The sequence below is a fragment of the Lepidochelys kempii genome, chromosome 14, assembly GCF_965140285.1.
Source record: "Lepidochelys kempii isolate rLepKem1 chromosome 14, rLepKem1.hap1, whole genome shotgun sequence".
NCBI classification, from domain to species: Eukaryota; Metazoa; Chordata; order Testudines; family Cheloniidae; genus Lepidochelys; species Lepidochelys kempii.
Window position 1 is genome coordinate 50,416,919 of NC_136393.1, and position 272,698 is coordinate 50,689,616.

Sequence of the window (272,698 nt, forward strand, 5' to 3'; positions counted from 1 at the left end):
AAGAAGGACTGGCACACGAGGGGCTTTTCCTGGAAACCGTGGGAAGCTGCCCGGCCTGCGAGTGGCCAGCAGGGAGATGTACGCTAAACGCCTTAAGAGCGACCTGGTGGAGCTGTGCAGGCAGAGGGGGCTGCGCATTGGGAGGTTCACCAAGGAACAGCTGATTGCCCAGCTGGAGGAGAGGGATCGCTTGGATGACCCGATCCCTGTCCCTGAGGGAAGCTGCCCGGCAGACGCAGCGTGGGCCCTGGGGCCTGACCGGGCTGGGAGGGGTCAGACTGCTGCCGAGGACATCCCGAGACCCTTCCTACCTATGTCCGGGGGAGGGGTTGGGGGAAGCCCAGCGAATACCGAGGGCACCCTGACCCCGGCACCCAGCAGGGGATCCTCCCGGCGGAGCTCCCCATCCCTGGAGCGGAGGCGGCTGGAATGGGAGAGGGAGATGAAAATGAGGGAGCTGGAGGATCATGAAAAACAACGTCAACATGAGGAGAAACAACGTCAACATGAGCAAGAGGAGAAGGAGAGGGAGCGTCAGGAGAAGGAGAAACAAAGACAGCATGAGCTGGAGCTGGCCAGGCTGAGGAGCAGTGGGGCCCCGGCTGCGGTGAGTGAGGGGGGACCCAAGACTGCAAGGAACTTTGATAAGTGCTTCCTGGCCCAGCGGAAGGAGGGGGGACATAGATAGCTTCCTGACGGCCTTTGAGAATGCCTGTGAGCTGCACAGGGTTGACCCTGCAGACAGGCTCCAGTTCCTCACCCCCTTACTGGACCCCAAAGCCGTGGAGGTGTACAGCCGGATGACAGGGCCGGAGGCAGGGGACTATGAACTGTTCAAACAGGCCCTGCTCCGTGAGTTTGGGCTGACCCCCGAGATGTACCAGAGAAGGTTCCGGAGTCAGCGTAAAACGCCTGAGGTCACCTACCTACAACTGGTCAACCGGATGCAGGGGTATGCCCGCAAGTGGGCAGCTGGGGCCCGAGCTAAAGAGGACCTGCTTGACCTAATCGTACTGGAGCAACTGTATGATCAGTGCCCTTCCGACCTGAGGCTGTGGCTGGTGGACAAAAAGCTCGAGAACCCCCAGCACGCAGGGCAGCTGGCCGACGAGTTTGTGAACAGTCGGTCAGGGGGTAGCCGGGAGGAGCCCCAAAAGAACAGGCCCCCCCCGATGCAGAAAGAGAGTCACCATGGGACCTCCCAGCGGGGAAATAGGGAGAACCCCCTCCCAAGGGGAACGCCTGGCGTCGGGCCCCTCCGACCCGCTCGAGGGGACCAACGTGACCTGAGCTGCTATCACTGTGGCCAGAGAGGCCACGTACGGTCCCAGTGCCCCGGGCTCAGGGACAAACTGAGCAGACCCAACCTACCCAGGGTTAACTGGGTAGGGACCCAGCTGGACGAGGGGCAGACGACCCAGGAAAGGGGGCCTACCAGTTTACCACCTGCCCCGGAGGGAAGAGTGCCCCAGGCCAGCTCCGCCAGAGGGCTGGAGGCTCTGGACTCAGGGTGCTCGGTTTACAGGGTGGGCGCGGGGCTGTCCCTCCGGAGAGAGTGCCTTGTTCCCCTGGAGGTGGATGGGAGGAAGGTCAATGGATACTGGGATACGGGCGCAGAGGTGACGCTGGCCCGGCCCGAGGTGGTGGCCTCAGATCGGGTGGTGCCCAACACCTATCTGACCCTGACAGGGGTGGGCGGGACCCCATTTAAGGTGCCCGTGGCAAGGGTACACCTGAAATGGGGGGCCAAGGAGGGCCCCAAGGATGTGGGGGTACACCACCATTTGCCCACTGAAGTTTTGATGGGGGGAGACCTAGAGGACTGGCCAAGCAAGCCCCAGGCCGCCCTGGTTGTGACGCGTAGCCAGAGCCGGCGAGGGGCACTGCGCCCTGACCTCGGGGAGGGTATCACACCGGAGGCGCAGGACCCTACCCTGGTGGGGAGGGAGCGCCGAGGGGCATGGCTCAGAGAGGCGGAGGCCTCAGACCTGGCCAGCGAGAGGGAACCGGGCCCCATCCCTTCCCCAGCTGCTGAGTTCCAGGCCGAGTTGAGGAAAGATCCCTCCTTGCGGAAGCTCAGGGACCTGGCCGACCTCAGTGTGGGACGGACCATGAGCAGAGGCTGCCAGGAGAGGTTCCTGTGGGAGAAGGGGTTCCTGTACCGAGAATGGGCTCCCACAAGGGAAGCAGAGTCCTGTGGGATCAGGAGGCAGCTGGTGGTCCCCCAGAAGTATCGCCGCAGGCTCCTGTACCTGGCCCATGACATCCCCCTCGCAGGGCACCAGGGAATCCGGCGCACCCGGCAGAGGCTGCTACAGAACTTTTACTGGCCCGGGGTCTTTACCACGGTCCGGCAGTATTGCCGATCCTGCGACCCCTGTCAGAGGGTGGGGAAGGCCCGGGACAAGGGGAAAGCGGCTTTGAGACCTTTGCCCATCATAGAGGAGCCTTTCCAGAAGGTGGCCATGGACATCGTGGGGCCTCTCAGCAGGACGACCCGGTCGGGGAAGAAATACATTCTGGTGGTGGTAGATTTTGCCACCCGCTACCCCGAGGCAGTGCCCTTAGCTTCCATTGAAGCAGACACCGTGGCCGATGCGCTCCTGACCATTTTCAGCCGAGTGGGGTTCCCCAAGGAAGTCTTGACAGACCAAGGATCCAACTTCATGTCGGCCCTGCTCCGGTGCTTGTGGGAGAAATGTGGGGTCCGGCACGACTGGGCCTCAGCTTATCACCCCCAGTCCAACGGGCTGGTGGAGAGGTTTAACGGGACGCTAAAGATGATGCTGAAAACCTTTATGAACCAGCACCCGCAGGATTGGGACAAGTACTTACCGCACCTGCTGTTCGCGTACAGGGAGGTGCCCCAGGAGTCTACCGGATTTTCGCCTTTCGAACTGTTATATGGCAGGAGGGTGAGGGGCCCCCTGGACCTGATGAGAGACGAATGGGAGGGGAAGGCCACTCCCGATGGAGAGTCAGTGGTGGAGTATGTCCTGATCTTCCGAGAGAGACTGGCTGAACTCATGGGCCTGGCCAGGGAGAATCTGGCCAGAGCCCAGAGGAAGCAGAAGGTCTGGTATGACCGCACAGCGCGGGCCCGTGCCTACGCCACCGGGGATCAGGTGATGGTTCTCATCCCAGTGAGAAAGAACAAACTACAGGCTGCCTGGGAGGGCCCTTTCAAGGTCGTCAAGCAGCTCAATGAGGTAAACTATGTGGTGGAGCTGTCGAACCGGGCGCACCACCGCCGGGTGTACCATGTGAATATGATGAAGCCATATTATGCCAGGGGGAATGTGGTGTTGGCCGTGTGTGGACAGTGGGAAGAGCAGGGAGATGACCCTTTAGTAGATCTATTCCCTGGGACCAGAGCTGGTTCCCCACTGGAAACAATTCCCCTCTTGGATCAGCTAACCTCTGCCCAGCAAGCTGAGGTCAGGGGGGTGCTGCATCCGTACCGACAGCTGTTTTCCAACCAGCCTGGACACACTAATCTGACTGTCCACCGGGTGCAGACAGGGTCGCACCCGCCGATAAGACGCTCCCCCTTCCGAGTCACAGGGAAAACTGCTCAGGACCTGGAAAGAGAGGTCCGGGACATGCTGGCTTTGGGGGTGATCCAGCCATCTGCCAGCCCTTGGGCCTCGCCGGTGGTGCTGGTCCCCAAAAAGGACGGGTCGGTCCGGTTCTGTGTGGACTATCGGAAGCTCAATGCCATCACTGTATCTGATGCCTACCCCATGCCCAGGCCGGACGAGCTCCTAGACAAGCTGGGAGGAGCTCGGTACCTCACCACCATGGACCTTACAAAGGGCTACTGGCAAGTGCCGCTGGATGCAGATGCCCGGCTGAAATCGGCCTTTATCACCCCTCTGGGGCTCTATGAGTTCCTGACCCTGCCTTTCGGCCTCAAGGGAGCGCCGGCCACCTTCCAGCGCCTAGTGGACCAGCTCCTGAGGGGGATGGAGAGTTTTGCCGTGGCGTATATTGATGACATCTGTGTCTTTAGCCAGACCTGGGAGGACCACGTGTCCCAGGTTAGACAAGTGCTGGACCGACTCCAGGGGGCTGGGCTGACTGTAAAAGCGGAGAAGTGCAAGGTGGGGATGGCGGAAGTATCTTACCTGGGCCATCGGGTGGGGAGCGGCCGCCTAAAGCCGGAACCAGCCAAGGTGGAGGTGATCAGAGACTGGCCCGCTCCCCACACCAAAAAGCAGGTCCAAGCCTTTATTGGGATGGCAGGATACTACCGAAGATTTGTGCCCCACTTTAGCGCCATCGCCACCCCCATCACGGAGCTATGCAAGAAGGGGAAGCCAGACAAGGTGGTCTGGACCGAGCAGTGCCAGGTGGCTTTCCGGGCGCTGAAGAAGGCTCTGGTCAGTGGCCCAGTTCTGGCAAACCCAGACTTTGACAAGCCCTTTGTGGTGTTCACCGACGCCTCAGACACGGGACTGGGGGCGGTGTTAATGCAGGAGGATGAAAAGGGGGAGAGACACCCCATCGTGTACCTGAGCAAGAAGTTGCTACCCCGGGAGCAACACTACGCGGCCATCGAGAAGGAGTGCCTGGCCATGGTGTGGGCCCTCAAGAAACTAGAGCCCTATCTCTTCGGGCGACACTTCACCGTCTACACCGACCACTCTCCCCTGACCTGGCTGCACCAGATGAAAGGAGCCAACGCCAAACTCCTGAGATGGAGCCTGCTCCTGCAGGATTACGACATGGACGTGGTCCACGTGAAGGGAAGTGCCAACCTGATAGCGGATGCGCTGTCCGGGAGAGGGGGCCCCGAACTTCCCCAGGTCACTGGTCAGCGTGACCCCGCTCAGTTCAGTCTCGAAGGGGGGAGAGATGTGACGATGTGACTCAGCAGGGAGGGGGGAGTGTTGACCTGGGAATGTGCCCTGGGGATGGGAGACCTGAGAGCCTGTCACCTGAGCCAGGAGGGGGAGGGGGAGGTGACACCTCTGCCCAGGAATGTGAACAGGGGCTGCAGCAGGGAACCTGCTGGGTGGGTTTAGTTTCAGTTTGGGGCTGGGTGGAGGAACGCAGGGAACCCCAGGGCTGGGGTCTAAGCTCCCTGCTCCCCCAGAAGGACGTGATTGAGGGGTCCTGGGTGCACCCACAACCTCTGTTTTTGGACTGTGTTCCTGTTGTCCAATAACCTTCTGTTTTACTGGCTGGCTGAGAGTCTCAGTGGATCCCAGGAAGAGGGGTGCAGGGCCTGGACTCCCCCACACTCCGTGACACTCCTCTTAATACAGCACAGAACCAGCTCGAGCCCCCACCCAGTCATCTGAGAAAATTAACCACCCCCATCACTCCCACCGCGCCTCTAAGAGGCAACGCTTCCCCTCCCGCAAGCCCTGACCTGTGTCTAGCAAAGAGCACTTATGATACACAGGGGAAAGGAACCCGGCGTTGATTTGGTAAAACACCACAACCACTAGTCATAGGCATGTGCCCATGAGCAAAACGCCCACCTCCGAGTAAGTTGGGCAGTGCCCTTTGCCTGAGTTCCTCATTTGCGCTGGGAAAGTCCAACAACAAATATTCCTTTCACACGCCACTCCCCCTCCCTCCGCTGCACCCCCCTCACAGCTGCTGTCCCTGGCCAGAGAGACTCAGAGTCCGGAGGTGCATTCACGTGCGTTCATCTCCCACCCCCGTTGAGTGATGCCCCAGCTGCTGCTGCCGCGGCAGGGCAATAGAGCCGCGAAGGCCACCGTTCACTCTGCACCCCGCCGTGCCCTTGTTTGCCCTGTCCCAGTTGGCCGCGTTTTCTGCTGCCACCGCCCTGCCTCTCTATTGCAGCCTCTGTGATGCCACATCTCGAGGTCACCCCACTGAACCCAGCGCTCAGTGGCCTCAGCAGTTAGCGGGGGAACCTCACTGCTGGTGCGGGCTGAGCAGTCGCTGTCTCACAGCAGGTCTGGGCCTCAGCGCTTACACCCGGGTGTCAGTGATTTGAGCTCCAGTGGCCACTGAACAAAACAGCGGACTCTGGACTGACTAATCGGCTCTGCCTTTCCATCAGAGAGAGCAGAGGGGTCTAATGGTGCGTAGATTCCTTAGGCTATGTCCACACTAGATCACTTACAGCAGGCGACGGTGCTCCAAGCCGATGGGAGAGAGCTTTCCCCTTGGCTTAATAAATCCTGCCACAGCGAGAGGCGGTAAGTCTGTCGGCCCCGCCTCCACATCAGCACTTAGATGGGTTATAACTACGTCGCTCGGGAGCGTGCAGGGGCGAGAGGAAGGGGGTACGGGCACTTTAATATCGCTGCCCCTTCCCCCCCAGCCGCTGATGGTGGGGGGGCAAAAGAAATAGCTGCCCCGGGGCCACGATTTAAAAGGGCCCCGGGCTCCGGCTGCCTCTGCCGCTACCGCGGCTGCGCCGGCCGAACCCCCAGGCCCTTTAAATCGCTGCGGGAGCCACGGGCGGCGCGGGCCAGGGAGCAGAGACTGACCGGCTGCGGGATGCTGACCCCCAGCCCCACTCCTTCCGCCCGAGGCCTCACCCCTTTCGAGGGGGGGCAGAGCGGCCCCGTACCGGTAAAATCTGCATTTTACTTCCACCCCTAGGAGTGTGGATTATTCCCAAGTCATTTCTAGTGTAGAGATGGTCTTAGGCAGAATCCCCCCCACTGGATAGAAACGCCTCTCCCACCCTCTTTCCCTTCCCACAGGGATTTGGCCCCCCCAGCGCCTGCTTAGCGAGTGCAGTGCCAGGAGCGTAACCCCTCAAGAAAGGTCTGCGAAGCACAGGTCTGCTGCCCTTTACTTATACCATACAGATAACAACTTTGCAGGACCCCTGCGTTCAAATGTAATTGTTTTTATTAAAGCTAATGCTAAAATGATCTCATACACAGGTTAAGGAAAGAGTGTGTGTACATCTGGGTGTCATGCTCAAATTATTCAAATGTACAAAGTTTAGTTTAAAAGTCATAAGACACATACAGACATAAACTGCAATATCCCAAATTAAGGTTAATACATTTAAACATTAGCATCCAACTATTTGGGTACATCACTCCTAAAAAGAGTGGCTTGTGGAAAGCAAATATAACAGTGAGTGTAGATTGTCCCTCAGTAATTGAGAATTTAGGATAGGTTGTCTCTCTGGGAAGTATTTTCGTTACATTTTGACACCAGCCAGAACAGAGTAGGTGTCTTTATGCAAATACGGTCTGGTCCTGAAGTCCAGATGTCAGGGGAGAGCTCATTCAGCCGCGGCTTACACAACCTGTGTGGAAGCAAAATGTGACTATAGGCAGGACTCGGTCTGGATTGTTTTATTCCACAGACAGGAATCAGTACGTGGGTGATTGATGTTGGCGGTGACTTTCGCGACCAGCCGCTCACCTGAGAGAGGGAGCAAGAGAAGCTGACGGGGGTGAGCTAGAAACAAGGACCCCCTAAACTGGAGTAAAGAAGTGGCTTCCTCATGTCTGTGCTCCTGTTTTGTCTAAGGTATGTGTGTTGTACCCAGCACTGCTCCTCTGAACCTGCTGGTAACTAGGGCCTGTTCTGGGGAGTGTGACGAAGTGGGACTGTTCTTAATGTTTCCTCTGAATAGTGTGGGGGTGCCTCAGTTTCCCCTAGGCCGTTCTTAAGTATCTAGGGGATAGGGTAAGGGTGTATGATCGTTGCAGAGCCCTAGAGGGCAGGTGTGTGCAGGGGTCTGGACACAGAGAATGGCCGACACCCTGTTTTCTGGCAACTGATGGCCTGGGCCCTTCCCCCTGCAAGGTGAGAGCTGAAGGGTTGGAGAACAAAGGAATCAGGTGACCTCCTGGCCCGGGAAGGGGACAAAGCCCAGAGGAGGAGGGGCTGGAGGGGGTTTTCAGTTTGGGGCTGGCTGGGACATGGAGTGAAGGGCAGACGTGGTTATCTGGCTCACTGCCCCCCAAATGGACCCAGCTGAGGGGTCCTGTTCTCTGCACCTGCAAGCTCTGTGTTAGACCATGTTCCTGTCGTCTAATAAACCTTCTGTTTTACTGGCTGGCTGAGAGTCCCGTCTGACTGCGGAGTTGGGGTGCAGGACCCTCTGGCTTCCCCAGGAGCCCCGCATGAGCGGACTCGCTGGGGGGAAGCGCACGGAGGGGCAGAGGATGCTGAATGCTCTGAGGTCAGACCCAGGAAGGTGGAAGCCGGGTGAGCTGTGTGTCCTGAAGACAGGCTGCTCACAGAAAGGCGACTGCCCCAGAGTCCTGACTGGCTTCATGGGGAGCAGTTCCAGAGCATCGCCCAGGGACTCCGTGACAGGGAGTCCCCAGCCCCCAAGGCTGCTGATCTGCATTTTGACTTGCAAGTTATTACATGTTTTTTCACGTATTTAGCAAAAAGGGAAACAGCTTGGAGGGTAGCACAAGAAAGTCAAAATTCAGGGTCAGGAGTTCATTCCTTTCTGGTGTGTTTCTCAAGTGACATGCATCCCACGAAAGCTTATGCTCCTATATGTCTGTTAGTCTATAAGGTGCCACAGGACTCTTTGCCGCTTTTACAGCTCCAGACTAACACGGCGACCCCTCTGATACTTTCTCAAGTGAGTTTGGTCTCCATATTTTTAAAAGGGGAAGTGGATTTGTTTCACCACTGGAGAGGAACTGACTGATTTGCAGGCACTTCAAACTGTGTCTGCAACTCCCTGATGTTCCGGGAGTGTGTGGGACTAGAGGCCAATGGCACGAGGAGGCCCACCACTTTAAAACAGGGGTTGCCAACCTGTGGCTTCAGGACTAGAGAGGAGACCTGGAGGGGAGGCCAGGAGGGCATGACTGTAGCTCAGAATCTGAAGGGGCTGACTCAGGTTTATGGGAAGCCAGGGGCTGGGATTAGCCCTGCACTTCCTGGACGTGGGCAGAGAGATGGGCAGGAAGTTCCTTGGTCACCAGAACACTTTATTTATGCCAGAAGGGGAAGCTAAAGTAAATTGTGGTGAATCAAACTTCTAGTAAAAAGAACAGGGGGACTTGTGGCACCATAGAGACTAACCAATTTATTAGAGCATAAGTTTTCGTGAGCTGGACGCAGTGAGCTGTAGCTCACGAAAGCTCATGCTCTAATAAATGTGTTAGTCTCTAAGGTGCCACAAGTCCCCCTGTTCTTTTTACGGATACAGACTAACACGGCTGCTGCTCTGAAACCTGTCAAAATTCTAGTGAAACCCTCCAGTGCCATTGCATCATGGCCCCACTGGGGACTCATTTCCTGGGCCGCTGGCCCCATCCCGGAGCCATTCACCTTTCTTAGTCTTCAGGAAGGTGAGGAGTCCCGGCGCAGGAAGATCAGCCCCAGCACGAAGGCCCCGACGCCCGTCAGCCTCTCGCTCCTGGGGGAGTCAGACTGCGCCGCTGTGAAAACAAGAGCGCAGGTGATTTGGGCTGAGCCCAGCCTCTCTTTGCCTTTGTAATAATGTCCCTGCTCTCTGCCCCAGGGGTGGGGCAGGGCTCTGACCCGGGCCCATCCCCTGAGGGCTTCACAGAGCAAGGGCTGCAGGCTCAGGGGCTGCCCCACACCCAGAGGCTCTTACCCCAGTGCACCCTGAGGGGGCCCCGCAGGCTGATGTGCTCCACCTGGCAGGTGTAGACGTCCCCGCGCCGGGGGCTCATCTCCAGCGTCACCAGGATCTGGAAGGTCCAGTCTCCGTTCTGGAGCAGCTCCGTGGACACCACCCCGGCCGTCTGCTCCTGCCCGTTCTTCAGCCACTTGATCTCAATCCCCCCGGGGTAAAACCCCGTCACCGAGCAAACCAGCAGGTGCGGGAGAGGCTGGAAGCCCAATTTCGTGGGGGAACTTTCACCTTGGGCTGAACTGGAAGGGACAGGAGAGAGAAAGAGCTGGGAAAGGGGTGAGAGATGGCAGTAGGACTCAGAGAACAGGTTCCAGCTCCAATTTTTACAGCCTTCCTTGGAAGAGGATGTCCCAGTGTGGGGATCTCTGCCCGGCAGCGCTTTGCTCACCTGGCGCTCCGTGCAGTGAGCCAGGTGGGTTCTCAGCACCGTCACAAGCCGAGCCCTAGCCCCCGGGCCCCAGCCAGCCCCCAGGGCTGCTCCAAAGGGAAGGGCCCGGGGAGACTCACCCAGACCGCGAACTTCTCTGCCCAGCTCCGCGCCCCATTACCCCGGGGGGGCACCCCCAGCCAAAGGGCCAGGCAGCATGGGGAGCATCACCAGGGAGAGCTGGGCTCGGCTGCCCCCTTCCCTGAGTGCCGTGGGGAGGGGAGGGGACACATGGCCTGGGGTCAGGCCCAGACAGGGCAGGACGTGAAGGGAAGCAGGGGAGACGCCAGGCGGGTTAGGTTAATTTAACCCCCTTGGTGCTGTCTCCGTCTGAGCCACGCGGGGGCCCTCGAGAGCCGCCTTGCAGGCGCGGGGCACAGACCCTGGGCAGAGGGAGGCCTGGGCGGATGGTGCGAGGGCGCCGCCCAGTGGACAGTCCTGGGAACGACGGTGCTGCCCCCGTCCCTGAATTCTGGCTCCTGCCCTAGACGCAGAAGGGGCTTCCCCCCTCTCGGGCTCCTAGACCCCCAGGCCAGAAGGGACCATTGTGACCATCTAGTCTGACCCCCTGTACGGAACTGGGGCAGGCCCGGCTGGGCTGGGGGCCGATGGAGGCTGGAAGCCCGAAATCTGCCCCCCCCGCCCCCAGGCACCAGCAGAGCACACCAGGGAGTTGGGGGGAATTAACCGCGGGGCCAAAGGGGCCTGTGCACAATCGGGGGTCCCAAAACAGGGTGCCCCGGGCCCCGACCCAGCTCCCTGCAGGGTGTGTCCCCTTTTCCCCGGAGTCCCTGTGCCCTGTCTCCCCAGGCGCCATCCGTGCGACGGCCCTTTTTCCTGAAACCCGGCCCCTGCTCTCTGGTCTCCGCATTACGGCTGGTAACACGGGGGAGGGGGTGTTGCCCCTCCCACTTTTAAAAGTGGGGGGCCCACTCCTGCCATGGCACCAGCTAGAATAGCAGCAGCCCCACACTGCCCAGCTCTGCCAACCTGGCCTGGTGCGGGGTCTTGAGGGGAGAGGCAGGGCAGGCACTTCCCAGAGTAGGGGGACAGGGCAGGGCCCGAGAGAGGGGTGGGTCCTTATGGCGAGGGGGGGAGCACCCCCCAATTTTCGGGCCTGAGGGTGAGCGACTGAGGGAGGGGCAGGCTCTTGGGCGAAAGAAGCAGCAGGAGGGTGGGGACTTGGTGGGAGGGGTGGTGTGGGGCGGGGACTCGGGAGAAGGGGCGGTGCAGGGGGCAGGCATCTGCCCTCCGCGGGGGCTGCTCCCCCTGAAGAGCACCATCCTCAGACACCTCCCGGCACCCCCTTCGTCACATGCCCCTTCCCCCAAGGCCCCACCCTCTCGCTGCCCCTTCTCCTAAATCCCTGCCCCCACACCACCCCTTCCCCTGAGGCCCCACCCCCTCCCCTGAGGCCCCACCCCCTCCCCTGAGGCCCTGCCCCCTTCCCCGAGTCCCCACCCTCGCGCTGCTTCTTCTGCCCCAGATCCTGACCCACCCCAGCCTCTCTGCCCCGCCCCCCATCCCTCACCCTTAGGGCCAGAAAATTGGGGGGTGCTCCCCCCTGCCATAAGGGAGCACCCTCCCCCCCCGTGGCCCTGGCTTCAATCCTCCTCTGGGAAGTGCAGACCCTGCCTCCTCCTCTCCCCCCAGACCCCGCACCGAGGCCAGGTTGGAGGCCGGAGGAAGCCGGAGCCGGGCAGTGTGGGGTGGCTGCCATGCTTGCTGGTGCCATGGCTCCCCATCACTTTCAATGGGGGGTGGCCAACCTGTGGCCCCAGAGCCGCATGGCTCCTTGCATAGGCCCCGGCTCCAGGGCTGGGGCTACAGACGCTAACTTCCAGTGTGCTCAAATAGATGGGTTCGCCTGTAAGGTGCCACGAGTCCTCCTGTTCTTTTTGCGGACACAGACTCACAGGGCTGCTGCTCTGAAACCACCGGTAAATTCTGGCTCCTTCTCAGGCTGGCCACCCCGGCTTCAAAAAGAGGGGCACCCCTCCCACTTGGCATAAGGAGACAAATCGGGGAGGTGGAGAAGAACAAGGAAGGGGTGGTTTCAGAGCAGCAGCGGTTTCAGATTGAACAATCGGGATGGGGTGGGGGGTAATAGGAGCCCATATAAAAAAAAGCCCCAAATATTGGGACTGTCCCTATAAAATCGGGACATCTGGTCACCCTACGTCCCCTGTACAGCCCCCGCCCCGTGCCCGGGTGTGACAGATATCGCCCCCTCCCCCTCCGGCAGTGTCTGTGGGGCCCCTTGACCTGCGGGATGGTCTGTGTGTGAGCGTGTTCTGCCCTGGGGGTCCCCACAGCTCCCCCGGGAACGAACCACCGAGCGGGGCCCAGGCGAGTCGCTGAGCCTGTGACCAGCCGGGCACCTGCCCTGACCCCCGAGGCCGCACTCTGCTTGTGGCACGGTGCTCCTCGCAGCCGGGCAGCTCACCGGCTATCACTGGGGTCCAACACAGCGGGGACAATTCACCCCCGCGGACGCCCCCAGAGGGAAAGCGCCGGCCAGACGGCACGACAACGACCCCAGGGGCTGCCCAGTCCCTGAATGCAGCGCGCATCGGCCAGGGCAGGCGAGATGTCACCGGGGCTCTCAGCGCCTGGTGTGGGGGGTTGTAGGGCAGCAGCATCTAGGGGCCCTGGGGATAGACCGATGGCACGGGGCGCTGCACGGACACAGAGCCCGCAGACGGTCCCTGCCCCTGTGACCTCACAGACTGCGTTGTGTGTGTGCGAGCGTGTGTGGGTGTGACGATCCCCATCTCCTGGCACAATAGGCTAGAATAGCATTTGCTGGGTGCTGCCTGCCAGGAGCCAGGACTGGCCGACCGGGGAGGGATCCCTCGAGAACTGCCCTGTTCTGTTCGTTCCCTGCGGGGGCCTGGCACCGGCCAGTGTCGGCAGATGGGACACGGGATGGACCCTTGGTCTGACCCAGTCTGGCTGCTCCTAGGATCGTTGGTATTTTTCGGCCCTGGATAGAACCGTTGTGATCCACCCCAGGCAGCGTGCGGCCCTGGGCCCCCAGTGCGGGCTGGGTACCTGTACCCGGCCTTGGAAGGGACGAGAGTTTTATTGGTGAAAGTCAGGAAACGTTGACACGCCCCCCCCATGTTACCGTCGATAATAATGAAAACGTTCGCCGGGCAAGGTAAGAAACGAGCTGCCCGAGCCCGTGTCCACACTCGATTTGGGGCTGTTCCCTTGTGGGGTCTGGCACGCCGTGTCCACATGCTGTGTTCGGACAGCTGCCAAGCTTTAACGTTCGCAGTCTCCCCATCGCTGGCAGGCAATAACCATCCGACCCCCCCATCTCCCACAAGGGCGATGTGTAAAGTGATAAAACCGAACAAACAAAAAGGCTTAAAACCCCCCCGGCTCTGTATTTCACCGAAGGCGAATGGGCTCTGCTGGGGCATCATGCAGGAGAACTACAAGACGGTGGCCTCGCTGGGTAGCCCCCTTGGGCACTAGCGGTTTGGGGGTGTCCAACGTGCCCCCTGTCATCTCCTGCCCAGGATCCTTCCCAGGCCCCCTCGCTTCCTCAAAGCTTGTGGGAGTCTGTCCCCACCTCCCCCAAACCCTCCCAGGGGTAAGTGATTCAGAAACACAGAGGAGATGCTAATCCACTCCCACCCCAAGAGCTTTCGGGGGGCAGAAGGGTTGTGCTCACTAGTTTCAGAGCAGCAGCTGTGTTAGTCTGTATCCGCAAAAAGAACAGGAGGACTCGTGGCACCTTAGAGACTAACCAATTTATTTGAGCATAAGATGAGGCTTTCTTCTGGCAACTCGCAGAAGCTACTAGATCGCACGCCCTAGTTCTCATGGGTGACTTTAATTTTCCTGATATCTGCTGGGAGAGCAATACAGCGGTGCACAGACAATCCAGGAAGTTTTTGGAAAGCGTAGGGGACAATTTCCTGGTGCAAGTGCTGGAGGAGCCAACTAGGGGGGGCGTTTTTCTTGACCTGCTGCTCACAAACCGGGAAGAATTAGTGGGGGAAGCCAAAGTGGATGGGAATCTGGGAGGCAGTGACCATGAGTTGGTTGAGTTCAGGATCCTGACACAGGGAAGAAAGGTAAGCAGCAGGATACGGACCCTGGACCTCAGGAAAGCAGACTTCGACTCCTTCAGGGAACGGATGGCCAGGATCCCCTGGGAGACTAACATGAAGGGGAAAGGAGTCCAGGAGAGCTGGCTGTATTTCAAGGAATCCCTGTTGAGGTTACAGGGACAAACCATCCCGATGTGTTGAAAGAATAGTAAATATGGCAGGCGACCAGCTTGGCTTAACGGTGAAATCCTAGCGGATCTTAAACATAAAAAAGAAGCTTACAAGAAGTGGAAGTTTGGACATATGACCAGGGAAGATTATAAAAATATTGCTCGGGCATGTAGGAATGAAATCAGGAGGGCCAAATCGCACCTGGAGCTGCAGCTAGCAAGAGATGTCAAGAGTAACAAGAAGGGTTTCTTCAGGTAGGTTAGCAACAAGAAGAAAGCCAAGGAAAGTGTGGGCCCCTTACTGAATAAGGGAGGCAACCTAGTGACAGAGGATGTGGAAAAAGCTAATGTACTCAATGCTTTTTTTGCCTCTGTCTTCACGAAGAAGGTCAGTTCCCAGACTGCTGCGCTGGGCATCACAACATGGGGAGGAGATGGCCAGCCCTCTGTGGAGAAAGAGGTGGTTAGGGACTATTTAGAAAAGCTGGACGTGCACAAGTCCATGGGGCCGGACGCGTTGCATCCGAGAGTGCTAAAGAAATTGGCGGCTGTGATTGCAGAGCCATTGGCCATTATCTTTGAAAACTCGTGGCGAACGGGGGAAGTCCCGGATGACTGGAAAAAGGCTGATGTAGTGCCAATCTTTAAAAAAGGGAAGAAGGAGGATCCTGGGAACTACAGGCCAGTCAGCCTCACTTCAGTCCCCGGAAAAATCATGGAGCAGGTCCTCAAAGAATCAATCCTGAAGCACTTACATGAGAGGAAAGTGATCAGGAACAGTCAGCATGGATTCACCAAGGGAAGGTCATGCCTGACTAATCTAATCGCCTTCTATGATGAGATTACTGGTTCTGTGGATGAAGGGAAAGCAGTGGATGTATTGTTTCTTGACTTTAGCAAAGCTTTTGACACGGTCTCCCACAGTATTCTCGTCAGCAAGTTCAAGAAGTCGGGGCTGGATGAATGGACTCTAAGGTGGATAGAAAGCTGGCTAGATTGTTGGGCTCAACGGGTAGTGATCAATGGCTCCATGTCTAGTTGGCAGCCGGTGTCAAGTGGAGTGCCCCAGGGGTCGGTCCTGGGGCTGGTTTTGTTCAATATCTTCATAAATGATCTGGAGGATGGTGTGGATTGCACCCTCAGCAAGTTTGCTGATGATACTAAACTGGGAGGATGATACTAAACTGGGAGGATGATACTAAACTGGGAGGAGTGGTAGATACGCTGGAGGGCAGGGATAGGATACAGAGGGACCGAGACAAATTGGAGGATTGGGCCAAAAGAAATCTGATGAGGTTCAATAAGGATAAGTGCAGGGTCCTGCACTTAGGACGGAAGAACCCAATGCACAGCTACAGACTAGGGACCGAATGGCTCAGCAGCAGTTCTGCGGAAAAGGACCTAGGGGTGACAGTGGACGAGAAGCTGGATATGAGTCAGCAGTGTGCCCTTGTTGCCAAGAAGGCCAATGGCATTTTGGGGTGTATAAGTAGGGGCCTTGCCAGCAGATCGAGGGACGAGATCGTCCCCCTCTATTCGACATTGGTGAGGCCTCATCTGGAGTACTGTGTCCAGTTTTGGACCCCACACTACAAGAAGGATGTGGAAAAATTGGAGAGAGTCCAGCGGAGGGCAACAAAAATGATTAGGGGACTGGAACACATGACTTATGAGGAGAGGCTGAGGGAACTGGGGATGTTTAGTCTGCAGAAGAGAAGAATGAGGGGGGATTTGATAGCTGCTTTCAACTACCTGAAAGGGGGTTCCAAAGAGGAGGGATCTAGACTGTTCTCAGTGGTAGCAGGTGACAGAACAAGGAGTAACGGTCTCAAGTTGCAGTGGGGGAGGTTTAGGTTGGATATTAGGAAAAACGTTTTCACTAGGAGGGTGGTGAAGCACTGGAATGCGTTACCTAGGGAGGTGGTGGAATCTCCTTCCTTAGAAGTTTTTAAGGTCAGGCTTGACAAAGCCCTGGCTGGGATGATTTAATTGGGGATGGGTCCTGCTTTGAGCAGGGGGTTGGAGTAGATGACCTCCTGAGGTCCCTTCCAACCCTGATCTTCTATGATTCTATGATTTTGTGACCTACAGCTCATTCATCGGATGACGAAAGCTGATGCTCAGATAAATTGGTTAGTCTCTAAGGTGCCACAAGTCCTCCTGTTCTTTGTTCATTAGTTTGTGTACACACACACACACACACGCGCGTGCGGGTGACACTCAGGGATTGGTCTTGGTCCCTGATGCTGCCCCGATCCCTCATTCCCCCTGATTCCCTCGGTGTCTTTCTGTCGAGCAGGGTTCCCGATTTTCACACCCGCGGTGATCTCCCAGCTGGAGCGAGGGGAGGAGGCCTGGGTCCTGGAGCTGCCAATCTCTGAGGAACACACGATCCCCAGGGCCGCCCTAAGAGGTGAGGTGTGGCGGTTCAGTGATGAGACAGAACACAGCTTTATGCAAGCAAACAGGCTGGTCAGCGGAGATGGGCTGTTCTGCCCCCCCGCCTTCCACCTTCTCCTTTTATTATATTTCTCCCCCTAAGCATTACACACTGCTACACAAAGGAATGTATGACGTTGATTCATATGCTTAATTACCATCCTCTAACTACTACAATCCTGGTTCTCAGGCCTTGAGCCCAGGCTAAAGAAACCTCCCACAGTTGCTGTCCAAACAATCAAGTTCTCAGGGTTCATATCTAGCCCTTGTCCTTGGACAGAGCAATGTGTGCATTGCTCCTAGGAAACAGTCAGGGTGTGCCCCGCCTGCTTCCAGGTGGAATAGCTAGACATTAACCCTTCATCTCCCCTTTTTTTGTTTATTGATAGTTGGCCATCTCATGGTAGCCGCCAATTTGTTTTATCATGCTATTTAACTCCCAGACAGACAAGGACATAACCTGGGGAGCTTTCCAGGGCAAAAATTTTACAAAGTCTTAACAAGGAAGGAATACATTGTACACAGCAGCAACAAAAAATAAGCCCAATGATTACAAACACAAAATAACCAAAAGCTTAACATTTGCAATATAATCATCTAAAAGAGGTACACTTCTTTTACTACAATTGTGACCAGCAAAAGGCAATATAAGTATCATTTTACTAAGACAGCAAAGGGTGCCATCACTTAAATTTGCAGGAATATAATTAAAGGTGCATGAACCACAAGTAAAAACCCATCCTGATGGTAGGATGATATGGCCATAATTATATAAAACACTAACAGCATGGGAACAATTTAAAAGGGATTGAGAAATTTTTTGACAGCCCAATGGCACCTTTGTACTAGTGCAGTTAACTACACGCGCACAGGTGACATTGTGAGCCCCGGCCGGGTACGATGTGTGGAGGGATATAGCCGTGCGAGGCAGAGTATAGTTGGCCGGGCCCCAATTAGCCATGCTAGAGTACTGGGAGGAAAGATTAGCATAAGCAGAGAACAGTGTCTTATTCTCCTTCAGGCTTGTAACGGGGGAGGCGCTTCCGAGCCAACCCCTGCAGGAAATAGCAGGCACAAAAGGCACACAATCATCACAGAATTAGCAGTGATTTGGGCGAGAATCGCCACAAACAAAGTCTTAGGAGTTTCTGGCTGCTGATCTGCTGCCAGTTTTCGTTGAGCTGTGGCGACCAATGCTTTTACTGCTCCCCCTGTCACGGGCTGGCTTGGGACGCTACGCCTCCTCCGTTGCCGTCCCGTCGTTGTCGACTCGGGGGGCAACGCGGTCTCCTCCAAGGTCAGCTGAAACTCTGGTATGGGATTCGACAGCCCCTGGTGCCATGCCATGTTGTTTCAGTGCCGGTCACACACACCGGGCTGGAACCCACAACGGTCCTGCAGGGAGAGACACAGCAACATATCCCCGACCCCAAGTAATTAGAGGTGCTGGGCCCAGCCACTGTGGATCGGGCAGCTGACGGTAAAAGACACGCGGTCTTTCCAGTACCTCAGATTTGTGAAAATGCCGATCTGCAGGGGTCTGCTGATCTGCATTCAGTGTTAAATTATTTAAAGTAAACAAGAGGATATGCATTTGTTGTTGAATGTCTCCTAAGGTTCGGAGACGCAGCTCCCCTTGTTTTAATTGTTTATCTAGCAAGGTTTTGAGGGGCGGACTGACATTGTCAGAGCAACAAGTGGAGAAGACGCGCTGTGAGACGGCGAGTGAGACAACGTCGATCCAAAGCCTCCTCCACCCCGAGTTCGATCCTCGGCAGCTGGCACCTGATAGGGGACTAAAATCAATTGTGCAATTGACCGTCCACGCGGGAGCGACTGTGGAAGATGAGTCCACACCTGAACATTAATAATGCCAGTGTAATCAGCATCAATGACCCCTGGAATGACAAAAAAGCCCTGTTTCCCAGCATGTGAGCGAGGGAGAACAAGACCCACAAAGCCGGCAGGGAGAGGTCCCGTCACCTGTGTAGGTATGGCACAGACCTCCCCTGGCAGCCGAAAGTCAGTGTCCTCCTGCATGATCAAATCAAGCCCTGCACTTCCAGCAGTCGCTGCCCTCATAGAGTCTACGGATTCCAAGGCAGAGGAGCGATTGCCTGAGTAGGAAACACCCCCGTTTGGCCCTGGGTTCGGGGGGGACCCGTCGCGCGGTTTCCCGACCCGCTACGACACTGATTAGCCCAGTGATAACCTTTCCCACACTTGGGGCACTTCTTTGAGGGTCGGGCTGGTGCCTTAGATGAGCGGCACTCCCGCTGAAAATGACCCTCCTTTCCACAGCGGTAACAGCGCTTCCCCTCCTTCCCAGTTTTTCTGAGGGCGGCAGCCAGAACTCCAGCCTTGTGGGCTTGTGTGCCAATGTTCTGGCACGCCCGCAGCATGTCTGAGAGCTCTAAAATACCAGAGACTTGTGCTGCCTGGAGAGCACGGCGGCAATCCTCATTTGCATTTTCAACTGCCAATTTTAACAGGAGCTCGTGAGCTGCCTCAGTGTTATCCACCTGTCGGAGGATAGCCTCCTGCAATCTGTTGGTAAAATCCAAAAAGGACTCTAAGGCACCCTGACGGATACTGACAAAGCTTTTGGTAGGCTTGCCTGAATCCGGGACCTTCTTGAAGGCATGCTGGGCACAGGTGGAGATAATGGGGAAGACGGCCTGAGGGAGTTGAGACTGCATCCCAATAGTAGCAAACTGGCCCTCCCCTGCCAAATGCTCATAAATGATACCTTGCTCTCTATATACCTGGGCTTGGCGTTCTGCCATCTGCCGATACTCACTAAGCCAAATAACATACTGACTGGGTGACAACATCATGCGCAGCAGCGTTTTTCAATCCTCAGGGATTAGGGAGTACCCAGCACCCATCCCTTCAATGAGACCACGCACAAAGGTGCTAGTCAGGCCAAATTCACGAATTGCTTTCTTTACCTCTCTAACCACCGAGTATGGCAGAGTGGTCCAGGTGCCCACGGGGTTGCCCTGGTCATCATTCTGCCAGGTCACCGGGCAAACGGAGACCAGATCAGCCAGCTCCTCTGCTGTAAGATCTGATCGAGCTTTCGCTGCGTGAACCATTTGTTGCACCAGCGAAAGCTTCTGAGCAGATGCAGATGACCCTCCGGGGGGCCCCACGGGGGGGGGGGAGGGTGATCACACACCGGCTCCGGTGGGGAAGGCCAGGGAGGCGGTGGTAATAGAGGCACTGGGGGCGAAGCAGGGGGAGGGATGGCTGCAGGAGCGGACGGGGGTGGCAGGATCGGCAGCTCCTCTGTTGGTGCTGGAGAGCGCCTTTCCGAGGCGACACGCTGTGTCGCATCGCCAGGAGGGGGGATGGCTGCAGGGGCAGACGGGGCGGCGAGAGCACCAGCCTCACGAGGGAGGGTCTGTCCGAGGCGACACGCTGTACCACGTCGCGGCAGAGGTGCCAGGCATGTAAAGCCTGCACGGGCGCCCGAGGCTCTTCGTGCAATGTCTGGCCCAATCGCTCCCAGTCCGCTAGCTTAAGGCTTCCAGCTTCAGGATACCACGGGCACTTGGCACGCACCTCCTGTAGCAGGAGAGTGAGTTCTCGAGCCGGGCAGTCATGCTGAGCCTTACACAGCAAATACTGCAGCTCATTGCGGTGTTGCACTTGCAAAGCAGAGAGGGAGCTTCCCATACTTACCACAATGAAAAATACTCACCGGGATCCACGAAGCGGATGAGTGACGCGTCTGAAACCCTTGCCGGGCGAGGTGAGTGCTGAGGGCCCCACGTTTGGGCGCCAGTTGTTGCGGTTCAGTGATGAGACAGAACACAGCTTTATGCAAGCAAACAGGCTGGTCAGCGGAGATGGGCTGTTCTGCCCCCCCGCCTTCCACCTTCTCCTTTTATTATATTTCTCCCCCTAAGCATTACACACTGCTACACAAAGGAATGTATGACGTTGATTCATATGCTTAGTTACCATCCTCTATCTACTACAATCCTGGTTCTCAGGCCTTGAGCCCAGGCTAAAAAAACCTCCCACAGTTGCTGTCCAAACAATCAAGTTCTCAGGGTTCATATCTAGCCCTTGTCCTTGGATAGAGCAATGTGTGCATTGCTCCTAGGAAACAGTCAGGGTGTGCCCCGCCTGCTTCCAGGTGGAATAGCTAGACATTAACCCTTCAGTGAGGAATCAGTGAAACCAATTCCCAGAAAACCCTGGAGGGAGGGAAACAGCTTCCCACAGAGGCCTCGCGGGCTCCCTCAGACCTGGCTCCGCTCCCTGCGGTCGGGATTGTGCCCAGCGGACAGCAGATGTCACACCAGGCTCCACTCCCTTCCCCTGAGTGTTCGGACGGGCCCTGGAGGCCGGGTGGGTCCCTCCTGGTGCTCTGGAGAAGGGGGGTGAGGACTCCCGAACCTTCAGTCTCCTCAGTGGTTATTTTGGTTTGTTGCCCCATGTCCTGGTCCCCGGCACAGGGCCTGAGCCGGGTCTGGATTCTCTCTCTATCCCCGCAGGTGACGGGCTGGCGAGTGGGAACGTGGAGAAGGCCCAGCAGGCAGGGCTGGAGTGAGTGGAGCCCCGCGGGGCAGTTTCGGGCAGATCCCCCGGGAACGGTTCCCAGAGTCCTGCCCCGGGAAAGGCCTGGGAGAGTCAGAGCCGGCCAGAGCAGGGAAACCCCCCGGAGGAGAGACGGGGCAAATCTACTGAGCTGGGGGGAGATGCCACAGCCCCCCGTCAACCAGAAATGCAGCCAGGAGCCCCCGCGGGAGAGAAAAAAACCACGTGCGCCGAGTGTGGGAAGAGCTCCCCCACTCAGCCATGATCATCCACCAGCGAAGGCCCCTACCCCTGCCCCGAGTGCGGGAAGGGCTTCGTGCAGAGGTTGGCCCTGGTGTCGCACCAGGGCACCCACCTGGAGGACAAGCCGCACAAGCGTCCAGCCTGCGGGAAGGGCTTCAGCGCCAGGCTGGCCCTCGTTGCCCACCAGCGGGCCCACGCGGGGGAGAGCGCGGAGCCGGGGACGCCCTGGGGGCCCCACCGGCCCTACCAGTGTCCCCAGTGCGAGAAGAGCTTCACCCGCAGCTCCCACCTGGTGGCCCACCGCCGGCTGCACGCGGGCGAGCGCCCCTTCCGGTGCCCACGCTGCCTGAAGGAGTTCAGCGAGAGCTCCAGCCTGGCATGGCACCCGCGCGTCCACACGGGTGAGCGGCCTTACCCCTGCCCGGTCTGCGGGGCCAGCTTCAGCCGCAGCTCGACCCTCACCAAGCACCAGCGGACCCATGCCCAGCAGGCCAGGCCCGCGGCCAGCCTGGCAACGGCTGTCCCGCCCGCCCAGGACACCCAGTGACAATCGGCTCTCGAGCGTCCGGCTGCAGGGTCAGGAGCTTGCAGCTATCACCCCCTTGCTGAGCGGGGCCCCTCTGGCTCCGCAACCCCCCGGGAGAGGTGGGGCAGCCCCAATCGACGACTCCTCAATGATGGGGAGAAAACAACCCATCTGGGTAGCTCCCGCTCCTGCCCCCAGCCACGGAGACAGGGAGAAGGGAGCCCGGGCCAGGCCCAGCTCTTACACAAGAGACATTTCCCCACCTCCGTCCCAGCTGCACGTGGCTCCCCAGCGTGGCACCCGAGAAGGGCCACCCCAGGTCTTGGAACGAAGTCCCCTCCAGGCGGTCGGTGCGGGCGGCTCTCAACTGTTTGGCTGACTCGGGCGGCTCTCTGGTTCTTGCTGTTCCGTAAACGCCAAGGCGATTAATACATGGCCGACATTTCGCAGAACTCTCCGGTCTGCACTTTCCCCAAGGCCCAGCCGATCAATGGCTGTAAGAGCATCACGGAGCGGGCGACCGGGTAACGAAAGTGACCGGGAGCAAAGAGCGTTTGGTGGAGTCAGGGCCGCGGCAGGAAACACGATGGAGGCGTCAGTCCCCGTCTCCGTCGGGATGAAGTTTCTGAGCCTTTCCCCAGCTGGGGGAGGCTCGTTCGCAGAGGGGAAGTGAGTGTGTCAAACGACTGACTGACCAATCAGCAGGAGGCGCTGTGGGAAGCCGGGTCGGGGGATCACAGGACAACGGGACGGTGCGTTCCCCAGATTTGGAGCCGCTCTGGGATTTCACTCTGGATGGTGCGGACGGTGCCTCTCCCCTCCCTGCACTGGGGTGTGTCAGGACCCAGCACAGAGCGATCTGGGGGGTTCATTTCGGCAACTGTCGCGTTCCTCTCGGGTTTCTTTGCCTAATTTCTCCTACTGCCCCATTGTTCTCAGTCAGCCCGTGCGAGTTCAGGGCTGGTCGAATGATGATTATTTCTGTATCACCGTAGCACCGAGGCGGTCCAGTCACGGAGCCCACTGCGCCAGGCGCTGTACAAAGAAAACACACAGTCCCTGCCCCAGACAGCTTCCAGCCTCGGTGTAATTATGACAACAGGTGGGACTCCGAGAATGAGCAATAAAAGTGTATGAAACACACAGGTCCTCCGAGTCGGGGCCAGGATTCGTATCGACAGTTGAGCGATGGAGGGAACGGTGAGACCCGGATCCCCGCAGCCACGAGAGCCGTCGCCAGGGGGTGGCAGGAAGAGGCAGAGGGTGGGAGCGGGGAGATTTGGAGCTGGGATTCTGCAGGGTTTGCTCCTCAGAGCCAGACGCAGGCTGGGAGCTGGGAACTGGCTGCACTGTGGGGAGACGGGAAATAGCTGATGAGTGTCGGAAGGGTTTGCCCTGCGTGTCAGACACCCCCCAGGGAGGGAGAGGGGTGCCCCCGATTGCTGAGAGCCTGAGCTGTGTAGGGAAGTGGTGGGGAAGCCCCCAGGCTGGGCCTGGAGCCGGGCCAGGCCCAATGGCTGAGGGCCGAGGGGGAAGAGCAGCCCCCCAGTCCAGCTGGTCTCCCCGCCCGCCCCACAGCTACTGGGTGGGGAAAGCAGACACTGAACCAGACACCCCCGGCCCCAGCACCCCCCGCCCCAGCATGGGCGTCTCCAGGGGCTTCACAGCCTTTCTCTGGAGATGATGGGTGTAAATGGGGCTCCCATGGGGGCAGAGACTCCCTATGGCCTGGGCAGAGACCCGGCTGGGATCCCTGGTGCCCTGACGGCACTGTGAGTTCACAGCCCCGAAGGTGTCGCCCCATGGCTGAGTTACTGATTTCTCCCCCAGGCCTTCCTGGCTCAGTGTACCCCACTGCGCTGGCTTGGGGGTCTCCTGCTCGGGGCATGCCCAGGGCTGCCCAGCTGCCTGCGGCCCAGCGGGGTTCTGCACAGACAGACTCTCTGCCCCCGGCCCAGGTACCCCACCCAGGGACCCTAGCACCCACCCACCAGCTGGCCCAGCACCCACCCAGCCACCCTTGGCACCTCTTCAGCACCCTTCTCAGCCCTCCACAGAGCTGGGGGCTCGGGGTGAGTGGGGGCCAGGGGGTTCTGGCGGATTGTGGTGATGGGGGGACAGGCAGCCGGGCGCCCTGTCCCCGCTCACGGCTTGGCTGGCCGGTGGGGGAGGAGGAGACGGTGGTTGGGGCACGTCTACACTCCCCTGGCTGCGCCCTAGTGTAGACGCTGCCTACGGGGAAGGAAGGGGTCAGTCAATGGCAGAACGAGGGATCTTGGGGTGCCCAGGACTGTGGGGTGAGAGATTGTTCCCCGCCACCCCAAACACCAGCTCCCCCTCCTGGACCCCCTGCAAAGCAGGGCCCACAGCCCCCCCATGCCAGCCCTGTCTCTCTCTCCCCTGGGGGGCGGGTTCCCCGGGGACCGTGGCTGGGCTCTGGGACACCCACTCCTGAGCCAGGGGCAGCGGGCGACAGGGAGACCCGGGGGCCAGGCGGGGAGCGGACCCTGCACAAAGGGCCCCGTCTCCGCCTGCCCTGAGCCCCCGGTCCCAGATCTGCCCCGAGCGCACTAGCAGGGGCCGCAGCCCCGGGTGTGCGGTGCGGTGTAGACGGGCCCTGCCTGTGCCGCTCCCCTCCCGGCAGCGGGGGCGGGTCCATGGGCCGCTCACCCCCCCCCCATTCCGGGGGCCGCTCTCCCCGCCCCCCCGCCCGGGGGTTGGGCTTCCTGGGTCAGCGCCGCGGCTGCATCCGCGCCCGGCCCCGCTGCTGCGCCCGGCCCGGGCGGGGGGAGCCCGGGGGCCGCGCTGGGCTCGAGCCGCCCCTGGGCCGCGCAGCGCCGAGCTCCGCCGGGGGAGCTGCTGAGCCGGGGCCTGCAGGTGCGGGGGGGCCGCGTGGGGCGGGGCGCTGCGGGACCGCGGGCCGGGGCCGGGCGGGATACCGGGAGAGTGGGGCAGGTGGGGGGGCTGGAAGGGGCGGGAGGAAGTGGGGGGGGGGCACAGACCCCATCCAGCCATGGGGCAGGAGCAGCCCCCACTAGCGTCCCTTGGGGTGTTTCTCCCCCGGAGGGAGGCAGCGCCTGGCCGTGTGTGTGCGTCTGACAAAGATCTGAACATCCCACAGCCCCCCCCCCCGCCCTCCCAGAGACCCCCCACCGCCCTGGGTGTCTGTAGTGGGGACAATGGTACCCCCCTGGGGTGGTATCCCCCTCCCTGCCCCCCGGGTCAGCCCCACGGGCCCCTCCCGCCCCCTTCCTGCGTCCCTGGTCAGCCCCAGGGGCCCATCTCGCCCGGTATCCTGCCCCCCCCGTGCCCCAGATCAGGCCAGGTCCCCCGGGCTGGAGCAGGCCGGCGCTGGGTTTAAATCACGGGACGTTCCCTGTAGCAGATATTCTCCTGCCGCATCGCACGCCCTGATCTCGCCTGTCCCCGTCCCCCGAGCAGGATTTCTCATCCCTGGGCCGGATGCGCTCTCCCGGATGGAGCGAGGGGCAGAGCTGCGGGTCCCAGGCCCCCGGGGTGCTGAGGAGACCCCGAGAGACGCCCGCACAGGTGAGGAATCGCTTAAACCGGCTCGGAAATTCACCCCTGGCTTCCTGGAGCCTTTAAATCTGGGCAGTAACAGCAGGGGATTTACAGGCCTTCCAGATTTGTGTGATGAGCATCTCGCCCGGACTGAGGTCAGGAGCCCATTGTGCTCGGAGCTGGACATACAGCTAGCGAGAGACAGTCCCTGGCCCGCGGACCCGGCAGCGTGCAAGGCAGCGAGAGGAGGGGTGTGAGGGCAAAGAGAAGCCCAGCGAGAGGACGTAGCAGCCTGCGATGAATAGAGCCCGAGGCGGAGGAGTGACTTGTTTGTGGTGGTTAAGTACCTGGGAGGGGGGAAAGTAGCAGCTACTAAAGGGATCTTTGTCCGGGTCCCTTCTGGCCATGAGCTCTGCGAGTCTGACCCACCAGACCGCACTGCCCCTCGGCACCCGTCACACCGGTGATTCCCCTGGGGGTCGCGCTGACTCTGACTAGTCACCCAGCGTCTCTGGCCGGCTGTGCCCGGCAGCGCGGCCGCTTTCATGGATCGCTCCCACGCCCGCCCCGCCCACGTCCTGGGACTTGCAGGGTCGTTTCTAAGCTCATTTCGAAAGCGCAGACTTCGGCGCGAGAAGCTGATCCTGGGACTCCCAGCAATGCTCCAGTCAGGGGTGTGGGGAACCTGGTGGCCGCTGGCTGCGGCCAAGGAGATGGGTCCGGTCTCGTCCCCAGACCCTGCACTATCTGTCCATTCAGCCCGGATCCTAGTGTATCCAGTCTACCCCCCGGCCCCGCACTGGGAGCCCCTGCAGCGCTGCCAGAGAGAAATCCGCCTGACTCTCGGCAGTGTCTCAGCAGCCCACAGGAAACGGCCCTGAAAATGGCCTGTGTCTCTCAATTTCTGGCTGCCGGGGGATCTCTGAGCAGCACCAGGCTGCCTGTCTGCAGACTCAGGAAGGCGGTGCGGCCTCACCTGGCTCCCTACAAAATCAGCCTCCCAACAAGAAGGGCCAGAAATGAGAGCTTGACTCGTGTGGGAGTTCCCGGCTTGGGGCCTCTCCTCCCGCCAGGGGCAGTCACAGCAGCCAGGGGATTTTTTACACCTTGGGTTTGTTCCGCTTACCTGAGGAGTCCAGCGCAGGGAGTGACGGGTGTCTGGATTCTCTCTTTCTTCCAGCACGTGGGAACGAGGAGGAGGCAACCCAGGCGGGGGTGGTGAAGGAGACGCTGCCAGGAGGATCTGGAGGGGACGTTTCCCGGAGTCCGGAGCCGGGGAAAGCCTCCGAGGGGCAGGAGGGGAACCCCGCGGAGGGGAGTGGGGCTGAATCCGCTCCCCGCGGGGGCAACACGACGGACCTCAGCGAAGCCACGGCCCGGCCAGGGCGACTCTACACCTGCCCGGAGTGCGGGAAAGGCTTCGCCCAGAGCTCGCACTTCATCCGGCACCGGACGGTGCACACCGGGGAGCGGCCCTACCAGTGCGCGGACTGTGGGAAGAGCTACGGGCAGAACTCGGACCTGGCGACCCACCGCCGGCTCCACACGGGCGAAGAGCCCTTCCGCTGCCCCGAGTGCGGCAAGCGCTTCCGGCAGAGCTCGGAGCTCCTCGTCCACCAGCGGAGCCACACGGCCGAGGCCCCCTACCCCTGCCCCGAGTGCGGCAAGCGCTTCCGGCGCAGCTCCCACCGCCTGGCCCACCAGCGCACCCACACCGCCGAGCGCCCCTGCCCCTGCCCCGACTGCGGCAAGGGCTTCCGCACCCGCTCGGACGTGGCGCAGCACCGGCGGGTCCACACGGGCGAGCGGCCCCACCGGTGCCCCGAATGCGGGAAGGGCTTCGGCGTCAAGTCCACCCTGGTGAGCCACCGGCGGGTCCACACGGCCGAGCGGCCCTTCGCCTGCGCCGAGTGCGGCCGGGCCTTCGCCCAGAGCTCCACCCTCAACCGGCACCGGCGGGCCCACGCGGGCGAGCGGCCCTTCCGCTGCCTGGAGTGCGGCAAGCGCTTCAGCCGCAGCTCCAACCTGCTGACCCACCAGCGCACCCACACCGGCGAGCGCCCCTACCCCTGCCCCCGCTGCCCCAAGCGCTTCAGCCAGCGTGCCAACCTGCTGACCCACCAGCGCACCCACACGGGCGAGCGGCCCCACCCCTGCCCCGGCTGCCCCAAGCGCTTCAGCCAGCGTGCCAACCTGCGGGCCCACCAGCGGCTGCACGCGGGGGACCGACCCCCCGGCCGGCCCCCCGGGGCGCTGGACCGGCCGCCCGGCTCGCCGGCATCGGGCGCGGCCGGTCGGGGGCTCCCCCGGCTCGGCAGCCCCCGGCCGTCCCCATCAGCGCGTCCCTCCTGCCGGCCCGGCGTGAACGGCCCAAAGGCGCTAACGCTGTCCACCGTCGTTCCGCGCTGTTAGAGGCGGGCCGGGGTCGGGTGCAGAGTCCTCTGCCCGTTCAGCGCCCGGGCACCTTGACCACGCCGCAGACAAAGGCCAAGCCGGTAAAGCCTTCGCAGTGTGAAGTACGAAGCCAGCCAGGCTTTCCTTGTCACAGCATCCTTGGTCCCGTTCCCGTCCGCCCGGGAGAGGAAACTCCCTTTCTCTGAGCGTCTCCTGGGTGCGTCAGAGCTGGCAGCGACGGGACAGGAGAAGGGAGCTGAGACGGGCTGGAGCCAGTCGTCCGATCCTGTTCAGCCCAGGTGTTGTCTGGGCTTTGGCTGGAGCTGCGAGAGGTGGCCGTGTCCTCTGGGTCCCGCTCTCTGGCCCGGGCTGGGTCGGCATTTCTCAGGGTCGAGATCCCAGGAGACGGGGGGGGCAGCCAGGGTGGGGAAACTCGCTCCAGTAGACCCATCTGGTTGTTTTGTTTTTCCCCCCAAAGTCTCTTTCTTTGAGGCCCCGCAAAGGGGGTGGTGGGCAGCCCAGCCCAGCCCCTCGTCATTATGTTCACCGATTAAATTCATTTCCCTACTGGCAAACTCAGTGTAAGTCACTTCGTTCCCCTGTTTTCGTATTTATTAAGTTCAACCCTTAACACACAGAGCCCCAGGGCCGTATCAATCGTCCTTTTCGGTTGAACTGTCTGGGTTGTGCGCACCTGCCTGTAATACCCTGATTCAGAATAACCGGACTGACTTTTCGTGACTACTTCCCAGGCGGGCTGAAGTTATAAACCCGGTTGTCCCTGGAGGTCCCTGGGCTAGTGACCTGACCCCGCTCCGGGGGGTGCGGGGGCTGCGTAGCTCTGTCCCATACCCCGGAGCAATTACAGCGGGGCCCCGTGCATCCCATCGAACTGGGGCCGGGGCCAGATTCCTACAACAGAACATACAACCCCGTAGTTTTCGTGGACCCTGAAATCTATTGACTTGTTGTTGTGTATTCTTGTCTCTGGAGTCGGGACCTCGACTCTTCCTTGACCAAGAAATTTGGACTTTGGCAAAGTCCAACGACCAAGTCCAAAGTCCAAAGTCCCCTGCTATGTAAAGATTAATTCAGCACGGATGTGTCCCCAAATTCCCCAGTCCTCACCCTACGCGGGGGACCAAGAACTCCCCCAGGGGGGAGGCTCATGGCATGGGACGCTGACTAACTGGAATGACTGTAACCCAGGGCAGCGAGTGGCCTGGCTCAAGCTCACGGGAGTCGGAGCAACTCCCGCCCGGAGGAGACAGGACGGATGTTTCAATCCCAGTTCAGGAGAGAGGTGTGACGGATCTGCAAAGCTGGGGGGTACAGCTCCCATCAGCCCCCTCCCCGTTGCACGGGTCCCTCCTCCTGGCTGAGCAGGGACTGCCTGTCCCATCAGTTCCCCCACTCCCAATCGCACTCCAAGCCAGGTCAGGGGAAGGTGCTGAGCCGGGAGGTGGCTGGGCTCCGGCTGGGGGCCGGGAACCGCGTGGCAGCTAGAGAGAAGCCCGGGAACGGTGCCAGAGCCATGCGTGGAACAGGCTGTAAGTGCCGGACATCCCAGTGCTTTACCTGGCTGATTTCAAAGGCAGCTGTGTGAGAGTCCCGGTTCTGGGCCCATTTCCCTCTGCTGCGGCTGGGGAGGCTCTGAGCACGCAGAGGCACCAGGTGGGCTGGTTGCAGACTCAGGAAGGTGGTGCTGGGATCCCCATTTGGCTTCTGCTTCCCGCCCAGCCAGGCTGGGAGCTTTAACACGTTGAATCCTGCAGGTGACGGGCCGGCGAGCAAGAGCGAGGAGGGGCGTCCCCAGAAGGAGGGTCGGGAGCGAGCGGAACCGGGTGGGATGGTGTCGGGACAATCCCAAGGGAACGAGTCTGGGAGCCCTGAGGGTCAGTGCAACGCAGGCAGGCTGAGCTGGTGCCAGGATTGTGGAAGGAGCTTCCATCAGAGCGCCCGACTTCTCAGACACCAGGCCGTCCGTACGGGGGAGAGAGCCCACAAACGCCCCGACTGCGGGAAAGGCTTCGCCCTGGGCTCAGACGTGACCAGGCATCAGCGCGTCCACACAGGGGAGCGTCCCTACGCGTGCCCTGAGTGCGGGAAAGGCGTTGCTCACAGCTCCGACCTCATCCGGCACCAGAGCCTGCCCACGGAGGAGAAACCCTACAAGCGCCCGGCCTGCGGGAAGGGGTTCCGGGTGAGCTCCCACCTCGTCACCCACCAGCGCGTCCACATGGGCGAACGCCCTACTGCTGTCCCGAGTGTGCGAAGGGCTTCAGCCACAGCGCCCAGCGGGTCAAGCCCCGCCAGACCCACACGGGTGAGCGCCCCGACTGCAGGAGGGCCCCTGGGGCCAGCTCCACCCTCGTCACCCACCAGCGCACCCACACAGCCGAGCGCCCCTTCCAGTGCCCCGTCTGCCAGAAAAGCTTTGGCCAGGATTCGGGGCTCACCCGGCCCCAGAGGATCCACACCGGGCAGTGCCCCTACAAATGCCCCAACAGCGCCGGGGAATCCGGGCACGGTGCCCTGAGGTGATCGCTGACCCCCTGGCTACCCAGCCCCCCCAACAGGCTCCACCTCACCACTGCTGGGCCCCTCCAGCAGCCTGGGGGGGGGAAGCCCCGACCAGCCCCTCCTCCACACTGGGTGCAGGGGGTGCCAGCCGGGAGGTGAAGTGGCTCCAAACAGACATTTCTTCTGCTCTCAGAACCCAGCTGATTTCCAGCGGTTGGACAGAGCCAGGAAGTTACTATCCCAACCCTGGTTCTGTCCAGAGAGACTTTACTGGCACGGCTGATTCCCCCGGAAGCAGCAGGGGTTGATCCCTGAGCCGCAGGGGCCGAGGCTGGGGTGTCCGGCAGAGCCACCGGTGCCCAGAGCCCTGGATTCGGCTGGCGTAAATCGGCCGCAGCCCCAGTGGGGTCGGTGGGGCCGGGTCCCCGGCTGGCGTGAATCGGCCCCAGCCCCAGTGGGGTCTGTGTGGATTCACACTGGCTGGGGATCTGGCCCCTCCGCCTATCAGCCCGGCCGACTGACCGATCTCTGCAGGCCCAAGCCAGCTGGGCGTGTAAATGCTGGTTAGCGGGGACAGCCTGGCTGGTGTCACAGCGGCTCACCAGCGTCTCCGGGACAGGCTGGCTCCGTACGTTCACAGCTGTGACTTGACGCAGTTTCTGTCCTTTGGTTAAGCTAGCGTCAGCAGGTGGTAAATGAAAAGCTGGGGGGAGAAGGGTGCAGAGGGCCGGGGCGTCGGACAGGCCCGCTGGAAGGCAGCCGCGGTCGCACTGGGGACTCCAGGGCTGGGTCTCTGATTGGGCACATCGTGTCGTTCGCTCATTACACAAGAGTAACCTGGGCCCCAAACCCCCGTGTTTGTTAACGAGACGGAGACGCGGCTGGGTTCTGGCAGCTTCCGACCCGCGGAGCACGGTGAGCGCCTCGGGAGGCTCACGGGCTGGTTAAAGGGAAGCTGCCCTATTCCAGGTGACGCGACACGGACTCGTCAGATCTCCACCGTCGAGGGCCTCTGCTCACTGCCATTGTATTACCAGGGACCAGGGCCCCCGGTGCCAGCGGCTGGCCCTACCCGTGGAAGAGACAGTCCTGCCCCCAGGAGCTTACACTCTAAACAGGCAAAGCAGAAATTCTCCCCATTCACAAGTAGGGAGATGAGGCACGGAGAGATTGAGTAACTTGCCCAAGGTCAGCCAGCAGCTCAGTGGCAGAGTCAGGAATAGGACCCAGGCGTCCTGAGATATAGCCCAGTGTTTTCCCCATGCTACTCTTCTTTCTACCTCCAGCACTACCTAGGTCACTCCCCTAGGACCAGCTCTGCGTTTCTTTCTCTAGCTTCTGGGTTAATTGGCCCATAGTGTCAGTTAGTAAAACGGGCAGCCGGGTTTCCTCTCGTTCAGGAAGGAAGGACGGGGCGCGGGGAAGGGCCTGGGGCGGGGTTGAAATGCAGCATCCGGAACCGGGCCCTGGCACTCAGGGCCGGGGCTGTTTGGGGTTTTCCTGCTCCGAACCAGGAAGACTAAAGTGGCTTTGCGTTTCCCAGTCGCCCCGAGTCCTTTGTCCGAGAGAACAGGAGTATAAACGGGGCGGCGGGCCCCCCAGGAAATGCTCTTGAGGGGTTTATCGGCGACACCGTATAACCTGCTGGTTCTGCTCTGTGACCCACTTAGGCCTGGAAGGTTTCGCCCCAAGGCTGAGTTTCGGATCCCTCCCCCAGGAGCTCCCTGCGTGACAGGCCCCGCTACGCCGGCTGGGGACTTCCCCTGCGTGATCCACACGCAGGCCAGCCCCATGGCCCAGCCAGGCCTTGAGCAGCCCCCGCTGGGCTCCCCTGTGGCCTCTCTGCTCCCCCACACCCCTGCTGATCCCAGCCAGGCCGGAGCAGGGGTCCGATACGGGTGTCAAGCCCTCTGTCTCTCCAAGGGCCGTACCCGGCCCCCGTTCCCAGCGTGTCTGAGCCTCGCGGGCTCTGGGGCAGGGATACTCGGACTGCGGCTCGCACGCCCCGAGGGCCTGCTCACCCCGTCTCCTGCGGCTCTTTGCAGCACCCGGTAGGAAAGCGCCCCGTGATTGAATTATTAACCCGGCTCGGTTATTAACCCGCCAGCCGGCTTTTCCTAACCAGTGGCCTGATCAACTTGCCAGTTGTTAACATGTTTGTTGTGAGAATAACACACACCCACACGCACCCCACAGCTCCCCTGTGACCCTGCTTCCCTGGGGAGAGACTGGAGGGAATGAAACAAGGACTTCACACCCCGGTGGCTCTTTGGGGTCATGCGGGTCGCTCTGAGGTCCCAGTGTCTAATACATGAATCTTGGGGTGTCACCCCATGGCCGGCAGGACCCAGAGGCTGAGGGCCTGGCCCAAGCTCTCCCAGGCCCCCCGGGGCGAGCTGGCAATTGCAGGCAGGTCTCCCAGGCGAGCGCCCCAGCCCCAGGGTATCTGGGTGCCCCGTCCAGCCCCCCCTTGCCCCTCCGGCAGGCAGCCCTGGAGCAGGGGAGCTGAGCGGGTGGGGGGCAGGGGGCTGCAGGACTGGGGGGCCCAGCATGGGATCGAGGAGCAGCCAGAGCTGGGCGGGCGCTTTGCTTGGCCCTGGTCCTGCTGGTTCCCCGCCAGACACGGGTCTGTGATTCCGGGAGCCTCCAGGCCCCTCCGGGAGGGTGGGAACCGCCCGGGAGGGGCGGGTCCGGGGGCGGGTCCATGCCCCCCCATCCCGGGGGCCGCTCTCCCCGCCCCCCCGCCCGGGGGTTGGGCTTCCTGGGTCAGCGCCGCGGCTGCATCCGCGCCCGGCCCCGCTGCTGCGCCCGGCCCGGGCGGGGGGAGCCCGGGGGCCGCGCTGGGCTGGAGCCGCCCCTGGGCCGCGCAGCGCCGAGCTCCGCCGGGGGAGCTGCTGAGCCGGGGCCGGCAGGTGCGGGGGGCCGCGGGGGGGGGCTGGAAGGGGGCGGGCAGGAGCAGCCCCCACCGGCTGATGGGCACCGGGCAGGGGGGCGACTGAGATCTGAACATCCCACAGCCCCCCCGGCCCTCCCACCCCGGGTGTCTGTAGCGGGGACAGTGAGACCCCAGGGGCTGTGGTACCCCCCGGGGTGGTATCCCCCTCCCTGCCCCCCAGGCCCATCCTGCCCGGTATCCTGCCCCCTCCCTGCCTCCCGGGCCCATCCCGCCCAGTATCCTGCCCCCTCCCTGCCCCCCGGGTCAGCCCCACGGGCCCATCCCCGCAGTATCCTGCCCAATCCCCACGCCCCGGGTCAGACCGGTCGAGCTCTGTATCTCTCCACCCCACTCCCTGCGCCCTGGACCAGCCCGAAAAGGGGCTTCGTTAGAATCACGGACCCTTCCATGTGACAAACGTGGGGCTACGTCCCCAGCCCTGATCTCGCCTGTCCCCGTCCCCCGAGCAGGATTTCTCATCCCTGGGCCGGACGCGCTCTCCCGGATGGAGCGAGGGGCAGAGCGGTGGGTCCCGGGTCCCCGGGGTGCTGAGGAGACCCCGAGAGACGCCTGCACAGGTGAGGAATCGCTTAACCCGAGTCGGAAACCAGGGCAAACCCCCCAGCATGGGGTGTCGTTATTACTATTTGCATTAGCAGAGCTCGTGGGCCGGGACCCCACCGTGCTGGGTGCTGTACGATCCTGCAGAGGCTGCCCAGCCCTGCAGAGCTCCCAGTCTGACTAGGCCGGACGCACACAGGGCGGGAGGGGAAACGGGCCCAGAGAGGGGACGTGGCTTGTGCAGGGTCACCCGGCAGCAGGGCCGGGAACGGAGCCCGGAGTCCCGAACCAGAGGACAGCTGCTGGCTCACGCTGCCTGCTCTCAGAGACCCCCCGCCCTATGGCTCGGGTGCCCTGGCGCCTGGGGTTTGCTCCTGTGCTCGCTTTGGCTGTGCCCTTATTCAGTTCGCTTCACAGGCACCGGGAGGCCGCGTGGCCTAGTGGATACAGCTCTGGCCTGCGAGTCAGGAGAGCTGGATTTGCGTTTGGGGGGCAGTGCCTCAGTTTCCCCATTGTACAGATGGGGATAATGACCGTGAGCTGCCTTGTAGCTAGGGATTATTTTCTTTCTGAAAATCTGTGACAATTTAAGCCCGTGGGGGCCTCAGGGAGCTCCTGCAGCCAGGGTGCTGCCTGGAAATGTGATGGCCACGTGCTGCAGGAAGGGAGACGTCTGTCTACTCCCATCCCTAGCTCCTACCCCATCCATCCCTCATCCCTAGATCCTAGTGTGTTTATCTGTCTGTTTGTCCCCCTGGTGAATAGCTCCAAGTTCAGAGCCTCCCAGCAGGGACAGTGTGAAATTGACCTGATCCCTCTCACAGCAGCCCTGAAACTGACCAGATTCTTGCCAATTTCCCTTTGCTTCTGCTGCTGGGGAAGCTCTGAGGAGCAGCAGCCCAGACACCCGGCTCCCTGTCTGCAGACTCAGGAAGGCAGCACAGCAGCTGTGAATCATCTCCCCAGCCAGAGGGGCCGGGAACATCAGTGCATTGCTTTGAAATGAGCCCTGAACCCCGCAGGGCTCCCGACTCGGGTCTCTCCCTGAGGGGCAGATTCCCAGCCACAGGGGAATGTTCTTTGCTTTGCCACCCCCCTTTCCCAGTCGAGACTGACCCCTGTCTGGATTCTCTCCCAGCAGCCGAGGGGCTGACGAGTGAGGCCGAGGAGAATCCCGAACAGGACGGTCCGGAGCCAGCAGAACTGTATGGGACGTTACCGGGAAGTTCCCAGAGTCCTCAGCGGGGAGCGGCCTGCGAGCGTCAGGAGGCGGAGAGACCGGGTGAGTCCGCGCCGTACGGGGCGGATTTAAGGGGCCCCCACAGGACCGTGGCCCAGCCCAGAGCCTCCCTGGGAGACAGACTCTTCACCTGCCCCGAGTGCGGGAAGGGCTTCGGCCAGAGCGCGCACCTCCTCCGGCACCAGACCGTGCACACGGGGGAGCGGCCCTACAAGTGCCCCGAGTGCGGGAAGGGCTTCAGCCAGAGCTCGGACCTGACCACGCACCGGCGCGTCCACACGGGCGAGGAGCCCTACGCCTGTGCCGAGTGCGGCAAGCGCTTCGCCCAGAGCTCCAACCTGATCCGGCACCAGCGCACCCACACGGCCGAGACCCCCTACCGCTGCCCCGACTGCGGCAAGCGCTTCCGCCGCACCTCCCACCTGGTCATGCACCGGCGCGTCCACACCGGGGAGCGGCCCTACCGGTGCCCCGACTGCGGCAAGCGCTTCAGCCACAGCTCCCACCTGCACCGGCACCGGCGGGTCCACACGGGCGAGCGGCCCCACCGGTGCCCCGAGTGCGGGAAGGGCTTCGGCGTCAAGTCCACCCTGGTGACGCACCGGCGGGTCCACACGGCCGAGCGGCCCTACGCCTGCGCCGAGTGCGGCCGGGCCTTCGCCCAGAGCTCCACCCTCAACCGGCACCGGCGGGTCCACGCGGCTGAGCGGCCCTTCCGCTGCCCCGAGTGCGGCAAGCGCTTCCTCCAGAGCTCCAACCTGGTCACCCACCTCATTCTGCACACGGGCGAGCGCCCCTTCCACTGCCCCCGCTGCCAGAAAACCTTCAGCCAGAGCTCCAACCTCAGCCGCCACCAGAGGACCCACGCCGGGACCCGAGCCTGCCCGTGCCCCGAGTGCGGGGAGAGCGTCCCGTGCGGCACCGGCCTCTCCGCCCACCAGAGACCCCACGCGGGGCAGGAGACCCCCTCGCCGCCCTGCTAGGCCCGGCTGGTCCCCGCCCACCAGAGACCCCACGCAGGGCAAGAGACCCCCCTCGCCGCCCTGCTAGGCCCAGCTGGTCCCCCTGGTCCCCACCCACCAGAGACCCCACGGGGGGCAGGAGACCCCCTCGCCGCCCTGCTAGGCCCGGCTGGTCCCTGCCCACCAGAGACCCCACGTGGGGCAGGAGACCCCCTCGCCGCCCTGCTAGGCCCGGCTGGTCCCCCAGTACCCGCCCACCAGAGACCCCACGTGGGGCAGGAGACCCCCTCGCCACCCTGCTAGGCCCGGCTGGTCCCCCGGTACCCGCCCACCAGAGACGCCACGTGGGGCAGGAGACCCCCTCGCCACCCTGCTAGGCCCGGCTGGTCCCCCGGTACCCGCCCACCAGAGACCCCACGAGGGGCAGGAGACCCCCTCACCATCCTGCTAGGCCCGGCTGGTCCCCCGGTACCCGCCCACCAGAGACGCCACGCGGGGCAGGAGACCCCCTCACCATCCTGCTAGAGCCAGCCAGAGTGAGGGGTGCGCTCACCTATTCCCTCGCACCTCTCCCAAGTATCCGGCCACCCCATCCCTGCTAGCAGCTGATCAGACCCCTCCTCTGGCTCTGCCAAGCCCAGGCAGCCCAGATCCGTTCCTCCTCATGGCTGGGCCCGGAACCTGGCACCTCCCTTTGATTCCCCAGCCATGGAAAACACAGGGGCTGCATCCTGCCCGGCTGAAGCCGTGTCCTGGGAGGCGCTGCCCTCTCCCTTTGGTGCTCCCCAGGGAGCTGGGTGCTGGGGTGGCTCGCATGTAATGGGCTGTGCTGGGGCTTGGCTGGCAGGACAGAGAGCCAGTCCCACTCGCTCTCATTTCCCCGTGTCTCCCCAAGGAGCGTGGCACTGTGCACCCTGTCAGTGGTACCCCAGAGCCCTTGTCAGGAGCTCCCTGCCGCCTGCGGGACTTGGCAAGTGCTGTCACCCCCTTCCTGGCTGTATTTAACAAGCTGTATTTATGATGAGGCGTTCCATTCTAGCTCAATGGATAAAAGGCCGATGACGTCGTCCCGCGATGGCCGAGGCTGCCCGACCGGGCCAGGAGTCCAGCCAGGTCTCTCCTGCGCATCCCTTTGCCTCATTTCTCCTCTTCCCCCTCCCCAGAGAGTTCAGTGCTGGATGGACCCTGCAAGTGATCAATAAACCATGTAGAAAAGACCAGGAGTCGCTGCGTCGGGAAGCTCCAGGGTTTCTGTCGGCTGAGGGTGAGAGTCACGGACCGAGAGTGAGAGGCTGAGAGGGGTGTGTTTGGGGGGACCATGAGTCCCTGATCCCTGCAATGTGGGGAGGTAAGGGCGGGCAGGGAGCATGGGACGATGGAGGTACAGGGCTGGGGGCTGCGGGGTTTCTGTTGGCTGAGGGTGAGAGTCATGGACTGAGAGCTAGCACTTGACCCAGAGGGAATGGGGGGGGCTGCGAGTCCCTCATCCCTGCAGTGGCGGGGAGGTAGGGGCAGGCAGGGAGTGTGGGAGGACAGAGGTACAGGGCTGGGGCCCGCAGGGTTTGTTTCTCAGACCCGGATGTCGAGGCTGTGAATGCTTTGCATTGGGGAGGGATGGGAGGCAGCTGATGAGTGTCCGATGGAATTGTGCTGATGCCAGAGGGATGAAACAGGCGCCCCCAGGATGGGAGGGGGCGTCTCCTGATTGCTGGGACCCTGAGCAGGGCTGAGGTGTCCCCCCCCCCAACTGGACCTGTAGCCAGGCCAAGCCTGTCACTGATGGGAGGGGAAGAAGAGGGGCCCAGCAGCCCCAGCTGGTCCGTTCCGCCCTGGCAGGGATGGCAGAGACAGTCTGTCACCCCCACAAGCAGAGCTGGAAACTCCGGGGGGATCAAAGCCTCTGCCAGGATTGGAAAAGATGACACCGCCTGTGTTGCTGGTGGATGAGGGGTTAATGCAGCAGTGCCCAGTGGCTGCAGCGTGTGGGGCTAGCAGTGCCGGATTGCAAAGGCTGGGGAGAGGCCCAGGACCGGCAGAGGGGTCAGCTCTGGTTCGGTGGCATTCACAGGCAGAAGTCTGGAAATGGCAGAAGATAGTAACATGGCTCAGACCAGTGGGGTGTGGGGCTGTGGCCTGAAACGCCCGGCAAGGCGAGCCGCTGGGGAAGGCTGCGTGAGGAGTGAAGGCGCGTCTGTCCTCCAGGTCACGGGCCTACGGGCAAGGCCTTTAGATGCAGAGGGTCACAGGCAAAGCACATGTATATGGAGACTGATGGAGTCCAAGGCCAGACGGGACCACTGTGATCATCTGGCTGACCCCCTGGATAGCACAGGCCAGAGACCAGCCCTACGATCAATAATGGGGCAGATCTCGGAGAAAACCAGCCAGCTGTGATTTAAACATGGTCAGGGATGGAGAGTCTACCCCAGCCATCGGTAAATTGTTCCAATGGTTAGTTACCCTCGCTGGTAAAAATGTACTACACCTCGCTCCCGGTCTGACCGTCTCCAGATAGGAAGCACACCTTGCCGAAAAAGAAGAAACTGTCCTCTTAGTATTTGAAATCACAGAGAAACCAGCAACATTTCCGTTGGAGCGCACAGAAATGGGACGGAGGCTAGTGCGGAGTGTAAGGCGTTACCACGTTAGACGTCTCTGTAGTCCAAACACACGCCACAATTCAAGTCAGCGTGCAAGTTTTCTCGTCTATGTCCCACATCTAAAACAGAAGTGAGGTTTGGCAGTTAGAGGGTAGCTTTGCTCTCTCACCGATAGTGTCACGTTACAAGGGAGAGATCTGAGACTGTCTCTCTCTGGCAATTCTCACTCACCCTGCGGAGACCGGATGGCTGCAGGGGGGAGTAAGAAACCGGGCAGAGCAGAACAAGTGACGTAACGAAGTTGCTAGTTCTCAGTAGCACTTCAAGTTAGGAGCTGAGTTTAAATAAGACAACGCAGAACTGAACCATTAAACAAGGAATTGTTACAGAGCTCTCCCAACAGGCAGGGCAGCTCCCGATGGCGGAAAATACCCAGCAAGACAATTGTGAGCTTGCGGTTAGTTCTTTAAGCAACAGCAAAATAGCTGCAGTAAGTTGGTCCCTGTTAGATCAGCCTATCCCACCAAACATGCAAATGTTATTTCTGTGCAATTACAGTGCTCTCCCGGTGAGAAACAAGCACGGGGATTTAGCCACCAGCACTTCGTTGCAGGGCGTTCCATTTAACCCTGTAACTCCGTCCAGATTCTTAGGAGAAGATTTCAATGCTTACGGCTATTTCAGGGCTCTATCCCCCCGACGTTTAGAGTGATTTTGCTTGGCATTTCTTTGGAACCAGGATATTTTACTGGTATCTGTGGACGTTGTTAAGTTTAAGAATTTCAATGCAAAGATCCAAGACATTTCTGGGACACAAATCTGAACTAGGAGGGAGATCAGGGTTCTGGAAGATGTGTGCTTTACAGGGCCAAAGTCTGGCTTCCTTCAAAGCACAGAAATTCCCTGTGGAACCGTCGCAGTGAGCACGGCCTGTTCAATCGTCCCATCCTTTGGTGCAAAGGGGGATGGTTCTCTCCCCTTCCTTTTGGTGTCCGGAGTCTCCTGGCGTGATGGTGGGGATGGGGATTTATTATTGTATTTTTACGTAGCTAGGTTTGGCTTGTCAGACAAGCACTTTCTTTCCTTGGGTTTTGTGTATTTGGGACTTCGGATCTCTAAGGTTCCAAAACCCAGGTTCTTGTCCATAAAGGACTTTTAGTTAAAAGAGACGCCCTCTTGGGAGAGCAAAGTTCCTGACCTTTGCGTGCGTAGGAGGGCTCTTCGCCAGTCGGGAGCGAGATGCCCAGGCTTTTCAGACCTCAGGGGCTTTAGATGAAGGCTGCTCTCGGGGGAAGAGAGTCGGGTCTCTTCGCAGACAGATCCAACAAACTGGGATTTTGCAACATTTTGTATATAGTTATTTTCCTATTCAGTTGTATTGAGGGGCTAGCTCGGTTCCAAAACCTGATCAATTTATCGTGTCAATCATCAGTCATTGGGCAGGCCCGGATTTTGGGGTAGATTCAGTTGCAAATTGTAAATTTGTCCAACAGTGTCACTGCATGTTTCTTACCCATCCAGCTGGCCTGCTGGATCCAGAAATACCCACCTTTCCAGGGCGCCCAGCCTCCCTGGGAATTCCTTAGTGGCTTCTTCAGCACTGTTGATTCAAATGTACACTGACCGAGTCATTTAAATGTCGTTTGGCTCGACTTTCTGTTGTTACTTCCTGGGCCATTTCAGCACAGAAAGAAAGCTTCTGCTGTAACGTGGTAATTGTTTTCTGGGAGTTTTGCTACATTGCAGAGTTTCATGGTTTGTTCTTTTTTCTGCTGGTTCTTAACTTTAATTTGAGGAGAGTTCATTCCATCTTTCTCTTATGAATAAGAAGTTTTCCCCAATTTGATTCTAATTTTAAACAACTTCTAGGTTTATTATCAAAACAATCTCCTAATTCCCAGTAACTAAAATATTCTGGCTATCCCAGGCATTATCCTAAGTAACTTAAAACATTAGTAAAATAAGCAAAAATTCTATTTCTAACTCATAATATGGTGTAATATCACATGTATAATGAAAATGCCAATTCCTGTATAGACCATCTCTAGACCAGTCGTGTGTAAAGATACACTTCCACAGTAATTCTCATACTAATACCAAAAACTGTTTCTAAGCTAATAAAAAAAAACTAATTACAAACCAAAATTATAACAAATGTAGTTATATGTATTGAGGCAAATTGTAGGATTTTGTTACAAAAAAAGAATTGAGAGTTGTTACCTTGAGAATTAAATTCTAATTTAAATCTGGGAACCTTGGTGTAAACTTGGACGTTAATTCACTCCTTGGCATACATCTCAAAGCGTTTACATTACAAGAAGGGCACCGGGGTCAGGTTTAGTGTAGAGATGAGAGATCTCCCCAGCACGAAGGGAGTCTGGTGTAATAGCTGTGACCTCATCTCTCCTGGACAGTGGTGCCTCCTACGGCCGAGTCTTAGCTACTAGGAGTGTGTTTAACGCGACACAAGACTTACACTATGGACTTCGTTTGTAAATTTCCATGCAACTTTTCAGAGAACGATCATAGAATCATAGAATCATAGAATATCAGGGTTGGAAGGGACCCCAGAAGGTCATCTAGTCCAACCCCCTGCTCAAAGCAGGACCAATTCCCAGTTAAATCATCCCAGCCAGGGCTTTGTCAAGCCTGACCTTAAAAACCTCTAAGGAAGGAGATTCTACCACCTCCCTAGGTAACGCATTCCAGTGTTTCACCACCCTCATAGTGAAAAAGTTTTTCCTAATATCCAATCTAAACCTCTCCCACTGCAACTTGAGACCATTACTCCTCGTTCTGTCATCTGCTACCACTGAGAACAGTCTAGAGCCATCCTCTTTGGAACCCCCTTTCAGGTAGTTGAAAGCAGCTATCAAATCCCCCCTCATTCTTCTCTTCTGCAGGCTAAACAATCCCAGCTCCCTCAGCCTCTCCTCATAAGTCATGTGTTCCAGTCCCCTAATCATTTTTGTTGCCCTTCGCTGGACTCTCTCCAATTTATCCACATCCTTCTTGAAGTGTGGGGCCCAAAACTGGACACAGTACTCCAGATGAGGCCTCACCAATGTCGAATAGAGGGGAACGATCACGTCCCTCGATCTGCTCGCTATGCCCCTACTTATACATCCCAAAATGCCATTGGCCTTCTTGGCAACAAGGGCACACTGCTGACTCATATCCAGCTTCTCGTCCACTGTCACCCCTAGGTCCTTTTCCGCAGAACTGCTGCCTAGCCATTCGGTCCCTAGTCTGTAGCTGTGCATTGGGTTCTTCCGTCCTAAGTGCAGGACCCTGCACTTATCCTTATTGAACCTCATCAGATTCCTTTTGGCCCAATCTTCCAATTGGTCTAGGTCCTTCTGTATCCTATCCCTCCCCTCCAGCGTATCTACCACTCCTCCCAGTTTAGTATCATCCGCAAATTTGCTGAGAGTGCAATCCACACCATCCTCCAGATCATTTATGAAGATATTGAATAAAACCGGCCCCAGGACCGACCCTTGGGGCACTCCACTTGATACCGGCTGCCAACTAGACATGGAGCCATTGATCACTACCCGTTGAGCCCGACAATTTAGCCAGCTTTCTACCCACCTTATAGTGCATTCATCCAGCCCATACTTCCTTAACTTGCTGACAAGAATACTATGGGAGACCGTGTCAAAAGCTTTGCTAAAGTCAAGAAACAATACATCCACTGCTTTCCCTTCATCCACAGAACCAGTAATCTCATCATAAAAGGCGATTAGATTAGTCAGGCATGACCTTCCCTTGGTGAATCCATGCTGGCTGTTCCTGATCACTTTCCTCTCATGCAAGTGCTTCAGGATTGATTCTTTGAGGACCTGCTCCATGATTTTTCCAGGGACTGAGGTGAGGCTGACTGGCCTGTAGTTCCCAGGATCTTCCTTCTTCCCTTTTTTAAAGATTGGCACTACATTAGCCTTTTTCCAGTCATCCGGGACTTCCCCGGTTCGCTACGAGTTTTCAAAGATAATGGCCAGTGGCTCTGCAATCACAGCCACCAATTCCTTCAGCACTCTCGGATGCAACTCGTCCGGCCCCATGGACTTGTGCACGTCCAGCTTTTCTAAATAGTCCCTAACCGCCTCTATCTCCACAGAGGGCTGGCCATCTCTTCCCCATTTTGTGATGCCCAGCGCAGCAGTCTGGGAGCTGACCTTGTTAGTGAAAACAGAGGCAAAAAAAGTATTGAGTACATTAGCTTTTTCCACATCCTCTGTCACTAGGTTGCCTCCCTCATTCAGTAAGGGGCCCACACTTTCCTTGTGGACAATTGTGGAATAACCTGTTTCTGGGGGTCAGTTTTTAAAAAAACCACTCGGGGTTGGATGCTCTCCTTAGCCATAGGAGCGTCCAGTCCTGCTAAGCTCTTTATGTCAGCTGCATCTTGTGGCAATGAGTTCCACAGGCCAGTTGTGCACTGCATTGAAACAGCCTTTCCCTGGTGTTTTATGGCCTGCTCTCAGTGACTCTTGATAACCTAGTGCAACTATCCGGTGGTTCTGGGTTTGGGCAGCAAATGCACAGAACCGGATCCCTGACTGAGTGACCCCGGTAACCCCTTGAGCTTCATCTGTAATGCGCCCTGGAGTTCTCTTGTTTGGCCCCCCGCCGACAGATCCTTCACCCCGGGATTAACTCCATGGCTGAATTGCTTCTGCCTGCCACCAGGAGTCAGTAATGAGCCCAGGATGGGTGGAACCCAGGTCCAGGCAAGCCACTGAAATGACTTTGTAGCGGTGTGTTTCTGGCACACGAACTTAGCCCAAAGGCGGGTGGGGAATAGGATCAGGTCATAACCTCAGGAGACTCAGGTTCTATTCCCAGCCCTGCCACTGGGCGAATGTGGACAAGGCATTTGCCATCTCTGTGCCTCAGTGTCCCCTGCCGCAGTTACTGTCCTGACTGTGTACATTGCCAGCTCCTTGGGGTAGGGCCTGTCTGTCCAGCGCCTGGCACCAGGGCCCTGGGCCGGGACTGGCTGGCGGGCACTATTGTAATGCACAGGATGGAGGTTTCTGCAACGTTATCTACAGACGTTGTCTACAGAACCCGACTGCTAGTTACAGACGAGAGTCCGAAGCCTGTACCCTGAAAATAAAGGCTTGTTTCATCGCCATGGCTACTTGTTATTTAAATGCCTCAAATCCGGGGCCCAGTCTTGCAGCCCCTGGGCCCAGTCGTGCAGCCCCTGGGTGGTTCTCAGCCCCTCCACATGGCTTGTCATCCACAGATCTCCAAGCTCTTTACAGAGGAGAGCATTGTCATCCTTCTCCTACAGAGGGAAAACTGAGGCAGGGAGAAGGGACAGGACGAGCCCAGCTCCCTGTGCAGTGAGCCTCTCTCAGAACTGTGCAAAGGCCACTTAATTTTAATTCCCTTTCCCTAGCTGGATGCCCCAGCCCCCAGCAGCTCTGCCCCCTAAATTTCACTGACCAGCCCAGCTGGGCTGCTCTCCACGCATGGTGATCGGACTGGGGGTGTCTCTGTCCCTCCTGGAGTGACGTCTCCCCTCAGCCAGTCCCTGCCGGGGGGCGGGGGAGTAATACAGCTTAGTCGGTTCTCAGGTCTCTTTGGGGCTGGGGGAGGAGGGATTCTCACTGCCCCAGTGAACACGAAAACAGAGAGGGCCAAGCTCAGGGAGCTGCTCTTGGGGGTCTTCTCTCCGTGAGGGTCTGGGGAGCTTCATCCCACGGCACAGACGGTGGATCGGGCTCTGTGGAGAGGGATGGGAGATTGGGGGTGATGAACGGGCAAAGTGCGCTGCTGAATGGGACCATCGGGGGAGTCACTCACCCGGAGAGACTGGGAGTGAGTCCAGTGCAGAGACCCCAGCATCTCTCCACCGGGCTGCAGGGTCTGGGACAAGGGGGGGTCCCGTCACTGGTGCAGGCTGCCTGAAATGGGGGTGCTGGGTGGCAGGGGCCCCTCCCACTGTGTTGACCTGTGGGCTAAGGGCCCCCCAATATTCCAGGACACAGGCTGGGTAAAATCAAAGGCTAAGCTAGCTCCGTGGACTGCAACACGATAGAACGGCCGGGGGGTGAGTGTGAATGGGGGAAAGATCAACGGCGGGCTGGGGTTTGTACCTGCAAGCTCAGATCTGGTTCACCCTGAGGCAGGGACGGGAGCTGGCCGGGGCCGGCTGGGCCCAGACACGCCTTTCCCCCAAGGTCTGGGGGGTCGGATGTGGGGGTCGGTGCAGGCTGGTGCCCAGCTGTGGGTGTGGGTTCCAGACCGTCTTGCCCTCCAGCATGAGACCCGGGCGGCCGGCAGCACGGGGGGGGTTCCCACAGCACAGACACGACGGGGAGGCTACAGCCCTGACTCCCCCGCTGGGCTGGGGGCGAGGGATGCGAACCCCCCCCATGCCAATGGAGCGAGGCTGAGCCTGGAGCGGGTCTGCGAGGGGCTCAGGAAACACTTGGAGGACGGGGAGGAGAAGCTGCAGCGGAGAGGTGAGGGGGGCCGGGAACCCAGGGGACACTCATCTCATTTTAGACCCCCCCACGCCCCGCACTCTGCCTGCAGCCTGCCCTTCCTCCCACCCCTTTGGGGACGCCCCTGCCCCTGTGATCCTCTGGGCTCTTCACTCTGGGTCTGTGTCACTGTGTGGGGTGAGGCCGGGGGGTGGTTGCTGGCTGGGGTACGAGGGGGCATTTGGAGGGAAGGGGTGAGCCCGGCCCATGGGCGACCCGTAATAGGGGAGGGGGCTTCCGGGATCCCCCTCACCCCCCTGTTCTGTTTCAGATGCGAACCCGGAGCCGGGCGCCCCTCTGGGGCTGGGCACTGGGGTGCCTGTCGCTGTCACTGCCAGGGCCGCCAGCTGGAGACAGACGCGCTCGGGGGGGGCCCGGGATGGGGGATCGTGGACCGGCTGGGCCCTGCGCTGTGCAACTGGCTGAGCCAGAGCTCCCGGGGACAGCTGCGGCCAGGCCAGACCCAGACACGGGGGGCCAGTTCCCCTCCCTCACCCCTGGCTTAGCCTAGAGCCCAGGGTGTCCGTCCTGGGGGTAGCCTAGGGGGTTTATACTCCCTGCTCTCAGGTGCATTACAGAGCAGCTGCAGCCTCACACACTGATGCATTCGCAGCCCCCCAGGGCGGGATCCCCAGTGTAGAGACCCCCTCCCCGCGATGGAACGTGACCAGGGCCCGTTTCGTCAGTGGGTCAGGAACAGGGCATAACATGGGGGCAGGGAGCGTGAGTCCTGCTCTCACCACTAGCCCCCACTCCTCTTCCAGAGCTGCGGAGAGAACCCAGGAGTCCTGGCTCCCAGCCCCTCCCCCCTGCTCTAACCATTACACCACCCTGCCCAGCCAGGTGTTTACCCTAGGGGGGGAGGTGCCACCCTCTGTGACACTTTCACTTTCAGTCCCCAGCTGGCAGACGGTACCAGGTGATGGGGCAGCCGCTCGCTTGTGGGGCTTTCTCGGCTGGCCCGGCCCTTTCTGGGGCAAAGTCCCCGGCGTGAGGCCCCAAAGTCCCCGGGGCGAGGCCCGGGACAAGGTGCACTCGGAGAGTCGCTCTGTTGGGGATCCCGGTGGGGAGCGCCCCGGCCAATGTGGGGGGGAGAGTGACCGGGCTCAGCATGGCTGTGCCCCTCCCCCTCCTCCTGCTGGGGGTCTTCGCCATCCCAGAGGGCTGTTGCCGTGAGTATTGGGGTGCTACCCCCCAGCACAGGGGGAGTGGCAGGATCCTGTCCCATTAGGGGCTGCGGTGACCTGCGCTAGGGGGATGGGCCAGGGGCAGGGGGGCTTGTATTGGGGGGAGGGGCTTTGGGGGCTCAAATCCAGACCCCCGCCCAGGGCCCAATTCTGCTCTTGGCCTCCTGGCTGTGAATCAGGAGCGAGCTGCTACCGGGGGGTGTAAAATGAGCGCGAGGCCAGAACCAAGCCCAGGGTGGCTAGCTGGGCACGGGCACCCCCCAACCCCCATAGCTGGGTGTCCTGGGGAAAGAGGGGGTGTCCCGGAGAGGGGTACGGCTGCAGGGAGTGGGGAATCCCTGCCAGTTGTTATGCGGGGGGGGGCGGTACAGGGAGCAGGGCTGCCTCCCAGCTGGGCTCAGCTCCTGATCCGAAGGAAGTGGGGTCAGAGTCAAACTGCCAAGGTTTAACCCTTTCCTAGCTGTCTGTGTTTGGGTCAGCACTGCCCCACTTCCTTCCCCACGACATTAGGCATGTCACGACTTCTGGACATGCCTCAGTTTCCCCTCCCATCCTCCCCGCTTTGCCCCCTCCCTGTGGGACACTGGATTTTGCGGTGACGGCCTGCCTAGCCCCCCTGTGGTTTCGTGCCCCCATCTGGCAAGCGCCCAGCATGAGGTGGGTGAGGCCGCCAGACAATAATTGCTGCTGTTAATGAGGGCCCTGGTCATGCCAGGCGCTGCATGGACCCTGCTCAACTGAGATTGGGCCCCCCGTCACGCTGGGCACTGCATGGACCCCTGGTCCAACAGAGAGTGAGGCCCCATCTACCCCCTCGCAGTGTGGGGCGGGGTCCCGGCTCGCCCTGGCGGCTGGCTGGGGAAAGGGGCTGCTGGCTCTGGGGGGGGTCTCTCCCCCTTGCAGTGTGGGGAGGGGTCCTGGATCTCCTCAGGGCCTGGGATAGGGCGGGGGGCTGCTGGCTGGTGGGAGGGGGGGTCTCTCTCCCCTGCAGTGTGGGGTGGGGTGCCGGCTCGCCCTGGGGGCTGGGCTGGGGGCGGCTGGCTGATGGGGGGTCTCGCTCTCTCCCCCCAGGCCCGCACTCGCTGCGCTATTTCTACACGGCGGTGTCGGAGCCGGGCCCGGGGCTGCCCCAGTTCACCGTGGTCGGGTACCTGGACGACCAGCTCTTCTTCCATTTCGACAGCGAGGTGAACCAGGCCCAGCCCCGCGCCCCCTGGATCCGGGCCGAGGGGCCCGAATACTGGGAGCGGCAGACCTGGATCGCCCGGGGCTGGCAGGAGGCCTTCAACGGCAACGTCCGCATCGCCATGGAGCGCTACAACCAGAGCCGGGGTGAGGGGCCGGGGGCCGGAGCGTGGGGCCTGGCGGTGACCCCACAGCCCGGGACCGAGGAGGGACTCTGGTCTGTCTCCATCCTCCAGCCCTGGCCCCAGCGGTGACCCCAGGCCCGGGGACGACTGTCACGGAGTCCCTGGGCGATGCTCTGGAACTGCTCCCCATGAAGCCAGTCAGGACTCTGGGGCAGTCGCCTTTCTGTGAGCAGCCTGTCTTCAGGACACACAGCTCACACAGCTTCCACCTTCCTGGGTCTGACCTTGGAGCATTCAGCATCCTCTGCCCCTCCGTGTGCTTCCCCCCAGCGAGTCCACTCAGGCGGGGTCCTGGGGAAGCCAGAGGGTCCTGCACCCCAACTCCGCAGTCAGACGTGACTCTCAGCCAGCCAGTAAAACAGAAGGTTTATTAGACGACAGGAACATGGTCTAAAACAGAGCTTGCAGGTGCAGAGAACGGGACCCCTCAGCTGGGTCCATTTTGGGGGGCAGTGAGCCAGACAACCACGTCTGCCCTTCACTCCATGTCCCAGCCAGCCCCAAACTGAAAACCCCCTCCAGCCCCTCCTCCTCTGGGCTTTGTTCCTTTCCCCGGGCCAGGTGGTCACCTGATTCCTTTGTTCTCCAACCCTTTAGCTCTCACCTCGCAGGGGGGGAAGGGCCCAGGCCATCAGTTGCCAGGAAATAGGGTGTCGGCCATTCTCTGTGTCCAGACTCCTGCCCACACCTGCCCTCTAGGGCTCTGCAATGATCATACACCCTTACCCCACCCCCTAGAGACTTAAGAACTGCCTAGAGGAAACTGAGGCACCTCCACACTATTCAGAGGAAACATTAAGAACAGTCCCACTTCGTCACATCGACCCTGTCCCATATCCCTGGTCCTAAGCAGTGACTCCATCCCCCATCCCCAGGTCTGGCGGTGACCCCGTCCCTTGTCCCCATCCCCAGCAGGGACCCCATCTCCGGGCCTAGCCGGGACCCCCGTCCCTGTGGTGACCCCGTGCCCAGATCTGGCGGTGACCCCGTCCCTTGTCCCCCTCCACAGCAGGGACCCCATCTCCGGGCCTAGCCGGGACCCCCATCCCTGTGGTGACCCCGTGCCCAGACCTGGCGGTGACCCCGTCCCTTGTCCCCATCCCCAGCAGGGACCCCATCTCCGGGCCTAGCCGGGACCCCCGTCCCTCTGGTGACCCCGTGCCCAGACCTGGCGGTGACCCCGTCCCTTGTCCCCATCCCCAGCAGGGACCCCATCTCCGGGCCTAGCCGGGACCCCCGTCCCTGTGGTGACCCCGTGCCCAGACCTGGCGGTGACCCCGTCCCTTGTCCCCATCCACAGCAGGGACCCCATCTCCGGGCCTAGCCGGGACCCCCGTCCCTGTGGTGACCCCATGCCCAGATCTGGCGGTGACCCCGTCCCTTGTCCCCATCCACAGCAGGGACCCCATCTCCGGGCCTAGCCGGGATCCCCGTCCCTGTGGTGACCCCGTGCCCAGACCTGGCGGTGACCCCGTCCCTTGTCCCCATCCCCAGCAGGGACCCCATCTCCGGGCCTAGCCGGGACCCCCGTCCCTCTGGTGACCCCATGCCCAGACCTGGCGGTGACCCCGTCCCTTGTCCCCATCCCCAGCAGGGACCGTAGCTCTAGGCTGAGCAGTGACCGTACCCCCAGCCCTCGCCCTGCCCTGGGCAGTGCCCGTCACCCTGGACAGAGGAGAAACCAACCGTCACCCCAGCCCCTGGGGAACCCCAGCCCCAGTGCTGAGCGGAGCTGTGACCCGACCCCTGGGCTAACAGTGATCCGACCCCTGGCCAAGTCCTCACCCCGACCCTCGCCCTGAGGCCAGGCAGAGCAATAACTGCAACCCTAATCCCAGCCCTGAGCTGAGCTGTGACCCTAGCCCTGACCCCTGGCCGAGCCGTAACCCCAACTCCTGGCCGAGCCATGTCTGACTGAGCCCCTTCCTTCCCCACGACATTAGGCCTGTCACGACCTCTGGCTATGCCTCAGTTTCCCCTCCCATTCCCCCCTTTGCCCCCTCCCTGTGGGACACTGGATCTTGCAGTGAGGGCTGCTGCTCGCCTGACACCCTGCCTAGCCCCCCTGTGCTTTCGTGCCCCCATCGGAATCGAGTTCAGTAGCAACACAAGTGACTCACCCCAGGGTGCCTGCGGGGGCTGGGCCGGGGGGGCAGCGAGGGGCCGTGGCCCCGAGTCAGGTCTAACGAGCCACGTCAGGCGCCATGGCCAGGGCTGTGGCCTCACCCAGCTCCGTGGGTGTCTCTCCAGGCCTGCACACCTTCCAGTACGCCTACGGCTGCAAGCTGCCGGCGGACGGGGGCTTCCGGCAGTACGGCTACGACGGGCGGGATTTCCTCTCCTACGACACCCGCACCCACACCTGGGTGGCCTCCAGCAAGGAGGCCGAGATCACCAAGGGGAAGATGGAGGCCGACAGCCACCTGAGCCAGCAGCAGCGGGACTATCTGGAGCGGAAGTGCGTCGAGTGGCTGCAGAAATACCTGGACTATGGGAAGGAGATGCTGCAGAGGAGAGGTGAGGGGGGCAGGGAGCCCCCCACTGCAGAGACTCCCCCACTCCCTGGCCTGTCTGAGACACTAATTAGAGTGACCCAGGGCTGGGTTACAGGGCAAGACCCCTCGAGGTCAGCTGAGCCTTTTGGGGGGTCCCCATCTGTGCCATGCCGGCAGGGTGCAGAGATGGCTCCCCAGTCAGGTCCCACCTCCCCCTGCCCCTGGGCTCCGGGGAGGGGCAGGTCCCCGTGGCGTGTTTCCCAGGCTCTGACCGCTCCTGCTTTCCAACGACTGGACCATGGGGGTGCCAAGGGACCCGGGTGCTGCTCACTGGCCCTAACCCAGCGGCCTCCCCCTCTGCCCCCTCGTCTCCCCAGAGCGCCCGTTTGTGCGAGTCACCGGCAGAGACGCCCCCGGCGGCCTCACCACCCTCTCCTGCCGGGCCCACAGCTTCTACCCCCGGGACATCGCCGTGAGCTGGCTGCGAAATGGGGGGAGCAGAGAGCAGGAGACGTGGCGAGGGGGGGTCCTGCCCAACGGGGACGGGACCTACCACACCTGGGCCACGGTGGAGATCGACCCCCGGGAGAGAGGCCTGTACCGCTGCCGTGTGGAGCACGAGAGCCTGGCCGAGCCGCTCGACACTGCGTGGGGTGAGGCCGGGGTGTGTGGACGCTGGATGAAATGGGGGGGGTCACAGGGTGACTGGCCCTACAGCCCCCCCGGTAACACACTTTGCTCACCTCCCCAGGAGGAGAAAATGAGCGAAGCCGCAGGACAGGCGGGTCGTGTGGCTGGCGGGGGAGGAGGCTAAGACAGGAACCAGGGGCGGGGGGCACCCCGGAAAGCCGGAGCGAGCTGATAAATGAAGCGGGGTGTGACCGCGGAGCCGGCCTGGATCCCAGCTGGGGCTGGGGTCCCGGGCAGTGAAACGGCGGCTGGAGGTGAAGCGGGCTTGAGAACACGGAGAGCCTGGTGCCAGGCCCCTGTGCGTTGGCGGGAGTTCAAAAGTCCTGTTAACAACGGATTGGAAGGGGAACAGCGAGACCTGGGCCCCGGGGAGAGGGGACACTCGGGAAGGGGCAGGGCAGGGCGCCCGCTTCCCCTGGCCACTGCGGTTTGAAGAATAAGAGACGTTCCTGGAACAGACTCACCGCCGGGGCACGGAGCACGGGGCAGGGTGAAGAGGCAGCCGCGGGGGCGCGAATGGGGGGAAGGACGTGGTGTTTGGGGGGGTCTCTAACTCCCTGCTCCCGTGCAGAGCCCCCATCCCGCTCTGCCCTGCTCCCGGCGCTGATTGGGGCCGTCGCGGTCGCTGCCCTGCTCTTCGCTGGGACCGTCGGGTTTGTTCTCTGGAGGAGGCGGCGCCCAGGTAATGGGGCGGCGGTGCCAGGACTCGGGGAGCCACCCGTCAGCGTGGGGCGGGCGATGGGGCACTGGGTCATGGGGATGGCAGCAATCCAGACCCCCGCCTTGGTGCTGTGTGACTGCCCCACGGGGGAGGGGAGAATGGGCCAGAGACCCCCCCTCTGGGAGCTGCTGAGCCAGAGCCGGGGCCGATGGCGCCGGGTCTCTCTCTTCCCTTCCTTACGCCCGGCTTCCCTGGGGACACTGAGTCACGCGCTGAGCCCCCGGGGTCCGTGGATGCGGATCGGAGCCGGCTCCTGCCCCGGCAGCGGCCGCACTCACTGCGACCTGCCTTCTCTCTGCAGGGAAAACCGGAGCCGGCCACACTCCAGCTCAGGGTGAGCGTGAGCCCGCCCGTGCTGCTGGCAGGTGTGGGGTGGGGGGCCGCGGCCCAGCCCGGGGACCCTCCGCCGGGACCGGGCGCTAACGCCCCATCACCACCGACTCAGCCAGTCACCCGCAATCCCCTGCGTCGCGCGACGTGCCCCCGGCTCTGCGGGGTGCAGGCCCCTCTGGTCTCCGGGCTGAGCCGGGCCAGGCCGGGGGCCCCTTGGCTGGCTCTGCCCGGGGCAGCTCCGGGCGATGCCGTTCCCTGTCTGGGGCAGGCCAGGGGGTGGTGAGCCCTGGGCTGGCGGGGTGGGGGGTGGAATCGATTCCTAGAGAAGCGTCTGCCTCGCCGGCACCGGTTCAGGAGACCCTAACCCCCTTCTCCCCCCACAGCCAGCAACCGGGACTCCAGCTCCTCTCTGGAAGGTAAGGGGGTGACGATGGAGCAGGAGGGATGGCCCGTTAGCCCTTCAGCTCCTGGTCAGAGGCCCCAGCAGGGAGACCAGGCGGGGGTGGGATCTCGCGGGGGGTGTGTGTATGAATGGGACTTGACGAGTCACCCCCACACTCCCCAGGAGGGTCATCTGTGAGCAGAGCAGGTAACCAGGAGCCCCCCTTTCCCCGCACTGGGGCCAGGCTCCCCATAGCAGAGCTGGGAGGGACGGTCCCTGAGATCCCACCGCGAGGCCCCGCCACATGGGCCCTTCCTCACCCAACCTCAGGGTCAGGGCCCCCCAGGCTGAGCTGGCAGCTCCCCTGGCCATGGGTGGGCCTAACGGGACGGGTGGGGCTGGAACCCCTCTGAGGGGGGCTGTGACCCCGGGAGCACACCAACCCCCTGGGTTCGGAGACGCTGACCCTGTCCCCTTCTCCCCCACAGCCAGCGACAAAGAATCCAGCAAAGGATCTACCAGGGGTAAGTGCCGGGGGGCTCCAGCCCTGGGGATCGGCTGCAGTCACGGAGACCTCTCTGGGGAGATGCCTTCCCCAGGCCCTGCCCTGGGGCGCCCTGCAGTCCCCCAGCCGGGGGTGGGTCCCCTCTGCAAGGGGGGTCATTCCAGGCAGCAGGGACTCGGGGGGGGGGGCTGGGACAGGACTGGGGCTGAGTGTGACCCCCCCTCCCACAACAAAACTGAGCTGGGACCCAGATACCAGGACCCTCAGATCCTGAACCCCCCCCGGCCATTCCAACCCCAGCTGGGGTCCCTGCACACCCCACACCCAGCCTCCAGCCCTGGTGCGTTATGAGGATTATTACCCCAGAGCTGGGTCTGCCTGGACCCGGCCCCTGCCCCCTTTCTGATCCCTTCCCATGGTCCCTGCCTGGGCTGGGCCATTTCTGGGCCTCCGAGACGTTCTGCTCACCCCCAGTCTGATCCCATTGGGGTGGGGTGGGGGGATCGGCCAGGAACCAGCTCCCTGCTCAGTGCTAACCCCCTTCTCCCTCCCACAGGCAGCGACCCCGGGTATGACACCGGCTCGCAAGGTAAGTGGAGACTCCAGCCCTGGCTGCTCTCTGGGCGGGCAGCTCCCCACGGCCATAGGCCCAGAGACCCCCAGGCCCTGCCCCTATAGCAGACCAGCCTGGGAGCAGAGCGGGGGAGCTCTGAGCGCCCTGCTCCCCGCAGTGGGGAGCAATGAACCAGCCTGGGAACTCCCTCCTCTTCCCCCCACCCTGCCCCAGACAGAGCTGGGAGCGACCCTGATGGGTATGGAGTGTCTCACCCCCATGTGACCCCACTGCGGGAGGGTCTGGGGAACGGCCCGAGGGTGGGGGGAACCCCTGTCCGGCTGCAGCGGGTCCCTCTCCGGTGTCAGCCCTGATCCCCACAAACAGACATGGCTCCTGCAGAGGCGACAGTAGAAAAAGCGGGGGCACCTGGGGTGGGCAGCGCCAGAAAAGTGGGGAGGCCTGCAGGGGCCACTGGAAAAAAAGGGCAGGAGCCCATGGGGGCTGCGCTGACGTGGGGGCAGCACGTGACCCTCTTTGCCCCTCTGTACTGGAGCCTCTGGGGCTCCGGGCTCCACCCTGACTCCCTGTATCTGGTTCCTGCAGGGTCGGAGGCCGTGATGCAGCCAGGGGGGCACACAGGTGAGGGAGAGACCAGCCGCCCTCCAGAAGCTCAGCAGCTCCTCCCCGGGGGTGTTTCTGCCCCACTCCACGACGGGGACCCCCCAGCAGGCATCGTCTGGGCTGGAGTCACTCCTGGGCTCTCTCCCCGCCTTGGCCGCTGACTGCCCGTGTGACCTGGACCGAACCCCTCACCCTTTCCCTCTGCCTCAGCGCCCAGGCCCTGGGTACGCCGCTCGCTCGCGGGGTGCGGTGGGTTAAGTACCTGGGATCTGTCAGACTTACAGTGAAAGCTGCTGTGTGGGGCAAGCACCCCATGATTTCTGCAGAGCCACAGGTCTCAACCAGGGGACGCGTACCCCTGGGGTGCGCAGAGACCTGCGAGGCGGTACCTCAACCCTGCTGGATATTTCCCCAGTTTTACAACGGGCTGCACAAAAAACACCAGCAAACTCAGTGCAAACCACAATTTCATACCATGACTTGTTTCTGTTGCTCTGCCTAAGGAAAGGTTTCCATTGCTCTGGGTAGTGTACGCTGACATGTAAGTGCAATGTTTATAGTCCAGTTGACTTATCTTATAATTATACGGTAAAAACGAGAAAGTCAGCCCCTGTCCAGTGATCTGACCCCGGGCCAAGCCATAACCCCGACCCTCGCTGTGACACTTCTGTAGTTTTATGTCTGATTTTTAAGTAAGGATTTTTAAGTGAGGTGAAACTTGGGGTGAAACCTGTTACAGTGTGTCTGGCAACACCCATTGTTTCATGTTCTCTGTGTATATAAATCTCCCCACTGTATTTTCCACTCTGTGCATCCGATGAAGTGGGTTTTAGCCCACCAAAGCTTATGCCCAAATAAATTTGTTAGTCTCTAAGGTGCCACGACTCCTCCTGTTCTTTTTGCTGGACTAGATCATGTAACTGAACCCCTGGAATAAAGGCCCTGTCTCTTGTGTGCGCCCCATTGTGGCTGGGCGTTTGCTGTGTGTCTGTCTGAGCCCGTCTCCCCTCCCAGAGCTGGGCTCTGCTGCCCCAGCGAGCTGAACCGCCCTGTTGCTGAGAACTGACAACTCCAGTCAGCAGTGGGGGATTCTCAGACCGAGGCCGGGGGCGTCCCCTGCTGGCGCCGCTGCAGCCGGGCACTGGGAAGAGCCGGTAAAGCCCAGTGGCTCCGTCACGTTGAATTTAATCTGGATCCGGTTTGAATCAGAGCTGCTCCCTCCAGAACCGCGTACAGCCAGACCCGGCTAACGCCGCGCAGACGTCTGGGTCTGTGCAGGGCAGAGGCACCCCAGCCCCACCCTGCCCCTCCTCAGCTGAGCCAGAGCCGGGGGAGTGCGTTCATTGCCCGGATTGCAGTCGTGTCTGGGGGGCGCAGGCCAGGCGGAGACCCCCCCGGCGCCAGGCTGCACAGCCAGTCCCCGCCCCAGGGAGCGGACAGCTCTGGGGAGAGACGCTCAGACTGGTTATGCACGGCGCGGCCCTCTGCGGGGGCGGCTGCGCCCAGGTGATCCTGGCCTAGCGAGGCGGTAACGGCATGTCGGTGCCTGTCTCAGGTCGGGGGGGTGCAGCTGGGGGCAAGATCCCCACAGATCCAGCCGGCCTGGGGCAGGGTGCAGCTCCCGTGGGGACTGGCCCGACCGGCATTTCAGCCCCATTTTTCTGCGTGTGGCCCGCGCTGGGCCTGGCGGGCGCCAGATGCTGGATAGCAGCAGCTCCGACGCTCCCCCAGAGCGCGGGTCCCCACGTGACGGCCTCGCGCCCCGGCGGCTGAGGAAGTGGCCGGAGAAGAGGAAGCGTGACCCTGCAGGCTGCTGCGAGCACACAGCGACTTCGCCATCCTGTCGCCCCCCCGGCCCCCGGCATGGGGAACTTGTGGCCCTGCGGTGACCGGGGGAGAGTTAAACGCAGCCACTGTGCCGGTCCCCTGCCCTGGGGTGGGCGCCCCTGTCACCGCACAGGCCACCGCACAAAGTGCCGGCCACGGAGGGGACAGACACACCCCGACCCCCCGGGGAGCTGGGCCTGTTCGCTGGGTTCGATCCAGCTGCCTTCTACTGCCCATGGGAAGGGAGGGGCAGACCGGGGTGGGCACGGGGGGGTCGGGTGGGGCAGGGGAGCGGGCACCGGGGCAGGGAGGTAGGGCTCAGGCAGGCAGAGCTGCAGCAGGACCGGCTGCGGGGCCAATGTGGAGCAGAGTCTCCCCACAATCCACCAGGAGCTTTGTTACTTGCTGTTGAGTTTGTGTGGAAGGTGCCCGGATGCCAGGGTGACGGGCAGCAGGCTAAAACCCCGAGAGAGGCCCGGAGGCAGGGCCTGGAGCGATAGGATGGGTCAGTGGGGAAGGAGGACACCGGCAGGGCGAGGATTAAAGGCGGGGGGGGGGCAGGGGAGTTAAGGGGCCAAGTGGTTGGAGGAGGAGCCCCATTTCCAAGGGGTTTTAGGGTCAGATTTACAAAGGGGGGGGGTTCGAAGGGGTTGAAGCAGGTTTGGGGCCTGACTCCTGTCGATTTCAAAGGAGTTACTAGCTATGGAGATCCCACACTAGGGCGCTAACCCCCCCGGGGGGCTCTGAAAGGTTAACATGGGGGGGCTGGGAGCCAGGACTCCTGGGTTCTCTCCCCAGCTCTGGGATGGGAGTGGGGTCCAGTGGGTTAGAGCAGGGGGGGCTGGGAGCCAGGACTCCTGGGTTCTCTCCCCAGCTCTGGGATGGGAGTGGGGTCCAGTGGGTTAGAGCAGGGGGGGCTGGGAGCCAGGACGCCTGGGTTCTCTCCAGGACTAAGGCTCCTAAATCATTTTGGAAAACGCCCCCTGGCAGCGCAGGGGGCAGGCTGAGGGGCAGGTGGGTCATGTGAGCAGGTGGGGGGCAGCTCATTGGGGGGGCGGGGGGGCTGGTGTGTGTCCTGCCTGAGCACGGAGGGTTCAGTTCTCTCCCCCCATCTCTGTGACTCTGTAACTGAAGTGCGGGGTGCGGGGAGGCCCCGGGACCCCGTGTCTGGGTGGGGCTGGATGGGGGCGGGGGGTCCCGGGGCTGCCCCCCAGCTGTGCCGGAATCTCACTTCCTCCCTGGCCCGGCCGCGTGGGTCTGTCGCAATGGGCAGGACACGCCCGTGGTGCCCAATCCCCGCGGGGGGGCGGCTCCCGGGGCCGACATCAGCCCCCCCCCCCGCCCCACACAGCACAGCGGGATCGCGCCCCACACGGCATGGGGGGCCCAGGCAGCCTCCTCCTCCTCCTCCCCCTCCTGCTGGGGGGCGCTGAGTCACGTGAGTAGGGGCAAACGGGGGGGTTAACCCCTCCCCCAGGAGTGGGGGCTGGGAGCCAGGACTCCTGGGTTCTCTCCCCAGCTCTGGGAGGGGAGTGGGGGCTGGTGGGTTAGAGCAGGGGGGGCTGGGAGCCAGGACTCCTGGGTTCTCTCCCCAGGTCTGGGATGGGGGTGGGGGCTGGTGGGTTAGAGCAGGGGGGGTTGGGAGCCAGGACTCCTGGGTTCTCTCCCCAGGTCTGAGAGGGGAGTGGGGGCTGGTGGGTTAGAGCAGCGGGGGCTGGGAGCCAGGACACCTGGGTTCTCTCCCCAGCTCTGGGATGGGAGTGGGGGCTGGTGGGTTAGAGCAGGGGGGGCTGAGAGCCAGGACTCCTGGGTTCTCTCCCCAGCTCTGGGAGGGGAGTGGGGGCTAGTGGGTTAGAGCAGGGGGGGCTGAGAGCCAGGACTCCTGGGTTCTCTCCCCAGCTCTGGGAGGGGAGTGGGGGCTAGTGGGTTAGAGCAGCGGGGGTTGGGAGCCAGGACTCCTGGGTTCTCTCCCCAGCTCTGGGATGGGAGTGGGGGCTGGTGGGTTAGAGCAGGGGGGGCTGAGAGCCAGGACTCCTGGGTTCTCTCCCCAGCTCTGGGAGGGGAGTGGGGGCTAGTGGGTTAGAGCAGGGGGGGCTGAGAGCCAGGACTCCTGGGTTCTCTCCCCAGCTCTGGGAGGGGAGTGGGGGCTAGTGGGTTAGAGCAGCGGGGGTTGGGAGCCAGGACTCCTGGGTTCTCTCCCCAGCTCTGGGAGGGGAGTGGGGGCTAGTGGGTTAGAGCAGCGGGGGTTGGGAGCCAGGACTCCTGGGTTCTCTCCCCAGCTCTGGGAGGGGAGTGGGGTCCAGTGGGTTAGAGCGGGGGGGGCTGGGAGCCAGGACTCCTGGGTTCTCTCCCTGGCTCTGGGGGATATTTCTCTGCCACGGGGAGGGCGCAGTGGTATATTTCCCATGGTATTGGGGGAGGGATGGGAGGTACTGCCCAGGTCGGGGAGCACCTGGCAGCAGTCTGGGGTGCCAGTGGATAGTGGGTGAGTTGTAGGGGGCTGGGAGCTCACTGGGGAGTTGGGGCCAGACCCACCCCCCGAGGGTGATGTCATTGGGCTGGGGCCAGACGTGGCCACGCTCAGCTGTGACAGCGACCTCCTCCCCACTGTTGTCGCCCCACATCTGCCCCATCCCCCCTCCACTCTCCCTGCAGCTCTCTGCCTGGCCTAGGGAGTCGGGGCTCATGGGCCGTGCGGTGGCAGGGCTGCCCTGCGGTGCTGGGGAAGGGATCTCCGTGTGTCTGTCCATCTGTCCACTGGCTGTGTGTGTCTGTCCCTCCCTCCCTCCCTGCTGGGCATGCATGTGTGTGTGTGCAGCGTCCGTGCCCACACACACACCCTCTGCCCCATTCTCAGCTCGGCTGTTCACTCCCTACTGTGTGTCAGGTGCCCTGCAGTGCCCCCAGATGCTGGTGATTCCCTGTTTGCTCTGTGCTTAAGGAAATGAGTGCGCTGTGCGTCAATCCCCCTTACAATTACATTGGGGGGTTTTGGGGGGGTCTCTGTGGAGCTGTGGGGACTGCTCTCCCGGCGTTTGGGGAGGGGGGTGCAGACAGATCCTGCTAACACCTCCGTTCCCCCTCCCCCGCAGGGTCGCACTCCCTGCAATACTTCCTGACGGCCGTCTCGGAGCCCGGCCCGGGGGTGCCCGAGTTCACCGTGGCCGGCTACGTGGACGGGCAGCGGTTCGTGGAGTACGACGGCGAGGCCCAGCAGATGCGGCCCCGGGCGCCCTGGATGCAGGCGGCCCAGCCCGAGGTCTGGGAGCAGGAGAACCGCGTCCACAAGGTGCGACAGGCCTGCTTCCGGGGCAAGGTGCGGACCCACCTTCACCTCTACAACCAGAGCAGGGGTGAGTCGGCGCCCGCCCGTGGGCAGAGGGGCCGGGGGCACTGGGGTCGAGGAGGGGGAGGGAGGGGACCTGGAGCGCTGCTCTGGGACCCAGGACTCCTGGGTTCTGTCCCCCAGCTCTGGGAAGGGAGTGGGGTCTAGCGGGTTGGAGAGGGGGTGGGGGCTGGGAGCCAGGACTCCTGGGTTCTAGCCCCAGCTCTTTTCCCCTGACCTGCTGAGTGACCTTAGCCAAGTCAGTTCACCTCTCTGTGCCTCAGTTTCCCCTCTGGTCTCTTGTCTCTTTGCCCTGTGAGCTGTTTGGGGGCAGGGGCCATCTCTCACTGGGTCTGTGCCGCGCCCCCAGTGGGCCAGGGCTCCCTACACCCCTCTCTGTTCCCGGGAATGCCCGGATCAGAACCAAGGTCCATGCAGCCCTGCCCAGCAAGGACCCCGCGGGGGCAGGGGAGGGCTGGCACTGAGGGGGACGCAGGGCAGGGCCCCTGGAGAGGGGCAGGCTCCCTGCCCAGCAGGCTCTGGGGGGGATCCAGGGAGGGGTCGGTCGCAGACCCAGCCGTGGTCCTGGCTCCGTGGGGTCCCCGTCCCAACCCCCCCGGCTCTGCCCCGCCCAGGCTTCCACATCTTCCAGTACGCCTACGGCTGCGAGATCCGGGCCGACGGCAGCACCGGGGGCTTCCGGCGCTTTGGCTACGACGGGGGCGACTTCCTGATCTACGACGCCGCCCGGCACCGCTGGGAAGCTCCCGCCCGGGAGGCCGAGGCCACCCAGCGCTGGTGGAATGGGGACCCGGTCGCCCTGCAGTATTATCGGCACTTCCTGGAGCGGGAGTGCGGCGAGGCCCTGCAACGCTACCTGCAGCTCGGGCAGGGGGCGCTGGCCAGGCGGGGTGAGAGTGGGGGGCGCTGGGGGGGTGGGGGGCGTTGGGGGGGCGGGGAGAGGGCGCCGGGGGGCGCTGGCCAGGCGGGGTGAGAGTGGGGGGCGCTGGGGGGGTGGGGGGAGGGCGGGGGGCGCGGGGAGAGGGCGCCGGGGGGCGCTGGCCAGGCGGGGTGAGAGTGGGGGGCGCTGGGGGGGCGGGGAGAGGGCGGGGGGCGCGGGGAGGCGGGGAGAGGGCGCCGGGGGGCGTTGGCCAGGCGGGGTGAGGGCGCTGGGGGGCTCTCAGGGGCGGGGAGAGGGCGGGGGGCGGGGTGAGGGTAGGGGGTGCTGGCCGGGCTGGGTGAGGGGGGGGCGCTGGGGGGAGGGGGAGGGCAGGGGGACTGGGTGGATAATAGGGGGTTCTGACGAGGCAGGGGAAGGGCGGGGGTGCTGGGTGGGAGGGGGAGGGCCGCCCTCAGGGCCGTGGGGCTGGAGGCAGGGACATCCCTGATGCTCCCTGACTCCCCATTAGGGGACACCCCTGCCCCAGGGATCCCCGGGGCCCCTCACTCCGGGTCTGTGTCCCCATCCGGGCCAAGGGAGGGACGCTGGGGCGGGTGCTGGTAATGGCTGGGGGGACCCGGGTGCTGCTCACTGGCCATGACCCTGCAGCTCCCCCTCTGCCCCCTCGTCTCCCCAGAGCGCCCGGTTGTGCGGGTCACCAGCAGAGACACCCCCGGCGGCCCCACCACCCTCTCCTGCCGGGCCCACGGCTTCTACCCCCGGGACATCGCCGTAAGCTGGCTGAGACACGGGGGGAGCAGCGAGCAGGGGCCGCGGCGAGGGGGGGTCCTGCCCAACGGGGACGGGACCTACCACGCCTGGGCCACGGTGGAGATCGACCCCCGGGAGAGAGGCCTGTACCGCTGCCGTGTGGAGCACGAGAGCCTGGCTGACCCGCTCATCGCCGTGTGGGGTGAGGCCGGGGGAGGAGGGTGTTGGGGGGGGGTGATCCCCCTTGTGGGCACCGGGGACTGACCCTGTGATGGAGGAGGGGGCTATGGGGCACTGATGGGGGAGCGGGTGACTGACCCCTGTGCTGGGAGAGGGGGGTTATGGGGTGCTGATGGGGGAGCAGGGAAGTGGGGTCTGTGGGGTCTCGCCGGGTTCCCTTCAGCCACTGTCCTGTCCCCGACACAGAGCCACTGTCCGACTCGTGGCTGGTCCTGGTGGTGGCGGGCGCGATCCTGGCCCTGGGGGCGGTCGCCGTGCTGGTCGGCCTGGCCTGGAGGAGGAGGCAGTCAGGTACGGAGCCGGGGCGGGGGGACCCCCGGGCTGCCCCTCGCCCTGCGGTGCAGCCCCAGCACTGGAGCCGTGGGCCTGCCCCACAGGGGGGCTGGCAGGGACACTGATGGGGGACTCAGGGAGGGAGCCGGCCGTTCACCCTGGGGTGTCTTTGGTCCCCTCCCTGCGTGCTGGGTTTATCCGGGGACCCCGACTCCAAGTGTCCGTGCTGGGCCGGGCCCCAGAGAGCGACCAGAGCCGGCTCTTGCCCTCGCTGAAACCTGCCTTCTCCCCGCAGGGCCCAAGGCGGATCTGTACTCGCCGGCACTGGGTGAGTGAGACGACCCCCGCGCCGGGCCGGTCCCTGTCCATGTCCCCCCCACGGAGACCGGCCTGTCCTCGGCGCCGAGCTGTGCGGTGTGGGGCGAGCTGGGGAGCAGGGTCCGGGCACCACGAACGGCCCAAGGGCGCTGGGCCTGCCGGGACGGTCGCTGTCCTATGGGTCTCCCTGAAACCCGAACCCCACACCCAATCCCCGGGGCCCCTGGTGGGAGGTTCGCTCCCATGCACCTTCCCCAAATGCAGCCTGGAAATCAGGTGTCAGGGCCTGCCTGGGGGTGGGGGGGATTAACCCCTGGAACAGCTGGCTGCAGGCCAGGGCAATTCTCTGTCGCTGGCCGTGCTTAGCTCACCAGGGGGGTGTTTGCTCCCGGATCTGCTCTGGGGATCATTGTGGGGCCGGTCGCTGGCCCGGGCTATACAGGACAGGGATGAGATGGTGCCTTCTGGCCTTGGACTCGGTGAAGGGGGCTGATGTTAGCAGCCCCCGAGACTTTAACTGCCCCCCATTAGCACACGCTGAGGTCCCGGGTCTCTGCCGTGACTGGTGCTGCAGAAGGGCTGGGGGGGTGCGTGGAGCCGGGTACTTCGGTCTGGCATCGCACCGTGAGATCCTCAGGGCTGGACCAGCCTGGGGTGCTCCGCACATCCAGCCCCGGTGCATTGTGGGGATTATTACCCTACAGCTGGGTCTGCCTGGCCCTGCCCGTGGTTGGCCCCTATGGCTGGCCTGCTGGCCCCAGCCCGCCTTCCCTGTCGGGGATGGGCCATTTCTTTGCCTCTGTGTTGCAATCTGATCAGCCCCCATTTGTTCTCCGTGGGGCTGGGGGGTGGGGGGCTGCGCCCAGGGGACCGCATCAAACGCCGCCAGACACTGACTCCCTTCCCTTCTCCCCCCACAGCCAGCGAGCATGGATCGGACAGCTCCATCACCGGTACGTGGTGGGGACTCTGTCCCAGGGGAGTCACCGGGGGCTCGGTGGAGACCCCAGGCCTGGCACCTCCTACAAACCAGCCCTGAGCTTCATGCCGGGGTGCTGAGTGCAGGGCCGGGTCCATCTCCCCTCTGCAGAGAGGGTGTCTCTGGGAGGGGGAGAGTTTGGGGTGGTCTCTCTGGGCAGTGGCCCCAAGGGGAGCCCCCCAGTGCCAGCCCCTCTCTGACCCGTTCAGACGTGGTTCGGGGTAGACCCTGACTCTCCCGTGTCTCCCTCCTGCAGCTCTAACGTAGCCGGTCGGAGCCGGAGGAGAATCCAGACTGTGAAGACACGGACTGACTGATCCCCACCTCTCCTCAGCGTTATCTCCCTGTTACTCCTTGCGTAGGGCCTTGGAGCTGTGCCTGGTGCTTTGGTGAACAGCCCCACGTCTCCTGAACCTCCAGCCTCCCTGGGACCCACTGCCGGGGGGCTGCCTGCCCTGTGCTCTAAGTGTTGGCCACGGGACGCAAACTGGCCAGCCCTGATGGGCACAGCCAACCCCATTCACTGCATGGTTTATTTAGTGTGTAAGCCCCTCGGGGCAGGGACCGCGGCCTCCGTATCTCTGGGGTGCAAGGGTTCTTCACATGGAAAAATCTCAATTTTGGGCCAAAAACTGAACTTTTGGTTGAAAACCACAAAATTCCATGCAGCGAAGCTGCCGCAGTGCCTCGTGGGAGCTGGACTTCGGGTGCCCTGTGCTCCCTCGGTGCAGCATGGAAGTCCCTGCTGGTAGGATCAGCGTGGTCTGGGAGCCAGGACTCCTGGGTCCTATTCCCAGCTCTGCTGCTGGCTCGCTGTGTGATTCCCATCCCTGTTCTGTGCCTCAGTTTCCCCTTCTTGAAAATAGGGAAAATACTTTCGTTCCTGCCCTGGGGGGGTTGTGAGGGTGCCTGTTACAGGGCTTTGGCCCAGAGGATGTGTGTGTTAATGTCACGGAGTGTGGGGGAGTCCGTGGCCTGCACCCCTCTTCCTGGGATTCACTGGGACTCTCAGCCAGCCAGTAAAACAGAAGGTTTATTGGACAACAGGAACACAGTCCAAAACAGAGCTTGTGGGTACCCCCAGGACCCCTCAGTCAAGTCCTTCTGGGGGGCAGGGAGCTTAGACCCCAGCCCTGGGGTTCCCTGAGTTCCTCCACCCAGCCCCAAACTGAAACTAAACCCCCCCGAGCAGGCCCCCTCCTGCAGCCTCCGTCCACATTCCTGGGCAGAGGTGTCACCTTCCCCCCACCCCTGCTCAGGTGACAGGCTCTCAGGTCTCCCAGGGAAACTCCCCTGCCACATGCCCAGGTCACTGCTCCCTGCTGTCACCGTTAGTCTCTGTTTAAAGCACTTTGAAGACTGTTTGTCCCAGCACCCAGCGGGGAGGGGGAGGGTCCTGGCGCTGGCCGCACTGGGGGGACCCGCAGAACCGGGCTCAGACGTTTCCCTGGCTCTGACCCGCTGCCGTCACTGCCCCAGAACCGGGCACAAACTCCTCGCTCTGCCGTGTGCGTTGTCACAGGGATACAGACACGGCCCTTTCCGTGTCCTGCCCTGGCTGTGCACGGCCGGCGCGGGGGCTCTGGGCGGCCCCTGGGCCGGCAGCTGCGGGTTCTGTGCCGTGTCCGCGGCCAGGGGCCTGGCAGCTGCTGTCTGGGTTCCCGCCGGCGTGAGACAGACCAGCTGGAGACTGTTATGCCTGCTGTTAAAATCACCTTTTCATTCGCTATAAAAGTCGACACGAAATGAACCGAACGACCTGGTGCATCCGGTGCAGTGAGCTGTAGCTCACGAAAGCTCATGCTCAAATAAACTGGTTCATCTCTAAGGTGCCACAAGTCCCCCTGTTCTTTTTGCGGATACAGACTCACAGGGCTGCTCTTCTGAAATCTGTTTTTACCTCGTGGAAGTGACATTCGGCCGCGTCAGGCGGTAACGACGGAACGGCTCGTTTGGCCGTTTCCTCCCCACGCAGTTCATTGAAGTCGCCCCGTTCCCAGCATTTGATCGGCCGCACTTCTGAATGCACCGAATTTTTGTTGGGTGGTTTCTAGCCCTGCTGGCACCTGGCAACCACAACACCCCTAAGGGCTCGAACCCGAAGGGTATTTAAACAGAACCAGGATTTTGAAAAACCTCCCTGGGTTTTTTAAGCTGATCTCAAAATGTCAGGGGGCCTGGCTGGTGATTTCTGACCCCTCGCAGTTACGGATCCAGCCTCCCTCCTCGGCGACCCCCCCGCAGGGCTCTCGGGGCGGGCTCCTCAGCGGGTGGAGATCAGCATGGCCAGGCCGGGGGCGATGGAGCTGAGTTACCCCAGCGGGAGGGCTGGCCCATCGGTCCTGGCTATGCTCCGTCTCCCGCTGTGCGGCGTGGATGAAACCCCCCCACCACAACACCCCCCCGTCCCCGGCTCACAGCCCGCAGGCGAACACAAACGCACCTTTCGGAACTTTTTACAAACTCGTGGTTTTGGGGGGCCCGACCCCTGGGGTTCAAATGCCCGGGGCTGACAACGTTGCACCCGCAGAACTGGACCCTGCCCTGCCCTGCCCTGCCCTGCCCTGCCCTGTGGATGGGTTTCCGGCACCAGCCTGCTTCCCACTCAGCATCCACACACGCCCCATTGGCTGGGCCCCTATGCGGCTGGGCGTCTCAGCTCACAGCTACGGGGGGCTGTACAGGGCCCCCTAGAGAAGAGCATGCAGCCTGCCTGGGGACGGGGTGCAAATCCCCTTGTGCCCGGCAGGGCAGGGATGCCGTACACCTGGATCTGAGCTGCCAATTAACGCACCTCACTTACTCTGGGGGAGGCTCACGCCCAGCTGATCTGGCTCTGAGCAGGGCCCAGAGGCACAGACCCAGCTACCCCTAATCAGACGGCACTCTGGGAGCAGCTAATCCAGATCAGCTCAGCGCTGTGTTCGCACCTACTTCATGCGGCTCATATTCGCTGACACGTTGCCCTGGGCCGGGGTGGCTCATTCCAGCTTGTGCCGCAGCCATAACCCGCCCCAGCCCATGGGCCGCTCCTGCCAGTCTCCGGGGCAGGGCAGATTGGGGTTAAATACCCCCAGGTTGAGCCAGCCGGGGCCAGTTTGCTGCTCCACGTGGCATTGCCCCCCCGCATTTCCTCGCCAGCTGGGCCCAGGCCAGCAGGGGATTTCCTGGCTACAGACCCAGCAAACAACCTGCCCTGATTAGCCACTAGAAGGAGCCCGCAGCCGCTTTATTGTGTACCCGTGAGCCAGGCCCTTTCCGAGAAATCACCCGGGAGAGGAGAAACCTTCCCTCGCTGGGCTCCAGAGGGGGCTGCTGCCTCGTCCTGCCTCGCCCTAGCCCAGCCTGGGCCTTCCTCCGGCTGGGAGGGGAGCTGGGCTCAGGGCAGCTGGGACAGAGAAATCCCCTGCACAGTGAAATCTAGAGAAATCCCCTGCTCCTCGCCCGCCTGCCCTGCCACGTTCACCCTGGGGCACTAGCTGGGCATGGGGCATCTGGGGGCAGAAACGCAGGCTGGGGTGGGGGGGTCAGGTGTGACGAAGAGGGACTGTTCTTAATGTTTCCTCTGAATAGTGTGAGGGTGCCTCAGTTTCCCCTAGGCAGTTCTTAAGTATCTAGGGGGTGGAGTAAGGGTGTATGATCATTGCAGAGCCCTAGAGGGCAGGTGTGTGCAGGGGTCTGGACACAGAGAATGGCCGACACCCTGTTTCCTGGCAACTGATGGCCTGGGCCCTTCCCCCCTGCAAGGTGAGAGCTAAAGGGTTGGAGAGCAAAGGAATCAGGTGACCACCTGGCCCGGGAAAGGAACAAAGCCCAGAGGAGGAGGGGCTGGAGGGGGTTTCAGTTTGGGGCTGGCTGGGACATGGAGTGAAGTGCAGACGTGGTTGTCTGGCTCACTGCCCCCCAAAATGGACCCAGCTGAGGGGTCCCGTTCTCTGCACCTGCAAGCTCTGTTTTAGACCATGTTCCTGTCGTCTAATAAACCTTCTGTTTTACTGGCTGGCTGAGAGTCCCGTCTGACTGCGGAGTTGGGGGGCAGGACCCTCTGGCTTCCCCAGGAGCCCCTCCTGAGCGGACTCGCTGGGGGAAGCGCACGGAGGGGCAGAGGAGGCTGAATGCTCCGAGGTCAGACCCAGGAAGGTGGAGCCGGGTGAGCTGTGTGTCCTGAAGACAGGCTGCTCACAGGAAGGCGACTACCCCAGAGTCCTGACTGGCTTCATGGGGAGCAGTTCCAGAGCATCGCCCAGGGACTCCGTGACATCGGGTCATGCTGGTGCCTGGGATAAGGTCCCTGTGGATGCAGCATGACCCCCAGCGAGTGGGGGGCTGATGTTCCCCTGGCCCAGAGACACACAGTCTCCCCAGGGCTGTAATGGAGCTCCCAAGGCTGGACCACCAGACAGGTCAGTGCGTGGGGGTCCCTGGGGGAGACCCGACCTCCCCAGCCACCTGCATGGATATTACAGATCCCCCAAGGCACTTTCCATAGGAGCAGGGGTTTGCCCCCACTGTCCTTGGCCAGCGTTTCCACCGAGTGTCTGGCCGATGCACTCTCCCCCAGAGATGGCTGCATTTCCACGGGGCTGCGTGTGCTGTGCGTGGTCTGTGAGGCCCTTCGGGATGCAAGGCGCGCTAGCAACGGCAGGAGGGCTGCAACCCTGAGCTACTTCTGCTGCTCCAAGGGAGTCGGATTTTCCACTGCGGTCACTCCAAAAGGCCAGAGCCCAGCGCAGGCCCTGTTGTGCGGGACAACCACATCGGACCGCCAGCCCCTGCCCGGACGAGCTGACAGGCTAAAGGGCAGGACCCCACAAGGAGGGGCTGAGAGGCTACAGCAGTGGGTCACAGTGTTGCCAGCTCTCACAATTTTGTCACAAGTCTCGTGATATTTGGGGGTTTGGTGTAAAATCCCAGCTGCTGGAGTCCTGGGAGTAGGGGAGAATTTCAGCTTGGTTATTTTTTGTAAAGCACGTCTCACCCTGCTGATTGCAAAGAAAAGCTTAAAACCACAAACCCAAAAGACTCAGAAACCAAATAAGCCCCCCCCCTCCATTTTTGTAAATCTCATGATTCTTTAGCCAATCTCATGATTTTTAGGGTGTGTAATTCATGATGTTTTAACATGTGGGGCTGGTTATAGCGCATATGAAGAGGTGACGTCTCAAGAGGGACCTGATGGAGAAGGTTGGCAGACTTGCTTGGGAAGCGTTGATAAAATACAATATTCTCCAACACACTGTGTAATTAGCTTGTGGAACTCACTGCCACAGGACGTCACTGAGCCCAAGAACTAAGTAAAACTCACAAAGGCGTTGGCCATTTCTGTGGCTCACAGAATCTCCAGAGCTGGACTAGTTCATGCTGACAATGGGCAGGGATGTCAGACCTCACACCGCAGGGCCTGAGCCAATCTCTGACAATCACAGGGCAGATTTTGTCCCACAGCTGCTCCTGCGGGCTCTGCTCCTCGCTCTGCCCTGGCTGGCGCTGGTCACCGGGGCAGACGGGAGCTTGGGCTAAGTGGACATGGGATCTGATCCAGTGTAGCAATCCCTGTGTTCCTCAATAATAATCCCCTTTGTTCCTGTCCCCTACCCCACCTGTGTCCCTGTGGGGCTGCCCCAACCCCCCACTCGCTCCAGGAAACAGATTTTGGTTCCATTTTCCTCCCTGTTAGATAACAAGAGGGATCCCGGAGCCGCGGCTTTGGGGTTGATAAGATGGCCGAAGTTCCTCTAGTGGGTCCGGCGCTTTTCTTGGCGGGGAAGCTAAGATGCCACCCTTTGCCCCTGTTCTTGGGGCATTGATGGCCCCGCTAGTGGCCCAGGAAGGTGGTAAAGGAGGGAAGCAGGGGAGGGGTCTGGGTTTGCTTGAGCCCCAGCTCCTCTCAGCCCCTGCGAGTTCTCACCCTCATCCCCCTTGGCTGGGGAACCTGGAGTCCTTAGACACTGGGGAAGGGCATCTCCCTCCCCTCCTGGGCAGGGTCCCCCCTTACTTCAGTTCTCTGATTTTCCAGGTCTCAGAGCACCCCTCTAAGCTCCAGTCCCCTCTCCTTCCTCCTCTCTCTCTGTCTGCCCGAAGCAGGGGGGTTTATGAGGTTCCTAACAAGGCCTTAATTGACCGCAGGTGCTCCAGTTAACCTGCAGCCACCTTCCCTCGTCTACAGGGAACCACGCCTCACTTAGCCTTGAGCTGATATATTTCCCCTCTCGCACTCTCCCACTGCTCCCTGCCCTCCCTGTCCCGTGTATCCCAGGGCCCCCAATGACCCAGCGCTGCACAGGACCCCGAGCCTGGCTGCAGAGATACAAGCCCGTCCTCCCAGCGCCGGGCTGCGACTAGACTGTTCTACCGACACTGTGCCCCTCTGCACCCCGGATCTCTCCCTGCTGCGCCCCCCTCGGCCCGCACTCCCTGCCACCAGCAAGCTCACCCTGGGCCGGCCCCTCACAGCTGGGGCCTGTCACGGAGTGTGGGGGAGTCCAGGCCCTGCACCCCTCTTCCTGGGATCCACTGAGACTCTCAGCCAGCCAGTAAAACAGAAGGTTTATTGGACAACAGGAACAGTCCCAAACAGAGCTTGTGGGTACAACCAGGACCCCTCAATCACGTCCTTCTGGGGGAGCAGGGAGCTTAGACCCCAGCCCTGGGGTTCCCTGTGTTCCTCCACCCAGCCCCAAACTGAAACTAAACCCACCCAGCAGGTTCCCTGCTGCAGCCTCTGTTCACATTCCTGGGCGGAGGTGTTACCTCCCCCTCCCCCTCCTGGCTCAGGTGACAGGCTCTCAGGTCTCCCATCCCCAGGGCACATTCCCAGGTCAACACTCCCCCCTCCCTGCTGAGTCACATCGTCACATCTCTCCCCCCTTCGAGACTGAACTGAGCGGGGTCACGCTGACCAGTGACCTGGGGAAGTTCGGGGCCCCCTCTCCGGGACAGCGCGTCCGCTATCAGGTTGGCACTTCCCTTCACGTGGACCACGTCCATGTCGTAATCCTGCAGGAGCAGGCTCCATCTCAGGAGCTTGGCGTTGGCTCCTTTCATCTGGTGCAGCCAGGTCAGGGGAGAGTGGTCGGTGTAGACAGTGAAGTGTCGCCCGAAGAGATAGGGCTCTAGTTTCTTGAGGGCCCACACCATGGCCAGGCACTCCTTCTCGATGGCCGCGTAGTGTTGCTCCCGGGGTAGCAACTTCTTGCTCAGGTACACGATGGGGTGTCTCTCCCCCTTTTCATCCTCCTGCATTAAGACCGCCCCCAGTCCCGTGTCTGAGGCGTCGGTGAACACCACAAAGGGCTTGTCAAAGTCTGGGTTTGCCAGAACTGGGCCACTGACCAGAGCCTCCTTCAGCGCCCGGAAAGCCTCCTGGCACTGCTCGGTCCAGACCACCTTGTCTGGCTTCCCCTTCTTGCATAGCTCCGTGATGGGGGTGGCGATGGCGCTAAAGTGGGGCACAAATCTTCGGTAGTATCCTGCCATCCCAATAAAGGCTTGGACCTGCTTTTTGGTGTGGGGAGCGGGCCAGTCTCTGATCACCTCCACCTTGGCTGGTTCCGGCTTTAGGCGGCCGCTCCCCACCCGATGGCCCAGGTAAGATACTTCCGCCATCCCCACCTTGCACTTCTCCGCTTTTACAGTCAGCCCAGCCCCCTGGAGTCGGTCCAGCACTTGTCTAACCTGGGACACGTGGTCCTCCCAGGTCTGGCTAAAGACACAGATGTCATCAATATACGCCACGGCAAAACTCTCCATCCCCCTCAGGAGCTGGTCCACTAGGCGCTGGAAGGTGGCCGGCGCTCCCTTGAGGCCGAAAGGCAGGGTCAGGAACTCATAGAGCCCCAGAGGGGTGATAAAGGCCGATTTCAGTCGGGCATCTGCATCCAGCGGCACTTGCCAGTAGCCCTTTGTAAGGTCCATGGTGGTGAGGTACCGAGCTCCTCCCAGCTTGTCTAGGAGCTCGTCCGGCCTGGGCATGGGGTAGGCATCAGATACAGTGATGGCATTGAGCTTCCGATAGTCCACACAGAACCGGACCGACCCGTCCTTTTTGGGGACCAGCACCACCGGCGAGGCCCAAGGGCTTGCAGATGGCTGGATCACCCCCAAAGCCAGCATGTCCCGGACCTCTCTTTCCAGGTCCTGAGCAGTTTTCCCTGTGACTCGGAAGGGGGAGCATCTTATCGGCGGGTGTGACCCTGTCTGCACCCGGTGGACAGTCAGATTAGTGCGTCCAGGCTGGTTGGAAAACAGCTGTCGGTACGGATGCAGCACCTCCCTGACCTCAGCTTGCTGGGCAGGGGTTAGCTGATCCGAGAGGGGAATTGTTTCCAGGGGGAAACCAGCTCTGGTCCCAGGGAATAGATCTACTAAAGGGTCATCTCCCTGCTCTTCCCACTGTCCACACACGGCCAACACCACATTCCCCCTGGCATAATATGGCTTCATCATATTCACATGGTACACCCGGCGGTGGTGCGCCCGGTTTGACAGCTCCACCACATAGTTTACCTCATTGAGCTGCTTGACGACCTTGAAAGGGCCCTCCCAGGCGGCCTGTAGTTTGTTCTTTCTCACTGGGATGAGAACCATCACCTGATCCCCGGTGGCGTAGGCACGGGCCCGTGCCGTGCGGTCATACCAGACCTTCTGCTTCCTCTGGGCTCTGGCCAGATTCTCCCTGGCCAGGCCCATGAGTTCAGCCAGTCTCTCTCGGAAGATCAGGACATACTCCACCACTGACTCTCCATCGGGAGTGGCCTTCCCCTCCCATTCGTCTCTCATCAGGTCCAGGGGGCCCCTCACCCTCCTGCCATATAACAGTTCGAAAGGCGAAAATCCGGTAGACTCCTGGGGCACCTCCCTGTATGCGAACAGCAGGTGAGGTAAGTACTTGTCCCAGTCCTGCGGGTGCTGGTTCATAAAGGTTTTCAGCATCATCTTTAGCGTCCCGTTAAACCTCTCCACCAGCCCATTGGACTGGGGGTGATACGCTGAGGCCCAGTCGTGCCGGACCCCACATTTCTCCCACAAGCACCGGAGCAGGGCCGACATGAAGTTGGAGCCTTGGTCTGTCAAGACTTCCTTGGGGAACCCCACTCGGCTGAAAATGGTCAGGAGCGCATCGGCCACGGTGTCTGCTTCAATGGAAGCTAAGGGCACTGCCTCGGGGTAGCGGGTGGCAAAATCTACCACCACCAGAATGTATTTCTTCCCCGACCGGGTCGTCTTGCTGAGAGGCCCCACGATGTCCATGGCCACCTTCTGGAAAGGCTCCTCTATGATGGGCAAAGGTCTCAAAGCCGCTTTCCCCTTGTCCCGGGCCTTCCCCACCCTCTGACAGGGGTCACAGGATCGGCAATACTGCCGGACCGTGGTAAAGACCCCGGGCCAGTAAAAGTTCTGTAGCAACCTCTGCCGGGTGCGCCGGATTCCCTGGTGCCCTGCGAGGGGGATGTCATGGGCCAGGTGCAGGAGCCTGCGGCGATACTTCTGGGGGACCACCAGCTGCCTCCTGATCCCACAGGACTCTACTTCCCTTGTGGGAGCCCATTCTCGGTACAGGAACCCCTTCTCCCACAGGAACCTCTCCTGGCAGCCTCTCCTCATGGTCCGTCCCACACTGAGGTCGGCCAGGTCCCTGAGCTTCCGCAAGGAGGGATCTTTCCTCAACTCGGCCTGGAACTCAGCAGCTGGGGCAGGGACGGGGCCCGGTTCCCTCTCGCTGGCCAGGTCTGAGGCCTCCGCCTCTCTAAGCCGTGCCCCTCGGCCCTCCCTCCCCACCAGGGTAGGGTCCTGCGCCTCCGGTGTGATACCCTCCCCGAGGTCAGGGCGCAGTGCCCCTCGCCGGCTCTGGCTACGCGTCACAACCAGGGCGGCCTGGGGCTTGCTTGGCCAGTCCTCTAGGTCTCCCCCCATCAAAACTTCAGTGGGCAAATGGTGGTGTACCCCCACATCCTTGGGGCCCTCCTTGGCCCCCCATTTCAGGTGTACCCTTGCCACGGGCACCTTAAATGGGGTCCCGCCCACCCCTGTCAGGGTCAGATAGGTGTTGGGCACCACCCGATCTGGGGCCACCACCTCGGGCCGGGCCAGCGTCACCTCCGCGCCCGTATCCCAGTATCCATTGACCTTCCTCCCATCCACCTCCAGGGGAACAAGGCACTCTCTCCGGAGGGACAGCCCCGCGCCCACCCTGTAAACTGAGCACCCTGAGTCCAGAGCCTCCAGCCCTCTGGTGGAGCTGGCCTGGGGTACTCTTCCCTCCGGGGCAGGTGGTAAACTGGTAGGCCCCCTTTCCTGGGTCGTCTGCCCCTCGTCCAGCTGGGTCCCTACCCAGTTAACCCTGGGTAGGTTGGGTCGGCTCAGTCTGTCCCTGAGCCCGGGGCACTGGGACCGTACGTGGCCTCTCTGGCCACAGTGATAGCAGCTCAGGTCACGTTGGTCCCCTCGAGCGGGTCGGAGGGGCCCGACGCCAGGCGTTCCCCTTGGGAGGGGGTTCTCCCTATTTCCCCGCTGGGAGGCCCCCTGGTGACTCTCTCTCTGCATCGGGGGGGGCCTGTTCTTTTGGGGCTCCTCCCGGCTACCCCCTGACCGACTGTTCACAAACTCGTCGGCCAGCTGCCCTGCGTGCTGGGGGTTCTCGAGCTTTTTGTCCACCAACCACAGCCTCAGGTCGGAAGGGCACTGTTCATACAGCTGCTCCAGTACGATTAGGTCCAGCAGGTCCTCTTTAGCTCGGGCCCCAGCTGTCCACTTGCGGGCATACCCCTGCATCCGGTTGGCCAGTTGTAGGTAGGTGACCTCAGGCGTTTTACGCTGACTCCGGAACCTTCTCCGGTACATCTCGGGGGTCAGCCCAAACTCACGGAGCAGGGCCTGCTTGAACAGTTCATAGTCCCCTGCCTCCGGCCCTGTCATTCGGCTGTACACCTCCACGGCTTTGGGGTCCAGTAAGGGGGTGAGAAACTGGAGCCTGTCTGCAGGGTCAACCCTGTGCAGCTCACAGGCATTCTCAAAGGCCGTCAGGAAGCTATCTATGTCCTCCCCCTCCTTCCGCTGGGCCAGGAAGCACTTATCAAAGTTCCTTGCAGCCTTGGGTCCCCCCTCACTCCCCGCAGCCGCAGCCGGGGCCCCACTGCTCCTCAGCCTGGCCAGCTCCAGTTCATGCTGCCTTTGTTTCTCCTTCTCCTGACGTTCCCTCTCCTTCTCCTCCTGCTCATGTTGACGTTGTTTCTCCTTCTCCTCCTGCTCATGTTGACGTTGTTTCTCCTCATGTTGACGTTGTTTTTCATGATCCTCCAGCTCCCTCATTTTCATCTCCCTCTCCCATTCCAGCCGCCTCCGCTCCAGGGATGGGGAGCTCCGCTGGGAGGATCCCCTGCTGGGTGCCGGGGTCAGGGTGCCCTCGGTATTCGCTGGGCTTCCCCCAACCCCTCCCCCGGACATAGGTAGGAAGGGTCTCGGGATGTCCTCAGCAGCAGTCTGACCCCAGGGCCCACGCTGCGTCTGCCGGGCGGCTTCCCTCAGGGACAGGGATCGGGTCATCCAAGCGATCCCTCTCCTCCAGCTGGGCAATCAGCTGTTCCTTGGTGGACCTCCCGATGCGCAGCCCCCTCTGCCTGCACAGCTCCACCAGGTCGCTCTTAAGGCGTTTAGCGTACATCTCCCTGCTGGCCACTCGCAGGCCGGGCAGCTTCCCACGGTTTCCAGGAAAAGCCCCTCGTGTGCCCGTCCTTCTTGAGGTCACCGACTCTTTGCCAGGGTCGAGCTGCAGACTCCTCCGCCCCTGGGACCGCTCGCTGCAATCCCCCGGGGGACCCTGTTACTGCAAAAGTCTTTCTCTCTGGTCACACATTCCCAGGGGTTAACCGCCCCCCGAAACCGTCTCTCTCTGAATCTTCAGCACGCCTGGTCCCCGTCAATTCCCCTTCGTTTTACTGCTCCCCAGTCACTTACTGCAGGAAGCGCCGTTCACGGGGTGCAGTAGATCCCACCGCTGCCACCAGTTGTCACGGAGTGTGGGGGAGTCCAGGCCCTGCACCCCTCTTCCTGGGATCCACTGAGACTCTCAGCCAGCCAGTAAAACAGAAGGTTTATTGGACAACAGGAACAGTCCCAAACAGAGCTTGTGGGTACAACCAGGACCCCTCAATCACGTCCTTCTGGGGGAGCCGGGAGCTTAGACCCCAGCCCTGGGGTTCCCTGTGTTCCTCCACCCAGCCCCAAACTGAAACTAAACCCACCCAGCAGGTTCCCTGCTGCAGCCTCTGTTCACATTCCTGGGCAGAGGTGTCACCTCCCCCTCCCCCTCCTGGCTCAGGTGACAGGCTCTCAGGTCTCCCATCCCCAGGGCACATTCCCAGGTCAACACTCCCCCCTCCCTGCTGAGTCACATCGTCACAGGGCCTGAAGCGTCTTTAGGGGGCAACCCCATCCCGGGAAGCCCCACTGCATGGAGACCTGGGGTAAGGGCCTGAGCAGCCCCAGATATGGGGCGTACAAAGGTGACCCAGGGCTGGGGGAACAGAGCTGGGCCCCGTCTATCGCAGCCCGGGGGTTGGCAGGTGTCGGGAGCGGGGTGATAAGAGGCTGGTTTGTAAAAGGCCCCCGGGGAGTTGTGGGGAGTAAGGAGTGGGCCATGGGGGGAGCTGGGGTACAAATCTCTAAGGTGGGTGTAAATCAGGATAGCTCTTCATGGCTCCGCGCTGATCTACCCCCTCCGGGCTCCAGCCCCGTGCATCCGCCCAAGGAGTCTCGCAGGCCACCTGCGCTCGGAGAGGTTTATTGGGTATAAAAGAGGGGCCGGCCCAGAACTCATTCGTCGTAGAACTTGGGGATCTCGTCCCCCAGGAACACCTGCTCCACGGCGCCCGACTTGGTGATGGTGACGAGATAAATAACCCCCCCGCTGGAGCCGTCCCGGCTCATCGCCAGGGCAATGGCTGGGGGAGAGAAACGAGGGGTTAGTGAATCGGTGCCAGCAGTGGGGAGAGGCCCCGTGTCCCGTCCCCTGCCCCCTGAGCCAGCCGGTCCCTGCCCTGGGGCCGGATCACAGACAGCGGCCCCTAAAGGGGAGAGGCCCCGTGTCCCGTGCCCAGCCCCCTGAGCCAGCCGGTCCCTGCCCTGGGGCTGGATCACAGACAGCGGCCCCTAAAGGGGAGAGGCCCCGTGTCCCGTGCCCAGCCCCCTGAGCCAGCCGGTCCCTGCCCTGGGGCCGGATCACAGACAGCGACCCCTAAAGGGGAGAGGCCCCGTGTCCCGTCTCCTGCCCCCTGAGCCAGCCGGTCCCTGCCCTGGGGCCGGATCACAGACAGCGGCCCCTAAAGGGGAGAGGCCCCGTGTCCCGTCTCCTGCCCCCTGAGCCAGCCGGTCCCTGCCCTGGGGCTGGATCACAGACAGCGGCCCCTAAAGGGGAGAGGCCCCGTGTCCCGTCTCCTGCCCCCTGAGCCAGCCGGTCCCTGCCCTGGGGCCGGATCACAGACAGCGACCCCTAAAGGGGAGAGGCCCCGTGTCCCGTCTCCTGCCCCCTGAGCCAGCCGGTCCCTGCCCTGGGGCTGGATCACAGACAGCGGCCCCTAAAGGGGAGAGGCCCCATGTCCTGTCCCCTGCCCCCTGAGCCAGCCGGTCCCTGCCCTGGGGCCGGATCACAGACAGCGGCTCCTAGAGGGGAGAGGCCCCGTGTCCCGTGCCCAGCCCCCTGAGCCAGCCGGTCCCTGCCCTGGGGCTCGATCACAGACAGCGGCCCCTAAAGGGGAGAGGCCCCGTGTCCCGTCTCCTGCCCCCTGAGCCAGCCGGTCCCTGCCCTGGGGCCGGATCACAGACAGCGGCCCCTAAAGGGGAGAGGCCCCGTGTCCCGTCTCCTGCCCCCTGAGCCAGCCGGTCCCTGCCCTGGGGCCGGATCACAGACAGCGGCCCCTAAAGGGGAGAGGCCCCGTGTCCTGTCCCCTGCCCCCTGAGCCAGCCGGTCCCTGCCCTGGGGCCACCGCGCCCTGGACCTGCCTCACGCCACCCAGGAGCAGGTACCGTTCTTGGTGAACTGGCGACACTCCTCTGGAGTCATCCCGGGCTTGTAGGCTGCATCCACGTAACCATAAATGTAGCTGCTGCCGGACCCGCCGATGGCAAAGGGGTGGCGGGTGAGCATCCCCCCCAGCGTCCCGTACACCTGCGGGAGCGAACGCACGCCGGGTGAGAGCCCAGGCCTGGCGCGGGCCGGGGGGTTGGGGCGTCGTGGACGGGGGGCGACTGACGCTGCCATTCACTGACCGCGGTAAAGACCGGCCGTTCCCTCGACCCCCTGCCGGGTCTCAGGGTGGGCGTCTCTCCTCACCGCCCGGCATGGCACGGACCCACAGCCAGGCCTTGGGAGCCTCCCGGGGCCACGTGAGCATGGATGGGGCAGGAGGTTCTGGGTTCAGGTCCCCCCGGGGTGCTGGCCTGGCTCCCGGCAGCGGGTGACCTGCCCAGCCATGGCCAAGGGAGGGAACGAGGACACGTTAATGGGGTGTTTTTACCAAGCCTGGCCAGGGCGAGGGGCCACGGAGCCCTGCGGGGAAGCGACCGGGATGTACCCGGGGGCAGGTCTCCTCGCCTGGCTGGCGGGTGAGATGCAGGAGCTCAGCCCCGCGGGGGGCGGTTAATGCTTCGCCCCCTTGGGCTCAGGGCCCCTTTGCACCCTGGGCGTAGCTTGTTCTGGCGCATTAACCGGTTTGGCTGGGACGCTGCAGGGAGACGGGGATGGGCCGAGGGGAGATGATCACGGTCCAGAGATCCCCCCGCAGCTGTCGGCCCCCCCTCACCTGCCCCCCTTTCCTCCGGTCCCATCCCGCCACCATGAGATGCGCCGACAGCTCCTCCTTGTACTTGTAGCTGATGCCCTTCACCAGGCTGGCGGCCGCCAGGACCAGCGGGGCCTCGTCCACGTCCAGGCTGGGGAGAGGAACGGGGGGGTCAGTGATAACAGGCGGAGCCGCCCCTCACAAGGGGCCATGCGAGCTCCAGCCGGCACCCCGGGGGACCCCCCCGCCTACCTGTGCAGCTCCAACTGGTAGTGTGCCATGTCCGCGATGGCTTGGGCGTCGGCGGCGGAGCCGGAGAGAGCGCAGTAAATCCGCTCGTGCAGCGGGGCCAGCTTATCGAAGACCCGGTTCACCACGGCCTCCCTGGGGGGGAGAGTCCGGAGCCCAGCGTGAAATCCAGAGCCCCGAGCGCAGAACCGGAGTCCGACCCGGGCGCCCAGACTCAGAATCCAGGACCTGCCCCGGTCCCAGACCCCCTGTGCTGGGCTGGGACACGCGCCCACCCCCTGCTCTAGTGTAAGGCGGGGAAAGGGTTAACGACCTGCAAACCCCAATCCTGCTCCCCCTGCCCCGCAGAGAGAGGCTGCACCTGGGCTCTGAGCAGGGGCAGGCCTGGCTGTGGGGTCTTCACTGGAGAACCGGGGCTGGAAGCTGGGGGGTGTGTGGAGGCCCTGGGAGGCTGCTCCGGGCTGCTGCCGAGAGCCTGGGAGTGGGGTCTGTGCAGGGAGATGGTTCCCGGGGACGGGGGCTCTAGTCCGGCTGGAGATCTCGGCTGGGCGAGGGGAGGCCGAGGGACTGAGGACAGGAGCCAGGTGGAGCGGGGTGGGGCTGGGACGTGCGCTAAGGCAGGGTCTGAAGTACAAACTCCAGGTGGGAACCAGGACCCCCAGGGAGCAGCGACCAGGCAGCCAGGGGACAGGGAGAAGCTCAGACAGCCCCTCACAATGGGGTACGGTCCAGCCAGTGTCCTTATGCGGGGGAGCGAGAGAGAGATTCCCTCTATTCACCGGGGACCGGAACAGGCGTCTCCCTGAAAAGCGATGAGGATCCGTGTGAGGTCCGGGGCGAGCCGGCCCCACTGCAGAGTCCTGCCCCAGCCCAGGAGTGCACACAGGGCTCAAACCCCAAACACCGTGTGTGACCCCGGCCCGGAGGGGGGTGACAGACACCTGAGGAACAGTCCTGTGCCCCCTCCCCTGCACCAGGGATACCGAGCCGGGTGAGCAGTGATAAGTCACCCCGATTCCCGTTTGCACCCAGGGCCTGTCAGCTGGGTGAGGCCTGGCACTTACCCCGCAGAGACCCTGGAGTCAGAGCCCACCACGACCCCGCCGTCAAACTCCACCGCCATGATGGTCGTCTGGGGAAAGGGAGGAGACAGGGGTTCAGTGCAGGGACCCTCAGAGCCCGGGGGAGACTGAGGGTCACCCCACACCCTGCAGGGAGCTGGCACAGGGCTCCTGGGGCGTCTGGGGCTCCCCCCAAACCAGGGGCTGGTGGGGCTGCAGGCAGAGAGCGTAACTGGCCTTCACACTGCGACTCTACCGGGGGGGAAAGGGGATCCAGGACTCCTGGATTCTATCCCAGCTCTGGGAGGGGAGTGAAGTCTAGTGGTCAGATCAGGGGACTGCGAGCCAGGACTCCTGGGTTCTCTCCCAGCTCTGGGAGGGGAGTGGGGTTTAATGGGTTAGAGCAAGGGGGGCTGGGAGCCAGGACTCCTGGGTTCTCTCCCAGCTCTGGGAGGGGAGTGAAGTCTAGTGGTTAGATCAGGGGACTGCGAGCCAGGACTCCTGGGTTCTATCCCAGCTCTGGGAGGGGAGTGGGGTTTAATGGGTTAGAGCAGGGGGGGCTGGGAGCCAGGACTCCTGGGTTCTCTCCCAGCTCTGTGTGGGACTGAAACCGGGGCCCTAGACGCGAAAGCCCCTTATCGTGTTCTCTGGCCCAGCCGGTCCCGTCCAGCCCACGGCTCAGTGGGATCAGACGGGGGTGGCTCTGGGATTTGATCACACATGGCAAAGGGCCGGTTGCGATGTGTGACAAGGGCCTGGCCAGGCAGCTGGGCACAGAGCCCTGGGGCTGGCAGCGCCCGGGGGTGGGGGTGGGGGTGGGGGAGGCTCCTGCACCTGCCGCCCGGAATGGGCAGGTGCTGAGGGCGGCGGCTGCGTTACCGATCCAGGGTTTACAGCAGGGAGCGCCCAGCTCGGGCGCCAGGTTCGGGGCAGGGGGGCGCACGGCGCCTCCCAGCCAGAGTCCCCCATTCCCAGGCCACTGGTCTGACCCAGGCCATCTCCTCCACTGGGGAGCAAAACGAAAAGAGTCATTTTGGGGGGTGGGGGTGGAGAGACTATGACTGTGTGGCCCAGTGGCCAGGGCCCCCACCTGGGAGGGGGAGGCCCTGGGGCCAGTTCCCCGTTCGCTATTTATTCAGAGGGCAACAGCTGCGAAGGAGAGAGGGAGGGAGCCCCCCACCCCAGAATAGCCTGTAGCCCAGTGGTTAGGCCAGGGGTTCTCAAACTGGGGGTCGGGACCTCTCAGGGGGCCGCGAGGTTATTACATGGGGGGTCGCGAGCTGTCAGCCTCCACCCCAAACCCGGCTTTGCCTCCAGCATTTATAACAGTGTTAAATATTTTTAAATGTGTTTTTAATTTATAAGGGGGGGGTCGCATCCAGAGGTTTGCCGTGTGAAAGCGGTCACCCGCTGGGTTACAGCTCTCCACGGGGGAGACCCCTGTTCAAATCCCTTCTCCCCCCCAGAACCTGTTTCCCCCACATCTCCGGTGTGTGCACGAACTGCTGGGCTAGAAGCTATGGGGGGGGCACCCCATACCCCTGCTCTGGCTGGATTTGGAAAGGGACCCGATCCAATAAGCAGCCTCGGTGAAGGCCCCCTGGGTCGGGCCCCACACCTCAGTTAGGCAGCTGCGTGCCACCCCTCCCGGGTTCGTGGTTAGGTGGGAACCGGGTGTCCGGGGGTGGGGAGGGTGCAGGGCGCAGGCCCAGAGGCAGGGACACCCACACCGCGGGGACTGTTACTCTGAGGAACGCGGGCGCCCAGGGAGTTTAGGCGCCAACAGGGCGAGGCGGGAGGTGGGTGGATCGCAGAGGAGCTGGGTGCCCAGGTCGGAGGGTTGGGCAGCCAAGTGCTTTCCCGGATCCCCCGGGTAGTCTCACTCCCTAGTAGATTTTCTAGCCCTTTAATCCATCTCGTGGCTCTTCTCTGAGCCCTCCTGCAATTTATGCCCAGCCTGTGGACCCCAGACCCAGGATCCCAACCCTGGTCGCACCAGGGCCAAATCCCGGGGGGGGGAAATCCCTGCCCTGCGCCAGCTCGAGATTCCCCTCTTGATCTGTCCCACTGGCCCCTCTGTCCACAGCACGGCACTGGGAGCTGCTGGTCAGCTCGTTATCCACCACCGTGGCCCCAGGGCTCAAACACCTTCATTTGTTAATCCTCAACTGACCCACCTCTCTGTGTGAGGGTATTTTACACGGGGAACTGAAACACAGCCAGGGAGAGAACCCAGGAGTCCTGGCTCCCAACCCCCCCTGCTCTAACCCACCAGCCCCCACTGCCCTCCCAGAGCTGGGGAGAGAACCCAGGAGTCCTGGCTCCCAACCCCCCCCCCGCTCTAACCCACCAGCCCCCCCCCTCCCAGAGCTGGGGAGAGAACCCAGGAGTCCTGGCTCCCAGCCCCCTCCGCTCTAACCCACCAGCCCCCACTGCCCTCCCAGAGCCGGGGAGAGAACCCAGGAGTCCTGGCTCCCAGCACCCCCCCCCCGCTCTAACCCACCAGCCCCCCCTCCCCTCCCCGAGCTGGCTCCACCAGGCTGCCTGCGGCCTTGGCTTTCATTGAAAGACCAAGTAAGTTTCTCACCCTCGTGGCTGGCGAACAGGTGGAAAGTGCGAGCGGGAGCCGGGGGCCCAGAGGACACACGGGCTCTCTGTCCCTTAGTGTTTAACAGATCTCAGGGTCTGTGAACGTTTCGGGTGGGCAGTTCTGTACACTGGGGTGGGGACATTTGGGGGTTTCAAGGAGGCACGTCTGGGGGTACAGCAGGGGCATATGGGGGCGCAGCAGGGAGACATGGTGGGTTGCAGGGGCACATGGGAGCCAGGACTCCTGGGTTCTATTCCTGATCTCTGGGGAGGGGGGAGGGTCTGCAGTAGGGGCATATGGGGTGGAAGGAGGGGAAGTGGGACCCTGGAGGGAGGGACCTGTAGGGGGAGCAGCAGGGAGGGGGTGATGGGGCGCAGCAGAGGGTGATGGGGTTGGGCGGCAGAGATGGAATGGGGGGTGGAGGGGCAGCAGGGGGGGCACATGGGGGCAGCAGGGGGAGATGGGGCCGGCAGAGACAGGACGGGGGGGGTGGAAGGGGTACATGGGGGACAGCTGCGGGAGATGGGGTTAGCCAGCAGAGACGGACAGCGGGAGATGGGGGTGGAGGGGCACATGGGGGGCAGCAGGCGGGTCCCAGCCGACCCCCCCGAGCCCCTTTTAGGGTGTCAATGGGAAAAGTTCGCGCAGCCCGCGGCACATGGAAAGCGAAAGCGGCTCGGAGCCTGGCCGGGGGAGCAGGGAGGAGGCTGAGCCGCCCGGATCCCGCAGCCCCCGGGGCCCCCGAACCGGGCAATGCCCCTGGGGGGCCCGATCCGAGCCGGGCAGCTCCTAGGACAATTAATGGGGCGTCCCCACTTTACCCCCCCAGGATTCCCCCCTGTCCCCCGCCAGCGGATCCCCCCCCGGCCCCACTTACCCCCGTGCGGACCTCCCCGTCCGCCCAGCTGGGCCCCCCGCAGCCCGCCATGGTGCAGCGACCCCGGGAGCGAAGCACCAGCGCCCGGGACAGCTCCGGGACCAGCCGCGCCCGCCCCGCCCTCCCTGCAGCGCCGCCCAGCGCCGCCCAGCGCCGCCAGGGGCCGGCGGACACCCAGCGCCGCTGGGAACCTCTCCAGCCCCGCTCTGCCTGGCAACGGGTGATGCCCGGGCCGGGGGGAGGGGCTGGGAGTCCTCCCTCCCGGCGTCCCAAGCCGCTTCCCCATCGATCATCCGCTGGGAGAGGGGCAGGGCTGGGCCCGGACACCGGGTGAGGGGCGGGTACGGCCCTGCCTGCCTGGGCCATACAGGAGCTGCATTGGTGGGGGGCTGGGCCAGGCAGCTGTGGGGACCCCTAGGACCGTGCCCACCCCCAGCATCTCACCGGGTACAGCGGGGGGTCCTGTCCCCCGGGGGCGGGAGGGGGGGCAGAGCGAGCCCACCCCATAGCAGTGACTCCTGCGGCACCTGTGCCGTGGGGCTGGCTGGGCTCGGCTCTGGGCCCCGGGACCTGCCCCCGGCCCCCAGGGTCTCCGCGCCACTCAGGGGCCGTCCGCAGGGGGAGAAAAGCCCCATGGCGCAGCCCGTCGGGTCAGCTGAGTCGGGCTGGTGGGGCGGGGGCTGCTCGGCTACACACTGCAGACTGGACGATCCCGCTCGCCTGGAGGCCGGGGCCGGTCGTCTCCGGGAGGCCCCCAGAGCCCGGGCTCCGACATCTCAGGGAGGGCCCCAGAGCCCGGGCTCTGACATCTCAGGGAGGGCCCCAGAGCCCGGGCACCGACATCTCAGGGAGGGCCCCAGAGTCCAGGCTCCGACATCTCAGGGAGGGCCCCAGAGCCCAGGCTCCGACATCTCAGGGAGGGCCCCAGAGCCCGGGCTCCGACATCTCAGGGAGGGCCCCAGAGCCCGGGCACCGACATCTCAGGGAGGGCCCCAGAGCCCGGGCACCGACATCTCAGGGAGGGCCCCAGAGCCCGGGCTCCGACATCTCAGGGAGGGCCCCAGAGCCCGGGCTCCGACATCTCAGGGAGGGCCCCAGAGCCCGGGCACCGACATCTCAGGGAGGGCCCCAGAGCCCGGGCTCCGACATCTCAGGGAGGGCCCCAGAGTCCGGGCTCCGACATCTCAGGGAGGGCCTCAGAGCCCGGGCTCCAGCCCTGGCCGCAGCATCCACGGGTGATTTCTTGCCCCGCGAGCCTGAGTCAGCCGGCCCGGCTCTGAGCCTGGGGGCCATGGGCCTTTAGTGCATGCGGACGTCCCCTCGGTTCCTGAGGTCTGGCCAGGCCGCCCCCCCCGCCGACAGACAGGCCCAGGCAGGTGTTACACCAGTGTCCAACCTGCCTCCTGAAATGTCACGGGCGGGGGTCGTGTGAGGGCCCGAGCAGTGTCTCTCCCCCTCCCCCCGCCAGAGCAGCCGGCCCAAACCAGGGGCCGGCGCGGGGAGCCGAGCCCATCGAGCCCCCTGGGACAGGAGCCACTTCCGTGGGGATGGGGGTCGAAGCGGGACAGTCCAGCAAATCCCAGGACTGCTGGGGGCTCTGCACTAGCCTGGGTCCGGGGAGACCTGGGTCCAGCTCCTGGTTCTGCAGGTCGCTGTGTGGCCCCAGCTGTAACCTGGGCCAACAGCCCTGGGGAGACATGGGGGGCAGCATGGGCTGTGACAATAATTCCACAGCTGACTGTGAGGTGCCCAGAGACCACGGTGAGGGGCGCGATGTGCGTCCCATAGCTAGACAGACCTGCCTAGATCCCATGGCCTGGGGTCAGTCTGACCCCTCGCTGCCCTGGGCTGGCTGGGAGCAGAATCCACCCGGACACACGTGATTTTCAATAGCCCCCCACCCGCCGCCCCCCAGCTGCAGTATCTGCCCTTGAATCGCAAGCCAGGGGGTGCAGGGAGGGGCGCTGGATCTGCGCCATGGGGGGATTTATTATTTCATGCAACAGTAATTCACACCCCGCCTCTGCCCCAGGGTTACACCGTGACCCCGGCCTGGGAATTCCCCGTCCCGCCCCACCCAGTCAGCTGGGGAGATGCCCCCCGTCCAGGGGGGTCTCTGCGAAGTGGGGAAGGGGGGCGCAGAGCCCCCGGCTGTAATTGTGCCGAGGCAGGGGGCGTCACTTGCTATGGGGCGGGGGGGGGAGCTCCCCCCCCATTATTCATAGGTCAGCCGGCTCCATTATATTCCCCCCCTCCGGCTCAGCCGGGTAAGAGCTCATCATGTAACGCGCTCTGCCCCCCCCCCCCCCCGGGGCGGGCTCTGAGCTAATCCGGTTTCACTTTCACTTTTGGGAAGTCGCCTCCTTTCCCAGAAGCGGATCGGTGCAGCCGGGGGCTTCCCAGGGCGGGCGGCGAACCCGGGGCCGGTCCCGCCTCTCTCCGCCTCCGCCCGTTCGCGGCCCCTCGCTCCTCGCCCGGGCCGGGGAGTTGCGGGCGGCGGGTTTACACGGGGCGGCTGCGGAGCGGGGCCAGGAATTGCCCCTGACGCCTGGGATCCGCTCGCCCCGGAGGAGCCGCAGCCAGACCGGGGAAAGGGGGGAAGACCCCAAGAGGCGTGGGACTGGATCGGCAGGACCGTTTCTGCGGTCACTCCGGCGTGGGCTCTGGGGCGCAGTGACCCGAGCGGCCGCCAGGGGGCGCCCCGGCGGCGACCGGCCGCCGCTGGGACTAGGAGATTTAGACACTCGGCTGCTGCCAGCGGGCAGGGCCCGGCCCGGGGATGAAGCGGGCCATGGCGTGGGTCTCCCTGCCCCTGGCCCTGCTGCTGGACTTCCTCACCCTGCGCCTGGCCCTGCTGCTGCACCCCCAGCTGCAGCCCTGGGACCCCCTGGCGCTGGCCTGGGGGCTGGGGCTGGCGCGATGGGCGCTGCTGAGCCTGAGCGCCCAGGCTGCCCGGGGCCGGGGGCCGGGGCTGCCCGGGGGGCTGCAGGAGGCTCTGCTGCCCCTGGCCGCCCTGCTCAGCCTGCTGCTGCCCAGCTACGTGACCCTGCAGGCGCTGGCCCAGCCCCGGGCCCCCCCCTCCGAGCTGCTGCACGGCTGGGGGCGAGGGGACGTCTTCGGCCTGACCTACGGCGCGGCGGGGCTGGTGGCCGCGCTCTGGCACCAGCTGTTCCCCGCCGGCAAGGGGGAGCCGGGGCCCTCGGCCTCGCTGGGCCGCCTGCTGGCCTGCATGAGGCCGGACCTGCTGCGCTTCGTGGCCATCGCGGGCTTCCTGGTGCTGTCCTCGCTCGGTGAGTCGCGGGCAGCGGCTGCGAGGGGGGAAGGCCCCGGCTCCTGTTCCCTGCCTCCCTGAGCCAGCCAGTGCCCTGCCCGGGGGCCCGATGGGACAGAAACCCCGCGGTCGATTTAATCGCCTCTCTCATGTCTCTGGGCAGAGACTGTCTCTTTCTGTCTGGGCGGCTCCCGGCGCGACGGGGCCCTGATCTCGGCCGGGGTCTGGGCAGCTCCCGGCGCGACGGGGCCCTGATCTCGGCCGGGGTCTGGGCGGCTCCCGGCGCGACGGGGCCCTGATCTCAGCTGGGGTCTGGGCGGCGCCCGGCGCAACGGGGCCCTGATCTCCGCCGGGGTCTGGGCAGCTCCTGGCGCGACGGGGCCCTGATCTCGGTGGGGTCTGTGCAGCTCCCGGCGCGACGAGGCCCTGATCTCGGCCGGGGTCTGGGCGGCTCCCGGCGCGATGGGGCCCTGATCTCCGCCGGGGTCTGGGCAGCTCCCGGCGCGACGGGGCCCTGATCTCGGTGGGGTCTGTGCAGCTCCCGGCGCGACGAGGCCCTGATCTCGGCCGGGGTCTGGGCGGCGCCCGGCGCGACGGGGCCCTGATCTCGGCCGGGGTCTGGGCGGCTCCCTGCGCGACGGGGCCCTGATCTCGGCTGGGGTCTGGGCGGCGCCCGGCGCGACGGGGCCCTGATCTCGGCTGGGGTCTGGGCGGCGCCTGGCGCGATGGGGTCCTGATCCTGACTGAGTGCTCTGTGCATTACCGGGCCCTCAGACAGGGGGTGTGTGTGTGGCGGGGGGGGTCACAGGGGCCCCATGTGATTAGCGTCCCTGCACGTTCACAGAATGAAAGCTGCACAAATATAGGAAATGACCCTGAATGGGTGAGAGGTGTCCTCTCCGGACTCTAACCATCAGCCCCCACTCCCCTCCCAGAGCTGGGGAGAGAACCCAGGAGTCCTGGCTCCCAGCCCCCCCTGCTCTAACCCACCAGACCCCTCTCCCCTCCTGGAGAACCCAGGAGTCCTGACCCCATGTGCTGTTGGGCTGCAGGGGAGATGGCGATCCCCTACTACACGGGGCGCATGACCGACTGGATCGTGAGCGAGGACGACCCCTCGGCCTTCGTCCGGGCCATCTGGGCCATGTCCCTCATCACCGTCGGCAGGTAGGGCTGCGGGAGTTGGGGTCACGGGGGTGGGGTCAATGGGTATGGAGCATGGGGAGAAGAGGGGGGTCATGGGGGTGGAGGGGAGCTGGGGTCATGGGGTGGGGGATCTGTATAACAAGATCCCTGCAGGAATTCAGGGGTAGGTCTGGGGGGATCGTGGCTGGGTTTGGGGGGGGTTGGGGCAGGCGGGGGGTTGGGGGGCAGGTCTGGAGGGATTGTGGCTGGGTTTGGGGGGGTTTGGGAGGCGGGGAGTTGGGGGCAGGTCTGGGGGGATGGTGGCTGGGTTTGGGGGAGCGGGGAGTTGGAGGGCAGGCAGGAGCCCCAGCACTGAGCACTCCCCCCTCACCCCCACAGCGCAGTGACAGAGTTCGTGTCCGACTGTCTCTATAACGGCACCATGAACCGGATCCACATGCGCATCCAGAGCCGGGTCTTCAGCTCCGTCCTGCGCCAGGAGATCGGCTTCTTCCACGCCAACCGCACCGGTACGGGACCCCCCCAGACCCCCCCCGCCCCCAGACCCCCCCACCGCCCCATCCCAAGTGCTCCCCCCCATCCTGAGCTCCCTGCTCCGTCCTGCGCCAGGAGATCGGCTTCTTCCACGGCAATCGCACCGGTACGGGAGCCCCCCAGACCCCCCTGCCCCCAGACCCCCCCCACTGCCCCATCCCGAGTGCTCCCCCCCATCCTGAGCTCCCTGCTCCGTCCTGCGCCAGGAGATCGGCTTCTTCCACGGCAATCGCACCGGTACGGGAGCCCCCCAGACCCCCCCGCCCCCAGACCCCCCCCCACCGCCCCATCCCAAGTGCTCCCCCCCATCCTGAGCTCCCTGCTCCGTCCTGCGCCAGGAGATCAGCTTCTTCCACGCCAACCGCACCGGTACGGGACCCCCCCAGACCCCCCTGCCCCCAGACCCCCCCCACTGCCCCATCCCGAGTGCTCCCCCCCATCCTGAGCTCCCTGCTCCGTCCTGCGCCAGGAGATCAGCTTCTTCCACGCCAACCGCACCGGTACGGGAGCCCCCCAGACCCCCCTGCCCCCAGACCCCCCCCACTGCCCCATCCCGAATGCTCCCCCCCATCCTGAGCTCCCTGCTCCGTCCTGCGCCAGGAGATCGGCTTCTTCCACGGCAACCGCACCGGTACGGGAGCCCCCCAGATCCCCCCGCCCCCCAGACCCCCCCCACCGCCCCATCCCGAGTGCTCCCCCCCATCCTGAGCTCCCTGCTCCGTCCTGCGCCAGGAGATCGGTTTCTTCCACGCCAACCGCACTGGTATGGGACCCCACCCCGACCCCACAGACCCCCCTGTCCCTGCCCCACACTGACCCCACACTGACAACCCATAGCCAGACCCTGCCCCATTGTCACAAGCTCCCTACTTCCTCGCTAGGGCTCCCCACCCCCCAACTGGCCCCTAAATACATGCGCAGGGCTGGCTGGCTGGATACGCCGTGAATGGGGGAGGGAGGGACTGGGAACAAGGGTGATGTCTGGCTGGACGGCCCAGGCTGGACGGGTCACTGTGGAATCGCTCCAGGATCCGCCCCCACTGACCCTCCCCCGCTGCCCCCCGCCCAGGGGACATCACGTCGCGGGTGACGGCCGACACGGACGCCATGAGCGAGGCGCTGAGCGAGAAGCTGAACCTGCTGATGTGGTACGGGATGCGGGGAGTCTTCCTCTTCGGCCTCATGGTGCGGGTGTCGCTGCGCCTGGCATTCTTCACCGCCGTGGGGCTGCCCCTCATCCTGCTGGTGCCCAAGCTCTCCGGGAAATTCCACCAGGTACCGCGCTCTCGCCCCGCATCCTGCCTCTAGGCCCCTGCCCCCGCCTCCCACCCCACAATCTGCCCCCCCCCCGCTCAGCCCCCTGCCCCCCCCCCTGCGCTGCCCCTCATCCTGCTGGTGCCCAAGCTCTCCGGGAGAGTCCACCAGGTACCGCCCCTCCCCACTCCCTACTATCCCCCCCCTTCCCCCACCCCTACCCTCTGCCCCCTCTGCACTGCCCCCACTACCCCTCCTTCCCACCCCCCACGGCAGCCTGTGGGTGCCCAGGAGCCACACGAAATGGGTTAGAACTGGCTAACGGATCGGTCTCCGCATGGAACTGTAAATGGGGAACCGTCATTCGGGGGGTTCTAGTGGGGCCCCCCGGGGATCGGTGCTGGGCCCTGGGCTATTTAACACCTTTAGCCATGATCTGGAAGAAAACCCGCCGTCCTCGCTGAGAGAGTCTGCTGGTGACACGCAGGCTGGGGAGGGGTGAAGAAGGAAGTGAGGGGCCAGGGACACGGGGCAGGGGAGCCGGGTGCAGGCAAGCGGTCTGTGCTCGGTCCGGCTCCGTGGGAACGTACAGCTGGGAGCGAGGAATGCAGGCCGGACTCACGGGCTGGGGCTCTATCCCGGGGGCAGCGACTCGGAGACGGATCTGGGGCTGGAGGCGGGGGGGTGCCCAGAGCCCCCTCCCCGCCCTGACGCCCCCGCTCCCCCCCAGAGCCTGGCGCAGCGGGTGCAGGAGTCCCTGGCCAAGGCCAACGAGGTGGCGGTGGAGACCTTCCAGGCCATGGCCACGGTGCGCAGCTTCGCCAACGAGGAGGGGGCCGCCCGGCGCTACGGGCAGCGGCTGCAGGAGACCTACCGGCTCAACAAGCAGGAGGCAGCCGCCTACGCCGCCTCCATGTGGACCAACAGCGTGAGGGGGCGCCGCGGCAACGGGGGGAGGGGGCGCCGCGGCAACGGGGGGAGGGGGCGCCGCGGCAACGGGGGGAGTAGGGCTGCCAAGGCAAAGGGGGTGCAGAGGCAGGGTGTAGCCAGGGGGAAGGCGCTGGGAGACTGTATCAAGGGGGCAGGGGAGCGTGGTAACCCTGGGGGCACGGGGCAGGGGACACTATCCCTGGGGCAAGGGGTGGCGGGGGGGCCAGGGCCTGGTGTCCCATGGCCGGGGCAGGGGGGGCATATGCTCAGGATCAGACAGGAGGGGTATCTCTGGAGGAGGGGCCCAGGGGAGGGCAAAGGGGCCCCCCGGGGGAGTCATGCTGGGCCCCTTCTCCCCGTCAGGGTGGGGTCCCCCAGCCTTGACCAAAGCTCCGAGCCCCCATCACTCCCCCAGAGCTCCCTGGGGTGGAGGGCAGACCCCCCCTTTAACGCTCTGTCCCCCCCCCAGCTGTCGGGGCTGGCGCTGAAGGTGGGGATCCTGTACTACGGGGGGCGGCTGGTCACCGCCGGAGCCGTCAGCACTGGGGACCTGGTCACCTTTGTGCTCTACGAGATGCAGTTCACCACAGCCGTGGAGGTGAGTGGGGGGGGCCTCCCCCATTCCCAGGGGCTGCTGGTCACCTGCCTGGGGATGGGGGCTATGGGGGGGGCACACCCAGCCCTGACCTTCTGTGCCCCCCAGATGCTGCTCCTTGTCTGCCCCAGTAATGGGGGGGGCTGTGGGGTGAGCTCACCCAGCCTGTACCCCCCTTGCCCCCCCAGGTGCTGCTCTCCGTCTACCCCAGCGTGCAGAAGGCCGTGGGCTCCTCGGAGAAGATCTTTGAGTACATGGAGCGGACGCCCCAGATCAGCCCCCCCGGGACGCTGGCCCCCCCGGCCCTGCGCGGGCACCTCCAGGTGCAGGATGTCTGGTTCTCCTACCCTGGCCGGGACGACGCCCCCGTACTCAAGGTACCCCGTGGGGGGACCTGGCGCAGAGTCTGGTTCCGGGGTGGGAATTCGGGGGCAATCCAGAGCTGAACCAAGGATTCGGGGGGCAGTAGCTGGAGGGGTTATGGGGGGCTGCAGGGGAGGAGGATCAGGGGGTCGGACTGGGGGTTGTGGGGGCAGAGCCACAGGGGGAGGGGAGGATGGGGGGTATTTGGGAGGGGTGCCGGAGGGCCCAGGGCGGGGGGAGGGTCCCCTGTGTCTAACCCCCTCCCCCGCAGGGGGTGTCTCTGGAGCTGCGCCCCGGGGAGGTGACGGCGCTGGTGGGCCCGTCGGGCGCGGGGAAGACGGCGCTGGTGGCCCTGCTGGAGCGTTTCTACGAGCCCCAGCGCGGGCGACTGCTGCTGGACGGGCGGGACCTGCGGGAGTACGAGCATCGCTACCTGCACCGCAAGGTACCCCCCTGCCGCCCCCCCCTGCCCCCCCATCACTATCTGCACCGCAAGGTACCCCCCTGCCGCCCCCCCCTGCCCCCCATCACTATCTGCACCGCAAGGTACCCCCCTGCCGCCCCCCCTGCCCCCCATCACTATCTGCACCGCAAGGTACCCCCCTGCCGCCCCCCCCTGCCCCCCATCACTATCTGCACAGCAAGGTACCCCCCTGCCGCCCCCCCCGCCCCCCATCACTATCTGCACAGCAAGGTACCCCCCTGCCGCCCCCCCCTGCCCCCCCATCACTACCTGCACCGCAAGGTACCCCCCTGCCGCCCCCCCCTGCCCCCCATCGCTATCTGCACAGCAAGGTACCCCCCTGCCGCCCCCCCACTACCCCCCATCGCTACCTGCACCCCAAGATACCCCCCTGCCGCCCCCCCACTGCCCCCCCATCGCTACCTGCACCGCAAGGTACCCCCCTGCCGCCCCCCCACTGCCCCCCCATCGCTACCTGCACCGCAAGGTACCCCCCTGCCGCCCCCCCACTGCCCCCCCATCGCTACCTGCACCGCAAGGTACCCCCCTGCCGCCCCCCCACTGCCCCCCCATCGCTACCTGCACCGCAAGGTACCCCCCTGCCGCCCCCCCCTGCCCTCCCATCGCTACCTGCACCGCAAGGTACCCCCCTGCCGCCCCCCCACTGCTCCCCCCATCGCTACCTGCACCCCAAGATACCCCCCTGCCGCCCCCCCACTGCCCCCCCATCGCTACCTGCACCGCAAGGTACCCCCCTGCCGCCCCCCCACTGCCCCCCCATCGCTACCTGCACCGCAAGGTACCCCCCTGCCGCCCCCCCACTGCTCCCCCCATCGCTACCTGCACCGCAAGGTACCCCCCTGCCGCCCCCCCACTGCTCCCCCCATCGCTACCTGCACCGCAAGGTACCCCCCTGCCGCCCCCCCACTGCCCCCCCATCGCTACCTGCACCGCAAGGTACCCCCCTGCCGCCCCCCCACTGCCCCCCCATCGCTACCTGCACCGCAAGGTACCCCCCTGCCGCCCCCCCACTGCCCCCCCATCGCTACCTGCACCGCAAGGTACCCCCCTGCTGCCCCCCCACTGCTCCCCCCATCGCTACCTGCACCCCAAGGTACCCCCCTGCCGCCCCCCCACTGCTCCCCCATCGCTACCTGCTCCCCAAGGTACCCCCCCTTGCTGCGGCCCCCAGCAGCCCCCCAGGCATCCTCTTCCCCTCACCACTACAGGTAACCCCTGTACCCTCCCACCCCACCCCGCTCAGATGTCTCCATGCCCCCTGGCATGTCAATGTCTGGGGCATCAGCCCGCCACCCTCCCTCCCCCTACGTGGGGCAGGGATCCCAGACTTGCGGAGGGGAAGTCTCCAGCAGCAGGACCCTCTCGGGGGGCCTGCTCCAGCCAGCCCCACCTGAGGTCCCCCGGGGTCCCTCAGCCTCTGTCAGCCCCCCGTTAGGTGCGGTGAGTCTGGGCGTTCTCAGCCCCTCGATCTCCATCTCCCCTCGCCCCCAGGTGGCACTGGTGAGCCAGAAGCCGGTGCTCTTCGCCCGCTCGCTGCACGAGAACATCGCCTACGGGCTGGGGGGGCGCAGCCGGCAGGAGGTGATGGGGGCTGCCCGGCGCGCCAACGCCCACGGCTTCATCGCCCGGCTGAGCCACGGCTACGACACAGGTACTGAGCCCCCCCCCCCGGGAACCCCCAACCCCCCGGGGACTCCTATACCCCTCTCCCAGCACCCCCGGAGACTCCCAACCCCCCTGGGACCTCTGTACCCCTCTCCCAGCACCCCAACCCCCATGGCTTCATTGCCCGGCTGAGCCACGGCTACGACACAGGTACTGAGCCCCCCCCCGGGAACCCCCAACCCCCCGGGGACTCCTATACCCCTGCACCCCAGTACCCCCGGAGACTCCCAACCCCCCTAGGACCCCTATACCCCTCTCCCAGCACCCCCGGAGACTCCCAACCCCCCTAGGACCCCTATACCCCTCTCCCAGCACCCCAACCCCCATGGCTTCATCGCCCGGCTGAGCCACGGCTACGACACAGGTACTGAGCCCCCCCCCAGGAACCCCCAACCCCCCTGGGACTCCTATACCCCTGCACCCCAGTACCCCCGGAGACTCCCAACCCCCCTGGGACCTCTATACCCCTCTCCCAGCACCCCAACCCCCATGGCTTCATCGCCCGGCTGAGCCACGGCTACGACACAGGTACTGAGCCCCCCCCCCCCGGGAACCCCCAACCCCCCGGGGACTCCTATACCCCTCTCCCAGCACCCCCGGAGACTCCCAACCCCCCTGGGACCTCTGTACCCCTCTCCCAGCACCCCAACCCCCATGGCTTCATCCCCCGGCTGAGCCACGGCTACGACACAGGTACTGAGCCCCCCCCCGGGAACCCCCCTGGGACTCCTATACCCCTCTCCCAGCACCCCCGGAGACTCCCAACCCCCCTGGGACCTCTATACCCCTACCCCCAGCACCCCAACCCCCATGGCTTCATCGCCCGGCTGAGCCACGGCTACGGCACAGGTACTGAGCCCCCCCCGGGAACCCCCAACCCCCCTGGGACTCCTATACCCCTCTCCCAGCACCCCCGGAGACTCCCAACCCCCCTAGGACCCCTATATCCCTCTCCCAGCACCCCCGGAGACTCCCAACCCCCCTAGGACCCCTATACCCCTCTCCCAGCACCCCCGGAGACTCCCAACCCCCCTAGGACCCCTATACCCCTCTCCCAGCACCCCAACCCCCATGGCTTCATCGCCCGGCTGAGCCACGGCTACGACACAGGTACTGAGCCCTACCCTGCCCCTGGGACCCCAATATCCTCCAAGTACCCGCAACTGCCAGGAACCCCTATACCTCTCCCCCGGGGCCCCCACCCTCCACAGGACCCAAACTCCCCCACCTCCCACGGGTTCATCGCCAGCCTGAGCTGCAGCTGAGACACGGGGACAGCACCCCAATACCCTCTGGGACCCTCAAATCCTCCCCATGGCTACTATCTGGGTACTGACCTCTGGGGGGCCCCCCATTACCTCCCACATACACACAGAGACCGACACTAGATCTCATCCCTCCCTGCTCAGGCCCCCGACACCCCCACCTGCCTGGGACCCCGATACTCCCGCAGCCCCATGGCTACGACACAGGAACTGAACCCAGCCCCTCCCCGGTACCCCAACTCCCCCCTCCTCTTCCCCCCTGGCCACAGGCACCAGCCCTGATCCCACCCTGTGACTCCCTCCCAATAAACCCCCTGGGAACCCCAGAACCCCTCCCCACAGGCCACGACCCAGCACCCAGCCCTGCCCCAGGGTGTGTGTTGGGGAGGGTGGAGCGGGGGGGTACCCACACACTGCATAGGGCACTGACCTCAGCTCTCCCCCCACAGATGTTGGGGAGATGGGGGGGCAGATCTCCGGGGGGCAGAGGCAGGGGGTAGCCATCGCCCAAGCCCTGCTCCGAGACCCCCGAGTGCTGATCCTGGACGACGCCACCAGCGCCCTGGACACCGAGAGTCAGCTGCGGGTGAGTGATATGGGGGGGCCACAGGTCGGGTGTGAGGGGCACCGGCAGGCCTGGGGGTGGGGGGAAGCCCAGGGCTGGGCTAGCAGGGGCTGCGGGTCGGGAGTGAGGCCCCCGGCAGAGCTTGGGGGAGCCCTGGGCTAGCAGGGGGTTGCGGGTCGGGAGTGAGGGGCCCCAGCAGAGCTTGGGGGAGCCCTGGGCTAGCAGGGGCTGCGGGTCGGGAGTGAGGGGCCCTGGCAGAGCTTGGGGGAGCCCTGGGCTAGCAGGGGCTGCGGGTCGGGAGTGAGGGGCATTGACAGAGTCTCCATTGGCTGGGGCAGGGGTTGGGGGAAGGGGGTTCCCCACGCAGCCCCCCCACGCCCCCGTCAGGCTGTTTATTACCCCGGGCGTCTGTCACTGCAGGTGGAGAAGGAGATTTACGAGGGGCCCCGGGCCGGGCGCTCGGTGCTGCTCATCGCCCATCACCTGGGCGCCGTGGAGCGAGCCGACCGCATCCTGGTGCTGGAGGACGGGGCGATCCGGGAGCAGGGCACCCACCGGGAGCTGCTGGCTCGTCGGGGCAGCTACTGGCGCCTGGTGCAGACACAGCTCAACGGGGAGCAGGGGGGCGGCTCCGAGGGTGGGCTGGGGGCCGGGGGGCCGTGAGGCTGGCACCGTGGGGCACCCTCCGGGGAGGGGGGGTTCTCAGCCCCCTCCTGCACACGTGGCTCCTCCCCAGGGTAGGGGGGAGTTCTCAGAGCCGCCCCATACGTGGCTCCTTTGCCCCGGGGAGCCGGCCCAGGACACAGGACCTGAGGGTGCGCAGGGGGCTCCGACTCTGGACAGACCCCAGCTCCGAGACCTGTCCCGATGCAGAGAGACCGGGGCCCCTCGCCAGCTGGGCCGCACAGGGGGGCGAGCCGGGGCGGCTGGTGTTTGTCTGGCTTGTGTGTAATAAAGTGTCTGTTTTTCCATATTCCTGCGTGATCCTTGGTGTCTGCCCCCCAGCACACCCCAGGGCCCGGACTCACATCCGGGTGCCTGGAACCCCCTGGGGGCAGGATCCCCCTTGGAACGTGCCGCTGTGTTCCTGCCCCCTCCCTCTGTGCCCCTGGGGGGTCCTGCCTGGGGTGGGGGGACCCCAGGGTGCCAAGCAGCAGGTGCAAACTCCGCTGGGTCTGAGCTGGGCAACGCCCCAGGCTGGGAGCAGGGAGGGGCAGGGCTGGGGACGGGGAGCTGCGAACGCCCCGGGGCAGTGCCGGAGGGGGGGAGGTGCTATTAGCCGAGAAATGCCCTTGTGGGGGGACCCGCGTCACCAGTTACCAGGCAGATCGGGCTGCAAAAGGTTAGAGCTGCCCCACCCCATCCCCCGCCCCCTCGCCTGCGCCCAGCGCCGGAGCAGCGCCCCTGGGGGCGGGTGGGGGCAGCGCAGGGAGGGTCACACGACCCCCCCCCCAGCTGCTGCAGGGTGTCGCGCGGACCGGTCCGTGGCTGCTGGGAACCCCCTTCCCCCTCCGCCCCCCGGGGGGGATCCCTGCGCCCTTCAGTGCCACATTCCCCGCTGGCTGCCCAGGGCCCCGCGCCAAGGAGTTCCCCTGAGCAGCCTCTGGACTGCGCCCCCCCCCCCGGCGTCCCCTCCCCCAGGAGCCCCCCATGCGCCCCTGGACTCTGGACCGTGCTGGCCCCGCTGCGCCCTCCAATGCCCAGATGTTCCCCTTCCCTGAGAGCCCCCCCACCCCCTGAACCCGCCAGCCCCCCTGCCCAGCGCTCCCCCCGTGCCCCAGGACACCCCCCTGCGTCCCAGGACACCCTCCTGCGCTCTCATCCCCTCCCCAGGGCTCCCCGTGCGCCCCTCTCCAGCGCGCCCTTGGCCGGGCAGGGCGCGGACGGTCCCTCCCCAGCTGCCGCTTTCGGTTTCTCTTCCCCCGCCGCTCAGAGCCGGGCGGGAGGCGCAGCGAGGCGGATGGCGCTGTTTGAAGTCTGCGGAGCCCCCCGTGGGGGCTGGGACTGGGCGCCCCCCGGAGCCGCCGCTGCGCCCCGGGGACCCGATCACTACAGCTTCGGCCTGCGGGCGCCCGAGCTGGCCCTGCCCACGGGGGAGCAGGTCAGTGTGGGGGGGGGGGGGTGAGAGGGCAGCGCCATACGGGGGGGGGCAGTGCCCGGGGGGGGCCTGGGCGGTCAGTGCAGTAGGGTGTGGAGGTAGGAAGTGGGGGCAATGCCCTGGGCATGGGGGGCAGGATGGGGCCAATGCCCTGGGGGTAGAGCAGAGGAGGAAGTGCCCTAGAGGTGTGGGGGGCGGGGAGGGGGTACTGCTCTGGGCCTGGGGGGCAGGGCTGGAGAGCCTCCCTCACCATCTCCCCCCCCCCCCGCCCCAGCCGGCCCAGTTCCTGCAGACGTACTCCGAAGAGGGCCGGGACTGGGTGCGGATCCAGCTGGCCCACGGCACCACGACCCTGGCCTTCAAATTCCAGCACGGGGTCGTCGTGGCTGTTGACTCCCGGGCATCGGCCGGCAGCTACATTGGTGAGACTAAGCCCCCCAGCTCTCCCCTCCTGGGCCACTTTCCCCAGTCCCCCCTCCCCAGCCCCTTCGAACTGGCTGGCTCCGTCCACCCCTCCCTCATGCGGGGTTGTGTCCAGGAGCCTGGCAGGTGGGAGCAGGTACCCAGAGCTCCAGCTCCCCATCCCACCCTGATCCCTCCACCCAGCACCTCCATCCCACCCCTTGGCCTAGACCTGACCCAGCTTGAGACTCCAAATGTGGCCCAATGCACCTGGAGGATCAGACCAGGTCCCCCCCTCTCCACCATGACACCCCTCCCCCCAGCCATCTGCCCATGTCACACAGGGTCCGTCTCTCCTTCCCCACAGCCTCCCTGGAGGCCAACAAGGTGATCGAGATCAACCCCTACTTGCTGGGCACCATGTCGGGCAGCGCAGCCGACTGCCAGTACTGGGAGCGCCTCCTCGCCAAGCATTGCAGGTACCCATCCGGGGAGGGGGGCAGGAAATGGGTGTCCAGGGCAGGGAACTTAGGAGATGGGTGCTCAGGGAGGGTCTGGTGTGTGTGTGGGGGTGAGTACTCAAGGAGGGGACCCCATGGTGGGGAGGGGTTTGAGGTTGGAAGCTCAGGGGGGCTGGGATCTGAGACTCACCCCATGGTGGGATCTGCCTCCCCCTGACTCCAGGCTGTACCAGCTGCGGAACAAGGAGCGGATCAGCGTCTCGGCCGCCTCCAAGCTGCTGTCGAACATGATGTGCGAGTACCGGGGCATGGGGCTGTCTATGGGCAGCATGATCTGCGGCTGGGACAAGAAGGTAGCGGCTGGGCCCCCTGCCCCAAGCCACAATGGGAGGGGACTCTGGGGGGGGAACCCCATAGGCTGCCTCAGTGTCCCATAGCTAAGCCCTCCCGCATCCCCATCCACCTTCACCTCTACAGGGGATCCCCCTGGCTCAAAGACCCCCTGACACCAGAATCCACAGTCTCCACATTGGGTCCCCCCTTCCCTTTGAGGTTCAGGCCCCACAGACCTTCCCCCCACCTCTGATCTGACCCCGGCAGCTCCAGTCCCTCAACCCACCCCCAACCCCCACTCTGGTCCCAGCCACGTCTCACCAGCTGCCCCATCCCTGCAGGGCCCCGGCCTGTACTACGTGGATGATAATGGCACCCGTCTCTCCGGCCCCATGTTCTCCACGGGCTGTGGGAACACCTACGCCTACGGGGTGATGGACAGCGGGTACCGGCCCGACCTGAGCGTGGAGGAGGCCTATGACCTGGGGCGCCGTGCCATTGCCCAGGCCACCCACCGTGACGCCTACTCCGGGGGTGTCGTCAACAGTAAGGCATCAGGGCTGGGGTGGGGCCCCTGGGGGTGAGCACCAGGACACCTGGGTCCCATTCCTCCTCAGGGATGAGCCTCCTGCACTGCCATCCCAGATGTCTGGGTCCCAAAGAATCATAGAACTGGAAGGGACCTCGAGAGGTCATCTAGTCCAGTCCCCGGCATTCAAGGCAGGACTGTATTATCTAGACCATCCTTGACAGGTGTTTGTTCAACCTGCTCTTAAAAATCCCCAATGATGAAGACTCCACAACCTCCCTCGGTAATTTACTCCAGGGCTTAACCACCCTGACAGTTTTTCCTAATGTCCAACTGAAACCTCCCTTGCTGCAATTTAAGCCCATTGCTTCTTGTCCTATTGTCAGAGGTTAACGAGAACAATTTTTCTCCCTCCTCCTCATAACAACCTTTTATGTACTTGAAACGGTTCTCATGTCCCCTCTCAGCCTTCTCTTCTCCAGACTAAACAAACCCAATTTTTTCAGTCTTCCCTCCTAGGTCGTGTTTTCTAGACCTTTCATCATTTTTGTTGCTCTTCTCTGGACTCTCTCCAATTTGTCCACATCCTTCCTGAAATGTGGTGCCCAGAACTGGACACAATACTCCAGTCGAGACCTAATCAGCACGGAGTAAAGCGGAAGAATTACTTCTCGTGTCTTGCTTACAACACTCCTGCTAATACATCCCAGAAGGATGTTCGCTTTTTTTGCAGCAGCGTTACACTGTTCACTCATATTTAGCTTGTGATCCACTATGACCCCCAGATCCCTTTCCACAGTACTCCTTCCTAGGCCGTCATTTCCCATTGTGTGTGTACAACTGATTGTTCCTTCCTATGGGGAGTACTTTGCATTTGTCCTTATTGAATTTCATCCTATTTACTTCAGACCATTTCTCCAGTTTGTCCAGATCATTTTGAATTTTAATCCTGTCCTCCAAAGCACTTGCAACCTGTTCCACCTTGGTATCATCTGCAAACTTTATAAGGGTACTCTCTATGCCATTATCTAAATCATTGATGAAGATATTGAACAGAACCGGACCCAGAACTGATCCCTGCGGGACCCCACTTGTTATGCCCTTCCAGCATGACTGTGAACCACTGATAACTCTCTGGGAATGGTTTTCCAACCAGTTATGCACCCACCCTATACTAGCTCCATCTAGGGTGTAGTTCCCTAGTTTGTTTATGAGAAGGTCATGCGGGACAGTATCAAAAGCCTTACTAAAGTCAAGATATACCACGTCTACCACTTCCCCCCCATCCACAAGGCTTCTTACCCATCAAAGAAAGCTCTCAGGTTGGTTTGACAGGATTTGTTCTTGACAAATCCATGCTGACTGTTGCTTATCACCTCAAGTGCAGTCCTGCACTTAGGACGGAAGAATCCCATGCATCGCTACAGACTAGGGACCGAATGGGTGACAGTGGACGAGAAGCTGGATAGGAGTCAGCAGTGTGCCCTTGTTGCCAAGAAGGCCAATGGCATTTTGGGCTGTATAAGTAGGGGCATAGTGAGCAGATCGAGGGACATGATCGTTCCCCTCTATTCGACATTGGTGAGGCCTCATCTGGAGTACTGTGTCCAGTTTTGGGCCCCACACTACAAGAAGGATGTGGAAAAATTGGAAAGAGTCCAGCAGAGGGTGACAAAAATGATTAGGGGGCTGAAACACATGAGTTATGAGGAGAGGCTGAGGGAACTGGGATTGTTTAGTCTGCAGAAGAGAAGAATGAGGGGGGATTTGATAGCTGCTTTCAACTACCTGAAAGGGGGTTCCAAAGAGGAAGGCTCTAGGCTGTTCTCAGTGGTGGCAGATGACAGAACAAGGAGTAATGGTCTCAAGTTGCAGTGGGGGAGGTTTAGGTTGGATATTAGGAAACACTATTTCACGAGGAGGGTGGTGAAACACTGGAATGCGTTACCTAGGGAGGTGGTGGAATCTCCTTCCTTAGAAGTTTTTAAGGTCAGGCTTGACAAAGCCCTGGCTGGGGTGATGTAATTGGGGATTGGTCCTGCTTTGAGCAGGGGGCTGGAGTAGATGACCTCCTGAGGTCCCTTCCAACCCTGATCTTCTATGATTCAATGTCTTTTAGGTGTTTGTAAATTGATTGCTTCATTATTTGCTCCATTATCTTTCCGGGTACAAAAGTTAAGCTGACTGCTCTGTAATTCCCTGGGTTGTCCTTATTTCCCTTTTTTTTATAGATGGGCACTATATTTTCCCTTTTTGTCTTCTGGAGTCTCTCCCATCTTCCATGACTTTTCAAAGATAATTGCTAATGGCTTACTTGTCAGGGGTGAGCATCCTGCACTGCCATCTTGGATGCCTGGGTCCCATCTCCTCACTCTGGGGGGGTTGGAAGCACTGCTGGGCTCGCCCTAGGGATGCCCTTCCAGACGCCTGGGTCCCATGTCCTTACTCCGTGGGGGCTGGAAGCGCTGTGGGGCGCCCTGCTGGCTGCCCTTGACCCTCCCATGTCCTTCTCCCCCAGTGTATCACATGAAGGAGGATGGATGGATCAAGGTGGAAAAGACAGACGTCAGCCAATTGATCCACAAGTACCTGGAGGCCAGGAAGTGAGACAGGACAGCGACCAGAAGGCTCCGGATTCAGGGATGCAGGAGACTCAGGGCCAGCAGGGGATGCGGTTAACGGGTTTCTGTGTGTGATGCAATAAAGAGAAACAGTGAAAACTCCAATCTGTGGTGTCGATTTAAAGTGTCTCCCAGCTGCTGGGCCAGGAATGGGGGCTAAGGGGGGAAGGGGGACCTGGGCGGCTGATGAGGGGAGCTGCGTTTTACCATGAAGCAGAGGCAATGGGAGGCAGGCGCAGAAATTCACACGGGTTAGTGCAGCACCAGGAAAACCAGGAACCATTCGCCCAGCTCCGCTGGTGCCCCTCAACCCTGCTTTGCCAGCCCTGGGCTCCCTTCCAGCACCCATCTGCCAGCACCCCTCAGAGGGACCCTCCCCCGCTATTCCAGCCTGGGGGTCCCCCCATCCAGCTCTGCCCAAACTCACCTACCACTGGGGTCTCGCCTCCAGTGCCCCTCAGTCCTGACCCTCAGCCCCCGCCCCCGACTGACCCAGGCTCTGCACCCAAAGGGCAGCGAAAGGAGCCCAGCCCCATGCCCCAGGCCGGATCCCACCGGGAGCCAAGGTTTGAAGCAGAATCTCAGACTCGCACCCAGGGGTGTCTTTAACCCGCGGGGATCTGACCGCGTCGGACCCCAGACTCCCTCGGCGGCTCTGTCCCAGGAACCACCGGGGGGGCTGCACGGGCCAGCCGGAGCTCGTGGGGAGGGGGGCGCAGGTCGGCCCCGGGCCCCCCGGCCGAAGGATGCTGCGAGCCGCCGGTGCAGGGAGCCGGGACCCGGAGCAGCCCAGAGGCGGCGGCCGGTGCAGCCCGGGCTCCCCCTGGCGGCCGCAGCCGGCAGCAGCAGCGGGCGGGGCCCGGGAATCCCCCGAAAGCGAAACCGGGCGGGCTCGCGCGGGGTCCGGGCGCTGCGGACCCGGGAGAAGGAGCCGGAGCCGGAGCCGGGCCGGAGGTACCGGCCGGGGGAGCAGGCAGGGGGTGCCGGGGGCTGATGCATTGCCCGGGGGGCAGGAGCTCGGGGGCACGGTCGGGCCGGCAGCAGCGGCGGGGTTTGGGGGGGTTGATTTCGGGGGGGCGTTTACTGGGTTTTATTCCAAGTTCCCCTGGATTCCCTCCCCAGGCGGCGCGTCCCGCCCAGCGCCCCCAGTTTGTTACTGGTGCAGGCGGGGACGGGCCCCCAGCCTGACTGGTGCGTACTGGGCTGCCGAAGGTTGGAGATTAGGGGGCACGTTGGGGTGGGGGCGGATGGGGGCAGCGGGTGAGGGCTGGGGCTGTGAATACAGGGCTGGGTGTCACGCAGCATTTGTGGGGTGTGGGTTAGGGGCTGCAGTGTGGGGAGCCCTGGGGTGGATCGGGGGGTGGATCGGGGGGTGGATTGGGATGCAGAGAGTAGGGCAGATAGGGATGGGGATTAGTTGGGGGCAAGCTGGAAATTGGGGGGCTGAGGACATGGGCGTCCATCAGTGCATGAACCCCCCGATTAACTGCTCCCCTCTGCTCTCTCTCTGCAGGCCCTGCCACTGCCATGCCACTGCCCCTCACCCTGCGTCTGGGCTGCCCCCTGCTGCTCTGCGACCTGGCCCTGCTGGCCCTGCTGGGCTGGGGCGCCCCCTCACTGGCCCCCCTGGGGCTGCCGGCCACCTGGCTGGAGGCTGCTGTCCGTTTCCTGGGGCTCTGGGGGGCCTGGGGGCTGCTGGCCCCAGATCGGCCCCGCCTGTCTCCCCCCAGGGCCCTGGCTGCCCTGTGCCTGCTGCCCCCCTTGTACCTCACCCTGCGGAGCTGCCTGCCCCTGCCCAACGTGCCAGCCGCCCTGCTGGCCGGCGCCCCCTGGGCCTGGCTGCTGCTGAGCTATGGGGCAGTGGGGCTGGCCCAGCTCACATGGGGGGCTCTGGGGCAGAGGGACAGGGCTGGGGGACCCGGCGCTGAGGACACAGAGCGGGAGTCCAGGGCCACCCTGCGCCGGCTGGTGGGGCTGTCCCGGCCTGACGTGCCCTTCCTGTCCGGGGCCTTCGTCTTCCTCGCTATAGCTGTGATTGGTGAGTGGGCCGGGGGGGGGGGGGGGAGGGGAGATTCATGGGACTAGGGGGAGGGGACTTGGGGTGTGAGCGGGGGCTGTTTTACTAACAGAGCCAGGCAAAACCTTCCAGCCAGAGCCACGCAAGAGTGGCCCAGCAGCTCAGCTGCTGGCCTGTAAACCAGGAGCCCTGGGTGCAATTCCTGGTTTAGCCACAATGTCCCTGGGTGACCCTGGCCCTGTCACCTGCTCCTGCTGAGCCAGGGGTTTACACGCAGTTAGGCACTGGCAAGATTTACAAAAGCACCCTGTCTGCAGTGTTAGGTGCCTAAACCCTTGGGAAATCTGGCCACTCTTGGAAGTGGGACTCCAGCACCTGGTTCATCGGGCGATTGGGGAAATGGTACCAAGCTGGCTGTGGGCCCTGTGGGGTCCATGCAGACGGGAGCGTGCCCCCTTGCGTGGTTCCCTGAGTCCCAGAACCAAGGCAAGTGCTCCAGGGAGCTCTGCACGGGATGGAGGGTTGTACCTGGGGATGGATGGAGGGAGGCGAGCAGAGTTTGCAAAGGGCCTAGCGTGTTAAGTCCCGGTTTCCGAGGGGGCGGGATGTTGCATGGGAGAGTCTCTTGCGGGAGGATTCCTCTCCCTGGGGATCCAAGGAGACTCCCTTGCCCAGGACAGCCCCTCTCTCACCCCCGTGTCTCTGAGACAGGCGAGACGTTCATCCCCTACTACACGGGACGTGTCATCGACATCCTGGGCCGCGCCTACGACCCCGACGCCTTCACCACCGCCATCGGCCTCATGTGCCTGGCCTCCTTCGGCAGGTGAGACCCCCTGGCCCCTCAGCCCCAGGGTGAGCCCCCCAGTGTCCCTCATGGGACCCCCAGCCCCAGGGAGACCCCCAGGAAACCCCCCTCACCTTCCCACTGCCACCCAGGACCCAGACCTTGGAAGATACCCATCACCCTTTGCTGTCCCACAGCCCTGGGGAGACCTCCTCTCAACTCCCTGCTGCTCCCCAGCCCCATGGAGACCCTCTGACCCCCACCCACTGTCCCCTATGACACCCCAGCCCTGGGGAGAACCCCGCTACTCCCAAACTCCAGTCCTAACACAGGTCTCCCCCACCTCACACGCTGCTCCCCCCCATGGGATCCCAGCCCTGCCCTGGGGTTCCCCAGGCCAATGGGGTGGGGGCTGTGCTGGGCAAGGTGGGAGGATGGTGTATCTGGAATAGGCTCCGTATGAGGTTGCTGGTGGGATCAGTCTCCCCCATGTCTGCCTGTCCCCTCCCCCAGCTCCCTGGCCGCCGGCTGCCGCGGGGGACTCTTCATGTTCACGTTCTCCCGACTCAACATCCGCACCCGGTGCCAGCTCTTCTCCTCCCTGGTGCACCAGGACCTGGCCTTCTTCCAGCAGGTCAAAACAGGTGGGTCCTCCCTCAGTGACGCCCTCCTGCCTCCCCTCCCCCAAGTAACCCCAGCATCTACCCTATTAGCACCCCTCCCTAATTCCCACCTCCAGCGTCTGCTCACACCAACCCCCAGCCTCTGCTGCACCCCACTACAGCCCAGCTCCCCACATCCCCTGTATCAGCATCGTCTTCCCCTCAGCACCTTCCCCCAGCCCTGCCCCGGCACCCTCCCAGCACCCCTATGGCATCCGCTCTGCCCCAGCATTGCCCTCCCATTCTCCCCCAAACACTCTTCCCCGCAGCATTCCCCCGCCCAGTCTCCCTGTATCAATGGGGCAGCCTCCTCTCCCCCAGGCTCTGGATATTAACAAGGCCCTTGTTGCTGGCTGCAGCATTAAATGGCCCAGTGCGGCCCCACAGCCCCCTGTTCCCCCCCACCACCCTAGCCCCCAGCTCCAGGCCTCCCGGGGCAGATCCCTGTCTCACTCTGCCCCTCTCCCCGCCCCAGGGGACCTGACCTCGCGCCTCTCCATGGATGCGGCCATGATGAGCCGCTCGGTGCCGGCCAACGCCAACATCTTCCTGCGCAGCCTGGTGAAGGCGCTGGGGCTGTACGGCTTCATGCTGGGGCTGTCCTGGCGCCTGACGCTGCTCACGCTGGTCGAGACCCCCCTCACCATGGCCGCCCAGAAACTCTACGACACCCGCCACCAGGTACAGGGCAGGGGAGACCCCCCTTACCCTCCTGATCCTGGGGAGATGCCCCTGAGATCCTGTGACCCAGAGCCCTCCAGGGCAGTCCCTTTATGGAGCTCCCCTCTCTGATCCCAGAGGGGGTCACCCTCCAGTGGAGCGTTTCTGGAGGGTCCCAATGGGCTTTTCTTGGCCCGGTGCTGTTCAATATTGTTACTGATGATCTGGGTGGAAAGTTAAACCCATTGCTGGTCAAGTCTGCAGGAGACACTGAGCCTGGTGGGGGGTGGATACTGATGGGGACTGGTCAATTACACACAGCGAGCTGGATCGCTTGGCTCACAGACCTCCCAGCCCTGGGACTCCCGGCCCTTTCCCCAGGGAGGGGATCCCCCCAACTCACAGACTCCCCAACCCTGGGGCTCCCAGCTCTGCCTTTGGGGCGGGGATCCCCCCTCTCACAGCCCCTCTGATCTCCAGCCATCAGTGCTCTCTGTGAGGTGCGCTTTGACATTCGAAGATGTCAGTGAGCTTCGTGGGGCAGGGACTGCCCCTTTGTTCAGTGTCTGTGCAGCACTTGACCCAGCGGGGTCCTGATCCGTGATGGGGGCTCCTAGAGGGAACCGCAATACAAATAAATAATAGTAATTGTAACACAGCAAGGCTACTTCTTCAGTACAGAGACTGTGTCGGCATAGCTGGGCCAGCAGAGCTTCCTGGCGTAGACGCACCCGCACCGATGGAAGGGGCGTTTCCGTGCAAGGAACATCGGCAGCCCTTTCCCGTTAAAACAGCTCCTCTACACTGGGGCTTTTGCTGGCCTAGTTCTTCCCTTGGGGGGAGGGGGGTGTAACTCTGCCGTGTAGACAGGCCCAAGGCAGACACCTAGGCCCCGGAGGTGTGGGTCACCCGTACAGGCTGGGGAGCACTATCTGGAAAGCAGTGACCCTGGGGAGGGTTTAGGGGTGACCGTGGACAAGCAGCTGGCCATGAGCTCCCCGTGTGACGCTGTAGCTAAGAGGGTGAACGCGACCCTGGGCTGTATAAAGCTGCCTTGCCATGAGAGGCTGGCGGAGCTCGGTCTGCGCCGTTTATCCGAGAGACGGGTCGGGGGGGCTGGACCATGGTCTGTAAGTCCCCCCTGGGGGGAGGTTTCTGCAAGCAGGGGGCTGTTTCATCTCACAGGCAAAGCAGAACGGAGCCAATGGCGGGAGCTGAAGCAAGACGAATTCAGGCTGGAAATGAGGGGCAGACGTCTACTAGGGAGGGGATTAGCCACTGGACCAGCTGACCCAGGGGCGGGGTGGATTCCCCAGCACTGGGAGGATCGAGATTTGAGTATCTCCAAAGAGTCCCCCACCAGGCAGGTTACGGGGCTAGAATCCGGGGGCCCGGGTGCGACTCGCTGGCCGGGGCGATGCAGGAGCCCAGACGCGGTGGGCGGTTGTGACCCCTCTCTCCCCAGGCCGTGCTGAGGGCGATCCAGGACTCCCTGGCGCGCTCCGGCGAGGTCGTGCGCGAGTCCGTCTCCTCCATCGAGACCGTGCGCAGCTTCGCCACCGAGGAGGAGGAGTCGGGGCGCTACGAGGCGGCGCTGGCCGAGACCCACCGGCTGAAGAACCGCCGCGACCTGGAGAGGGCGCTCTACCTGCTCTTCCGCCGGGTGAGCCGGGGAGAGGGACCCAGGCGTCCGGGGGAGGCAGTTGGGGAACTGATGGGGGAGTCAGTGAGAATCCAAGTGTCCGGGTGAAGTGGTTCATGAACCAACGAGGGAGCCAGCAAGAGGGGGTCCAGACATCTGGGGATGGCAGCTCACCATTTGAGTGGTGAGCTGGGGGCAGGGGACCCAGCCATCCAAGGAAGGGGGTTTGCTCTCTGAAGGGGGAGCCTGTGAGAGGGGACCCAGGCATCCGGGCATGGCAGTTCCTGATGCAGTGGCTTAGCTGGAGAAGAACAAGGGACCCAGATGTCCGGGGAGGGCTGATAGTGAGACAGTGGGTGAGCTGGGGCCAGGGGGACCCAGGCATCTGGGACTGAGGTGTGTTAATTTTAGGTTTGGGGTGCCCAATGCCTCCCTCCCTGCTCCCCACATGACTTGTCTCCCCTCCCCCCCAGCTGCTGCAGCTGGCCATGCAGGTGCTGATGCTGTACTGCGGGCACCAGCAGATCCGCGCCGGGCTCCTGACCAAGGGCAGCCTGGTCTCCTTCATCCTCTACCAGGGGGACGTGGGCAGCTACGTGCAGGTGAGGGGCCCTGCTCCAGGGACGGGGCCATAACGGGGCCACCTCAACCAGTCTGTCATTCTCTGTCTGTGCATCCATCCATCTCTCCATCCCCACATCCACCCTCCATCAACCTCCCCCCGACAACATCCATCTGTCCCTACACCAACCCTTTCATCCAGCCGTCTCATCGCCCCTCCATCCCTCCGTCCACATCCCTGCTTGCACCATCCATCTGCCCCCACACTCACCCCTCCACCCATCCATGTCTCCATCCATCCCTATTCTGTCTGTTCAGCTTTCTTTGACTCTTTGCTCTTGCCCCAGACCCTGGTGTACATGTACGGGGACCTGCTGAGCAATGTGGGGGCGGCGGAGAAGGTGTTCGAGTACCTGGACCGGGAGCCGGCCGTGCGCACCGACGGGACGCGGGCGCCGGAGTCGCTGCAGGGACACGTCTCCTTCCACAATGTCTCCTTCTCCTACCCCTCCCGCCCGGACCGCCAGGTCCTAAAGGTACCTACAGCGAGGCGGCTACACCCGACCCCCAGCTCATGGCCCCAGGGCTCCTGGGCCTTCCTCCAGGGAGGGGATCCCCCTGGCTCCCAGACACCTACAGCCCCATGGCTCCTGGCCTGTCCCCCGGGGAGGGGATCCCCCAGCTCAGAGCCACCCCCCTGCCCCAGAGCTCCTGGCCCTTGCTCCCAGGAGGGATCCCCCCTTGCTCACAGACCCCCCAGTCTCCAGCCCTCCATGCTCCCCGTGCGACTGGCACTCTGCAACTCTCCCCGCTGTTCCAGGCCGTGTCCTTGGAGCTGCGCCCCGGGGAGGTGACGGCGCTGGTGGGGCTGAACGGCAGCGGGAAGAGCACATGCGTGGGGCTGCTGCAGCGGTTCTACGAGCCCCAGGCCGGGGAGATCCTGCTGGACGGGGCGCCCCTCCGGGAGTACGAGCACCGGTACCTGCACCGCCAGGTGAGGGCAGCAGGGGCAGGGTCTGGGCTGCTGCTCACTGGGTGTGACGAGTTGGGCAGGTCTCAGCCCATAACGCCATCCCCTCTCGCCGGCAGGTGGCCCTGGTGGGGCAGGAGCCCGTCCTCTTCTCCGGCTCCATCCGGGAGAACATCGCCTACGGGCTGGGGGCCTGCGGGGAGGAGCAGGTCACCAGGGCGGCCAGAGTGGCCCACGCCTCCGGGTTCATCGCGGAGCTCGACAGTGGCTTTGAGACAGGTGAGTCACCACCATCCATGCTGCAAGGGCTTCTGGGAAATGTATCCCCCCCGTAACCAACTAGCCCCCACTCCCCTCCCAGAGCCAGGGAGAGAACCCAGGGATAGAACCCAGGAGTCCTGGCTCCCAGCCCCCCCTGCTCTAACCCACCAGCCCCCACTCCCCTCCCAGAGCCGGGGAGAGAACCCCGGAGTCCTGACCCCTCCCTCTCTCTCTCTGACCCCCTGCAGATGTGGGGGAGAAGGGTGGGCAGCTCTCAGCAGGGCAGAAGCAGCGGATCGCCATCGCCCGGGCACTGATCCGCCAGCCGGCCGTGCTGATCCTGGACGAAGCCACCAGCGCGCTGGACGTGGAGAGCGAATGCGCGGTGAGTGGTGGGGGCGGTGGGATCCGAACTCCGAGCCTGGCCGGGTGCAGATGGATCCTAACGGGGCTCTGCTCCTCCCCCTAGATCCGGCAGTCGGTGCTGAGCCGGGGGCCCCGGACGGTGCTGGTGATCGCCCACCGCATGCAGACGGTGGAGAACGCCGACAGGATCGTGGTGCTGGAGGGCGGGGCCGTGGCCGAGGAGGGGACGCACGCCGAGCTGATGGGGCGCGAGGGGCCCTACTACAGACTGGTGCAGAGAGACCTGGCTGAGTAGCCCACTGCCCCGGGGAATAGCCCAACGCCAGCCTCACGGCCCTGCCCCCTCCTCCCGCCGGCCCAGTGTTACACGGAAAATATTGACAGCGTCTGATCAGTGTATTATGTTGGGTCTCTGGCTTTATCGTCTGTTTTAGGGTTTCGGTTCTGTGCCGAGGGGTGTCCCGGCCGGGGGGGCAGGCGTGTTCGACTGGCTGAGCGCGAGACGAGTGTTTTGTAAAATACATTAAAGGGGTGAAACGTCCGAGCGGAGTCTGGGATGGCCTTTGGCTGGAAACGCCGTCGCTGGTCTCGTGGCCCAGCCCAGGGCTGCAGTTCGCTCTCGATTGAACCAGTCCGTGGCTGTAACGCTCCACGGAGTCAGTCGTGTGTCACGAAGAGCGTGGCCTCCCGGTCAGCCTGGCGCTCGCCGACCCCACGGCGCGCTGTGAGTTGCCGGGTCAGGGCGTGGCTGGGGCTCGGCCCCGGGCAGTGCCAGCTCGCGGCTGCAGAGAGCCAGCAGGAGGCGCTCCAGGCTCTGAGCGGGGCCGGGGGGGGCCGGGGGTCTGTCTCACAGTAACAGCAGCTGCTGCCTCTCAGCGCCAGGGGCCGGTGTCACTCCTGGTTCATTCCCCGCTGGCAGAGCAGAGCTGATCCTGGGGAGGGGGCCGCAGGCCGGCAGGCAGTCCCTGGGTCACACGGACGCTGCTGGCATGTCAGACAGGCCTTCGCGCCTGGGGGGAACAGGGGGGTGTGAGACAGGCTGTTAACCATGGCCGGGCTGTGGGATCATTGACGGTCTCCAAGCTAAATAAAAGGCTAATGGAATCTCTCAGGTCCCTGGGAGGTGGGTCACTGTCGCTGTCTCCAGAGGGGGAAACTGAGGCACAAGTATCAGGGGCGTGATTTGTCCTTCAGGATTAGACAGCAAGTCAGTGGAGTCTCCTTCCCCCACTGTAACCCTCTAGCCCCACACACTCCTCCCAGAGCCAGGGGTAGAACCCAGGAGTCCTGGCTCCCAGCCCCCCCCAGCTCGAACCAATAACAGTTCTTTCCTGAGTCTCTGTGGACTAAGGCCGCAAAACCCAGCACTGGCTCCCCCTGTGCTGGGTAAGGCGCTGAAGGAGGGGGGAGCGGGAGGGGAAGATTTGGGCTGAGGGGTGCCCTGTTTGTAGAACTGTCTCTCCTCCCAGGCCTGCTCTGGAGGATCGGCTTGTTGCTCTGTACAGCAGTGCAGGGGCGGCTGGTGTTTTCTTGCGGGTCCTACACCAGCTCTGCGTCATCTTCCACCCACAAAGCCGCGGCTCCGGGATTCTCAGTCGGGGGTGAATGGAACCGAATCTGTCCCACTGAGCGGGGTGGGGAAGGGGGTTGGGGCAGCCCCCCAGGGACGCACACCCAGGGGAGGGTGCAGCCGGGAAGGGGTGGTTCTGCTTACCCAGGGTAAAGGTACAAACTCCCTCCCTGTATCGGCTGCCCGGGCCAGGGGCCGCAGCGGGAGGAACAGGCCCCCACGGCTGTCCAGCACTCGGGGAGATCCCTGACCGACCTCACCCCAGGGTAGCCAGCGCTGTGGCACTGGGAGGGCTGCTCCTGCCCACACAGCTCCCGCCTCTCAGGGCGGAGGAGCACCGGCTCCGGGGGGAGACGCTCTCCTGTCGGCATAGGAGGCGGTTTCGCTAAGCACCCCAGCAGAGCAGCTGCACCGGGCCGCCCTGGCGGTGGGGACCCGCCACAGTAGCATCGATGGGAGAATGAAGCAGATGCCCAACCCCTGCTTTCAGGGCTGCCTCCCAGCTGCACCAGCCCCTTGCCTCGGTCAGGGTCACAAGCCGGGGGGCTGGTAAATGCGGCTCCTGCTCTCGTTCCCCACCCCCACTCACCTGCCACCCATTAAACTGGGCCCCAGCCAGGGCGGGTGGGTGGTTCTCAGGTGCTGGACTGGGCCTGACCCTGTCCCCCCAGACCCCCTGTGTCTGAGCCTCTGAGCAAGACTCCCAAGAGGAGATTAGCCCCCTCCTCTTCCCCTGCACAGGCCCTGTTGTGACGAAGTTGGGGGTTTTTGTAGTGTTTTACATGAATAGTGTGTGCGTGCCTCGGTTTCCCTGTGTGCTGTATGCTTAACAAGGTGGTGGGAGAGGGTTGTTGTTACAGAGGACCAGGTGTCACCTCGCCTAGCAGCCGGGACCCCCAGACAATGGCCTGGAGCTGGGAAACCCTAACAACTGGTGACCTGCAGTCTAAGAGGCCCACCCCAGCTTGGCTGTCAGCCGGTTCTGGACAGTGGGAGGACAGTGGGCTGTGGGGTGACCTGACCAGCTGGTTCCAGCCAGCGGGGAACAGAGGAGAGAGGGCCCCAGCGTCCCGTTTCCCTGGGATGGAGGACAAAGGACAGGGGAGGAGCTGTTGGGGCCCCTGATATCGGATGCCCAAAGTGCAGGGTCTCAGGGCTGGAGAGAGGGAGCAAGCAGGGCCCCCCTGGATGCAGGGGAGACTGGGATGCGCTGGGCTGAGGGAGGCCAGGCCTGAGGCCCGGAGAGTTTCCTGTGCTGGGTTCAGACGCTCAATAACCCCTCCTGTTTTACGCTGGCAGAGAGTCGTTCCGGTCTAGAGAACTGGGGGGCATTATTCCATCTGGGAGTGGAGGCCCCAGGGGTCCAGAGCGAGGGGACTCCCTGAGGGGGCCCACGGCAGAGACAGGGGTGCTAAGGCTCAGAGAGGTGCGGCTCCAGGAGGTGGAAGGGCTGGACCCCTGAGAGAGAGTGGACCCCTGGGAGAAGGGCTGTCTCACTGAAAGGGGCACCCCCACGGACCGCACGGGGCCAAGAGTGGGCACGATCTGTGCGTCCGTGACACCCATGTACAGAGTGTTCACTGCAGCAAGGCTGGTGTAACCGGTTGTGACGAAGCGGGACTGTTCTTAATGTTTCCTCTGAATAGTGTGGGGGTGCCTCAGTTTCCCCTATGAAGTTCTTAAGTCTCTAGGTGGTGGGGTAAGGGTGTATTGTCATTGCAGAGCCCTAGAGGGCAGGTGTGGGCAGGGGTCTGGACACAGAGAATGGCCGACACCCTGTTTCTGGGCAACTGATGGCCTGGGCCCTTCCCCCCTGCAAGGTGAGAGCTGAAGGGTTGGAGAACAAAGGAATCAGGTGACCACCTGGCCCGGGGAAAGGAACAAAGCCCAGAGGAGTGGGGGCTGGAGGGAGTTTCAGTTTGGAGCTGGCTGGGACATGGAGTGAAGGGCAGACGGGGTTGTCTGGCTCACTGCCCCCCAAAATGGACCCAGCTGAGGGGTCCTATTCTCTGCACCTGCAAGCTCTGTTTTAGACCATGTTTCTGTCGTCTAATAAACCTTGCATCCGATGAAGTGAGCTGTAGCTCACAAAAGCTCATGCTCAAATAAATTGGTTAGTCTCTAAGGTGCCACAAGTACTCCTTTTCTTTTTGCGAATACAGACTAACATGGCTGTTACTCTGAAATAAACCTTCTGTTTTCCTGGCTGGCTGAGAGTCACGTCTGACTGCACAGTTGCGGGGCAGGACCCTCTGGCTTCCCCAGGACCCCGCCTGAGCGGACTCGCTGGGGGGAAGCGCACGGAGGGGCAGAGGATGCTGAAGGCTCCGAGGTCAGACCCAGGAAGGTGGAAGCTGTGTGAGCTGTGTGTCCTGCAGACAGGCTGCTCACAGAAAGGCGACTGCCCCAGAGTCCTGACTGGCTTCATGGGGAGCAGTTCCAGAGCATCGCCCAGGGACTCCGTGACAACTGGTGGCAGCGGTGGGATGTACTGCACCCCGTGGATGGCGCTTCCTGCAGTAAGTGACTGGGGAGCAGTAAAACGAAGGGGGATTGACGAGGACCAGACGTGCTGAAGGCTCAGAGAGGAGCGGTTTCGGGGGGCGGTTAACCCCTGGGAGTGTGTGACTAGCGAGAAGGACTGTGCAGTAATGGGGTCCCCCTGGGGACTGCAGTGAGCAGTCTCAGGGGCGGAGGAGTCTGCAGCTCGACCCTGGCAAAGAGGTGGTGACCTCGAGAAGGGCTGGCACACTAGGGGTTCTCCCTGGAAACCGTGGGGAGCTGAGAACACACGGGCCTGTGAGTCCACAACAACTTGGGAGGAGCGGAGTGATGGTCTGTCCCCGTCTCCTTAAGAAGGACATTGTAACCCTGTGCAAAAAGAGAGGGTTGAGCATTGGAAAGCTCACCAAAGCAGAGTTAATCGTGCAGCTGGAGGAGGATGACCGCTCTAAGGAGCAGATTCCTGACCCAAATGGGGCTATAGCAGGATCTGGGAGCAGCTGGAGTGGGAGCCAGGCATCGCCAAGACTCCTGTCCCCGACCAGACGAGGGTCTTCACGATCGGGTTCCCCATCGGGGGATCGAGACGGACGGGATTGGAGCTGAGTTCGAGAGAGCAAGAGGACCCTGGGAGACAGCGAGAGCCCGAGAAAGAGCTGCAGAAGCAGCAGCAGCATGAACTGGCGGTGGGGGAGCGGAGAGGCCTAGGGGACCTCCCCGGGGTGAGTGGGGATAGACCCCGGGGGGCCAGTTCCGCAGGGAACCTCGAGACTAAATTGCTGCCCCTGGTTAAGGAGGGGGGGGGTGTGGATGCCCACCTCACTGCCTTTGAGCAGGCTGGCGATTTGAACCAGGGGGACCCTGCGGAAAAGCCCCTGTGTCTAGCTCCCTTGCTGGGTCCCAAGGCCATAGACTCCGTCAGCCAGATGGGTGGGGAGGTGGACAGGCTCCCACTCCTGACCCCAACCTATATGTCTGTGTGGAGTTTCCTGGGGCCAGGCCTCTCGGACCCCCAGTGTGGCTCAGGCCTTAGCAGGCAAAGATTTCCTCACCCCACGGGCGAGCGTCTGTATGAAACCCCCAAGCAGCCCAGAGCACAACGCACGTCACGCACCGTATTTATTGGGGGGGGGCATGACTGGTAAAGGCGAAGAAATCCACCCAAACCAACACCCTGTGTGAGCTGCCCGCCCCTCAGACCCCGTTAGCGACAGGGGGGAAAGGCCACAGTGAAGTGCTGCCCTCTGAAGAATTCATTCTCCCCAGCTGGCCCCAGTCGGCTGTCAGAGCCCCCAGGCCAGCCCCCCAGCCCCATTCCAGGATCTGAACCCTGTCCTAGCCCGGGGGTTACTGTGTGCAGGGCCCAGGCTGCGTGGCCCCACACAGGGCAGACTGGCACTCGGACCCTAGAGCAATGGTGGCTGCAAACAGCCTCCTGCATCTCAGCCTGGCTTAGCTCCCCCGTTCAAAGGGCTTGTCAGCCCCGGACCCAGCTTGGCTGCCCCACTCCCCACCCCTCCCCATGCTCCCTGCTGCAGCTGGAGGAGGGGTTAAGGGGCTGGCTGCTCATTTGAACCTGCATTTAAAGGGATCTGTGAGGAGGCTTTCCAAAGCACTAAGGAATTTAGGAGCATCAGGTTCATTGCCTATTCCTGGTAGACATACTCCTAAATCCCTTAGGCACTCTGGAAACTCCTCCTGAGTCCCTGTAATGTTCCTAACCCATCATCTCTGCCCTGTATCCGATGAGCAGTCGGCAGGGGCAGCCTGGCCTGTCTCGGCCCCTCAGTCAGCCGGTCACACAGGGCAGGGCGGCTCTGGGCAGCTGCGTCTCATCTGTGTTGCTGCTGCCCAGCCCCGCCCCTGCCCAACGCCCATTATTCACCCCCCCAAACACTTCCAACCACCCCAAACCCAACGTACACGCGCCAGCCCCTTCCTGCCAGGCCCCTGCGCGCCTCAGCCCTGCGATACACCCCCCCATTCCCTGGCCTGCCACCGACACAGAATCCTCCAAACGGGCTGACGAGAGTAAAAATCACAAATTTATTGTGTCCCCATGAAAATCGCCAGGAGATTTACAATGTTACTATTTAAAACAGTTGTTAAAACCTTAACAAAAGAAAAAAATTACATCCGTCACACACAAAATCAACCCATTTGGGAGCAGAATCGGCGCCAGCTTAGGCTTTGTCTACACACAAACTTGCACCAGATCAGTGAGCGGACACGGATTGATTCTGGTAGAAGAGGTGTGGCTTTTTCTGGTTTCACTTGTCAGTTTAAATCAAAACAAGCCCCGTCTTACACCAGATTAAGCATGTCCACACAGGGATTTAACTAGCCCACTTTAAGTTCACAGCTTTGTAGTTACACCAGTGCAAATCGCAATGTAGACAAGGCCTTACACTGGCGTGACCATTGCCCTGACAGCAGGATTTATCCCATTACACAGGAAGCTGCAGCAGCAAAAAGAATAATATCTTAATAACCGCAGAAACAGAATCTGGGTCTGTTACAATGGAAGCAGACAGAACAGTGTGTGCTAGGTAATGATTCATTCCAGCCCACCCTGGTTACTCTTCTATACAAACAAGATCCTCAGCGATACAAGTTTTCATTTTGTCAACAAAAAAAAAAGAAAAAAGAGAGTTCTGTAGAAATCAAACAATAAGCGACCCCGACCATCCCCGGCAGTCTGCAGCCACGGAGAGTTAAATTCTCTCACAGCCGGGTGTTTAGCTCGGGTACAATCAAGGCAAAGGGCTTTAAGCAGGCTGTGGAAGGTGCTGATGAGCTGTTGCATGCCCAGGAGCCTGATCTGCTCCGGTCTCTCCTCGCGCCTGGGTCCCCCCAGCAGGCCGCGCAGGGGCCGACGGGCTCCGTCACGCTGCAGAAACGAGACGGGGAGAGTCAGCGCCGGGGTCCGGGTGAGCAGAGTCGGCAGCGCCAGCCACGATACCGGGCGCTCACCTGGCGCTCGGGGTAAAGCCCTGACAGGTCGCCACACCCCGCGCCGGGGGGGGCCGTAAAGCCGTTCACCGCACCCACTGAGCTACAGTGATCACTGCTCCCGGCGGCCAGCGCGGCATCCGTGACGCATCCCGGCCCCTTCCCCTGGAGCCGGACACACCCCACACCCCCTCCCCGAGTCCCTGCCGCCTGCAGAGGGGAGATGCAGACCCGCCCCCACACGCAGCACCCCCTGACTGCAGGGAGATCGGGGCAGGGCTCCCCACGCCTGGCTGGTCAGAGGGGCAGGGCTGGGGGACTCTGGGCAGGGGTCTCCCCCCACGGAACCCCCCTGGCTGGGCTCCCCCTCACTTACCCTTGATATAGGTGTTGGATCCCTGGTTGCTTCCTGGGAGGGGAGAAGGAGAAGGGGGATGTTAGCGTCTCCGGCCCCGATCCCCGCCCGGCCCCTCGTGTCGGCGTTTACCCTGCTGCAGGGCGGGGGTGACGCTGCCCCAGCCGAGCGGCTGCACTTTGCCCTGGTGCGAGGGACGACGAGGGGGCAGCCAGCGGGAGGCAGGGCTGGTCACTGCTCCCCGGGGCTAAGGTCCCTGCGCCGCCCCCCCACTGGGGACATGGACATACGGGGGTGGGACTCTCAGAAACACCTTAGTGACTCGGGAGTCCAAACCCCATTGAAATCAGTGGGGCCGAGGCGCCTACATTCCTCCCTCCCCCACCACCAATGTAAGACACGTCCCATCGGCGCCAAACCCCACTCACAGCCATCGTGTCAGGAGGTGGGATTGGACACAGGCCAGACACTACCCAGGCCATGTCTGGCCAGAGGCTACACTGGGTGCCAGACTGCACCCCAACTTCCCTGCCAACACCCTTGCTGTCAGACAGCCGTGTGTATGTGTGTCTGTCTGTGGGCACACACCCCTACCGACCTCACGGGCGGCTGCAGAGCGCGGGCTGGGAATTTCAAAGCAGCCGAGCGGAGTTGGGTGCTGACACTCCCCCGACTCCCCTAGGTTCCTTTGAACTCAGCCTAATCAGGGGAAATCGACCAGCACAGCTGTGGCTGAATAATTTAGCTCTGCCGGTCAATCTCCCCATGCAGCCAAACCCCCAGTGTCACCGAAACACCAGGGACCCCCCCACCCCACAGAGAGACCCCTGGGGCGCATTAACACGTCCTGTGCCTCCCCGCAAGGCCTCAGCAAGCGCAATACATCCCCTGGGCTAGCGTCACCCACCGGAGCTGGAAGAGCCTTCGTGAGCTGTGAGGGAGAAGGAAGCCGGGGTCAGTGTCTTGCGGAACGCAGCATCCCCATTCTCCCTGCCCCACACTTGTTATAGGTGTACATGCCCCAGTGACTGAGCCAGGTGTTGGTGTTCTGCCGTTGGGCCCAGACACCACAGTGATGGGCGACCTAGACAGAGCACCCAGGGTCACTGGCCAGTCCCACTGCTGCAGCTCCCCAGCCTCCGAGAGGCCGTGGGGGGCTAGGGGAGGTCTCCGGATACTGGCCCCAGGCTGCCATGTCCCAGGCCACACAGCAACAGGGACCGGGGGGAGGGAGGGAGAGGGCTCAGCACTTACCGGCAGCCGCTTTGTAGCCGTCTTTCTTCTTCCCTGCAGAGACAAGGCAGATTGCAATGAGCACGGCTGCTCCCGGGGCAGGAACTGGCTCCCATCTGTGCCCATGGCCCAGAACCAAGGGGCCCGGCCCATTGCAGGGGCAGGATGACAGGCTCTGTATGAACCGTTTTCCTCCCTGGGTTTCAGGCTAGTGGCTCTGGCCCAGCCAGGGCCACACAGAGTTTTGGGGGCCTGGTGCAAAGTCTGAGCCCCCCCACCAATTCCAAGGGTGTAAAAACACAGGGGGAGACCCAGATGGTGCGGGGCAGAGAGTGACCCCGCCCCACACTCAGCCTGCCTCGGAGGCGCCTGTCCTGCGGGGCTGGGCCCGGCTCCCCACTCTGGGCCCTGCGACCTGGCGCACGGGGTCACAGCACAGACTCAGGTGGGGCGCTGCGACCCCACATGCCAGCTCAGCACTCCTCAGCTCCTGCGGCTGGGGGGGCCCAGAGCAAACTGCCCCTTTGCTCCCCACCGGGCAGCCCTGGGCCCAGCAGCAGAGCGGGGCAGCCACACAGCACTGACGCCGGGGGCTGTAGGGGCGGGTGCAGGGGCCCAGCCAGTCCAGAGCAGCCCAGCAATCTCCCAGCCTTGGCACCAGGGTGATGGGCACGTCACTGTGACGAAGTGGGACTGTTCTTAATGTTTCCTCTGAATAGTGTGGGGGTGCCTCAGTTTCCCCTAGGCAGTTCTTAAGTATCTAGGGGGTGGGGTAAGGGTGTATGATCACTGCAGAGCCCTAGAGGGCCGGTGTGTGCAGGAGTCTGGACACAGAGAATGGCCGACACCCTGTTTCCTGGCCACTGATGGCCTGGGCCCTTCCCCCCTGCGAGGTGAGAACTAAAGGGTTGGAGAACAAAGGAATCAGGTGACCACCTGGCCCGGGAAAGGAACAAAGCCCAGAGGAGGAGGGGCTGGAGGGAGTTTCAGTTTGGGGCTGGCTGGGACATGGAGTGAAGTGCAGACATGGTTGTCTGGCTCACTGCCCCCCAAAATGGACCCAGCTGAGGGGTCCCGTTCTCTGCACCTGCAAGCTCTGTGTTAGACCATGTTCCTGTCGTCTAATAAACCTTCTGTTTTACTGGCTGGCTGAGAGTCCCGTCTGACTGCGGAGTTGGGGGGCAGGACCCTCTGGCTTCCCCAGGACCCCGCCTGGGCGGACTCGCTGGGGGGAAGCGCACGGAGGGGCAGAGGATGCTGAAGGCTCCGAGGTCAGACCCAGGAAGGTGGAAGCTGGGTGAGCTGTGTGTCCTGAAGACAGGCTGCTCACAGAAAGGCGACTGCCCCAGAGTCCTGACTGGCTTCATGGGGAGCAGTTCCAGAGCATCGCCCAGGGACTCCGTGACAGTCACCACGGCCTGGCACAGACACCCCGCACTTACTGAGGAAGACAACGGCTCCAGCGACGGCAGCGACCAGCACGAGAACCCCGATAACGACACCCACGATCAGCATCACGCTGGACTTGGGCTCTTAAAAGGAAACGGGAATGGGACAGTGAACGGGGGAACCCCAAACCTGCACGCTCTGTTACATGGGTCAGTCACCTCACCCCACATTGGTGCCCCATAACCCCCAAAATCCCCTCCCCCCCATTACGGGGGTTCAATCTCCTGGCTCCCCTACTAGTGTCCTGTATCTCCCCCAACCCCCATCACAGAGGTCAGTCACCCCAACCCCCTACTAGAGCCCCACAACCCCACTGAAATCCCCTCCCCCACATCCCAGGGGTCAGTCACTTCACCCCCCCATTATTATCCTGGGTATTCCCCCCGCCCCCTTCCTCCCATCCCAGGGCCAGTCCCCCCTTACTCCAGGGCACTCTCAGATCCTCCGCCAGGCTGGGGTGCTCCACGCAGCAGGTATAATCGGTCTCTCTGCTGGGGTCGATGTCGATGGTGGCCCGGGTCTGGTAGGTCCCGTCCCCGCTGGGAACCACGGCCCCACGGTTCGTCTCCTGCGGCATGGCCACCCCCTTCTTCAGCCACACGACGGCCACGTTCCGCGGGTAGAAGCCGTGGACCCGGCAGGAGAGGGTGGTGAGACCCCCATCCTGGCTCGGCCGGTCGCTCACCTGCACCCGTGGTGGCTCTGGGGGAAGGAGACACGGAGCTAGAGAAAAACTCCCTGCGCTGGATTCCCCGGGGCGGCAGCAGCCGAGGGGGCTGGAACCCCCCCGTGGGAGGCACCGGCTCAGCCCCCTGCACGGGGAGACCCGGCACCTGAGCCCCCCCAGCCTCTCTCAGCCCAGTGACCCCAGACGGCTCCCCCTTCCGGCCGGAGCAGGCAGCGCTCGGGCAATGCACCGCAGGGGACAGCACGGCCCCGGCCTGGCCAAGGGGACGGGGCTGGGGCAGCCGCGCTCTCACGTCAGATTCGGATACACGTGGCCCATGGCCAGGGCGCGGACACCCCGAGGGGCTCCGCTCAGCTGGGGGGGGGGCGGGGGGCTGAACGGGGCAGGGAGACGAATGGCGGCTCCTGCAGCGATGCTGGGGCCTCGCCTCACGGGGGGACAGAAACGTCCTGCCAGGGACGACGCTCAGCACGACGGACGTGGGGGAGCGATCTCTGCAGTGAGGATACACCCCGCTCAGTGAGCCCCGGGTCTGACGAGCCCCCCTCACCTCTCCTCTGCAGCGTCTCCTTCCCGTACTCCAGGTACTTCCGCAGCCACTCGATGCAGGTCCCCTCCAGGTAGGCTCTGTATCTCTGAGCGATGCTCTTGTCACCATCCCATTTCCGTTTGGTGACCTGAGCCCCGTCATCTGCCGCCACCCAGGTCTCCCGGTCCTTATCCAGGCTGATGAAGTCTCGCCCATCGTACGCATACTGAAAAAACCCCCCTTTGGAGCCGTCACCCCGGAGCTCACAGCCGTACATCCATTGGAGAGTGTGAAATCCTGAAACACACGGAGCCGGGGCCCAGGGCTGGGTCATGATTTGAGCCACAGGGAGCAGCTCGAGATTCTCGAACACCCCCAGCCGCCCTGCGATGGGGGCACCAGACCCTGAGACCCCCTGCTCACCACACCCTGCCCCAGGAAAAGAGCAGTAGAGGTGAGTCCTCCAAGCTGCCTGGAGAGGCTGGGGGAACAGCCAATCAGGGACCAGCAGGATCCTGAAAAAGGAGCCGCTGTGTTGGACCATAGTCAAGAGGTTCTGTGTTAAAATCCCGCACGCGCTGGATTCCCCGTCGCTGACATTTCAGGGTATTCCTAAGCCAGAGGTCTCTTGGTTTTCGGGACTGTTTCTCTCCCTCTCCGGGTGAAACTTGCAAGCTGCTAACTGGGTTAGTACATCCTAAGACACAGTCTGTTCTCACAGCAATGCTTTGTAACAACCACCACTCAGCCTGAGAGAGACTCACAGCAATGCTCTGTACCGACAGAAACAGCACCCAGAGACTCCCCACCCTTCTGTTGTATTAACAATTGTGACTGAAACAGAGCTAGAGGACGGATGTGGATGGAGGCTTGGCGTGGATAATAACTGAATGATCAGGGAGGTGCCAGCCTAAGAATCCAGCGTCCATCGGCTGAAGAAGGCGTCAAGTGGAAACAACCAGAGGACCCCCGGAGGGCAGACTGGAATCCAACCAACAGCCTCAAGGATTGGAGAACCAAAGAACAAGATAACATCTGGCAGCACGGAGCCATCAGGAATGTGCCATCTGCTGATTGATTCAGCCACAGCATGATGAAGCCATTCCCATAGACTGGCACAGGAAGAAATTCCTATAAAAATGGACTCTAGAAAGTGAGAACTTTGGGGTCTGATTCTGCAAACCAACTTCCAGGAGCATCAGATGAGCATCTGACAAGGCCCTGCTCCCTCCTCACGTCCAAGCCACCTGGCCAGTGGCTTGGCATGAGCAACTCTAAGGCTGGTAACTATGATAACAACCTTGCAGAACCTGTGTGTGTGTGTGTTTGTATGAATGAATGTGTGACTAAATATGAGATTGAATGGAATGTTATAGCTATAACTAACTGCTTACTATGATTCTTTCTGTATTCACAATAAATGTGGCATTTTGCCTTTTCCCCTTTAATAAGATCCTGCTGGTTTTTATTTTATTGGTATAACAGCTGGGCAGAGGAGTTCAATTGCTGGCTGGAGCCAGAGGAGCAGGGCAGGGCTCCTGGCTGGCTGGCTGCAGGGCTGGGCAGATCGGTGCTGGCTGGAGCCGAGGACCAAGGACGGGGCTCCTGGCTGGCTGGCTGGCTGCAGGGCTGGGCAGAGAAGCAGGCGAAGTCCTGGGGCTGTGGGGAAGGGGCCTGGGGATATGCAGTAGCAAACGGTTAAAGGAAAGCAGCAGGCAGCTGTGACTTGTTGGGCCCCTGAGTTGGGACCCAGAATAGCGGGTGGGTGGGCCTGGGTCACCCCTATCGGTCACAGCGGGTGACAAACTCTGAGCAAGGAGTAGCCCAGAGGGTGCTGAAAACCCAGAAGAGTCACGACTTGTTAAGCTTTGTTACCCCTGCCGAAGGCAGCTGAACTATTAACCATGACGGAGCTGGGGCCCCCGGCAAAGAGCCCCCAGGGAGGAAGCCGAGGGGTCACTGCTCCGTACCAGAGCAGGGGACCACACTTGAGCGAGCCCAGGAGGGGCTGTAAGCAGGGTGCTGTGACAGGCCCTGTTGGATGGCGTACCCCAGAAGGGGGTTATTTTCCGTGGGTTTCACATACGGACTGAGAGAGACTCGGCCAGAGGGGTGAGTCACTGAAAACCTGCCTGAGAAGGTGAACTGCTGGCCGGGGTCACCGCAAATCAGGGCAAAGTTGGGGAAAAGTGCAGACACACACCTGGCCGGCAGGGGCGCTCACGAGAGGCGAGTGGGCCCCGCCACACCCCCCTACTGCAAGCTGTCTGCAGCCTGGCCACCCTGGGGTCCCCTCAGCCCTGTGCCCACCAGAGCTCACACAGCCCCACATGTACCCACCACTGCGGGGGGTGAGTGGGTTTCCCAGTGCAGGGGGGGCTCTGGCAGGGAAAAGCCCCCCCCTGTCCCCCACCACTGGCATTGCTCCAATCCCTGGTCCCCTCACACTGTGGTCACTCCCCCTCTGGCCAGCCCAGTGCCCCCATCCCCAGCCCAGCCCCTGCTCTTTGGAGGGAGCCCCCAACACACTTAGGGCTGCAGCCAGAGGAGTTGTGATGGGACCCGCCCCGCCCCGCCAGGAGAGAGGAAACAGGGGCCCCACCAGTAACCCTGCTCTGGCTGGAGCAACTGCACAGGGTCCCTCTGCCCCCTCCCCGTTCACACTGACCCCACCCAGCAGTGCCCCCGCCCCACAAGTGCCCGATGTTCCCATTATCTACTTGTTCCAGTTTCTAGAGCAAAGCTCCAGGTGCCGTCCAGCGCTCCAGGGCATGACCATGGCACAGGGATGCTCAGGAGCAAACTCCGGTGGTTTTCCACTGGGTTCAGCTCAGCGCAGGTTGGACATAATTAGCCCCCTTCTGCACGGCGAACCCCAAAAGCTGGGCAGGCTGCCTGGGTCCCCTCAGCAGAGCACATCTCACAGCCCTGGCATCACGGTGCTGGGGTCATGGCAGCAGGGGGATGAACTAGCTAGAACGGCCCCCTCACTCCCCCCTCAGGCACTGGGGGTTCCCCTCCTCGCTTTCCTCCCCAGGCTCTCCCCCTTTCCCCCTCCTGACCTTGCCCTCCTGCCTTTCGGCGTTTGTTTCCCCCAGTGACTCCCACCCAGGAAAGTCTCCCCTCCAGCCCCTGCCCTGCCCCCCAGCTCTGGGCGCCCCCCTCAATGTCCTTCCGCCCCTTGTGTACCCCCTCTGCACCTGCTACTGCCCTACAACAGCCCCTTCCTCCAGCCTGCTTCTGAAACTGCTCCGTGCCGGTCTGTCCTCCTCTGCCCCAGTCCCCTCCATCCCCCATCCCCTGCCTGCTCTGTCCCCCCCCGCCTCAGCACCAGCCCCCTCTGCACCTTCTGTGCCCCCAACCCCAGCTCCTTCTGCACCAGCCCCCTCGGTCCCCCCAACCCAGCTCCCCTCAAGACGCTGCCCTCCTGGGTCACCCCCACTCCCGGCTCTGCACTAAGATGGGAGCGGAGCCTCCTGCCCTGCAAGGGAACAGCCTGAGCTCGGCAGGGCCGGGACACGCAGGCAGCTGGGGGTGCGGGAAGCTCAGCGCAGACAGGACACGGAGAGGCCCGGGGATGTGGGCTGGGGGGGCGGGGGGAGCACAGAATTAATGAATGAGGATGCTGGGTTTGGGGAGAAGGGGGAAGTTCAGCCCTCATCTGGCATCCTGGAGTGGGGCCAGAACCACCTGACTCTGGGCTAGTACGGGGTAGGGGAGCCCTGGGGCCGCGTGTGCATTCCTGGTTACAGTGTGACCCCTGGATGCTCTCACACGCCCCGGGATGGGGGGCGTCCCCCAAACGCCTCAGCCACGAGAAGGCAAAACAAACTATTCCCGCGTTTGAAAAGTGATTCTGACTGACTGACAGTTTCTGCTCCGTTTTACCGGGGCCGCAGCTCTGTCCCCCACACCAGGCCGGCTGCAGCTCCATGGGCACGAACAAACCCGGCAGGTGGTGCCTGGTAAGGACCGGGCCAGCTGCCCCCAGAGCCTGCCTGCCGAGACAGCTCCCCACGTACAGGACACCGGCCGCTGTGGGCTGAGCGTCAGGAATGAGCCTTTAGCATTACTGAGAGAAACGGTGAGTTCCTGCTGCAGAGGAACTGGGCTAGGATGGACCCGCCAGGGCTTTTTATCCAGCCGGCCAGAGAAATGCTCCAAAGGGGGGGTGGGGGGGGTCGGGTCATGGAGCTCGTGACTCAGAGAAAGGAAATGAACAATCTGTCAGGACAGGTTTTCCATTTCTCTCCCAGCTACACGGACGCAGACCCGGACCCCAGGGGATTCCCACAGCAGGGAGCCGTCAGGGCTGTTCTGACAGAACGACAACTGGGGTGCTCAGCCCCTTCTCTGCTACCGGCAGACACAGCGCAGGGCCCCCTCCCACCAACAGCAGCATGGGCTGGTGCCGGCATGTCCAGCTATGACACGGTGGGAAGGTCTCACCCCGGGGCTGCTGCAGCTCTCAGCGAGGGGGGCGGATGCTGGGGCGGCTCTGACTTGTAGGCTGCGGGATGCACCATCTCAGCCATCCTGGCATGGCAGATTTTGATGCTGGTTTTCCTTTAGACGTCGGATGGCAGAGAACAAACTGAGCCCTGGACACGCACACAGCCCGTGTGCAGTGGGTGTGAATCTCGAGGGCTCCACGAACACCCAGCATTTGCCAGAGCTCCTCCCTCGGTGAGACGGTGCTGGACAAGAAGAGGGAAATCGCCATTCCTTGGGCCCGGGGACAAACAGGGATCATCTTTGGGGAAAAAGCCAAGTCTCCATTTGAAGAACCCCCTGATTGCTGGGGAAATAACCGCTACTAACCTTTCTGTAACTGCAGGTCTTCGAGATGTGCTGCACACGTCCATTCCCAGGTAGGGGCGTTTGCACCCGAGCACCGCTGCCAGAATATTTCCCCCTAGTGCTACCCATCGGGTGGGCTCGGGCGCCCCCTGGTGCCGTACGCTCCTAGAGCCGGTAGAAGGGGCCCCACCGCGCCCCTCAGTTCCTTCTCATCGATCAGTAACCGTCGTTTCTTCTTCCAGCGCTTGCTCGCGTCCATTCCGATGATGTCGGTGACTCACAAGCCGCGGCACCGGAGATGGGCCCGGAGTTCAAGGACAAGCCGGCTGCAGCTCAGCGGGGCCAGAGCGTGCGTCGTCTCTGGCCTGCTGAGTGAGGCCCAGCGCGCTGGGAACGTGCGCGCCGAGGAGCAGGTCGCAGCGCTGCAGGTTCCCCGAGCAGGGACTTGCGCTAGAAGGGCCGCTGAAGAGGCCTGAGACCCCGTGAAATGAGCAGTTACGTTCGGCAGACGGGGAATCCCCGTGAGGTCAGGACACACCTGGATGCGCGATGTAACCCAAGACGAAATCCTCTGGGCGGAGATGGGGAGCCCCTTCATTCTTCCCGCTAGAGCTAAGAAAAGCTGCAGGGATTTACGGGAAGGGGTTAGTCCCCGAACGTCAAATGCCATCGCCCGTCTGACGTCCAGTGAGCGCAGGCGTTGTCCTTCCCGGTCTGCGTTAGGGAAGAGGGCAAAGGACTGGGAGAAAAACCAGCTGGTTCAAGTGGAATTGGGGACCCCACGTTTGGGAGGAACTTTGGAGGTGGGCGTAGCTGGACTTTGTGTCTAAAGGAGATCATGTCCGGGGGCTCCGCAGCGAGGGCTCGGATCTCTGACCCTCTTCTGGCCGACGTGATGGGCGCCGGAAAGGCGACCTTGCCACAGAGGTGCAGCAGTCAGCATGGAGCTAGCGGCTCGAAGGCTGGGCCCATCAGCTTTGAGAGGACAAGGTTCAGGTCCTCAGGGGGGAGCGGTTCCTTCATCTGAGGGAAATACCCCCTCCAGGCCTCTGAGGAAACGAATTACCATTCCCCGGTGAGCAAACCTTTGGACGGCCGGCTGAGACAGCCGCCAGCTGGACTTTGACTGAAGGGAAGGCCAGGCCTTGCTGGTTCAGGGATCGGAGGTAACCCAGAATGAGCTGCAGCGAGGACTGCATGGGTGTGACGCCGCATTGGGTGGAGCAGATGGAGAATCATTTCCGCTTTGCCCCATCAGTCGCCCTCATGGAGGGTTTCCCACTGCCAAGCAGAACTCTACAAACTGGCTCTGAACAAGCCGGATCCTCAGGGTTTAGCCAGGAAGATTCCAGGCCTGCAGGTGCTGCGAGCGAAGGTTCGGGTGGAGCAGCTGGCCATGGTCCTGAGTGATCAGGTCCGGGTGCAGTGGGATCCAGAGCGGGGCCTCTACCGGAAGGGGTACGAGCATGGTGCACCAGTGTCATCTGGGCCATGCTGGGGCTATCGGGATGACCCGGGCTCGGTCCTGCTTACTCTTCGTCAGACCCTTGTGTATCAACGGAAAGGGGGAAAGGCGCAGAACAGGTCAGTTGACCATGTCCGCAGGAAGGCGTCCGTAAGGGGCTGTGACCCCTCAGGGAGGAGAGCTGCTGGCATGGCCTGTTGGCGTGGGTGCAAACAGGTCTACAGGGGAAATCCCCGCCCGTGGAAGGGTCATTGGCGATATCTGGGTGACGGGACCACTCATGGTGAGTGGAGAAGGACCTGCGGAGACGATCCGCAGGCTGGTTCTGCGCCCCTGGTAGAGGAGAGGTTTCGAGGTCGGTAGAACGTGCGATGCAGAAACCCCACGGACGAGCTGCCTCCCAGCATGGGGGGGGAAGAGCGAGCGCCGCCCTGCCCGTTGATGTAGCACGTGGCTGTTGTATTGTCCATGAGAACGGAGATAGTCCGGCTTGCGATGTGGGCCGAGAACGCACAATATGGGAAAACGTGGACTCTCTTTCTCAGAAAGGCCCCTGCTACTGCCATACACTTGGTGAAGACTGCCAGGGCGGACGACAGACCGAATGGCAGGGCCGCAAATTGGTAATGGGTCTAGTTTACCGCAAATATTAGACACCTTCTGTGGCCTTGGAAAATTGATATGTGGAAGTCTGAATCTTTCAAGTCAAGGGCGGCAGACCAACCCCCTGGATTCAGCCACAGGATGATGGAGGCCAAGAAGACCATGCAGAACTTCCACTTTCTGAGACAGCGATTGAGTCGAGGAAGGTCTAGGATCGGTCTGAGACCTCCCCTGGCTTTGGAGATCAGGACGCAATGGGAACAGAGCCCCTTTCCCCTTAGCGGGTAAGGAACCTCTGCCACAGCTCCCATCCGAAGGAGGGATTTTACCTTCTGCTCCAACTGATGCTTGTGAGAAGGGTCCCTGAAGAGGGATGGGGAGGTAGACAAAAATTGGAGGCTATACCCAGATTCCACTGTGTTTAGGACCCAGTGCTCCAAGATAAATGTGTTTCCAGGCCCTGAGGAAATAGCACGGTTGGAAGATACAGGGGTGACTGGATCCTGGTGTGGAGGGACTGGTGTGGACGAGAGCTTCGAGGTGCCGAAATGATGAGGAGCCGACTGGGATGGCCCCGTGGAGGAGGAGGGCAGAGGGGGCCTGCACCCAAACCCCTTGTTCTTTCTCCTCCACTGGTCGTGTCTGGGCGGTGGAGAATAGCATTGCCCGTATTGTTGGGGCCCATAGCGCCTTCCAGCTTGTGCGGGCAAGTGTAGGCCCAGGGATTTCAGCGCTGCCTTAGAGCCTGTAAGGCCCTGCAGACTAGCATCTGTCTGCTCTGAACAGAGCAAGGAACCTTCGAATGGAAGGTCCTGGGTCATCTGCTGCACTTCCCGTGGAAATCCCGAAGATTGTAACCATGAGCTCCTGTGCATGGTGACAGCCGTGGCCACTGACCTGGCCGCAAAATCCGCGACATCTAGGGCTGCCTGCAGGGAGGCCCAGGCCACCGCTCTCCCTTCCTGCACAAGGGTAGAGACCTCCAGCCGGGTGCCCTGGGGGAGCATGTCCTCCCATTTCTGCATTGCTTCCCGCCTGTTAAAATCACAGCGACCCAGCCAGGCTTGCTGGGTCGCTATGCGGAGCTGCAATCCCCCGGCGAGGAGGCTTTCCTCCTGAACAAGGCCAACTTTGGGGCATCTTTTGCCTTTGGTTTGGGCCCCGGGGCAGGGGTGTGAGAATAAAATTCTCAGCCCTTGGCAGGTACAAAATATTCCTGCTCCGTTCGCTTAGGAGGGAGGGAGACTGGGTTCTGCCAGAGCCTCCATGGGCTCCGTGATCGCCACATGTAGGGGAAGAGCGACGAGGGGCCTGCTGCCGCCCAGATATCCAGGAAGGCCTGAGTGACTCTTTCACCACCTCCGCCTGGACACCCAGATTTGAGCCACTCGCTTCATTAAGTCCTGGTGGGCTTTGTGCTCATCCTGGGGTGGGGATACCTCTGGGGCCACCAGCGCCTCATCCGGCGAAGAGGAGGAGGTGGGTAAAGCTGGTAAGGCCTCTGCTCTCTCCTCTGAGTGGGGAACCTGCTTCAGTTGCTCGGCACCGGGATTCGGGTCTGGTGTCTCGCGGTGCAGTACCGGAGGGGCGCTGCTCTCTGAGGCCACCAAGAGCGCTGTGAGCCGGTGCCCTGAGCCGGGGGAAACCCCCACGGGTTCCAGAAGGTCCCCTGCATGGGTGTCGGCCCCCCCTGGTCCCAGTACTCGGGGCACCATCGCACCAGATGTCCCTGTTGTGTAAGATGGCCATGGAGAACAGCGTGGATGGTCCTGACGGTGTGAACAACAGGACCCCACGTCCAACTCCGAGGAAGAGGAGGAGGGAGGAGACCAAGGCGGTGCCGACCCTCCCGGTGCCGTGCGGACACCCTGGGCGAAGTGACCCGAGGGGGTTTCACCTGGAGAGCGGTCTCGGTGCCGTTCTACGGCCAGGTGGGGGCTCTTTGCCACCCGATGGTGCTGGCGATGCCAAGTCCAGGACCTCCAGGGTCCCTGGTACCGGCAGCGTAAGCAGGTCTCTAGCTGCCGCGTACGCCCCTGGGGTGGCTGGTACCACGAAGTGTCTGATACGCTGCCTGCAGGAGGGCGGCACGTCCCTTGGCGGGGTATGCGGGGCCGGCGTGGGTGTCTTTAGCGGGGGCTGCAGCGGTGCTGGTGAGGGAGAGCAGCCCGGCGCAGCTCTCGCACTGTCCCGGTCTCCTCGCCTGGCCCCTTTCGGTGCCGGGGAGTGGCTCTTGTCTCAGTACCCGCAGTGCCGGTCCTTGGGCACCGGTGAAGAGGGGTGGTGCCGCGAGCCCCGACTGGCAGGAGCCACGCTCTGCACCGAAGTGGAGCTGCTTGGTGCCAAGTCCGATCTCGGGTCCGATGCCGGCCTTCATGCTGCCTCCGTCAGGAGAACTTTTGGTCCCGCTGCCCAATCGGTCTGGGTGGGGGGTTGAATTCCCTGCAGATCTGACAGCGACCCTTCCTCTGAGCTGCCCCCAACCCCTGAGACAGCTCAGGTGCGGGTCACTCGTTGGCATGGATTTGCCACAGGAAGAGCAGGGCTTGAAGCCCAGTGAGCGAGGTGTACCCCGGCCCCGGGGAGTGGGCAGCCTCTCCAGCGCAGGAAGAGGTGTCCAAGCACTCGCACTACTAAAAACGACTTCCAAAATGATGAATCTAGAGAAAACCACCAGAAAATTGGCCGAAGCAAGGAGGGAAGTTCCAGCAGCCGCCATGGGAGGTAAGAAGGAACTGAGGGGCGCGGGCTTGGCAGGGCCCCTTATACCCGCGCTGTGAGCGCATGGCCAGCTGGGTATCACTAGGGGGAAATTCCAGCCGCGGTGCTCGGGCGCGCACCCCGACATGGGAATGGACGTGTGCAACACACCTGCACGAAGAACGTGCAGGACGGATCCTTAAGGGATAAGGCCCCGAACTCCTACACCCCCCAGGGGAGGGGAGGGCTACGAGGAAGGCCTCCTTGATGGAGAGGAAATACTGGGACGTCGTCCTGAGGGGCTCAAAGGGGCCCCGAGTCAGGGTGGGAGGGTCCCACGCCGGCGCCCAACGAGCCTGAGAGGATGAAGCAGGGATGCAGCTGTGAGGAAACGCTGAACATCCCAGTGTACAGAGACCCTCTGCCTGCCTGGGGAGATCAGCCCCCTGACGAGACACTGAGACTGCCAAGAGCTGCATCAGAGCCGGGGAAGAAGCAGGGAAGCTACGTCTCCTGCAGCACGGCTTGGGCGGCCCCCGGTTCTGGATCACGCAGACCCCATGGGCCCTGGATGCCAGCGGAGAGGAGATGACGCCTCGTGAGCATCACACGGGGCCGCTCAAAGGCCAGGCTGTCAGCCTGGGGTGCGCTGGCTCTGGGGGACAGAGCGGGCCCTGGGACAGCACATCCTAAAGGAGGACAAGGGGGTCAGACTGAGCCAGGCTGAGATCGGGGAACCAGGGCCCCTGCAGCTTGGGGAGAGGCAAACGGTCTCTCGGGGAGACTGGAAATTCCCTGGCTAGGAACAGGACCGGGTGCAGGCTCCGGAGCCGGCTCTTCCCTGCGTTGCCCGTCACCTGCCAGGCCTCATTCCTCGACCACGCCGCGCTCGGCCGCGCTGGGGGCTTCGCTCCACACAGGACATCAGGGGGTCGGCTTCCTCCTGCCGGGGTGACGACCTCGTCCCGCCCTGTTCGCGGACGCAGGGCGCTGCGCTGGTGTCGGTTCGGAGTCGGGAGCTGCTCGCCCCTGGGGACAGGGCCGGATCCGCAGCCAATCCCCCTGCGCTGCAGCCAGTTCGTGCCAGGCTCCCTCCCCTGCTCCGTACTGAGCTCACCTCCACGCGAGTGCCCCCCGCCTGGCACTGCCCGAAGCACTCCCCTGTCCGGCCCGGCTGTGGGAAACGACGGGCGCCGAGCCCATCCGCGAGGTGCTGAGGCTCCGGGGAAGCCGGACTCTCCTGGTCGGACGCCCCGAGGTGTGAGCAGGCAGGGACAGCGGGAGCCACCGGGGCGCTCTCGTGAGCGCTGTCACTGCCGTGTGTCCACACACAACACCCCCCAGCAGAGACATCGGGGCAGGCGGAGACCTCCCGCAGGCTGCTGGCCGTCCTGAGCAAAGCAGGGAATTGTCCCCCCTCTCCTGAGCAATAACCCCTGTGGGACTGTGCACCCTGGCTGCACACGAGCGGAGCCTGCCCGGGGGGGCCGCCTGCACCGTGCGTCACGGCTGGGGCTGCAGCCCCGCGTTCAGCACCGGGGATTATCGCCTCCCCCTCACGCTCAGTCTCGCTCACTGGCCCCGGGCGGCCGCCCCTCTGCTAACCGCGGTGGGGGAGATCTGTGTGTGGGAGACACCAACTGGGAACCTGCCACCCCCAGTGCTGGGGGGGCCCTCATCCCAGGGCGAGGGGTGGGAGTTTGGGAGACTCAGAGGGAGCCCCCCACCCAGGAGCCGGAGGAGAAGCAGGGGGCTGTGGGTGGGGGTAGGAGGAAACTTGGGGGGGGGGGACCAGGGGCTGTGGGAGGGGGTAGGAGGGAACCTCAGGGGGAGCAGGAGGCTGTGGGAGGGGGTAGGAGGGAACCGGGGGGAGGAGCAGGGGGATGTGGGAGGGGGTAGGAGGGAATGGAGGGAGCAGGGGGGCTTTGGGAGGGGGTAGGAGAGAATTTGGGGGGGGACCAGGGGGCTGTGGGGGGAGGGTAGGAGGAAACGGGGGGGAGCAGGGGGCTGTGGGGGGAGGGTAGGAGGGAATGGGGGGAACAGGGGGCTGTGGGGGGAGGGTAGGAGGAAACAGGGGGGAGCAGGGGGCTGTGGGGGGAGGGTAGGAGGAAACAGGGGGGAGCAGAGGGCTGTGGGGGGAGGGTAGGAGGAAACAGGGGGGAGCAGAGGGCTGTGGGGGGAGGGTAGGAGGAAACAGGGGGGAGCAGAGGGCTGTGGGGGGAGGGTAGGAGGAAACAGGGGGGAGCAGAGGGCTGTGGGGGGGTAGGAGGGGGCTGTGGGAGGGAGTAGGAGGGAACTTGTGGGGGGAGCAGAGGGATGTGGGGGGGTAGGAGAAGGCTGTGGGATAGGGTAGGAAGGAACTTGTGGGGGGAGCAGGGGGCTGTGGGGGGTAGGAGGGAACTTGGGGGGGAGCAGGGAGCTGTGGGGGGGTAGGAGGGAATGGGGAGAACAGGGAGGCTTTGGGAGGGGGTAGGAGAGAATTTGGGGGGGGACCAGGGGGCTGTGGGGGGAGCACGGGGCTGTGGGGGGAGGGTAGGAGGAAACGGGGGGGAGCAGGGGGCTGTGGGGGGGAGTAGGAGGGAACTTGTGGGGGGAGCAGAGGGCTGTGGGAGGGGTAGGAGAAGGCTGTGGGATAGGGTAGGAGGGAACCTGGGGGTGGAGCAGGGGGCTGTGGGGGGGGTAGGAGGGAACCGGGGGGTGGAGCAGGGGCTGTGGGGGGGGGTAGGAGGGAACTTGGGGGGGAGCAGGGAGCTGTGGGGGGGTAGGAGGGAACTTGGGGGGGAGCAGGGAGGCTTTGGGAGGGGGTAGGAGAGAATTTGGGGGGGACCAGGGGGCTGTGGGGGGAGCACGGGGCTGTGGGGGGAGGGTAGGAGGAAACGGGGGGTAGGAGTGGGCTGTGGGAGGGAGTAGGAGGGAACTTGTGGGGGGAGCAGAGGGCTGTGGGGGGGGGTAGGAGGGAACTTGTGGGGGGGGAGCAGGGAGGCTTTGGGAGGGTAGGAGGGAATGGGGAGAACAGGGAGGCTTTGGGAGGGAGTAGGAGAGAATTTGGGGGGGACCAGGGAGCTGTGGGGGGAGCAGGAGGCTGTGGGAGGGGGTAGGAGGAAACCAGGGAGGAGCAGGGGGCTGTGGAGGGGGTAGGAGGGAATGGGGAGGAACAGGGGGGCTTTGGGAGGGGGTAGGAGAGAATTTGGGGGGGACCAGGGGGCTGTGGGGGGAGCACGGGGCTGTGGGGGGAGGGTAGGAGGAAACGGGGGGGGAGCAGGGGGCTGTGGGGGGGTAGGAGGGGGCTGTGGAAGGGAGTAGGAGGGAACTTGTGGGGGGAGCAGAGGGCTGTGGGGGGGGGGTAGGAGAAGGCTGTGGGATAGGGTAGGAAGGAACTTGTGGGGGGAGCAGGGGGCCGTGGGGGGTAGGAGGGAACCTGGGGGTGGAGCAGGGGGCTGTGGGGGGGTAGGAGGGAACTTGGGGGGGAGCAGGGAGCTGTGGGGGGTAGGAGGGAATGGGGGGAACAGGGGGGCTTTGGGAGGGGGTAAGAGAATTTGGGGGGGACCAGGGGGCTGTGGGGGGAGCAGGAGGCTGTGGGAGGGGGTAGGAGGGAACCTGTTGGGGGAGCAGGGGAACGGGGGGGGGGAACAGGGGTAAGGAGGCTACAGCGTCACCGTCCCCGAGAGGGCGAAATGGCCGGACAGACCCGCACCCCACGGGAGTGTTTGTGTGTCAGGCCCAACTCCTGCTCCCCCCGGCTCTGAGCTGGGCGCTCTGGGGGGGGCGGGGGGGGGGGGAGCGGCCCGGGGGCGGGGGGGGCACTGCAGGAAAGGCTGAAACCCCAGCGGCCCGGGGGCGGGGGGGGCACTGCAGGAAAGGCTGAAACCCACGTGCAGACTAACGGGCCCCTGCCAGGTACTGCTGACCGAGGGGGGGACCCTGCCCCAACACCCGCCCCGGTCCCTGCCCGGGACCTACGCCAGCTCCCTCGCCAGGCACCTCCCACCCCGACGCTGCCCCAGCCAAGCCCCCTGTCGGAGCCGGCAGCAGAGGGGCAGGTGGGGGGTGGGGCTCACTCATGGGATCCCTTCCCCCCCACCACTCACTTTGGGTCCCCTCCCTCTCTCCGGCTGGCAGTACGTGGGGCCAAGGATCAGGCAGGGACTGCCTCTGGTGCCCCCCCCGTCAGTGTCCCACCAGCCGCAGCCCCCTCTGCAGACACCGCTGCTGGGGGAATCCTCTGCCCCTGCACACGCAGAATTCACGTCCCCCCCACACACACACACACGCAGCTGGCGAGGGGCTGCAGTGACACCCTCGGCCCAGCCTGCGGCGCCCCCCACAGCACCCCGCCCCCGGGGCCGCGTTGGGGGCTTGCAATATGGGGGTGGGACAGACAGAGCGGGACGCACGGGGCTGCTCGGGGGTCACGGACTGGGCTCAGCAGGGCTGGAGGGGGGACAGGCTGAATGGGAATGGAGGTGCAGGGCCACATGGGGACAGGGGCAGATGTGCCTCGCTGAATGAGAGAGGCTAGGGGGTCAGCTGGGGTCTGCAAGGGGGAGGCTCCCCAGCTCCCTAGCAATCCCCCATGCCCCCAAAAATCCTGTTCCATACTTCTCCCAGGCACCCCCAACAACCTCCCGGTTCACGCCCAGCAACGACCTCCCTCTCCCTCAGCTGCTCCGTTACCCCCGACTCCCCCCAGCCATTCCTGCTTCTGAGGGGGGGGCAGGGAAACCGGTCCTGTACTTTAGTGTAAATGAATTACTCCGCGGTCTGTATCGACAGGCCTAGTAAGGAATCTAGGTGTCACAAAACCAATTTCCTGAATCTTTGTCGTCTGTACTGTCACCGACATACTTGTGACAAGTATTCTGAACTAAATTACAACAAATAATTGAAACTGGAAGGATAATATTGGGTCATTTTGAGAAAAACAGTGCAGCATTTTAAAACACGGCGCGCAGAACGGGGAAGGTTTTGGCGCAGAATTCCCCCGGGGCAGCGGGGGAGCGGGGCAGAGCAGCACCCCCTGCTGGTGGGGAGAGGCCGAGCAGCGGCCGCTCCAGCCCTGAGCCGCCGGGAACGGGGGCAGGACTCAGGCCGGTGCCCCACGAGCGGGGAGGCGGGAGGGGGTCAATATCAGGGGAGGGGGGCAGTGGCTGGGGAGGGGGCGGCAGGGGCTGGGGAGCAGCCCCCCAGCACAGGGTTTGGGGCGGGCAAGCAGAGCCCCCCTCTCAGCATGGGGGGGCCGGCGTCCTTAGGGGCAGGTCAGGCCTCACAGCAGGGACCAAGGGGCCAGACGGGCCAGGAGGGGGTTAAACCAGCCCCAGAGGGGGAGCGCTAAGGGGGCAGACATGGGGCAGGGCCCCAAAGCACCCCGGGGCGGGGCCAGGCAGGGAATTAGCTCTCACGGCTGCGGTCTCAGGGTGGGGGGGCACCGGGGGGGCTGGGGACGCTCCGGGGCGCGGACCTGGGGAGCTGGGCAGGGGCAATCCCGGCTCAGGGCAGGGCGGGCACTGGGGGGGGGGGCACAGCAGAGACCCCCACTCCCCCGCCCCCCCCCCGCTCGGGACGGGTCAGCAGCGCCTGGCACTGACCCCTCACGGACCCCAGCAGCGCGATCTGGGGGCCTGGCCTCCGCTCCCCCCACCCCGACCCACCAGCCCCGCCCTGCCGGGCCCCTCCCCCCACGGGTCCCCTCCTCCGCTCCCCCCACCCCGACCCCCCCAGCCCCCGCCCTGCCGGGCCCCTCCCCCCACGGGTCCCCTCCTCCGCTCCCCCCACCCCGACCCCCCCAGCCCCCGCCCTGCCGGGCCCCTCTGTCCCCTCCCCCCACGGGTCCCCCTCCTCCGCTCCCCCCACCCCGACCCCCCAGCCCCCGCCCTGCCGGGCCCCTCTGTCCCCTCCCCCCACGGGTCCCCCTCCTCCGCTCCCCCCACCCCGACCCCCCAGCCCCCGCCCTGCCGGGCCCCTCTGTCCCCTCCCCCCACGGGTCCCCCTCCTCCGCTCCCCCCACCCCGACCCCCCAGCCCCCGCCCTGCCGGGCCCCTCTGTCCCCTCCCCCCACGGGTCCCCCTCCACCGCTCCCCCCACCCCGACCCCCCCAGCCCCCGCCCTGCCGGGCCCCTCTGTCCCCTCCCCCCACGGGTCCCCCCCAGGAGGAGCCCCGCCCGTGTCCGGTCCGGGCCCCGCACTCACCCGCGCTCTGGTTGTAGCGGCCGCGCAGGGTGACCAGGCCCGCTCGGAACCCGGGCTCCTCGCCCCGCAAGATCTGCGTCTGCCGCTCCCAGTACTGCGCGTCCAGCTGCCGCCCCGCCCAGGCCGCGCCGGGCTGCGCTCGCCCCGTCTCGCTGCTGTAGTCCATGAAGAGCTCCCCGTCCACGTAGCCCACGATGCTGAACGCGGGCACCCCCGGGCCGGGCTGCGACACCCCCGTGTAGAAATAGCGCAGCGAGCCTGGGCCTGGGGGGGGAGACGGGGGGGTCAGAGCCGCCGGCACCGGGCACCGGGCACCGCGGGGGGGGGGGGGGGGAGGAGACGGGGGCGGGGGCGGGGCCGGCCGCGGGAGCAGCAGCAGCAGCAGCAGCAGGAGGAGGGTGGGGGAGGGGAGGGCTGGACACCCCCCGGGGGAGGGGGGGGCAGCAGGGGAGCGGGAAGAAGGAAAGGGGTCCTGCACGAGGGCAGGGCAGGAGGGCAGCAGAGAGAGGAGGGGGTGTGCGGGGGAGGGGTAGGACTGCAGAGGGGGGAAGGGCAGGGGGAGCAGGGCTGGAGGGGGTGTGAGGGGGAGGGGAGCAGACAGAGGAGGGGGTGTGCAGGGGGGGGTAGGACTGCAGAGGGGGGAAGGGCAGGGGGAGCAGGGCTGGAGGGGGTGTGAGGGGGAGGGGAGCAGACAGAGGAGGGGGTGTGCGGGGGGGGTAGGACTGCAGAGGGGGGAGGGGCAGGGGGAGCAGGGCTGGAGGGGGTGTGAGGGGGAGGGGAGCAGAGAGAGGAGGGGGTGTGCGGGGGGGTAGGACTGCAGAGGGGGGAGGGGCAGGGGGAGCAGACAGAGGAGGGGGTGTGCAGGGGGGGTAGGACTGCAGAGGGGGGAGGGGCAGGGGGAGCAGGGCTGGAGGGGGTGTGAGGGGGAGGGGGAGCAGAGAGAGGAGGGGGTGTGCAGGGGGGTAGGACTGCAGAGGGGGAGGGGCAGGGGGAGCAGGGCTGGAGGGGGTGTGCAGGGGAGGGGAGCAGAGAGAGGAGGGGGTGTGCAGGGGGGGTAGGACTGCAGAGGGGGGAGGGGCAGGAGGGGAGCAGAGAGTGGAGGGGGTGTGAGGGGGAGGGCAGCAGACAGAGGAGGGGGTGTGCAGGGGGGGTAGGACTGCAGAGGGGGGAGGGGCAGGGGGAGCAGACAGAGGAGGGGGTGTGCAGGGGGGGTAGGACTGCAGAGGGGGGAGGGGCAGGGGGAGCAGGGCTGGAGGGGGTGTGAGGGGGAGGGGAGCAGAGAGAGGAGGGGGTGTGCAGGGGGGTAGGACTGCAGAGGGGGGAGCGGCAGGGGGGCACCAGGCTGGAGGGGGGTGAGGAGGAGGATGTGGTTATGGGGCACAGGGCTGGCAGGAGGGAGAGGTTATGGGGGAGGACAGCCATTGTGCCAGGAGGAGCCCCCAGGGGAGGGTGGAGCAGGAGGAGAAGGGGGGGGTAGGAGATGCAAGAGCTGAAGCTTGGGTGGGGGGGCAGTTGTGGGGCGGGGGGGGGTCTATGGAGGGGGAATGTGCCCAAGCTGAGGGGGGGGGAGCGCAGGGCCCCGGCTGTGCACACAATTGATCACAGATTCATGCTGCAGCTGCCCCCCAGGTCCCCCACAGGGATTGGGGCCCCTGTTGCGCCAGGCACTGCACGAGCCCTGCCCCATGGAGCTCACAGGCTGATGTCCCCTCCCTGCCGTCGGGTTCACCCCACAGGCAGGGTGGGGGGGAGGGGGGGGAGAGAAGGGCTGCAACTCCCAGACAAAGGGTCTGGTGCTGCAGAGACCGAACCCCCGCGTCCCTTCACCCCTGTGAGTGTCCCCCCCCCCCCGCAAATGTCAGACACTGCTCAGGGGAGTTACACGGCTGGGGGTCAGGGCCTGGGGGTCAGGCTGCTGCAGGCTTGTTTGGTCCCACTAGGTCCTCAGCGTGTCGGGGGCTCAGACCCTGCAGGGTTGCCATGTGGACCCTCCCCCCTCCCTAAGCCCCCCTCACCCGAGTAACGTTACACACGGTGTCTGCAGGATCGGGGCCCTGTTCTCTAGTCACCAGTTACAGCCCAGAGCCCCCCTGCGCTGGGCGCTGGACACACACCAGGGACAGCCCTGGCCTACGTCTGAGCTGGGAGAGACCAGACGGCGCTAACCGGAGACAGAGCTCCCCCTTTTCTTCCCCTCCGCTCCTCCGGCTGCTGAGCGCCCTGGGTCCCCACCTCAGCGCCAGCCACTTGCCCTCTCGCTCCCCTTTGTTCAGAGCCTCGGGGCCCGATCCGGCGAGTGGGCTGCTGGTGCTGCTCCTCTCTGGCCGACTAGTTATCGAATCAGTGGAGCAGGGGGCTGGACCCACCGTCTCCCACCTCCTCGGTGAGGGCTCCAACCCTGTTGCCCAGTCCACCAATTTTGTGAGCCCCCTTTGTAACTCTTCGCAGTCTGCTTTGGACTTAACTATATTAGGTAGTTTTGTATCATCTGCAAATTTTGCCACCTCACTGTTTACTCCTTTTTCCAAGATCATTTATGAATATGATGAATAGGACTGGTCCCAGTACAGACCCCTGGGGGACACCACTATTTACCTCTCTCCATTCTGAAAACGGACCATTTATTCCTACCCTTTGTTTCCTCTTTCAACCAGTTACCGATCCATGAGAGGACCTTCCCTCTTATCCCATGACAGCTCACTTTGCTTAAGAGCCTTTGGTGAGGGACCTTGTCAAGGGCTTTCTGAAAGTCTAAGTACACTATATCCACTGGATCCCCTTGTCCACATGCTTGTTGACCCCCTCAAAGAATTCTAGATGATTGGTGAGGCATGATTTCATTTTACAAAAACCATGTTGACTCTTCCCCCAAACTGTGTTCATTCTCTGTGTCTGAGAATTCTGTTCTGAAACTATAGTTTCAACCAGTTTGCCTGGTACTGAAGTCAGGTTTACAGGCCTGTAATTACCAGGATCACCTCTGGAGCCTTTTTAAAAAATTGGCATCACATTAGCTATCCTCCAGCCATCTGGTACAAAAGCGGATTTAAATGACAGGCTACGTATAGCACAGTTTGTAGTTCTGCAATTTAATATTGGAGTTCCTACAGAACTCTGGGGTGATACCACCTGGTCCCAGTGACTTATTACTGTTTAATCAATTTGTTCCAAAACCTCCTCTAATGACACCTCAATCTGGGACAGTTCCTCAGATGTGTCACCTAAAAAGTATGGCTCAGGTTTGGGAAGGTCCTTCCCATCCTCAGCCATGAAGACCGATGCAAAAAATTCATTTAGTTTCTCCGCAGCGGCCTTATCGTCTTTGAGTTCTCCTTTAGCACCTCCATCGGCCAGGGGCCCCACTGGTTGTTTAGCAGCCTTCCTGCTTCTGATGAACTTCAATTTTTTTTCGCTATTACTTTTTGATTCTTTGGCTAGTTGTTCTTCAAATTCTTTTTTAGCCTTCCTAATTACATTTTCACACTTCACTTACCAGAGTTTTTGCTCCTTTCCATTTTATTCAATAGGATTTAAATTCTACTTTCTAAAGGATGCCTTTTTGTCTCTCTCGGCTTCTTTTACTTTGTTGTTTAGCCAGGGTGGCACTTTTTCAGTTCTCTTACTATGGTTTTTAATTTGGGGTATACATTTAAGCCTCTATTACAGCATCTTTCAAAAGTTTCCATGCAGTTTGCAGGGATTTCACTTTTGGGACTGTACCTTTTAATTTCTGTTTAATGAGCTTCCTCATTTTTGTGTAGTTCCCCTTTCTGAAATTAAATGCCATTGTGGTGGCTGCTGTGATGTTTTCCCTGCCACAGGGATGTTTAATTATATTATGGTCACCATTACCAAGCCGTCCAGCTCTATTCACCTCTCGGACCAGATCCTGTGCTCCACTTAGGACTAAATCAAGAATTGCCTCTGCCCTTGTAGGTTCCAGGACTAGCGGCTCCAAGAAGCCGTCATTTAAGGTGTCAAGAAACTTTATCTCTGCATTCCGTCCTGAGGTGACATGCACCCGGTCAGTATGGGGATAGCTGAAATCCCCATTGAGTTTTTAAATTTTTTTTATAGCTTCTCTAATCTCCCTGCGCATTTCGCTGTCACTATCACCATCCTGGTCAGGTGGTCAGTAATCAGGGTGGATAAAAATCCGTGATTTTAAAAAAATCAGATGTTTTTATTTAAATCAAATTTTTTTGATAAAATGCTTTGAGGAAAACACCTAAATATACATTATACCTCAAAGATATCTCATCACGGAATAGGGATTATCAATTCTAATTCTACATTATGAGACAATATATCCATGTCATGTTTAAGAAAAGTTTCGTAAATGAGTTTGAATAGTTCATAGATTAGGGACCCAATCTTATGGGGTTCCAAGGGCTTCTGTATAGATTTAGGTTAATCTTTCTATTTACCCAGTGGGACTCAGTGCTCAGTCTAGAAGATACCATCAGAGCTGCTTAGTTTTGCAGTTCTCAAACTGTGGATTTGTGTCTCCAGAGATAACATGCTTGTTAACAGCAAAAAAAAAGCTTTTTAAATAAATAGAGGTGAGAAATAACAGACCTCAACCCTATTGTCTCTCTGCAAATTTGTGTACACAGAGTCAATCCCTTACCTGTCTCTAAAAGTGCAAAGTTTCAAAAAGTTCAATGAAGAGAAGATTGTTGGGGGCCCGAATAGATCTGGACAAGGAGAAGACGTCTGGAGATAAATGTGAGACGGGAGGGACAGGCAGTAGAAACAAAAGTGAACTGTTTGAGCAGCATATTTCAGAAGGCTTGAGGTCTTTCTGAGTGTAGCCTTCATTGATCTGAGATCTACCATACCATCCTCTCACTAGAGGGGAAAGCCTGGAATGGCAGCAGGCCGTAAGAGACCCAGTTTGGGAATTTTAATGAAGTTCCTCTACCTGTGGGTAAGACACGCATGCGTGCAAAATGCAAACAGTGCAACAAAGAAATGCACGGCCTGGTTGCCCGAATGAAACATCATGAGAAGTGTTCCTTTCATCACCTTCAACACAGCTTCCTCCTGAGAAGGAACATGTCTGAACATGCAGGATCTTCAGGTTGGTAAACTTTTTTATTTCACACTTCTTTCTTAAGGACTGCCTGTCTTCCTTCAGGACTATTCTTGAATTCTCATGGCTGAACATATATACTCTATGGCCCTATCATTTTAGATGCAGTTGTGATAAAAAATAAACAGCTGAAATAGGCAGATCCTCCTTTTACAATTTCACCTTTAAAGTAGTGCTGAGTGTCAGTGAGTGAGCAATGAGTAATACTAAAATGAGCAATATGGTAACAATAATTAAATAACCGCATTGACTTATTTTGTTTAGGAGAATCCATCCTCAACATACAGGATTCTGAAGACTATACACCTTCAAGATCACCATCATTTTCTAGAGTTTCAGAGTTATCTGCCAATGACAGTGTTTCAGTCACATCATGCAGGTCACATAGCCACAGTATATCACCTGTAGCAAAAAGAAAAAAAAATTCCACCATCCAGAAACAACCATGGATAAGTCTGTGATAAGAACCAGCAGCTTACAAAAAGAGGTAACTGATGAAAAAATTGCCCACTTTGTTTATGCAAACAACTCTCCTTTCGGTATGACTGAGAACCCACATTTCATTACCATGGTTCAGTCATTAAGACCAGGATACAGTCCACCCAGCAGAGTAGATGTCACAGGCAAATTGCTGGATAAAGTGTATGAAAGAGAAATTGAGCAGCGTGCAAAAGGTCTAGAGGGTGAAATTATTAACCTGCGTCTTGATGGGTGGAGCAACATCCACAATGATCCTGTTGTGTGTGCCTGTGTGACAACAGAAGAAGGGAATGTCTTCCTTACAGAAACAATCGATACACCAGGAAATGCGCACACAGCAGAATACTGGCAAGAAGCAGGAGTAAAAGCGATAAACTGTGAAAAAAATTCAAATGTCCAGTATGCAGCTTGGTCACAGACAATGCTGCAAATGTATCCAAGATGAGAAGAAATTTAGAGGAGAGTGAAGAGAGTCCCAAGCTAATAACATACGGTTGCAGTGCTCATCTGATGCACCTCCTAGGCAAAGACTTTGGTGTTCCAGAAATAAAGGCTAATGTTGTTGAAATCTCAAAACACTTCCATAACAATCACTTTGCAGCAGCTGCTCTGAAAAGAGTGGGAGGAACCAAGCCAACTCTCCCACAGGACGTGCGATGGAATTCAGCAGTGGACTGTTTTGAGCACTAGATCAAGAACTGGCCTAATCTGATGACCGTTTGTGAACAAAACTGTGAAAAAATAGATGGCACCGTCACAGCCAAAGGTCTCAACGCTGGGATTAAGAGAAATGCCAAACACCTGCGGAGTAACCTGAAGCCTATTTCCGTAGCCTTGAACAAAATGCAGGGAAATCGCTGTTTTATTGCTCATGCTGTTGAAATTTGGAAGAGAAATCTGCAATGACAGAGTTGAATTACAAGCATTAAAAAAACCAAATGGGACAGGCACCATCTCCAGCTCATCTTCTTGCAAATATTCTCAATACCAGGGTCAAACCTGAACTGCTGAAGAGGAGGAGTTGGCGATGACATGGACATCCAGCAATCATCCCTCCATAATGCCAACTAAAATAAACTTCAGAGCGAAGGGTGAACTGTTCAAGAAATAGATGTTCGCTTATGATGTTTTAAAGACAGTCACAGCAGTGAACTGGTGGAAGTCACTGAAGCACCTGGATTCAGAGATGGCTGAAGTGATCATCTCACTTTTACCAGCAGTAGCTTCTTCTGCCGGTGTAGAAAAAATATTTTCTTCCTTTGGACTAATTCATTCCAAACAGAAATCGTTTGTGGCCTGACAAAGCAGGAAAGATGGTTTTTCTTATACGCGCTATCTCAGAGTAGGAAAATGAAGGTGCAGACGACTATGTTAGCTGCAGAAGCCAACATTTTAAATGTCTCATGTTGACCTGGCCGACATCATCAATTTAATTTTGGGGGTTTTTTTAAAAAAATATTTCATTGAACTATTTTGGTTAAAAACAATTTTAACAAAAACAAACCTGATTTAAAAAAAAACTTGAATGTTTAACTAAATTCAAAAATTCATATGCTTGTTTTGTTAAAATATTATGTTTGCTGTTGGAGAAAAAAATCCAGACTACATAACATTGTTGGTTTTAGTTAACTAAAACAATTTAAATGTCTGTCTGGTGATGTTTTCCTCCTAATACAGCATGGCAAGAAAATCCTCCAAATATTAATGATTAACCTGTTGAATTGGAGATATTTATGAAGTCACTGAGAGGTGAACTGTCTGCTTCAATTATCTTTGGTAAATGAAATAACCAAACAATCATTCATTTTCTGATATAGCCTGATATAGCTGTAAAACTCATCTGAAAAGTTTTCAAAATAAATCACTGTTTAAAAATGTATCGTGTGTACCTTCTAAAAATGAAAACTACGTCTCTCTCTGAGTGGTGAAGAATATGTATTAAGGTTAGAACAACCAACAAGAATGCACTTTTATGCAGAACTCCATGATTAAATCGAGTCTTCCTGACTAGAGATTTAAACTACGATTTAAATCAAATCCACCCTGTTGGTAATATATCCCTAACGCTAGATTCTTATTATTCAAGTATGGAATTGCTATCCATAGGAATTCTGTGGTACAGTTTGGTTCATTTAAGATTTTTACTTCATTTGACTCAACCCTCTCTTTCCCATAGTGCCACTCCCCCACCAGCATGACCCATTCTGTCCTTCTGATATATTTTGTACCCTGGTATTACTGTGTCCCATTGACTGTCCTCATTCCACCAAGTTTCTGTGATGCCTATTCTATCCATAGCCTCATTTAATACGAGGCACTCTCGTTCACCCATCTTAGTATTTAGACTTCTAGCATTGGTATATAAGCACTTTAAAAACTTGTCACTTTTTAGCGGTCTGCCATTACGGGATGTAATTGAATGGGACTCTATTTTCATTTCAGTTTCTCATCAGATCCTACCCGTATTTTGACAGGTTTCAGAGTAGCAGCCGTGTTAGTCTGTATTCGCAAAAAGAAAAGGAGGACTTGTGGCACCTTAGAGACTAACCAATTTATTAGAGCATAAGCTTTCGTGAGCTACAGCTCACTTCCTCAGATGCATATCGTGGAAACTGCAGCAGGCTTTATATATACACAGAGAATATGAAACAATACCTATTCCCACCCCACTGTCCTGCTGGTAATAGCTTATCTAAAGTGATTTCCAGCACAAATCCAGGTTTTCTCACCCTCCACCCCCCCACACAAATTCACTCTCCTGCTGGTGATAGCCCATCCAAAGTGACAACTCTTTACACAATGTGCATGACAATCAAGCTGGGCTATTTCCTGCATAAATCCAGGTTCTCACATCCCCCCACCCCCATACACACACAAACTAACTCTCCTGCTGGTAATAGCTCATCCAAACTGACCACTCTTCAAGTTAAAATCCAAGTTAAACCAGAACATCTGGGGGGGGGGTAGGAAAAAACAAGAGGAAACAGGCTACCTTGCATAATGACTTAGCCACTCCCAGTCTCTATTTAAGCCTAAATTAATAGTATCCAATTTGCAAATGAATTCCAATTCAGCAGTTTCTCGCTGGAGTCTGGATTTGAAGTTTTTTTGTTTTAAGATAGCGACCTTCATGTCTGTGATCGCGTGACCAGAGAGATTGAAGTGTTCTCCGACTGGTTTATGAATGTTACAATTCTTGACATCTGATTTGTGTCCATTTATTCTTTTACGTAGAGACTGTCCAGTTTGACCAATGTACATGGCAGAGGGGCATTGCTGGCACATGATGGCATAGATCACATTGGTGGATGTGCAGGTGAACGAGCCTCTGATAGTGTGGCTGATGTTATTAGGCCCTGTGATGGTGTCCCCTGAATAGATATATTTGAGCATGAGCTTTCGTGAGTTACAGCATCCGATGAAGTGAGCTGTAGCTCACGAAAGCTTATTCTCAAATAAATTTGAGTCTCTAAGGTGCCACAAGTCCTCCTTTTCTTTTTACCCGTATTTTGTCATCTTCCATCCTCCCCTCCTTACTAGGACATAGAGAATCTCCATTAATAGACCCTCCCCTAAGGGATGTCTCTGTCTGAACCACATGCTCCTCCGCACCTGTCGGCTTTCCCCCAGCTCCTAGTTTAAAAACTGCTCTACGACCTTTTTAATGTTAAGAGCCAGCAATCTGGTTCTGTTTTGGTTTCGGTGGAGCCCATCCCTCCTGTATAGGCTCCCCCTTTCCCAAAAGTTTCCCCTGTTCCTAATAAATCTAAACCCATCCTCCCTACACCATCGTCTCATCCATCCATTGAGACCCTGCAGCTCTGCCTGTCTAACTGGCCCTGCGCAGGGAACTGGGAGAATCTTTGAGAATGCTACCATGGGGGTCCTGGACTTCCATTGGTTACCTAGCAGCCTAAATTTGGCCTCCAGGACCTCTCTCCTACCCTTCCCTAGGTCACTGGTACCTACATATACCACGACCACCGGCTCCTCCCCAGCACAGCACAAGTCTCTCTAGACGTCTCGAGAGATCTGCAACCTTCGCACCAGGCAGGCAAGTCACCTTGCAGTTCTCCCGGCCATCGCAAACCCAGCGATCTATGTGTCTAATGATCGAATCCCCCATAACTGTCACCTGTCACTTCCTAATAACTGGAGTTGTCTGCCCCGGAGAGGTGTCCTCAGTGTGAGAGGACACCACAGCAGCATCTGGAAGGAGGCTGTTGAGATTCGTTCTCCCCTATCCTTAATTCTCTTGACCCTCTGTCCCAGTGCAAGGCTGGCCCCACCAGCCCCCACCCCGGCTCAACCCCAACATCTGTTCCCTCCATTCCTGTCTCGCACTGCGGAGCATCTCTGGCAGAAATCTCACGGACAGGCCGACGTCCTCCACTACAGAGTCGTTCTCCCCTCCCTCACTTCTGCCATTTTCCTTCCTACACACCTCGACTTCTCCAGCCTGGCTGGATCCCCCGCCCACAGTCCCAGCTGCCTCTTCTCCACCTTCGTCTCCCCCCTCAAACCCTCCCCACCTCCTGTCCCCACTGCATTCTGCACAGGATGGATCTCTTCCCAGACAAATTTACACAATTAAACCCTCCCCTCAGCTCATCTTCCCTTCCCACCCTACAATTCCTGCCTCCTTCTCCCTCTTCGCAGAGGTAGACGTTTCTCATCTGTGCTCCTCCTAACCCCATCCCATCTCCTGATCTCCTCACCGCACTCCCCTCCAGCTCTTCCCCTTCACAACACAATCACGTTAGTGTCTTCCATCATACAGACCCTTGACTCCATTTGCCTCTCCAGCGACCGCCCCTTCTCCCTTTCATCTCTCAGCTCATTGAATGTGCCCCTGCAATCGCTGTCTGGAGTTCCTCTCCTCCACTCCCATCCTAGATCCTCCCCACTCCGGCTTCCACCCCCTGCGCTCCACGGAAATCGCTCCTGCCAAAGTCTATAATGACTCTTCCTAGCTAACTTTCACACTAGGTGCTCCATCCTCACCCACCCTGGCCTGCCAGCCGCCTCTGACACCAGTCACCAGGCTCTTCTACAAATCTTGTCCTCCTCGGCTTCCTTAGCGCTGTCCTCTCCTGAGTCTCCTCCAACCCTTCTAACCACTCCTTCGCCATGTCCGCCGGAGCATCTTCCTCAGCTCCCCTCCAGCTGTCTGTGGGGCTCTGTCCTTGGTCCCCTTCTCTTCTCCCCCTACACCTTATCTCCGGGCAAAGTCATCCACGAACACAAATTCAGCTATTATCTCCATGCTAACAACTCACAGATCTGCCTTTGTACTCCAGACCTCTCGCTTTCTGTCCAAACGACAATCTTGGCCTGTCTGACATCTCCTTATGGATGTCCTGTCATCAGATCAAGCTCAGTCTGGTTAAAACAGAGTTCCCAATCTTCCCCCCACGTCCTCCCTGCTACCTCTATTCTCAATCACAGGACAACACCAGCATCCTGCCTGTCCCTTAGGCCCATAACCTGGGCGTCATCTTGGACTCACACCTCTCTCCAGGTCCTCGCATCCAGGTTATGTCTAAGTCTTGCTCACTCCTTCTGCAGAGCATCTCGAAGACACGGCCCTTCCTATCCACCCCCCCCAGCTAAAACTCTCGTCCAGGCTCTCAGCATCTCGCCTGCTGCGAGAGCCTTTTCTCTGGCCTTGACAAACGCAGTCTCACCCTGCTGAGGTCCATTCAGATCATGCTGAAAAGATCGTTTTTCTAGCTCGTTGATCTATGTCAGCTCTCTCTGTGCATCCCACCGCTGGCTTGCTCCTCCTCCATCACATCAAACAGACATCAGCGGCCTGTCTTCAACTGGGAGGCCCTTCGCGGCCTATCCCCACCCACGCTCTCATTGCTACCGAAATGTCAACCCTCACCTCCGATCGGCCCATGATCCCAGCCTCCATCAGCCACTCGTTAAATCTGCAAACAAGCCCCTTCGTCCTGTGTCCCATGCTGCCCCTCACGCCTGCGAGGAGCTCCCCATAAACATCCGCAAAGCTACCTCGTTACCCTCCAAACCCTCCTCAGCGCTCCCCTCTGCCAGGGTACCTAAAAACCAGACAACGGTGGAGGCCACTGGTGCCTCGAGCCCACAGCCGGCCAGTGCTGTCTCCTCATTCCCTAGTAGCTCCCCATTGGTCTATAGTCATCTCTCGTCTCATACGCAGCCGGGACAGTCTCTGTGTTCTGTGTCTGTACAGCACCCGGCACATCAGGGGCCTGGACCATGACTGAGGTTCCCGGCACAGGACCATCACAAATAATGAGGACGATGATAGCAGGCAGGAGCTTTACTTTTAAATTGGCTTCCCCGCACCCCATTAGAAAGGCCCGTTCTATGGACCCCGTGCAGTCAAATAACGCTCTCCCGCCCACCAAGCTACTGCCCTCGTTGGGGATAGTTTTCTTTGTGGCGTCAGGAGAGCTCTCTCCGGCAACACAGAGCGGCTACACCGCGTGCCCCACAGCAGCATGGCTGAGCCGCTGTGAGGTGTGCCGTGTAAACACGGCCTCAGTGAGCAGGGCCTGGCCAGGCACGGAGGGGAGTTGGCGCTGGATTCAACGTCATTAAAAAAAGGCAGAACACTCTGATCTTCATTCGGTCCGTCTCTGCGCACACACCCAGCCCTACCGGCCCCAGGCCAACGCTCTGAGCAGCTGGCGTTACACCAGTCCTGGGGGCGACCCAGGGACCTCCTGTCTCTTGCCTCCAGGGGCACCGAATGCCAGGACCCCCCACTTCCATTCCTGGACCCTAATGTGACTCAGCCCCGTGGGGCCGAACCCTGTTTACCTCAAACCAAGCCTGTCACTGAAGTGGTGCGAGGGCAACCATGTGCCTGAAACCACTTCAACAAAGCCCAAACCCACCCCGCAGCCTCACCCAGCTGGCTACGGGCTCCCGAGCTCCCCGGGGTCTGAGCTGCTGCCGCCCGGGGAACTCTGGGGCCAGGCTCGGGCCACGGGAGAGTCACGTCCATGCCAGGAAAAGCAGGACCTGCCCTGCCCCTCTCCCCACACACCCCATGGGGATCCCGAAGCTCCTCCCCAGCAATCCCAGGAGATCCCCACAGCACCAATGTTCGGTGCTTTGCAACGGGCGCTCGCCCCAAACTGAGCCCCGCTTAAACGCCATTAAAGGTCGGGGAGTCCAAGGAGCCTCTCTCACCCCCACCCCCATAACTCTTGTGTGTGGGGGGGGTGAAGTTACTCCCTGTGACTAGGGGCCTGGGCTCTGCAGACAGGGATCGTGGAAAGCCCCGTCCTCTCCCGAGCTGCCGGACACACGCAGCCTGGGCAGCGCCGGGCACGGGGGCTCCCCCACAGCCCCGGGGCAGGGCGGGCAGCGGGGACCTGCCAGACCCCAGACACCTTTCAACGCACCCCGAAGTCCTGTTCGTTACTGATCGCGTGAGCGTTACCATCGGGCCGGGATGGTCTCTGGAGTCTGGACCTTGACCAAACAGAACTGACCTCCCCCCCCCCCCGCCCGTGAGCCCCTCGGGCTGATCGGGGTGCGCAGCGCCGAGCACAACGGGGCCACGAGCCTGGCGGGGCGCTAACGCGCGACATGACAAGAACCAGCCCCCGCCGGGGGACATCCCGGCCCGGCACCGACCGGACCCCCGCTCCGGTCCGCTCCGGTCCGCGCGCAGAGCCCCGCACGGCTGGCACCCCCCCGTACTCACTGGAGTAGCCCCCCTGGATGGCCGCAGCCCCCAGCAGCGCAGCAGGCGCAGCGCCGTCGCCATCGTGTCCCGCACCGAGCCCCGCACCGCGTCCCGCACCGACTCTCGCCGCCAGCTGAGCCCCGCCGCCCGCAGCCCGGCTACTTATACCGCGCGCCGCCCGCCCGCCCGGATTGGCCGAGCGGGGAACGTCCGCCAATAGCGACGCGCAGGCCCGGTGCCGTCACCGGTCGCTGGGGCAGAACCGGCCGGGCAGGTTGGAGTTGGGGAAAGCGAAAGTCGGAGCCGCGATGAGCGCAGAGGGAACCCCGGGCAGCGCCCCGCCCCCGCCCCTGAGGCCCCGCCCACTGGCTCGTGAACCTTGGGCAGCGCCCCGCCCCCACCCTAGGCCCCGCCCACTGGGGGGCCACCCACTCTTTGCTTTTCCCAGCCGTCAGGGCACTCTTGGGTCACGACTTCAAACTTTTCTCCACAACCGCAAGGGCTGGAAACGTCCCTTTGAGTGACGAAGGCCGAGAGTCTCCCCCGCTCACGTGACTCCAGGAGCTGGGTCTTGAAGAAAACACCAAAGATAGCGAGACTCACAAAATCAGGGGGTAGCCGTGTCAGTCTGTACCCACAAAAACAACAAGGAGTCTGGTGGCACCTTAAAGACTAACCGATTTATCTGGGCAGAAGCTTTCGTGGGTAAAAACCCACTTCTTCAGATGTGTGGAGTGAACATGACAGATACAGGCATAAATATCCGCTGGCACATGAAGGGAAGGGAGTTACCCTGCAAGTGGAGAACCAGTGTTGACAGGGCCAGTTCGGTCAGGGTGCACGTGGTCCACTCCCAATCACTGATGGGGAGGGGTCGATACCCAGAGAGGGGAAATTGCTTTTGCAGTGAGCCAGCCACGCCCAGGCCCTGTTCCAGCCCAAACTGATGGCGTTACGTTTACAAATGAATTGCAGCCCTGCAGTTTCCCTTTGAAGTCTGGTTCTGAAGTTTTTCTCTTGAAGGATGGCTGCTTTTCAGTCTGTTACTGAGGGTCCGGGGAGAGACTCGGTAACACGCACCCCAGAGTCACGAGAGGGGGCAGCTCTGGCAGTGGGACGCTGGCAGCCGCCTGGGAACAGCCAGGGCCCGGCTTCAGCCTTGCTAAGGTCGCTGGGCGGGAGTCTGGCCCAGCTGAGAACGTGGCCCCAGGGCTTTAGTTACCAGAACAGCAATTAACTAACAAGGAATTAATTCTCTGCCCACCGCCAGAGCCGCCTCTAGGGATTTATTTCTCCTTTCAATTTATTCTACGGCCAGGCGGCACCATTGGCTCATCTCATCCGACCTCCTCAGCACCCGGGCCGGAGAACTTCCAGGTTCCTCGGTCTGGAGCCCGAGAACGTGCCTGTCACACTGGGAACTTCAGGCACTTTATTAACGGGACGAATTAAACACCACAGCCCCCCACCCCCACCCCGTTGCGCTGAGTGACAACACAACAATCCCTAGTGCGTCTACAGCATCACTGCCCCCGCTTCATGGGTGGGGAGAGGCACAGAGAGGAAAGTGACGGATTCGCTGTGTGACAACAGCAAAGATGGGAACAAAATCCAGGAGTCCTGGCTTCCAGCCCCCCCTGCTCTAACCATCAGACCCCACCCCACTGCCCTTCTCAGAGACAGGGAGAGAACCCAGGAGTGCTGGCTTCTATCCCCCCTGCTCTAACCACCAGACCCCACCCCACTGCCCTTCTCAGAGACAGGGAGAGAACCCAGGAGTCCTGGCTTCTATCCCCCCTGCTCTAACCACCAGACCCCACCCCACTGCCCTTCTCAGAGACAGGGAGAGAACCCAGGAGTCCTGGCTTCCAGCCCCCCCTGCTCTAACCACCAGACCCCACCCCACTGCCCTTCCCAGAGCCGGGGAGAGAACCCAGGTGTCCTGGCTCCCAGCCTCCCCTGCTCTAACCCATCAGCCCCCACTCCCCTCTCAGTGCCGGGGAGAGAAGCCAGGTGTCCTGGCTTCCAGTCCCCCCTGCTCTAACCACCAGACCCCACCCCACTGCCCTTCCCAGAGCCAGGAATAGAACCCAGGAGTCCTGGCTCCCAGCCTCCCCCCGCTCTCAGCACAGGCGGATAACAATGACCTAACCCCTGGGTTTTCTTTGTCTTTACAAGCACTGGGCTGTTTACATCATTTCTGGGAACTATTCTGGGCCAGTCTCCTCCCCTTGCGGGAGGGGGGCGCTCTGGGCCGTGTGAAGTTTGCCCCGGGCTGCAGCACCGTCACTGTGGGCATTGGGAGCGGTGGGGATTGGATCTGGCCCTGGTCCGGTCTCTCCTGGGCTGGGGAGCCAGGCTAAGGGGAGCCGCCCCCAGCTGGGACCTCACCCCACTCGGGCGGGTCAAGGGGGGCGTTCACAGAGACCGAGCCCCAATGCAGCTTCCTGTTTCCCGGCTCCCAGTGCTGTCGGTGGATCCCCCACTTGCTTTCGGTTTCTGCTGTATCACAGTTTGGACAGAGACCAGCATTGCCCCCCCGCCCCCCGCCATGCATGCCTCTCGCCCCCCCCCGCCATGCACCGCATGCCTCTCGACCCCCCCCGCCATGCACCGCATGCCTCTCGACCCCCCCCGCCATGCACGCCTGTCGCTCCCCACGGTCCCGCTCAGAGCCTCCCCCACACTGGCTGGGGTGACGGTCTCTCACAAGCCCAGTGACTCCCACGCTATCTGTCTCCCAGGGGTGGCTCTGAGTTGCTGGCATTGACTCTACACCCAGGACATTTCTGGCCCCCTCCTGGGCCAGGCAGCCATTCCGTGTGTCCGACGTGCGTGAGTGAGCACAAGATGGCCGCCCCGATGGGACTCCCCCTTTCGTCTGACGATCGCGCCAATCCGTCTGTGCCGGGCTGTGGATTAGTGGCCCGGGGCCGTGGGGCAGCCGCCCCAGTGCCATTACAGAGACTTGCCCTACGGCCCTGTCACGGGGTCCCCGGGCGATGCTCGGGAACTGCTCCCCACAAAGCCGGGCAGGCCTCTGGGGGAGCCTCCGCTCTCGGCGCCGACTGTCCCCAGGGCAAGACGCTGCCCCAGCTTCCCCCTTCCCGGGTCTGACCTCGGCGCATTCAGCCTCCTCTGCCCCTCCGTGTGCTTCCCCCAGCGAGTCCGCCCAGGTGGGGTCCTGGGAAGCCAGAGGGTCCTGCCCCCCAACTCCGCAGTCAGACGGGACTCTCAGCCAGCCGGGAAAACAGAAGGTTTATTAGACGACAGGAACATGGTCTAACACAGAGCTTGTAGGTGCAGAGAACAGGACCCCTCAGCTGGGTCCATTTTGGGGGGCAGTGAGCCAGACAACCCCGTCTGCCCTTCACTCCATGTCCCAGCCAGCCCCAAACTGAAACTCCCCCCAGCCCCTCCTCCTCTGGGCTTTGTTCCTTTCCCGGGCCCGGAGGCCACCTGTTCTCTCTGTTCCCCAACCCCTCTAGCTGGCACCTTGCCGGGGAGGGCCCAGGCCATCAGTGGCCAGGAGACGGGGTGTCGGCCAGTCTCTGTGCAGACACCATCCCACTGGCCCTCTAGGGCTCTGCCACCATCCCACCCCCTAGACCAGGGGTCGGCAGCCGTTCGGAAGCGGTGAGCCAAGTCTTCGTTTATTCGCTGTAATTGAAGGTGTCGCGTGCCGGTCATACATTTTAACGATCTTTAGAAGGTCTCTCTCGATAAGTCGATATATTATAGAACTAAACTATTGTCGTACGTAAACAAGGGTTTCAAAATGTTTAAGAAGCTTCAATTAAAATTAAATTAAAATGCTGATCTTACACCGCCGGCCCACTCAGCCCGCTGCCAGCCTGGGCTTCCGTTCACCTAGGCCGGCAGTGGGCTGAGCGGGGCCGGCGGCCGGGACCCCAGACCGGCAGTGGGCTGAGCGGGGCCAGTGGCTGGGACCCCAGACTGGCAAGGGGCCGGCAGCCAGAACCCCAGACCAGCAGTGGGCTGAGCGGGGCCGGCGGCCGGGACCCCAGACCAGCAGTGGGCTGAGCGGGGCCAGTGGCTGGGACCCCAGACTGGCAAGGGGCCGGCAGCCAGAACCCCAGACCAGCAGTGGGCTGAGCGGGGCCAGTGGCTGGGACCCCAGACTGGCAAGGGGCCGGCAGCCAGAAGCCCAGACCAGCAGTGGGCTGAGCGGGGCCGGCGGCCGGGACCCCAGACCGGCAGTGGGCTGAGCGGCTCAGCCCGCTGCCATTCAGCCCGCTGCCAGTTTGGGGTTCCAGGAGCTTGAATGAGGGAGGGGGCTCAGGGTTGGGGCAGGAGGTTTGGGGGTGGAGCGCTTACCTGGGCAGCTCCCATTTGGTGCGAGGGGTGCAGGTGGGAATGTGTGTGGGGGTGCGTGCAGGAGCTCCTGTTTGGTGCTCAGGGTGGGGGTGGGGATGTGGGGGGTACAAGAGTCAGGGCATGGGGTGTGGGGGGGCTGGGGATGCGTGGGAGGTGTAGGAGTCAGGGCAGGGGGCTGGGGGGGCTGGGTATGTGTGGGGGTTGCCGGAGTCAGGGCTGGGGTTGTGGGGGGGGTGCAGGGGTCAGGGCACAGGGCTGGGGTGTGGGGGGGTGCAGGGGTGAGGGCAGAGGGCTGGGTGTGTGTGAGGGGGGTTCAGGAGTCAGGGCAGGGGGCTGGGTATGTGTGGGGGGTGCCAGAGTCAGGGCTGGGGTTGTGGGGGCGTTGCAGGGGTCAGGGCACAGGTCTGGGGCGTGTGGGGGGATGTAAGGGTCAGGGCAGAGAGCTGGGGGGGTTCAGGGGTCAGGGCAGAGGGCTGGGGGTGTGTGAGGGGGGTGCAGGGGTCAGGGCAGAGGGCTGTGGGGGTGGGGGGGTTCAGGGTCAGGGCAGAGGTCTGGGGGGGGGTTCAGGAGTCAGGGCAGGGGGCTGGGTATGTGTGGGGGGTGCCGGAGTCAGGGCTGCGGTTGTGGGGGGGTTGCAGGGGTCAGGGCACAGGGCTGTGGGGGTGGGGGTTTTAGGGTCAGGGCAGAGGGCTGGGGGGGTGCAGGGTTCAGGGCAGAGGGCTGGGGATGTGTGAGGGGGTGCAGGGCTCAGGGCAGAGGGCTGGGGGTGTGGGCTGGGGTCGTGGGGGTGCTCCCAGCCCCCTGCCTTGAGCAGCTCACGGCAGGGGGCCGGAGGGGATATGCCCTGATTCCACCCCCTTCCCCAAGGTCCCCGGAGCAGAGAGCTCCCTCTCCGTAGCAAGGGCCGCCAGCTGATCGGCCGCAGGGAGGGAGAGGTGGAGGGGCAGGAACCCCGCACGATGGGGGAAGAGGCGGGGGGAGGGGGGAGGTCGCCTGCCCTCCAAGGAGCATGCGGGGGGCGGGGGGGCGGAGGAGACCGGGCCGAGCCGGGCAGGATTTTTAGTGGCACGGTGCTGGCTGCCCGGGTCCCGCAGGCAGCAGCGTGCCATTCAGAATTGGCTCGCGTGCCATGTTTGGCCCGCTTGCCATAGCTTGCCGACCCCTGCTCTAGAGATGTAAGAACTGCCTAGGGGAAACTGAGGCACCCCTACAGTATTCAGAGGAGACATTAAGAACAGTCCCGCTCCGTCACAGGCCCACCTTTTCACAATGGCCTCCACAGCTGGACGCTTACATTTTTAGGTGCCCGGCTGGAGACACCCGGGCCCTGACTCTCGAGGTGCGGCGCACCCCTGGCTCCCTGGGATTTCCCCCAGCATTGCGGGTGCCCAGCACCCCGCAACATCAGCCTCAAATTGGGCACCCAGAATAGGAGGCACCCAGAATTAGGGGCCACTTTTGAGAGTGTGGCCTTAAACCCCTCACCCCAGGGGCCTCCCAGCACAGAAAGGGGCTCAGCGCCCCCCACCCCATTCTCCAGGGTTCACCCCCACCACCACTGGGGACCTAGGAAGGGGTTGAAGCACTGGAATGGGTTCCCTAGGGAGGGGGTGGAATCTCCATCCTTAGAGGTTTTTAAGGCCCGGCTTGACAAAGCCCTGGCTGGGATGATTTTAGTTGGGGTGGGTCCTGCTCTGAGCAGGGGGTTGGACTCGATGACCTCCTGAGGTCCCTTCCCACCCGGATCGTCTATGATTCTATCATCTCGTCTCCCTCCCCCTGCTCCAGAGGCTCAGAGCTCAGGGGACGGGACGTGTCCGGGTGGGTTTCTTTGGGAAGCTGGAGTAGGAAAAAACCCTCCCTGAGGTCGAGACGTGGGCTAGAGGGGGCGGTGGATCCAGGACAGTCCCAGGTTCCCCCAGCCAGGCCAGTAATTTACGGTTACCAAGCTGGGAAAGCGGGCTCCCTGCTGGCCTCTGAGCCATGCTGGGGTGGGGCTGTGATCAGAGAGACCCTCAGAGCAATGCAGACAGCACCAGAGCCCTCCAGGGAGGGGGTGTCCTGTATTCCTGGCACCCTGTCCACAGAGTGAGCTCCCCGCACTGTGGGGTTCATTGCTTTCGCCATTTATGTAGTTCCCGTCACCCCCAAGGGCCTCACAGACAATGCACAGCACCTGCAGCCCCATGGAGATGCAGCCAGCTCTGGGGAAGAGCGCATCGGCCAAACACACAGGGGAAATGTCAGCCAAGGTCTGTGGGGCAAACCCCTGCTCTAATGGAAAGTGCCCCTTTATTCTACACCCATTGGACAGGCCTCGGGGTTTAAGGGCTCCCCCAAGTCCCCCACCCGCACATGATGACCTGCCAGGAGCTCAGTCCAAGGGGGAGGGAGCAGGGATTCTCCCCTGCAGTTCCAGTGTGTCACCCTGATACTCACAGCCCCAAATCGCCCCCTGGCTGCTGCGAATACACGGCAATGCCTGACCCCAGCAGGGGCCCAGCACCCATTTAAACAGACGGCCCTTTCTTCAGCGCGGCTGTCTCTCCCCGTCTCTGCGGGGCTGATACTGGGAGTCCAGCAGTAAAGATACAGGCTGAGCCGGGGGGATTTCATTCTATGTCCTCTCTCTGGCTCACCCTGCCAGGCCTTTTCTCCGCCAGTCTGGGTTCAGGTCCCCCTTCCCCTTTAATGCAGTGGGGAGAACACGTCTGTCTCTGGGTGGGGGATCCTGTCCCCCATTCTCCAGGGGATCACTTTGTGTTTATGAGGAACTTTAGCCTGGGCACCAAACTGAACCCCTCTGGTCCCCGCTCAGCTGCTCTTTTTGCTCCTGGTCTCCCCATGCCCAGCCAGGTGGGGTTCTCCCCTGGGTGCTGTTAAATGTCCCGGGACCAGCACGGCTGCAACACTGCACACATCAGCGATCCGTCCCCGTCCCACGGCCAGGTCCCCGCACGCCCAGGGGACAGAGCTTCCCAGGCTGGGTCACACACTCATGTTCCCAGCCAGGGGATTTCCTCTCCCTGCCACCCCCGGATCCCAGCACCCCCCAGCTGCGGCTGAGGTTGTGCTGAGCTTGCAGGGCCCCCGCAGCCCAGGGCGGGGACAGTTCTGCCTCCTCACAAGATTTCCCAGAAACGGCAGCGTCCGACTCACTGGGGCTGGAATTAAACGGTGCAGCGTTTCCTTGTTGGCTGCCAGCGCGGGGCGTTCCCTGCAGCTGGCCAAAGAGCTCACCTGGCAACCGGGCCGGAGCGGGGCACAGGCAGGCCGCAGGGCTGGGGCTGAACGGCTGGCCGGGCCGGTCCCAAGGGGAATTTGCAAAGTGACCCAGCCCTGCCCTAATCGGTTCCACACTGCACCTGAGACATGCAGCATCCGTCTCCCTGCTGGGGTTCCTGCCCCTGTGAGAGCCGGGTTTAGCCACAGAGAATGGCATGGTCGGGCCGCAGCAACCAGAACGGGGTCCTGTGTCCCGAGTCGACCTGGGACTGGCCACCCAGCGTGCAAGCTGATTAGGGTTAGCTGGGGCTGGGATCTCTTTGCCCTGCACAGAGGCAGGCCGGCTGGGTTTGAGCATATCCTGCTCTGCTGTGTACCGCCGAGCGTGTCTCTATTACTCTGGTCTGGATTCAATTACTATTCAATTCTATTACTCTGGTTGACTGTGCAGGATACAAGGGATGCAGCCGATGCAGTGAGCTGTAGCCCGCGAAAGCTGATGCTCAAATACATTTGTTAGCCTCCAAGGTGCCACAAGTCCTCCTGTTCTTTTTGTTATCATCAATGTTACTGAACCTCGGACTACTGGGAAGCAAAGGGATTTGCCGCACCCCCCCCCCGCCATGACAACTCCATTAAATCCACCCGATGGCTGTTACCTGAGACCCCCAGGACCCTACGAGCAGGCTCTGGGGCACGAGCGGATGCCTATTATGAAGTCAGCCGCTGCTGGACCACGGCCCAGCCGATAATGGAGGGGCCGTGTGTGCGTGTGTGTGTTCAAGAGGAGGCACACGTGTGTGCAGGGGCGCTGGACCCATGTGTATAGCGGGGTGCTGAGAGCCATTGAACCGAACCGTGAAGCCTGCGTCCCCTCGCCCGGCCGGCCAGCTAAAGCCCAGGAGGGGAAGGGTCCTAAGTTTGTGTCTGCTCGGGAGAATGGCCCTGTAACTAGGTCACATCCAGTTAGTGTCCTAGCAAAATCCCAGAGCCCAGACAATTCTGGTGCTTGTATTTTGCCCGTTGCTAGTGTGTTGTTGGAAAGGGTGGAGCAACTCTGTCTAATCAGGGTGAGATCCTAGCCAGGGCACAAGGAGAGCAGGAAGGTGTGTGATTGTGTTACCTACTGAGGGTGTGGAAACCTGTAGCAAGAAGGAAAAGAGCCCAGCCCATCAGTGGCCAGGAAACAGGGTGTCGGCCATTGTCTGTGTCCAGACCTCTGCACACACCTGCCCTCTAGGGCTCTGCAGTGATCATACGCCCTTACCCCACCCCCTAGATACTTAAGAACTGCCTAGGGGAAACTGAGGCAGCCCTACACTATTCAGAGGGAACGTTAAGAACTGTCCCACTTCGTCACACAAGTTCATGGAGGATCCTTCCATCAGTGGCTATTTGCCAGGTTGGGCAGGGATGGTGGCCCTAGCCTGTGTTTGCCAGAAGCTGGGAATGAGCGACAGGGGATGGATCACGTGGTGATTCCCTGTTCTGCCCATTCCCTCTGGGCACCTGGCATTGGCCACTGTCGGAAGGCAGGACACTGGGCTGGCTGGACCTTTGGTCTGACCCATTATGGCCGTTCTTATGTTATCTGGAACCCCAGACTGTGGCCCTGTAGTCTGGGCGGCCTGCACAGACCCCGACTGAGATCAGGGCCCCGTGGTGCCGGGCGCTCCGCAGACCCCCCCATTGAGCCGTGTGCTGTATGCACAGATGGGGAAACGGAGGCACTGAGAGGTTCAGTGATCTGCCCAAGGTTGCACACAGAGTTTGTGGCAGAGCCAGGCAGTGAACCCAGGAGTCTTGAGCCCCAGGCCTGTAGCTTCGCCACCGACCATCCTGTTCCTGGGCCACATTCCCAGAAAGGCTCCTGCTGCCTTGTGGGGAAGAACTGGAAGCCTCCAGGGCGCCGTGTGTGGCTGGGCTGGGCTGAGGGGAGCCGGGGTCCGAGCCCGACGGCAGGTCCCATCCAGCAGCTGAGTCTGAGGGTCCAAGGGAAAATGTTCCTGCTTTGCACTGAGGAGCCCCTGGGGCAGTTCCCCCCTCCCCCCGTCTTGCCCCACCCTGGGGCCGGTGCTGCGGACGAGGGGTTCCAGGGTGATCCAGGCCAATGGCTCCCTATCCCCATAGGCCTGGTTCCCCCCGCCCGGCACCTTGTACTGCCCGTGGTACCTCTCCAGCCCGGGCATTGACACCCCCCAGCTGGCATTGCCCACCGCTCTGCCCAGGCCAGCCGCAGGGCGACAGTGGGTGAACCAGGCCCCGTGTGATGGCTGGGCAGGATCAGAGACACCAGGTTCCCGCATCTCGCCTGGGAGTCCGGCCAGAGACCCCCCGCCCCTGGGTCAGGCTGCAGCACGGCCTGAAAGCAGCAACCGAGGCAGGAACAGCACCATGGGGGGAAGGGAGGTTTGTGACCATATGATTTGTGTCAGCAGCTACAGAGTGGGGCCCAGTGGGTCAGAGCGGAGGGGCTGGGAGCCAGGACTCCTGGGTTCTGTCCCCAGGTTTGCTGCTGAGTCAGAGTGTGAGCAGAGTCAGCTCCCTTTCCCCTCTGTGCAATGGGGACAACCCCCCCCCCCCCCCGGGGCTGGGACCCCCCATGCTGACTGTGCACCCAGCCCCTCTGGGGGGAGGCAGCCCCAGGTGGGCAGAGGCCAAAGCAGCCCCCTGGGAACAGAGCCAGCTTGGTGTTGTGATGCCACCCCGGCCACAACAATCCGCCTGCTCAGGCTGGGCCCTTCGCCCGCTGCGGGACGTTGGCTGGAGATCCCCCCCTGGGCTGTGAATCATTCGGCCGTCAGTGTCACAGCATTGGGGGCGGGGGGGAGGAGTGCCAGGGAACCCCCCCCCCAATAGCACCCATCCAGGCCCGGCGGCGTTTCCATCCCAGCCATCGCGTGCGCCCCGGGACCTTGGCTGTGCTAACCCTGCCCTGTGTTTACCGGGGCACAAGCAGATTCCTGCCTCTGCCCCTGGCCCTGCTCCAGCCGAGCGGTGACCCTGCCAGGGCCGGATCACGGTGCCGGCGCTGAAGGTCTGTGCCTCGGGCCCTGGCAGCGAGTAAAGCCGGCAGCGTCCAGCCTTGCCGGCCGCACAGACGCACTGAGAACATGACTCGTGTGTCACTGACGCAGTGACGCTGCCTGAGTCTGCAGAGAGCCTGACCCCATTGCTGGGGGGGAGCTGCCCTGAGCGTGACGGACTCAGCGACGCTGCCTGAGTCTGCAGAGAGCCTGAACCCATCACTCCAAGAGGGAGGAGCTGCCCTGAGTGTGCCCAGTGATGCCTGAGTGTGCAGAGAGCCGGAGCCAAGCGCTATGAGAAGGGGCAGCTGCCCCGTGTGTGATCCAGGCAGTGACGCTGCCTGGGTCTGCAGAGAGCCTGAGTCCAATGCTGGGGAGGGGCGGGGAGTTGCCCTGAGTGTAACTGGGGTAGCCAGGCGAAGGAAGGATTATTATCCCATTTTACAGAGGGGGGCCTGAGGCCCACAGGCTGGAATTTTCAGAGGAACCCAAGGGGCTTAGGCACCCCCTTCCCACTGAGTTTCTCTCAGCCAGACAGATTCAATGATTGGCCCCGGAGGGAACCGAACCCAGGTCTCCTGAGCCGTAACCATACACCCGGCAGCCCGGGCTGTGTGCCCCATGGTAACGCAGCTCAGCCGCTCCCTGTGGGGCGTGGGCACAGCAGCCCTGGGCTGGGGCACAAACCAGGGAGGCCTGTCCTTTGGGAACGGCCGTGGGGGTGAGGGGCTTTGCCTGCATTCATAGCCCCCCCACCCCTGGCAGTTTAAGGCCTGGGGCAGCTGCTGCAGCTCCCGTTGGCAGGTCTGAGCGAGCCACGGGCTGAGACGCAGGGGAGAGCCGCGAACGTGCCCCGGTGTGTGTGGGGTGAGATCCAGGCGTGGGTGAGGCTGGGTGGAGCCGGCTGGAAAGTCCTGTCTCACGGCAGCGTCAGGGCTCAGCTCAGTCCAGGCCACCTCCTTACAGAGTGTGGGGCACCCCACACATTAGCTGTGCCCCACATTACAACAAAAACCTGATAGCACCTCTGAGAACAATGGGGCAGGGGACACAGACAGATTCCCAGGCTGGACGGCGGGGGAGATCAAGGAAGTACAGAGCTGGGAGAGAACCCAGGCGTCCTGGCTCCCAGCCCCGGCTCTCGAGGAAGGCTGGCAGGGCTCCAGCTACCCAGCTCCGTGGGCGGTGCCCGGAGCCCCGGGGCGGCCTTTGCCCCGCACACACCGTGCGGCCCTGTGCCCGGAGCGGCCTTTGCCCCGCACACACCGTGCGGCCCTGTGCCCGGGCACGCGGCCGCGCTCTGCCGGCTGGGCTGAGTCACTGGAAAGTCCCTCGGTGCCACCACGCCCCGGCTCACTGCCCGAGGCTCCACTGCCCCCTGCCGGCCGCATGCCGCCCCCTGCCAGGATCTCGGCTGGTTTCCGAGAAATCACCTGGGCACGGGAGGGGCGGATGGAGCCGGCCACGAGGGCGGAAGGAGTGTGACCCCGTGACCCCCGCTGGGGGGAACCAAATAGCCCAAGTTTATAGGGACAGGCCTGCGATTCGGGGCTTTGTCTGACCCTATCACCCCCGCCCGCCCCCCAGCCTGAGTTTTCACACACTTGCTGTCTGGTCACCCTGCCCCCTGCCAGCCAAGGACCCACACAACCCGCTGTGGGGTGTTCCTCCAGGAGCAGCCGGGCCGGAGAGACGGAGCGCCCCCCACTGCCCGCCGCAGGCCATGCAGCAATCTCGGGCCCTCAGCCCCATGGCACAGACCCCAGCCTGGCCCCCAGTGTGTTACCGGTTGTGATGATGTGGGGGGGGGGAGTGTTGACCTGGGAATGTGCCCTGGGGAGGGGAGACCTGAGAGCCTGTCCCCTGAGCCAGGAGGGGGGGGGGGAGGTAACACCTCTGCCCGGGAATGTGGATGGAGGCTGCAGCAGGGAACCTGCTGGGGGGGTTTAGTTTCAGTTTGGGGCTGGGGGGAGGAACACAGGGAACCCCAGGGCTGGGGTCTAAGCTCCCTGCTCCCCCAGAAGGACGTGACTGAGGGGTCCTGGTTGTACCCACAAGCTCTGTTGGGGGCTGTGTTCCTGTCGTCCAATAAACCCTCTGTTTTACTGGCTGGCTGAGAGTCTCAGGGGATCCCAGGAAGAGGGGTGCAGGGCCTGGACTCCCCCACACTCCGTGACACCCCGACAAACCAGAACCGACCCCCGTGAGCCCCACAGCCGGGCCGGCCGGCTGACCGGGGTGCGCAGCGCCGAGCACAACGGGGCCACGAGCGCGGGATGTAATCCCCGCCCGGCACCGACCGGACCCCAGCTCCAGTCCGGACGGAGAGCGCAGCAGGGCTGACGGCCCCCCGTCCCGGGCGGAGCCCCCGGAGCAGCCCCCGGGCGGCCGCAGCCCCCAGCATCAGCGCCATCGCCGCCCGCTCTGCGCCATCGCCGCCCGCTCTGCGCCATCGCCGCCCGCTCTGCGCCATCGCCGCCCGGGCGGAAGCGGGCCCCCTCTCGCCGTCCCGGGCTCGCGCTGTCCCCTCCAATAGCCGCCCGCAGACCTGCCGCGTCACCGGTCGCTGGGCAGAGGCCGGCCGGGCAGGCTGCGGAGGCGAAAGCGAAACCAGATGAGCGCAGAGGGGAATCCAGGCAGCGCCCCGCCCCCACCCAAGGCCCCGCCCCCTGGGCAGCGCCCCGCCCCTGGGACCTCCCCATCTTTGCCTTGCCCAGCCTTCAGGCTGCTCTTGGGTCCCAGCCCCGCCCCCAGCCGGGAGAGAACCCAGGAGTCCGGGCTCCCAGCCCCCCCAGCGGGAGAGAACCCAGGAGTCCGGGCTCCCAGCCCCCCCAGCCCCCCCCCCCGAGCCGGGAGAGAACCCAGGAGTCCGGGCGCGGGCGGGAAGCGGGGTCCCAGCTCCCCCGGTTTCTTTCCCTTGCCAGGCCCGGGGCTGTTGACCCCGTTTCCGGGAGCAGCTCGGGGCCTGGCCCCGCCCCCTGGCCCCGCCCCGCGGCCTGGCCCCGCCCCCTGGCCCAGCCCCGCGGCCGTTAGAGCCCAACGGCCGGCTGGGCCGCGCGCGCCCGCGACTTGGCGGCTGCCGCAGGCGCCGTTCGAATCCCCACCCTCTCTCCCCATTGGTAGAGAGCGGACACGCCCCTAGGCGCCCGATTGGTAGGAGCGAGGCGAGACCCGCCTCTTCGAGCAGCTAGGCCACCGCCCCCCCGCGCTCTTCATTGAAGGAGCCCGCCCCTTTGCCCTAGTTTCCCCTGGGTGGAGGGGGGGTCCCGCCTTCGTCTCTCCCCATTGGCTGGCCGCCTGGGGGGCGGGGCCGTGCGCCGGCTCGCGGCACGTGGCTCGGACGCCCCCTGCCGGCCGGCCGCACGCCGCCCCCAGGAATCTGTCCGGCCAGAATTGGCAACCCCGGGTCTGACACAGGGAGGCCGGGGACACCAGGCTGTCCTGTCTGGAGCACTCTGCAGCCCTAAAACACGGTGCCCGGCGTTCTGCAGCGCTTCTACTTCGCTGTTAAAGTCTATTCTAGGATGTTAAAATTGACACAGTGTAATGGATGATCCTGTGGAACTCCCTGCCACATGATTTAAAAGGCAAGAGCTAAGAAGGATACCGAACAAGTCGGAACATTTCTATCGAATGCTGCAATGTCTGAGCACCTCACAGTCCTTTTATCCTCATGCCCCCTTGGCAACAGGGAAAGGCTATTATCCTGATGGGGAAACTGAGGCCTAGAGAGACCAGAGTCACCCAGGAAGTGTGTGGCAGAGCCAGGTCTCCCAGGCTAGCACCCTAACCACTGGAATGCCACAGGCATACTCAGAACAACCAGCTGTATGCTGGGATTCAAAGATATCAGAGAGATAAATCCCTAGCTCCAGGGCACAAGCCAGTGAGTAACTGAGGGGGTGGAGGTGTGGGGAGCACAGACTGATTCAGCGGGGACTGATTCACAGACTGATCCACCCTGGGCCCCCCAACGCTCTGGATCCACGTTGCTGAGGGAAATAAATGATCGACGCACAGGTCAACTTTCCCTCGACAGCCAGCAGCTGCCAGGGCTGGTGCCCGTCACTAGAGGACACTGGGGAAGTTCTAGGGACCAGCCCGCGGTGGGGCAAAGAGTCTCCCCCTGATGTCTGGGGAACAAACAGCCGAGCTGCCCACGGTTCCATGGTCTGTATTTTATTAGCTCAATCACCGAGCAAAAGCATCAAACAAAATATGTAAAAATGAAAGAACATGAAATCATCCAGTTACTTACTGTGCTCAGGCAGGGTCATTAAACCACCCCACATACCTTAACCCCTGCTCAGGGCTACGTAGCACCGGGAAGGCGGCGGATCTGGGTCCCTAACGGTACCACAGGTGCAGCGCATCCCCAGGGCAAAGCCGTACGTTTGGGTTCCAGCCCAAGGGCGGCTAGAGGGAGGGTCCCATCGCTCCCCGGGGGACGTGAACATTGGCAGCAGAGCTGTCGGTTCCATTAAGGCCGCCTGCCCGAAGTATGGCAGATTCGGCAAGAGCCCATCTCTTCCCCACGTCACACAGAGTCACCGTGCAATACACTGAACGCTCAGACGAGGAACGTAGTGAAAAGAACAGGACTTCGTCGGGTTAAATGCGCAGGTGCTAATCCCCTGAAGTACCCGCGTGTGTGAGGCTGTTTGACCCAGGGCTGGTGCAGGGATCCGGGCAGCTATTCTATAGGCACTGGGCTCATATAGATTCTGTGGGTCTCTCACACACACAGGCCAGAACGCTAAGCCAGAGGCGTCCAATGAAAACTAGAAAACACCCCAAGAGGGGGACGCTTTTGCTGGGTGTTTCAGCACGACTCTCGGGGTCCCATTCAGCCGGCTGGGGTGCGATTAGCCGGTGGCCCTGTCAGCTCACGTGTGTTAAGGTCGATGGCTCTGCAGGCCAGCTAGCGCTTGTACACGTCAGATCTCGACGCCCCACGCTGCTGGATCTTACCCCTCGGTGGCCAGTGCGGGGTGAATGAGGCACAGGGCACTTGTCAGGCGTGGCGACATGATACGGCCAGAGGCCAGCAGCCAGTGTAGGCCGGCCGGCCTGACAAGTGACGGCCAAACCTCAGGCTCCCGTGGCCAATCAGAACGGGGCACTCTCTTTCGGAGGTCACTGGCATCACCCAATGGGGTCTGATTAGGACCCCTTTATGCAAATGAAGGACCTCCTCATTCCGTAATTTTGGGCTCAGAAAGCCCTCAGATCCAAAAATCGATCCAGTCCGCAGGTCTGTAGGGATCTGAGACAATGGAGGTCCTGGGTCAGCCCCAGACAATATTTGACCCAGTCTGCAGAAGTCCGGGCCTTATTGAAAATTATTTTAAAAAATGCAAAGCCAGCAAGAAGTTGGAACTGAACAGGAAAAACCCCAGTTCTGCATTCCCGGAGCCAGGGCCAGAAAGGGACAGGTCCTCGGCCTTCCGCTGTTCCCGCTCCGCAGAGAGACGCTCACATATTATACATGTGCTGAGATTCTGAGACTCAGTGGCTCAGCTTTGTTGGGGACACTGGGCATGGCCACTAGGTAACTCGAGGGGATGGAAGACCACGAGTGTCGATGAAGCCCCCTCGCACTAGGCCCAAGTGTCCTTGGCCCCCCCGGCCTGGAGGCACTCGCAGCAGTTATGCTGAGGATCTGCAACAATATGTTGCAGAGTCAGACTGCCTGAAACTAAACAAGGCCAAACAGGGCAGATATGGAAGAACAATGCTGAATAAAGCAGCTTTATGTATAGGTTAACAAATGATACAAAAAACAAGGGCACTAGCTGGGAACTGGATTGGCTGGCTATATGGATACTTAGGGCAGCTTGCTATTCGATAAGTATGCTGAAGAAAGGATGTATAAAAGCCTGTGTAACTTCCTGCTCTGGGTGCAGGATTTGAGATTTTATTCTCCCTGTACCTTTTTGTAGCTGCAAATCAACTTTTCTGCTTCTCCACCCCGTTGTGATTATTGGGTAAAGCACACCGGGTAGCGAACCCCCCCACCGCTGTTGCTCGCCTCTGGCACTGGGTGCCGGCAACACTAACAGTCTCTCTGCCGCTAGGTCCGGGGTCCCTTGCTCTGGGGGTCTGTTCCTGATGAAGAGCTGGAGGCAGAATCTTCTCCAATCTTTGCTGCAAAGCAGAGAGAGAAGAAAATCGTTCAGAGATGGCTTTAGCTGGGGGGATCCCAGCTAGAGAACGCGGATGGGAATTCAGCTCCCCCCGCCATGCCCCCTGTGGACCCCAAACTGCGCTCTGCACAAAACCCCTCAGTCCTGACAGCGGGACAATGGACAGGCCTCCAGGAGAGAGCATAACACCCCTACGCAGCCCCAGGTACCGGCCTGCACTCCCACCCCCAGAGCCGCGCTAAGGGCCCCCAGTGCATGCTGGCACGCTGGCAGAGCTCTGCCCTCAGGGGCGACCTGTGGATGCTGTTCCGGCCCTTTTGGGTTCCCTTGGTTTGGGCGAAGGCAGCGCGTGTGTCAGAGAATCCCGGGTAGCCGGGGAAGGGCGACGGCTGGGGACGGCCTCGCAGATTCCCACACGCCGAGGAATGGTCAGACCCAGAGTAACCAGCGATTGGGGCCCATGTGCAGTCACTGCTAGGCGCCCTCCTCCCCTCATGGGAACCCCACAATACCCATAATGCACTGGGGCCTCTGGGCCCCGTACCCAGGATTTACTCACTGGCTGCCAGAGCGTAGCTGGGTTTGCGAGGGCCTGAAACACAAGCAGAGAATGAGGGTCAGTGCAGGGGAGCAGGGTAACCCCTCCCCCGCGGAGACCCCGACCTCCCTCCCCTGGACACAGGGCTCCCCGTGACCCCAACTGCACCTCGCCCAGGCCAGTCTGACCCCAGTGCCCCCCACAGCAGGGCACATAGCGCCCAGCCAACGACAGAGCCCACTCCGCCCCCAACTACATTGATCAGCCCTGCCCCATGGCCCTGCCCCACCTCTCCTTGGGGGGCAGTGGCAGGAGCCATTCCCCCTTGGGCTGGCTGGGCTGCCCCACTCCCCAGACCTCCCCACATCCCGACTCCACGGGGACCGGCTCTTACCTGCTGATTTTCTCCTCCACAGGATGACGCCGGCCCCTACGGCTCCAGCCAGAACCAGTACAGCCAGGACGATGGCGGCCAGGACCCCGGGGGTCAGAGAGCCCTTCTTCCCAGGGGCTGTGGGATGAAGAAGGGCCCAGGTCACCGAGGGGAGCAGCCGCTGGGGCATCCTCCTGGGGCAGCCACAGGCCTTTGCCTTGAACGTCTCCCCAAGGGCGTCTGCAGAGACCTGGCCTCCGGGGTTGGGGAAAGGCTGAGCTGGGAGGGGGACGGAGATGGGGCACAGAGGGCGGGTGCTCTGCTGGGCACTGCCAGCCACACAAGCCACGCAGCAACCAGGCCCTTCCCTCGTAACGACATCAGCCTGTGGAACTCACCGTCACTGGATGCCACCATAGCCAGAAAATCAGATTATCTGAGGGATCGGCCATTTCTGTGGGTCACATGAATACCCAGAGCTAGACGAGTTCACACTGATGATGGGCAGGGATATTGACCTTCCTGTGGCCCAGCCTCACCCCATCTCTGTAATTCCCATGGGCTGTGTCCCCAACCCCTGGGTCCTGCCATTCACCCCACCCTTACCCCAGACGAGTGTGGGCTCCGGCAGGCTGCTGTGCTCCACCCGGCAGGCGTAGCGGTGCCCGTCCTCCTGCTCCGGGGAGATCTCCAGGGACGACTGCATGTAATAGGTGCCGTCGGCATTGGGCAGGATCCCACTGGAGTCCATCTCCGCCAGGATGTCTTCTCCGTCCCGCACCCAGGAGACGTGGATGGGACGTGGGTAAAAGCCCTTGGCATGGCAGGAGAGGGTGATGGAGCCATCGGGAGAGTCTTTGTGGGAAACTGAGACCTCGGGGGACACTGTTAGGGGGAGACACAGTGCGTGAGCCACGTGCCAGGGGCCGGGACATGTAACAGACAACAGGTAAAGGCCCTGCAGCGTCTCATAGACTTTAAGCTCAGAAGGGACCATTGTGATCATCTAGTCCGACCTCCTGCACATCACAGGCCACAGCCCCTCATCCACCCACTCCTGTAACAGACCCGAACCTCTGGCTGGGTAACTGACATCCTCGAACCATGGGTTAAAGAGGTCAAGTGACAGAACATTTCTCCATTCACTCTAGTTTAAACCTGCAAGTGACCCGTGTCCCATGCTGCAGAGGAAGCAAAACCCCACCAGGGTCTCTGCCAGTGTAACCTGAGGGAAAATTCCTTCCCGACCCCAAATCTGGTGATTGGTTAGACCCTGAGCATGTGGGTGAGACCTGCCAGCCAGACACCTGGGAGAGAATTCCCTGTAGTAACTCAGAGCGCTCCCCAGCCAGTGCCCCATCACCGGCCCTTGGGGATTTTTGCTATTAGCAGTGGCCGATGGGCCACGTGTCACAGTAGGCAGTCTCATCATCCCATCCCCTCCTAAACTCACCAAGCTCAGTCCTGGAGCCAGTTTGGTGTTTTGCCCCCGCTGCTCTCCTTGGGAGGCTGCTCCAGAACTTCACCCCTCTGATGGTTAGAAACCTTCGCCTAATTTCAAGCCTGAAGTTGTTGATGGCCAGTTTGTATCCATTTGTTCTTGTGTCCACATTGGCGCTTAACTTAAATATCTCCCTCAGCCTTTGTTAAATCAGATTTGCCCTCAGCCTGCATCTGGTCAGGCTAAACAAGCCAAGCCCTTTGAGTGTCCTCTCGTAAGGCAGGTTTTTCATTCCTCGCATCATCCTAGTAGCCCTTCTCTGTTCCAGTTTGAATTTGAGTAGTCAGGTGCGTAAGAGACCTGGTCTGCACCTGTTTACACTGATTTGTAAATGGAGCCAGTTAATCTGGTGTAAATCCCCTCTGCAGACTCACTCAAATGGCTCACATTGGTATAACTGAACTGGGTAGTTGCCAGAACAGGCCTGGGCCCGGGTCTCCTTCGCTGCCCGCAATCCCGCGCTGTAACACGGCTACGCCCTGGCAGGTTGTCACTGGGCCACCCAAACACACGTGTGCGATTTAGGGGGTGAGGGCCAGATTTCCAAACGTCCCTCGGTGCCTAACCTCGGTGAGCTCATGGGGAGTCAGGCATCTCCATTCGGAAATCCCAGCTGGCCCCTGTCTGCATTGTCAGGCGCTTAAATCCCTTTGTCACATGGTCCCGAGTCCATGCCACCCTCCATGTCTCTGCCCTCGACTGCAGAGGTGCCATCGCTGGGCACAAGAACCTCAAAACAAGTTTTTTCTTTGTATAATGACACAATACATCTTCCTCCCCCACCCCACCTCCTTCACACTCACAAAGGGCTGGGCCTTTTCCAGACCGAACTTGGCAAAATTAATCAACTCAGCCCAAAGCTGGGATGTTTCAGCCCGAAAAGGGAAGTCTGAGGGAGCTGGAAGCCAACGGGAAAGGCCCTGCAGAACGGAGACGCCCAGGCAGCCAGAACCGGCTAATAACCCGTCTGCTCTAATAACAACCCGTAGCTCTCGTCTAGTGCTTGTCATCGGTTGATCTCAAGCGCTTTACAAAGGAGGTCATTGTCCTCATTATGCAGAGGGGGAAACTGAGGCACAGAGCGGCAGCATGACTGGACCCATGTCACCCAGCAAGCCAGTGGCAGAGCTGGGATTAAAACCCAGGTGTCCTGAGTCCCAGTCCAGTGCACTATCCACTAGGCCACACTGCCCCTTCTGGACATGCCCATGTCCCATTGGTGTCTCTGCACCCCATCGCCCACTCCTCAAGACAGATCCCTGCTGCTCACTCACCCTGCTGCTCCAGCACCGCCCTTCCCCGCTGCACTAGGCTCCGCAGGGTCCCCAGGCACTCGGACCGCAGGTAGTGCTGGACGTACGGAGTCCAAGTCTTGCCTGTCTCCCAGAGCTGCTTCTGGAGGAAGGCCGGCTGCACGGCCGCGACCCACGTCTCCGTCTGGGCATCAAAGCTGATGAAGTCCCCCCCGTCGTAGGCGTACTGGAACCTCGGGTCCACGGGGGTCTGGCCACTCAGGGCACAGGTCACATGGAGTTGCTCAGTGTGAATCCCTGTCCAGGAGGGAGAGAGCTCAGACCCTGCACTGAGAGCTGGGAAATGGGTCTGTACGGCAGGTGGGGGCAGAGGGGGGCTCGGCCGGACGGTGACACCAGGGCACTGAGATCAGGGAAATGTGTCTGTATGTGGGTGGGGTCAGAGGGGCACTTTACTGTCTCTGACCATGTGGCTGGCCTTATGGTGAGCTAGCGAACAATCCCAGAGGACGCCGAAAAGCAGGAGGGGTCAGAGCAGACCCACGGGAAGGACTGAGGTGTTGGGATCCTGCCGGACAGTTACTGGGCTCCTGGAGTCTCTCCACTGGTGAACATGAGAGGTGCCATACGGGGTGAGATCAAGGTCTGACAGTGGCCAACACCAGAGATTCAGGGGGAGTGAACAGAACAGGGCAATTTGAAGTGATCCACCCGTCTTCCGGCAGGTGGAGGTCTAGGGACACCCAGAGCATGGGGTTGTGTCCCGGACCATCCTGGCTAATGTCCATTGATGGACATGTCCTCCAGGAACTTATCTAATTCTTTTTTTAACCCAGGTATACTTTTGGTCTTCACAACATCCCCTGCCAACGAGTTCCACAGGGTGACTGTGCATAGCATGAAAAAGTATTTACAAACAAGAGGAACAGACCTGCTGCCTATTCATTCCATCAGGAGACCCCTGGTTTTTTATTGTGGGAAAAGGTAAAGAACTCTTCTCTATTCACTTTCCCCACACCAGTCATCATTTTATAGACCAGGGGTGGCCAACCTGAGCCTGAGAAGGAGCCAGAATGTACCAATGTTCATTGCCAAAGAGTCACAGTAATACGTCAGCAGCCCCCCCATCAGCTCCCCCCACCCGCTCCCAGCGCCTCCCGCCCACCGGCAGCCCTGCCGATCAGCACCTCCCTGCACCTCCCGATCAGCTGCTTCGTGGGGTGCAGGAGGCTTGTGGGGGGGAGGAGCGAGGGCACGGCAGGCTCAGGGGAGGGGGCGGGAAGGGGTGGAGTGGGGCAGGCCTGTGGCAGAGCTGGGGTTGAGCAGTGAGCACCCCCCGGCCCATTGGAAAGTTGGCGCCTGTAGCTCCGGCCCCAGAGTCGGTGCCTAGACAAGGAGCCGCATCTTAACCTCTGAAGAGCCCATGTGGCTCCGGAGCCCCAGGTTGGCCACATCCCCCTTTAGCCGTCTCTTTTCTAAACTGAACAGCCCTAATCTTTTTCCTCTCTCCTCAAATGGAAGCCGTTCCATACCCGTGATTATCTTTGTTACCCTTTTCTCTGAACCTTTCCCAGTTCCACTCTGCCCTTTTGGAGATGGGGTGACCAGCTCTGCACGCAGTATTCAAGGTGTGGGCGCACCATGGATTTATATAGAGGCATTATGGTATTTTCTCTCATTTTCTATCCCTTTCCTAATGGTTCCTGACATTCTGTTAGCCTTGGGAAAGGCTGTTTCCACAAAATTATTATTTTTTGTGAGAAAATTTCAGTTTTGCCAGAAAACATTGATTTTCTGTTGGGGAAATTGAAAGGGAAGATCCCGGGGCCGCCCGGCTCCCTGCCTGGGATTCTCCCAAGATGGAATTTCTGAATAATTTCCTTCCCATGGAAACCTCCCATTTCCGACTTTCCTTCTGATCGGGATGAAACCACTTCTGGGAATGTGAAATTTTCTGTGGGAAGAAAACTGCATTTTCCAGCCAGCTCTGGTTTGGGCCTCACCTAGCACAGCGAGGCCCCAATCACCAGTCAGAGTGATTCTGAGCGGGCAGCTCTCACGTGTCCATTAATAACAACAACTCTCAGACACTCACCGCCCGTCTGGTTGTGCAGCTGCATCCACCTCCTGGTCTCAACTTTAGAGCCCTCCTCGTGCCCCCAGAACTCCCGGGTCTTTTCCTGGAGATACTCAGCACCCACGGCCTGTGCTGCCCATGTCTGGGTGGGTCTGACCTCTCGCGTGTCGCTGCTGTAATACGCAATCTGAACGTCATCCAGTTTGGAAATCATGAAGTAGTGATGAGTCCCATCTTCGTGGGTGACGGCTGTGACTAGCACGGCGAGGCTGTGGCGCCCTAAAGCAACAGCAGAGAGGTTGAGTAAACCAGCAATTTCCTTCCCTTGCTCAGGGGACACCAGAGTCACCCAGTGGGGACCAGCAGTGATGAAATGGGAATGTTGTTAATCTTTTCTCTGAATACTGTGTGTCTGCCTCAGTTTCCCCTAGGCATTTCTTAAGTATCTAGGTGGGAGGATAAGGGGGTGGGATGGTGGCAGAGCCCTAGAGGGCCAGTGTGAGGGTGTCTGCACAGAGAATGGCCGACTCCCCTCTCCTGGCCACTGATGGCCTGGGCCCCTCCCCGGCAAGGTGCCAGCTGAAGGTGTTGGAGAACAAAGACATCAGGCGGCCTCCTGAGCGGGCGGGGGGGGGGGTGAAGACAAAGGCCAGAGGAGGGGCTGGAGTGGGTTTCAGTTTGGAGCTGGCTGGGGAAAAGGACGGAAGCCCAGACCAGAGTCTGGGCTCCCTGCCCCCCAAGATGGACCTGACTGAGGGGGTCCTGTTGTCTGTACCCACAAGCTCTGATTTGGACTGTGTTCCTGTCATCTAATAAACCTCTGTTTTTCTGGCTGGCTGAGAGTCCCAGGGAATCGCGGGAAGTGGGGGGTGCAGGGCCCTGACTCCCCCACACTCCATGACACCTCCCACCCCCAGCCATGTCCCCCTGCCCTCAGCCCCATCCTGGGTGAGGGACGGAGCTGCAGGGGAATCAGGACTGGCGATCTCTCAGCCTGTGCCTCTGAAAGCCAGCGGCTTGTTTGGTGGAAGGGGCAGACATTGGTGGGGGGGTAGCTTCCCCCAAACAACTGCCCCCACCAGGCAAATGCCCTCAGGCTGGGAGGGGTGGATGTGCAAAGTGCTTACAGCGGAATCTGGGGTGTTTGTGGCATGTGTGCATTTCTGGGGTGTTTGGTGAGCATGTGGGGTGTGTTCGTGTGATGTGTGTGTGTGGTCTGCATGCGTATACATGTGTGCCGGGGGTGTATGCATGTGGGGTGTGTAAGGTACTTTGTTTTCAGTTTTAATTGACTTTTTACTGAAAAATTCCTGGATTTTACAGAAGCCGTTATTTGGTGTTTACTCATTTTTCACCCCAATTTTGGCTCACTCAGGCACACAGAAATACTGATTGTGGTAAGTTTCAAAGTAGTAGCCCTGTTAGTCTGTATTCACAAAAAGAAAAGGAGGACTTGTGGCACCTTAGAGACTAACCAATTTATTTGAGCATAAGCTTTCGTGAGCTACAGCTCACTTCATTGGATTCAAATCCAACCCGTGACAGGAGGTCGATGTATTTGTGTGAATAATGAATTAATCTAAGCGTCAATGCAAGGTGTCACGGAGTGTGGGGGAGTCCAGGCCCTGCACCCCTCTTCCTGGGATCCACTGAGACTCTCAGCCAGCCAGTAAAACAGAAGGTTTATTGGACAACAGGAACACAGTCCAAAAACAGAGCTTGTGGGTACAACCAGGACCCCTCAATCACGTCCTTCTGGGGGAGCAGGGAGCTTAGACCCCAGCCCTGGGGTTCCCTGTGTTCCTCCACCCAGCCCCAAACTGAAACTAAACCCACCCCGCCGGTTCCCTGCAGCAGCCCCTGTTCACATTCCTGGGCAGAGGTGTTACCTCCCCCTCCCCCTCCTGGCTCAGGTGACAGGCTCTCAGGTCTCCCATCCCCAGGGCACATTCCCAGGTCAACACTCCCCCCTCCCTGCTGAGTCACATCGTCACATCTCTCCCCCCTTTGAGACTGAACTGAGCGGGGTCACGCTGACCAGTGACCTGGGGAAGTTCGGGGCCCCCTCTCCGGGACAGCGCATCCGCTATCAGGTTGGCACTTCCCTTCACGTGGACCACGTCCATGTCGTAATCCTGCAGGAGCAGGCTCCATCTCAGGAGTTTGGCGTTGGCTCCTTTCATCTGGTGCAGCCAGGTCAGGGGAGAGTGGTCGGTGTAGACGGTGAAGTGCCGCCCGAAGAGATAGGGTTCTAGTTTCTTGAGGGCCCACACCATGGCCAGGCACTCCTTCTCGATGGCCGCGTAGTGTTGCTCCCGGGGTAGCAACTTCTTGCTCAGGTACACGATGGGGTGTCTCTCCCCCTTTTCATCCTCCTGCATTAACACCGCCCCCAGTCCCGTGTCTGAGGCGTCGGTGAACACCACAAAGGGCTTGTCAAAGTCTGGGTTTGCCAGAACTGGGCCACTGACCAGAGCCTCCTTCAGCTCCCGGAAAGCCTCCTGGCACTGCTCAGTCCAGACCACCTTGTCTGGCTTCCCCTTCTTGCATAGCTCCGTGATGGGGGTGGCGATGGCGCTAAAGTGGGGCACAAATCTTCGGTAGTATCCTGCCATCCCAATAAAGGCTTGGACCTGCTTTTTGGTGTGGGGAGCGGGCCAGTCTCTGATCACCTCCACCTTGGCTGGTTCCGGCTTTAGGCGGCCGCTCCCCACCCAATGGCCCAGGTAAGATACTTCCGCCATCCCCACCTTGCACTTCTCCGCTTTTACAGTCAGCCCAGCCCCCTGGAGTCGGTCCAGCACTTGTCTAACCTGGGACACGTGGTCCTCCCAGGTCTGGCTAAAGACACAGATGTCATCAATATACGCCACGGCAAAACTCTCCATCCTGGAAGGTGGCCGGTGCTCCCTTGAGGCCGAAAGGCAGGGTCAGGAACTCATAGAGCCCCAGAGGGGTGATAAAGGCCGATTTCAGTCGGGCATCTGCATCCAGCGGCACTTGCCAGTAGCCCTTTGTAAGGTCCATGGTGGTAAGGTACCGAGCTCCTCCCAGCTTGTCTAGGAGCTCGTCCGGCCTGGGCATGGGGTAGGCATCAGATACAGTGATGGCATTGAGCTTCCGATAGTCCACACAGAACCGGACCGACCCGTCCTTTTTGGGGACCAGCACCACCGGCGAGGCCCAAGGGCTGGCAGATGGCTGGATCACCCCCAAAGCCAGCATGTCCCGGACCTCTCTTTCCAGGTCCTGAGCAGTTTTCCCTGTGACTCGGAAGGGGGAGCATCTTATCGGCGGGTGCGACCCTGTCTGCACCCGGTGGACAGTCAGATTAGTGCGTCCAGGCTGGTTGGAAAACAGCTGTCGGTACGGATGCAGCACCTCCCTGACCTCAGCTTGCTGGGCAGGGGTTAGCTGATCCGAGAGGGGAATTGTTTCCAGGGGGAAACCAGCTCTGGTCCCAGGGAATAGATCTACTAAAGGGTCATCTCCCTGCTCTTCCCACTGTCCACACACGGCCAACACCACATTCCCCCTGGCATAATATGGCTTCATCATATTCACATGGTACACCCGGCGGTGGTGCGCCCGGTTTGACAGCTCCACCACATAGTTTACCTCATTGAGCTGCTTGACGACCTTGAAAGGGCCCTCCCAGGCGGCCTGTAGTTTGTTCTTTCTCACTGGGATGAGAACCATCACCTGATCCCCGGTGGCGTAGGCACGGGCCCGCGCTGTGCGGTCATACCAGACCTTCTGCTTCCTCTGGGCTCTGGCCAGATTCTCCCTGGCCAGGCCCATGAGTTCCGCCAGTCTCTCTCGGAAGATCAGGACATACTCCACCACTGACTCTCCATCGGGAGTGGCCTTCCCCTCCCACTCGTCTCTCATCAGGTCCAGGGGGCCCCTCACCCTCCTGCCATATAACAGTTCGAAAGGCGAAAATCCGGTCGACTCCTGGGGCACCTCCCTGTACGCGAACAGCAGGTGAGGTAAGTACTTGTCCCAATCCTGTGGGTGCTGGTTCATAAAGGTTTTCAGCATCATCTTTAGCGTCCCGTTAAACCTCTCCACCAGCCCATTGGACTGGGGGTGATAAGCTGAGGCCCAGTCGTGCCGGACCCCACATTTCTCCCACAAGCACCGGAGCAGGGCCGACATGAAGTTGGAGCCTTGGTCTGTCAAGACTTCCTTGGGGAACCCCACTCGGCTGAAAATGGTCAGGAGCGCATCGGCCACGGTGTCTGCTTCAATGGAAGCTAAGGGCACTGCCTCGGGGTAGCGGGTGGCAAAATCTACCACCACCAGAATGTATTTCTTCCCCGACCGGGTCGTCCTGCTGAGAGGCCCCACGATGTCCATGGCCACCTTCTGGAAAGGCTCCTCTATGATGGGCAAAGGTCTCAAAGCCGCTTTCCCCTTGTCCCGGGCCTTCCCCACCCTCTGACAAGGGTCACAGGATCGGCAATACTGCCGGACCGTGGTAAAGACCCCGGGCCAGTAAAAGTTCTGTAGCAACCTCTGCCGGGTGCGCCGGATTCCCTGGTGCCCTGCGAGGGGGATGTCATGGGACAGGGACAGGAGCCTGCGGCGATACTTCTGGGGGACCCCCAGCTGCCTCCTGATCCCACAGGACTCTACTTCCCTTGTGGGAGCCCATTCTCGGTACAGGAACCCCTTCTCCCACAGGAACCTCTCCTGGCAGCCTCTCCTCATGGTCCGTACCACACTGAGGTCGGCCAGGTCCCTGAGCTTCCGCAAGGAGGGATCTTTCCTCAACTCGGCCTGGAACTCAGCGGCTGGGGAAGGGATGGGGCCCAGTTCCCTATCGCTGGCCGGGTCTGAGACCTCCGCCTCTCTAAGCCGTGCCCCTCGGCCCTCCCTCCCCACCAGGGTAGGGTCCTGCGCCTCCGGTGTGATACCCTCCCCGAGGTCAGGGCGCAGTGCCCCTCGCCGGCTCTGGCTACGCGTCACAACCAGGGCGGCCTGGGGCTTGCTTGGCCAGTCCTCTAGGTCTCCCCCCATCAAAACTTCAGTGGGCAAATGGTGGTGTACCCCCACATCCTTGGGGCCCTCCTTGGCCCCCCATTTCAGGTGTACCCTTGCCACGGGCACCTTAAATGGGGTCCCGCCCACCCCTGTCAGGGTCAGATAGGTGTTGGGCACCACCCGATCTGGGGCCACCACCTCGGGCCGGGCCAGCGTCACCTCCGCGCCCGTATCCCAGTATCCATTGACCTTCCTCCCATCCACCTCCAGGGGAACAAGGCACTCTCTCCGGAGGGACAGCCCCGCGCCCACCCTGTAAACTGAGCACCCTGAGTCCAGAGCCTCCAGCCCTCTGGTGGAGCTGGCCTGGGGTACTCTTCCCTCCGGGGCAGGTGGTAAACTGGTAGGCCCCCTTTCCTGGGTCGTCTGCCCCTCGTCCAGCTGGGTCCCTACCCAGTTAACCCTGGGTAGGTTGGGTCTGCTCAGTTTGTCCCTGAGCCCGGGGCACTGGGACCGTACGTGGCCTCTCTGGCCACAGTGATAGCAGCTCAGGTCACGTTGGTCCCCTCGAGCGGGTCGGAGGGGCCCGACACCAGGCGTTCCCCTTGGGAGGGGGTTCTCCCTATTTCCCCGCTGGGAGGCCCCCTGGTGACTCTCTCTCTGCATCGGGGGGGGGCCTGTTCTTTTGGGGCTCCTCCCGGCTACCCCCTGACCGACTGTTCACAAACTCGTCGGCCAGCTGCCCTGCGTGCTGGGGGTTCTCGAGCTTTTTGTCCACCAGCCACAGCCTCAGGTCGGACGGGCACTGTTCATACAGTTGCTCCAGTACGATTAGGTCCAGCAGGTCCTCTTTAGCTCGGGCCCCAGCTGTCCACTTGCGGGCATACCCCTGCATCCGGTTGGCCTGGTGTAGGTAGGTGACCTCAGGCGTTTTACGCTGACTCCGGAACCTTCTCCGGTACATCTCGGGGGTCAGCCCAAACTCACGGAGCAGGGCCTGTTTGAACAGTTCATAGCCCCCTGCCTCCGCCCCTGTCATCCGGCTGTACACCTCCACGGCTTTGGGGTCCAGTAAGGGGGTGAGGAACTGGAGCCTGTCTGCAGGGTCAACCCTGTGCAGCTCACAGGCATTCTCAAAGGCCGTCAGGAAGCTATCTATGTCCTCCTCCTCCTTCCTCTGGGCCAGGAAGCACTTATCAAAGTTCCTTGCCGTCCTGGGTCCCCCCGCACTCACCGCAGCTGCAGCCGGGGCCCCACTGCTCCTCAGCCTGGCCAGCTCCAGTTCATGCTGTCTTTGTTTCTCCTTCTCCTGACGCTCATGTTGACGTTGTTTCTCCTTCTCCTCCTGCTCATGTTGACGTTGTTTTTCATGATCCTCCAGCTCCCTCATTTTCATCTCCCTCTCCCATTCCAGCCGCCTCCGCTCCAGGGATGGGGAGCTCCGCCGGGAGGATCCCCTGCTGGGTGCTGGGGTCAGGGTGCCCTCGGTATTCGCTGGGCTTCCCCCAACCCCTCCCCCGGACATAGGTAGGAAGGGTCTCGGGATGTCCTCGGCAGCAGTCTGACCCCTCCCAGCCCAGTCAGGCCCCAGGGCCCACGCTGCGTCTGCCGGGCGGCTTCCCTCAGGGACAGGGATCGGGTCATCCAAGCGATCCCTCTCCTCCAGCTGGGCAATCAGCTGTTCCTTGGTGGACCTCCCGATGCGCAGCCCCCTCTGCCTGCACAGCTCCACCAGGTCGCTCTTCAGGCGTTTAGCGTACATCTCCCTGCTGGCCCCTCGCAGGCCGGGCAGCTTCCCACGGTTTCCAGGAAAAGCCCCTCGTGTGCCAGTCCTTCTCGAGGTCACCACCTCTTTGCCAGGGTCGAGCTGCAGATTCCTCCGCCCCTGGGACCGCTCGCTGCAATCCCCCGGGGGACCCTGTTACTGCAAAAGTCTTTCTCTCTGGTCACACATTCCCAGGGGTTAACCGCCCCCCGAAACCGTCTCTCTCTGAATCTTCAGCACGCCTGGTCCCCGTCAATTCCCCTTCGTTTTACTGCTCCCCAGTCACTTACTGCAGGAAGCGCCGTTCACGGGGTGCAGTAGATCCCACCGCTGACACCAGTTGTCACGGAGTGTGGGGGAGTCCAGGCCCTGCACCCCTCTTCCTGGGATCCACTGAGACTCTCAGCCAGCCAGTAAAACAGAAGGTTTATTGGACAACAGGAACACAGTCCAAAAACAGAGCTTGTGGGTACAACCAGGACCCCTCAATCACGTCCTTCTGGGGGAGCAGGGAGCTTAGACCCCAGCCCTGGGGTTCCCTGTGTTCCTCCACCCAGCCCCAAACTGAAACTAAACTCACCCAGCAGGTTCCCTGCTGCAGCCCCTGTTCACATTCCTGGGCAGAGGTGTCACCTCCCCCTCCCCCTCCTGGCTCAGGTGACAGGTTCTCAGGTCTCCCCTCCCCAGGGCACATTCCCAGGTCAACACTCCCCCCTCCCTGCTGAGTCACATCGTCACACAAGGCTATCTGTTAATGTAAGGCAATGGAGAGGAAGTTGCACATACACGTTAAATGCAGTTGCTGAAATAAATCACAACATTAAACTGCTTTCACTTTCACTACTCAGACTTTTCCCTCTTTGTTGCTTTTTTTCTGCCCTCCCGTCCCCCAGTATTAACCCGGAGATTGCCCCAGAAATCTGGGCAGTTAATAGCCGGTGCTGGTTTTCACCCACTTTTTAAAAGTTTTGTAATTAGCACTGATAAATTCCCAGGAACATTTAAACAAATCTGAAAACAAAGGACCTGGGGCGTGTGGGGTGTATATGGGTGTGCAGAAGCAACACGTTGTGGGGACACACATCAGGTCAAGTGCCCCACAGATTTCTGCCAGGGTTTATGTGCCCGGCCCTGAACCCCACTGCATACCACCAGAACCTCTAAATTGTGCCCCCAAACTATCAACAGTTACGTGTCATGGCTGGTGGGGTTCACACTCCCCTTCCTAGGAACTAAACAGGCCAGTCCTGCAGGGATGTGGGGTTCTCAGGGGGCCAATCAAGCAGTTCCCCCCCTTTTTTGTGCCAGAGGCAGGGGACAACAAGCCCCCCCACCCTGCAGGGAAAGCAGCCCCCAGAGTTTCCCTGAGGGTGTCTGCCACGCAGTGTGGCCTGGGGCGGGGAGATGGCTGGTGCAGACAGGCTGCAGGAGAGGGCAGGACTCTCCTTTGCTCCTGGAAACCTCAGTTACTTTCTTTTGTTTCCACCTTACCTGAGCCTGGTGCCCCCTGCTCCCCAGCTGAGCTACTGCACAGTGGTGCCGGAGCCAGGGAACTAGGGGTAACTGGAGCTCACCCACTTCTCATTGGTGACATGGAGTTTTGCTGAGGTTAGGTGACCCACTGCTGTATTTACCACTACACCACTGCCCACGAGGGTCGCTGGGCCGGTCCTCCTCTGCTTCCGTAGTGCAGGCTGGCTCCTCTCCCTGCACTCAGTCACTCTGGTTTGACATCACCCCTAGGGGCTGGGGGGTGGTGTGACGAAGTGGGACTGTTCTTAATGTTTCCTCAGAATAGTGTGGGGGTGCCTCAGTTTCCCCTAGGCAGTTCTTAAGTATCTAGGTGGTGGGATATGGGTGTTTGATCGTTGGTGTGTGAGCAGGTGTGTGCAGGGGTCTGGACACAGAGAATGGCCAACACCCTGTTTCCTGGCAGCTGATGGCCTGGCCCTTCCCCCCTGCAAGGTGAGAGATAAAGGGTTGGAGAGCAAAGGAATCCGGTGACCTCCTGGCCCGGGAAAGGAACAAAGCCCAGAGGAGGGGGGGCTGGAGGGAGTTTCAGTTGGGGGCTGGCTGGAGACATGGAGTGAAGGGCAGACGGGGTTGTCTGGCTCACTGCCCCGCAAAATGGACCCAGCTGAGGAGTCCTGTTCTCTGCACCTACAAGCTTTGGTTCAGACCATGTTCCTGTTGTCTAATAAACCTTCTGTTTTACTGGCTGGCTGAGAATCACGTCTGACTGTGGAATTGGGGGGCAGGACCCTCTGGCTTCCCCAGGACCCTTCCTGGCTGGAGTCACTGTGGGAAGCACACGGAGGGGCAGAGGATGCTGAATGCTCCGAGGTCAGACCCAGGAAGGTGGAAGCTGTGTGAGCTGTGTCCCCTGCAGACAGGCTGCTCACAGAAAGGAGACTTCCCCAGAGTCCTGCCTGGCTTCATAGGGAGCAGTCCCAGAGCATTGCCCGGGGACTCCATGACAACTGGTGGCAGCGGTGGGATGTACTGCACCCTGTGGATGGCGCTTCCTGCAGTAAGTGACTGGGGAGCTGTAAAACGAAGGGGGATTGCCGAGGACCAGGCGTGCTGAAGGCTCAGAGAGGAGCGGTTTCGGGGGGCGGTTAACCCCTGGGAGTGTGTGACCAGCGAGAAGGACTGTGCAGTAATGGGGTCCCCCTGGGGACTGCGGTGAGCACTTTCAGGGGCAGAGGAGCCTGCGGCTTGGTCCTGGCAAAGAGGTGGTGACCTCGAGAAGGGCTGGCATAGTAGGGGTTCTCCCTGGAGACCGTGGGGAGCTGAGAGCATACAGGCCTGTGAGGCCTCCACTTAAGAAGGACATTGTAACCCGGTGCAGAAAGAGAGGGTTGAGCGTTGGAAAGTTCACCAAAGCAGAGTTAATCGTGCAGCTGGAGGGGGATGATCGCTCTAAGGAACAGATTCCTGACCCCAAATGGGGCTACAGCAGGATCTGGGAGCAGCTGGAGTGGGAGCCAGGCATCCCCAAGACTCCTGTCCCCGACCAGACGAGGGTCTTCACGATCGGGTTCCCCATCGGGGGATCAAGACGGACGGGATTGGAGCTGAGTCCGAGGGAGCAAGAGGACTGTGGGAGACAGCGAGAGCCCGAGAAAGAGCTGCAGAAGCAGCAGCAGCATGAACTGGCGATGGGGGAGCGGAGAGGCCTAGGGGACCTCCCCGGGGTGAGTGGGGATAGACCCCGGGGGGCCAGTTCCGCAGGGAACCTCGAGACTAAATTGCTGCCCCTGGTTAAGGAGGGGGGGGATTTGGATGCCACCTCACTGCCTTTGAGCAGGCTGGCGATTTGAACCAGAGGGACCCTGTGGAAAAGCCCCAGTGTCTAGCTCCCTTGCTGGGTCCCAAGGCCACAGACTCCATCAGCCAGATGGGTGGGGAGGTGGACAGGCTCCCACTCCTGACCCCGACCTAAATGTCTGTGTGGAGTTTCCTGGGGCCAGGCCCCTCGGACCCCCAGTGGGAGCGGAAGGTGATGGTCAATGGGGAGACATTCCTGGGGTGGCGAGATCCTGGGACAGAGAGAACTGGTGTCAGGCCCCTGGTGGTGCAGCCTCAGATGCTGAGGGGCTGTGTGAGCTGGGTGAGGGTCCCAGGGACGAAGCCCCTCACCCTGCCTATGGCCCAGATCCCTGTGCAGACCCAGGAGGAGTGGGGCTGGCTGGTCGTTGGGGTTCTCCAGGACACCAGCTGCGGGACCCTGTTGTGGGGTGACTGTGTCTCTTTGGGACAGGATCCAGGCCCTGCTCCGGTAACTGCCAAGGGTTTGAATTTGAATCCAGGGAACCAATCGGCAGAGAGGGAAATGTTCAGTGAAAATGCAGAAGACCTGGCTGGCAGGGGGAGACACAGGCAGGGCAGGGGATCTGTGGGGAGTGGCAAGGTGCTGGGTAAGGAAAGTCTGGATGAGCCTAGGCAGCCTTGTGAGCTGATGGCTGTGTCTAGTCAGCAGGGTGGGAAGGCGAGGAGAGCAGAAGATGAGTGTCCCTGGACCTTATCTGTTAGCTGGGTGGAGAAGTGTGACAGTGAAGGGAATTTGCCGGTGTCTGTCAGGGGTATTGACTTGCCTATGGAGGGAGCTACCCTGGTCTCCAGGCAGTTGTCTGTGACCAGCCTTGTAAGCTGGGACCAGGGGAATGAGATCCCAAGCTGTGTGTCTGGAAAGGAGAAAGTGTGTCCGGCCTCTGGATGGGCCAGAGGTGATTCTGGATGTAAGTGAGACCCAGAAAGAGTCTGTTGCTCAGGACTTTAGGTCGAATTTAGCAGCGTCAAATCGATGTAAACCTGCACCTGTCCACACGATGAAGCCCTTTATTTTGACTTAAAGGGCTCTTAAAATCGATTTCCTTACTCCACCCCTGACAAGTGGATTAGCGCTTAAATCGGCCTTGCTGGGTCGAATTTGGGGTACTGTGGACACAATTCGGCGGTATTGGCCTCCGGGAGCTATCCCAGAGTGCTCCATTGTGACTGCTCTGGACAGCACTCTCAACTCAGATGCACCATTGTCTGCCGTTGCTCTGACGCAGGGAGGGGCGACTGACGACATGGCTTACAGGGTTGGCTTCAGGGAGTTAAAATCAACAAAGGGGGTGGCTTTACATCAAGGAGTATTTCAGGCAGGACTTCATGGAGGGTTCCAATAAGAAGTGGTGCACCTAAGTTATTGTTCTTATTGGAACAAGGAGGTTAGTCTGGCCTCTGATTGATACATGGCTAGATTTACCTCGCTGCACCTTCTCTGTGAGTGACTGCAGTGTGACCTAGAGGAATGAGTCCCCTAGACAGGGGGGGGGGGCGGGGGGGTGGTGGTGGTTTGCAAATGAGTACAAAACAAATCTGGTCTATTTCTTGTTTTGATACACTCCATCTATCTTTTACATCTTTGACTAGCAGCAAATGGTGCAGAAGGACTGCATGCCATCCACATCTCATGGCTGCTCGGCAGAAGATGATACAATAGGACTGCTAACAATCCGTACCGCCTGCCTGCTCACCATGAGATGGTTCAATAGGACTGTCTGCAGGACTAAAGAGAATGACTTGATCAAGTCACTCCAAATTTAGTCCCTGTGCCCATGTCTGCCCAGGTGCTCCTGATAGACCTCACACAGGCGACCAGGAGCACCTCAGACATGACGATGACGGCTACCAGTCCTATTGCACCATCTGCTGCCACAAGGCAAGGGGTTGCTGCTGCTGTGTAGCAATGCCGTACTGCGTCTGCCAGCACCCAGGAGACATACGGTGACGGTTACCTGAGCGGGCTCCAGGCTTGCCGTGGTATGGCGTCTGCACAGGTAACTCAGGAAAAAAGGTGCGAAACGATTGTCTGCTGCTGCTTTCACGGAGGGAGGGAGGGAACGGGGGCCTGACGATATGTACCCAGAACCACCCGCAACAATGTTTTAGCCCCATCAGGCATTGGGATCTCAACCCAGAATTCCAGTGGGCAGCGGAGACTGCGGGAACTGTGGGATAGCTACCCACAGTGCAACACTCCGGAAGTCGACGCTTGCCTCGGTACTGTGGAAGCACTTCGCTGAGTTAATGTACTTAATGCACTTAGAGCATTTTCTGTGGGGACACGCACACTCGAATATATAAAACCGATTTCTAAAAAAATGACTTCTATAAATTCGAACTAATTTCGTAGTGTAGACATACCCTCAAAGTGTTCCTCTAGAGCAAGCCCTCGGTGAAGAGGGTAAGGGCAGACTTTCTGGGAGGGGTGAATTGTTGCATAGAAAAGCCCTAGGGAAAGGAATCCTCATGGAGTCTTTGCAAGCAGTTTACTGCAACTGAAGGGTGTGAAAGTGATTTAATCAAGAAAGTTTCAGTTCCTAACAGCCAGAAATTTTCTGTTGTGAATGGATCCAATGACTTTCCTGTTGAAAGATCCAGTGTGGATAGCTTTGAGAAGGTCTCAAATGGAGTGAAAGCTGTTAAGAAAGTTAAACAGTCCTATAACCAAGTGGCTGTGTTTGGCCAGCTTGTTGGGGAGACAAGGTTGTTGAGAAAGGCATGTCTCCATGCTAGTTCTGTAAGTCTGTGGCCCAGGTCAAGATGGGGGCCCTTAACCAAGAGAGCCCGAATTGCAGCCCTCCAGACTGGAGCGCTGGGAGAAGACCCGATGCCAGTTTGATCCCGGGGGTTTTGGGGTGGCCAAAGAGCACGGGCTGCATAAACCTTCCCACATGCGGCATGAGAGTGCTATCGACCACCCCCGACCTAAGGGAGGGCGTGAAACTGGAAGGGCCTGGTGTAACTCCCACCAAGGAACGGGAGAGATGCTGGGGCATCCATGAGAACGTTGGTGGGGTCGAACTTCCCCAGCTCACCGGCTAAAGTGACCCAGCTCAGTTCGATCTCGAAGTGGGGAGAAGTGAAGTGCAGACGGGGTTGTCTGTCTCACTGCCCCCCAAAATGGACCCAGCTGAGGGGTCCGGTTCTCTGCACCTACAAGCTCTGTGTTAGACCCTGTTCCTGTCGTCTAATAAACCTTCTGTGTTACTGGCTGGCTGAGAGTCACGTCTGACTGCGGAGTTGTGGGGCAGGAGCCTCTGGCTTCCCCAGGAGCCCCACCTGGGCGGAGTTGCTGTGGGAAGCGCACGGAGGGGCAGAGGACGCTGAATGCTCCGAGGTCAGACCCAGGAAGGTGGAAGCCGGGTGAGCTGTGTGTCCCGAAGACAGGCTGCTCACAAAAAGGAGACTGCCCCAGAGTCCTGCCTGGCTTCGTAGGGAGCAGTTCCAGAGCATCGCCCAGGGACTCTGTGACAGGTGGTTCTTGGGCTGGCGTGTTGGGGATTTCTGGCAGAGCCCCCCAAGAAGGATGGGGGGACGCGGCTCAGGCCCACGGAGGAGACAGAGCCGAGGGGCTGGACAGTTGTAGGTTTCAAGGCCAGATGGGACCATTCATTATCTGAACTAGCTCCCAGCGCCTAGGAGCCTCCATCCTGGCCCAGGACCTGGCTGCCCAGGTCTGTACAAAGGCAGAACAGCCCAAGGAGCCCACCCCCAATGGCCGCCCAATGGGGTGCCCCCCCGCCATCCCCACGCCCAGCTGGAAACTAGCTATTTTAGTGCCCGGGGGCCAGCAAGCGTCTTTGTGCCCCTACCCGGCTATTTCGTCATAGTTCCACCCCGTTTTCCGCTCCTGCACCTTTCGCCCTGGGCGGCTGCCCCCCTCGCCCCGTGGCGCCCGCCCCCCATTACTGGTAGTCGGCATTAATCCGTCTATCGGCGCGGCTGCTGGCAGGGCCCGGCCTTCAGAGCTGGGCGGCCGGAGAGCGGCGGCTGCTGGCCGGGACGGCGCGGGAGGACCCGTTATCAAATCCCCTCCCGCACCAGTTCCCACCCCGTTTTCACCCTGCGCCCGCTCTCACGGCAGCGGGATCCCACCCCGAGGGTCACGCCCCCCAGTTTGCGCTCCCCCGTGTCAGAGGGGGATGCCCGGCCTGTTACGGTGACACCCCCAGCCGGGGCTCACCCTGGCCCCCCGGTACTCACCCCCCGCCGCGGCTGGAGCCAGGAGCGCCCCGCAGAGCGCCAGGAGCAGCCCCCAGGCCATGGGTCCTGGCCGGGGGGGCGGGGAATGGGCGCCTGTATAAGACAAAGCCCCGAATTTCTGGACGTGGGGACAGGAGAACCGGGCAGCCTGGCAGATGGACCTTCTGTGTCACTATCACTTTCCAAAGTGTCGCAGCTGCCTGTGGCCATCCAATCAGGACGCAGGCAGGGGTTGTTCATCATCGGTATCCAGGCAGAACTAGCGGTGTGAGGTTACAGAACACAAACAGCCCATGACTGCAGGCCCATGGTGCTCCCCCGCCTGGCCCGCCCCATGCCCTGGGGGTGCGAAGGGCTGAGGCCGCGCTGTGGGTGGGGCGGGGCGGGGACCGCAGGGCCTGGTGGAGCCTGGGAAGCTGGGCAGGGAGGGGCTGGACCCGCTCTGGGGCAGGGCACCGGGCGTGGGTACCATGGGGCACAGGCACAAAGGGGGTAAAGGGGCCGGGAGCGACTCCCGGCTGGGAAGGAGACGAAGGTTTCGGATCCTCCGAGGGGCGAGGCTGGAGCAGCCCCCATAGCAGCTGGGGAGGCACAAACAATCCCTTCATTTTTACATAGAGCTGGACGACTATATCCGGGGGACTGCCTGATGGGGTTGCTTGTGATGGTGGGTTCAGGCTCAGCAGGCCTGGGGCCCACTTCCCATTTATGAAACCAGAACCTAACACTCATGCTTCAGGGCTTCAGCCATCCACTGGCAGCGGTCAGGAAGGGATTTCCCCCCACCTCCCCAACAAAATAATGTGTTGTGGGGTTGTTTGTGTTTTATCTCCTCCCTCTGCAGCATCAGGGCCGGACCCGGCTGGAGATGGGACCTGGGCGGGGAGGGCCAGGCGCTGAGGGGCACCCAGCATTATCTCACCCATGGGTATGGCTGGCTGGTCCTTGGGCCCATCCACAGGGGGTAGCCAGTGGTGAGCTGGAGCCGGTTCGCACCGGTTCACGCAAACCGGTTGTTAAATTTTGAAGCCAGTTTAGAACCGGTTGTTAAACGGGTGGGCAAACTCCGTCCTGTCCGTCCTGCCCGAGCTCTCAGCTGGGGAGGCTCCCCTGAGAATTTTTACTCACCCGGCGGCATCCCGGGCCTTCGGCGGCACTTCAGCGGCGGGTCCTTCAGTGCCGCCAAAGACCCAGAGGGATTGAAGGAACCAGTTCTTCAGCTTCTGGCAGCTCAATCACTGGGTGTAGCTGATCGCTGTGGGTAGGCTCAGGGGGAATTCCCCCCGCCCTCGGTCAGACTGGCAGTGACTTGGGGGTTCTCACCTTCCCCTGCAGCCTGGGAGCGGGTCACTGGCCAGGATTATCTGGGTGTCTCTCACTTAACTCTCTCCTCAGGGGGACTGAGTCATCTATCTGCTGCCCCGACCGGGAAAACCGAGAAGTCTGCTGCTTGCCAGGAGCTAGGATTCACGATGTGACGGAGAGACTGCCGAGACTCATCAAGCCCTCGGATCGCTACCCCTTCTTGCTTCTTCACGTGGGCACCAATGATACTGCCAAGAATGACCTTGAACGGATCACTGCGGACTACGTGGCTCTGGGAAGAAGGATAAAGGAGTTTGAGGCGCAAGTGGTCTTCTTGTCCATCCTCCCTGTGGAAGGAAAAGGCCTGGGTAGAGACCGTCGAATCGTGGAAGTCAACGAATGGCTACGCAGGTGGTGTCGGAGAGAAGGTTTTGGATTCTTTGACCATGGGATGGTGTTCCAAGAGGGAGGAGTGCTGGGCAGAGACGGGCTCCACCTAACGAAGAGAGGGAAGAGCATCTTCGCAAGCAGGCTGGCTAACCTAGTGAGGAGGGATTTAAACTAGGTTCACCGGGGGAAGGAGACCAAAGCCCTGAGGTAAGTGGGGACGTGGGATACCGGGAGGAAGCATGAGCAGGAGCGTGAGAGAGGGGAGGGCTCCTGCCTCATATTGAGAAAGAGGGGCGATCAGCGGGTTATCTCAAGTGCCTATACACAAATGCACGAAGCCTGGGAAACAAGCAGGGAGAACTGGAAGCCCTGGCATAGTCAAGGAATTATGATGTGATTGAAATAACAGAGACTTGGTGGGATAACTCACATGACTGGAGTACTGTCATGGATGGATATAAACTGTTCAGGAAGGACAGGCAGGGCAGAAAAGGTGGGGGAGTTGCACTGCATGTAAGAGAGCCATAGGAGTGCTCAGAGCTCCGGTATGAAACTGCAGAAAAACCTGAGTGTCTCTGATTAAGTTTAGAAGCGTGAGCAACAAGGGTGATGTGGTGGTGGTAGTCTGCTATAGACCACTGGACCACGAGGATGAGGTGGACAAGGCTTTCTTCCGGCAACTCACGGAAGTTACTAGATCGCAGGCCCTGGTTCTTATGGGAGACTTCAATCACCCTGATATCTGCTGGGAGAGCGATACAGCGGTGCACAGACAATCCAGGAAGTTTTTGGAAAGTGTAGGGGACAATTTCCTGGTGCAAGTGCTGGAGGAACCAACTAGGGGCAGAGCTCTTCATGACCTGCTGCTCACAAACCAGGAAGAATTAGTAGGGGAAGCAAAAGTGGATGGGAACCTGGGTGACAATGAGATGGTCGAGTTCAGGATCCTGACACAAGGAAGAAAGGAGAGCAGCAGAATACGGACCCTGGACTTCAGAAAAGCAGACTTTGACTCCCTCAGGGAACTGATGGGCAAGATCCCCTGGGAGAATAACATGAGGGGGAAAGGAGTCCAGGAGAGCTGGCTGTATTTTAAAGAATCCTTATTGAGGTTACAGGGACAAACCATCCCGATGTGTAGAAAGAATAGTAAATATGGCAGGCGACCGGCTTGGCTTAACAGTGAAATCCTTGCTGATCTTAAATACAAAAAAGAAGCTTACAAGAAGTGGAAGATTGGACAAATGACCAGGGATGAGTATAAAAATATTGCTCAGGCATGCCGGAGTGAAATCAGGAAGGCCAAATCACACCCGGAGTTGCAGCTAGCAAGAGATGTCAAGAGTAACAAGAAGGGTTTCTTCAGGTATGTTGGCAACAAGAAGAAAGTCAAGGAAAGTGTGGGCCCCTTACTGAATGAGGGAGGCAACCTAGTGACAGAGGATGTGGAAAAAGCTAATGTACTCAATGCTTTTTTTGCCTCTGTCTTCATGAACAAGGTCAGCTCCTAGACTACTGCACTGGGCAGCACAGCATGGGGAGGAGGGTACCAGCTCTCTGTGGAGAAAGAAGTGGTTCAGGACTATTTAGAAAAGCTGGACGAGGGCAAGTCCATGGGCCCGGATGCGTTGCATCCGAGAGTGCTAAAGGAGTTGGCGGATGTGACTGCAGAACCATTGGCCATTATCTTTGAAAACTCGTGGCGATCGGGGGAAGTCCCGGACGACTGGAAAAAGGCTAATGTAGTGCCAATCTTTAAAAAAGGGAAGAAGGAGGATCCTGGGAACTACAGGCCAGTCAGCCTCACCTCAGTCCCTAGAAAAATCATGGAGCAGGTCCTCAAGGAATCAATTCTGAAGCACTTAGAGGAGAGGAAAGTGATCAGGAACAGTCAGCATGGATTCACCAAGGGCAAGTCATGCCTGACTAATCTAATTGCCTTCTATGACGAGATAACTGGCTCTGTGGATGAGGGGAAAGCAGTGGACATGTTGTTCCTTGACTTTAGCAAAGCTTTTGACATTGTCTCCCACAGTATTCTTGCCAGCAAGTTAAAGAAGTCTGGGCTGGATGAACGGACGATAAGGTGGATAGAAAGTTGGCTAGAGTGTCGGGCTCAGCGGGGAGTGATCAATGGCTCCATATCTAGTTGGCAGTCAGTATCAAGTGGAGTGCCCCAAGGGTTGGTCCTGGGGCCGGTTTTGTTCAATATCTTCATAAATGATCTGGAGGAGGGTGTGGATTGCACCCTCAGCAAGTCTGCAGATGACACTAAACTGGGAGGAGAGGTAGATACGCTGGAGGGTAGGGATAGGATACAGAGGGACCTAGACAAATTAGAGGATTGGGCCAAAAGAAATCTGATGAGGTTCAATAAGGATAAGTGCAGGGTCCTGCACTTAGGACGGAAGAACCCAATGCACCGCTACAGACTAGGGACCGAATGGCTCGGCAGCAGTTCTGCAGAAAAGGACCTAGGGGTGACAGTGGACGAGAAGCTGGATAGGAGTCAACAGTGTGCCCTTGTTGCCAAGAAGGCCAATGGCATTTTGGGCTGTATAAGTAGGGGCATTGCCAGCAGATCGAGGGACGTGATTGTTCCCCTCTATTCGACATTGGTGAGGCCTCATCTGGAGTACTGTGTCCAGTTTTGGGCCCCACACTACAAGAAGGATGTGGAAAAATTGGAGAGAGTCCAGCGAAGGGCAACAAAAATGATGAGGGGACTGGAACACATGACTTATGAGGAGAGGCTGAGGGAACTGGGGATGTTTAGTCTTCAGAAGAGAAGAATGAGGGGGGATTTGAAAGCTGCTTTCAACTCCCTGAAAGGGGGTTCCAAAGAGGATGGATCTAGACTGTTCTCAGTGGTAGCAGATGACAGAACAAGGAGTAACGGTCTCAAGTTGCAGTGGGGGAGGTTTAGGTTGGATATTAGGAAAAACGTTTTCACTAGGAGGGTGGTGAAGCACTGGAATGAGTTACCTAGGGAGGTGGTGGAATCTCCTTCCTTAGAAGTTTTTAAGGTCAGGCTTGATAAAGCCCTGGCTGGGATGATTTAGTTGGGGATTGGTCCTGCTTTGAGCAGGGGGTTGGAGTAGATGACCTCCTGAGGTCCCTTCCAACCCTGATCTTCTATGATTCTATGAAAACCTTAAGTTACAAAAAGACACACAGACAGGAATCTGTGTTAAATTGGTTAGTCTCTAAGGTGCCACAAGTACTCCTTTTCTTTTTACAGACAGGAATATTCATTCTATTCAGCACAACTTAATTTCTCAGCCATTTAGAGAAATCATAATCTAACGCATATCTAGCTAGATAACTTAATAAGTTCTAAGACTCCATTCCTGTTCTGTTCCCGGCCAAAGCAACACACAGACAGACCCAGACCCTTTGTTTTTCCCCCCCTCCAGCTTTGAAAGTATCTTGTCTCCTCATTGGTCATTGTGGTCAGGTGCCAGCGAGGTTACCTTTAGCTTCTTAACCCTTTACAGGTGAAAGGGTTTTTCCTCTGGCCAGGAGGGATTTTAAAGGTAGATAGCCTTCCCTTGATATTTATGACACTCCCCAACCCCCCCGCCCCACACACACACACAAATGCAGAGCGCCCTGCACAACCCTGCAGCTGAGACAAGCAAGTGTGGTGTGGTGGGACAGGGCTGGCTGGGGCCAGAGCAGCTCCTTAACCCTGGAATGCCCAGTGTGGGGTTTGTACACCCCATTGCATCCCCCTTAGTTGTCTTTTGTCTAAGGTGAACAATCCCAGTCTTTTTCATCTCTCCTCATTGTTAGAAGGCTTTTCCTTCACCCTCCCACTTCCCTGGTTCTTGTCACGCAGACAGCAAGCAGCAAAAGACCAGAAGTCCAAAGTGCAGACAATGCGATGTTTATTGGGGTTAGTTCCAAACAAGCATATCCAGAGCTCTACAAACCAGTAGAATGTGCTTCCCAGTGCTCTGTTCCCAGCTCTGACACCACAGAGCCTTGCCTGTGTCCCTGTTCCCCATTCCCTAATCCCAATTCCCCATTCTCATTTCCCCTATTCCCAGCTCCTCCTTTTCAGTAGGCCCAAATACACCTGCAATGCAGGCCCACAGTCCCACCCCTTACAACTTAGGGTCATGTTCCATTTTGGGTCTGGGGTCTTCATCCCACCCCTTTTGTGCCCCATGGGAGGCGTAAGGAGTGAGGTTGTGCTCTGTCAGGGATGGGCATTTCTTTGGTCTTTTAGTGTTTTATACCTCCCCCCAAACCCCTTTGCCCCTCCCGACTGGTTGCTTGATTTTGCCTTGAGATAGGGGTTGAGGCAATATTAAAGTGTGCTCTGAGTAACACTTTAACTTCTCTTATCTGTTTCCATTGTACTAACGAATCCAGCTGACTAGGCCGAAGCAACATCACAGTGTCTTTGTCCTTTGTTTACACGTATTAATATAAGAGTATCAAAAAGTCAAACCCAAAATTCTATCCCAGGCTAACAAACAGACCTATATACAGTCCTAACACTCATAATGTCTCCTCCATACCCCTAGTCATTTCTGTTGTCCTTCTCTGTACTTTTTCAAGTTCTAACATATCTTTTTTGAGATGGGGCGACCACATCTGCAGACAGTATTCCAGATAGAACAGGGGGACTTGTGGCACCTTAGAGACTAACCCATTTATTAGAGCATAAGCTTTTGTGAGCTACAGCTCACTACATCCAGCCCACAAAAGCTCATGCTCTAATAAATGGGTTAGTCTCTAAGGTGCCACAAGTCCCCCTGTTCTTTTTGCGAATACAGACTAACACGGCTGCTGCTCTGAAACCTGTCAGTCTTTCAGATGTGGGCATGCCCATAGGCGCCGACTCCATGGGTGCTCTGGGGCTGGAGCACCCACAGGGAAAAATTGGTGGGTGCGGAGCACCCACTGGCAGCTCCCCGCCCCGCCCCAGCTCACCTCCACCTCCGCTCCGCCTCCGCCTCCTCCCCTGAGCGGGCCCCTGCGTCCTGCTTCTCCCCCCTCCCTCCCAGCGCTTGTGCCATGAAACAGCTGATTTGCGTGGCAAGCCTGGGAGGGAGGGGGGAGGAGGAGGAATGCAGCACGCTTGGGGAAGAGGCGGGGCCACGGTGGGGATTTGGGGAGGGGTCCAGTGGGGCAGGGCAGGGGCAGAGTTGGGGCGGAGCCGGGGGTGTGTGCGTACCATGGATTTATAGAGTGGCATTATAATATTTTCTGTCTGATTACCTATCCCTTTCCTAACAGCTCCTAACATTCTGTTAACTTTTTTTGATTGCTGCTACACATCGAGTGGATGTTTTCAGAGAACAGTGACTCAGGGATCTCCTTCCTGAGTGGTAACAGCTAATTTAGACCCCATCATTTTGTATACATGGTTGGAATTATGTTTTCCAACGTGCGTTGCTTTGCATTTATCAACGCTGAATTTCATCTGCCAGTTTGTTGCCCAGTCACCTAGTTTTGAGAGATCTCTTGGTAATTCTTCGCAGTCTGCTTTGGACTTAACTATCTTGAGTAGTTTTGTATCATCTGCAAATTTTGCCAACTCCCTGTTCACCCCTTTTTCTAGATCATTTATGACTATGTTAACTAGGACTGGGCCCAGTACAGACCCCTGGGGGGGACCCTGCTATTCATCTCTCTCCATTCTGAAAACGGACCGTTTATTCCTACTCTGGGCTGGGGCCAGGGTGCTCCGCTTCCTGCTGTTGCCAGCAAGTGCAAGGTGGGGGCGGGCCGGGGGCGGAGCAGAGGGGAAGGCTAAGAGGTGGGGCGGAGGGAGTTGTCCCAGGCCCCACACCCCGCGCTAGGGACGGCCCTGCCCCTTGCAGTGGGCGCCAGGGGATAGGGCTGGTCGCCGGAGCTGGTGCTGCTGCGTATGCAGCACGCAGCTGCCTAGGGCAGTGGTTTCCGAAGTGGGAAGACGATTGATTGGGGGCACGGCAGGAGGAGCACCGCCGCGGGGGGGAAAGAAGGGGGGGGCGGCCCTGAGTCCTCCGGCCCATGGAGGAGCAGTGGCAGCGGTGCAGCCAGCGGCCAGACAGAAGCGGCGCTTTGAAGGTGTTGGAGACCCCAGGGCATGGCCACTAGTTAAGTCGAGGGGATAAAAGGCCATAAGGGTCGAGGAAGTCTCCCTGCTGAAGGCCTAAGGGCTTCTTCTCAACCCCCCTTAATAGAACTCAGGCCTGGCTGGTTTGAGTAAGCTCTTTTGCTCTTAAAACAATGTTGCAGCTGTAGATAATGCCTCATAGTGTAAGGTTTGCTGACGCCAAGTTAAAGATAACAGGAGGGACAGCTACAAGGCCGGACAGAATGTGCTGGTTGTTTAAGTTGCTAAAAATGCTTGTTAAAAGTTACAAAAAATAAACATTATTATAACCCATATAAAAAAATCAAAGTATTTGTACAAAGCTTTAATTAGCTAATGTATAGTGCAGTAGCATTAAAAAATATAAAAGTATATATAATAACTTGCTCTAATGTGCAAAATTTAAAATTTCTCTCCCTGTACCTTTCTTTAAAATTCCAAATAAACTTTTCTGCTTCTCCACCCCGTTGTGTTTATTGAGTGACGCACACTGGGTAACAAACCCCTGCTGTTGTTTGCCTCTGGGCACTGGGTGCTGGCAACAAAGGGGAAAGGGCCGCTTCTCTCCGGCCGCTGGCTGCCCCTGCTCCTCCCGAGTCCTCCGGCCCGTGCTCGCAGGGCTGCATTCCGAACGGGGCTTTAGAGCTGCAGGCCAGGGCCCCGGGGCCCCCTTAGCCCAGGCCCCTGCGCCAAACAGAAGCTGCCCCAGGTAAGTGCTCTGCACCTCCTGCCTGCCCCAGCCTGAGTCTCCTCCCACACCCCCATCCTGAGCACCCTCCCGCACCCTAACTCCCTCCCAGACCCCGCACCCTACCCTGAGCACCCGCTGTATCACAAAGTGTTAAACCAAGATTTTCAAAAATAATGAAGCATATTCAATCACATTGCTCTCACTAAAAATATTATTATTAATAATAATTTTTTTAGTGAGAGCAAAAAGTTTTTTGTACCATTAATAAATAAAATATTGTTTATTTCATCTTTATCTCATCGTTTTTTAATTTCTTTTTTTGTGTATGTTTTATAATTTACATAATATATTAGTACAGTAGCACATGTATATAATTTATACATAAATAAATATACATATATTGGGAGTGCGTGCTCAAAAAATTTTTACCAATAGGGGTGCGTGATCAAAAAAGTTTGGAGATCACTGGCCTAGGGCACCATTGGTGCCCCAAATTTCATGGTGCCCTATGCAGCTGCATATTCTGTGTATGCCTAGGGACAGCCCTGCCTTTGTTTAACCAGTTATTGATCCATGAGAAGACCCTCTTATCCCATGACTTCTTACTTTGCTTAAGAACCTTTGGGGAGGGACCTTGTCAAAGGCCTTCTGAAAGTCCAAATACACTATATCCACTGGATCCCCCCTGTCCACACATTCGCTGACCCCCACAAAGAATTCTACTAGATTGGTGAGCCATGATTTCCCTTTACAAAACCCTGCTGACTCGTCCCCCAAATACTGAGTTCATCGATGTGTCTGATCATTCTGGTCTTTACGACACTTTCAACCAATTTGTCTGGTACTGAAGTTCGGCTTCCCGGCCTGTCATTGTCAGGATCACCTCTGGAGCCTTTTTAAAAATCCGTACTACGTTTGCTACCCGTCAGTTATCTGCTCCAGAGGCTGAGAGAAATGACAGGTCACAAGCCATATTTAGTAGTTCTGCAATTTCATAGCTGAGTTCCTGCAGAACTCCTGGGTGAGTCCCACTGATAGCAGAGAAACTCCATCTTGTGTCCCTAACGTCCATCTTAAATAACCCAGAGTCCCTCCCCCATTAAATGGCGGGTACAGGGCACCCAGTGCTCCAGACCAAATTGGCGGGAAAAGGGGGTAAAGGGACGTAACGTTGTGAGGTAAATCCAATGTGCCAATCCTTTAGAATCTAAAATCTAAAGGTTTATTCATAAAAGGAAAAGATAGAGATGAGAGCTAGAATTGGAGAAATGGAATCAATGACACACAGTCATGGCCAAGCGTTCAGGCTTGTAGCAGGGATGGAATAAACGGCAGGTTCAAATCCAGTCTCTGGAGAACATCCCCAGCTGGGAGGGGTCTTTCAGTCCTTTGTGTAGAGCTTCCGTTTGTAGCCAAGTCCCTCCAGAGGTCAGAAGCAGGACTGAAGACCAGCTGGAGGAGCTGCAGCAGCGTTTTATAGTCTCTTGCCGTGTGGTCTCTGCTTTCTGTGTCCCAAGGACAAGCTGCCCATCCCATGGCCTGGAAACACCTCAGAGTTCTCCCCTGCCTGCCTGGCTGAGTCCTCAGGCGTGTCTGCCTTCTCTCAGTGGGTCACTTGTATCGCTGATGGTCCTGAATGGACTAGGCAGAGCTGACACCAACTTGTCTGGGGTGACTCCCAGAAGCAGAGCACAAGTTTGGAATACAGACAGTAGAGAGCCCATACTTATATCTTTAAATACAAAAATGATACATGCACACAGATAGACAGCATCATCCTAACCCGCAAACCATAACCTCATCTTAGACACCTTATTTGACCCCCTTTATACAGGATTTGGTGCCACTACAGGATCTTGGTTGCAACAATGTTCTATAAGGTCCCAGTTCAAGTCAATAACGTCACAAGCTCCTTCCTGCTTAGATAGAAAAGCTTCCTTTGCTTGCTTTCTTTTTCTGAATGCTGCCCCTGAGGGGCGTTTTCTTCTTTCACTCATGGCTGCTGTTCTGGGCCAGCTAAAGTGGCTCTCAACACTCAATTGAAGGGGACAAATAAGCAGGCTGGTAGCAGGGCCTGAGCGAGGGAAGATATCAGAGTCTTAAGGCCTAACTGGCTCCTACTACTTCAGCTGACTGCCTGTTCTCCTCAAGTGGGTTCAGGGAAGCAGCAGGACACAGGAAGCTCTCTGAGAAGCTGGGGTTAATCAGTCCAGGCTCCTAGGGGTGCTTGAGGGGTACATAAGAGGTTCCTCCTCTCTCTCCCTGCAGCTCCTGCTGCTTTCTGTCATTCCCTCTCCCCTTTTCTCCTGCCTGCCTGTTCTGTCTCTTGTGCCCCCCTCCTCCAGCCCAGCACTCCCCCATCTCTGTGCATCCACAGCAGGGAGAAGCCAGATGCACCAGCAGCAGACACCATCTTCTACACGCTGGGTCCTAGGGGTGCGTCAGGTGCAGCTCCCTGCAGGGCGTGACCTGCCTGCTTTGTGCACAGCGAATCCTGGCACCTGACCGGCCAGCGTCCCCTCGCCCTCCCTTGGTTCTTGTCATGCAGGCAGCAAGCGGAAGGCAGCGTTCGGCGTGCAGGCAATGTGATGTTCATTGTGGCTAACAGGCAAGCAGAACCACAGCTCTGTACACCAGCAGAGGTTTTTCCTTCCTTTCCCCCCACCTCTTGCTTCTTAGCAGGCTTTGTTAAACCTGTAGCGCACAGAGGGTTGCCCACTTCTTAATTGCAGAAAACCGAACACCCTTGCCCCGCCCCTTCCCAGAAGCCCCACCCCTGCCCCGCCCCTTCTCCGAGGCCGTGCACCCGCTCACTCCATCCCCCCTCCCTCCATCGCTTGCTCTCCCCCACCCTCTCTCCCTCACTCATTTTCACCGTGCTGGGGGTTGGGGTATGGGTGGGGGTTCGGGGTTCAGCTGGGGGTTCAGGCTCTGGGGTGGGGCCGAGGATGAGGGGTTTGGGGTGCAGGAGGGGGGTCTGGGCTGGGGGGTGGGGCCAAGGGGATTGGAGTGTGGGAGGGGGCTCCGACTGGAGCAGGGATTTGGGGTGCGGGAGGGGGTGAGGGCTCAAGCTGGGGTGCGGGCTCTGGGATGGGGACAGGGATGAGGGGTTTGGGGTACAGGAGGGGGATCAGGGCTGGGGCAGGAGATAGGGTGCCGGTTCTGGGAGGGAGTTTGGGTGCGGGGGGAGGTCTGACCTGGGGCAAGGGTTGGGGCGTGGAAGTGGGTGAGGGGTGCTCTGGCCGGGTGACACTGACCTCAGGTGGCTCCCCAAAAGTGGCCGGCATGTGTTGCTCGGAGGTGGCCAGGGGGCTCAGCACACTGTCTCCACCTGCAGGCAACACCCCTGCAGCTCCCATTGGCTGCAGTTCCCAGCCAATGGGAGCTGTGGAGCCGGTGCTCAGGCTGGGGGCGGTGCACGGAGCCCCCCCCTGAGCCATCCCTATGCCTAGGAGGTGAGGGACATGTCGCCACTTCCGGGGAGCTGCCCAGAACCAGGTAAGGTGGGGAACCTGCCTGCACCGCCAACCGGACTTTTAACAGCCCGGTCGGCAGTGCTGACTGGAGCGCCGGGTCCCTTTTTGACTGGGCATTCCGGAGGAAAACCAGAGGCCTGGCAACCCTACGGGGGAGCTGGGCTGGTTTAGCCCAGCAAAGCGCAGTCGGGGAGGGGATAGAATTGCTCTGGGTCAGGACACCAGGGCACAGGTGCCAGGGAGGGAGACAAGTGGCTGGCGCTGAAGGACAATGTTGGCAGAAGAATAAATGGGGCTAAATGGGCCAGGAACGAATCCTGGCTGGAAAGGAGAAGAAGGTTTCTGACCCTCCGAGGGGCGAGGCTGGAGCAACCCCCATAGGAGCTGGGGGGGTGGGGGTGAACAATTAATTAATTTTCAGACAGAGCTCAACAAATGTATCCATGGGACTGCGTGACGGTTGCTTGTGATGGTCGGGGTAGGGCTCACTTCTGGTTTATGGAACCAGAGTGGCGAACCGCGGCCAGTGAGAGTTGTGATCGGCCGAACCTGTGGATGTGACAGGTAAACAAACTGGCCCGGCCCGCCAGGGGACTTACCCTGGTGGGCCGCATGCCAAAGGTTTCAGAGTAGCAGCCGTGTTAGTCTGTATTCGCAAAAAGAAAAGGAGGACTTGTGGCACCTTAGAGACTAACCAATCTATTTGAGCATGAGCTTTGCATCCGATGGAGTGAGCTGTAGCTCACGAAAGCTCATGCTCAAATAAATTGGTTAGTCTCTAAGGTGCCACAAGTCCTCCTTTTCTTTATGCCAAAGGTTGCCGATCCCTGCTCTAAGCTATGCCTGTCCCCCTCATGGCTTCTGGGTAGAGTCTCATTCAAAGTCATTGGTCTTCTGGTAGCAAATCTTTGTTTCACTAGGGTACAACCATTCAATGTCAATGTCCCTTGATTGCTCTGTCACAGCTTGCTAGACAGTCTGTCCACTGAGTTGTCAAATCCCTGTTACAAAATGGATGCACAACAATGCCACACTAAAGGTGGCAATCAAAATGGAGATTGAAATGCATGGCCTTTTCAAAATAAAATGGGTTTTCCAATTTGACACTGAGATAATCCCTGATGTCTCATACCCTTTACTGTGGTATTTGGGCTTCCCTGTTAACTAGGATCTGAAAGGCTTTCTGCTTATGGCTGTTTAGATGTAGGGTCTGACCTCTTTAAATTCCTGTGTTCTGTTGGTTGCCTGGAACAACCAGTGTAAACATCATGCTGGGAGTGGAACTTCAGAGAGGACTGACCTGTCTGGAAGTTCAGTTGGACTGACTGAGAGTATTTAGTGTTCTGTACCTTAAAGCTCTGTGGTCTGTTAATCTCCTACCCTGCCTTATTTTTGTTTACATAGCAATAATTTGTATAGTATGACACACCTTGAAGTCTTTTAAACCACAATTTGAGGACTTCACTAGCTCAGACATAAGTTAGGGGTTTGTTACAGGAGTGGGTGGGTGAGATTCCGTGGCCTGCAGGAGATTGGACTAGATGATCATAATGGTCCCTTCTGACCTTAAAGTCTATGATTCTATGATTTGTGCTTCACGGCTTCAGCCAGCTACAAGCCGGGGTCAGGAGAGGATTCCTTCCCGCACAGAAAAATGTGTTCTGGGGTTTGTTTTATCTCCTCCCTCTGCAGCATCAGGGATGGACACAGCTGGAGATGTGGCCAGGGTGGGGAGGGCCAGGGTGCTGAGGGGGCACCCAGCATTCTCCCGCTCATCTGCGTGGCTGGCTGGTCCTTGAGCCCATTGAGGACCTATCCTCCAGGAATGTATCTATTTCTTTTTAGAACTCAGTTATACTTTGGGCCTTCACAACATCCCCTAGCAAGGAGTTCCACAGGTTGACTGTGCATTGTGTAAAGAACTACAGCCTTTGGTTTGTTTTAAACCTGCTGCCTGTTAATTTCATTGGGTGACTCTGGTTCTTGTGTTATGAGAAGGAGTAAATAACACTCCCCTATTCACTTTCTCCACACCTTTCATGTTTTTACAGACCTCTGTCATATCCCCCTGTGATGGTCCTCGCTCGGGGGTTGGTTGGTCAGGTAGTGTTGGCTCGTGGTCAGGATGGAGGCCCATGACTTGCAGGGGAGGTTGTTGGTAGGGGAGGCGAGGCTCACCCACTCCACCGAGCTCTGACCCATGGCCCTTTGAGGGCTATCAGGAATGTAGCAGCCAGGGGATACGTAAAGCTGCCCTCCCTGGGCCACATCCTACCACCCCCTGCAATTGTCCCACAGTCGCCGTCAAGGTCTAGGCCCTGTGATGGGTGTCTGCTCAGCAACAGACACCTTCCCGCATCTGCGTGCAGCAGGACAGTTCTCATCCCTTCTCAGGCGGCCAGGCCACCATCTCCTCCTGTAGGACGACCTCCTGGGCCAGCTCCATCCTCGGGCTTTCCCCCGCTGGGGCTGTCCACAGTACAGGGGAATGAACAAAACGCAGAGTCCAGATGAGAGGGAGAGGGGGACGCTTCCCCCTCAGGCTGTGTCTGTGGCAGGCCCTCCCTTCCCTCAGCTGTCATGGGCAGAGATTCTGCCTTTCCCTCTGCTCTCCTCTGCTGGAGCTGCAGGTCGCAGTCTGCTCTCTTCCCTGGGCTGCCCCAAACCAGCCGCTGCCCTGCCTGCGAACTCCTCCTGCAGCTGGTGCATTTCCTGCAGGTGTGGCAGGGCAGGGCTGGCTGGGGCCAGAGCAGCTCCTTAACCCCTGGCTGCCCACTGTGGGGTTTGTACACCCCATCGCATCCCCAGAGGTCGTCTCTTGTCTAAGGTGACCAGTCTTTTGAATCTCTCCTCATAAGGCAGCTGTTCCACACGCCTCATCATTTCTGTTGTCCTTCTCTGCAGCTTTTCCAGTTCTAATATATATTTTTTGAGGTTGGTGACCAGCTCTGCACTCAGTATTCAAGGTGTGGGTGCACCATGGATTTATAGAGTGGCATTATGATATTTTCTGTCTGATTACCTATCCCTTTCCTAACAGCTCCTTTGGGGAGGGACCTTGTCAAAGGCTTTCTGAAAGACTAAGTATACTCTATGCAGGGGATCACCCTTGTCCACACGTTCATTGACCCCCACAAAAAATTCTACTAGAGTGGTGAGCCATGATTTCCCTTTACAAAAGCCTGCTGACTCGTCCCCCAAATACTGGGTTCATCATCGATGTGTCTGATCATTCTGGTCTTTACGACACTTTCAGCCAATTTGTCTGGTACTGAAGTTCGGCTTCCCGGCCTGTCATCGTCAGGATCACCTCTGGAGCCTTTTTAAAAATCCGTACTACGTTTGCTACCCGTCAGTTATCTGTTCCAGAGGCTGAGAGAAGTGACAGGTCACAAGCCATATTTAATAGTTCTGCAATTTCATAGCTGAGTTCCTGCAGAACTGCTGGCTGAGTCCCACTGATACCAGAGAAACTCCATCTTGTGTCCTGTTTCAGAGTAGCAGCCGTGTTAGTCTGTATTCGCAAAAAGAACAGGAGGACTTTTGGCACCTTAGAAACTAATATTTTATTAGAGCATAAGCTTTCGTGGGCTAAAACCCACTTCATTGGATATGTCCATCTTAAATAATATAGAGTCCCTCCCCCATTAAATGGTGGGTACAGGGCACCCAGCGCTCCAGACCAAATTGGGAGAAAAGGGGGTAAAGGGACGTAACGCTGTGAGGTAAATCGAACGTGGGCTAACGGGCACGGGGGAGAGTTGGTGGGAAGAAGAAGGTGGTAAACAACGATTGACAGATAACAGACGTAAGGGTCCTATGCAGTGATTGACAGGGGAGCGGGAGCAGAAGGCAGAGGGGGGCCGAAGGAGGCGAGGGGGGGACGGAGGTGAAGAAGACTTGAGCGGAGGGGAAGAGACGGACGCCGCAGAGGAGGGAGGGAGGGAAAAGAGGAGCAGGCAGCTGAGTGTGTCAGACACAAGGACAGGGACAGGGACAGCGCAGGGCAGTGTCTGGGTGGGCATGGGGTGTAACAAGGACGTAGCTACGTGTGTGATTGCGAGAGGGATTTATCGGTGTAAAGCCGAATGAATCGCTGCCCCTTGCTGTCAGCTCCTTGTGAGCGTCTGGTCCCCGGCTGCAGGGAGCAGCCACTTGGCGTCGTTTCAAACTCTCCGGCAAGGCGGTATGAGGGGCTGTAGGGCTCCGGGTCTGAACTGTTCCTGTGCTGGGGGCCCGGCTCTGACACTGGGAGACTCAGCGGCTCGGCCCCAAGCAGCTTGGGGGGTGTGGGGAGTCTGAACCACATAATCCAGGCGAAAGCTCCGAGCTGAACTCAGAGCACAGAGACGTATCCTCCTGCTGGTCACAAGCTGGGGGTCGGTTTGCCAGGCCGGCCCATCTGCCCCACGGAGGGGAGTGGGATCCCATAGTGCCCCACTTGCCCCCAGCCTCTGCCAGCTCGTCTGACTCTGTGCCGGCTCCTGTGACTGGAAAAGGGGGAACTGCTCCATGACTGGCACTGGCAGAGACGGGAGACAGGGTTGTGTCTTCCCTTTGGAGGGAAGCTGAGGCAAAGCTCTGGCTGGAGAAGGTCCCCGTGATCAGTGATTTGTAATGAGCAAGCTGCAGGAGAGAACGCAAACCCTGCCATACAACAGTGTGAGGCCCAACACCCACAGGAGAAAACTGCTCTAACAACCACGCCAGAATCTCCCCCAGAGTAGAAGGGAGTCAGTGGACAGAGATCACTGAGACAGCAGGGTCAACAGCTGGGCAGGGTCACCCTGACGCCGGGGTCCCACGCTCTGGGGGTCTGCCCCAATGAAGAGCTGGAGGCAGAATCTTCTCTGATCTATGCTGTGGAGAGAGAAGAAAATCGTTCCAAGGCAGCTTTAGCTGTGGGGGATCCCAGCTAGGGAAGGGAGATGGGAATTCAGCTCTCGGCTACCCCCCCAGCGTCACCTATGGACCCCAAATTGCGCTCTGCACAAAACCCCTCAGTCCTGACAGCGGGACAATGGACAGGCCTCCAGGAGAGAGCATAACACCCCTACGCAGCCCCAGGTACCGGCCTGCACTCCCACCCCCAGAGCCGCGCTAAGGGCCCCCAGTGCATGCTGGCACGCTGGCAGAGCTCTGCCCTCAGGGGCGACCTGTGGATGCTGTTCCGGCCCTTTTGGGTTCCCTTGGTTTGGGCGAAGGCAGCGCGTGTGTCAGAGAATCCCGGGTAGCCGGGGAAGGGCGACGGCTGGGGACGGCCTCGCAGATTCCCACACGCCGAGGAATGGTCAGACCCAGAGTAACCAGCGATTGGGGCCCATGTGCAGTCACTGCTAGGCGCCCTCCTCCCCTCATGGGAACCCCACAATACCCATAATGCACTGGGGCCTCTGGGCCCCGTACCCAGGATTTACTCACTGGCTGCCAGAGCGTAGCTGGGTTTGCGAGGGCCTGAAACACAAGCAGAGAATGAGGGTCAGTGCAGGGGAGCAGGGTAACCCCTCCCCCGCGGAGACCCCGACCTCCCTCCCCTGGACACAGGGCTCCCCGTGACCCCAACTGCACCTCGCCCAGGCCAGTCTGACCCCAGTGCCCCCCACAGCAGGGCACATAGCGCCCAGCCAACGACAGAGCCCACTCCGCCCCCAACTACATTGATCAGCCCTGCCCCATGGCCCTGCCCCACCTCTCCTTGGGGGGCAGTGGCAGGAGCCATTCCCCCTTGGGCTGGCTGGGCTGCCCCACTCCCCAGACCTCCCCACATCCCGACTCCACGGGGACCGGCTCTTACCTGCTGATTTTCTCCTCCACAGGATGACGCCGGCCCCTACGGCTCCAGCCAGAACCAGTACAGCCAGGACGATGGCGGCCAGGACCCCGGGGGTCAGAGAGCCCTTCTTCCCAGGGGCTGTGGGATGAAGAAGGGCCCAGGTCACCGAGGGGAGCAGCCGCTGGGGCATCCTCCTGGGGCAGCCACAGGCCTTTGCCTTGAACGTCTCCCCAAGGGCGTCTGCAGAGACCTGGCCTCCGGGGTTGGGGAAAGGCTGAGCTGGGAGGGGGACGGAGATGGGGCACAGAGGGCGGGTGCTCTGCTGGGCACTGCCAGCCACACAAGCCACGCAGCAACCAAGCCCTTCCCTCGTAATGACATCAGCCTGTGGAACTCACCGTCACTGGATGCCACCATAGCCAGAAAATCAGAGTATCTGAGGGATCGGCCATTTCTGTGGGTCACATGAATACCCAGAGCTAGACGAGTTCACACTGATGATGGGCAGGGATATTGACCTTCCTGTAGCAGGGTCACACCCCACCTCTGTAATTCCCATGGGCTGTGCCCCCAACCTCTGGGCCCTGCCATTCACCCCACCCTTACCCCAGATGAGCGTGGGGGCCAGCAGGCTGCTGTGCTCCACCCGGCAGGCGTAGCGGGGCCCGTCCTCCTGCTCCGGGGAGATCTCCAGGGACGACTGCATGTAATAGGTGCCGTCGGCATTGGGCAGGATCCCACTGGAGTCCTTCTCCGCCAGGATGTCTTCTCCGTCCCGCACCCAGGAGACGTGGATGGGACGCGGGTAAAAGCCCCTGGCATGGCAGGAGAGGGTGATGGAGCCGTCGGGAGAGTCTGTGTGGGAAACTGAGACCTCGGGGGACACTGTGGGGGAGACACAGTGCGTGAGCCACGTGCCAGGGGCTGGGACCATGTAACAGACAACAGGTAAAGGCCCTGCAGCGTCTCATAGACTTTAAGCTCAGAAGGGACCATTGTGATCATCTAGTCCGACCTCCTGCACATCACAGGCCACAGCCCCTCATCCACCCACTCCTGTAACAGACCCGAACCTCTGGCTGGGTAACTGACATCCTCGAACCATGGGTTAAAGAGGTCAAGTGACAGAACATTTCTCCATTCACTCTAGTTTAAACCTGCAAGTGACCCGTGTCTCATGCTGCAGAGGAAGCAAAACCCCACCAGGGTCTCTGCCAGTGTAACCTGAGGGAAAATTCCTTCCCGACCCCAAATCTGGTGATTGGTTAGACCCTGAGCATGTGGGTGAGACCTGCCAGCCAGACACCTGGGAGAGAATTCCCTGTAGTAACTCAGAGCCCTCCCCAGCCAGTGCCCCATCACCGGCCCTTGGGGATTTTTGCTATTAGCAGTGGCCGATGGGCCACGTGTCACAGTAGGCAGTCTCATCATCCCATCCCCTCCTAAACTCACCAAGCTCAGTCCTGGAGCCAGTTTGGTGTTTTGCCCCCGCTGCTCTCCTTGGGAGGCTGCTCCAGAACTTCACCCCTCTGATGGTTAGAAACCTTCGCCTAATTTCAAGCCTGAAGTTGTTGATGGCCAGTTTGTATCCATTTGTTCTTGTGTCCACATTGGCGCTTAACTTAAATATCTCCCTCAGCCTTTGTTAAATCAGATTTGCCCTCAGCCTGCATCTGGTCAGGCTAAACAAGCCAAGCCCTTTGAGTGTCCTCTCGTAAGGCAGGTTTTTCATTCCTCGCATCATCCTAGTAGCCCTTCTCTGTTCCAGTTTGAATTTGAGTAGTCAGGTGCGTAAGAGACCTGGTCTGCACCTGTTTACACTGATTTGTAAATGGAGCCAGTTAATCTGGTGTAAATCCCCTCTGCAGACTCACTCAAATGGCTCACATTGGTATAACTGAACTGGGTAGTTGCCAGAACAGGCCTGGGCCCGGGTCTCCTTCGCTGCCCGCAATCCCGCGCTGTAACACGGCCGATTTCAGTCGGGCATCTGCATCCAGCGGCACTTGCCAGTAGCCCTTTGTAAGGTCCATGGTGGTAAGGTACCGAGCTCCTCCCAGCTTGTCTAGGAGCTCGTCCGGCCTGGGCATGGGGTAGGCATCAGATACAGTGATGGCATTGAGCTTCCGATAGTCCACACAGAACCGGACCGACCCGTCCTTTTTGGGGACCAGCACCACCGGCGAGGCCCAAGGGCTGGCAGATGGCTGGATCACCCCCAAAGCCAGCATGTCCCGGACCTCTCTTTCCAGGTCCTGAGCAGTTTTCCCTGTGACTCGGAAGGGGGAGCATCTTATCGGCGGGTGCGACCCTGTCTGCACCCGGTGGACAGTCAGATTAGTGCGTCCAGGCTGGTTGGAAAACAGCTGTCGGTACGGATGCAGCACCTCCCTGACCTCAGCTTGCTGGGCAGGGGTTAGCTGATCCGAGAGGGGAATTGTTTCCAGGGGGAAACCAGCTCTGGTCCCAGGGAATAGATCTACTAAAGGGTCATCTCCCTGCTCTTCCCACTGTCCACACACGGCCAACACCACATTCCCCCTGGCATAATATGGCTTCATCATATTCACATGGTACACCCGGCGGTGGTGCGCCCGGTTTGACAGCTCCACCACATAGTTTACCTCATTGAGCTGCTTGACGACCTTGAAAGGGCCCTCCCAGGCGGCCTGTAGTTTGTTCTTTCTCACTGGGATGAGAACCATCACCTGATCCCCGGTGGCGTAGGCACGGGCCCGTGCCGTGCGGTCATACCAGAGCTTCTGCTTCCTCTGGGCTCTGGCCAGATTCTCCCTGGCCAGGCCCATGAGTTCAGCCAGTCTCTCTCGGAAGATCAGGACATACTCCACCACTGACTCTCCATCGGGAGTGGCCTTCCCCTCCCACTCGTCTCTCATCAGGTCCAGGGGGCCCCTCACCCTCCTGCCATATAACAGTTCGAAAGGCGAAAATCCGGTCGACTCCTGGGGCACCTCCCTGTACGCGAACAGCAGGTGCGGTAAGTACTTGTCCCAATCCTGTGGGTGCTGGTTCATAAAGGTTTTCAGCATCATCTTTAGCGTCCCGTTAAACCTCTCCACCAGCCCATTGGACTGGGGGTGATAAGCTGAGGCCCAGTCGTGCCGGACCCCACATTTCTCCCACAAGCACCGGAGCAGGGCCGACATGAAGTTGGAGCCTTGGTCTGTCAAGACTTCCTTGGGGAACCCCACTCGGCTGAAAATGGTCAGGAGCGCATCGGCCACGGTGTCTGCTTCAATGGAAGCTAAGGGCACTGCCTCGGGGTAGCGGGTGGCAAAATCTACCACCACCAGAATGTATTTCTTCCCCGACCGGGTCGTCTTGCTGAGAGGCCCCACGATGTCCATGGCCACCTTCTGGAAAGGCTCCTCTATGATGGGCAAAGGTCTCAAAGCCGCTTTCCCCTTGTCCCGGGCCTTCCCCACCCTCTGACAAGGGTCACAGGATCGGCAATACTGCCGGACCGTGGTAAAGACCCCGGGCCAGTAAAAGTTCTGTAGCAACCTCTGCCGGGTGCGCCGGATTCCCTGGTGCCCTGCGAGGGGGATGTCATGGGCCAGGTACAGGAGCCTGCGGCGATACTTCTGGGGGACCACCAGCTGCCTCCTGATCCCACAGGACTCTACTTCCCTTGTGGGAGCCCATTCTCGGTACAGGAACCCCTTCTCCCACAGGAACCTCTCCTGGCAGCCTCTCCTCATGGTCCGTACCACACTGAGGTCGGCCAGGTCCCTGAGCTTCCGCAAGGAGGGATCTTTCCTCAACTCGGCCTGGAACTCAGCGGCTGGGGAAGGGATGGGGCCCGGTTCCCTCTCGCTGGCCAGGTCCGAGGCCTCCGCCTCTCTGAGCCGTGCCCCTCGGCCCTCCCTCCCCACCAGGGTAGGGTCCTGCGCCTCTGGTGTGATACCCTCCCCGAGGTCAGGGCGCAGTGCCCCTCGCCGGCTCTGGCTACGCGTCACAACCAGGGCGGCCTGGTTGTGACGGCCAGTCCTCTAGGTCTCCCCCCATCAAAACTTCAGTGGGCAAATGGTGGTGTACCCCCACATCCTTGGGGCCCTCCTTGGCCCCCCATTTCAGGTGTACCCTTGCCACGGGCACCTTAAATGGGGTCCCGCCCACCCCTGTCAGGGTCAGATAGGTGTTGGGCACCACCCGATCTGGGGCCACCACCTCGGGCCGGGCCAGCGTCACCTCCGCGCCCGTATCCCAGTATCCATTGACCTTCCTCCCATCCACCTCCAGGGGAACAAGGCACTCTCTCCGGAGGGACAGCCCCGCGCCCACCCTGTAAACCGAGCACCCTGAGTCCAGAGCCTCCAGCCCTCTGGTGGAGCTGGCCTGGGGTACTCTTCCCTCCGGGGCAGGTGGTAAACTGGTAGGCCCCCTTTCCTGGGTCGTCTGCCCCTCGTCCAGCTGGGTCCCTACCCAGTTAACCCTGGGTAGGTTGGGTCTGCTCAGTCTGTCCCTGAGCCCGGGGCACTGGGACCGTACGTGGCCTCTCTGGCCACAGTGATAGCAGCTCAGGTCACGTTGGTCCCCTCGAGCGGGTCGGAGGGGCCCGACGCCAGGCGTTCCCCGTGGGAGGGGGTTCTCCCTATTTCCCCGCTGGGAGGCCCCCTGGTGACTCTCTCTCTGCATCGGGGGGGGCCTGTTCTTTTGGGACTCCTCCCGGCTACCCCCTGACCGACTGTTCACAAACTCGTCGGCCAGCTGCCCTGCGTGCTGGGGGTTCTCGAGCTTTTTGTCCACCAGCCACAGCCTCAGGTCGGACGGGCACTGTTCATACAGTTGCTCCAGTACGATTAGGTCCAGCAGGTCCTCTTTAGCTCGGGCCCCAGCTGTCCACTTGCGGGCATACCCCTGCATCCGGTTGGCCAGTTGTAGGTAGGTGACCTCAGGCGTTTTACGCTGACTCCGGAACCTTCTCCGGTACATCTCGGGGGTCAGCCCAAACTCACGGAGCAGGGCCTGTTTGAACAGTTCATAGTCCCCTGCCTCCGCCCCTGTCATCCGGCTGTACACCTCCACGGCTTTGGGGTCCAGTAAGGGGGTGAGGAACTGGAGCCTGTCTGCAGGGTCAACCCTGTGCAGCTCGCAGGCATTCTCAAAGGCCGTCAGGAAGCTATCCATGTCCTCCCCCTCCTTCCGCTGGGCCAGGAAGCACTTATCAAAGCTCCTTGCAGTCTTGGGTCCCCCCGCACTCACCGCAGCCGGGGCCCCACTGCTCCTCAGCCTGGCCAGCTCCAGTTCATGCTGCCTTTGTTTCTCCTTCTCCTGACGCTCATGTTGACGTTGTTTCTCCTTCTCCTCCTGCTCATGTTGACGTTGTTTTTCATGATCCTCCAGCTCCCTCATTTTCATCTCCCTCTCCCATTCCAGCCGCCTCTGCTCCAGGGATGGGGAGCTCCGCCAGGAGGATCCCCTGCTGGCTGCCGGGGTCAGGGTGCCCTCGGTATTCGCCGGGCTTCCCCCAACCCCTCCCCCGGACATAGGTAGGAAGGGTCTCGGGATGTCCTCAGCAGCGGTCTGACCCCTCCCAGCCCGGTCAGGCCCCAGGGCCCACGCTGCGTCTGCCGGGCGGCTTCCCTCAGGGACAGGGATCGGGTCATCCAAGCGATCCCTCTCCTCCAGCTGGGCAATCAGCTGTTCCTTGGTGGACCTCCCGATGCGCAGCCCCCTCTGCCTGCACAGCTCCACCAGGTCGCTCTTCAGGCGTTTAGCGTACATCTCCCTGCTGGCCCCTCGCAGGCCGGGCAGCTTCCCACGGTTTCCAGGAAAAGCCCCTCGTGTGCCAGTCCTTCTCGAGGTCACCACCTCTTTGCCAGGGTCGAGCTGCAGATTCCTCCGCCCCTGGGACCGCTCGCTGCAATCCCCCGGGGGACCCTGTTACTGCAAAAGTCTTTCTCTCTGGTCACACATTCCCAGGGGTTAACCGCCCCCCGAAACCGTCTCTCTCTGAATCTTCAGCACGCCTGGTCCCCATCAATTCCCCTTCGTTTTACTGCTCCCCAGTCACTTACTGCAGGAAGCGCCGTTCACGGGGTGCAGTAGATCCCACCGCTGCCACCAGTTGTCACGGAGTGTGGGGGAGTCCAGGCCCTGCACCCCTCTTCCTGGGATCCACTGAGACTCTCAGCCAGCCAGTAAAACAGAAGGTTTATTGGACAACAGGAACACAGTCCAAAAACAGAGCTTGTGGGTACAACCAGGACCCCTCAATCACGTCCTTCTGGGGGAGCAGGGAGCTTAGACCCCAGCCCTGGGGTTCCCTGTGTTCCTCCACCCAGCCCCAAACTGAAACTAAACTCACCCAGCAGGTTCCCTGCTGCAGCCTCTGTTCACATTCCTGGGCAGAGGTGTCACCTCCCCCTCCCCCTCCTGGCTCAGGTGACAGGTTCTCAGGTCTCCCCTCCCCAGGGCACATTCCCAGGTCAACACTCCCCCCTCCCTGCTGAGTCACATCGTCACAGAGGGGCAGGAACCCCGCACGATGGGGGAAGAGGCGGGGGGAGGGGGGAGGTCGCCTGCCCTCCAAGGAGCACGCGGGGGGCGGGGGGGCGGAGGAGACCGGGCCGAGCCGGGCAGGATTTTTAGTGGCACGGTGCTGGCTGCCCGGGTCCCGCAGGCAGCAGCGTGCCATTCAGAATTGGCTCGCATGCCATGTTTGGCCCGCTTGCCATAGCTTGCCGACCCCTGCTCTAGAGATGTAAGAACTGCCTAGGGGAAACTGAGGCACCCCTACAGTATTCAGAGGAGACATTAAGAACAGTCCCGCTCCGTCACAGGCCCACCTTTTCACAATGGCCTCCACAGCTGGACGCTTACATTTTTAGGTGCCCGGCTGGAGACACCCGGGCCCTGACTCTCGAGGTGCGGCGCACCCCTGGCTCCCTGGGATTTCCCCCAGCATTGCGGGTGCCCAGCACCCCGCAACATCAGCCTCAAATTGGGCACCCAGAATAGGAGGCACCCAGAATTAGGGGCCACTTTTGAGAGTGTGGCCTTAAACCCCTCACCCCAGGGGCCTCCCAGCACAGAAAGGGGCTCAGCGCCCCCCACCCCATTCTCCAGGGTTCACCCCCACCACCACTGGGGACCTAGGAAGGGGTTGAAGCACTGGAATGGGTTCCCTAGGGAGGGGGTGGAATCTCCATCCTTAGAGGTTTTTAAGGCCCGGCTTGACAAAGCCCTGGCTGGGATGATTTTAGTTGGGGTGGGTCCTGCTCTGAGCAGGGGGTTGGACTCGATGACCTCCTGAGGTCCCTTCCCACCCGGATCGTCTATGATTCTATCATCTCGTCTCCCTCCCCCTGCTCCAGAGGCTCAGAGCTCAGGGGACGGGACGTGTCCGGGTGGGTTTCTTTGGGAAGCTGGAGTAGGAAAAAACCCTCCCTGAGGTCGAGACGTGGGCTAGAGGGGGCGGTGGATCCAGGACAGTCCCAGGTTCCCCCAGCCAGGCCAGTAATTTACGGTTACCAAGCTGGGAAAGCGGGCTCCCTGCTGGCCTCTGAGCCATGCTGGGGTGGGGCTGTGATCAGAGAGACCCTCAGAGCAATGCAGACAGCACCAGAGCCCTCCAGGGAGGGGGTGTCCTGTATTCCTGGCACCCTGTCCACAGAGTGAGCTCCCCGCACTGTGGGGTTCATTGCTTTCGCCATTTATGTAGTTCCCGTCACCCCCAAGGGCCTCACAGACAATGCACAGCACCTGCAGCCCCATGGAGATGCAGCCAGCTCTGGGGAAGAGCGCATCGGCCAAACACACAGGGGAAATGTCAGCCAAGGTCTGTGGGGCAAACCCCTGCTCTAATGGAAAGTGCCCCTTTATTCTACACCCATTGGACAGGCCTCGGGGTTTAAGGGCTCCCCCAAGTCCCCCACCCGCACATGATGACCTGCCAGGAGCTCAGTCCAAGGGGGAGGGAGCAGGGATTCTCCCCTGCAGTTCCAGTGTGTCACCCTGATACTCACAGCCCCAAATCGCCCCCTGGCTGCTGCGAATACACGGCAATGCCTGACCCCAGCAGGGGCCCAGCACCCATTTAAACAGACGGCCCTTTCTTCAGCGCGGCTGTCTCTCCCCGTCTCTGCGGGGCTGATACTGGGAGTCCAGCAGTAAAGATACAGGCTGAGCCGGGGGGATTTCATTCTATGTCCTCTCTCTGGCTCACCCTGCCAGGCCTTTTCTCCGCCAGTCTGGGTTCAGGTCCCCCTTCCCCTTTAATGCAGTGGGGAGAACACGTCTGTCTCTGGGTGGGGGATCCTGTCCCCCATTCTCCAGGGGATCACTTTGTGTTTATGAGGAACTTTAGCCTGGGCACCAAACTGAACCCCTCTGGTCCCCGCTCAGCTGCTCTTTTTGCTCCTGGTCTCCCCATGCCCAGCCAGGTGGGGTTCTCCCCTGGGTGCTGTTAAATGTCCCGGGACCAGCACGGCTGCAACACTGCACACATCAGCGATCCGTCCCCGTCCCACGGCCAGGTCCCCGCACGCCCAGGGGACAGAGCTTCCCAGGCTGGGTCACACACTCATGTTCCCAGCCAGGGGATTTCCTCTCCCTGCCACCCCCGGATCCCAGCACCCCCCAGCTGCGGCTGAGGTTGTGCTGAGCTTGCAGGGCCCCCGCAGCCCAGGGCGGGGACAGTTCTGCCTCCTCACAAGATTTCCCAGAAACGGCAGCGTCCGACTCACTGGGGCTGGAATTAAACGGTGCAGCGTTTCCTTGTTGGCTGCCAGCGCGGGGCGTTCCCTGCAGCTGGCCAAAGAGCTCACCTGGCAACCGGGCCGGAGCGGGGCACAGGCAGGCCGCAGGGCTGGGGCTGAACGGCTGGCCGGGCCGGTCCCAAGGGGAATTTGCAAAGTGACCCAGCCCTGCCCTAATCGGTTCCACACTGCACCTGAGACATGCAGCATCCGTCTCCCTGCTGGGGTTCCTGCCCCTGTGAGAGCCGGGTTTAGCCACAGAGAATGGCATGGTTGGGCCGCAGCAACCAGAACGGGGTCCTGTGTCCCGAGTCGACCTGGGACTGGCCACCCAGCGTGCAAGCTGATTAGGGTTAGCTGGGGCTGGGATCTCTTTGCCCTGCACAGAGGCAGGCCGGCTGGGTTTGAGCATATCCTGCTCTGCTGTGTACCGCCGAGCGTGTCTCTATTACTCTGGTCTGGATTCAATTACTATTCAATTCTATTACTCTGGTTGACTGTGCAGGATACAAGGGATGCAGCCGATGCAGTGAGCTGTAGCCCGCGAAAGCTGATGCTCAAATACATTTGTTAGCCTCCAAGGTGCCACAAGTCCTCCTGTTCTTTTTGTTATCATCAATGTTACTGAACCTCGGACTACTGGGAAGCAAAGGGATTTGCCGCACCCCCCCCCCGCCATGACAACTCCATTAAATCCACCCGATGGCTGTTACCTGAGACCCCCAGGACCCTACGAGCAGGCTCTGGGGCACGAGCGGATGCCTATTATGAAGTCAGCCGCTGCTGGACCACGGCCCAGCCGATAATGGAGGGGCCGTGTGTGCGTGTGTGTGTTCAAGAGGAGGCACACGTGTGTGCAGGGGCGCTGGACCCATGTGTATAGCGGGGTGCTGAGAGCCATTGAACCGAACCGTGAAGCCTGCGTCCCCTCGCCCGGCCGGCCAGCTAAAGCCCAGGAGGGGAAGGGTCCTAAGTTTGTGTCTGCTCGGGAGAATGGCCCTGTAACTAGGTCACATCCAGTTAGTGTCCTAGCAAAATCCCAGAGCCCAGACAATTCTGGTGCTTGTATTTTGCCCGTTGCTAGTGTGTTGTTGGAAAGGGTGGAGCAACTCTGTCTAATCAGGGTGAGATCCTAGCCAGGGCACAAGGAGAGCAGGAAGGTGTGTGATTGTGTTACCTACTGAGGGTGTGGAAACCTGTAGCAAGAAGGAAAAGAGCCCAGCCCATCAGTGGCCAGGAAACAGGGTGTCGGCCATTGTCTGTGTCCAGACCTCTGCACACACCTGCCCTCTAGGGCTCTGCAGTGATCATACGCCCTTACCCCACCCCCTAGATACTTAAGAACTGCCTAGGGGAAACTGAGGCAGCCCTACACTATTCAGAGGGAACGTTAAGAACTGTCCCACTTCGTCACACAAGTTCATGGAGGATCCTTCCATCAGTGGCTATTTGCCAGGTTGGGCAGGGATGGTGGCCCTAGCCTGTGTTTGCCAGAAGCTGGGAATGAGCGACAGGGGATGGATCACGTGGTGATTCCCTGTTCTGCCCATTCCCTCTGGGCACCTGGCATTGGCCACTGTCGGAAGGCAGGACACTGGGCTGGCTGGACCTTTGGTCTGACCCATTATGGCCGTTCTTATGTTATCTGGAACCCCAGACTGTGGCCCTGTAGTCTGGGCGGCCTGCACAGACCCCGACTGAGATCAGGGCCCCGTGGTGCCGGGCGCTCCGCAGACCCCCCCATTGAGCCGTGTGCTGTATGCACAGATGGGGAAACGGAGGCACTGAGAGGTTCAGTGATCTGCCCAAGGTTGCACACAGAGTTTGTGGCAGAGCCAGGCAGTGAACCCAGGAGTCTTGAGCCCCAGGCCTGTAGCTTCGCCACCGACCATCCTGTTCCTGGGCCACATTCCCAGAAAGGCTCCTGCTGCCTTGTGGGGAAGAACTGGAAGCCTCCAGGGCGCCGTGTGTGGCTGGGCTGGGCTGAGGGGAGCCGGGGTCCGAGCCCGACGGCAGGTCCCATCCAGCAGCTGAGTCTGAGGGTCCAAGGGAAAATGTTCCTGCTTTGCACTGAGGAGCCCCTGGGGCAGTTCCCCCCTCCCCCCGTCTTGCCCCACCCTGGGGCCGGTGCTGCGGACGAGGGGTTCCAGGGTGATCCAGGCCAATGGCTCCCTATCCCCATAGGCCTGGTTCCCCCCGCCCGGCACCTTGTACTGCCCGTGGTACCTCTCCAGCCCGGGCATTGACACCCCCCAGCTGGCATTGCCCACTGCTCTGCCCGGGCCAGCCGCAGGGCGACAGTGGGTGAACCAGGCCCCGTGTGATGGCTGGGCAGGATCAGAGACACCAGGTTCCCGCATCTCGCCTGGGAGTCCGGCCAGAGACCCCCCGCCCCTGGGTCAGGCTGCAGCACGGCCTGAAAGCAGCAACCGAGGCAGGAACAGCACCATGGGGGGAAGGGAGGTTTGTGACCATATGATTTGTGTCAGCAGCTACAGAGTGGGGCCCAGTGGGTCAGAGCGGAGGGGCTGGGAGCCAGGACTCCTGGGTTCTGTCCCCAGGTTTGCTGCTGAGTCAGAGTGTGAGCAGAGTCAGCTCCCTTTCCCCTCTGTGCAATGGGGACAACCCCCTCCCCCCCGGGCTGGGACCCCCCATGCTGACTGTGCACCCAGCCCCTCTGGGGGGAGGCAGCCCCAGGTGGGCAGAGGCCAAAGCAGCCCCCTGGGAACAGAGCCAGCTTGGTGTTGTGATGCCACCCCGGCCACAACAATCCGCCTGCTCAGGCTGGGCCCTTCGCCCGCTGCGGGACGTTGGCTGGAGATCCCCCCCTGGGCTGTGAATCATTCGGCCGTCAGTGTCACAGCATTGGGGGCGGGGGGGAGGAGTGCCAGGGAACCCCCCCCCCAATAGCACCCATCCAGGCCCGGCGGCGTTTCCATCCCAGCCATCGCGTGCGCCCCGGGACCTTGGCTGTGCTAACCCTGCCCTGTGTTTACCGGGGCACAAGCAGATTCCTGCCTCTGCCCCTGGCCCTGCTCCAGCCGAGCGGTGACCCTGCCAGGGCCGGATCACGGTGCCGGCGCTGAAGGTCTGTGCCTCGGGCCCTGGCAGCGAGTAAAGCCGGCAGCGTCCAGCCTTGCCGGCCGCACAGACGCACTGAGAACATGACTCGTGTGTCACTGACGCAGTGACGCTGCCTGAGTCTGCAGAGAGCCTGACCCCATTGCTGGGGGGGAGCTGCCCTGAGCGTGACGGACTCAGCGACGCTGCCTGAGTCTGCAGAGAGCCTGAACCCATCACTCCAAGAGGGAGGAGCTGCCCTGAGTGTGCCCAGTGATGCCTGAGTGTGCAGAGAGCCGGAGCCAAGCGCTATGAGAAGGGGCAGCTGCCCCGTGTGTGATCCAGGCAGTGACGCTGCCTGGGTCTGCAGAGAGCCTGAGTCCAATGCTGGGGAGGGGCGGGGAGTTGCCCTGAGTGTAACTGGGGTAGCCAGGCGAAGGAAGGATTATTATCCCATTTTACAGAGGGGGGCCTGAGGCCCACAGGCTGGAATTTTCAGAGGAACCCAAGGGGCTTAGGCACCCCCTTCCCACTGAGTTTCTCTCAGCCAGACAGATTCAATGATTGGCCCCGGAGGGAACCGAACCCAGGTCTCCTGAGCCGTAACCATACACCCGGCAGCCCGGGCTGTGTGCCCCATGGTAACGCAGCTCAGCCGCTCCCTGTGGGGCGTGGGCACAGCAGCCCTGGGCTGGGGCACAAACCAGGGAGGCCTGTCCTTTGGGAACGGCCGTGGGGGTGAGGGGCTTTGCCTGCATTCATAGCCCCCCCACCCCTGGCAGTTTAAGGCCTGGGGCAGCTGCTGCAGCTCCCGTTGGCAGGTCTGAGCGAGCCACGGGCTGAGACGCAGGGGAGAGCCGCGAACGTGCCCCGGTGTGTGTGGGGTGAGATCCAGGCGTGGGTGAGGCTGGGTGGAGCCGGCTGGAAAGTCCTGTCTCACGGCAGCGTCAGGGCTCAGCTCAGTCCAGGCCACCTCCTTACAGAGTGTGGGGCACCCCACACATTAGCTGTGCTCCACATTACAACAAAAACCTGATAGCACCTCTGAGAACAATGGGGCAGGGGACACAGACAGATTCCCAGGCTGGACGGCGGGGGAGATCAAGGAAGTACAGAGCTGGGAGAGAACCCAGGCGTCCTGGCTCCCAGCCCCGGCTCTCGAGGAAGGCTGGCAGGGCTCCAGCTACCCAGCTCCGTGGGCGGTGCCCGGAGCCCCGGGGCGGCCTTTGCCCCGCACACACCGTGCGGCCCTGTGCCCGGAGCGGCCTTTGCCCCGCACACACCGTGCGGCCCTGTGCCCGGGCACGCGGCCGCGCTCTGCCGGCTGGGCTGAGTCACTGGAAAGTCCCTCGGTGCCACCACGCCCCGGCTCACTGCCCGAGGCTCCACTGCCCCCTGCCGGCCGCATGCCGCCCCCTGCCAGGATCTCGGCTGGTTTCCGAGAAATCACCTGGGCACAGGAGGGGCGGATGGAGCCGGCCACGAGGGCAGAAGGAGCGTGACCCCGTGACCCCCGCTGGGGGGAACCAAATAGCCCAAGTTTATAGGGACAGGCCTGCGATTCGGGGCTTTGTCTGACCCTATCACCCCCGCCCGCCCCCCAGCCTGAGTTTTCACACACTTGCTGTCTGGTCACCCTGCCCCCTGCCGGCCAAGGACCCACACAACCCGCTGTGGGGTGTTCCTCCAGGAGCAGCTGGGCCGGAGAGACGGAGCGCCCCCCACTGCCCGCCGCAGGCCATGCAGCAATCTCGGGCCCTCAGCCCCATGGCACAGACCCCAGCCTGGCCCCCAGTGTGTTACCGGTTGTGATGATGTGAGGGGGGGGGGGAGTGTTGACCTGGGAATGTGCCCTGGGGAGGGGAGACCTGAGAGCCTGTCCCTTGAGCCAGGAGGGGGAGGGGGAGGTAACACCTCTGCCCGGGAATGTGGATGGAGGCTGCAGCAGGGAACCTGCTGGGGGGGTTAGTTTCAGTTTGGGGCTGGGGGGAGGAACACAGGGAACCCCAGGGCTGGGGTCTAAGCTCCCTGCTCCCCCAGAAGGACGTGACTGAGGGGTCCTGGTTGTACCCACAAGCTCTGTTGGGGGCTGTGTTCCTGTCGTCCAATAAACCCTCTGTTTTACTGGCTGGCTGAGAGTCTCAGGGGATCCCAGGAAGAGGGGGGCAGGGCCTGGACTCCCCCACACTCCGTGACACCCCGACAAACCAGAACCGACCCCCGTGAGCCCCACAGCCGGGCCGGCCGGCTGACCGGGGTGCGCAGCGCCGAGCACAACGGGGCCACGAGCGCGGGATGTAATCCCCGCCCGGCACCGACCGGACCCCAGCTCCAGTCCGGACGGAGAGCGCAGCAGGGCTGACGGCCCCCCGTCCCGGGCGGAGCCCCCGGAGCAGCCCCCGGGCGGCCGCAGCCCCCAGCATCAGCGCCATCGCCGCCCGCTCTGCGCCATCGCCGCCCGGGCGGAAGCGGGCCCCCTCTCGCCGTCCCGGGCTCGCGCTGTCCCCTCCAATAGCCGCCCGCAGACCTGCCGCGTCACCGGTCGCTGGGCAGAGCCCGGCCGGGCAGGCTGCGGAGGCGAAAGCGAAACCAGATGAGCGCGGAGGGGAATCCAGGCAGCGCCCCGCCCCCACCCAAGGCCCCGCCCCCTGGGCAGCGCCCCGCCCCCACCCAAGGCCCCGCCCCCTGGGACCTCCCCATCTTTGCCTTGCCCAGCCTTCAGGCTGCTCTTGGGTCCAAGCCACCCCCCAGCCGGGAGAGAACCCAGGAGTCCGGGCTCCCAGCCCCCCCTGCTCTAACCCACCAGTCCCCCCCCCCGGAGCCGGGAGAGAACCCAGGAGTCCGGGCTCCCAGCCCCCCCAGCGGGAGAGAACCCAGGAGTCCGGGCTCCCAGCCCCCCCAGTCCCCCCCCCCGAGCCGGGAGAGAACCCAGGAGTCCGGGCTCCCAGCCCCCCCAGCGGGAGAGAACCCAGGAGTCCGGGCTCCCAGCCCCCCCAGTCCCCCCCCCGAGCTGGGAGAGAACCCAGGAGTCCGGGCTCTCAGCCCCCCCAGCGGGAGAGAACCCAGGAGTCCGGGCTCCCAGCCCCCCCTGCTCTAACCCACCAGTCCCCCCCCCGAGCCGGGAGAGAACCCAGGAGTCCGGGCTCCCAGCCCCCCCAGCGGGAGAGAACCCAGGAGTCCGGGCTCCCAGTTCCCCCTCCCCAGCGGGAGAGAACCCAGGAGTCCGGGCTCCCAGCCCCCCCTGCTCTAACCCACCAGTCCCCCCCCCCAGCCGGGAGAGAACCCAGGAGTCCGGGCTCCCAGCCCCCCCGAGCCGGGAGAGAACCCAGGAGTCCGGGCGCGGGCGGGAAGCGGGGTCCCAGCTCCCCCGGTTTCTTTCCCTTGCCAGGCCCGGGGCTGTTGACCCCGTTTCCGGGAGCAGCTCGGGGCCTGGCCCCGCCCCCTGGCCCCGCCCCGCGGCCGTTAGAGCCCAACGGCCGGCTGGGCCGCGCGCGCCCGCGACTTGGCGGCTGCCGCAGGCGCCGTTCGAATCCCCACCCTCTCTCCCCATTGGTAGAGAGCGGACACGCCCCTAGGCGCCCGATTGGTAGGAGCGAGGCGAGACCCGCCTCTTCGAGCAGCTAGGCCACCGCCCCCCCGCGCTCTTCATTGAAGGAGCCCGCCCCTTTGCCCTAGTTTCCCCTGGGTGGAGGGGGGGTCCCGCCTTCGTCTCTCCCCATTGGCTGGCCGCCTGGGGGGCGGGGCCGTGCGCCGGCTCGCGGCACGTGGCTCGGACGCCCCCTGCCGGCCGGCCGCACGCCGCCCCCAGGAATCTGTCCGGCCAGAATTGGCAACCCCGGGTCTGACACAGGGAGGCCGGGGACACCAGGCTGTCCTGTCTGGAGCACTCTGCAGCCCTAAAACACGGTGCCCGGCGTTCTGCAGCGCTTCTACTTCGCTGTTAAAGTCTATTCTAGGATGTTAAAATTGACACAGTGTAATGGATGATCCTGTGGAACTCCCTGCCACATGATTTAAAAGGCAAGAGCTAAGAAGGATACCGAACAAGTCGGAACATTTCTATCGAATGCTGCAATGTCTGAGCACCTCACAGTCCTTTTATCCTCATGCCCCCTTGGCAACAGGGAAAGGCTATTATCCTGATGGGGAAACTGAGGCCTAGAGAGACCAGAGTCACCCAGGAAGTGTGTGGCAGAGCCAGGTCTCCCAGGCTAGCACCCTAACCACTGGAATGCCACAGGCATACTCAGAACAACCAGCTGTATGCTGGGATTCAAAGATATCAGAGAGATAAATCCCTAGCTCCAGGGCACAAGCCAGTGAGTAACTGAGGGGGTGGAGGTGTGGGGAGCACAGACTGATTCAGCGGGGACTGATTCACAGACTGATCCACCCTGGGCCCCCCAACGCTCTGGATCCACGTTGCTGAGGGAAATAAATGATCGACGCACAGGTCAACTTTCCCTCGACAGCCAGCAGCTGCCAGGGCTGGTGCCCGTCACTAGAGGACACTGGGGAAGTTCTAGGGACCAGCCCGCGGTGGGGCAAAGAGTCTCCCCCTGATGTCTGGGGAACAAACAGCCGAGCTGCCCACGGTTCCATGGTCTGTATTTTATTAGCTCAATCACCGAGCAAAAGCATCAAACAAAATATGTAAAAATGAAAGAACATGAAATCATCCAGTTACTTACTGTGCTCAGGCAGGGTCATTAAACCACCCCACATACCTTAACCCCTGCTCAGGGCTACGTAGCACCGGGAAGGCGGCGGATCTGGGTCCCTAACGGTACCACAGGTGCAGCGCATCCCCAGGGCAAAGCCGTACGTTTGGGTTCCAGCCCAAGGGCGGCTAGAGGGAGGGTCCCATCGCTCCCCGGGGGACGTGAACATTGGCAGCAGAGCTGTCGGTTCCATTAAGGCCGCCTGCCCGAAGTATGGCAGATTCGGCAAGAGCCCATCTCTTCCCCACGTCACACAGAGTCACCGTGCAATACACTGAACGCTCAGACGAGGAACGTAGTGAAAAGAACAGGACTTCGTCGGGTTAAATGCGCAGGTGCTAATCCCCTGAAGTACCCGCGTGTGTGAGGCTGTTTGACCCAGGGCTGGTGCAGGGATCCGGGCAGCTATTCTATAGGCACTGGGCTCATATAGATTCTGTGGGTCTCTCACACACACAGGCCAGAACGCTAAGCCAGAGGCGTCCAATGAAAACTAGAAAACACCCCGAGAGGGGGACGCTTTTGCTGGGTGTTTCAGCGCGACTCTCGGGGTCCCATTCAGCCAGCTGGGGTGCGATTAGCCGGTGGCCCTGTCAGCTCACGTGTGTTAAGGTCGATGGCTCTGCAGGCCAGCTAGCGCTTGTACACGTCAGATCTCGACGCCCCACGCTGCCGGATCTTACCCCTCGGTGGCCAGTGGGGGGTGAATGGGCTTATTGAACATGATTTTAAAAAATGCAAAGCCAGCAAGAAGTTGGACCTGAACAGGAAAAACCCCATTTCTGCATTCCCGGAGCCAGGGCCAGAGAGGGACAGGTCCTCGGCCTTCCGCTGTTCCTGTTCCACACGTGCTGAGATTCTGAGACTCAGTGGCTCAGCTTTGTGCAGAATTTGGGGGGTTTGGTGGTGGTGGTGGGGTTTCAGGGCAAAGCTCAGACCTGAACTTGACCAGAGCACAGAGTCTTTTCCTCTGAAAATCACAATTTTGGGATTTGCTTTTTCCAAGTAGGCCCATTTGCCTCTCAGATGGGGGTGGGGTAACCCATAATTCCCCTCTGTGGAGCTCCCCTGCCCCCGTCTTTGCCGGCTCGTCAGACTCTATGCCAATTTCTGCTGCTGGACAAGGGGAACTGCCCCGTCCCTGACACCGGCGGTGCAGCCCCCGCAGAGACGAGACACTGGAGTGAGTCGGTCCTTTTTGAGGGAATCTGACACAATGTCCCGGATGCAGAAGGAGAGAACACAAACCCTGCAATACGAGAGCCTAAGGCCCAACACCCAGAGGAGGAAACGGTTATAACGACCAAATGGAAATCTCCCCCTAGAGCAGAAGGGAGTCAGAGGACAGAGATCGCCAGCCAGCAGAGTCAACAGCTGGGCAGGGTCATTCTGCATCTAGCTCTGGAGTCCCACGCTAAGGGGGTCTGTTCCCAATGACGAGCTGGAGGCAGAATCTTCCCCGCTCTTTGCTGCGGAGAGAGAAGAAAATCGTTCAGAGGCGGCGTTAGTTGTGGGGATCCCAGCTAGGGAAGGGGAAGGGGAATTCAGCTCTGGGCTCCCCCCACACTGCGCCCCCCATGCACCTCAGACTAAGTCCTCTCTGTGAAGCGACCTGCCCCAGGCTGGGATAGGACACGGGTTCGAACCCCAAACGCAGCACGTGACCCTGGTCGTACCCGCCCCCGACAGACGCCGCCGGGCTCTGGCTTTTCCCCACACACCGGCAGCTCCCGGACGGCTGGCCTGGCCTGTAATGGGTCGTTGGAGTGACGTGTGTGGCTCAATGTAAGGGGACTAGTGGCCCCTCACTGACACTGAGTGGGGGTTTTGGTTGGCCCTCTCCCAGTGCCAGAAGGAAGGGGAAGGATCGATGGGAAACCCGGACCCTGAGACTGACCGTCCCCAGGGGCAATGGGGAGAGACCAGCGCTACAGGTCAGCCTGACTGACAGGGCAGGCAGGCTAATGAGGGAGTCAGGAGGCCAGATGTCCCATTCTCCATGTGAGCTGGAGCTGCCTGGCCAGAGTGGGCAGAGCTAAGGGGAGAGCAGGGGCCCGAGCTGGGCTGGGAAGCAGAGTCGCGCCGAACAGAGCCAGAGGGGCCGGAGGAGCAGCCCAGGGAGCTGGAGGCAGAGCAGCTGGCTGGGGAGGCCGAGGGGGATCCTGGGCAGTGGGCCCAGCGCAGGGAGACGCCCCCAGCCAAGAGGCTCTGCAGGCCAGACTTGGGGGGAATCATAACCCCGATGGGGGCCCCGATGCTGGGAAGAAGGGTCCTGCCACCCAGAGCCTGAGGGCGTGTGGCCACCGCCAGAGCAAGTGTCCAACCCGCTGCATCCCTGCAGCTCGGCCAGGGCCTGGGCAGGGCTGGGCCGTGTGAGGGACAGACTGAACTGCCCTGACGTGCCAGAGACGCATCCCCCAGGCCACAGAGCAGGGTGATGTGTTTCCTTTCACCTTTCCCATTTTTTCCTTATTTTTTCTAATTAGTTGCTGTTTAATAAATTGTATTTGCTTTGAGCTGTATGTAATGATCTGTGGGTCAGGGAAGCAGCCAGTGCGGAGAGAGCACCCCAGAGTGGGGACACCCTAGCCCCTGTCCTCAGTGACCACAACAAGGTTGGGGGGTCGAGCCCCCCAGGAATCCTGGGCCCAGCCTTGTTGGGGTTACGAGGACTCTGCCACACAGGAGAGTGGAAGGGGAGCCCTTGAGGTCAGCCAGGCCTCTGGGTAAAGGGAGCTGGAGCGAGGACTCGGATCCTTTCGCTAGCCCATTGCACCAGGGTAGTGTGTAAGCCAGGAAAGTTCCCCACAATAGTGGGACCATTCCCCTGCTTACATCACGCCGCCCAGAACTGCTCCCCTGGGGCAGGGGAAATCGGGGCCCACGTCCAGTCACTGCTGGGCTCCCTTCTCCCCTCATGGGGACCACCTACACACCCATAATGCACTGGGGCACGTGGGCCCCGTACCCAGGATTTACTCACTGGCTGCCGGAGCGTAACTGGGTTTGCGAGGACCTGAAACACAAGCAGAGAATGAGGGTCAGTGCAGGGCAGCAGGGTAACCCCTCCCGCCATCCCCCAGACACAGGGCTCCCCGCCACCCCAACTGCACCTCACCCAGGTCAGTCCGATCCCAGTGGCCCCCACAGCAGGGCACATGGCACCCAGCCAACGAGAGAGCCCACTCTGCCCCCAGCAGGGCCAGGTTATGGTGATCCAGGGCTCACAGCACCTCCACATGGGGGCCATTGGCCCTGCCCCATGGCCCTGCCCCACCTCTGCTTGGGGGGCAGTGGCAAGAGCCATTCCCCCTTGGGCTGGCTGGGCCGCCCCGCTCCCCAGACCTCCCCACATCACGGCTCCACGGGGACCGGCTCTTACCTGCTGATTTTCTCCTCCGCAGGATGACGCCGGCCCCTACGGCTCCAGCCAGAACCACCACGGGTAGGACGATGGCAGCCAGGACCCCGGGGGTCAGGGGGCCCTTCTTCCCAGGGGCTGTGGGATGAAGAAGGACCCAGGTCACCGAAGGGAGCAACCGCTGGGGCATCCTCCTGGGGCAGCCACAGGCCTTTGCCTTGAACATCTCCCCGAGGGCATCTGCAGAGACCTGACCCCAGGGGAGGGGAAAGGCTGAGCCAAGTGGGGGAGGGCAATGGGTCATAGAGGACAGGCGCTCTGCTGGGCACTGCCAGACATGCAGCAAATGGAGAAACCGAGCCCTTCCCTCGTAATATCATCAGCCTGTGGAACTCACCGCCACAGGATATCACCACAGCCAGGAACTTAATGAGGTAATCTGAAGCATCAGCCCTTTTTGTGGGTCACACGAATACCCAGATCTAGACGTTCACTCTGACAATGGGCAGGGATATTGACCTTCCTGTGGCAGGGCTGTCCTCCATCTCTGTAATTCCCATGGGGCTGTGCCCTGCCATTCACGCCCCCCTTACCCCAGATGAGTGGGGGCTCCGGCAGGCTGCTATGCTCCACCCGGCAGGCGTAGCGGTGCCCGTCCTCCTGCTCCGGGGAGATCTCCAGGGACGACTGCGTGGAGTAGGTGCCGTCGGCATTGGGCAGGATCCCGCTGGAGTCCTTCTCCGCCAGGATGTCTTCCCCGTCCCGCACCCAGGAGACGTGGATGGGACGCGGGTGAAAGCCCCTGGCGCAGCAGGAGAGGGTGACGGAGCCATCGGGGGCGTCTCTGCGGGAAACCGAGACCTCGGGGGGCACTGCGGGGAGACACAGCATGTGAGCCACATGCCCAGGGCCGGGACCAATAACAGACAGAAGACAAAGGTGCACAATGCACAAAAAAATGGTGGGTTCTCAGCACCCACTGGCAGCCCCCCTATCAGCTCCTCCCCCTCCCTCCCAGTGCCTCCTGCCAGCCTTGGATCAGCTGGGGGGAGAGGGGGAGGAGCGAGGGTGCGCCGTGTCCGGGGGAGGGGGTGGAATGGGGCAGGAAGAGGGGGCGGGGGCAGGAAAGGCAAGGTGGGGGTGGGATCTTGGGGGATGGGGGGTCGAGCACCCCTCCAGGAAAGGACAAAATTGGCACCTCTACCGCAGCATGTCAACCTCCCCTATGTATGTGAGACCTAGTGTGCCCCCGTTTACACTGATTTGTAAATGGAGCTAGTTAATCTGGTGTAAAGCCCCTCTGCAGACTCACTCAAACTGCTCTAATCCTTGCTCAAATCGGTGCAGCTGAACTGGGTGGTTGCCAGAACAGGCCTGGGCCCGGGTCTCCTTCGCTGCCCGCAATCCCGCGCTGTAACACGGCTACGCCCAGGCAGGCTGTCACTGGGCCGCCCCAACATGTGTGTGCGATTTAGGGGCTAAGGGCCAGATTTCCAAACGTCCCTCGGTGCCTAACCTCGGTGATTTCGTGGGGAGTCAGGCGCCTCCGTTCGGAAATCCCAGCTGGCCCCTGTCTGCATTGTCAGGCGCTTACATCCCTTTGTCACATGGTCCCTGCCCCCGTCCATGTCTCTGCCCTCAGCTGCGGAGGTGCCAGCTCTGGGCACAAGAACCTCAAAACAAGTTTTTCTTTGTAGAGAGACATGTATCCCCCCTCCCTGCCTCCTTCACGCTCACAAAGGGCTGGGCCTTTTCTGGCTCAAACATGCCAAAAAAATCAACTCACAGCCCAGAGCTGGGATGTTTCAGCCCGAAAAGGGAAGTCTGAGGCAGCTGGAAGCCAACGGGAAAGGCCCTGCAGAACGGAGATGCCCAGGCAGCCAGAACCCGCTAATAATCTGTCTGCACTAATAACAGCTAGTTAGCTCTTGTCTAGTGCTTGTCATCGGTCAATCTCAAAGTGCTTTAAAAAGGAGATCCGTGTCGTTAAACCCATTGTACACGTGGGGAAACTGAGGCACGGAGCTGGGGCATGACTGACCCAAGGCAGGAGTGCCAGAACTTCGGTAGATGTGGGGGGGGGTTACGAAGCCCCACTCCCCTCCATGGCCTTGCCCCAGCCCCTCCCCTTCCCCAAAGCCCATGCCTCCTGACCAGGCCAGAAGTTGGAGTTGGGCAGGGAGCCCGGGTTGCTGTGGGGAGCCACGGTACCTCCACCTGCCCTGGACGGGGGCTGGGGCTGGGGTCCCCAAGAGTAGCCCTTGGCCCATGTCCACACCCTGGGCGGTCCTACCACATTCTGGTTTCAGCTTCCAGCCTGGCTAGGAGGCAGGGCCTTGGCGGGAAAAGGAGGAGCAGGGGACGGGGCCACAGAGCGGGACGGGGCCTCGTGGTGGCTAAGGCCAACCTCAGCTCCGCCAGTGTGAACAGGCTGGTGCTGCCAGCAGGGGCTGCGCTTTGTACCTGCCCGAGGCTTGCAGTTTGCCTGCTGCCCCACAAACTATGCCCACGTTAAAAAGTGGGCAGGAATGGCCCCAGCCCAAGGTCGCCCAGCAGGCCAGTGGCAGAGCTGGGATTAGAACCCAGTTGTCCTGTGTCCCAGCCCAGTGCACAATCCACTAGGCCACACTGCCCCTTCTGATCACATCCAAGTCGCAGTGGTGTCACTGTGCCCTGTACCCCACTCCCCACAATAAGTCCCCGCTGCTCACTCACCCTGCTGCTCCAGCACCGCCCTCCCCTGCAGCACCAGGCTCCGCAGGGTCCCCAGGCACTCGGACTGAAGATACTGCTGGACAAACTTGGTCCAAGCCTTGCCCGTCGTCTCCCAGTGCTGCTTCGGGGCGAAGGCCGGCTGCACGGCCGCGACCCACGTCCCTGTCTGGTTGTCAAAGCTGATGAAGTCCCTCCCGTTGTAGGCGAACTGGAACCTCGGGTCCACGGGAGCCTGGTCGCTCAGGGCACAGCCCACGTGAACCTGCTCAGTGTGAATCCCTGCGGGGAGGGAGAGAGCTCAGACCCTGCACTGAGCTCGGGGCAATGTGTCTGTAGGCAGGTAGGGTCAGAGGGGGGCTCGGCCAGACGGTGACACCAGCACTTTACTCTCTCTGACCATGCGGCTGGCCTCATGCTGAGCTAGCGAACAATCCCAGAGGACGCTGAGAAGCAGGAGGGGTCAGAGCAGATCCACGGGAAGGACTGAGGTGTTGGGATTCTGCCGGACAGTTACTGAGCTCCTGGAGTCTCTCCTCCGGTGAACAAGCCATACTGGGTGAGATCAAGGTCTGACAGTGGCCAATACCAGAGATTCAGGGGGAGTACACAGAACAGGGCAATTCTGGAGTGATCCACCCCTGTCTTCCCCTCCCAGCTTCTCACAGATGGAGATTTAGGGTCGCCCCAGGCATGGGGTTGTATGCCAGATCATTTTGGTTAATAGCCATTGATGGACCTGTCTTCCAGGAACTTATCCCGTTCTTTGTTGAACCCAGTTATACTTTTGGCCTTCACAACATCCCCGGGCAATGAGTTCCACAGGGTGACTGTGTGTTGTGTGAAAAAGTACTTCCACATGTTTGTATTAGACCTGCTGCCTACTGATTTCATCAGGCAGCCCCTGGTTTATTATTGCAGGAAAGAGTAAAGACCCTTCTCTATTCACTTTCCCCACACCAGTTATCATTTTAGAGACGCTATCATATCCCCCTTAGCCGTCTCTTTTCTAAGCTCAACACCCCTCATCTTTTTGGTCTCTCCTCATACGGAAGCCGTTCCATACCTGTGATCATTTTTGTTACCCTTTTCTCTGAGCCTTTTCCAGTTCCACGCTGCCCTTTTGGAGATGGGGTGTGTGACGTTGCACCCCATAATGCTTTATAGAAATGCTTTATATGAGTGTAAATATGACATAACTGGAATCTGTTTTACGCTACATATGCCATGTAATACACCTTTGCACAGGTTATGTTCTACTGAAGTCTTCATCCTATTGGTATGCATGGACCATGTTTATATCTGAAGTTATGAGCGTTGGCTCTGTGCTTCTATTTAAAGTCGGGTTTCAGAGTAACAGCTGTGTTTGTCTGAATTTGCAAAAAGAAAAGGAGTACTTGTGGCACCTTAGAGACTAACCAATTTATTTGAGCATGAGCTTTCATGATGCATCCGATGAAGTGAGCTGTAGCTCACGAAAGCTTATGCTCAAATAAATTGGTTAGTCTCTAAGGTGCCACAAGTACTCCTTTTCTATTTAAAGTGTTTGCTGTAGGAAGCACCTAAGGCAAATCTGGTCAACATAGTGTGAGGGGATTATTCAGGTAAATGGAAGTACTTGGCGAACAATGGACCTTGAGAGACACCAACCCACATCTGAGCTTTCCTGGGAACATTCGAACTAGCATGTAGACGATGGCGTCAGGCTGTAGAGAACTGAGTCATACATGGACATGTGACTTGTCCACGTGACTCCAAAACTCCATCTTGTAGCTGGGATTCTACACAGGGGGATAGAGGGGTTTCCACCCACAAGAGAGAGGCTATATAAGCCCCTGGGAAACCCCTCCATTTGGTCTTTAGCTGGCTCAAGAGATCGCCTCTGCACCCCAAAGGATGCCTGAAAGAAACTGGAACAAAGGACAGTAACTACAGGGGTGTAAGTGATCCCTGGACCCAGACTAGAAGGAGGCTAGTCTGTCAAAGAAGCTTATTGGAACATCTCTGAGGGTGAGGTTTACCTGCATTTAGTTTCCTACTGTAATAGGCTTAGACTTGCATGTTTTATTTTATTTTGTTTGGTAATTTACTTTGTTCTGTCTGTTATTACTTGTAACCACTTAAATTCGACTTTTTGTATTTAATAAAATCACTTTTTACTTATTAATTAACCCAGAGTATGTATTAATACCTGGGGGGCAAACAGCTGTGCATATCTCTCTATCAGTGTTATAGAGGGCAAACAATTAATGAGTTTATCCTGTATAACCTTTATACGGGGTAGAATGGAGTCATTTGGGATTTGGACCCCATTGGGAGTTGGGTAGCCGAATGCTGGAGACAGGAGCACTTCTTAAGCTGTTTTCAGTTAAGCCTGCAGCTTGCGGGGGACGTGGTTCAGACTTGGATCTGTGTTTGCAGCAGGCAAGCATGTCTGGCTCAAACAAGGCAAGGTACTCAAGTCCCAGCCTGGCAGGGAAAACGGGCTTAGAGGTAGTCTAGGCATATCAGGTGGCAGTTCCAAAGGGGTTTCTGTGATCAACCCGTCACAGGGTGACCAGGTCTGCACACAGTATTCAAGGTGTGGGCATACCATGGATTTATATAGAGGCATTATGATGTTTTCTCTCCTATTTTCTATCCCTTTCCTAATGGTTCCTGACATTCTGTTAGCCTTGGGACAGGCTGTATCCACAAAATTATAATTTTTCATGAGAAAATTTCAATTTGGCCAGAAAACATTGATTTTCTGTTGGAGAAATTGATCCTGGGGCTGCCTGGCTCCCTGCCTGGGGTTCTCCAGAGATGGAATTTCTGAAAAATTTCCTTCCCATAAAAACCTCCCATTTCTGACTTTCCTTCCGATCGGGAATGAAACCACTTCTGGGAATAACAAATTTTCTGTGGAAAGAAAACTCCATTTTCCAGCCAGCTCTGGTTTGGGCAGCACGTAGCACAGCGAGGCCCTGATCCCCAGTGGGAGTGATTCTTAGCGGGCAGCTCTCACGTGTCCATTAATAACAACAACTCTCAGACACTCACCGCCCGTCTGGTTGTACAGCTGCATCCACCTCCTGGTCTCAACTTTAGAGCCCTCCTCGTGCCTCCAGAACTGCTGGGTCTTTTCCTGGAAATACTCAGCGCCCAGGGCCTGTGCCACCCACTCCTGGGAGGGTCTGACCTCTCGCGTGTCGCTTCTGTAGTACGCGATCTGAACGTCATCCACGCTGGTGATCATGGTGAAGTGATGAGTCCCGTCTTCGCTGATGACGGCTGTGACTAGCACGGCCAGGCTGTGGTGCCCTAAAGCAACAGGAGTGAGGTCGAGTTAACAAGCGGCTTCGTCCCTTGCTCACAGGACACCAGGGTCACCCAGTGGGGACCAGCAGAGACCTCCCACCCCCAGCCACGTCCCTCTGCCCTCAGCCCCATCCTGGGCGAGGGACAAGCTGGGGTGTGTGAGTAACTCACACTGCGTGGAGCCGAGGGGGAATCAGGAAGGATGATCTCCCAGCCCGCGCCTCTGAAAGCCGGCGGCTTGTTTACGGGGGTCAGATATTGGCAGGGGGTTAACTGCCCCCTTAAGAACTGCCCCCATGTGCAAATGCCCTGAGGATGGGAGGGGCATTTGTGGCCCATGTGCCTGTCTGTGGTGTGCGTGTGCGTGTTATGTCTGCACGGGTGTACTTGTGGGGGGGGCACGTGCGTGTGCAAGGCCCTTCGTTGTCAGTTTTTACTGAATAATTCCCGGGTTTGACAGAAGCCGTTATTTGGTGTTAACTCATTTTTCACCCCAATTTTGGCTCACTCAGGCCCACGGAAATACTGATTGTGGTAAGAAAATCCAACCCCTGACAGCAGGTCGATGTGTTTGTGTGAATAATGAATTGGTCTAAGTGTCAATGCAAGGCTGCCTGTTAACGTAAGGCAATGGAGAGGAAGTTACATACACACACAACACACACACGGAGTACATACCAGTAAATGCAGTTCCTGAAATAAACCACAACATTAAACTGCTTTCACTTTCACTACTCAGACTTTTCCCTCTTTGTTGCGTTTTTTCTGCCCTCCCGTCCCCCAGTATTAACCCGGAGATTGCCCCAGAAATCTGGGCAGTTAATAGCCTGTGCTGGTTTTCACCCACTTTTTACAAGGTTTGTAATTAGCACTGATAAATTCCCAGGAACATTTAAACAAATTAAAACCTGAAAACAAAGGACCTGGGGCGTGTGGGGTCCATATGGGTGTGCAGAGGTGATGCATCGGGGGGGAGGGGACACAAAGGGTCAGGTGCCCCCAGATTTCTGCCAGGGTTTATGTGCCCGGCCCTGAACCCCACTGCATACCACCAGAACCTCTAAATTGTGCCCCCCCACTATCAACAGTTACATGCCATGGCTGGTGGGGTTCACACTCCCCTTCCTCGGAACTAAACAGGCCAGTCCTACAGGGATGTGGGGTTCTCAGGGGGCCAATCAAGCAGTTCCCCCCCTTTTTTGTGCCAGAGGTCGGGGACAACAAGCCCCCCTACCCTGCAGGGAAAGCAGCCCCCAGAGTCCTCCTCTGCTCCCACAGCGCCGGCTGGCTCCTCTCCCTGCGCTCAGTCACCCTGGTTTGACATCGCCCCTGGGGGCTGGCGTGTTGGGGACTCCTGGCAGAGCCCCCCAAGAAGGATGGGGGGACGCGGCTCAGGCCCATGGAGGAGACAGAGCCAAGGGGCTGGACTGTTGTAGATTTCAAGGCCAGATGGGACCATTCATTATCTGAACTAGCTCCCAGCGCCTAGGAGCCTCCATCCTGGCCCAGGACGCGGCTGCCCAGGTCTGTACAAAGGCAGAACAACAGCCCAAGGAGCCCACCCCCAATGGCCGCCCAATGGGGTGCCCCCCCGCCATCCCCACGCCCAGCTGGAAACTAGCTATTTTAGTGCCCGGGGGCCAGCAAGCCCCCTACCCGGCTATTTCGTCATATTTCCACCCCGTTTTCCGCTCCTGCACCTTTCGCCCTGGGCGGCTGCCCCCCTCGCCCCGTGGCGCCCGCCCCCCATTACTGGTAGTCGGCATTAATCCGTCTATCGGCGCGGCTGCTGGCGGGGCCCGGCCTTCAGAGCTGGGCGGCCGGAGAGCGGCGGCTGCTGGCTGGGGCGGCGCGGGAGGACCCGTTATCGAATCCCCTCCCGCACCAGTTCCCACCCCGTTTTCACCCTGCGCCCGCTCTCACGGCAGCAGGTCCTGTGGGGGCCCCGGCATCCCCCCCCCCCAGTTTGCGCCCCCCCCCGTGTCAGAGGGGGATGCCCGGCCTGTTACGGTGACACCCCCAGCTGGGGCTCACCCTGCCCCCCCCAGCCCCCCAGTACTCACCGCCCGCCGCGGCTGGAGCCAGGAGCGCCCCGCAGAGCGCCAGGAGCAGCCCCCAGGCCATGGGTCCTGGCCGCGGGGCGGGGAATGGGCGCCTCGAGAAGACGGAGCCCCGAATATCCAGGCGTGGGGTCACCCGGCCCGCGGGGGGCGCAGCCCAGCGGGGCCAGGAGAGCCGGGCAGCGGGCAGCGGGCAGCGGGGCGCAGCCCTGCGGGGCCAGGAGAGCCGGGCAGCGGGCAGCGGGCAGCAGCCCTGCGGGGCCAGGAGAGCCGGGCAGCGGGCAGCGGGGCGCAGCCCTGCGGGGCCAGGAGAGCCGGGCAGCGGGCAGCGGGCAGCAGCCCTGCGGGGCCAGGAGAGCCGGGCAGCGGGCAGCGGGGCGCAGCCCTGCGGGGCCAGGAGAGCCGGGCAGCGGGGCGCAGCCCTGCGGGGCCAGGAGAGCCGGGCAGCGGGCAGCGGGGCGCAGACCTGCGGGCTCCCTGGCACTGTCCCAAGCGTCGCCGCTGCCCGTGGCCGTCCAATCAGGACGCAGGCCGCGGCGGTTCGTCATCGGTATCCGGGCAGGCCGGGCTGGGCGAGGTTAGACCGCGGGCCCCATACTTGGGGGTGGGGGCGAGGGGCCGGGGCCGCGCTGCGGGCGGGGCGGGGACTCGGGGACTCGTGGGAGGGGCTGGACCTGCTCTGGGGCAGGGCACCGGGCACCATGGGGCGCAAAGGGGGCCCAGGAGCGACCCCCGGCTGGGAAGCTGACGAAGGTTGCGGACCCTCCGAGGGGCGAGGGTGGAGCAGCCCCCGGAGGAGCTGGGGGGGCACAAACAAGCCCCCCATTGCCAGAGCCAGCTGGCGCCGGGCCAGGGACGGCCTGGAGCCCCGGGAGTCCTGGCTCCTAGACCCCCCGAGCTCTAACCCACTCCACCCCGCTGCCCTCCCAGCGCTGGGGACGGAACCCAGGAGTCCTGGCTCCTAGACCCCCCGAGCTCTAACCCACTCCACCCCGCTGCCCTCCCAGCGCTGGGGACGGAACCCAGGAGTCCTGGCTCCTAGACCCCCCGAGCTCTAACCCACTCCACCCCGCTGCCCTCCCAGCGCTGGGGACGGAACCCAGGAGTCCTGGCTCCCAGCCAAGGGGACCAAACTGAGAACTGGCCCTTCGGGTTGGACACAGCTTTATCCCCGCCCTGGTGTTTGCTGGCAGAGGATGGCTATCTGGGGGGGGGGGGCATGGCTACTCCCACGTTCCTGGGGGGAGGCCGTCCTGAGCCAGGGACTCTTTAAGAAGTGGGGAGCAGCGAGTGTGACAATGACACAAAGGGCAGAATCTCCCCCGCCCCGTGGGACTCTCTGCCACCAGATCTCACTGGAGCCGAGAGCGCCGCAGGGTTCACCCTGGCACCCGGCACTTTATGGTGAAGGAGGGCGCCCTGCTCTAACCGGGCAGAGCGCCCAGGGGTCCGAGCTGCCCTGCGTCAGGGGATAAGCCTGGAGCGGCGGGGGTCAGAGAGCAACGCGGGGGATATTTCCACGCACACTGTGTCTCTGCGCCCAGGGTGGGATCTGAGAGGGGGCAGGGGTTACCTGGGCCCGTTGGTCTCACCTGGGCCAGCAGGGCAGGAGGGAGACCAGGTTAGATGGGCTTATTGGTGTCCCCAGCTGCAACAGCCGCTCTGCCCCACAGGCAGGGGGCACCACTGGGGCAGGGACAGTTACGAAGGGTTGTCTCGTCAATAGACTGCAGCTTTACTGGGGGGAATCCCAGCAGGGCATGAGCCATCACAGAGCAATGGGGTGACCCAGCCACTCTGAGCCCCCCAGAGCCCCTCGGCCCATCCCAGAGCAATGGGGTAACCCAGCCCCTTGGAGCCCCCCACAGACCCCAGAGCCCCCCGGCCCATCCCAGAGTAATGGGGTGACCCAGCCCCTCTGACCACCCCCCAGACACCAGAGCCCCCTGGCCCATCCCAGGGCAATGGGGTGATCCAGCCCCTCTGAGCCCCCCACAGACCCCAGAGCCCCTGGCCCATCCCAGGGCAATGGAGCCCCCATTCCCCGGGGAGGGGGCTGTGCTGGGCTGTGACTGGTGCATTGGCAGGGGAGGGGTATTCGTGTTCATGAAATGCTGGAGTGGAAATGAACTGGTTTTCTTTGGTTCAGAGTTTTCTGTGACCATTTCTATTTTGGATGAACATTTTCATGGGGGGGGCGGTGAAATCACCTTTTCTCATGTTTTAAACCTTTTCTCGCCACTAGAAAAAAGGGGGTAACGGGATAATGGAGAGCAGCTTCCCCCTTCCCCCAGCTGCCGCTTTCCCCTTACCCCCGGCTGCCCCTTCCCCCGGCTGCTGCTTCCCCTGGCTGCTCCATTGCCCCACAACATTCCCCCCCCAAAATTTGTCGAACTCTGATAAATTTTGCCCCGAATGCAAATTCAGCTTCTCTCCTGTGTACCCAGGGCTGGGGCCGGTGAAGGCTGGAGCCTGGGGACAGGCTGCAGGGGACAGCCCTGGCCTGGATCCAAGGGTCAGGAAGGGCCAGGTGGGATGCAGCTTTCAGCCTCTTCTCATAGGGCGCAGCTTTCCCTGTGCCCCCCCACCTCTGCTGCCAGCGCCCCCCACTTCCCCTCTGCAGCCAGCGCCCCCCACCACCCCCCTGCAGCCAGCTATTTCCTCGTACAGCTTCTGAGCCAGGCACTGTGGGGCAGGGATCCTCTGCTCCCCACGCTGCTCCCTTCCCAGAGGCCCTGCTCTGACTTCACCTTGAAAACAAACAGCTCGGGAATCCAGGCAGCTTTAATCGACCAACCACTTTACATAAAACTCGTCAGTGCTTTAAACCCAGCCCTTGAGACACCCCCTGCCTGCCATGAGAGACGGGGCCAACGCCGGCGGGTCCAGAGACCCGTGTCGGCGTATCTGGGCCGTGTCCCTGCTGCCCAGCAATTCCCCTGAGACCTGCGGAGCGACACCATGGGTCGCCCTGTGGAACTCCCTGTCGCAGGAGATCATCGGAGCCCAGAGCGTAGCAGCAGCCGGACAGAGCTGGGCATTTATCTCTAACCCTGCAGGACCAGGGCACCTCACAATCTTTAGTGCATTCATCCCCCAGGCCTGGTCCCAAACCACCTTCCCCTTGTGCGGGGGTAAGGGGAGCAACTAGATCCACTGGGCTCCCCCCTTCGTTTGCAGAACTCGCTGGGGTGCGCGTTGGCCCTGCAGCCCAGCCCCCCGCACCCTGAACCTCTCCTTGCGGCCTGTCCAGACGGCCTGGCTGAGTGCCGCGTTCACACCAAGAGCGGCTGGCTCACGCCGAGTCAGAGGAGCAGAGGCCCCGGCAGGCTCCGTACAGGGGCAGGGTCGCTCTGCACTGAGCCCCTGCAGAGACCCCGAGCAGGGACAGAGCCGCCTGGTCCAGGGAGGCACTGGGAGCAGCTCTTAGCCCTGCGCTGGGGAGGCAGTTTTGGGGTCTGGGCAGACCCCAGTCAGGGGAGCAGGAGAATTCATCCCTGACCTTGCCCAACAGACCCATGCTGGCCAGGGGACGCTCCTGCAACCAGACCAGAGTCAGAGTCACACCCTTAGTGCATACTGGGAACCCTGGCCGGCTCTGCTCTGCCGGCTGGCCGTTGGGCGACATTTCACATTGCTCAGGTGCTTACCGGCCCCGCACCAGTCTCTGCACCTGCCCCGCCTCTGTCTCATTCACCCCCCACCTGCCGTGGGGCAGGGCAGGGCCATGTCTCCGTGGCACAGCTGGGGACAGAGGCGCAGAGAGGTTACGTGACGGGGCCAGGGTCACACAGAGTCTGTGGCAGAGCCGGGAATCGAACCCGGGGTCTCGGGCCCGCATGGTAGGGGACATTGCTGCTGGAGACCCTGGGAGCTCGGCCTTGTCCCATTTCACCTTCGCCCAGTGTCAACGAGCTGCGTGGAGCCAGCCGCGTGCTGAGCCGTCGTTCCAGTCCCTCTAGTTCAACACCTCGTCTCTCCCCCTCGCTGGCCGGGTCCCGGCCCAGGCTCCCGGCGGGCCGGGCGCGGCCGAGATCTCCCTGTGGGGTGGGGCTTTCCTGCCCTTTGTCCCCTGCAGCCTGCCCGGCTGATGATGGAGAGGAAGGGACAAAGGCCCAGTGAGCTTGGCTGGGGCAGGTGTCGTGCTGCGGAGCGCGTACAGCCATCGTGCGAGCTGCGTGTGAGTGTGTGGGTGAGTGCACGTGTGCTCGTGGGCTGAGTGCACGCACAGTGTCCATGTACCAGCCGTGCTGTAACCCCGCCCCAGCCGGGTGGGAGGGGGAGCCGCGGCCCAGCATCCTTCCCCTCTCTCGTGTACCCATAATGCTCTGGGTGGATAACACCACCGCGGTGAGGGGCAGCCTTATGGGAAACAGGGGACCAAGTCATGTACCTTAAAATAAAAAAACTAAAGAAACCACTCACTAAAATCAAAATGGATAGGCCCTTACTCCACAGTGGACTGCCTTAGCCCGTTGGTATACTGCAGTGGAAATGATGGAAAACTGAAAGGGGTCCATGTTTCACCAATTCAACTGTTTACAGAAATAATAATGTTTAAATTCTTTGCAAAAAAAGAACTTCCTGGAACCTGAGCACGAGGCGCTGCTTAACCATCACCACCTTAACCCCCAGGAAATGAGACTCCAGGGTCAGGTCTGGCGTCACCTGCTTCTGGGAACGTTCAGTGCCCAGATAATTAGCGTGATCATGGGAAAAAATGCAGCCTTCCTCATAAGCCAATCTTTAAGGAATAATTCACTTCCTGCCAGCCAGTCATGGATTCCTGCCTGTAATCCAGGGATCCTCATGAAATGGGCTAATAAAAACACCAGCCAACTCTTAAAACCCTGAGGAAATACCAAGGTATATGCCTGGGAAGGGGAAGTGGACCTTAAAGTTCACCTTATAAACACCACAAAAACACCAAACCACTAACAAATAAGGGTTAAAATAGAAGAGTCCGATGGGAATAGCACCTGACGATCCAGCTTCCCACAATTACCATATCAATAAAATAAGCCGATTAAAACAAAACCAATATGACCAGTTATTGGGGGGTACTGTCCCATACCCCGTAGTGAATGGAACCTATGGTTCCCGGACACATGTTCCAGAACCTGGACCAGGAACTAGGCATTCGAAAAAGGTGCCCCAATTAAAATAAAAAACCAAACAAATTGTTTGTAACCCAAAGAGATCCAGTAAAAGTTTTGTTCAATCCCCTATTAGTAAAAATAAAAATTGGTATAAATTAAACTCAGCTAAATGTGTCTAAATTGGAACCTGAATGTTCACCCTACTCCCTTCCTATTGTAACGGCCTGAATAAAACCACATCCACGCTCGGCAAAACAAAACGTAGTAAACACCATATTAAACAATATTGGTTTTAAAACCAAAATGATAAACCCTATCACCCTAAAGGTAATTAACAATAAGTTAAGTTCCTTGTCACAACTGCAGAATAGTCTCATTCACAAGCAGGCAAATACTCCTACAAACTTGGCACAAATAAGTCGAAAGAACCTGAAAGCAACATGGAACACGGGGCGGTAGCTAAACTCCACCTCCTGGCTGCTGTGTAAACGACGAGTAACGGCCAAAAGTAAAACTGCCTCAGCCAGCGGATGCACTGAACGCGCACTCGTAGCTGAGCATCACTGCAACACGGAGTGGGTTGGGTAATGCCGGGGAACGCTCGGGTATCAAGGCAGCTTTTAAAACAACAAAACCGGTCCTTGTTCAATACCTACAAACCTCAATGGATGCAAGGCCTTTCCAGCATGGCCAGGCCTGATTTGTTATTAGGTAAAATTATTGTTCAATTTGCTCACCAACAGCCTATAAAGCAAAAACATACCAGGCGAGCCTGCTCCCCCAATTGACCATGGGTCCCTTTGGCTACCCCGGGTTATGGGTCAGGGCTGGGAAAGAGGAGAAATTATCGGAGCCCTGAGGGTGTACGGAGTGGAGCCCTCGAAATGGGTGTGCTCGTCCCTACCCAAAACCATGTGGCAAAAATACCTCATTGGGAACGTGTGTGGGACAAATTGGAAAATGTACCACGTGTTTTGTACAACGGACAGTGTGTGTGTGTGTTACATCCTGGGAACCAGTGTTTTGGGAAAATGCAAGTATCAGCCAACCCCCAGGAAGTAACCGTGAATGTGAATGTAATGCCAACGTACCATAGACCAGCAATCACACGTACTATGTGCCCAAAATTAAAAAAGCACAGAGCATTATAACTGCTACCCTGGTGAATTTCTCCATTACTCTCGGCCTGGATTGGCACGATCTAACTGATCACTTATTGTCAAAAACCAAAGCGACTCCGTTTTTACAACAAACCCAAGAAAGCGTGTCATTCCACGTGCAAATGGAGACGTGCTAAAAACTGCCAGCCTCTCCCTGGTCCCACGTTTTTACGGGCTGGTCCCCGACCTCTAAGGGCACATTGTCTATTATGTCTCACCCATTGCTGGTTGTGTTAATAGTGTCCTGTGTCTGCTTGCCAGGAATGGGGTGTACGGGCTGTTAAACAAAAGAAATGTTTATTAAATTACCACCCCAGCTCCAATGGCCTCTCCGTATATTGCGATGAAGCAGTTGTATAAAATATCACCCACTCAAGAATTGTTCCTGGGGGTCAAAAGGGGGACATGGAGTAGTAAAATGTTATGTTTGAATTCTGCAGAATTTAAAATAAACAATAACAATGTAGCATGTATTAAACGTATCGATGTAGGATTTCACCATAGCCTGCCAGCCACCCTTTATAAGCAGCAGGAAGGAATGGCCCAATGAGCCACTGGTAAAGATGCATCAGCCAGAATCTGGGTCTGGGCTGATTTCAAGGCAGTGACAGACCTTTCGGGTCACCACTTCATTGTAGGTTTAGCATTTTGAAAGAAGTAACAGAATGGAATGATTGTTTTCTCCTGCATTGCAACTTGATGCCCTGTTCAAATGCTCCGTGTAAATCAATCCTGTTTTGTGTGTGAATAAAATATGTGTATTAAAAAAATAAGTGCAAGAACCATCACCAAACCAAATGTTCTAAAAAACCCATAAAAACAAACGCAAGGGGGCCAAAAAATCACAACACGCCACTATTAAAATTGCACCCAGGCTGGTGCACCTGGCTGGAACCAGAGTGGCTGGAGTCAGGGAGGCAGAAGGGACCAGCTCAGGGAGAGGAGGGATGGGGGAAATTCAGGGCTGGGCTCCCCCCACGCGACTCCCCCTGTGCACTACCCCACCCCCACACTGCTCTGCTCAGGGGAACCCCAACACCCCCGCACAGCACACAGGACCCGGGCCCTGTCTCCCTGGGGGCTCAGCATGGGGGGGTCCCTCAGATTCCAGGGAAGGATGGGGGCTCACAGGGGGCTGGGGCGGAGGAAGGGTCATTCAGGCTCATGGCCCACCCCCCAGGCTACCCCTTGCATCTCCCCCACACCCTAGCACTCACCCTGGCCGCCTCCTGCCCCCAGCAGCTGAGCCAGCCCCCTGCCCCCTGCGTTGCGGCTGAGCCTGGGAGTGGGATCGGAGAACAGCAGAGCAGAGAATCTGCCGACCTCACCCACTACCTGCCAGCAGGGGACAGGGGGCGGCTGTGGGGCTCAGGGCAGGGGCCAGCTGCATCACAGGGAAGGGGCTATGGGCTGCACGTGGGGTCCAGCCAGCCACAACCAGGGTCCTTCCCTCCCATCGACCACCCCAGGGCCACCAGGACCCAGCATGTACCCAGGGCTTTGAACCAGGCCATAGACACCCCCCACCGCCAGACTTGCCCATGGCAGGTGCAGGGTTAAACACCCAGCAGACTGGCGCCCTTGCCCGCCCAACTCCCACGACAGGGCACCATGGGAGGGGGGATCGCTGCTGGGCTGGAGGCCTGAGAGCAATTTATAACCGGGGAGAGAGGGGTCAGGATGGGGCCCCTGCGCCTGCGAGGCAGCCAGCTCCGCCAGGGCCAGGGGGCCATCGCAGGCAGAGCCCCACGGGTCCAGGCGGGCCGGTATTCCCCCTCCCCCATAGGTCCAGCCTGCCTGGATCAGAGCCATCCAGACCAGCAGACACCCCTGCCCCCAGCCCTGGGATGGGAGTGGGATCTGGTGAGTTAGAGAAGGAGGAGGCGGGAGCCAGGACTCCTGGGTTCTATCCCCGGCTCTGGGAGGGGAGTGGGGTCTAGTGGGTTAGAGCAGAGGGGGCTGGGAGCCAGGACTCCTGGGTTCTCTCCCCTCAGACAGGGAGTGGGGTGCAGGGGGTTAGCTGTATCCATTGGTTTGCTCTGGGGCAGCACGGATGGGGGCCATGGGGCCCTGGGGGCCAGCTAAGCCCCTTGGGTGGAACTCATGCAGCATCCTCCTTCCCCACAGGCGGGGGCAGGAATAATTATGTACTTCCCCCACTGCTTCCTGGGCATGAAATGCAGCTTTACCATGAATCCCAGAACCCCCCAGGCTGGGACAGAGCAGGGGGGGACATCCCCCTCCTCACACGTGTAACGACTGAGGCTGCTCAGTGCCGGAGAACCCGAGCCCTGGGGTGCCAGCCGCACCCACTGTACCCCACACCCACTGTATCCCAGTAACACTCAGACACAGGGCTCAGGGAAGGGGTATTTACTAGGGCCGGCAGCAAAGGGGGCGAGGGCAGATCCCCCAGCCCAGAGGCAGCTGCAGTTCCAGGGAAGCGATAGCTGCTCCCGTTCGGGCCCCCAGGGCGGCCCAGCGGAGAGTCCGGACCCAGCAGCCGCATGCCCCCGCTCCAGCCCGGACTCCAGCCCAGCCACTCGGTGTCTGTGGGTTTCCAGGCCAGGCTCAGGGAGTGCCTCTCCTTGGGCTCCCGGCTCTGGGTCTCTGCTGCTCCCCAAGTCCCAGGCAGACCTGCCCCAGCTGGGACGTCCGGCACTCGCAACCTATTCCACGTGCGGCTCTGGCACCATTCCTGGGCTTCTCTCCAGCTGCCAAGTTGCTCCTGGCCCCCAACCAGAGCCCAGCCCCCTCCCGGCTCAGCCCCTTCCCCCGCGGCCACCAGCAGGAAGGAGACAGGCTGTGGGGAGGGGGCTGCTTGGCAGACCCACCATGTCCGATTCCCCAGGGATCCGCCCACCCAGCTGGGAGCCAGAACCCCACAGCTCGCAGGACGATCCAGCCCCGCTGAGCTCTCCGGGACCCGCACGGGCCCAGCGAGCTGCATGGGGAGTTTGTGTCCCGAGCCGGTGCGAGAGCCGCAGGGCCTGGGTAGCCGGAGGCTCTGGCGGCCGGGGAGGAGCCGTGCTGTGGGAGACTCCTGGCAGTCAGGGGCTGTGGGTGGTGGGGTGACCGGGCGCCCGGCCCGTCACACAGGCGTGGTCCGACGCTGGACAGCGGGTCCGGGTCAGCAGGCAGGGCTATGGGTGGTGGGTTCATAGAGACACAGCTCCCAAAGCCAAAGGGGTTCACTGTAATCATCGGGTCTGATCCCCTGTACAGCAGGGGCCAGAGACCTGCTCCAATAATCCCCAGAGCAGATCCTGGAGAAAACCAGCCAACTGTGAGTTAAACAAGGCCAGTGGTGTAGAGTCCACCAGGACCCTTGGGAAATAGCTCCAGGGGTTTATAGATTCATAGATACTAAGGTCAGAAGGAACCATTATGATCATCCAGTCCGACCTCCTGCACAACGCAGGCCACAGACCCTCACCCACCCACTCCTGCGAAAAACCTCACCTACGTCTGAGCTATTGAAGTCCTCAAATTGTGGTTTAAAGACTTCAAGGAGCAGAGAATCCTCCAGCAAGTGACCCGTGCCCCATGCTACAGAGGAAGGCGAAAAACCTCCAGGGCCTCTTCCAGTCTGCCCTGGAGGAAAATTCCTTCCCGACCCCAAATATGGCGATCAGCTAAATCCTGAGCGTATGGGCAAGATTCACCAGCCAGTACCCAGGAAAGAATTTTCTGTAGTAACTTAGATCCCACCCCATCTAACATCCCATCACAGGCCATTGGGCCTATTTACCATGAATATTTAAAGATCAAGTGTGACGAAGTGGGCCTGTTCTTAATGTTTCCTCCGAATATTGTGGGGGTGCCTCAGTTTCCCCTATGCAGTTCTTAAGTATCTAGGTGGTGGGGTAAGGGTGTATGATCATTGCAGAGCCCTAGAGGGCAGGTGTGTGCAGGGGTCTGGACACAGAGAATGGCCGACACCCTATTTCCTGGCAACTGATGGCCTGGGCCCTTCCCCCCCTTGCAAGGTGAGAGCTAAAGGGTTGGAGAACAAAGGAATCAGGTGACCTCCTGGCCCGGGAAAGGAACAAAGCCCAGAGGAGGAGGGGCTGGAGGGAGTTTCAGTTTGGGGCTGGCTGGGACATGAAGTGAAGTGCAGACGTGGTTGTCTGGCTCACTGCCCCCCAAAATGGACCCAGCTGAGGGGTCCCGTTCTCTGCACCTGCAAGCTCTGTGTTAGACCATGTTCCTGTCGTCTAATAAACCTTCTGTTTTACTGGCTGGCTGAGAGTCACGTCTGACTGCAGAGTTGGGGTGCAGGACCCTCTGGCTTCCCCAGGAGCCCCACCTGAGTGGACTCACTGGGGGGAAGCGCACGGAGGGGCAGAGGATGCTGAATGCTCCGAGGTCAGACCCAGGAAGGTGGAAGCCGGGTGAGCTGTGTGTCCTGAAGACAGGCTGCTCACAGAAAGGCGACTACCCCAGAGTCCTGACTGGCTTCATGGGGAGCAGTTCCAGAGCATCGCCCAGGGACTCCGTGACAACTGGTGGCAGCGGTGGGATGTACTGCACCCCGTGGATGGCACTTCCTGCAGTAAGTGACTGGGGAGCAGTAACACGAAGGGGGATCGCCAAGGACCAGGCCTGCTGAAGGCTCAGAGAGGAGCGGTTTCGGGGGGCGGTTAACCCCTGGGAGTGTGTGACCAGCGAGAAGGACTGTGCAGTAATGGGGTCCCCCTGGGGACTGCGGGGAGCAGTTTCAGGGGCGGAGGAGCCTGCAGCTTGGCGTGGGGAGAGAGAAGGACTTTTGCAGTAACAGGGTTCCCCTGGGGATTGCAGCGAGCAGTCCCAGGGGCGGAGGAGTCTGCAGCTCGACCCTGGCAAAGAGGTGGTGACCTCGAGAAGGGCTGGCACACTAGGGGTTCTCCCTGGAAACCGTGGGGAGCTGAGAACACACGGGCCTGTGAGTCCGCAACAACTTGGGAGGAGCGGAGTGATGGTCTGTCACCGTCTCCTTAAGAAGGACATTGTAACCCTGTGCAAAAAGAGAGGGTTGAGCGTTGGAAAGTTCACCAAAGCAGAGTTAACCGTGCAGCTGGAGGAGGATGACCGCTCTAAGGAACAGATTCCTGACCCCCAGTGGGGCTATAGCAGGATCTGGGAGCAGCTGGAGTGGGAGCCAGGCATCCCCAAGACTCCTGTCCCCGAGCAGACGTTCCCCATCGGGGGATCGAGACGGACGGGATTGGAGCTGAGTCCGAGAGAGCAAAAGGACCGTGGGAGACAGCGAGAGCCCGAGAAAGAGCTGCAGAAGCAGCAGCAGCATGAACTGGCGGTGGGGGAGCGGAGAGGCCTAGGGGACCTCCCCGGGGTGAGTGGGGATAGACCCTGGGGGGCCAGTTCCGCAGGGAACCTCGAGACTAAATTGCTGCCCCGAGTTAAGGAGGGGGGGTGGATGCCCACCTCACTGCCTTTGAGCAGGCTGGCGATTTGAACCAAGGGGACCCTGCGGAAAAGCCCCGGTGTCTAGCTCCCTTGCTGGGTCCCAAGGCCATAGACTCCGTCAGCCAGATGGTTGGGGATGTGGACAGGCTCCCACTCCTGACCCCAACCTATATGTCTGTGTGGAGTTTCCTGGGGCCAGGCCCCTCGGACCCCCAGTGGGAGCGGAAGGTGATGGTCAATGGGGAGACATTCCTGGGGTGGCAAGATCCTGGCACAGAGAGAACTGGTGTCAGGCCCTGGGTGGTGCAGCCTCAGATGCTGAGGGTCTGTGTGAGCTGGGTGAGGGTCCCAGGGACGAAGCCCCTCGCCCTGCCTATGGCCCAGATCCCTGTGCAGACCCAGGAGGGGTGGGGCTGGCTGGTCGTTGGGGTGCCCCAGGACACCAGCTGCGAGACCCTGTTGTGGGGTGACTGTGTCTCTTTGGGACAGGATCCAGGCCCTGTTCCTGTAATGGCCAAGGGTTTGAATTTGAATCTAGGGAACCAATCGGCGGAGAGGGAAATGGTCAGTGAAAATGCAGATGACCTGGCTGGCAGCAGGGAGGAGCCGCTAGGCTCAGGCTACCTGCCTGCCTGTAACCAGACCCCTGGGGCTGGGTGGGACAGAGAGATGCTCCCTGCCCCCTTGCACACTGGAGAAGGGGCTCAGGCTGGCTCTGATGCTGTGAGGAAAGCAGCGAGCTCGCTGCCTACCCCCACTGGGACAGCAAGGGCAGCGCTGAGCACAGTGGGAGCTGAGACCCCAGCTGAGTGGGGGGAGACACAGGCAGGGCACGGGATCTGTGGGGAGTGGCAAGGTGCTTGGTAAGGAAAGTTTGGATGAGCCTAGGCAGCCTTGTGATCTGATGGATGTGTCCAGTCAGCAGGGTGGGAAGGCGAGGAGAGTGGAAGATGAGAGTCCCTGGACCTTACCTGTTAGCTGGGTGGAGAATTGGGACAGTGAAGGAAATGGGTCTCTGTCTGTCAGGGGTATTGACTTGCCTATGGAGGGAGCTACCCTGATCTCCAAGCAGTTGTCTGTGACCAGCCTTGTGTGCTGGGACAAAGGGAATGAGATCCCAAGCTGTGTGTCTGGGAAAGGAGAAAGTGTGTCCGGCTCTTCTTGGTCTGGGGAGCAGACAGAAGGGACCTTTCAGCCTGTGATGGTTGAGGGTCGTGCAGTTGTCTCAGAGCTGGTTCTGGATTCAGCTAAAGCCCAGGAAGGGAAGGGTCCTAAGTTTGTGTCTGCTCAGGAGAATGGCCCTGTAACTAGGTCGCATCCAGTTAGTGTCTATGTAAAATCCCCGAGACCAGACAATTCTGGTGCTTGTATTTTGCCTGTTGCTAGTGTGTTGTTGGAAAGGGTGGAGCAACTCTGTCTAATCAGGGTGAGATCCTAGCCAGGGCACAAGGAGAGCATGAAGGTGTGTGATTGTGTTACCTACTGAGGGTGTGGAAACCTGTAGCAAGGAGGAAAAGATTCCTGAACTTGTGTGTGGCAAAGGGAAGGAGAATGCTTCTGACCTTTTATCTAGGAAGTCTGTAAGTTTGCCTGAAAGGGGATTGTGTAGGAATCCGCCTGATGGGCCAGAGGTGATTCTGGATGTAAGGGAGACCCAGAAAGAGTCTGTTGTTGCTCAGGAAAGTGTTCCCCTAGAGCAAGCCCTAGGTAAAGAGGGTAAGAGCAGAATTTCTGTGAGGGGTGAATTGTTGCATAGAAAAGCCCTAGGGAAAGGAATCCTCATGGAGTCTTTGCAAGCAGTTTACTGCAACTGAAGGGTGTGAAACTGATTTAATCAAGAAAGTTTCAGTTCCTAACAGCCAGAAATTTTCTGTTGTGAATGGATCCACTGACTTTCCTGTTGAAAGATCCAGTGTGGATAGCTTTGAGAAGGTCTCAGATAGAGTGAAAGCTGTTAAGAAAGGTACACCGTCCTCTAACCAAGTGGCTGTGTTTGGCCAGCTTGTTGGGGAGACAAGGTTGTGGAGAAAGGGATGTCTCCATGCTAGTTCTGTAAGTGAACAGTATGTGGCCCAGGTCAAGATGGGGGCCCTTAACCAAGAGAGCCCGAATTGCAGCCCTCCAGACTGGAGCTCTGGGAGAAAACCCAATCCCAGTTTGACCCCCTGGGGTTTTGGGGTGGCCAAAGGGCATGGGCTGCAGAAACCTTCCCACATGCAGCCTGCTAGTGCTATCGACCACCCCCGACCTAAGGGAGGGCGTGAAACTGGAAGGGCCTGGTGTAACTCCTACCAAGGAATGGGAGAGATGCTGGGGCATCCATGGGAACATTGGTGGCTTCGAACTTCCCCAGGTCACCGGGTAAAGTGACCCCGCTCAGTTCGATCTCGAAGGGGGGAGAGATGTGACGAAGTGGGCCTGTTCTTAATGTTTCCTCCGAATATTGTGGGGGTGCCTCAGTTTCCCCTATGCAGTTCTTAAGTATCTAGGTGGTGGGGTAAGGGTGTATGATCATTGCAGAGCCCTAGAGGGCAGGTGTGTGCAGGGGTCTGGACACAGAGAATGGCCGACACCCTATTTCCTGGCAACTGATGGCCTGGGCCCTTCCCCCCCTTGCAAGGTGAGAGCTAAAGGGTTGGAGAACAAAGGAATCAGGTGACCTCCTGGCCCGGGAAAGGAACAAAGCCCAGAGGAGGAGGGGCTGGAGGGAGTTTCAGTTTGGGGCTGGCTGGGACATGGAGTGAAGTGCAGACGTGGTTGTCTGGCTCACTGCCCCCCAAAATGGACCCAGCTGAGGGGTCCCATTCTCTGCACCTGCAAGCTCTGTTTTAGACCATGTTCCTGTCGTCTAATAAACCTTCTGTTTTAATGGCTGGCTGAGAGTCACGTCTGACTGCGAAGTTGGGGTGCAGGACCCTCTGGCTTCCCCAGGAGCCCCGCCTGAGCGGACTCGCTGGGGGGAAGCGCATGGAGGGGCAGAGGATGCTGAATGCTCCGAGGTCAGACCCAGGAAGGTGGAAGCCGGGTGAGCTGTGTGTCCTGAAGATAGGCTGCTCACAGAAAGGCGACTGCCCCAGAGTCCTGACTGGCTTCATGGGGAGCAGTTCCAGAGCATCGCCCAGGGACTCCGTGACATCAAGTAATTACCAAAATCATGTTATCCCATCATACCATCTCCTCCATAAACTTATAGATTATCTGGGCCCCCCGATTTAGTCCCATTAAACTGTTTGAGTTTCGCTTCTACCTCAGATATGGTAATGCCTACCTCCATATCCTCATTCCCATTTGTCATGCTACCATTATCCCTAAGATCCTCTTTAGCCTTATTAAAGACTGAGGCAAAGTATTTGTTTAGATATTGGGCCATGCCTAGATTATCCTTAACCTCCACTCCATCCTCGGTGTTCAGCGGTCCCACTTCTTCTTTCTTGGTTTTCTTCTTATTGACATGGCTATAGAACCTTGTACTATTGGTTTTAATTCCCTTTGCAAGGTCCAACTCTACTTGACTTTTAGCCTGTCTCACTTTATCCCTACGTGTTCTGACCTCAGTAAGGTAGCTTTCCTTGCTGATCCCTCCCGTCTTCCACTCCCTGTATGCTTTCTGCTTTTTCTTAATCACCTCTCTGAGATGCTTGCTCATCCAGCTTGGTCTACAACTCCAGCCTATGAATTTTTTCCCCTTTCTTAGGATGCAGGCTTCTGATAGCTTCTGCAGCTCTAACTTAAAGTAATCCCAGGCCTCCTCTACCATCAGATCCATAAATTCTTCAGTCCAATCTACTTCCCTAACTAATATCCTTAATTTTTGAAAGTCAGCCCTTTTGAAATCAAAAACCCTAGTCACAGATTTATTTTTGTTTATCCTTCCGTTCAGTTTGAACTGAATTAGCTCACGATCGCTCGAACCAAGATTATCCCCTACAACCATTTCTTCTACGAGGTTCTCACTACTCACCAAAACCAAATCTAAAATGGCATCCCCTCTAGTTGGTTCAGCAACTACTTGATGAAGGAATCCATCAGCTATCGCATCTAGGAACATCTGAGCCCGATTATTATTCCTAGCACTCGCCCTCCAGTCTGTATCTGGGAAGGTAAAGTCTCCCATGATCACGCAGTTTCCATTAGTATTTACTTCATTAAAAACATTAAAGAGGGCTCTGTCCATATCCACGTCGGATCCCGGCGGTCTCTAGCACACCCCAAGCACTATCCCAGGGGAGGCTCGAGTAGTTTTCTTCCCCCATGTGATTTTTGCCCAGACGGACTCTGTCTTATCCATTCCATCGCTTCGTACTGCTTTACATTCGACCTCCTCATTGATGTACAATGCTGCTCCACCACCTTTACCTTCGTTTCGGTCTTTCCTAAACAGCACCTACCCTTCCATACCCGCACTCCGGTCATGACTACGATTCCACCACGCTTCTGTTATCCCCCTCACTGGCAAAACTTGGCGCCTTATCTCCAGTCCGGCTGAGCAGCACCCGGCCTCTCACACCGGCAGGGTCCGACACTGGTCGGCGGGGTCCGGGCCAGCAGGGGTGGTGGGGTGACCGGGCGCCCGGCCCGTCACACAGGCGTGGTGTCACGTTGGCAAGCAGGGTCCGGGCCGGGCGCAGGGTCTTCTCCTGGGGAGACAGAGGAAGGTTTATTCCGTGTTCCCGATTTCACGGTGTGACACCCCCCTTCACCACCACCCCGTGGGGTTTCCCAGCTCCCGGAGCCCCAGACCGAGTCTCTGGGGGCCCTGCCCAATGGACGACGGCTCCGGCGACTGCTAACCCCGAGCCCAGCCCCAGCCGGCCTGGCGTCGGGTGGGCACAGAGGGACTGGCCGCCCTTGCTGGGTTCTAGGGAGGCGGCTGCGTGGGGCGGGTGACCGGGACCAGTAGACCAGGGGCAGGGCCCAGCCAGCGAGGGACCCCCGCCACCCCCCAGTGAACCCACAATGCACTGGGGCAGGGCAGTCCCCGGGGGTGGGGGGAAGGAATCGGTCCCTGTGTCCCTGGGGTCACTCACTGGGAGTCGGGGTGAAGCCGCTTCTGCTGGAGTCTGAAATGGAAGCAGAGAGCCCGAGCGCATCACGACCGGGCACGGGGGGGGAGGGCTGAAATGGTTGGGGGGCCCCCCATCCCTCCAGCAATCCTGGCCCCACCTGAACCCCCCTGTCACAGTGACCCCCATCTCCATGCCCCCGGCCAGCCAAGGACCCCCCCTCCAGCAATCCCTGCCCCACCTGAACTCCCCCTTCCTAGTGACCCCCAACTCTACCCCCGGCCAGCCAAGGACACCCGCCCCACAGTGATCCTGACCCCACCTACCCCAGCCCAGCTCATCACCCGTCTCTGCCGAGGCAGGAACCCGCCCCACCCCACACCACAGCCCCTTGCCATGGGGCTACCCACTCCACCCCACGGCCCCGTGACCTGGCCCCGCCCCGCCCTCCCAGAGGAGATTGGCACCCTCTCCGTGCCCCTGCCCAGGTTCTGCCTGATGGGAACCTCCTCCCCCGCCCCCCGTCGCTCCCTTACCCGAGCGCTTTCTCCTCCACACCACGAAACCAGCCACCGCGGCACTGGCCCCAGTCAGCGCAGCAAGGCCGAGGGTGGCCAGGATCCCGGGGGCCAGGCCCCCCAGCTCCCCAGGCGCTGCAGGGACAAGGAGAGATGGTCACTGGGGCGAATGGGGGATTTACCGGAAGGAGAGATGGTCACTGGGGCGAATGGGGGATTTACCGGGCGTCTGACTCAGGGCCCTCCCCGCTCTGTGTCGCTGCCCATGGGGGGCCGAGTGACCCCCCGCCCCGGGCAGGGGGACAAGGGCCAGGGTCCGGGTCATGCTGGAACCAGACGGCTTGGCCTGGGATCTCCACCTGTGGCTGGCAGGGCCCTGAGCTGGCATGGGGAGAGCCAGGATGGGCCGTTAGCCCCGGGCAGCCCTGGCTGTGTCCCTAAAGCAGGCAACATCCCCGCAAAGTCCAACTTCAGCCGGCCCCGCCACACACAGCGGCCGCGAAAGGTGGGGGCTGAAGTCACAGGCCCTGGTCGGGGGGTAGCTGGGCTGCGGGGCTGCCCCAAGGGTGCTCGGGGGCCTGCACAGCAACGGGGTCACTGCGGACAGGCCGGGGCAGGGCCCAGCTGGGAACCTGGGACAGTTCCTGAGGGCTGGATACGACCCACTCCTGGCTGCTCCTATCATGTGTGTTGCAGGGACACCGGGAGAGTCCCTCATCCATGTGATGTTTCCTTCTCCCTCTACTGAAAGGCACAGATGGGAACTGCTTGGAACGGTTTCCATCCTAAAGCGTCACTTCTGCGAAACAGAAATGGTTCCGGGCAAAGGGTCGGTTTTAACCAATTTCCCCTTTTGGAAAAGTTTTGAAATTGTCAGACGTCCTGTTTCAGCGTTTTCTTGTGAAATCCCCTTTCTCAGCTCAAAACAACTTTTCAGCGAGACAAGTAAGTGAATTTACAGTAAATAAATGTTTTTTTTTAAAAAATCGAAGGTCAAAACTGAAACCAAACATTTCAAATTTCTCAAATCAAAGTGTTTCCATTGACCTGAAGAGAAAGATCCTTTGGATTTTCAGTTTGTGAAAGTCTAAGATTCTCCCATCCTGCAGCAGGATGAAAAGCTGGAGCGTGTGGAAATCTCAATGTTTTTCCCAGGCTGGGAGAACGGTTCCCTGCTCGGCTCTCGTCCGACCCCAGAGAGGAGCAAACGCGCAGCCATGGGGACAGAGGAGAGGGAGACAAGACACTTTCCATGCCACGCGTGGAATACGAGAGAGATTCCCTCAAACCACCAGGAATCTTAAACATGTCTCATCAAAAAGCGACGTAGAAAATCAGCACCTGATCGGTGGAGATGGACAGGGCTGGCCCCGCGCTGCAGAGACCTGCCCCAGCTCAGGAACGGACACGGGGATCGAGCCCCAAACAAAGCATGTGACCCCATCCTGGGTGGAGAAGGGGGATCGTACATGTCCCTGACAGACACTGCGGGCCTGTGACGAAGTGGGACTGTTCTTAATGTTTCCTCTGAATAGTGTGGGGGTGCCTCAGTTTCCCCTAGGCAGTTCTTAAGTATCTAGGGGGTGGAGTAAGGGTGTATGATCATTGCAGAGCCCTAGAGGGCAGGTGTGGGCAGGGGTCTGGACACAGAGAATGGCCGACACCCTGTTTCCTGGCCACTGATGGCCTGGGCCCTTCCCCCCTGCAAGGTGAGAGCTGAAGGGTTGGAGAATAAAGGAATCAGGTGACCACCTGGTCTGGGAAAGGAACAAAGCCCAGAGGAGGAGGGGCTGGAGGGGGTTTTCAGTTTTGGGGCTGGCTGGGACATGGAGTGAAGTGCAGACGTGGTTGTCTGGCTCACTGCCCCCCAAAATGGACCCAGCTGAGGGGTCCCGTTCTCTGCACCTGCAAGCTCTGTGTTAGACCATGTTCCTGTCGTCTAATAAACCTTCTGTGTTACTGGCTGGCTGAGAGTCACGTCTGACTGCGGAGTTGGGGGGCAGGACCCTCTGGCTTCCCCAGGAGCCCTGCCTGAGCGGACTTGCTGGGGGGAAGCGCACAGAGGGGCAGAGGAGGCTGAATGCTCCGAGGTCAGACCCAGGAAGGTGGAAGCTGTGTGAGCTGTGTGTCCTGCAGACAGGCTGCTCCCAGAAAGGCGACTGCCCCAGAGTCCTGACTGGCTTCATGGGGAGCAGTTCCAGAGCATCGCCCAGGAACTCCGTGACAGGGCCTCCGGCTTTTCCTCACACCTGGCAGCTCCCAGCCGGTGGGTCCAGCCAATAAAGTGTCCTTGGGGTGAAGGGGCTGAGCCCAGATTGGTAACGGTATTGAAGTCAATGGAAGTTGGGCCCCTAAATACTATAGCACCCAGCCCTGGAGCCCCAGCTGTGCCGGCCATGGGGAGAGGGAACCCCAGCCAGTGCCTGACAGAGACTCCTGCAGCTTCCCTCCTTCCTGGCTAACCATGTAACACCGAGCTCCAGTTTCGACCAGGCTGGAGGCAAAAGCCTTCCCCCCCCGGGGGTAATGTGAGACAGGGTAACGGCCAAGCCCTGCCCAGTGGGGGCTGAGCTTGGAGTTCTCAGGGTGAAAGTCTCCTGTTCATTGGGAAGGAGCCGTCCCAGCCCCCCTGCAGCCCGAGGCACTGACCCGTGGGATGCTGGACCCAGCTTGCTGCAGGCTGCTCGTGGGGGCACAGACCAGTGCGGTTTGGGGCAGGCCCCTTTCGGGGGGGCAAGGGGGAGAGACGTCTCATTCCCCCAGCTGGGGAGCAAACCCGGCCGGCGTCCAAGTCCTTGAGAGGCCTGGCTGTCGGGAACCTCCAATGCGGGTAGGTGGGTGGGAACAGCGTGGGGGCCATGGGCGGTGGGGGCACCTGGCTCCGGCTGCCAGGTCCGTGGGCTTCACTCCGGTACCTGCCCCGGGCAGGAGATGCAGCCGGACGTGCTCAGCAATGGCTCACGCTGGAGACCCGCTCGGGGGTGGTGTTAGCGGGGGTCCCACCCCTGCCCCGAGAGAGCCCATTACCCGTGGTCGCTAGCGCCTCCTGCAGGCCGCGGTGCTGCACTCGGCAGGAGTAGCTGTGCCCGTCCCCGCCCTGCTGCGGGATCCCCACGGACCTCTGGAGCTGGGACGGGTCGCTGGTGGGGGGCGCTGGGGTCTCCTTCCCGTCCCGCACCCAGGAGACGCGGATGGGATGTGGGTCGAAGCCCCTGGCGCGGCAGGAGAGGGTGGCGGAGCCGTCAGGGGCGTCTCTGCGGGAAACCGAGACCTCGGGGAGACCTGCGGGGCGGGGCGGGCGTGGGGGAGAGAAAAGGCCACACAGTAAATTTGTTCTGCTCTGACTGTTAAGTCCTTGGTGCCTGGACCGAGGGGGACGCGCCGCCTCCAACCCCCCCATTTCAGTGGTTACAGGACACGGACGTGTTTACACCCAAGGCTTAGAGAGCGACACGTCCCGGCGGCCTTATACCGAGCCGAACGGCCGGCAAAGGGGGGAACGGATGTAGCTCCGCTCCCAGACCCTGAGGGAGGTTCAGCCCTGCAGCCCCGGGCTGCCCCGCTCCCCTCGCAGCCCCGCTGCCCCCAGAACCGGCGCTCGGGCCGTGGCTGCCCCACGGTTTTAGCACCATGGGGTGCCCTGTCAGCCCCGCGGAGCGGAAGCAGCGAAAGGGAACATCACAGCTACAAACACCACCCCGGGCGCGGCGGAAGGGGGGGGCTGCCCGGACAGGAGCGTTCCGGGCGCGGCGGAAGGGGGGGGCTGCCCGGACAGGAGCGTTCCGGGCGCGGCGGAAGGGGGGGGCTGCCCGGACAGGAGCGTTCCTGCTAGTTACACGTGGCACAATTAGCGACTCCGTCCACGCCTCGGACGTTTGTCTTCACCGCGTTACTGCCCCCGGGGGACTGACCCGCCGAGGAGGAGAGGCACCTTCGGCCTGGCATGGCTCAGAGACACCCCACGCAGGAGCGAGGGGCTTCCCGGCCAGCTTAGCCCTCGGCTACAGCCCCAAAGGGGGGCGGCGGTGGGGAGCCCCGTCTCAGGACATCCACGCTAGGGCTCCCGGAGATGCTTTTCGAAGGGCATTACTCACACCGGTGCAAGGCACTGTCTGGTGCAAATCAGGCCACGCAGACACCGCTGTGGAGAGCCCACTCCTGGGGGGGGCTGCCCCACAGGGGACATCCCCCCCCCCCCCGAGTTCCGCCATTTGCCCCCCCTTACCCGCGGTGAGCGCCGGCTCCCGCAGGCTGCTGTGCTCCACCCGGCAGGCGTAGCCGTGGCCCCACCGCGGGGGGATCTCCAGGGACTGCTGGAGCTGGTAGGTGCCGTCAGCGTTGGGCAGGATCCCGCTGGCGTTCCTGGGCGGCAGGATCTCCGCCCCGTCCCGCACCCAGGAGACGCGGATGGGACGCGGGTAAAAGCCCCTGGCGTGGCAGCGGAGGGTGGCGGAGCCGTGGGGGGTGTCTCTGTAGGTCACCGACACCCCTGGGGGGACTGGAGGGGAGGGGAACACGTCAGTGGGTGCAATCAGCCCTGAGCCAGGGCGGAGCAGTCTGCAAAGCCCTGAGGACTAGCGGCCACGGGAGCGAGAGAGGGGCGCTCACAGCTCCATCATCAGCCGGCGGTTCCCTCCGGCCCGTGCAGCCGGCTGCTCGGACTCACCCTGCCGTCCCAGAGCCTCCGTCCCGCCCCGCAGCAGGCTCCTCAGCGTGGCCACGCACTCCTCCTGCAGGAACTCCTTTGCAAACAGGGTCCAGGTGTGACCGGCGTCCCAGAAGAGCGTCTCGTTGAGGGCTCCGGGCGCGAGCGGCACCCACGCGGATTGGTTTCTCTCCAGGACGAGGAAATCCTGCCCATCGAAAGCAAAGCGAAAGTGGCCTCGCACGGGGGTGTCCCCGTCCAGCACACAGTTCACATGGAGCTGCAGGGTGTGGATCCCTGGGGGAGAGACAGGGCGGAAAAACGGTGCAGGATATTGTCTAAGTCCCGGTACATCTACGGCCCCTGCCCGTCCCAGTCACTGCAGGACCTGAGCCCCTCCCCATCCCTAACACACATATCCCATCACCCTCTGCCACAGGGCTGGGCCATTGTCCCTGGGTCACAGATGGGGAAACTGAGGCCAGCGATACAGAGTGACTGAGCCCAGCTCACACAGGGCGTCGGGTGCATCCCGCAGAGAGCCCATCGCTCCATCTAAGTCCAGAACGGGGTGTCCGGCCTCTGCGGAGAATCCCCTGCGCCCCTGGCTGAGCTGATCCCAGCAGGAGTTACTCCTGGTTAAAATTAGCCCCTTTGAGTCTGTCTCGCTGCAGCCACCAGGTCTCGCTCGAGGCGGCTGGGATTCAAGCTCCGTGTGCACTCGGAAATCCCGGCCCACGCGGTGTGACAAAGTGGGGGAGTTTCTTGTTTTTCCTTGTTTCCTATGGGGGATTTTCTTGGTTTTCCTATGGGTTGCATGCAGAGGGGGTGGGACTCAGTTTCCCTCGGTGCTACGGGTTTAAGGAGGTGATGGGAGAGGGAGTTTGTTGTTACAGAGGACCGGCGAGGGAACTTGGGACCCCAACCACTGGCGTGGAGAATGGAGACCCCAGCGACTGGTGACCTGGCTCAGGAGTCCCAGCCCGGTCTGGCCGGTGGGGGGACAATGGGCTGTGAAGAGAGGAGAGGAGGCCCAGGGGACCCTGTTTACCTGGAGAGAAGACAGTGGACAGAGGGGGGGCTTGGGGCCGGTGATAGCAGATGCCCAGCTGGGAAGCAGGGGGGCTCGGGGCTGGAGGAGGGAGCAGGCAGAGCCCCCCTGGATGCAGGGGAGACTGGGACGTGCTGTGCTGAGGGAGGCCAGGTCTGAGGCCTGGAGAGTTTCCTGTGCTGGTTCAATGCTCAATAACCCTTCCTGTTTTATGCTAGCTGAGAGTCACTCCAGCCTAGAGAACAGGGGGGCATCATCCCCTTCGGGGGGGGGTGGAGGCCCTGGGGGTCCAGAGAGAGGGGGGTCCCTGAGGGGGCCCACGACAGGGACAGGCATGCTTTAGCTCAGAGAGGTGCGGCTCCAGGAGCTGGAGGGGCTTAACCCCGAGAGAGAGAGAGTGGACCCCCGGGAGAAGGGCTGTCGCACTGAAAGGGGCACCCCCCCACGGGGCCAAGAGTAGGCACGATCTGTGAGTCCGTGACACGCGGGTACTTACAGAGTGGGATAAGTCACTGCACAGATCCCCCGCCCCGTCCCGGGGCCTGGTTCCCAGCCAGCCTCTGGCCACAGAGACCTGCCTCTAGGGAGCAAGAACTCGGCCACGCTCCTGCCGCTGCCCTGATTGGCTGCTCTACCCCCGGAGGCGGGGCAGTGGGGAAGGGCAGCCAATCAGGGCTGGAAAGCTGGTGCAGGTTCCCGCGCCCTGGGGCTGCCGGCGGTGAGGTTGTGGGCGCTGGGCGCGGGGGCAGCACTCACCGCCGGTCTGGTTGTGCTGCGCCATCCACCGGCGAGTCACCACTCGGGAGATGGCCTCGTAGAGCCTGAACTCCTCGGTCTTCTTCCTTAAATATCTCACGCCAACGGCCTGCAGCGCCCACTCCTTCAGGGGTTTCAGCTCTCGGGTGTCGCTGCTGTAGGAGGCGAGCTCCAGACCGTCCAGCTTGGCGAGCATGAAGAACTTGTGAGTCCCGCCCAGCTCGTTCAGCCCGGTGATCAGGATGTCCAAGCTGTGGGGCTCTGGACCAGCGGGAAAGACAAGTTAAGGGCCCTCTTATCCCTTTACCCAGGGGAGGAGGGTTTGCCCCCATGGGTCAGGCTGAGCCCCCATCTCCAATCACACCCCATTCTTAACCCCCCTCTGCTACCCTCAGCGATAGGGCTTGCAGAGAATCAGTGGGAAAGAGGATGCAGCAGCCATGGGGGTCAGAGCAGTGGGGCAGGGCTGTCCCCAAGCCTCACCCATAATGCCAGAAAAACCAGAGGCTTCTGCTAAAATGTTCCGCGGTGACATACTGAGCAATGTCAATGTGTACCATCTCCATCATTAAGGTTCAGGGTTAACCCACCCATTGAGATGAATGGGGCAGCTCAGCCCTCGCAGGGCTGTTGTCTCAGGCTGGCTGTATCCAGTGAGAAACCCTCCTGTCGGGGGTGACAGCTGGGAGGTTTTCTTGGCCCACAGTTTCAGGGCCAGGAGTTTTATTATAGTTAGAAATGGGAGCGGAGAATGGGAAGAACCTGAGGGAGCTGCCAGAGAAGGCTGTCACTGCCAGTGCCCCCATGGGCCTGCTCAGTCCAGACCCCCTGGGGAAGGGGGGCATTAGAGGCAGAGGAGCAGAGCCCCCGGGAGAGAGAAACCCCCTGGGCTGAGGGGGAGTTGGGTAACTATGGCACATGGTGGGGGTCGAAGACGCCCTCTGCAGAGTGGCACAAAGCCACCTCCGGAGGGCCAGAGAACACAGCCGGGGCAGCAACAGGGGCTGAAGTGGATGAGGGACAGTTTGGTGGTTGGGGGCCAGGTTGGGACTCCAACGGGTGCCAACACCCTTAACTCTGCCCCCTCCGTGGATGCCGGGTGCTACACGCACTACCTGCAGGGGCACCGGCTGATTTTCTCTATGTCCTAAAGGTGTTGGGGGTCCGGGGGGAGCAGGAGTTCCTGTCTGAAGATGGACGGATTAACCCTTGTCCCGACTCTGTGACATGAGCAGCATTATCCTGCGGGTCACAGCTCGGCCACCTCTTCCCGGGTTGTCAGGAGGCCAGCACACGGCACCTCCCTGACCCCTGGGCCACCCCCAGCCACATGTCGGGGTCCTTCTCCAAGCCTCTCTGGCGCTAAGGGCTTGTCACCGCCCCCCCACCCTCCAGTGGCCGGCTGCACCCCAACGGGACACGAGTGAGAGGCAGGTTTCAGAGCAGCAGCCGGGTTAGTCTGTATCCGTAAAAAGAACAGGAGGACTTGTGGCATCTTAGAGATGAATAAATTTATCTGAGATAAGCTTTTGTGAGCTACAGCTCACTGCATCGGACACATTCAGTGGAAAATACAGGGGGGAGATTTATAGACACAGAGAACAGGAAACAATGGGTGTTGCCAGACACAGGGTAACCAGAGTGATCAGGTGAGGTGAGCTATTACCAGCAGGAAAACGGGGGAGAGGGGGAACCTTTGGTAGTGATAATCAAGGTGGGCCATTTCCAGCACTTTACAAGAACAGCAGGAGGGGGAATAAACCCAAGGAAATAGTTTCACTTTGTGTAATGACCCACCCACTCCCAGTCTCTAGTCAAACCTAAGTTAATTGTATCCAGTTTGCAAATTAATTCCAACCCAGCAGTCTCTCGCTGGAGTCTGTTTTTGAAGTCTTTTTGTTGAAGAATTGCCACTTTTAGGTCTGTAATCGAGCGACCAGAGAGATTGAAGTGTTCTCCCACTGGTATATAAACCCAGAAGTCACCTGCTACAGGACAGGCCCAACAAAGAAAATAACAGAACGCCACTAACCATCACCTTCAGCCCCCAACTAAAACCCCTCCAACGCATTATTAAGGATCTACAACCTATCCTGAAGGACGACCCCTCACTCTCACAGATCTTGGGAGACAGGCCAGTCCTTGCTTACAGACAGCCCCCAACCTGAAGCAAATACTCACCAGCAACCACACACCACACAACAGAACCAGTAACCCAGGAACCTATCCTTGCAACAAAGCCCGTTGCCAACTGTGTCCGCAGATCTATTCAGGGGACACCATCACAGGGCCTAATCACATCAGCCACACGATCAGAGGCTCGTTCACCTGCACATCCACCAATGTGATCTACGCCATCATGGGCCAGCAATGCCCCTCTGCCATGTACATTGGCCAAACTGGACAGTCGCTACGTAAAAGAATAAATGGACACAAATCAGACACCAAGAATTATAACATTCAAAAACCAGTTGGAGAACACTTCAATCTCTGGTCACTCGATTACAGACCTAGAAGTGGCAATTCTTCAACAAAAAAAACTTCAAAAACAGACTCTGAGGAGAGACTGCTGAATTGGAATTAATTTGCAAACTGGATACAATTAACTTAGGCTTGACTAGAGACTGGGAGTGGATGGGTCATTACACAAAGTAAAACTATTTCCCCGGGTTTATTCCCCCACCCCACCCCCTTCCTCAGACGTTCCTGTCAACTGCTGGAAATGGCCCACCTTGATTATCACCACAAAAGGTTCCCCGCTGGTAATAGCCCAGCTTACCCGATCGCTCTCCTTCCAGTGTGTAGGGTAACCCCCATGGTTTCCTGTTCTCTGGGTATATAACTCTCCCCCTGTATTTTCCCCTGAATGCTCCCAAGCAGTGAGCTGTCGCTCAGGAAAGCGGGCGCTCAGGTAAATGGTTCGTCTCTCAGGTGCCACGAGTCCCCCTGTTCTTTCTGGGTTAGGGGCAGCGGCTCCCAGGCCAGTCCCCCACCCCAGAGCTCCCAGGCCTGGGCCCCGATGCCAGGGCCCCGCCCCACCGGCCAGTCTCCACAGCGCCGCGCCCCCCGCACAACCCGCACCCCAGGCCTGCCCCGAGCGGGGTCCCCGCTGCCCGTCACCCCCAGGCCCCTTGGCCCGCCAGCCCCGCCCCTGCTGAGCGCCCCGGACCCACCCTGTGCCCCCTTAGCCAGGGGCTGCCGGAGGGTCCCAGCCAGTCCCGTCCCCCCACCCCAGCCACGCACCCGCAGCGGCTCTCGGCGACTCCCCCCGGGCCCCGGACCCCCTTCCCCCGCCCTGGGCCAGCGTCCCGGCCGCGCCCTGCGGGGAGGGACCCCGCGTCCCGGGCCAGCCGCGCTCTCCCACGGCCGGCCCCAGCGCAGCGTCCCCAGCGCCTGACCCGCCGACGGGACGGGACCGGCCCCGCTGGGCGTTTCTCTCCCGGGTTTCCAGCCGGTCCTCCCGGGTCTGCTCGTCCCCCCCGCGCCCCACTTACCCGCCGCCGCCAGCGCCCCCCAGCACAGCCCCAGGGCGAGGGCCAGCGCCATGGCACCGCGGCCGGGTCTGCCCACAGCCGCAGGGGAGAGCCCGCTAGCCCAGCCCGCCCCGGTCACACGTGGGGCCGGCCCCGGCCAACGGGGCCGCCGGGCGGGATCTTTGGGCGGAGCTCCGCGCGGCCGGCGGAACCGCCTGCTGCAGGTGAGCGCCGGGGGGCTCATCCCCCCGCCGCCCATCAGCCAATTCGGGGGGCGCACGGCCTCCCTCCCCCCACGGGCCCCGGCATCCCTGCACCCCTCAGCTCTCATTCCCCTGGACCTGGGGTTTGTGTGTGCCCCATTCCACCCACACCAGGGTCCCCTGTTTCCTTCCCCTCCTGGGGTTCGGTGTGTGCCCCATTACCCTTATACCAGGGACCCCCATTCTCCCCCACCAGGGATTCTGTGTGCCCCATTCACCCTGGGCAGGGCCCCCCAGTTCCCTTCCCCACACAGGTAGGTGGGCCAGTGGGTTCATCCGGGGCAGTGGGGACAGGGCGGGATACCAGGGTAGATGGGCCCGTTGGGATACATTCCCCTACACTGAAGTTCATGCTCCTAGCAGCGCCCCCCCACCCCGGGGAGCTTCCTGCCTCGCTGAGGGGCCCAACACCTGCTTGTCTCCTCCTGATCGCAATCAGGCCTCCAACCAATCCGTGGCCTCCAGCCCCCTGGCTGCCAAAGCCCCTGATCTCTGATTGGCTGGACTCCCTGTGTGGGGCAGAGGCTGCTGTTGGAACAGCGGGGCTGAGAAAACCGCCAGGGTCCCCCCCGCGCCCCTGCCCCGCACCTGGCCAAGGGCGCCGAGCAGGGCCCGGTGTCAGGGAGCCGCCTGCGAGCGGCCTGCCCCCCAGCACCCCATGCCGCGGGGAGGCAGGTGGCAGCTGTGACCCAGAGGCCCTGGGGACATCGCAGCCCCAAACCTGGCACCGAGCCGCAGGGAGCTTGGTTCCTGGTACCCGCTCAGCCTGGGAGTGCACCAGTCAAAGTCCACAAGTGCCAGGTGTGACGAAGTGGGACTGTTCTTAATGTTTCCTCCGAATAGTATGGGGGTGCCTCAGTTTCCCCTAGGCAGTTCTTAAGTATCTAGGTGGCGGGGTAAGGGTGTATGATCATTGCAGAGCCCTAGAGGGCAGGTGTGTGCAGGAGTCTGGACACAGAGAATGGCCGACACCCTGTTTCCTGGCAACTGATGGCCTGGGCCCTTCCCCCTGCAAGGTGAGAGCTAAAGGGTTGGAGAACAAAGGAATCAGGTGATCACCTGGCCCAGGAAAGGAACAAAGCCCAGAGGAGGAGGGGCTGGAGGGGGTTTTCAGTTTTGGGGCTGGCTGGGACATGGAGTGAAGTGCAGACGTGGTTGTCTGGCTCACTGCCCCCCAAAATGGACCCAGCTGAGGGGTCCTGTTCTCTGCACCTACAAGCTCTGTGTTAGACCATGTTCCTGTCGTCTAATAAACCTTCTGTTTTACTGGCTGGCTGAGAGTCCCATCTGACTGCGGAGTTGGGGGGCAGGACCCTCTGGCCCCCCCAGGACCCCGCCTGAGCAGACTCGCTGTGGGAAGCGCACGGAGGGGCAGAGGATGCTGAATGCTCCGAGGTCAGACCCAGGAAGGTGGAAGCCGGGTGAGCTGTGTGTCCTGCAGACAGGCTGCTCACAGGAAGGCGACTGCCCCAGAGTCCTGACTGGCTTCATGGGGAGCCGTTCCAGAGCATCGCCCAGGGACTCCGTGACACAGGGCGTCGCCCAACTCCCGAGACCTGCGGCTGGTGGCACCCGCCATCGACACCCCCGCGGCGCAGCGAGGGGCCCGGTGGGCAGCAGCGGGCGCCCGGGGGCTGAGCGAGCCGTGCACAGAGCAATGGGCAGGGTGAGGCACGAGGGGCCACGTGCAACGCGTGCGTGGCCCAGCCGGCGAGCCCCTCGTCGCGGGCAGGGCCAGAGGCAGCCGACTCCCTCGTCACCTAATGCGCCACCCGCAGGAGGGTTGGGAGCCTGCAGGTGCCGCCGGGGGGCTCCCCGCACCGGCCCACGGGGGGGAAGGGGGGAGGGAGGTGGCGTACTGCGCGGGAAACTACCCACAGCCTCGGCCCGTCAGAGTCTGCCCGTGCCAGGCTCGCGGCCCTAGAGGGGGAGACGGACGGGGGGTGCGTTGGAAGCAGAGGGCGAGTGACCGGGCCCCTCGGTGGTGGGGGTGGCAGCCGGTGCAGTCAGTCTGGGTGGGGCTGGGAGGGCTCTGGTGTGGGGGTTGCCAACCCTCCAGGATGGTCCTGGAGTTTCCAAGAATTACAAATTAGTCTTTCATTAAAGATTACGTCATGTGATGGCACCTCCAGGAACACGGCCACCCACAATGGGCCACCCCACTGGCTGTGTGGGTGCTGGGCTGGGCTGCTGAGGGCAGAGTGTGTATCCAATGCAGCCTGGTAATAAACCGTTTGATTTACCACCCACTCCCCGTTCCTGCTCACAGCCTGAACCGGCCGATGCCCCGAGCTGGGCCGCTCGCTCCTTCCCCGAGGCTCGACCCCTCCATGGGCCTGCCTCTGGCTGGGGCCCTGCTGGGGCCTCCTGGGGGCCACAGCCGCTGGTGAGTACGGGAGGGAACAGGAGGGGGCGAGGCGGGGAACAGGAGGGGGCGAGGCGGGGCTGAGGCCCGGTACCCAAAGGCAGAGCTGTCCGACCCACCTCCTGCCCCCCGTCTGCTGGGAGCGAGACAAGAGTGGGAGCCAGGCAAGGCCGTGGATTGATTGAGGTGTCACCTTCCTTCCCTCTCCCATGCTCCCGCACGGCGGACGCTCGGCGGTTCTCCAGCCCCAGGCCAGGCTGGGCACCAGCCCAGAGATTGCCTGGGGGGACGTGGGGCTGGGTAAATAACGAGGCCGGCACCGTGGCTCCCAGACAGACCTGGGACCGAAGGGGAGGATTTTACAACCCTGAATGTTTGCAGCCTTTGGCTCAGATGCGGCGGGGGTGGGGGGCTCCGACCTGGCGCCAGGTGACTTTCCCAGCGGGATGAGACTGTCCTTCCCGCGGGCCCCTCCGCCTCTCGGCACCTTCTCACCCGAGCCCGGCGAGAATTTTGTAGCCAACATGTTTTTTCAGCCAAAAAAGCCGCTTTGGCTACGCAAACATTTGGTGAGTTTGTGTTGATGTAGCCAAATGCTCCGCTCCAAAAACGCAACTCTTGCGGGGGGGGGGGGGAGGTTGTTTCAAAATTACTTTTTCTTTTGAAATGTCCCAAAAACATGAAAATAATTTTAAAAAGCTCGGAATCTAAACAACTCGTTCTGTTTGAGACTGAACAAAACCTTTGTGTCCCTTGGAATTAATTCTTCCCTCGCCTGAGTCACTGAAAAATTTCGGTTTTGGTTCAGCCCTCGACACGTCTTTTTTGAAAGCGCCGGAGGCCCAGAAACTCCTTTATTCTCACAGCTGCACGGGTGACCCGGCCACGCTGTCTCCTGCCAGACCACCACTTCCCTGGCTCGGTTTCTGTCTCAGTTTGACGGTTGACTTGGGAGTGTGAGAAAGCTGGGTCAGGAACAGTCCCGCAGCTCCGGAGAGCACCCCCAGCTCCAGCCCTGTGACATGGCTGGTGACCTGCTTTCGAAGAGCCGTCACGGGCGACTGGCAGGCGCTGAGAAGCAGGAGGCAGAGAGCACAGCTGCAGTGGATGGACCTGCAGGTGCAAAGCTGGTTTAGAGACAGAGCTGGGGGTTGGGACTGGCTGGACCCACCAGCAGCCCCTAGCTAAGGGGGCGTCCAGCTGAGCCGGGGCAGGCTGCACCCTTGGGCAGAGGGTGGGTGCCCAGCAGGGGCAGGGCTGGCGGGCGACGAGGGCTGGGGTGACGGGCCGCAGGGACCCCGCTCGGGGCAGCCCTGGGGTGCAGGATGTGGTGGAGTGGTCGTGAGGAGGTGTGGAGACTGGCTGGCAGGGGCCAGGGAGTGGGAGCTCTCGGGCAGGGGACCGGCAGAGGGAGAACAGACCTGGGGATGCGGTTAAAAGCTGCCCGGACACAGGGCTCTTCCTGGCCTCTGCCAGGGGCCTGGGTCCACCCCTGAGCAGGCAGGACGGTTGGGGGTCTGGCCTGGGGCAGAACGGATGGGCAGTGTGGCTCGCTCCGGGGACTGAAGGAGGGGGAAGTAAGGCAGGCCCCACCTGTCACACTGCGGCTGGCTCCGGGAGGGCATGGGGGGTGGGGAGGGGGGCTGCGACAAGCCCTCGTGCCAGAGACTCTTGGAGAAGGACCCTGACATGTGGTTGGGGGTGGCCCTGGGGCCAGGGAGGTGCCGTGTGCTGGCCTCCTACGCCCTGGGAAGAGGTGGCCGAGCTGTGACCCGCAGGATAACGCTGCAGTCTCCATGACATCAGCGCAATGGTTAATCCCACTCCTTACCGCAGGAACTTTTGGTCCTGTTCTCCCCACCGAGGCCTTGTGTCCACGCAGGGATCTCAGGCCGCGTCTGCCCTGGTGGCGGCCAGTCGGTCCTGTGGGCCGCCGGGAAAGGCAGGCTGTGTCCGCACCGCGGGGTGGGAGGCTCTGGCGGGGGGAGGCAGCGGGACACAGGTCTGCCACACACAGCAGTGGAGACGTGGGAGGTCGCGCTCAGGCCTGTAGAGAGCCGGGTCGGGTCTGGCCTGTCCGCACTCGCCTACGCTGGGCCTCGCCGCCTGCGCGGCTGGCGTCCCCGTGGTAGCAGAGCGGGCAGGGGCCATACGAGACACGCTGCCCACCTGTGGCTGCAGCCTTTAAAATAGCCGGTGCCCCTGCAGTTAGCTTCTGTAGCCCCCGGCATCCTCAGAGAGGGCAGAGTTAAGGGCGTTGGCACCCGTCGGGGTCCCAGCCTGGCCCCCTAACCACCAAACTGTCCCTCATCCACTTCAGCCCCTGTTGCCGCCCTGGCTGTGTTCTCTGGCCCTCCGGAGGTGGCTTTGTGCCACTCTGCAGAGGGCGTCTTCGACCCCCCACGTGCCGTAATGCACCAGAGGTCTCCCAACTCCCCCTCAGCCCAGGGGCTTTCTCTCTCCCGGGGGCCCTGCTCCTCTGCCTCTAATGCCCCCCTTCCCCAGGGGGTCTGGACTGAGCAGGCCCATGGGACACTGGCAGTGACAGCCTTCTCTGGCAGCTCCCCCAGGTTCAATCTCAGCTCTCATTTCAAAATACAGTAAAACTGGCTCTTCCAATGGCTAAAAAAACCTCCCAGCTGTGACCTTAATGGGGTGGGGGAGGCTTTCTCACTGGCTACAGCCAGCCTGAGCCAATAGCCCTGCAAGGACTGAGCTGCCCCATTCATCTCAATGGATGTGTTAACTCTGAACCCTAATGATGGTGATGGAACACACTGACATTTCTCAGTATGTCACCGCTGAACATTTTAGCAGAAGCCATTGTGGGTGAGGTTTGGGGACAGCCCTGCCCCACTGCTCTGACCCCCATGGCTGCTGCATCCCCTTTTCCACTGACTCTGCAAGCCCTATCACTAGGGGTAGCAGAGGGGGGTTAAGAATAGGGGTGTGATTGGAGATGGGGGCTCAGCCTGACCCATGGGAGCAAACTCCTCCTCCCCTGGATAAAGGGTTAAGAGGGCCCTTAACTTGTCTTTCCTGCTGGTCCAGAGCCCCACACCTTGGACATCTTGTTCACTGCACTGAACGAGCCGGACGTGACTTACAGGTTCTTCATGCTCAGCAAAGTGGAGAATCTCGAATTCGCCTCCTACGGCAGCGACACACGAGAGACGAAACCCAAGAGCGAGTGGGTAGAACAGGCTCTTGGCACAAGATATTTAAGGAAGAAGTCCCAGGGACATGGGGGATTCTCTGTGGAGGCTGGATACTCCGTTCTGGAGTTAGATCAGGAGTGATGGGCTCCCTGCGGCAGTGCCGGGGTGCACCCGATGCCCTGTGTGAGCTGGGCCCAGTCACTCTGTATCGCTGGCCTCAGTTTCCCCATCTGTGACCCAGGGACAATGGCCCAGCCCTGTTGCATGGGGTGAGGGGGATACATGCATAGGGATGGGGAGGGGCCGGAGCTGTAGATGTACCAACAATTAGACAATATCCTGCACCGTTTTTCTCCCTGTCTCTCCCTCGTGGATTCACACCCTGCAGCTGCACGTGAACTGTGCGCTGGACGGGGACACCCCCGTGCGAGGGCACTTTCGCTTTGCTTTCGACGGGCAGGATTTCCTCGTCCTGGAGAGAAACCAATCCGCGTGGGCCCCGCTGGCACCCGGAGCCCTCAACGAGACGCTCTACCGGGAGGCCGGTCACACCTGGACCCTGCTTGCAAAGCAGTCCCTGCAGGGGCGGGCGTGGCCACCCTGAGGAGCCTGCTGCGGGGCGGGACGGAGGCCCCAGGACGGCAGGGTGAGTCCGAGCAGCCTTCCGTTTCCCACCCCGGGCCCTGCCCTTCCCAGGTAGCAGAGCCCAGCAAAGCCAGGCCGCGCCTTGTGACGAAGGGCTGATGGGTGGAGCTCGACCAACAGCTTTTAACATCCCACAAACCCTTGCTTCCTTCGCCGGATGGTGCACCCCGGGGTGACCCTCTCCCAGCTCAGCCTGTGGAACTCACTGCCACGGTCACAGGCCGGGAACTGACGGAGAGTCACAAAGACGCTGGACTCTTGTGAGCCACAAAAATACCCAGACTAGTTATTCCTGGCTGTTGCCGGCTTGTGTTCTCCCTGTGTCAGGACACAAGGACAAGGGGACGCTCAGGCTTGTCTACACTACCAAGCTGTCAACAAAACCTTTATCTTTCACGGGTGCTTAAAAAAGCCGCCCCCCGCCCCAAAAGACAGAAGTTTTGCCTTGGCAAGTGGGAGTGTGAACGCAGCTTTTTCGGCCGGAGCACTCTCCTGTCCCCAAAGCAAATGCCGCTCGCGGGACTGGAAGTATTCTGTCGGCCAAAGTGCCAACAAAGCGCGTTTACACACTCCGACGTTCAGTCGACACACCCTTGTCGCTAAAAGCTGCGTGGTGTAGACCAGCCCTCCGTGGAACTGAAAGGGGGCAAGTTCCCACCTACTCACACCCAATAAAAGGATGCACATGGGATTGGCCTGTGGAACTCTCTGCCACAGGATGTTGCAGAGGCCAAGAACGGAGCATGATACAGCAAGGGAAACTTCTGTGACTCGCCACAATATCCAGAATAAAGAACAGGAGGACTCGTGGCACCTTAGAGACTAACCAATTTATTTGAGCCTAAGCTTTCGTGAGCTACAGCTCACTTCATCGGATGCCTGCAGTGGACAATACAGGGGGGAGATTTATATACACAGAGAACAGGAAACAAGGAGTGTTGCCGTACACCCCATAACGAGAGAGATCAGGTCAGGTGAGCTATTACTAGCAGGGGGGGGGACCTTTTGTAGCGATAATCAAGGTGGGCCATTTCCAGCAGCTGACAAGAACGCAGCCCAAAGGGCTTGTCCACACGGGAGCTTCACAGCGCTGCAACTTTCTCGCTTGGGGGGGACCCCCCCCCCCCGAGCGCAGCACGGTCCAGCACTGGGACTCGCTCCACGAGCCACGCTAACGAGTCACCAGCGAAGACGGGCCCTCAGGCAAGGCTACAGCACCGGAGGCGGTGGCTGGACCTGAGGAGTCCTCGGGAGGCATCTTGGCAGCCCCCCCCGCCCCGGGACCCAGCGGGAGGCGCTGCCGGGGGAGCTTCAGGCCAGGAGACGTCTGGAGCGGACCTCACTCACCTGAGCAGCGGCTGGGGCTACGGCGAGTGTCTGACCCTGTGACCCCCCCCACCCCCCCCGCAGTCGCCGCTCCTGCCCCATGCTGGGGGCTACGGCGAGTGTCTGACCCTGTGACCCCCCCACCCCCCCCCGCAGTCGCCGCTCCTGCCCCATGCTGGGCAACGGGGAAGCCCCCTCCCCCACCCCCAGGGAGGGGCAGCAGCAGGGGAGGTGGCCACACATGATGGCAGCCCCCACCCCAGCCCCCAGCGCGGGGGAGGCGAGGGGGCTTCCTGGGCCTGGGAGGGGCCCGTGGAGCACGTGCAGTGACAGTGGTGGGGGGGAGAGGGGGGCCCCTCCCCCAGAGCTCACTGCTGCCGGCGGGGAGAGGGCTGGGGGGAGTCCTCCTCTCTGGCCCCAGCCCCGGCGCAGCCTGCCTGCCCCCAAACTCCTCATCCCCGGCCCCACCACGCCCCAGAGGCCGCACCCCCAGCCAGAGCCCTCACACCCTGCTCCCCAACCCTCAGCCCCGGGCCTCAGCCCCCTCCTGCACCCCAACTCCCTCCCAGAGCCCGTCCCCCTCACCCCAACCCCCTGCCCCAGCCCAGACCCCACCCCCCAACTCCCTCCCAGAGCCTGCCCCCCACACCTGCTCCTGCCCCCCAACCCCCTGCCCCAACCCAGATCCCACACCCTGCACCCAAACGCGCCCCCAGAGCCCGATGCCTCCTCCCTCTCATACCCAAACTTCCTCCCAGACCCTTAGGGAGGTGGCGGGGGGTGGGGGGCGCAACTTGAACCTGTTCTGGGCACCACCAAAAATTATACAAACCTGCCGCCCCTGTCTGGTGGGTTAGAGCAGGGGGGCTGGGAGCCAGGACTCCTGGGTTCTGTCCCAGCTCTGGGTGGGGAGTGGGGGCTGGTGGGTTAGAGCAGGGGGGACTGGGAGCCAGGACTCCTGGGTTCTCTCCCCAGCTCTGGGAGGGAAGTGGGGGCTGGTGGGTTAGAGCAGGGGGGGCTGGGAGCCTGGACTCCTGGGTTCTCTCCCCAGCTCTGGGAGGGGAGTGGGGGCTAGTGGGTTAGAGCAGGGGGGGCTGGGAGCCAGGACTCCTGGGTTCGATCTCTGGGTGGGGAGGAACCAGTGCAGCCATCCACAGAGCATTCCCTGCTGCACCAGAGAGGATCTTTAATGTGGGGGGCGGCAGATTACAACAGCCACCCTCTCCGTATACACCACACACGGTCAGCACCCTGAATCGGGCACCCACTCCCTATAGCCCTGCCCGCGCCCCCCCCCCAGTGTGGAGAGTGCCACGGCCTGTCTGCCAGGCGGGGGGGGTGAGGATGTTCTGCCAGCCTGAGAGGAGGAGGGGTAACGGCGGGGGGGGGGGAGAGGGGGTGTTGGCTGCCAGGCTTGAGGGGTGGCTGGGTGAGTAATGGGGGAATCGTCTGATGACCCAGGAGGGAGCCCAGGTCTAGGGTGACCCCTGGTGGGGGGAGTGGGATTGTACCGGGGGTGGGGATTTGGGCACATCCCCCAGTGCTGAGGGATCTGGGGGGCTGGGGAGAGGCTAGGGGTCTGATCAGATCGGTATATCCCTGTATTGCCCCGCTGAGCTGTACAGGGCAGAGGACTCCAAGTCTGTGGGGACGGGGGTCTATCCTGGGGTTCCTCTAGCCCTTTAAGGGCCCTGCTATTCACAGCGGGTGCGTGGGGGGCAGTCCTTGTGGTCTCAGGGGCTCTCTCTCTGGAGGGGGTGGCAGGGTCTGGTCCCTATATCCACCTATAGCCCCAGTATACAAGTGTGGTGTGCAAGAGTGGGGGGCAGCCTGTCTGGGCTCTGGGGTTCGGCGTTGAGAATGGGGTGTGTAGGGGATCTCTTTTGAGGTCCTTATATCTCTGTATTGGCCTGCTGGTCTATACAGTGTCGTCGGCTCTAATTTGGGCTGGGGCTTGAGGCCAGCAATCAGGTCATTATATCGTTATTTTGTCCTACTTGCATCAGGCGCTTGGAGTTGGGAAGGGGAGGTCTCTACAGCCATCTATAGGCCCCAGTATATACAGCCACAGTGGGGGAGGGGTGCAGGAGGTGCTGGGCCGTACAGGCCCCACGGGGGATCTGGTCTGAGCCGTCCTCGCTGCGGTGCCCGGCTGGCACGGAGACATGTTCCGTCTCGGTCCCATGGATCGAAACCCCATGGGGAGGGGTGGCTAAGCTGGGGGGCGACAGACAGGATGAGTCGGGATCCTCCACTGGGGCTGGGGGGCTGGAGCTGGGGGTCTCGGTGCCCAGGGGCGTTAGGTGCTGCCTGCAGGGTAAACACAGCGAGAGAGGCGTGAATGAACCGGGACAGAGACAGATGGATGGAGAGACCAAGACGGGGTGGGGGGGCAGACAGACAGACGGAGAGACCGAGACAGAGGGGGGCAGACGGACGGATGGAGAGACCGAGGCAGAGGGGGTGGTGGATGGAGGGATGGTCGGAGGAGGGGTCTGTGTGGGGATGGGGGGATGAGGGGAGGGATGGTTGGAGGGGTGGAGGAGTGTGGGGAAGGGTCTGTGGGGGGAGGAATGGAGGGGTGTGGGGAAGGGTCTGTGAGGAGATGGGGGATGAGGGAAGGGGTGTGGGGAGGGGTCTGTGGGGAGATGAGGGGAGGGATGGAGGGGTGTGGGGAGGGGTCTGTGGGGGGAGGGATGGAGGGGTGTGGGGAAGGGTCTGTGAGGAGATGGGGGATGAGGGAAGGGGTGTGGGGAGGGGTCTGTGGGGAGATGGGGGGATGAGGGGAGGGATGGAGGGGTGTGGGGAGGGGTCTGTGGGGGGAGGGATGGAGGGTGTGGGGAGGGGTATGGAGGGAGGGGGGTGGGGAGGGGCCTGTGGGGAGATGGGGGGTGTGGGGAAGGGTCTGTGGGGGGAGGGATGGAGGGTGTGGGGAAGGGTCTGAGGAGATGGGGGGATGAGGGGAGGGATGGAGGGTGTGGGGAAGGGTCTGTGGGGAGATGGGGGGATGAGGGGAGGGATGGAGGGGTGTGGGGAGGGGTCTGTGGGGGGAGGGATGGAGGGGTGTGGGGAAGGGTCTGTGAGGAGATGGGGGATGAGGGAAGGGGTGTGGGGAGGGGTCTGTGGGGAGATGGGGGGATGAGGGGAGGGATGGAGGGGTGTGGGGAGGGGTCTGTGGGGGGAGGGATGGAGGGTGTGGGGAAGGGTCTGTGAGGGAGGGATGGAGGGTGTGGGGAGGGGTCTGTGGGGAGATGGGGGGATGAGGGGAGGGATCTGTGGGGGGAGGGATGGAGGGTGTGGGGAGGGGTCTGTGGGGGGAGGGATGGAGGGTGTGGGGAAGGGTCTGAGGAGATGGGGGGATGAGGGGAGGGATGGAGGGTGTGGGGAAGGGTCTGTGGGGAGATGGGGGGATGAGGGGAGGGATGGAGGGGTGTGGGGAGGGGTCTGTGGGGGGAGGGATGGAGGGGTGTGGGGAAGGGTCTGTGAGGAGATGGGGGATGAGGGAAGGGGTGTGGGGAGGGGTCTGTGGGGAGATGGGGGGATGAGGGGAGGGATGGAGGGTGTGGGGAGGGGTCTGTGGGGAGATGGGGGGGTGGGGAGGACGCAGGGACACTCAGCCAGGCGGCCGTTACCTCCAGCATAGTTGTGCCCGGGGAGGGGAGAATAACCTGGAAGGGGGAAGGAAACAGAGTCAGTCAGAGGGGATCCTGCCCCCCGCCGCACATGCGCTGCCCCAGCCAGCAGGGGGCAGCAGGGGACACACTCACACACACACACACACACACTCTCACCAGCAGGGGGCAGCAGGGGACACACACACACACACACACTCTCACCAGCAGGGGGCAGCAGGGGACACACACACACACACACACTCTCACCAGCAGGGGGCAGCAGGGGACACACTCACACACACACACACTCTCACCAGCAGGGGGCAGCAGGGGACACACACACACACACACACTCTCACCAGCAGGGGGCAGCAGGGGACACACTCACACACACACACACACACACTCTCACCAGCAGGGGGCAGCAGGGGACACACACACACACACACACACACTCACCAGCAGGGGGCAGCAGGGGACACACACACACACACACACACACACTCTCACCAGCAGGGGGCAGCAGGGGACACACACACACACACACACACACACTCTCACCAGCAGGGGGCAGCAGGGGACACACACACACACACTCACCAGCAGGGGGCAGCAGGACACACAGACACACACACACTCACCAGCAGGGGGCAGCAGGGGACACACTCACACACACACACACTCTCACCAGCAGGGGGCAGCAGGGGACACACACACACACACACACACACACTCACCAGCAGGGGGCAGCAGGACACACACACACACACACCAGCAGGGGACACACACACACACACACTCACCAGCAGGGGGCAGCAGGGGACACACTCACACACACACACACACTCTCACCAGCAGGGGGCAGCAGGGGACACACACACACACACACACACACACTCTCACCAGCAGGGGGCAGCAGGGGACACACACACACACACACTCACCAGCAGGGGGCAGCAGGACACACACACACACACCAGCAGGGGACACACACACACACACTCACCAGCAGGGGGCAGCAGGACACACACACACACACACACACACTCTCACCAGCAGGGGGCAGCAGGGGACACACACACACACACACACACTCACCAGCAGGGGGCAGCAGGGGACACACACACACTCACACACACACACTCACCAGCAGGGAGCAGCAGGACACACAGACACACACACACACACACTCTCACCAGCAGGGGGCAGCAGGGGACACACTCACACACACACTCTCACCAGCAGGGGGCAGCAGGGGACACACACACACACACACACACTCTCACCAGCAGGGGGCAGCAGGACACACACACACACACACACACACACACTCTCACCAGCAGGGGGCAGCAGGGGACACACACACACACACACACACACTCACCAGCAGGGGGCAGCAGGGGACACACTCACACACACACACACCAGCAGGGGACACACACACAGACACACAGACACACACACCAGCAGGGGACACACACACACACACACACACTCACCAGCAGGGAGCAGCACGACACACAGACACACAGACACACACACACACACTCACCAGCAGGGAGCAGCAGGACACACACACACACACACACACACACACACACTCACCAGCAGGGAGCAGCAGGACACACACACACACACACACTCACCAGCAGGGGGCAGCAGGGGACACACACACACACACACACACACACACTCTCACCAGCAGGGGGCAGCAGGGGACACACACACACACACACACACACACACACTCTCACCAGCAGGGGGCAGCAGGGGACACACTCACACACACACACTCACCAGCAGGGAGCAGCAGGACACACAGACACACACACACACACACTCTCACCAGCAGGGGGCAGCAGGGGACACACACACACACACTCTCACCAGCAGGGGGCAGCAGGGGACACACACACACACACACACTCTCACCAGCAGGGGGCAGCAGGGGACACACACACACACACACACTCTCACCAGCAGGGGGCAGCAGGGGACACACTCACACACACACACTCACCAGCAGGGGGCAGCAGGGGACACACACACACACACACACACACTCTCACCAGCAGGGGGCAGCAGGGGACACACACACACACACACTCTCACCAGCAGGGGGCAGCAGGGGACACACACACACACACACTCTCACCAGCAGGGGGCAGCAGGGGACACACACACTCAATCCCCAGCACCCCGGAAATGGGCCTCACATTGTCCCCATCTCTTGCAGGGACCCCGGGGACGCCCGCCCCCCTGCGTTGGGAATTGGGGGCTCAGGACCCCAGGCGAGAGGGACACATGGCCCCAGCCCCCCCCTTACCCGGGGCGGGCGCCCTCCACCAGAAGACCATGCCGGTGCCCAGCAGGATGAGGCCCAGGATCAGCACCACGACAGCCATGCTGACCTTGACCGTCAGCCCCGGGGACAGGCCGGGCCCTGGGGGACACAGCAGGGGAGGAGTTAACGGGGGGGGTAGACTGAGGAGCCCCCCACAGCACCCCTGCACCCCCAGCCGAAGTCCTACCCAGATCCCCTTCACCCCGTGTTTCTCTCCCCGCTCCCTGCCCCAGACCACTGCCCCCCAGCACCCCATTCCCCTGTTCTGCACCCCACTCCTGCTGCCCCCCAAACCCCAGCATGCCCTCCCCCCACCCTGTACCTCTGCCCCCTGCACCCCCTTCCCCCTACTCCATACCCTGCCCCCCAGCATGCCCTTCCCCTGCCCTGCACCCCTCTCCTGCTGCCCCCCATCACCCCAACCACC

The 272,698-nt window shown here is 60.8% G+C and overlaps 14 protein-coding genes and 1 long non-coding RNA gene across 20 annotated transcripts in view; 7 read left to right on the plus strand and 8 right to left on the minus strand.

The window, feature by feature from the left end:
* Nucleotides 1-7,370: 7,370 nt before the first annotated feature.
* On the minus strand, nt 7,371-10,131 carry LOC144929275 (DLA class II histocompatibility antigen, DR-1 beta chain-like). Its single transcript, XM_078848396.1, has 5 exons — nt 10,094-10,131; nt 9,545-9,825; nt 9,291-9,365; nt 8,624-8,714; nt 7,371-7,374 (listed from the first exon to the last, which is right to left on the minus strand). The coding sequence occupies exons 1-5, from the start codon at nt 10,129-10,131 to the stop codon at nt 7,371-7,373; spliced, it is 489 nt and encodes a 162-aa protein (XP_078704522.1).
* Nucleotides 10,132-16,701: 6,570 nt separating this feature from the next.
* On the minus strand, nt 16,702-22,039 carry LOC140904479 (uncharacterized). The gene is made up of 2 exons (XR_012156536.1): nt 20,396-22,039; nt 16,702-18,084 (listed from the first exon to the last, which is right to left on the minus strand). It is a non-coding gene; the product is annotated as an uncharacterized LOC140904479 (long non-coding RNA).
* A 402-nt stretch (nt 22,040-22,441) lies between these two features.
* LOC140904483 (uncharacterized) lies at nt 22,442-28,500 on the plus strand. The gene is made up of 4 exons (XM_073326860.2): nt 22,442-22,533; nt 24,654-24,886; nt 25,451-25,558; nt 26,712-28,500. The coding sequence occupies exons 1-4, from the start codon at nt 22,442-22,444 to the stop codon at nt 27,941-27,943; spliced, it is 1,665 nt and encodes a 554-aa protein (XP_073182961.2). The 3' UTR covers nt 27,944-28,500.
* A 1,274-nt stretch (nt 28,501-29,774) lies between these two features.
* On the plus strand, nt 29,775-30,469 carry LOC144929276 (uncharacterized). The gene is made up of 2 exons (XM_078848397.1): nt 29,775-30,251; nt 30,311-30,469. Exons 1-2 carry the CDS (start codon nt 29,775-29,777, stop codon nt 30,467-30,469), a joined length of 636 nt encoding a protein of 211 aa, XP_078704523.1.
* A 2,683-nt stretch (nt 30,470-33,152) lies between these two features.
* LOC144929277 (uncharacterized) lies at nt 33,153-37,363 on the plus strand. Its single transcript, XM_078848398.1, has 3 exons — nt 33,153-33,360; nt 33,854-33,961; nt 35,083-37,363. Exons 1-3 carry the CDS (start codon nt 33,153-33,155, stop codon nt 36,165-36,167), a joined length of 1,401 nt encoding a protein of 466 aa, XP_078704524.1. The 3' UTR covers nt 36,168-37,363.
* An 8,946-nt stretch (nt 37,364-46,309) lies between these two features.
* Nucleotides 46,310-54,932, plus strand: LOC144929374 (class I histocompatibility antigen, F10 alpha chain-like). Its single transcript, XM_078848720.1, has 9 exons — nt 46,310-46,421; nt 47,508-47,768; nt 50,057-50,323; nt 50,679-50,954; nt 51,563-51,673; nt 52,429-52,461; nt 52,916-52,951; nt 53,489-53,521; nt 54,092-54,932. Exons 1-9 carry the CDS (start codon nt 46,361-46,363, stop codon nt 54,268-54,270), a joined length of 1,257 nt encoding a protein of 418 aa, XP_078704846.1. The 5' UTR covers nt 46,310-46,360; the 3' UTR covers nt 54,271-54,932.
* Nucleotides 54,933-57,286: 2,354 nt separating this feature from the next.
* Nucleotides 57,287-64,701, plus strand: LOC144929376 (major histocompatibility complex class I-related protein 1-like). Its single transcript, XM_078848722.1, has 8 exons — nt 57,287-57,374; nt 59,029-59,289; nt 59,897-60,172; nt 60,839-61,114; nt 61,339-61,443; nt 61,721-61,753; nt 62,664-62,696; nt 62,979-64,701. Exons 1-8 carry the CDS (start codon nt 57,314-57,316, stop codon nt 62,987-62,989), a joined length of 1,056 nt encoding a protein of 351 aa, XP_078704848.1. The 5' UTR covers nt 57,287-57,313; the 3' UTR covers nt 62,990-64,701.
* Nucleotides 64,702-73,828: 9,127 nt separating this feature from the next.
* Nucleotides 73,829-82,375, minus strand: PSMB9 (proteasome 20S subunit beta 9). The gene is made up of 6 exons (XM_078848723.1): nt 82,274-82,375; nt 78,810-78,877; nt 77,749-77,880; nt 77,518-77,647; nt 76,742-76,883; nt 73,829-75,660 (listed from the first exon to the last, which is right to left on the minus strand). The coding sequence occupies exons 1-6, from the start codon at nt 82,322-82,324 to the stop codon at nt 75,533-75,535; spliced, it is 651 nt and encodes a 216-aa protein (XP_078704849.1). The 5' UTR covers nt 82,325-82,375; the 3' UTR covers nt 73,829-75,532.
* Nucleotides 82,376-84,617: 2,242 nt separating this feature from the next.
* On the plus strand, nt 84,618-109,256 carry LOC144929278 (uncharacterized). Its single transcript, XM_078848399.1, has 23 exons — nt 84,618-85,563; nt 86,597-86,711; nt 87,069-87,199; nt 88,294-88,499; nt 89,209-89,406; nt 89,878-90,006; nt 90,192-90,380; nt 90,638-90,811; nt 92,342-92,501; nt 94,230-94,366; nt 94,766-95,004; nt 101,454-101,743; nt 102,303-102,827; nt 103,518-103,632; nt 104,107-104,237; nt 104,731-104,936; nt 106,381-106,578; nt 107,031-107,159; nt 107,466-107,654; nt 107,939-108,112; nt 108,208-108,367; nt 108,598-108,734; nt 108,819-109,256. The coding sequence occupies exons 1-23, from the start codon at nt 85,053-85,055 to the stop codon at nt 109,008-109,010; spliced, it is 4,635 nt and encodes a 1,544-aa protein (XP_078704525.1). The 5' UTR covers nt 84,618-85,052; the 3' UTR covers nt 109,011-109,256.
* Nucleotides 96,179-100,894, plus strand: PSMB8 (proteasome 20S subunit beta 8). The gene is made up of 6 exons (XM_078848721.1): nt 96,179-96,446; nt 96,718-96,865; nt 97,213-97,324; nt 97,530-97,659; nt 97,981-98,185; nt 100,687-100,894. The coding sequence occupies exons 1-6, from the start codon at nt 96,306-96,308 to the stop codon at nt 100,773-100,775; spliced, it is 825 nt and encodes a 274-aa protein (XP_078704847.1). The 5' UTR covers nt 96,179-96,305; the 3' UTR covers nt 100,776-100,894.
* A 6,342-nt stretch (nt 109,257-115,598) lies between the features above and the next one.
* LOC144929279 (class I histocompatibility antigen, Gogo-OKO alpha chain-like) lies at nt 115,599-164,628 on the minus strand. Its single transcript, XM_078848400.1, has 13 exons — nt 164,570-164,628; nt 162,869-162,977; nt 161,766-162,188; nt 160,865-161,097; nt 149,028-149,227; nt 135,748-136,011; nt 120,015-120,290; nt 119,200-119,478; nt 118,770-118,859; nt 117,349-117,381; nt 117,002-117,025; nt 116,116-116,148; nt 115,599-115,677 (listed from the first exon to the last, which is right to left on the minus strand). The coding sequence occupies exons 1-13, from the start codon at nt 164,626-164,628 to the stop codon at nt 115,673-115,675; spliced, it is 2,028 nt and encodes a 675-aa protein (XP_078704526.1). The 3' UTR covers nt 115,599-115,672.
* Nucleotides 163,762-185,981, minus strand: LOC144929378 (class I histocompatibility antigen, F10 alpha chain-like). The gene is made up of 7 exons (XM_078848724.1): nt 185,780-185,981; nt 171,505-171,765; nt 169,431-169,706; nt 167,262-167,540; nt 166,677-166,793; nt 166,304-166,336; nt 163,762-165,745 (listed from the first exon to the last, which is right to left on the minus strand). The coding sequence occupies exons 1-7, from the start codon at nt 185,838-185,840 to the stop codon at nt 165,672-165,674; spliced, it is 1,101 nt and encodes a 366-aa protein (XP_078704850.1). The 5' UTR covers nt 185,841-185,981; the 3' UTR covers nt 163,762-165,671.
* Nucleotides 185,982-202,800: 16,819 nt separating this feature from the next.
* Nucleotides 202,801-231,913, minus strand: LOC144929379 (class I histocompatibility antigen, F10 alpha chain-like). 5 transcript variants are annotated; one of them, XM_078848725.1, is made up of 7 exons: nt 231,449-231,912; nt 229,128-229,388; nt 226,089-226,367; nt 223,967-224,245; nt 223,395-223,511; nt 222,996-223,028; nt 219,888-221,481 (listed from the first exon to the last, which is right to left on the minus strand). In XM_078848725.1, the coding sequence occupies exons 1-7, from the start codon at nt 231,507-231,509 to the stop codon at nt 221,408-221,410; spliced, it is 1,104 nt and encodes a 367-aa protein (XP_078704851.1). In that variant the 5' UTR covers nt 231,510-231,912; the 3' UTR covers nt 219,888-221,407. The 5 variants fall into 5 exon arrangements, with proteins under 5 accessions (XP_078704854.1, XP_078704851.1, XP_078704853.1 ...); XM_078848727.1 differs by lacking the exon at nt 231,449-231,912 and adding an exon at nt 231,139-231,282; XM_078848726.1 differs by lacking the exon at nt 231,449-231,912 and adding an exon at nt 230,064-231,094.
* A 15,313-nt stretch (nt 231,914-247,226) lies between these two features.
* LOC144929380 (zinc-alpha-2-glycoprotein-like) lies at nt 247,227-258,696 on the minus strand. Its single transcript, XM_078848731.1, has 8 exons — nt 258,578-258,696; nt 255,084-255,344; nt 253,298-253,573; nt 252,857-253,129; nt 251,659-251,913; nt 248,650-248,766; nt 248,138-248,170; nt 247,227-247,747 (listed from the first exon to the last, which is right to left on the minus strand). The coding sequence occupies exons 1-8, from the start codon at nt 258,627-258,629 to the stop codon at nt 247,689-247,691; spliced, it is 1,326 nt and encodes a 441-aa protein (XP_078704857.1). The 5' UTR covers nt 258,630-258,696; the 3' UTR covers nt 247,227-247,688.
* An 8,303-nt stretch (nt 258,697-266,999) lies between these two features.
* The window catches only part of LOC144929381 (HLA class II histocompatibility antigen, DM beta chain), a 10,067-nt gene continuing 4,368 nt past the window's right edge, over nt 267,000-272,698 (minus strand). The window contains exons 4-6 of one of the 2 annotated variants that reach the window (XM_078848732.1): nt 272,254-272,370; nt 269,946-269,981; nt 267,000-268,623 (exon numbers count right to left, since the gene is read on the minus strand). In XM_078848732.1, coding sequence (XP_078704858.1) covers nt 268,613-268,623; nt 269,946-269,981; nt 272,254-272,370 — 164 coding nt within the window. In that variant the 3' untranslated portion in view covers nt 267,000-268,612. The remainder of the gene's footprint in view (nt 268,624-269,945; nt 269,982-272,253; nt 272,371-272,698) is intronic. The other variant, XM_078848733.1, reaches the window with a different exon arrangement.

Coding starts and splice junctions, on each gene's coding strand:
- LOC144929275 (XM_078848396.1), bottom strand. CDS start 10,131: ATGGGGCGCGGAGCTGGGCAGAGAAGTTCGCGGTCTGG. Junction 9,826..10,093: donor CAGAGAAGTTCGCGGTCTGG/GTGAGTCTCCCC, acceptor TGTCCCTTCCAG/TTCAGCCCAAGGTGAAAGTT. Junction 8,715..9,290: donor GCTGGGGCTGATCTTCCTGC/GCCGGGACTCCT, acceptor CCTGTTTTAAAG/TGGTGGGCCTCCTCGTGCCA.
- LOC140904483 (XM_073326860.2), top strand. CDS start 22,442: ATGGCCGACATTTCGCAGAACTCTCCGGTCTGCACTTTCCCCAAGGCC. Junction 22,534..24,653: donor ATCACGGAGCGGGCGACCGG/GTAACGAAAGTG, acceptor CCCTCCCGGCAG/CGGGGGCGGGTCCATGGGCC. Junction 24,887..25,450: donor TGCTGAGCCGGGGCCTGCAG/GTGCGGGGGGGC, acceptor TCCCCCGAGCAG/GATTTCTCATCCCTGGGCCG.
- LOC144929276 (XM_078848397.1), top strand. CDS start 29,775: ATGGTGTCGGGACAATCCCAAGGGAACGAGTCTGGGAGCCCTGAGGGT. Junction 30,252..30,310: donor GCCCCGCCAGACCCACACGG/GTGAGCGCCCCG, acceptor GTCACCCACCAG/CGCACCCACACAGCCGAGCG.
- LOC144929277 (XM_078848398.1), top strand. CDS start 33,153: ATGCCCCCCCATCCCGGGGGCCGCTCTCCCCGCCCCCCCGCCCGGGGG. Junction 33,361..33,853: donor TGCTGAGCCGGGGCCGGCAG/GTGCGGGGGGCC, acceptor TCCCCCGAGCAG/GATTTCTCATCCCTGGGCCG. Junction 33,962..35,082: donor CCCGAGAGACGCCTGCACAG/GTGAGGAATCGC, acceptor ATTCTCTCCCAG/CAGCCGAGGGGCTGACGAGT.
- LOC144929374 (XM_078848720.1), top strand. CDS start 46,361: ATGGCTGTGCCCCTCCCCCTCCTCCTGCTGGGGGTCTTCGCCATCCCA. Junction 46,422..47,507: donor CATCCCAGAGGGCTGTTGCC/GTGAGTATTGGG, acceptor CTCTCCCCCCAG/GCCCGCACTCGCTGCGCTAT. Junction 47,769..50,056: donor GCGCTACAACCAGAGCCGGG/GTGAGGGGCCGG, acceptor GTGTCTCTCCAG/GCCTGCACACCTTCCAGTAC.
- LOC144929376 (XM_078848722.1), top strand. CDS start 57,314: ATGGGGGGCCCAGGCAGCCTCCTCCTCCTCCTCCCCCTCCTGCTGGGG. Junction 61,115..61,338: donor CCCGCTCATCGCCGTGTGGG/GTGAGGCCGGGG, acceptor TCCCCGACACAG/AGCCACTGTCCGACTCGTGG. Junction 61,754..62,663: donor TCTGTACTCGCCGGCACTGG/GTGAGTGAGACG, acceptor CTCCCCCCACAG/CCAGCGAGCATGGATCGGAC.
- PSMB9 (XM_078848723.1), bottom strand. CDS start 82,324: ATGGCGGGCTGCGGGGGGCCCAGCTGGGCGGACGGGGAGGTCCGCACG. Junction 77,881..78,809: donor GACTCCAGGGTCTCTGCGGG/GTAAGTGCCAGG, acceptor TCTCCCCCCCAG/GGAGGCCGTGGTGAACCGGG. Junction 77,648..77,748: donor TACCAGTTGGAGCTGCACAG/GTAGGCGGGGGG, acceptor TCCTCTCCCCAG/CCTGGACGTGGACGAGGCCC.
- LOC144929278 (XM_078848399.1), top strand. CDS start 85,053: ATGAAGCGGGCCATGGCGTGGGTCTCCCTGCCCCTGGCCCTGCTGCTG. Junction 95,005..101,453: donor GGGCTGGGGGCCGGGGGGCC/GTGAGGCTGGCA, acceptor GCTCTGTCCCAG/GAACCACCGGGGGGGCTGCA. Junction 102,828..103,517: donor CCTCGCTATAGCTGTGATTG/GTGAGTGGGCCG, acceptor TCTCTGAGACAG/GCGAGACGTTCATCCCCTAC.
- PSMB8 (XM_078848721.1), top strand. CDS start 96,306: ATGGCGCTGTTTGAAGTCTGCGGAGCCCCCCGTGGGGGCTGGGACTGG. Junction 96,447..96,717: donor CCCTGCCCACGGGGGAGCAG/GTCAGTGTGGGG, acceptor CCCCCGCCCCAG/CCGGCCCAGTTCCTGCAGAC. Junction 98,186..100,686: donor CTCCGGGGGTGTCGTCAACA/GTAAGGCATCAG, acceptor CTTCTCCCCCAG/TGTATCACATGAAGGAGGAT.
- LOC144929279 (XM_078848400.1), bottom strand. CDS start 164,628: ATGTCGCCACGCCTGACAAGTGCCCTGTGCCTCATTCACCCCGCACTG. Junction 162,189..162,868: donor GCCAATGGGGAGAGACGAAG/GCGGGACCCCCC, acceptor TCGCCTCCGCAG/CCTGCCCGGCCGGCCTCTGC. Junction 149,228..160,864: donor CCCGGGCACAGGGCCGCACG/GTGTGTGCGGGG, acceptor CTGCGCGTCGCT/ATTGGCGGACGTTCCCCGCT.
- LOC144929378 (XM_078848724.1), bottom strand. CDS start 185,840: ATGGCCTGGGGGCTGCTCCTGGCGCTCTGCGGGGCGCTCCTGGCTCCA. Junction 167,541..169,430: donor GGCGGTGCTGGAGCAGCAGG/GTGAGTGAGCAG, acceptor TCCCCCTAACAG/TGTCCCCCGAGGTCTCAGTT. Junction 166,337..166,676: donor GTGGAGGAGAAAATCAGCAG/GTAAGAGCCGGT, acceptor CTTGTGTTTCAG/GCCCTCGCAAACCCAGCTAC.
- LOC144929379 (XM_078848725.1), bottom strand. CDS start 231,509: ATGGCCTGGGGGCTGCTCCTGGCGCTCTGCGGGGCGCTCCTGGCTCCA. Junction 229,389..231,448: donor GGCTCCAGCCGCGGCGGGCG/GTGAGTACTGGG, acceptor CTGTTGCTTTAG/GGCACCACAGCCTGGCCGTG. Junction 226,368..229,127: donor GCTGTACAACCAGACGGGCG/GTGAGTGTCTGA, acceptor CCCTCCCCGCAG/GGATTCACACTGAGCAGGTT.
- LOC144929380 (XM_078848731.1), bottom strand. CDS start 258,629: ATGGCGCTGGCCCTCGCCCTGGGGCTGTGCTGGGGGGCGCTGGCGGCG. Junction 253,130..253,297: donor GGAGGCTCTGGGACGGCAGG/GTGAGTCCGAGC, acceptor CCTCCCCTCCAG/TCCCCCCAGGGGTGTCGGTG. Junction 248,171..248,649: donor GTGGAGGAGAAAGCGCTCGG/GTAAGGGAGCGA, acceptor CTTCCATTTCAG/ACTCCAGCAGAAGCGGCTTC.